The 243,571-nt window shown below is 43.1% G+C and overlaps 1 protein-coding gene across 4 annotated transcripts; it reads left to right on the forward strand.

The window, feature by feature from the left end:
* The first annotated feature begins 15,387 nt into the window (after nt 1–15,387).
* HTR4 (5-hydroxytryptamine receptor 4) lies at nt 15,388–225,903 on the forward strand. 4 transcript variants are annotated; one of them, XM_074960605.1, is made up of 8 exons: nt 15,388–15,588; nt 81,092–81,176; nt 113,726–113,851; nt 116,556–116,756; nt 136,174–136,327; nt 139,470–140,035; nt 173,466–173,541; nt 222,014–225,903. In XM_074960605.1, the coding sequence occupies exons 2-7, from the start codon at nt 81,151–81,153 to the stop codon at nt 173,524–173,526; spliced, it is 1,134 nt and encodes a 377-aa protein (XP_074816706.1). In that variant the 5' UTR covers nt 15,388–15,588; nt 81,092–81,150; the 3' UTR covers nt 173,527–173,541; nt 222,014–225,903. The 4 variants fall into 4 exon arrangements, with proteins under 4 accessions (XP_074816706.1, XP_074816704.1, XP_074816707.1 ...); XM_074960603.1 differs by lacking the exon at nt 173,466–173,541 and having other exon boundaries at nt 222,014–225,902; XM_074960604.1 differs by lacking the exons at nt 15,388–15,588; nt 173,466–173,541 and adding an exon at nt 51,291–51,317.
* Nucleotides 225,904–243,571: the final 17,668 nt, after the last annotated feature.

Below are 243,571 nucleotides of genomic sequence, written 5' to 3' on the forward strand. Positions count from 1 at the left end.
TTGTGCCTTGGGAAAGTTTTTAACCTAAGCTGGTAAAAATAAGCTTAGGAGGTCTTTCATGCGGGTCCCCACATCTGTACCCTAAAGTTCAGAGTGGGGAAGGAACCCTGGCAGGCACCAATATGGCTTCTATCTGTCTGAAGACCACACAATTTTTAAGGGATTTATTCTCACTAAGCCCCTGTGAGGAAGGGTGGTTCTTTCATAACCCATTTTACAGATGGGGAACTGAGGTACAGAGACTTATCTATGGGCATACCGAAAACCTGGGGCACAGGGGAATGGAACCTAAGTCCTAAGCTAGTGCCCTAAACCATTGGACCATCCTGCCTCTCTGCCTTGCAGCTATGGTAACTGGAATATGGAAGGGGAGATTCCCAGCTTTCCAATGGGATACACACCATGTGCTTCTAACCATGGAAGCTCCCAGGATTTTACAGTTATGATATTTGTATGTATAGAAAAGCAATTTAAAGTCATCCTTAGGGGTTTTCAAAATGTCGTTATGTTTTTGTTTCTCTCACTCAGAGGTCTGGGGGGGGGAGAGAGAGAGAGAGAGAGAGAGAGAGAGAGACTTTATAGAGAAACCATTGTCAATACCTTCATTTGAGGATCTGAATATGACGGGATACCCCAGGGTGCAGTCTGGGACTGGGATGCAGCCTGAGACTGTGCCCCTGAACTCTCCCCAGCCTGGGCTGTCTTTCACAATGCTTTGCTAGTGACCAGCAGCAACCCCTCCAGCAGCTGTGATCACTCAGCACAAGTGCATGTGGAGCCCCACACCCAGCTAGATTGCATGAATGCTCCCAGAGCCACACATGAATCACACAGAGAAAGGCACCAGCCAAATCCCGCAGTTCCCAGCACTGTACCCCAGGAATATACTGTCTTGCACTGCTCAAGTTGGGCAGTTCAAATTTATTAATTGGTTCACCACTTCAACAATGGAAAGTTGACATACACCAGCCTTTGCCAACCTGAGCAGATTTGCCCCACTCTTCATACAAACTCACTGGTAAAGATAAACAATTAAAGAAATTTATTGACTATAAAAGGTAGATTTTAAGTGATATTAAGTGATAGTCAGAGTGGTTACCAAAAGAAAAGAAAATATAAGCACGCAGTCTAAACTCTCAACCCTATCTAGATGAAGCAGTTTATCTCACCCCACTGGATACTGCTGTCCTTAATACACAGTTTGTTCCCTAAACCTGGGCCAATCTCCTCTGTTGGAGTCTTGTCTTCTTCTCAGTGTCTTAGTTGCTTGCAGCGAAGGTGGGGGCAGGGAAGGGCCCAGTATGTGTCCACTCTGTCTGTTTTATACCCTCAGTCCATGTGCTTGGGGAGCACAAGTCCAGGCATGTCTGGGGGGGGGCATTGCTGAGTCTCTCCAAGCAAGGTTGAGCAATTCCCCTGGTGTGGCCTCATGCAGGTGAGTCATTGCATTATAGCTCCCTTGCTGGACAATGGCTGTTGATGGGTTGTTTGACACCCCACCTGGGTGTTGGTTACTTTCCTTGCTGTTGCCTCTGGGGAGCTAATATCTGGCTGATTCTCCAACTTACAGCATGTTTTAGTGGCCACCATACAACACAATTCTCATAACTTCCTATGCATTAATGATCCACATCATTAATATCCACATTAATGGATATGACTTTCAGCAGATCATAACCTTTCCCCGATACCTTACAAGGCATGTTTTCTATGTAAGATCCCGATTACATGAAAATGAGGAATATGGGGGTTACAGTACGCTCCCCCAAGGTATAGAATGTCACACTGAAATCTGGATGTAAGTATAGAAAGCAAACAAAGAAAAGAGATACTAACTCAGAGAAAAAGAGAAGTGAAAGGCAGAGTTGTAAGTAGAGCCTGGAAAAGGAAAGCCACATGTTTTTCTCCTTATTTTGAACACATTTAAGACCAGGGATCAGTGCTTGAAGTTAGGCTCCTAAGTCCATATTTAGGCACCTAATTAAGTAACCTAATTTTCAAAAGTTTTGGCCATCCAGCACCTCCCATTATCTTCAGGACTTCTGAAAATCAAGCAATTTGTTTAGGAACCTAAACAAAGAGGAGTAAGGTTATGCACCTAACTTAGAAAATTTTGGCCTAAAATTTTAGTTATTTCAATTCACGTTTGAACTTGCACACCCTTAGACACACACACACACACTGTGCAGCACCTACATTCTTATTCACACTCACAGACAAGGCTTGCACAATATACATATTATTTACTGTATACTGTAAGACATTTTCAGTGCATATTTGTTTAAATTTTTAAATTAATTCCTTTAATCTGTGCTTACCTCCACCCCCTCTTTTGGGTTCAAGTTCCTCCAACATCTGCGTGATGGAGCTTTACCTATGCAAATGCTCATGGGAAAAATTTTGTAAGCTACCTCGCTAATGCCTACAGAAAATGCATTTGCTTTCTGTGAGCATTTGTACCAGGAGCCTCGTCATAAATGTTGCATTCTCCCAATCAGAGAAGAGAAATAATACTGTGTTCTATTAAACAATTTCAGAGACGGAATGAAGTAGAAAAACACACATAACTTGTGGGCATTCTGAGAACAGAAAGAGAAGCGAAATTCATCATAAAAATAGGTTTCAGAGTAACAGCCGTGCTAGTCTGTATTCGCAAAAAGAAAAGGAGTACTTGTGGCACCTTACAGACTAACTCCGATGAAGTGAGCTGTAGCTCACGAAAGCTTATGCTCAAATAAATTGGTTAGTCTCTAAGGTGCCACAAGTACTCCTTTTCTTTTATCATAAAAATAGTCCATGGTGAAGGCTGAAAAAGCTGCCTCATAAAGTTGCAGTTAGTAATTTTTTAAATTTTTTTTATAGGATTGCTCAGTTCAAGTACAGTTAATAAAGGGATGGAAAATCTTGCGAGGTTACTAAGATTTCTTACAGTCATTTTTTCTTAATTTTTAGATATTGTTTGCCATTTTTATTCAGGAAATCTTTTGCAGGAAGAAAAACTGTCTTCTTAAAATAATAACTTAGTTTGTTCAACTTTTCTGTTTGTGATGGGGTGCCTGCCCCATAGTGGGCTCTAAGGGGTTAATAGAACCCTACGGAGGCTATGCAGGAGGCAGCCAATCAGAGAAGGGCTGGGAGGAGCAGCCAATAAGGCCTGGCCGGCCCATATAAGAAAAGCTGCAGGGCAGAGCAGCTTGAGCAGCTGACTGGAGCTCCAGGGGAGAAGACCAGGCTCCTTGCAGGAGGAAGGAGCACCAGCACCTGGGACAGAGCAGTGCTGCAAGCAGGGATCGGGGGAACTAGAGAAAGCTCCTGGCTGGCTGCTAGGGCCTGCAGGCTGAGGCCCTGATGTGAGGGCAGAAGAGGGTGCTGGAGCCACATGGGAAGCGGCCCTGGGACAATAGACTGCAGTTGTCACTGAAAGAGTGGCTGGACAGAGATTGAAGGCCCCCCCCCCCCCCCGAAGGGGAGAACACAGAGTGTGGCACAGCCGGAGGGCAGTGTCACTGAAGAGGATGCTGCAGTCCTGGGAGTGGCGCAAGTCCTGGAACAAAAGTGACAGTGGTGTGGCACCACCAGAGGAGGGAGTCCTGGTGAGCAGAGCTAATTCCCATGACAGCCAGCAGGAGGCACCAGAGTGGTGAGTCCCACCCCGTCACACTGTTGCTTTGCACAAATCCATTATTAGAGATCCCCATTATCAACTCAAAATTGTATTTCATAGGCATTTCATGCTGCTCATTACCATTGCCTCTGAATGTCTACATACATATGCTATAATTTAAAACACTACCTATGTACATTTCAAATGGAATTGTTCTGGGAAAGTTCTCTGGCCTGTGTTATACAGGAGGTCAGAATAGGTGGTCACAATGGCCTGGGAATGTGATTCACTCGCCTCTGTTATTCACACTTGCATATAGTTATAGATGATGTGGACTGTGATTTGAGTTTGGCTGCTTATATTTGGCTGCTTTCTTCACTTACAGTGTTCAAAAGGGTAGTGGTTGTGGATTTAGGGCAGTAAGCCCTACCCCCATGCAAACCTTTCTCTACATACTTACAGAGGCTGAAATTCACTCCTGACCAGACCCCCGGTGTACACACTGGGCCTGATTCTCCTCTCACATATGCCACTTTTACATGGATGTCACTCCATTGGCTTCAGTAGAGTTACTCCCAATTCCCACCAGCATGAGCAAAGAATCTGGCCCTTTGTGCTAGCCCTTTGCACAGGGATGAATTTCACTCACAGACACCCAAACTGAATGATCCTGATTCTCTATCCTGCACAGTGGAAAGTCTTGTGAAGTTCTTCTAGAGACCGATAGAGAATCTCCACTGAAAAGAATGGGAGCTGGATGCTGCAAGATCAGCGTGGTGAGACTAGAAAAAGCAAACTCATTGAGCATCTGGTAGGGAATGCAGCATGCAGGCAAGAGTCTGCCCCCTGCTGCCCGTCTGTCACTTACACTCTCCAACCAAACCCCCTCCTAAATGAAAACTTTCCTGCAGGAGAACAGAGACAAAACAAACTCAGCTAAAGTTTCTCTTGAAAATCAAAGCTCTTAGCAAACTTTCCTGGCTAAGGAGCGAATCCGAGCTGGCACTGTGGGGGCTCCTTTCATTTGACTGCGTGACTCACACAAGCCGGCTAACGGGGTGTTTAACAAGCTAGCAGCTGAAAGAGAACAATGTGTGTGGGCTGCAGAAACCTTTTCTCCCTTTCTTCTTTCATTTTTTTTAAGTGCCTATGATACAATTCCCCCCCCCTTTTTTTTTTCTTTTTTTTTTTTTTTTTACTCCCTGGGGAATTGAGAAAATCTAATCTGGAAGGGTTGATGGCTTGGGTGCAACAGTCGCTCTTTGGAGAGATTGACCTCTTCTCACCAGTCACAACAAGGGTTACTTTTTGCTGCCTTGAGAATGGAGAAGCTAGAGTAGCTGGTGCTTAATTGCCCTTGGATCTGTGGGATGGAATTCATCACCCTGAAGTACAGAGGGTAAGGTGAGTGCTGGTATGATATGCATTTGTAGGGATGCCCAATGCACGCATGCACAGGTCACACGGACACACTCCGAGAGCATGAGCGGCATGTGCACTCACAGCGACAGCCAGAGAGGTACTGTCTGCACACACGCATGATCAGATAGGAACCCTATTGTGTGGGCATACACCCACACTCACGCCCAGACACACACAGCAACTGTCCACCCGTAGAACACACAGCCCTGCTGTCCCCTATCTTAACCAAGAGAGCTATCTTCCCTCCCCACCATTTCCCCTTTCCTTCAAGCCAGGCTCAAATATCTCAGCTGCCTCTGATTTCACAGCAAAAGTTTGGCCTCTTCTTTCTCATGTTGGTCCTCCCCACTCTCCCGCCCCCTCATATTAGCCACTGGTGCAGAGGAGAGGGAAGGGAAGGGGCTTACAGAGAGGGGCGATGGGACCTGAAACTCAGAAAACATGTCTCTTCTGAAACAAAGGCTGAGCTTCCTACTATAATGAATTATCTCTTCTAAACCCTTTGAAGGATGGGGCAACTTTTAACGCCCAGTCTGACAAAGGCCACGGCTGGGCCTGATTACCCACTGCCCTCCCTCAGTTAGCCCTCTGACAGCTGTGAACAGGGAGTTCAGAATGGGGGTAAAATGCTACCAGATTAGATTGATTGGTTTGGTGGCTGAACCGAAAAACCAGAAAATCTTTTAGTTTTGGGCCCATCGGAAATGCCAATTTTTAATTTTTTCTCAATGAAACAACAACAAAGAACAACGAAGAACAAATCCAAAAAAATGTTTTGGATTAAACTATGTTTTTCGTTTGATCCAAAGTTAAACATGTTTAATTTTCAGGGTTTTTTTACCCTTTTGTTTTTGGTTAAATCTAGTTAAACTTCCAAACAAACCATGGTTTTGAAATGAAACATTTTGATTTTTTCTGGGGGAAAAATTACTCTTTTTTGTCAGCTGAAATGATTCACCAAACTTGAGCAGAATTCACAAACAGGTTCAGTTATCCTGAAACTGCATGGCATGTCAGATAAACTATTAGCTGAAAAAAATTACCCAGCTGTACCCTTTTACCCAACATGCTGGCAAAACTTGTAATTTTGGGAAACACCTCCCCACCGTAAGGTGTGTCCCAGTGTAGACATTGCAAATTCATTTGAGAATTTATAACTTGGAGCAGCAATACCTCTTCCCCCTGTGCTGAATTGTGCCTTGATATTAAGGTACCAAGAAATCTGAGGAAATAATAAGACACATTTAGCTACAGCCGGTTGAAAAAGAGACAAATTTTTCACAAAAAAAGTGAAAAGATTGTCTGTTTCTTCATTGACAGATGTTGAAATTTGACACCAGAGCTATCGCCGCAGTACAACTGTGCATTGGTTTCTCCATCTATAAAATGGAGTGGGGAGGTATAAGACTTAATTCATTCATGTTTGCAAGACACTTTGTGATCCTAGGCAGAAAGGGGTTCTAGTAAATGCCAGGTATTGCTAAAGAACAAACTGCATTTGTTTTCTTCTAACTTTGCAGCAGTTTGGAAGAATTCTCTCCTTATTGGACATATTTTTGGTCTAAGGAATGCAACACCACAGAGACATCCACATGTCATCTGGTCTCATGCCCTGCTGCATCTTCTCTCTTTAGTCTCACTGAGCTGTATATTTTTAAAAGGCACTGAATTGGTGTGTTAAAAAGACAAAAAGAAAATGTGTTTATAGTCAGCACTGTCCTCAAATGGTGACTGACCACCTATTTGCATACATGCTGCCTAGCAACATTACCTAGCAATGCCATGCTATGAGGATGGAAAGCAGAAAATGAGCTGGAGGGACACATAAGCACAATGTTTGCCTGCTGGAAGATACGAGGGTCTGCTCAGATTTAGGAAGGATTTTTTTTTTCAGCCCTGACAACCCCCTATCCCAGTGCATACATTCTTAATGGGTTGTTTGACACATGGCTTGCTTTCTATTCACGCATTGTAAATGGAGAAAAAGGGAATCTTAAATTTGTTTCCCACAAAGAATGAAAGAAAGAAAATTTTGTTACTATGTATGACATATTTAATACTCTGACTACAGGACTCTGGGAGGCAGGAGTTCAAGGTCTATTCCCAGCGCTGCCACTAACTCACTGCGTGAGCCTGGAATAGCTTCTTGATGCCTCAGTTTCCCCATTTATACTCATGAGGTAATAAATACTTTTGAAGGGCCACTGTGAGGATAAGTTCTTTAATGCTTATAAAATAATTTGCAACCTTCAGATGGAAGCCGCTAGTGAAAAGCAAGGTATATATTATGAATAATTATTGATACACTATTAATATAAATTCTCACCTGTAAAGCAGAAAGGCAGGATTTAGCATTTTCTAAATTTGGATTTTAGATTTGTATTTCCACATAGCATTACAAATACAGTATGATGAATTAGCACCACTAATTGTTCTCCTGGTAAAACGTGACAAGTCATCCTAAGGTAGTGTGAGGAAACTGACCTTTCTGATAATCTGCCTTATATCACACAAACTGCACACACATGCTAAACACACACTGACCACACACACATATCAAACACACACATGCAAGCTAAACTCACTCCGCCCTCCAAGTATACACATGTAAATAAGCACATTGAGCACCCATGGCACAGTTGGTAAAAGGTCCAGATCAAGAAAGAGTAACTGACGAAGAGAGAAAACTGCATTGAACTAACTGAACTCTTGTCAGTGGAGACAAAGTAGCAACACAATTAAGAAAAAATAAAGGTATTTTTCCCCCAGCACTCCCTCATCAGTATCAGGAATGTATTTGGGTCCAATCTAAATTGATCTAAGATATGCTGATGAGAATGAGCCCGTTGCACCAGGAACAGAAAGGCTGCCATGAAGTTACATGTATCAGATGTAAAGGTGATACCTGGATAGAGGAGATAATGGGAGCTATTTCATCCCTTGAAACCTCATGTCCACCTAAGTTACTGCACACAAAAGTTGTGGAGGGAGAGTTGTTTTTCCTCAGACTCCGGTCACCTCACTAGAATCAACACGTCTTTTGAAAATGTTGCCCCCAAACACTGAAAGCAAATTGGTCTGGCTGTTTCCAAGTGCACCAGTTCCCCAGAGCCAAACCCTTTTGTGCTACTCTAACCTTCACCACCAACATATGGCCATTCACCACCTTGACCACTTGTGTTTTGGACCACTCCCTTGCCCTCTTTCTGCAGACCATGAGCTGTTGCCTGGGAACTGTGCCCTGTTTTCTGTTTGGAAAGCACCTTGAGTATTGTGGGTGCTACTGGAATGAAAAAGAAATACTACTACTACTAAAGTATAGAAAAGAAGATAGTGGTAGCACAGAGACTGTAATGCACCTGAAGGACTGAGCTGATCCCAAACTAGAACGTTTGGTCTCAACACTCCTGAACTCTGATGGTGTTCAAAATCTAAACCCAGAACTAAATCCACATTTTGCAAATGGCTTATCTCTTTCTAATGGACTAATCCCAAACCCAGCTGAATCCTAATGGCCCTGAATGTTGGGGTATTCAACTTCCAGATCTGGACATTGCAACTTGGGCCTGGACTCATGGATGGGCCCAAGAACAAACCCTATTCAGAGGTAACCTCCAAACCGTTGGTTTGGAGTGAGAGGGCAAGGAAGTGTTAAACCTTAAATTGGATTCAATATTTTAATCTTGGATTGGACTAAAAAGGAGGGTGCAATCTTGTTCGAGGCAGGGGAATGGATCTAATAGGTCATATAAACCTATGAAACCTCCTATATTCAGCTTTTTCTTTTTTGGAAAAAGCAACCCCAGTAACCAGGCAAAGGAGACTGTGCTGCTTTCAAAGGGAACATGCCGCACACATAAAAAAAGCCAAGCCAGCCAAGTCAGTTTTATCTCCCTTTCTCACATCTAAGATTGAGACCACAGCCAACAGGCATGCAAAACGGCAACAGAGTTACAACCCCAGCAGCAAAGACAGAATTCCATTGAGGACTGATTATGACTCAGTCTCAATGAATCATATCAAGTTTCCTTAAAACTAGAGCCTTGATTTGTTATTATTACAGAGGAAAAAACGCCCCCCTTTACTTTCCCGCTCTGTATAATCCTGCCAGGTTTTTCTTTTCTTTTTTTTTTTTTAAATTGAATTAATATTTTGGCCTCATGTTCATGCTGGACACATTTATATTCTGGGAGGGAATCTGCAGTAAAACAAGGCATGATGCAATACACCAAGAAGCATGACGTGTTAGCATGCAGCACTCCCTGTTCTTAGGATTTGTGAAGGTTCCAAGGTACAAGACTCCTGTGTTCTTTCTCCTATCTGCAGTGGTCTTTTCACCCACTTTATAGCATGCACTTCAGTATAGCTAACGGTGCTGGGCTCCAATGAACAGTTTTGTAGCAAGGTAGTGCTCAACTTCCCCTCTACTCCAATCAATCAGACATCAAGGAGTCAATACCCATGTGATAAGATAAGATAGGTAAGATCCCATGGGAAGCAAGTGTAAGGGAAAAAAACAACTGAAGACAGTTGGCAGTTTTTCAAAGAGACATTATTAAGGGCACAAGAGCAAACTATCCCACTGTGTAGGAAAGATAGGAAGTAAGGCAAGAGACCACTCTGGCTTAACCAGGAGATCTTCAATGATCTAAAAATCAAAGAAGAGACTTACAAAAAGTGGAAACTCAGTCAAATTACAAAGGATGAATATAAACAAATAACACAAGTATGTAGGGATAAAATTTGAAAGGCCAAGGCACAAAGCAAGATCAAACTAGCTGGAGACTTAAAGGGAAACAAGAAAACCTTCTACAAATACATTAGAAGCAAGAGGAAGACTAAGGACAGGGTAGGCCCGTTACTCAATGGGGGGGGGGAGGGGAGGAGGAGGGAACAATAACAGAAAATGTGGAAATGGCAGAGGTGCTTATTGACTTATTTGTTTCGGTTTTCGCTAAGAACGTTGATGGTGACTGGACATCTAACATAATGAATGCCAGTGAAAATGAGGTAGCATCGGAGGCTAAAACAGGGAACAAACAAGTTAAAAATTACTTAGATAAATTAGATGTCTTCAAGTCACCAGGGCCTGATGAAATGCATCCTGGAATACTCAAGTTGCTGACTGAGGAGATATCTGAGCCATTAGCAATTATCTTTGAAAAGTCATGGAAGACGGGAGAGATTCCAGAAGACTGGAAAAGGCCGAATATAATCTATAAAAAGGGAAGTAGGACAACCCAGGGAATTACAGAACAGTCATCTTAACTTCTGTACCTGAAAAGATAATGGAGCAAATAATTAAGCAATCAATTTGCAAACATCTAGAAGATAATAAGGTCATAAGTAACAGTCAGCATGACTGAACAAATCTTGTCAAACCAACCTGATAGCTTTCTTTGACAGGGTAACAAGACTTGTGGATAGTGAGGAAGTGGGAGATGTGGTATCTGTACTGTTTTCTTTTTACTTCAACATCATCTTAATAAAAGCTTTTGATAGTGTCTCGCATGACATTCTCATAAACAAACTAGCGAAAGGCAACCTAGATGGAGCTACTATAAGGTGGGTGCATAACTGGTTGGAAAACCGTTCCCAGAGAGTAATTATCGGTGGTTCACAGTCATGCTGGAAGGGCATAATGAGAGGGGTCTCGCAGGGATCAGTTCTGGGTCCAGTTCTGTTCAGTATCTTCATCAATGATTTAGATAATTGGATAGAGAGTACACTTATAAAGTTTGTGGACAATACCAAGCTGGGATTGGAAGGGGTTGCAAGTGCTTTGGAGAGTAGGATTATAATTCAAAATGATCTGGACAAACTGGAGAAATGGTCTGAAGTAAATAGGATGAAAGTCGATAAGGACAAATGCAAAGTACTCCGCTTAGGAAGGAACAATCAGTTGCACACATACAAAATGGGAAATGACTGCCTAGGAAGGAGTGCTGTGGAAAGGGATCTGGGGGTCATAGTGGACCACAAGCTAAATATGAGTCAACAGTGTAACACTGTTGCAAAAAAAGTGAACATCATTCTGGGAAATATTAGCAGGACATGAGAAATAATTCTTCTGTTCTACTCCGTGCTGATTAGGTCTCAACTGTAGTATTGTGTCCAGTTCTGGGTGCCACATTTCAGGAAAGATGTGGACAAATTGGAGGAAGTCCAGAGAATAGCAACAAAAATGCTTAAAGGTCTAGAAAACATGACCTATGAAGGAAGATTGAAAAAAATTGGGTTTGTTTAGTCTGGAGAAGAGAAGACGAAGAGTGGACATGATAACCGTTTTCAAGTACATAAAAGATTGTTACAAGGAGAGGGAGAAAAATTGTTCTTCTTAACCTCTGCGGATAGCACAAGAAGCAATGGGCTTAAATTGCAGCAAGGGAGGTTTAGGCTGGACATTAGGAAAAACTTCCTCACTGTCAGGGTGGTTAAGCAGTGGAATAAATTGCCTAGGGAGGTTGTGGAATCTCCATCATTGGAGATTTTTAAGAGCAGGTTAAACGAACACCTGTCAGGGATGGCCTAGATAATATTTAGTCCTGCCATGAGTGCAAGGGGACTGTGGACTAGACTTGAGGTCCCTTCCAGTCCTATGATTCTATGATGCAGGAGAAGTCTGTCCTGTACATTTCTCCATTAATGACCGGCACTGACACACCAACCCTTCTGTTGCCTTTGGCTAACTGGGGAATATCTGCCTCTTCCAATTTGCTGTCACTCACACACTAAAGAATCACTAACACTTTGCTGCCCCTAGGTGACCTGTCGGTTTTGTCTGGATGGGAGAACTGGCCTTGCATGTGGCTAATTCCTATTGTGCAGAATATTTACCCTCAAACATCTTTACCATAATACACACACAGACAAAAAGGATCAGATGTGAACAATGGATGTAACAGAGGTAAAAACAATGAGGTCCAACTCACAGCCTGTCTGCGGAATGGGTGGATTCTGCCTTGGGAACTCAGAACAGACTTTCAATAGCACCATTAAAATCAAACTTAATTTGCGTGATGTGAAGAATTTCCCTTGTCACCCAGTTGAGCTCACAAACACCTTCACGCCGAGTACAGGAACCAGTAAGAGACTTGTCAATGTAGGCTCTATTCTGTACTCTAATCTCTTAGGCCTGTTGAGGGTCAGACTCTAAAAGATCAAGAGGACTTGGACCACCCTCTGAATTAGACTCAAAGTTTCTGGATCCAAATCAGGGGGTTCAGGATTTCAGAGTGTATTTCTCTTTATCTTTCTGTCCTTCTGTATTTTTTCCTATTCTCTTATTTTTGGAAATAAACCAATAAAATATAAATAAAAAAATGTATTCCCCTAAAAACATCCAGGGACAAGTAGAGTTGATCAGCGCTTTGAGTGTTTTGCTGTGATGCAACAAAGCAGTGTTTGGTAGGGATTTTCTTAAATGTAGTTCCAACTCCCTAATTCATCAATCCCCAGTCATCAATTTAGTGTTATGGATTAGGGTGAAAGAGGACAGGATCTCATGTACCATGGTGTTGGTTGCAGAATAAGAACATAGGCAGATAGATAGAAGTGATTTTGATTTATGCTACAGGTAGACAGTTACGAATACCAGAGTTATGAACTGACCAGTCAACCACACACCTGATTTGGAACTGGAAATATGCAATCAGGCAGCGGCAGAGAGAAGAAAAAAAAAAAGACACAAATACAGTACATTACATTGTGTTAAACGTAAATTACTAAAACAAAAAAAAGGGAAAGCAGCATATTTCTTCTGCATAGTAAAGTTTCAAATCTGTATTAAGTCAATGTTCAGTTGTAAACTTTTGAAAGAACAACCATAAGGTTTTGTTCAGAGTTACGAGCAACCTCCATTCCCGAGGTGTTCGTAACTCTGTGGTTCTACTGTATATATGCTCCTGATCCAGCAAAGTATATGCTTAACTTCAAGCATGTGAGTAAATCCATTGACTTCAACAGCACCACTCATGCTTAGAGTTAAGTCAGTGTTTAAATATGTTGTTGGATTGGAATCTATACGCTCTGAGGTTTGTCATTTTATTTTGTCAGGCTTACACTTACGCACAGTAGTCCTGTGGTAGTGTTGCAGATATTGTCTTAGAACAATTATGACAGCAGGAAGGCTGCTGCTATCAGGCCTGTCAGACTGTATGCCGTGGAAGGTATCTACTCCATTGCAGGAGGAGATCACAGTGAGTGGGGTGTGTGTTGCGGTGTGGGAGGTGCAGGAACAGCAGTATCATGATCTATCAGTAGGAGCTAAAATGACGAGATTGAGGCAAATAGATGTGGGATTAATATTAAAAACAAAAGCTCGAGCAGCACTGGAAGCTCATAGTATTGGGAAGATACAAAATGAAATCTCTGTTGAGAATTCATTAAAATTAACCTTCAACTTTGGGAGGGCTCCTCTCAGGCCTGTATAGACCAATGGATAGAGCCTGTGCTGTGGGGCCAAAGTTTGACAGAATCTGGTCTGTGGTTAGAGACAGCATTTCTTCCTGGATCCAACCCTGCCAATAATTTTCTTAACACATAATATATTATTATTCTTAATCTTGCATTTCATTAGTAAAGTGACTAACATCTAATAAATGTACATAATGAACAAAAATAAATTGTATCGTAGCCTTGTGTCAGATTTTGTGCAACTAGGTTGTTAGAGCTGGTGGAAAAAGCTGACAAATTTTCACGGACCATTGTTGAAAGTTTTCCATCCAAATCTCAACCATTCTATGAATGGGTTGGAAAAGGGAAAGGATGAAAGATTGAAAAAATTGAGGGTTTTCTGTGAAAAATGTTTGTTGTATTTTGGAAAATTTGAAAAAGTTCAACCACCATTATGTGCTGTAATGTGGTAGATAACCTTCCTCATAAACACAGGCACCTTTATAGGCTGTCCATTTTCCCATACTGAGAACCCTAAATTTTCACTTTGGTGTAAAATGCCCTTTTATATGCCAACCTAAGTGGCAATCTGAGTATCCAAAAGCTTGACTGGAACACCCTATTACAGTGTGGTCCTCCTCTGAAGAATGCCTGTATTAAAATGGCACCTTTTTTTACCCTAATCCTGCAATGGCATCTGCCTGAACTCAATTAAGCTCCTTGCGGGGTCTGCTTAGGTTGATGTCATCATAGCAGGACCATGGTCTTATTCAAGAGACCTGTTCTCATTGTGTATCAGAGTCCTATCTGCTGACATTCATAGTAAAAACCAGTTGATTCAAAGATAGAGTGTGCTTTGGATTCTGACCCATCTTGTGCATGATCAACAGCAGGGGTTACTAAATTCCAGGTAGTCACAGCTGGATAAGCCTGTTACTGGAAATGTGATTGTACAGGTATCACTTAGGGTGTAATCTGAAGACCACACAGTTACACAGAGATAGCTGTGGCCCTAATATGTCCTGAAGAGTTGGAGATACTGGTGATGATAAGCTAGGTGGAAGGACTGCAGCTTGACACCCAGAGCCCAGGCTGAGTCTGCAGGGCTGGCGGTTAGAGAAAACAAATTTTCCTTGGCAAACAGATCTGATTTGGATTGAAAATCACTGAGACAGTCAACAGGAGCCTCACGGTCACATTTTTACAGCCAGGTCAGACAAGAACAGGACTTACGGTTCTCCTGTTTGAAAGCTGCACTCCCTGTTATAGATGCGCTCACAGGGCAGAACTGGGATCCTGATCTGGGATTGTGAAGACACCCTCGTTTAGGGTGCTCACATGCGGGGTTTTGGCTCAACCCCGTATTTAAGTGAGCATTTTCAAAATTCAGAGCAGGATTTAGGTTCAAATTTCCAACACCCGGAAGATGCAGGAGCCTGTGGAGCCGGAGGCCCACTTCTCAGCAGGCCATAGAGCTAGTTCCATGTATGACATCCGCTGAAGATCTAGCCCCGGCTTAGGGTGATCTGGCTACTCCGTGTCCGTCTGTCTATCTTCCTCCCTACTACAGAAAAGTCAGACTCGTCTTCCAAAGGAAGGAGGAGAGCTGGGAAGCAAGTGCCAAGCTGTCCGCAGGACGCCGCAGGCAGGCAGGGACTTCCCCCAGCCAGTGACCCGGCAGTGTGACGGCTGAGAAGAGTTGACACTCTCCGGACACGCAGCGAGAGGCTCCTGTCCCTAGAGCCCGGCTGGAGCAATGAGGGCACGGCCGGGTGCGCGATGCCCGCTCCGCACCGCCACTGCCCGTGCCGCCGCGGTCCCGCCTGCCCGGCTCCGCCCGGCTCCTCCCTCGCTCAGCCGGCGGGCGCGGCTGGCAGGCCGCCGGCCGGCGCTGATTGGCTGCCTTTGAAAGGCGGCGCCGGAGCATCCAGGACTTAGGAAGCCCGGGGAACCGGCGGCGCGGTCAGCCGGCGGGGGAGCTGCTGGTCCGTGCGCTCGTAGCTGGCCAGCACCTTGGCTGGGAGCGGGGCCAGCGAGAGGCGCCTGCCCGAGGGGAGCGGGCTCTGGGACCGGCCGGGGAGCCAGCCAGCCAGCCCGCGGGAGGATGCAGACGGCCGCGTAGGGAGCTGGGCCATGCCCCGGGGGGCCAGGCTGCGCACACGGCAATGGTAAGGCGCCGCTGCCCTGCCCGGGGTGCAGCCCCGATCCTGCCAGGGTCCCTTAGTGAGCGCCCGGCCCGCGGAGACCTGCCCTCCCGAGGGGCGCGAAGGGCCGTCGGGCTGTCGTCGGGCTTTCTCCGTCTGCCCCTGGCCCCCGCGCGCCGGAGGGGCAGGGATGCGGCGTGGGGCCGGGGTGGCTCTGGAGGCAGTGGCGGAGTCTGTCCGGGGCACGTGCTCCGAATTAGACTTGGGGTGGCGGGACTGTGGGTGTGCGGCGGACAGGAGGAGCTCTCCCACGGGGGCAGACTTTGAACTTGGCCACCTGCCGGTCAGTTCCGCGTCCCTTTCACACTGAGGAACAAACACCCCATCCTCCGTGGGGAGGGCAGCTCCCTCCGGCCCGGGCAGGGGGCAGAGCCAGTGCGCTCCTCGGGCATTTTCACCTCCAAGAGTTGCGGCAAGACAACTCCGCTTTGTAGCTCCGATTCCGGCTCACGCGTGCATCCCCCGATTGATTCACGGCAGGAGGATACGATACAGAGAACTAATGCCCGAGGGAGAGAGCCACGAAGAAGCACAAGCCAGGAGATGTTTTCAGCCGGCGTTTGAGAGCAGGGCTAGGCTCGCTGAAGCGGAGAACTAGGGGGAGGGCTGGTCCACTACCTGGCAGGAGCTGTAGAGGAGGCGGCTCTGGCCCCAATAGTGACCAGACTGCGTGGAGAAGTGGCCCGTTCGAGTTGGGCAGAGAGTAGGGAGGAGACTGGCTGGTGCAAGCCCCGGAAAAAGGGGGCCACGGTTCTCCTTGCCCCTTGGTGCTACTCAGCAGTGACACTGGCGTTGGAGAGAAGGTGTCTCTCTCTCTTGCCCTCCGGCTTCTAGTCTTATCTGAGTCCGAGGGTGAGAAGTTGGTGCATCGCCTTGCTCTTGGAGCCTGCGAAGCCCTAAACGCAGGTTGATTTCCTTGCAGCGTGAAGCAGGAGGTGTAGCTGAGCCGTGAGGGAGGGCACTGTCCTTGATCAGAATGCCATAGGCAACGGAGTAAATGCCTTTACGGGGTCTCCGTTGTTCCTGGCCTTAAAATATTCCATCAGTAGATGCACTTTGTCCAAGAGACTGTGGCTAACAGTCAACCCACTGCAACATATTGCCCTCTCTGCCCAAAACACCCCAGAGGCAACAAGTGCTTTTAGTCTGAGGAGCTCAGGGGAGCACTTTTCAGTCTGACTGTGTTTGATAGGGTGTATTCTGAACAACCATGATGTTACTAATCTCTGATTACCGGCTAGATACCACAGCATGTGTTACCGGGCCAAGTTTATTATTTTGAGGTTACAATAGCAAATCACCACCAGACTTTGTATATGAGTGTAATTCTTAAATCTCTAAGCTTCATGGGCCAAATTGATCTGCCAGGTAAACCCAGTGAAGTCAGTGGAGTTACACCAAGAAAGAATTGATCTAATTTTGTCTGATTTCATTGGTCAAGGTTTATAGAATTGCATATGTAAAAATGCATGTACATAATTTGCTTGTAAAATTACTGTCATAGTGATTGTACATGCATAGGGAAAACTGTCTAATGATTGTCTGGGTAAATGCCTACAATTACACGTGCAAAGTTTGTGTCTATAATTTTGGGCACAAACTACAAATCTAGTCTATTGCTTATATGGTGCCAGAAGACTGACTTAAATGGCAAAGCAATAGAAGGTGGAAAGTACAAGTTTAAATGGCATGTACTACTTGATGGAAGGAGATCTCTCTAGGCATTTTGTACTGCCTTCGATCACCATAGTGTCCAGGTACCTCCCCCGGTTAATGAATTGTTATAGCAACGTCCCCTGGTACCCTTGACTTGATGTCACCAAATGTGTCTGCTAATATTTTCAGTCAGCTGGAATTGTTAGTAATGATCCACGTGAAGGTGAGGCACCTGTGACTGTTCTCTACCGCTGCTGCCAGTTGGCAGATAATGCAGATAGTGTATCAAGGAGTGTGCAGAGAAAGAGGGGTTTGCTGGGCTCTGCTGGAGTTGGTAACCTTCATTTAAGTAAGCTTATATTAGAATTGCTGTTGCTTGCTTGAGGGATCAATGTTTTCTGGTGAGTAATGGTGCTATTGGAATTAAAACAGCTTTCTGCTTTGACAGTCACATCCACAGAGAAGGGCTTTCCATGGTGTTTGGATGTGATAGGGCAAATGCAAACTCCTGTGACTGAAGGCAGGGCTTAGTACTCTCCTCCAAGTCAGACTCTACATCACCAAGGACCTGAACTAAAGTCATGTGTGTGTGGGTGTCTTTCCATTCACTACAGTGGGCTTTGGATCATGTCCTAAGAGCATGGCCACTTCATGGATCTGAGCGTTGTGAAGAGAGAGTGACTGTCTCCTTCCGTGGATGTTCTCTCTGTGAGAGAGACTGAATAACTGGAGCATGAGGAGCCCCTTCTGGAGAGCAGCTTGAGAGAGTTTGAGTTTGAACTGGCAGTTTTCTTTAACCACAGAGGCATCTTTTATGGCTCCAAAACAACTTTCCCCCATGGAAAGTTCATAAAGTCTGAGGAATTAAACATGCAGCTGCAGTTTTTGGCTGCATCAGTGCAGTCAGCAGAAGATAAGCTCTAGTTTATCAGGTCTGAGCACCGAAATGAAGGGGTGGCAGCTAGCCTGGGTTGGCTCTGTGGAGCATGTGATGTCATGACTTCTTCATTTCTCTTATTTCATGGAAGGAGGTGGACAAAACTTTATATGACTATAATCTTGTGTTTAATGAGGGACAAGGAAAGATTTAATTACTCAATCACTTTGGCAGCTGACTGCAATTGCCAGGGATAGAGGAGGCTGTGCATTGGTTTTAATAAAGGTTACTAGGTTTTATTGTTTCTGAATGATGACTCTGTTCCCAAATCCACTCCAAGGAACTGGCTGCAGTCAGGTCTGAGATTCAGTCCCTAATGAAGGTAGCCTTGCAGTCTGCATAAGGCTGTGAAATACCAAGGAACTGAAGAGTTCACATTGTACAGCACCTAAAGCCCACAAATGGGCTTGGCTGCTGCATCTCTTCTCCGCTTTAAAAGCTGAAAGGACCACTGATCAGATTTCCCTGTAGCATTCTCTCCAGGAAGGGGAACTCACGCTATCCTCAGCGGTTAGCACTATATCCTTTGTCTCACAGAAAAATGTGCAGACACTACACATGTTGGTTGATTTTTAACTAAAGATTTGATGAACTTGTCAATTTCCTTTCAAATAGTTGGTTACTAGGGACAGATCTAACTGTCTGTGATCCTCATGGTTTTGTAAACAATGACTTAAAAGTGAGAAGAGAGTAGTTCACGGACATCTCTTGCTCATTTATTCAAAATACCCTAGGAAGTCTCCAAACAGTGCACTGTGCTAATGTATGCCAATTCTATTCCTGTATCCATTGCCCTGGTGTCTTCCCTCCCTTTGCTCCCCCCCCCCCCACTACAAGGTGGTCTACATCCACCTGTCACCACTTGTCCCTATTTAGGATCTCATGTGTTACCCTTATTCACATTGTCCTGCTCTCCATGAGTTGTCCCTTGGAAATCTACAGGACTGCTTGGAGAGTCGGGTACTAACCAACATGAGTAAAGGTGACAGAAGCAACACCCTTGATTGTAAGCTCTTTAGGGCAGGGACTGTCCTTTATATCTGTACATAAGCAAGTGATCCCTTTTTACTGGACTAAACCAATAAATTTAAAACAAAGTTTAAACTTCTTCCCATGACCCATCATAAGCCTGTGGAGCTCAGTGTCACAAAGTGTTATTGAGCAAAGACCTTAGTAGGATTCAAGGAGCCAGATCCACAGCTGGTGTAAACCTGCAGAATGTCAATTGATTTCAATGGAATTGTGTCAATTTAAACCAGCAGAACATCTGGCCCAAAGAGTTTAGTAATGATTTATATGAATAATACCTCCAGCAATTGTAATCCTAGCTAGTTTAATCTACCACACCTATAAACCCTCATGTGTCAGGGCATAACTCAACCACTACCCTCCTTGGGGTTAGGAAGAAGCTTTGCAGACTGCTCAATAATTATCCACTTCAGATTTTCTTGCACCTCCCTCTGAAGCATCTAGTACAGACCATTGTCACATAAGATACCATGATCCCTTTAATCAGCTATGAGCCACTGTGACCATACCTGTGTTCCTTTGTTCAGCTTGTTAGGTAATGTCCCAAACTTAAAAACAAATCTGCCTCAGAGGTCCCCAGATTCCAGGTAACATGGCTCTAGGGAAATGGGTGGTCTATTGAACTTAAACAAAGATAGATGCCTATCTAGAAACCTTATTTTGCATTTTGTCACTATGCCTGGAAAAAAAACAACCTCGCTTAGAAAGGCAGTGGGACAAGAATTAGTCTAATGGAGGGAGTATTTCCATTTCTCCTAATAGTTGCTCTATCTTTAGATAGTCAGTTATATTTTAACTCACCCCCTTTCTTTGCCTCAGCTCTGCTCTCATCGATCTGATGCCCTCTCCTTTATGGCTTATGTAGGAAAATAACATACATAGTGGCAAAAGCATCAGAGTCCTGTGGACCTTTTAGACAGATGTATTGGAGCATAAGCTTATGCACCAATACATCTGTTAGTCTATAAGATGCCACAGGACTCTTTGCTGCTTTTACAGATCCAGACTAACATGGCTACCCCTCTGATACTTGACATACACGGTGGTAATTTTTGAGTTGGATTCTTGTGAAAAGTGGATTCTAAAAGGTAGGAAGGTGTCCAGTTAATTGGATTGTGACCTATTGACTGCCACTGTTCCATATAATCTTTTACCTAAGTTGCTGCTGGTGTAAATTAGTGTCCCTCCATTAGGGTTAGGCTTAGACCCATATGCTCAGTGGAAGTCAATGGGACTTGTGGCAATATCCTGTCTGATACATTTTCATGCTGAAAATAAATATTGCAATGGTCTCTATTTTTTTCCTTGTTAGTCTCTGTTCCCTGGGGTGCCCTTTAGTTTCATGACACCTTCCACTACAAATGCCTTGGTTCTCCATACTGCACCAATGTGTGCATCATGAGGTGCAGTTTGGTGTGCATTACCTCCCAAGAGGTGGAGAAGGGACAGTCAGTAGCTTGGATAACATGAAACTGACTCCCATATTTTTGAAGCAGCTGACTTGAAATTACACAATGTGACCAGATTAATTAGACTTATTGTTTTAACAAATTTCATTTGGGGTGGGGGTGAATCCAAATGAATAACAGTGGCTGCAGACACATGGGTTACACTGGGAGACGAATCCAGCAGTATACAGTGGAAAGCAAATTAATTTGAGGAAAAGACAAATTGAACTTCGCCAGCTTTATGTAATTAGGGAAACAATTACAGAAAATAGCAGGAGGTGCAATCAGCAAGTAGCAGTGATGGAGGCTGGGTGCAGGGTGACAGCTGTTCTCTAGGGATGTAAGTCACCCAATGCATAGGGGCACCATGAAGCAGATGCAGCCCCACTCTTGTCCTATTTTGAAGGCTTTTTAGGGGAGCAAAATGGCAATAGACCTCGTGCTGGGCCCCCTGCTCAGGATTGACTTCCCTCTTATATCCCTGTTGCAGTCTGACTCAGAAATGTTTATTTTTAATTACTTTTACAAACCTTTCCAGTTTAAAATGTTTCTGTTTTGTGCAGCATGGGCTGGTTTCAAAGCCCATTCATTGGCAACAACGGGAGTCTTTTTCTATTGACTTCCACATGCTGTGGATCAGGTCCTGTATTTCACATGGCTTACATACATGTTCTGTGCTCAGCATTCTGCTGGCACATCCACGCATACTTTCTCACTCCACCCCACTATTCTGTACTCCTCATCATATGGCCTGACTTTCAGGGGTGCTCCACACCCACCGCTCCAACTCAAGTTAATCAGAGCTGCGTGGGCTCAGTAGCTCTGAAAATCACACCTGAACTGTCAGGCTTGTACACCCATCCTCTCCCGTTCCCACATCCACTCTGACTCCCCATCCTCTTCCTTGCACACCTCTGACTTGGTGGCCCACATTGATCTTTGGTAGCGTGAGAGCTGTCCAGCCAAAAAAAAACAGTGCAAAGCTGCAGTCACAGCCAGCAAGACTAGAGTGCAGACCCGCTAGTGCTCAAGGTTTATGCTGCAGCAACATGGTTCACAGCAGCAAGTGCTGGAACTGTTATCTCACAAAGAATTCATCCAAGCTTAGAATAAGCAAAACAAAGAGACAGCATGGGGCAACAAAAAGGCATTTGCTCATTCCAGCTGCTCCAACTCGGTTTACTCAGTCACATCACTGTGGAAAGGCTCATTATTTTCTTAATTTTTTCCCCCCTCAGTTTGAGATGGTAAAGAGAAGTCCTGCCCTCATTACAGTTCCCATGGAGACAGATCTGATGCTGTACTTCAAAGAGGGGCTGGGCAGGCAGCTGGCATTTTTGTCTCCACTAGCAGAACCCACTGTCTGGGAGGATCCTACTGCCTGGCTCTGCACCATCAGTTATCTCGGCAGTCTGTTGCTTCATCCGCTCACTAGGCTCCCTTAAAGCCAACTAGCAAACAGTAGGGGCTTTGCTGATAATGAGGAAAAGATCCTGTACCTGTGCCATGCCCAAAGTTGATGTGAGAAAATTCCCACCTCTGTAAAGTGCTGCACCTTAATTTGAATGTAGTCTGGTGCCTGGAGCACAGAACACAGATGTTGCACATTGGAGGAGTCCAAGGATATGTCTACACTACCCCAAAAAAGTGTGTACTTAATTCGAGTTAGCGAACTCTGCTTAAAATAGCTGTGAAGACAAAGCAACTCCACTTTTTAAATTCAGATTAGCAGCTTGAGTTCAACCACAGTCCTCTCTATAGGCTCTAACAGAATAGGGGTAGACAGGGAATTTATTTATTTATCCAACCGACTTCCTCTGTTGCCTTTGGTAAATCCTGTCTTCTTATTCTATCGGTATAATACGGACTTACCTCCCTCACAGGGTTATTGTGAGAATTACATCACCTTACCTCTGAATTTAGCCTGTAAACTCTAGAATACTTATCCAACTATAACACTTATGTCCATAAAATGTGAATTGGACAAATTTTGACATTGTCCCTTTAAATGTCAAATCAGCCACTCTAGTAGTGTAGGCATCAACAAAGCTCCTGCTGTTTTTTTCCCTCCAGTAAATTAAAGCACCTTGCAGAGATGAGAGGATTTCCTGATGGCCTGCTCTGGGATATTCTTCCTCATCTGAATAGTCCTCCCTCATGCCAGGAATGCGTAGAGTTTGGTGGGACTCACTGGCTGAGCAAGCATGTACAGGATTAGGCCCCAGGTCTGTAATTAATGCAGCAGCAGGAGGGAATCCAGTTTGATTTAATACAAGTCTAAACTTTTAGAAAGTTTGCAGAGTAAATTACTGAAATCTGCTGAAACACAGGCCCACTTTGTTGCTGCACTGGTTACAATTGTCATTGTTTCCATCATAAAATTTTCCTGAGGAATGGGGCAGGGGGAAGAGAAAGGTTTGAAAAGCAGCACAGCTGATTTTACTGAGAGCAGGTGAAGTGGCAGACTGTTTCTTTTCATGTGTTCATTTTGCAAAATGTTGTCACTTTAAACCCTCTTTTTTTGAGGGGCAGAGGAGGATGGGTTTCAATAACTCAGAGCTGGACTCCAGGCTTAGCAAAGGCCCGGGAAGCCAAAATGAGATGTCTGTTGTGAGTCACATTAAGTTGCAAAATGTACATCCTGCTGAAATCCTTTTTATTCTCTGTCCTGATGCATGAAATGTTTGTCTTTAACAGGGGGTTCTTAGCCTCTTCCATACTGTGATACCATCTTGTAAGAGAATGGTCTGGCCAACCTCTCCTATATGTTTTGAGCCCCACTTCCCAGCGTACCCAGGAAGAAAGGGGGGAATGGTCACAATGCCCTTGGAACCTGATTGTGAGAACACCTAGTTTATAGAATAGGGAAGGTTTTGGTGAAACTCTAACATACTCTTCGGTTCCCAGATAAACCGTCCCATTGGTAATGGGTACCTTTTGTGCTATATGCAAAGATGATGGGCCAGATACTTAGCTGGTGTAAATTAGCATAGTGCTATGCTGATTTATGCCAGTTGGGAATATGTGTCAGTCCTTTTCAGAAAAGGAATGAAAATTGATCCAAAGAGGGTTTCATCCTTTTTTGGTGGGTAACTGTTGCTCAGAAAATAGATTCCATAGATTCACAGGGTGAAATCCTGGCCCCACTTAAGTCAGTGGGAGTTTTACCATTGACTTCAGAGCCAGAATTTCATCCAGAGATCATAAAGTCACAGGGGACTATAGTGATCATCTAGTCTGACTTCCTGCTTAAGACATAGGCTATAGAAGCTGAAAAATCTATAAGAAAGACACACACAAGAAAAATTTAAACTGGCTGAGGATTTGGATCTAAAATGGCACCAGTGATTCATTGTAAATCAAGGGAGGGGGGAATAAAAAAAAGAAACGAGTATTTGAAGAAGGAAATTGTTTCCTTTTAATAAAAAAAAAAAAAAACCTGTTTAAAAGTGTACTTCACCGTGAGAATTTCCAGACAGCACATGTAAAAGTGTCTGGAAAGAGAATAAAAAGCAGCAACTTCAGGCAGTGGTTAGACCTCCTGCTCTCCTTTCATCCCCGGCGCTACGCTTCACTTTAGACTTTTCCTTGGAGCTTTGCTTTGTGGTCAGGACTAGCATTTTTATTAGGTTTTGTGCAATGTTAAACTAAGCATTTATAAGATGATGAGAGCCCAGCTATATTGCATGAGGACAGAATCTGGCACCCTTCCCCATGTCAAGTGATGGCGTACTCCTCTAGCAGTCCCACTGAAATCAGCAGGATGACGCCGTAAGGTGCTACTAGCTGGAGTAAAAGTATCCAAAGCAGGCTCACGGGGATAAGCAAAGCAAAAGATGGGACATTTTAGCCACCCAGTGTCCCATTTGCTGGTGTGATGTGCTGGACGTCCGCCAGCACAGATGGAATACCTTGATATTCTGTTACAACCAAGGGCAAATGCTCAGCTTAGGAAATGTTTGCAGCATGTGGGGCATCCCACAACCTGGCAAATTTGGCTGACAGCCAGGTACTCGCAGACAGAGTGGCTTTGAGGAGAGCCATTAAGGAAGGAATGACTTGAAAATGCTGCTAGTTAATCCCCACCCAAAGCCATAACCATCCAACACAAGAAACCACAATTGCGCCAGGGAGCAAATAGAGATAGATCCTATTAGAGAGATTCTGAGGACTGAATTGGCCACAGAGGCTGAACTGCTCTTAACACTTTAGAAAAAAGAAAAGGAGGACTTGTGGCACCTTAGAGACTAACCAATTTATTTGAGCATAAGCTTTCGTGAGCTACAGCTCACTTCATCGGATGCCTTCCACTGAATGCCTCCGATGAAGTGAGCTGTAGCTCACGAAAGCTTATGCTCAAATAAATTTTAGTCTCTAAGGTGCCACAAGTCCTCCTTTTTTTTTTTTTTTTTTTTTTTTTTTTTGCAGATACAGACTAACATGGCCGCTACTCTGAAACCTAACACTTTAGAGTGATCCCTTCAGGGCAGGGGTGGTGATAGGCAGTGGGTGGGAGGGGAGCTTCCTCTGCCACTGCCTTTGTTGTACTTACTCTGTGGCTAGTGGACTTTGGCCTCAGTGGTTGTGATTCTAGAGCCTTTCAAAAGCACAAAACTCAGCTGAAAAGGACAGCAGGGAAAGATGTTGGTTTCAGCTATTCTTAGGGAAGAGGCAGAGGCTGCAAAATGGAAGGAAGAGAGGCAGATAAGATCCAGAGCCTTAACTGGTGCTATGTAGATGGATTAGACAGAGGATTTCTCTTCTGTGGGATGCTTGGGGACAGCTGTTCTTTAACAGTATTGTGAAGAAGTGCTGACAGCCCTCTCCCAGCCTTTTACTTACATAGGGGAGCTCTTCCTGGAAAGCAGGACAAGATTTTTACACAGGAAATATATTCCTGGACAGCTCTCTTCCTTTGCAGAGGCTCTGACATCTGGTGGGCAATTGGACATTTTCTGTATTGCACCTGTTGCCTGACAGAAATCAGATGTTTAACTGTTTGTCAACTGTTAATCCAGTGGGATGGAAAAAGGAGATGTTAATAGGGCAGCTTCCTTTTCTGGAGAGTGGCAATGACCATAATCTCCTCCCTCCCTGGGATGTTTACAAAGCCAAATGAATTAATCTTTACAAGGGCTCTATTGGTGCAGAGTGATACGTGAGTGCTGAGAGTTATGATACTCCCTGTGCTCTAGCTAGGAGGATGGAAGCCATGTGTCTGGTTGGGTGTGGGGGATGTAAATTGCATTTCTTTGGGCCAAAGAGGTCCTGATCTTCCCCTCCCTCCCCCCAGGAGAGCATTTCTCCAAGAGAGGTCAGGTGCTGTTACCAGGTACAGGAGCTGTTAGTTTTGGGGGCAGGGTGAAAACTGAGAGAGGATGCACGCATTGGTGCCCTCCATCTAGCCAGAACTGCCTACTTCCCTGGTAGGGTGGATTGCATCTGCTCTCCTCTGCTGCAGCCTCCTTCCCGGGTGAACTACCAGCCATCGGGGGCCCTGGGCCAGGGTGTACATGGCAAAAACTGGTTTGCACCTCAGTTGAATCTGTCCCTCTGTCATTTTCTTCATGAGAAACCTTTCCCAGCATAAGTATCGATGTGGACCAAAAGGGAATTCGGCACTAATCAGTAGTAAATCAGCCCTTAAACCCCAGGAAATACATGGCTTTGCAGTGCAGCTGCTTCTACTGCTCTGGGAGGGACCCTCTGGCCAGGTGAGCTACCCACCATGAAAGTCCAGAGGTAAAGAGAATGTCTGGAAGAACAAGCCCTGTGAAGTTGGTTGCAATATTTAACTGGTCATGCATAGGGTGACCAGATGCTCTGGTTTTTAAAGGGACAGTCCTGTATTTAAGCCCTCCTGCAGGTGGCCTGACTTTCTTAAACAGGCATATTGGCCGATATTTTCTGTCCCCCCACGTCCCCAACAGTGTTGGTGGGCCCTACTGGTGGGGGATCCAATGATGGGGGGTGAGTGTGCAAGGCTGGTGGTGGGGCCCTTGACCTGCTTCCCCTCTCGCTGTCCTCTCCCTGCTTTGCCCCTTCATCCCCAAGCCCCACTGCTCCTCCGTTATTCCCCCATCACCAGGGCGCATCCCGTCCCACTCCCAGCACTGTGCAGAGAACCAGCCCCTGGTCAGCACGCTCAGCTCATGAACAACCTGGCCGGCAGGCTCCTTCCTTCCTTCCCCCACTGCCTTTGACTGGGCCAGCACGCCTGGAAAGCCCAAGACTCTCCAGCCTGGGCCGCTGGCCAGGAGGAGCGGAGCCCTGCGTGTACCAAAGCCCTGCACAGTACTGGGACAGGGAAGCCTCTGTCCCTCAGCTAAACTCTGTAGGGGAAGGGAAGCAATTTCCAGACGGTTCATGCCCCAAACCTGTAGTCTCCATAGCAGCCCCCAGGGCAGGCGCTTAGCACTTTTTTCGCACCCCTGCCTCCTGGGTCCTGCCCCCAGGGAGTGCAGGGCAGCTCTGTCCCCTAGGCACCCTCCCCTGCTGAGCCACCTCTCTGGCTGGGTTTGCTGGAGCCTCTGCAGTCAGGTTCCCTGGGCCCTGGTGCACAATGCATTGTTGGGGCTTAACCCCTTCCTGCCCATGCTGTAGCGGGGCAGAGAGGGGACAGGAAGTTGCTGGGTTATATTGGTGGCCAGCAGTAGCTTGGAAGTGTTAGCTGCCTTTTGACACTGTGCAGGCAGGAAGGGACAAGCTGCTTCCAGCTTCACAAGCAGTCGGGGGAGGAGGGAGATGAACTCTGCACAGACACAGGCCAAGTCACGGCTTCGCCCTTCCCCCACTCCTGCCCTGCAGCAGGAAGCAGCTCCCATCCCTTCCTTCCCGCACAGTGCTGAAAGGCTACTGTTGGCCACATTCTGGTATGAACTCTGGCAGAAATCTGAGGATGGGATCTTGCACCCCCCCCCCCCCCCACCATGTGTTGCCTCAGGAAGATGCAGTGCCAGGTACCAGGAGAGGCAGGTCTGTCCTGGGGGCCCAGTCAGTCATGGAGGGTGGAGAGCACCAGGCAGGGAGGGTCAGGTGTCAGTCAGTCACCCCTCCCTCTGTGAGAGAGGTGTATGGGAGTGTGTGTCACCCCTCCCTGGGTGTATGTAGGGGCTAGAGGTGTGTGCCACCCTTCCCCATGTGAACCCTAAAGCGAGAACAAAAATAGTCTCCAGGAGACACCACTGTGTCTCAGAAAACACATACAATCTGCACCGAACACAAATTCGCTGCTGGCCTGTTAAGTCATCTAAGTCATTAGAGATGTAAAGGTGCACTACATGGACAACAAAGGCATAGTTGTCACACAGATAAACGCAGCATAGTTTAGTTATGTTTATCTTGGGTAGTTATGTTTATCTTGGGTACTTATGGCCCCCCATTACCACAGCATCTTATAGTCTGACATATTTATCCTCCCACCATCTCTGTGAGAGAGGGCAGTACTATTACCAACATCTTAAAAGCTGAGGGAATGTGACTTGCCCAAAGTCACATAGGACAACTATGGCAGAGCAGGGACTTGAAGCTGAGTCCTAAGCTAATGTCCTAAACTATTAACCATCCTCTTCTTAGGTTACAGTCACAAACTCCTTTGGTCCTCCCCTTGACTTTACATTGGCAGCTGATAGCAGTTCCCCCAAATGCCATGCAACCAGTAGTCTGTGTGTCCTGCTCTCATCCCACTTACACTCTTAAAGGAGAAATAACCCATTCCACCATGACTGCCTTGAACACCAGTTCTAACAGCCTATCAGAGCATTTGGGGTGGCAGGTGACAGTTTCTCCTCCAATCAAGTTTTCACCCTAACTCAGTCTTGTTTGTTTCAATTGTGAATTCTCCTGTCATTTCCCCATCATTCCCATATATTTAAAAATAAGAAATCCCAAATCCAGCAGTGCTTGGGAGAAGCTCAGGTTAGCCATGAACATCCTCATGTCTCCTAGTGGCCAGACCTTGAGGGGGAGGTAAAAGGTAGGGGAGTCATACTTCTGGGAAGTCAGAGATGTTCTTTTCTAGGGGCCAAATGCCAAAGTCCATACTGAGGTTTCACTCGGTTCTTACTGAGACAAAACTTTTGATTGAAATTAACAGCAATTTGAAATTTTGAGCAAAGCAAAACCTGAATGAAGAATCCAGAATTTGTCTTCCTCAGCTTGTGACGCATGACTAGGAACATTGAAGTGGCTGAGGTTCTGGCAGAATGGAGCAGGGGTTGATCTGAATCCAGGCATCCATCCAAGTGAAAGACTGCAAAATTGGCCTCTAGCATCAGGCTGATTTGACCCAAGGGACAATGCATAAATATCTTTTTGGCTACATCTAAACGATGAGCTATTGGTGTGATTCCCCACACACATGCACGTACTCGCTCTAGGTCTTATCAGGCTAGCATGAGTGTGTGTATAAATAGCCGTGAAGCCGTGGTAGCACAGGCAGTGACGGTGGCAGCATGGCTGAGCCGTGCCAAGAACCGGTAGGTACATTCTCCGCATGGCTAAGCCGTGCTGCTGTGGCTACGCAGCTATTTATCCTCGCATTAGCGCCCTGAGAGTGTGTATGAGTATGTGGATGAGAGTTGGGAATTACGTGCCTCACTCGTAGTGTAGATATAGCCTAATTGACATAACTGATTTGGAGAGAAGGGGCTGTCACAAGATGAGGATGGTGATGGGTAGTGAATATTCGTCGCTGAAGAGGTGATGTCTACATTTTCATGGAGAAGGAGATGAGGGATACACAGGGTTGGTTTTAAATTGTCTTTCTCAAGCTTTCCAGGAGATGTCAGCAGCTCTAGTACTGAAGGGTGTTTCCTTGCTTGTGATGCAGTAGGAGACATGAAGAATATGTAAACAGGTTAGAAAGCCTGGTCCATCCTCTATGTGAATATGGAACTGGGATTCAGTGACTATGCCCCTGTACCATCGAAGCCAATGGGAGATTTTCCATTGAGTTGAAATGGGAGCGGAATGGTCCATTATGTTAACTGGATTATTGGTGGTGGGTCTGGCAGAATCTGTTTACAATATTCCTTCTCCGTGAGACAGAGACAGAAAGTCAAGTCCCTCCCAGAGCACCATGATAGGAGACTAAGGCCAGGTCTACGTTACAGACCTATATCAGTAAAACTGTTGCTCCAGGGTGTGAAAAATCCACTCCCCTGAGCAACATAGTTCTACTGACCTAGTCCCCATGTAGACAGAACTATGTCAGCAGGACAGCATCTCCTGCTGACATAGCTGCCACCTTTCAGGGAGGTGGATTATCTACGCTGACAGGAGAAGCTCTCCCATCTGTGTAAGAGCATCTTCACTAAGGCTCTGGCTACACTAGCACTTTTGTTGGTATAAATTGCGTTGCTCTGGTGTGTGGGGAAAAAACACCCCTCTGAGCCATATGAGTTACACTGACAGAAGTGCTGGTGTGGACAGCGCTGTTGGTGGGAGACACTCTCCCGCTGACATAGCGATCGCTGCTCATTGGGGGTGGTTTAATTATGTTGACAGGAGAGCTCTCTCACATCAGCATCGAGTGGCTACACAAGCAATTTTTACAGAAGTGCAGCTGAATTGGTATAGCTGTTCTGCTGTAAGCTCGCTAGTGTAGACATGGCCTACACCAATGCAGCTGCTGCATGAAGCCAAGCCCTTTCTAAAGTCACAAATGGTTGTACAGCTCTTTGAGATTCTTAGACAGAAGGTGCTATATACATTCTGTTCAAGAGGTGTTAATGGACCACTTTATCTTGAATGGTCCTTTACAATATGTGCTAACTACTTATGCTAAAAGAAAAGGAGTACTTGTGGCACCTTAGAGACTAACCAATTTATCTGAGCATAAGCTTTTGTGAGCTACAGCTCACTTCACGAAAGCTTATGCTCAGATAAATTGGTTAGTCTCTAAGGTGCCACAAGTACTCCTTTTCTTTTTGCGAATACAGACTAACACAGCTGCTACTCTGAAACCTACTTATGCTAAACAATCTGTTCCACCTTGCATTTTGCTGTGATGATGGGAGTACCTTTCCCAGACAGGAAAAGCTCCGTGGCTGGAAAGCTTGTCTCTCTCACCAACAGAAGTTGGTCCAATGAAAGACATTACCTCACCCACCTTGTCTCTCAAAACTACTATGAAAGATCACTTAGAAACATCAGGTAATACAGAATGTAACAACACTGTAACTACACAAAGAGAGAGAGAACGCTGTGCTTCAGGGAATGCACTGGTTACTAATCTTTTTCAGAGCACAATTCAGGGTTTTAATTTAAGCTGTTTGTTTTGATCCTGCCTCTCTTGGCAATAAGGTGTACTATTTTAACAGCTGAAAGCAGCAGATAAGCTACCTTTGCATTCCTGCTTGCACTTTGGCCGTAGCTGAGGATCGGCCTCATGTAAAGATGTGCACTTTGGTTAGAATTGTTTTCAAGGGATGGTGAGTGCACAGTGTTCTGCATGTGATTTCACAGTTTATTACCTTGGCCATGATGGGCTACTGCAAGCTGAGGATGATGGCTCTACAGGTGTAGCATTGTTGCTTAAGGAGAAACTTTGCTTAGCTGGCAGAGAAATTGTTAACTATTGCAGACAGTGCCCAGAGCTTTTCACATGAAACAGCAGAACTCTAGTATCATACTGTATCAGATTTAAAAAAAACTTCCAAAACTTGTTACATTTTGAATTGGGCTCTAATGTAGTACATGAACTGGAACCATAAACTCACTGAACATTAAATCCCACCAAATGATGGTAAATCCATCCTCATCATTGTATCCACTCATTGTACTCCACACCTGAACATAGCCATTATATGAACAACATACCCTCATATCTCAATGTCTGTACTTTGACCTGTTAACCTTTTACCCCCAATCGGGGAGATTGCAGATTATGTATTCCTTATGTCACCAGTTCCTAAACCGAATTTCGAATTTCCCTTGATAATCTGTACCTTATTCCCTGATAACCAGAAACTTCTATGCTTAAACTCTGTACTGTTTTCTTTGTACTTCAACATTATCTTAATAAAATTATTAAAGCTGTTAAAAAAAATGCAGGGACAAAGCTGAGATACTTTTTTTCTCTCTGTTTCAGGCTGCGTATATTAAGATTTAGTGCCAGAATTGTTTACGTAACCTTAACTTGTGAATTCCACAGCATTTATTTATTTATACAGATGTGTTCAGTGATTTTTTTTTGTTTCAAATTATGTTTAACAACCTCAACTGCAATTAAAAAAAATTCTTTTGGAATTATGACATTAGAGTGCCCACAGGCTTGCATTTGCACTGTAATGTCATCACAAGGGGATATTATCTATAGACTTTGATTAACATTACAGCGATATGCTGTATGAGCTGTAAAGGCTGGATGGTAAATGTATACTTCATGAAAAACACTGCTCAGCAATTATTCTTCAAAACATTAAAACCGAAATACAAGAAATCAAAAGGAATTGGGTCCAGATTAAGGGTCTAGCTTCCTGCAAATTACATTTTGCTAAAACAAGATATTATTTGTATATAAGCTGAATCCATGAAAACGGGGAAGTTTAAAAACTGACTAAATGATACAAGTCTAAGTGGATTTGAAAGAGCTTTTCACATAGAATTAGCATTCAGGCTAGAGTTTTGATCCCAGGCTTCAGTCTGTTGAAATCCAAAACAGCTGAGATATTTATTAACATACCACTCACTGATCACTTGGAGAGAGAGAGAGACTTTTGCTTGACTTCTCCCACATTTAAGAACAATGTTCTGTTGCCTCTTCCCTCCATTTTCTCAATAGTTTTTAAGTGAGAGTTTGTTTCCTAAAATTTTCTCTCCTGGGGCCTGATACTGACAGCACTGCTCAGCATAAGGATGCTCACTCTACAGCTGGTCTCATTGAGTGGGGAGCGGTTGTGCAGTGCCATTCAGTGTGAGTACGGGTGGCAAATAATAATTGTTGGAAGGCCTAACACCTGTGTGTCTATGGGACACCCTCCCAAAGGCTCTTTTGGACAGTTCTTTCATTCGTCTTTCACCAAGCTCTGAAACAGAAATAAAGGAGCTCCAATTTCTGGTTGCTTTCTCCAGCATCTGCCATTGGACCAAATCCTGAGGTCCTTACTCAGGCAACCCCACCAATTAACTGAATGGACCAATGGTGTGGTTTTCAGAGATGTTGAGTACTTCCAGTTCCCATTTAGGGCTTCAAAGATTTGGCACCTAGAGTTTACTTTTATCAGTGAAGGAAGTCACTCCACTCTTGCTTTCACACTATCAAGGTCACAGGGATTATTGGTGCAATAAAGTCACCTTTTTAATGAGGGGGAAGAACTGGAGCTGGGTATGACAAGGAAAGTTTTAACACAGTTGCTGATGGGATCTGTGCTAACATTTCAACACAGCCATGACTGTGAGACAGAACAATTATGCAAGATGATAAATGAAACAACTTAGGAACACCTGTGCCAGCATACACTGCTTGGGAAATTCCAACTCCAGAACAGACACTGTATTTTGATACCATGGGGATTGGGACTTTATAAATACCTAGAAAGATAGGCAGATAAGACTGAACTTCGGTGCTGCATGATGATTTTGATTAGAGTTATTATCCTGCTGGAGGTAAACAAAGTAAAATTATATGCTATAAATAAGTGTCCCTGACCTGCGGCTGGGTCAGTTCACCATCTGTACACAGAACTGTAATCTCTGTAGGGATCTGACACTACCTGGCATCTCTGCTGAGATCTGTTTGTAATGCTGTATTGACTAAGGCTCGCTGAAAATTTCCCATCACAACTGTGCTTGACAGAAAATTGGATTTTCAGCTAAACAAATTCTTTTGTGAAAAGTGTCTAATCTTTGTTTGTTTGTTTTTTGTTTGGGGGGGAGGAAGGGGAAACAGAAAACTGAAATATTTCAGTTTGGACATGCTGCCACAGTGCCTTGTGGGAACAGTAATTCAGTTGCCCCATGTCCTTCCATGGCTCAGGTTCTCCAGCAAAACTACATCTCCCTTGATACACCTTGGACAGGGCTCCCATTGTGGACTGCCTCCCTTCTCCAAGATGGGAGAATGTGGTGCATCCTGGGAGATGGAATCTGAGTTGGGAGCTTGATCTATAGATGAAAATAGGACCATGAAGCACCCAAACTACAAGTCCCATGAGGCATTGCAGCAGCATTTCTGAATCAAAATATTTTGGTTTTCAGCTGAATTTGTTTTTTGACTGAAAGTTCATGGTATTTGAATTTTTGCCAAGAAATCTAAATTTTTCCATGGAAAGTTTAGTAGAAACTGGTTTTGTTTTGTTTTTCATCAACATTTTCAGCTGACAAATTGACCATTTTCTGACCAGCTCTCCCATTTACATGTAAGCCAATGAGAACAGTGAATGAAGGGCAACTTTCAATGGTTAAAGAGACAGCAGGAATAAAGAGAGACCCAAATGACCTCTCATAGCATGTTTTCCTTTTTGCTTGTTTGATTCAAAAATGCATTTCATTGTGGTTCCTGGAGATTCACTGATTGCTTAGAGCATAGAAGATTAGGGTTGGAAGAGACCTCAGGAGGTCATCTAGTCCAACCCCCTGCTCAAAGCAGGACCAACACCAACTAAATCATCCCAGCCAGGGCTTTGTCAAGCCAGGCCTTAAAAACCTCTAAGGATGGAGATCCCACCACTTCCCTAGGTAACCCATTCCAGTGTTTCACCACCCTCCTAGTGAAATAGTGTTTCCTAATATCCAACCTAGACCTCCCCCAGATGCTGTGGACCAGATCTTCAGCTGGTATAAATCGCTATTGCTCCATAAAATCTCTATGGCACTACACTGATTTACATCACCTGAGAATCAGGCCATGTGCCTAATGCTTACTTGTGTATAGTTATAGTTTAGCCTGTGTACCCAGGCAGCCTATAGGAAGTTGGAAACAAAGTTTTGGGTTTTTTTTCCTAATACTTCCTGCCCCGTTGATTCAATGGGCCATATCAATCATTTCAGCCTCAGCTAGTACACTAGAAAGTGTTCCTCCATTACTGTGTATTGGCAGGATTTTGTCTCTTAGTTCTGTAACAGGAAGTGATGAGAAAAGGAGTACTTGTGGCACCTTAGAGACTAACCAATTTATTTGAGCATAAGTTTTCGTGAGCTATAGCTCACTTCATTGGATGCATACTGTGGAAAGGGTAGAAGATCTTTTTTATACACACAAAGCATGAAAAAATGGGTGTTTACCACTACAAAAGGTTTTCTCTCCCCCACCCCACTCTCCTGCTGGTAATAGCTTATCTAAAGTGATCACTCTCCTTACAATGTGTATGATAATCAAGTTGGGCCATTTCCAGCACAAATCCAGGGTTTAACAAGAACGTCTGGGGGGGGGGGTAGGAAAAAACAAGGGGAAATAGGTTACCTTGCATAATGACTTAGCCACTCCCAGTCTCTATTCAAGCCTAAGTTAATTGTATCCAATTTGCAAATGAATTCCAATTCAACAGTCTCTCGCTGGAGTCTGGTTTTGAAGTTTTTTTTGTTGTAATATCGCAACTATCATGTCTGTAATCGCGAGACCAGAGAGATTGAAGTGTTCTCCGACTGATTTATGAATGTTATAATTCTTGACATCTGATTTGTGTCCATTTATTCTTTTATGTAGAGACTGTCCAGTTTGACCAATGTACATGGCAGAGGGGCATTGCTGGCACATGATGGCATATATCACATTGGTGGATGTGCAGGTGAATGAGCCTCTGATAGTGTGGCTGATGTTATTAGGCCCTGTGATGGTGTCCCCTGAATAGATATGTGGGCACAGTTGGCAACGGGCTTTGTTGCAAGGATAGGTTTCAGCTTTCTTAGGTCCTCCCACTCCCTACAAATCAGTCCTGATGAAAACTTTGCGAATACAGACTAACACGGCTGTTACTCTGAAAGGAAGTGATGAATATCTCAGGAGATATTCAGACTTGGCTGGAATAGCAACTGCCTGGAGATTTTGCCAGAAAGCCTGTCTTAGGGCCTTTTCAGTCAATTTCTAGATCCAAGAGGTTTGGATCCGTTCAGATGAAGTGATAGGCAAACCTCAAAGGGCTGAGAGGTCTGGTGAGAATGGATGCTTATCTGCTTGTGTTCTCACAGAACAATTTCTAGGATCAGGAATGCCTTCTGAATGAGGGGGGAGTGCTGAAGATGGCTTGATTACTTCTAAATATGGAAAGCGGTCTCCTTCCCCTCCAAGATTTCTCATCCCCTCAAATAGTCCCAGTGAATCAGTTTGGAATTACTCCATGACATGGGCATGACAAAGACTAACAAGAAGTGTCCATTTTGAAGATTCAGTTTTTGGTTGTACTATCGCTGTGCTGCTCAGTTTACACTGTGTGTGGGGATCTATTAAAGGCTTCAAGCTTTTCATGAATGCTTGGCTATTTGCAGCCATCTCTGCAAGTTTTGTCCTGTATTGATTCTGCTGTTCCACATGACAGACAGCTCTCTCTTCTCTCCCCTTTTCAATGCCAGCCATACTCTGCTGATATTGTGCTTTGCATGTCCACACCTATAGCCATTTAAAATGCCATAGATAGCACACAGCTCTGATTACTCTGGGTACTACAAAGTACATTATGAAATCTTCACAAAGGCTTGATTGAGGGAATGCTTGATCTAGGTCAGCACAGAGAATCCTTATTAACCCAAGGTTAAGTGCTCCAGTGGTCCTGCTGCCCCAGCTTGGGTGCCAGTAGGGGAGAAGTTAATATCTGAAATGAAGTTAGAGCCCTTTCTTCTTTCACTAGCTCCTCCCAGATACATTGTTTTTTTTCTTCTTCAGGAGGGTGGGTAGAGAGGTTCTGATTTGCTGATGTTTCCTGAAACAGGTGCATGTGGACTCTGGTAATTACATGACATGAGACAGGGCAAAAGGGGCTGGATACAAGAGTGTGGGCTGCTGCACATGGAACTGCAGGGTTGTCTGAAATGCACCAGGAAAAAATAATTGCCAGTTGCACTTTGCCACAGGCCTTCTCAGGACTACCTTAATAGAAAGCAGCTTTCTTAGGTCCTCCCACTCCCTACAAATCAGTCCTGATGAAAACTTCCTGGTCAAAAAATCATTGCTGGCTACATTTACAATAATCGGTGCACGATTCAGAGAAACCACCTTCTTCCATTTAGAAGAAACAGTCTCCTCACCTTACTACAGTTATCAGGTGCATTCTGGAAAATACTGTACGGATGCTGTTGGTAGTTGGTAAGCACAGGAAGGCTGTAGTGGTCTGGGGAGGGCAGGTGTTGCCTAGTGGTTAGATAAGCAGGCATGGGTTCCAGTCTCTGTTCTGTTATTGATGTGCTGTCACTTCCCTGCTCTGACTCCTCCCGCCCCCATCTGAAAACTAGGGATAATGAACGTTAACCGATGGAGGATGAGGTGGGTGTTGAGGCCTAGTTAATATTTCAGAGCCTTTTGCCATCCTTGGATAAATTAAATAATTCTGCTTTTGTTCCAACAGTCCATATCCCTGTTCTAGTCAATCTGGTAGTCTGGAGATAATACTGAATTAGCTGGCAAGTGTGTGGAGGGAAAGAGGTGGATGGAGGAGGAACCAACGCTCCTCCCACTTTCTTCTCTTCTCTGCTGCCTCCCCACCCACTTTCTCCTGGGGGGCGGGTATCAGATGAGCAGCACCTGCTCTCCCACCTGTGGCTGGCAGCAAACCCAACACCTCAAATTGACTGGATCACTCTCATTTATTCACTCCCTTGCTTTTTTTCTCTGCTATGCCAACTGACAGATAAGGCGTGAAGTCTTCTGGGGCATTTGGCTCTGTAACCCTTTCCTTTCTTCTGCATCTTAGTTTCTCCATCCCATCAGTTCCTTCCCTTGACCAAGGCAGTGTTCCTCGCCTTCAGCAAGCGGCTGGTCCCCGCCATAACCGTTTGGGTCCCAGGACATTTTTTACAGCTTTGTTTAATAAAATAAAATAGTAATAATAAACAAATCAGAGCATAGCCTGAGGAGCCAAAACTAGGAAACCCAAGAGAGACTCAAAGCCTCAGGCTTGGCACGCCAGAACATTTTTAGGTGATTAAGACAAAAAAGGCATGTTAAAAAAACACCACCACAAAAAACCCCAATGACTTCTGAAAAGAAAAATGACAAACACTGTACAGTGATTACCATTCTTCACTTAAGTTCAAGCCCCAGGCAAAAATAGTATCATGTACAGGATGCTCTGTAGCATTGTTAGTACTGAATCAAACAGGGAACGCTGCTGAGAGACATTCCAGGGCACAGACACACACAGGCCCAGACTGCTGCTTGCAGATCTGACCTTCCTCTTCTTTGCATGGATTGTAAAACAGAGGTCCTGACATCCATGATCACTAGCGATCGCAGGGCACTTATTGTAAATGTCAAGATGTTAACCCCACATTCCTTCAGATAACTGTATTCTGCCTCCTTGTTTTGCTGCCCGCTCGCTGCCGCGCAATACTCTTCTTAGCTTCCTGTTTTAAACTAGTATGCAGTCTGGTGGTGCTGTGCACTTGTGAACAGTGACCAGGCTTCGCTACATTGGCAGCTGCCCTTCCAGTGTAATTGCGGCGATTGCTGTGTACTGTGTGGATTGCATAGCAGTTTGTTCAGCTTCATGCTTGCGGGTTGCAATCTAGGAAGGCTGCCATGTAAACGTCAGATGCTGTCATTATTGGCCAGGATCTTTGCAGGCAGGGCTGGCTGAGAATCCATCAGAGGGAAAGAGGAGGAGCAAGTTTCACCTCCCCTACTCTGGGGCTGTGAGAGCCAGTTTGGCTCCTAATGCAAGCTAAGGCTCTCTGGGGCAGCTGCGCACAGCACCCTCCACTCACATAGCTCCTATGTGCCTCAGGGTATCTGGGAATGGAGGTCTGCCCTGGCCATAGCTCCTCCTGCCCCTAACATGTCCACTGCCTTCAGTGGCTTAACTATGGCCTACCTCTGCTTCACTTCCAGCTAGGGTTGCCAACCCTCCTGGATTGTCCGGGAGTCTCCAGGAATTGATCTTTAATTAGAGATAATGTCACGATGAAACCTCCAGGAATTCATCCAACCAAAGCTGGTAACCCTACTTCCAGCCCATCCCAAAATGCCCCTGTGGAGGCTTCCCCTGTTCTCCACATGGTGGTGGTAGGGGGCATACTCTGTACCGGCAGGAAATCGGGGAGTTTGGGGCCCTGCTGCATAAAGTGCTTGTATGGCAGTGATGAATTCTCCCAGGATCTCTATAGGATGCAGAAAAGGGTGGCAGTTTGAGGCTGTTTCTTGGCCACACTATGCGTGTAATGGTCCCCATGTATGGCATGGCCCACTCTTGCGCTGAGGGAGATCCAGACCACTGTCCAGGGCCCAGCCTGAGTATCCTATGGTCCTGGCCCTCCTCTGCCCCTCCATACCTCCCTCAACTTTCCCATGAACAGCTGAATTGCACTAGGTTTTGCTGCGGGAGGCCTTAAATGCCATGATCGAGCAGGATTTTCCCCTATGAATATAAAGACTTCAGTTCTCTGCTTGCTTATTAAACCACTGAGTCTTGTTACTGTTTGAGCAAATTGGCTCTAATTGCACTGGTGCTTTCTTCCTATCAGTAATTAATAGATATGCCACATAACAAGCCTGGGCTTAGTTGTGTACCATAAACATTTGCAGAAAGACATTACAAGAGCCCATATTTTGGCCATAGTATTTCATACTCCAGAGAACAGGATTTACAGTACATGTGATTCTTAGCCTAGTCATGTGATGGGTCCAGGTGAAGCAATTCAGTCTCTTACCTGCTCTCCTGCATATTTCACTTTGGAGCCCAGATCCCCTGGCTTGTTGGGATATGAAGATGAATCAACAAAAATATTTCTTTTGAGATTTCCCCTTTAGCTCAGGCTGTAACTACATGATGGGAAGGTGAATTCTTGGGTGAGCAAGCTCTCCTAGAGGAAGAAGGAAGATCTTTATAAGATGTTTATAGGATGTAATAGGGACAACCTATCCTAAATTACTGAGGGACAATCTACACTCATTGCTGTATTTGCTTTTCACAAGCTACTCTTAGTATAACCTTTTATGAGTGATGTACCCAAATATTTGGATGCTAATACTTTAACTGTATCACTGAATTTATAAACCCTAATTCGGGATATTGCAGATTATGCACTATATGTATTTCATGACTTTTAAACCAAACTTTGTACTTTTAGATAATTTAAGCATTATACCCAGATGTACAGACACCTTCCTTAATCTAGGTATTAGATAATTTTAACGTTTGCTTTAATAACAATTTTTAAATCTCTCCATTGCTAGAATTTTATAAAATGTCCTGTCTAGCTGCTCTGCACATTCCTCCCACCCCTTTCTTTCACAGGCTTCCTGGTTTCTATAGCATCAAATTCCTCGCCTAAAAAGCATTTTAAATGCCTCTTTGCTTACATCTCTGCTTTCATTTTCTGTTCCTCTCCCCCTCTGTCTTTCCCATTCATGATTTTTTTTGGCCCCCCCAACGCTTGGAACACCTTTTCCACTTCCTTTCTTCTCTTTCCACCTGGATCTTCTCACCAGTAACATGATTGCTGCTCTGAGTCTTGGTGTTGCCTGGATTGGACTTGGAGCTCTTTGGGGCAGGGAGCGCACCTTATTCTAGGTTTTGCTAAGCTGTATGTAAATTTTTTGTATCGGATAAATGAACAGCCACAATCTATGTGAAAACAACAAGGAGTCTGGTGGCACCTTAAAGACTAACAGATTTATTTGGGCATAAGCTTTTGTGAGTAAAAAACCCACTTCTTCAGATGCATGGAGTGAAAATTACAGATACAGGCATAAATATATTGGCACATGAATTTACGGCACGTGTAGATACAGACTAAGATAGCTACCGCTGTGAATCTTATGTGCCATCCATAAAGTGAACAATGTGAGTGAAAATCCCTGTTTGGGACTCAATCCTGCTAACATAAATTTACTCACTTGAGGAATCCACTTAAACTCACATGAGTAAAGTTATTTCCAGATCTGTTAGCAGGATCAGAGCCTTTGTTTGTTTGGTGGTGTGAACTAGCTCTGTAACCCAACTCTGTTATATTGTGTGTAGCCAACGATGAAAAAGGATTGCCCAAAAAGACACACTTTTGCTACCCGGGCAATCCTGATTGTCGTCACCTGCTCAGATGTGGGTAGTGGTGAGTCTGTGCAGGTGCACAATTTATTTGCAGGTAGCCAGAGTTCACTTAAACATGAGCTTAGATATGTCTGGTTGTGCATGGGGCTAGGGTTATCTAACCACATCACTGCATTTTCTACCCTGCATCCAAACTCCATTGATAGAGACAGAATTGTGATTTAATGGAAGGTGCTTGGTCTGTTCTAGGTAGAGCCTCTGTTTTCTGAGGATCAAATTACTCAGAGATGGGCTTGACTCTGAAACAAATCTGACAATATTTTCATTTTATGCATGTGAAAGAAATGAAGGAGGAAAGTGCAGCTATTTCTGCATTTATAGTGAGGCACATTGTTGGCCAAAGGTTAGTATTCTAATAGAACAAGGGAGGGAATTTTAAAAATGTCTACATGACGTAGGAACACTTTCAATGGAACTTGTGCTCCTAAATCATTTAGGTGCTTTTGAAATTCCCACCCCAAGTATTTGAGAGGCAGCAATCTGTATCTGATGTTTATGTGGAGTTACAACAGCATATGGAAAGGATACAACTTTAGGTCAAAAGAAAAGGAGTACTTGTGGCACCTTAGAGACTAACCAATTTATTTGAGCATGAGCTTTCGTGAGCTACAGCTCACTTAAGCTCATGCTCAAATAAATTGGTTAGTCTCTAAGGTGCCACAAGTACTCCTTTTCTTTTTGCGAATACAGACTAACACGGCTGTTACTCTGAAACTTTAGGTCATAATGTTTTAATGTTAGTGGCATTGCTATCACGGGCCTTATCTACATGGAAGAATTGCCCCAGTTTCAACCATTAGTGTCCTGTCTACTACATTGCAGCTTTGTCTGTCTACAGTAGGAAGCAATGGGTCGCATTTTGCTCTGGTGCAACTTGATTTGGGTACACCAAAAGCTGCTCACTCACTGCAGCACCTGGTGGGCACAAGGCCTCGGTCTATTTCTCAAGCCTTTTCCCACTGCCAATTCTATTCTCTTTGGCTGCAGAGGCAATTGTTCGATTGAAGGGAATGGGAGAGCCCACGACATATGATTTAAGTAGCACCGATGCTTCCGTAAATAGGAAAGCACACACGCATTCATGGGAAAGGATGAATGCAGAACCTTTCTCTCTAACTGGCTTGAAAACCTTTTTAGCTTGTGTACATGGAAACTTGGAGTGGAAATAACTCAGCTGTAGAACTAGTTGAAGTTTTTCATTCACACATTTATTGTTATGAAGAATGCCTATTTGGTCAAAATTCAATAACCTGAAAAAAATCCCAAAAGTGTTTATGGGGGGAGGGTGGATATTTTTGACCAGCTCTACTAAATTGGATGTAGGTAATTAGTTTTAGTGCAAGTCTGTGTCATAGACTCATAGAAATGTAGGGCTCCAGAGGTAATCTAGTCCATTCCTCCACACTGAGGCAGGATCTTAAGTGTACCTAGGCCATTCCTGACAGGTATCTGTCTAACCTGTTAAAAACCTCCAGTGCTGGGGATTCCATAAACTTCCTGGGCTGGGCACTCTTATTTGTGATTAATAGCGTATTTCAATATAACTAAAATAGCAGTGCCCACATACAGACTTGCACCAAAAGAACAAGAGTGTGAATGATAACTGATTTAGGTGCTTTGGTTCCAGCTTTGGTGTAGATAAGCCCTTTATAGTCTGTGCAAGTGAGCTCTTTAAAAAGATCCTCCATACAACTGCAGGTGCAAATATTCCCTGCTACACCGATCTAATTATCTGCATGCCTTGTTGCTCCCTAGGGCATACTCAGAATTAATTCAGTGACCATTTAGGTTTGAAGGATAGAACTGCCCTGCCCTGCCCTGAGAGTTAGAAGCAATGAGGCCATTCTTAGTGCATGACACTGGGTTAAAATCCCATTCATGCTGCTCCCGCTGATGCGCTGCTTCTGCAAACTCCTCCTTTCCCTTTGCCCCCGTGCTGTCACCCCCAGCAGCACGATTCAGCATGGTTGGCTAGCAGTGCCCAGGTGAGCGGGAGCCACTCATTACCATAAGTGGCAATCAATGTCATAGTTTTGCATTGAAGTGCCTGACTCACATTAAAAAGAGAGGTCAAAACGCACTCAGTCCAGCCACATGAAGACTTTATAAATAGTTTTCCTTTTTCTTCCTAATGACAAGAATTTTTTATTCTTGCTGATTTTTCTAAATGCTTTTTTTAAAAAAAAAAGTTCTCTTCTGATATGAATAATTAGTGCCATATTTGGTAGCTGCCCATTTTCTGCTAGTCACCAATCACACACCTTTCCCTTTATTGTAAAAGACACGCACATACATATAGCAGTTAACGTGAAACTCAGCTGCTGTTCTGACAAACATTTTTCATTAATCTTCCCTAATTCTTTAATGTAAAACAAACAAAACAGAAAAAGAGGAAAGGAAAGTGAAATCAGTTATTCTCCCTAGACCAGATCTCGTCACCGAGCACATACCTCTGGTTTTCCTGCCCTTTCCCATGCTGTATCTTAATGGCTGATTAGCTATTATGAAAAGTAGGCAGAAAGGCAACTGATTGCTTCAGATAAAAGCCTGAATTGACAATGTTTCAGGTGTAACCGGGATATCATCTAGCTCAACAAAAGCAAAGCAATTCACAATCTGCTCCAGGAGACAATGTGGTTCTTCCGCATAATAGACAAGTGACTTGAACTAAATGTGCTGAAAATTCTGTTTCCATCCAAACCTCACCCTATAAGGCATGATGTAATTCACTGTCAGGCTAGTGGAAAGTTGAACACCTGATCTGTTGCTTTCAATGAGGTAGGCTTTCAACAATATGGGAAAAAGACAAGACAGCGGGGAGAAGAAGGAAGCAAAGAAGCTGATAGAGAGATATGGAGCTTACATCAGGCCAGTTTCTGATACCCTTTTCACCCACTCAGTAGTATCTTATTCCTTGAGCAGTTCCATTGAAATCACAGGGGAAGATACTATTCAGGGGCAGCAGGTTTTTAAATCTTTGGATAGACTGAAGTGCCCCCAGCCCTGGAAGAGATCTGCTTGTTGGTTCCATCTGGTGAAAACTCCACAGTTTGTGGGTCTTTGCAGCCATTATATTAAGCTGGAGGAGAGTAGTAGAATGGTGCTTTCAGAAAGAACAGCTATCCTGGTGGGGATTTTGAGTGGTGAACACAGCATTAATTATCTGCAACTGTTGCTCACCGTCTGCAGTCAGCATGGCAACCCCACTTCATTTAGTTTGTTGCCAAATTATTTCCCCTTAAAATTCAAACACTACTTATCCCCAGGAAGAGCAGCATATTAATAGCTGGCACTTTGATTCCGGCTCTGTTAGCCTTCACTAGGGCATAGTATGTTCCCTCGTGCATCCAGTTAAACAACAAATATACTTCCAAGAAACTTGTGACTTTTGGTTGATCTCTCTCAGGAGTACAAATACTTGAGTAACACGGTCCAGCATTTCAGCCCAGACTTCCTTTTGCCTGCTGCGGACTCAGTTTCTTGGCTATGTGTCAGCCTTAAACTACTGGCCTTCAGCCCTGGTGTGATCCCAGCTCTGCTCCAGCTTGAGCTAATTGTTTAAGGGGGAGCAGATGCACCTGTTCTGGCAGAACTTCAGACTGATGAGAGAGTGCTTGTGGTTAGTGGAGTCCCCAAGTATCTCTCCTGAAGGAAGTTCATATTAAATTAGAATCCACTCATGTCTGGCAATGGGGTTCTAAGAGATCTGACCAGCACAGAAATACAAAGCTGCTAAAGTAGGATACATTGCATAGGGTGCACTTTACTAATTCTACAGTCCATAGTTAGTCTTTTTTTTTTTTTTTTTCTGACACTTGATGCTTACTTTGGGTTTGGCTCTAGACTTGCAGCTATGACTGGAGGAAGGATCATCACTTAATCATGTAGAAAAGCTGCTCTTCTGGATAAAGCACATAACTGGGAAACAGGCAGCCTGGGTCCTATTCCCACTGGGCTCTCCCACATACTTCCAGTGTGAAGTCTCTGTGGCTCAGATTCCCTATCTGTAAGAAGAGGATAATGATTCTGACCGACTTCACAGGGCAGCCATGTGGCTGAGTCCCTTAATGTTTGTAATGTGCTTTGAAGATGTACAGTGAGATCTAAGTGCAAAGTATTAGTATGATCACTTATTATTTAGAGCTGGTTTAAAACCAAGAACTTTGCAAAAAAAAAAATTTGCCATAAAACATTGACTCTTTTGTTAAAAGCAAAATCTGGAATATTTTGAATGCATCTTCTTTTATTATTTATTAACTGGACCCCGTTAAGGTTACTTAGGCCAAGGTTAATTAGGCCAAATACACATGTAAGGATGGACAGACAGCATATATAAAGTAATTAAATAAACCTTAGCTGCAAGTGATACAATGCCCTTAACACACCTGTAAAACAGGTTATAAAAGCCTACAAGGTGCATCTGTGGAGATATCAGATAAGACCTCGGAGTCATCAGGTGGACAGGAAGGAGATTCAGGAAATCATGTCATTGAGAGATGTCTGCATTTGAATTGACTTGCAAAATATGGCCCATCCTCCCGACAGCTGTGCAGGCTACATGCTGCTCAATTTTTTTTTTAAATGACAGTTTCACATTGTTCTGGAGTTACAGCATCATCCCAAATAGAGGGGCACTGCATGATTATTTAAAGGCTGCTTCATTGTAAAATGAACTGGAAGGATATACAGACCTTTGCATTATTCAACAGAGGGTATCAGCTAGTCATACAGACTCTATTTTCAGGGGCTGAAGGGTTAGATTCTATGTATGAAAATACCATTTGTAATCATTTAAATGCTCCAAGTGAAGTGTCCCGAGCCAGCTGAGATGACTTGCTGAGATTTGCCAATATTGTCATGAATAAAGGCAATGAGTTTAGTTTACCATTACTCCAAAGATTCACAAGTATGTTCAAGAACCCTGGAAGTTTTACATATTTAAGCACAGATAATTATGCATCTGAAAATTCAGTGAAAAGGGCAATATTTATTTTTCATTATTTGTTGGTCTCCTGTTAAATATGTTTGACCGCTCAAATTTTCCCTATCTATATCTCCGAGGGTTTGTACTGCTGCTCATCACCAAAACACCTGCATACCAACGTCTAAGTAGATTGGCAAAGTGAGATATCTAGTGGACGTCACAGAATCTGTCCCAGTGGGCTAGCTTGCCTTTATTATATTCACTGCTTTCAATTATATTCAGCAGTAATGCAAGAAACCTACAGGCCTGTATCCTGAAAGACACTAGCTTCAGCAAGTTAGCATAAGGCTTGAGGCCTATGAACTTTGCACAGATGAACTTTGCACAGATACACTGCCCAACAGAAACCCAAAATACTGGGGAGCTGAAAATAGTGTTTAAGGGGAGTTTCTGACCATAGGAACAGGACCCAGCCAGAGGCGGTTCCTAGCAACACACTGATGTACATAACATGCTACATCCACAAGATGGCCATGGTAATGAATTGATGCATATGCTAAGATCAGTAATAAACTAACCTATAGGAGAAGGATACTTCAAAATTAGTAAGGTAAGGATATACAAATAAGGAAAAAGGGAAATACCCCTACTGAATATGCATCACACATAGCGTCATCAGTATATCATATTATAGAAGTGGCATCACAGCCTGGAGGTGGTAGGAGAGAGAGATGTAGTCCTTGGGAGTTGCCAGAATGATGGCCACTGGTGATGATGAGGAAGATGATGGCTACCACTTCAGGTTGGTTTGCAACGGATGGTGGGAATATATGGATGTGCAGATGTATGTTCTGTAGTATCTCTATCTACCTTACTGAGTTGGGGTGTTTTTGACTGTGCTAAATACATTAATAAACTATTTTTAATTGTAGAAGAGTTCCTATAGTGTCAGTGTTGCAACGGTGCACATTGGGGTTCCCAACTATATATAATTTGAATAACACTGGGCCTGATCTTGGGACGAGAACCTGTCATTCCTCAAAGAAATAATGGGGGATTCTTAAGTAATCTATATAATTAATTCGTAATCTAAACATCGGGCTATACTGCTGAACCTGTTTTCAGGTCCCTCAATCACAAACATACCCAGGCTCTTTCCTTTCTATCACGTGTATATTTAATCACCAGTTTCAGTTCATACCAGAGCATACCCCATGTGCCGCACAACTTCTCTCCCAGCTCCCCCTCTGAGCTGCTTTATTCCTCCCAGATATATATCTACCCAGTTACTGACCCAATTGTCTCATGAGCCCATCAATTGACACCAAGTGTCAGGAATCTTCATTAGGAACTTGCTGACTGACTCCAATCAAGACTTTAGCCTCCTCTGTCCTGCAGCAAGTTCAGTGACCAGGGTGCTACAGTAGCTAACACTTTCTCACAGAGTCTTTTGTTCTTCACCCTTCCTTTGTCATATATATATAATAAAAGTAAACACCACATTTGTAGAAACCTGGTTTGTCTCCTGAGGAATCCACGACCAGTACAAAGGACTAAATTTGCAACAAATGATTCAACTAGTTCTTATTTCCTCCCTCACTGATAAAAGCACATTGTACTAAGTGTCTGTGTTAGCCAGAATAGAGCATCATCCTCAAATTATTTTCAAAGGAAGACATGAAGGTATTGGAGGCACAGGACCTGTTCGCTCTCTCTCACGCTGGCACAAATCAGAAATAACTCCAACGAAGTCAGTGGACTTGCACTGGTATCAAATTGGTGTGAGAAGAGAATCCCTCCCAATGGAAAAAAAAATCCATCACCCATCTCTTTGGAACAGGTTCTCAAAGGCAGGGTAGGATACCATTGAGGAAATGCTGTGCTGGAGCTGGGGAGGATATTTTAGGGGAAGAGTATTTTAAACAAATTGTGTGTGCATGTGCGCATGTGCCTATAAATATATATCCCAGTTGGGGATTGGGAATGTTTTCCCAGTATAAACAGCTTTAACAATGGGAGTAGAGACTGTGAAACTATTCCAGGACTGCATAAATCAGAATCTAGCAGAAGAAAATGACAAATCTCATCCTGAGAACTTTTCCCATGCATAATGAATGGGGTGGGGGCAGGGAGGCCAAAATGACAAATGATTAGTTTCAAGTGACAGTGGGGGCTGTTTGGCTTTGGGTTTTGGAAACCATTTTACTGAGGTAGCACTTATCTGCCTTTCTCCTAAAGTGACTGTAATGGTGTCCTGGACACATGCAACTTATATATTTCTCATACATTGGTCTTATGTCATGCCCCTCACTGCTGAGCTTACAGTGAAGCATGTATGCCAGAAGGATAGCACCATGAAAGACATGGAATTTTGAACATTAGGAATAGACATGGGAGCTAGAGCAGCTCCAGAAGCTTCCGCTGGTAGGTCTTCATGTCCCTTTGCTTTTGGCAAGTTCCCCCAGATGATTATCTGTTACTTGAGTGGTTTTCAAACATTTTAGGCTGTGTACCCCTTTCCAAATAATGTCTACCGTGTACCCCATCTGAGATAGGCAGAGGCGACGCATGCCCCCTCCCCAGATTTCAGCCTTCCCTTTAGCAACAGCTCTAGACATTTTCAACTGTGGGATGTACCCCCTGCAGCAGGGAGCGGCGGAACTTTTGGGGGAGAGGGGAGTGGTGATGTCAGGCAGCTCAGAGAGGGCACCTCTGCCCCCTGACTCACTTCAGCAGGCCTGGGTTGCGGGGGGTGGTGGGGGGAGTCACAACCAAAAATTGTAACTCAATTGAGCTGAGCCACTTGCCCTCCTGAATGTTCCTCCACACCCCCGATGGGGGCACACACCATGGTTTGAAAACTTCTGTACTAAATAAAATACGTTGTCTACCATTACAGCATTTTTCTCATATACCCCCTGACGAGAGCTCAGAGTACCCCAGTTTGAAAACCGCTGTCTTACTTGAATCTGACACAGTTAATTTGAAAGATCAAGACTGGAATTTCCCATCTATTGCGGCCCAATCCAACTCCTTTGAAATTTGGTGGAATTTTGATCCAATCCAATTCCTTTGGACCTAGTCCGTACTCCTTGAAACTATAAAGTGGACAAGTGAGAACTCAACCCTTCTACAGCACAGTCCAGACTTGCATTCCGTTCCCTGAGCTTGGACTCCACTTGCTTTGAAACTATTAAGCCTGAGAAGCATTTTGAGTCATGTGTCGCAAACAACCAACCCAGGGATCTGTCTTTGCTTCAGAATTCCATTCTCCAGTATCACCACAGCCACTAGCTCTTTCCCTGCTTTAGGCTTATCTGACTGGCACGCATCTCTCATACTGCAGATAGGGATCAGCAAACATTTTGGTAATCAAATGTCAACCTGGTGCATATTCACTCATAAAAACTTTATTAACATAGCAGTAAGAATGCAGGTACTTAGTGCATTCGGCTCTGCATGCCCTTCCAGACCATGAGAGCTTAATTCCCAAAACTCAAATGATGAAAAACAGGAAATGTGCAGGTAAGGTGCACCCTGTCCCTTTTAATAAACAGTTCCTCAGGAAGGTCACTGTGTCTTAACCCTCTTTCAGCCCCTTTGTCCAGTGTGATCTCTGCCACCACCACCGAGTCCTCCCCAGATCAATAGTGCTGCATGGATCACTGTGAGGGTCCACTGTGCTGTGTCAATAAGAGTACTGATTTGGAATTGTGGGGAGAAAATGGCAGGTTTTGTTACTGAGGGATAAAATAGAGTTGTTGTTCTCAATTTCTCAGGTACTATTACAGTCCCTGTGGGGGCCGGGGCCATGCCCATGTTGGGTGGCAAGTGTCACCTTAATGCTGCATGTTTTGGATATTAAATCCTCACAATGTGGAAGGGCATGGGAACTGCTGAGTACCTGCAACATGAACTTCATGCTAACAAAAGCTTTTGCATGTGAATATCAAACATCAGTTGTCATGGGGTATTTGGCGGGAGGGGATGTGGACCTGTTGACTGGGATCTCAGGTGAGACCACCAACTCATCTGACATAAGCCACTAAACAACCTTCACATGGGATGACTTTCTCATCTCTACTAACTGGAGACACATTTGAACTGATGATTTAGGTCCCTGAGCCATCCAGTCCCTGTCATCTGTACAGTGCATGTTCTAAGATGCCTTAGGGGTGCATGGATCAACATTCACGTTGCACTCCCTGTCAGAACCCAGCCCAGGCCTGGGAAGCTAATGATCCAACCAGCAGACCAAATTCGGTGGGGAATCCTGGTCACGTGCCCCCTGAGGCTAATGCTAATGAGCATATGCTTAGAAGAAGTTTCCTTAGCTCTTCAGCTAACATATTTACTTGTCTCTCTCTCTCTTTTGAATTCCTATGAAATTTCCCAGAGGGTGGGGCAGGAGTCAGTGAGCCGGATTCTCTTCTCTTATTCTGATTTCACAGCAGTATAACTCCATTGACTTCAGTGCAATTGCTGCTGATTTGCTTAATTGTAGTCAGGTAGGTAATCACCCACAATGAATCTAGGTTAAGAGCCCTCCATGTAATTATGTGGCAAAACCCTACAAAATGTAACTGTTGCTATTGTCCAGAAGATAGTAATTAAACTGTACTTAACAGCAGAGGCTTAAACGCATAGATGGCTTGTGAAGGTCAGCTCATAAATATTACTGTCCATAATGATTCCAAAGTACGTTGGTTTACCTCACTGTGGGGAGTAACATTTAAACAATACGATCCCATAAAAGCTGCAGAGGTATTTTATTGTATTTGTAACCATTTGTACAGAGGGGTTTGAATCTGAAAAGTGCTTGTCTAGTGCACTGAGGTAAGTTTTGACCAGGAAGTGCCTGCTCTGTGTAGGAGCTTTGTGGGAACCAGGCAGCACACTGAGAATAAACTCAAATAGAGCAAGGCGTAAGGACTCTGACAGTTGATTCTGGCATGTTGTGCACTGAGTGCTCTAACACTAGTCGGCAATTTAACAGGTGTGGAATAATATACTTTGGGGTTCCCAGGGAAGACAAGCTGCTGACCTGACACTGTGCAAGTCAGGTTAAAACCCTCATTACGCAGCATTCCAAGCTGTTCCTCCCATCAAGCTGGGAAACAGAATTTACTTTCTAGCTGCAAATATTTGCCAGATGGTTTCAGTGTATGTGAAGTCCTTGGTCCTCTCGTGTGGTTCCAGTGCTAGATTTCTATGGACTATCTAGATTATGCTAATATAGTTGGGCTTTTAGTTTCATTAGAGAAGAAAGCTAAAGAACTCCCTGTGCTGCACACAGCAGTCTGTCTGGGCCTTCTGGCCTGATACTAATTCACTTACTTGTTTTGTGCTTTGCAAGTGAAGCGCCGTCTCTCCCCATTTCTAGCTATGAGTCCAGAAGTCCTGAAAATAGTGTGGGTACAGAGTACAGGTAATGGACGATTCTACCACCAAACCCTCCACCAACGTATCCCAGCACTGACCAAGAGACGCCAGCTGAGAGAGTGAGTCAAGCTCCCTTAATCTTTCTTCTATGAATATGTAGTCCATTTGTGATCTTGGGGGAGAAATATCTGTTCAGTGGCATCTGAACTGGGACAAACTGACTTCATTAAGGCCACTAAACAGTCTTCAGATGGAAATGACTGCTTGGCCACCTTGTGCCTTTGGCCCCAGGGCTGGAGGGATTGGGAATAGGAGGGGCAGAATTAAATTTTCCTGCGGGCACCTTAACTGAGAATTTCCCAACTAAGGGAGAAAGGAGGATTGACTTGACTCTTAACCTTAATTTGTATCAGTGACATATCTGATGGTGCTGGAGCTGTTCTCTAATAGCATGAACACTGTATGTTGACCTGGTTATTGGTTATATATGTTTACTGTGTAAACATGTTGATTTAGTTTAATAGGAAGGATTTTTCAGGAAGAAAAGCTGGAAGGGAAAGAATATCTTTTTTTTTTTTTTTTTAAATGAGATTACAAGTTTGGTTGATAAGGGTAATAGTGTTGATGTAATATACTTAGACTTCTGTAAGCCATTTTTTGGCTTGGAACTGTATGACTTTGTGTTTAAAAAAATAGAATGATATAAAATTAACACAGCACACATTAAATAGCTGACTGATAAGTTATCAAATGTAATTGTAAATGGGGAATCATCATTGAATGGGTGTGTTTCTAGTGAGGTCCATCAGGGATTGGTTCTTGGCTCTGTGCTATTTAGCATTTTTATCAATGACTGGGAAGTAAAAACAAAATCCTCAGTGATAAAGTTTGCAGATGACACAAAAGTTGGGGGAGTGGTAAATAATTAAGAGGACTGATCACTGAAAGAGAGCTCTGGATTGCTTGGTAAACTGGACAAAAGCAAACAATATATGTTTGAATATAGCTAAATGTAAGTGTATATGTCAAGGAACAACGAATGGAGGCCATATTAACTTATAGTATGGAGAACCGTATCCTGAGAAGCAGTGACTGGAAAAGATTTTGGGGTCAGGGTGGATAATCAGCTGAACGTGAGCTCCCAGTATGATATTGTGGCCAAAAGGGCGAACATGATCCTTGGCTGCTTACAACAGGGGAACCTCAGGTAGCTAGAGAGAGGCCATTTTACCCTCTGTATATGGCACCAGTGCGACCACTACTGGAATAGTGGCAACTCCCATCTTTTCTTGTTCTGTATATTTATGCCTGCCTCCTGTAATTTTCACTCCATACATCTGAAGAAGTGGGTCATAGCCCACGAAAGCTTATTACCAAATAAATTTTTTAGTCTTTAAGGTGCCACAAGACTCCTCGTTGTTTTTACTGGAATACTGTGTCCGCTTCTGGTGTCCACAATTCAAGAAGGATGTTGATAAATTGGAGCGCTTGCAGAGAAGAGCCATAATTAAAAAATTCTAATTACAAAATTAGAAAACCTGCCTAACAGTGATAGAAGCAAGGAGCTCAGTCTATTCAACAAAGAGACTGAGGTTAGTTAAGGGGTTCCTTGATTACAGTTTGATTAGATAATGGGCTGTTCAGTCTTGCAGAGACAAGTATAATCTGATCCAATGGTTGGAAGCTGAAGCTAAATTCAGACTAGAAATCAGGCATACATTTTTAACAATAAGAGTAATTAACCACTGGAACAATTTACCAAGGGTGATGGTCTACCACTGAAAATTTTAAAGTCAAGATTGGATGCTTTATTAAAGACACACTCTAGGAATTATCTGGGGGATGTTCCATGTCCTGTGTTACGCAGGAGGACAAACCAGATGGTCCCTTCTGGCTGTGGAATCTCTAAATGTCTCAAAACAAGTCACCCCTCAGTAAACACTTAAGAGTTAAGAGACAATGTCTGAACTATGAGCTTTGAAAATTCTCTACTTCCTGACTCCAGCCAACTTAGAGAACTGGTTTTGATGAGCAAGGCCAAAGCCCAGGAGCTCACAAGAACAAAGGAACTCTTGCTGGATTAAAAGGGACTCTCTCTCAAGAGATTGGGAGATATTTGGGGGAATCGGACTAAGATGTAGGCACTTGCTGAGGTGTCTGAAAAAGTTTGCCCTGTCTAGGTTGCCACGAGGGAATGGCAGGGCTTTAGGTAACATAGACACGAGTGTAGCCTGCATGTTTTTTTAAAATCCTCTTTCTATAATGCTTTTTCTTACTGTTAAAATGAAAAATACTTTGATTTCAAGAAGGCCATCTGGTCACTGCACAACACTGGTTGCAGACCCCCAAAGGGAAGAATCACGGTAATCTGAATTCTCTTGGACCTGCAGGTAAGCACAATTGATCAACAGGATGCTGGAGCCCAGCATGCCGCAGCCCAGCACTATCAGCAGGAGACTGGTGGAATTCCACCTGAGGATAGGTAAAGGGCTGGCACCTGAGGGGGTGCCTTCAGAGAGACCACAAAGGGGAGGGACAGAAGTGCAGCTGGCCCTGTGACTGTGGCACTGAATTTGCTGTGTCTGACTCTAGTGTCCTCAAAAGAAATCAAGGCAAAGCAGCTGATTTCAAAGGCAGGTTCAGAACCAAAATACTTTGATTATAAATAGCTTTGCAATGCGCTTCAGAGTGATTGGGGAAAAAGAAGACATAGTCCCTGCTCTGAAGAGCTTTCAACCTAAATTAGATAAACTTAGAAAATGAAGCTAGATAAAGAAACGAAGTAGAGAGAGAGCACAGAAATAATACTCAATGTGTATGTATTACTTTTCATGCATTTGCTTACATGTTGGAGGTTATTTTTACTATAGCTCATCCTTCCATTTGAGCATCACAACTTCCTCTAGTTTATTTTAGCCAGACACATGGAAAGAGGTTTCCACTGTCTATACTACGGAAACCACAACAGGAAAAGGAGGATTAACAGGCTCCATCCTCAGCTACATCTGAGATCTGGCCCCATCTGAGGGCTGAGAAGAGGTGGCAGAGGTACAGTTATGCCACCTTCCCACACCCTTGCTATGCTTTGGTCCCTGACATACATTAGAGCAGCCAGAGGGTTATGTCAATTAGTCATTTGATTGGACGAAGATCAGGTGGAACTTCTTGCATTTTGGTCCCACCTCCTGGTTTTCCCATCATGCAGCTTACATGCCCTCATGCTACAGGAATTCTCAACTGCTTGCTTAAGGCAGTTTAAAGTCCTTTCTGTGCTGCTGTTGCGGGGCAAGATTAAGCCCAATGACACTATAATTGTCTATTCATCCTTGTTTTCCTGTGACAATTATATAGGTACAGATTGGAGGGAACTGGATAATACATATTGTAGAGCACGGTGGGGTGTGTGAGAGAGCACTGCCAATGATCTGAGAATGGGAATCCCCAAATGCTTGCTGCTGCTTTCTTTCCTTTTTTTTTTCCCTTCCTCCCAGACTTTTCTATTTGTGCACAGTTGCTGGGATCCAGTAGCTTACCAATGAGGTCAAGCGCGCCTGTTGAAGTTATTACCCAAAGTAGGATTTTGTATTCCTTCAAAAAAAAAACTGTGAAGCAATTACAGAGAAGCAAAAGATGTTAATGGACATTGTCTTAGAACCAGACCAATATGTGCAAATATCTTACCTACATTGACACACAATTGCTTCCAGGGGGAATTTTGAGTCACTGTAAGTACGTAGAATTCATGGCCCACACAGATTTTTTTGCTTACTTGCAGAAAAATGACTTCTGATGGGGAAGGAAATGGAAGCTGCAAGAGTGGTCATGTGCCTACTCCCTGGCACTGCAGACTGTTGGTTTGGGCCCAGAGCAGCCAGCAGAGACGTGTGTTTGAGAGAGACACTCTGTCCCTCTCGCTCGCTATTGCAGCATGCTCGGCATGGAGGGGCAGGGCTTTGGGATATTTCTCAAGCGTTAGGCGTGGGGAAGGCTTTGCTCCCTTAAGCAGAGGAGAATGTAGCAGCTTGCCTCCTTAGTGAATTGTTACCATTGTTCTTAGTGAATTCCCCCAGGAGTATAAAACGTGTGTAAAAAATTTTAAGGTTCCTTTACATTGCCAGAATGGTGTAAAGGGGCCTTATTATAAAGGACAATATGGCCTTATAAATGCTTTTGGTGCTTTTAGTGATTAAAACTGGTCTAAATTTTTGGACTGAAAAAATTTCCTGTCAAAATGTGCTCCATGAACGATTTGTGACTGACCTTTTTGGAGATGATCAGTACCCAGTATAAATTATGCGTTTGAGTCCCCAACCTTCACGTGCTCTTTAGCAGCCTATGATTTAACACTAAGAATATGGCTGCATATATTTGTTGACTAATAATTAGAGGTAAAGGGTCAGTACTAGCTACATTACTATTATACAGAGGGGGTTTGGTGATTTCCTCCAATGCTCCCCACTCCCACTCTCCATCCATTGTATTGTAGTTTAAATAAATTACCAAAATAATTGAAACTAGCTGGATTGTATTGCATTATTTTGAAAAAAAAATGCAGAATTTTAAAATATTGTGCACAGAATTTTTTTTTTTTTGGTGCAGAATTTTTAGGCACAGAATTCCCACAGGAGTAACATAATGGCTTTTCATAGTCTATCATTGTGAGGCTATAATTAGTGATTCTCTTCCTTGCAGATTAATGCCTTGATTCATAGCTTTTATCATCCGGTTCTGTGTACAAAACAAGCTAATGGTATTCTTTTTAAAACTGCTGTTTTATTTACTGATCTTTGGTCTAAATCCTTAAACTGATTAAATATCGATCCTGTTGCACTAAGTATCAAATTACCGTGCGAGCTGAAATAAATCTCATGTTACTGAATTATGCAAATGGGCTCATGGACTCTCTATAATGGGCTCTATTTACAGGTCTGCCACCTTTAGGGAAAAACAAATCTTATAATGTTGAAGTGTCTTTAGCTGGGGAGAAGGGGCCTGCACTGACCGCTCTGGAGGGTGAATGCATCTTCTTTGGCATTATTGTGTGGCCATGTGGCCTGCCACTTCTACCATTTCTCAGCTGCAACCTGAATGGACCACCCATCCTAGGGTTATAAGGGAGTTCAGGCCTTCATTGTTCATTCAGTCTGTGACCTTTCTGCTGAGATTGCCAATGAAGATGCTAGTTCTTCTGTAATGTGATGGCAGCTTTTGTGATGCAGACCTCTAGCCACTAGAACTGAACTGAGAAAAAAACAAAACAAAAACCTCCGAACACCACCATTCAGTTCACGCAGGCTGCTGCACAAACCAACCGAGTTGGGAAAGACTCAATCACTTCCAGCCTGGGTCAGATCTGAAGTAGCAACCTAGAAGTGAAAGGATTTGCACCTCTTAGTGAGTCACTGTTAACTGCAGGGCTAGCATCAAATCAGGCTGAAACTTCCCAACCCACAAAGTCTCAGCTGATAAAGCCCACACTCTGTAAAGCTTATTGAGAGATTTGTAGCTGGGGTGGCAGTGGGATCTGTTCCCTTTCATCTTGCATTGCTGATGGAGAGGATCAGTAAGATTGTGTTCTGCTGGCAGACCAGGGACATGGAGAAAATGGAGTCTGGTACGTTCCTTTGCTGAGTGGAAAATCATTACGGTTGTTTTTATTATAGTAACATTTGGAGTCATTAACTCCATTGTGCTAAGCGCTCTACAAACACATAGTAAGAGACAGTCCCTGACCTTAAGAGCTTATGTTCCAGATAGACACAGGAGAGGAGAGGATACAAGCACAGAAAGGGGAAGTGACTTGCCCAGGTCATACAGTAACAAGTGGTAGAGCCTCCCATGTATTCACTAGGCCACACTGCCTCTCTGTAGACCACAAGAGATGTTCTCAAGCTGATTTATTCTCCTCTTCGAGAAGTTCTCCTTTCTGAAGTTGGTCCAATAAAAGATATTACCTCACCCATTCTTGTCTCTCTAACATCCTTGGACCAACCCGGCTACAGCAACACAGCATACAACAGTGGAAGTTATTCTCCTCTTGACTTTCATAATGCTGTCATGTGAACGGAGCCTCTTTCTGATTTACTGCCCTATCCCCTGTGATAAGTATTTCAGGCGGTGCTAAGCACCCTCCTTTCTCATTGATTGCAATGTGAATTTAAGGCGTCCAGCATCTTGCAGGAAGAAGCCTAAAATCTCGGAGTCTTTAGGGAGAGCTTCTAAAAATATCCCTCAAGGTACTAGCCATGCAACTTTCAACAATGATGCAATTTTTATCACTTCTAGATTGAAGGATGTGCTTGTCCCAAACCTAAGGAACCAGGTGGAATTTACAGCCACCATTTCATCATCAGGCACCTAGATACAATGATGACCGCTGCATTAGAAATACTGATGTGAACACATCCTATAAAAATGGAGTTGCAAAGGTGACTTCAAGCAAACAAATTATGAATCAAGCTTCAAGGAAGTTGGAAAATTAACCCTAAAAGCAACAACAACAAAAAACAATTCCTGGAGAGAACCTGGATCTGCAGGACAGTCTGGTGAACATTTTGCACTGAAATCTGTTTGGACATTAAAACAGGCAGCGGATTGTGTCTGGTTACTCTCGTTCATATGGGCAGTTCTCAGAAAAGGCAAAATGCAGACATCAAGCCTTTTCCGTCCCAGTAGATGGCTTTTTGTTTCCTTATCTCAAGTCCCTTTAACCATTAAGGTATTTATACCATGAATGTTTCTGCAAGTTCTCTTTCTTCCCCTGCATTTATTATCTTTTATACTGAATGATCTCAGGGTAATTAATCCTAATGCTTCCTCCTGGATGCGATCCCATCCCAAGGTGGGGCTGTTTGCTTTCTAGGAGTACTGCATCTCGCTCCAGAATTGAGAGAAGCGATGAGTCAGACAGAAATTACCCTCCAAATTACCACCCTCCACAAACATCCCTCAAAACATCTGCAGTTTAATAGATAATTAATTTGCCTTCTTTCTCAGTCCCCACTGCTTAACAAGAATCTCCATTAGCTGTTAGTGGCATAGGGCCTTTGACACATCTAACCCTCAGAGAGGAGTGGTGCATAGATACATATAGATATAAACAATAGTCAGTTCATTCCATTAGTATTTATTTAGTATTTGCATGAGAGTAGAGGCCCGAGACCACAATCCATTGTGCTAGGTGTTGTACAAACACAGAGACACAAATAAAAGGCAGGCCCTGCCCACAATCTAAATAAGGACAAGATGTGGCAGATGGGTGTTGAATATAATTGGGGGAAGAAAAGGAGAGAGTAACAGGAATACAAGGTTTCATATATTACAATTTGGAGGCTTCACTGGATTTTGTTCCTTTTAAAATAATATTACTTGAATTACTACTAGGCCACATGTCTAGCCAGGTTGCAGTGTGGTCCATTAAACGCTCCCCTAGTTTGGGAGTAGGGCATACATAGCGGGCCATGGAGAGGGCTTCTGGTTTTTGTTTTGTGTTTATTTTTTGGCAGCTTTTGTGCCTTTCAGCTCCTTCAAAAATGGATTTTTATTGGTTTACTTCACTGCTGACTGCATAAATATCAGTAAAAACTGGTTGTTTCATTAGCAATGAAATAAAGTCTTTTTCTTCAAACACCCACATAAAAGCTTTTTAAAGCAGTCTCAAGTAGCATTGGTTTCCTATGGGCCCAATTCTCTCCTACCCTGGACACTGTTTCTTCATTCACAACACCTGCAAAAGGAGTGCAAAATGACGCCACACCAGATGGTAGCATTTTAAACCCACTTTGCACTTGTGTAAATAACTACACAAGATGCAGAGCAGTCGTGAATCAAGTCCTATTCCGGATGTGTAACTTGCACACACAAATGACTTACTACGCCGCTGCTTTGTTTGATCCAGAACTGAGCCATGAAGACAAGTATCAGGAAATGATACAGGCTGGAATGTACAGCAAGCATTCTGAACAAGGTGTGAATTCCACTTCAAGTCCCTGTAAGGGAAACTTGCCATCTTCTGTTTTTCTTTCCCCTAGCAGAACGCTCCAGATCCTTTATAATTGTTATCCATGGAATATTTTTCTCTAGTAATTCCTTATCTGTAGACCATTTACTAGAACATTTTGGTAATTGAAATTCTATGCTTCATTGGTAGGTTCGAGATATGAAGTGCAGGTCAAAGGTTATTTGTTTTTTCCTGGTTGGATGAGTTTAACTCTGAGAATCAGATGCCCAGCTTACATAGTACACAATTCAAATTTGCTTTCTATGCATCTTGTCCAATATTCACTGAAACTAGCTGTTTCCATGAACTTTCCTGACAGTAAACTTGGTTGCTAGAAAATTCCTGGCAGGTGAGCCCTAAAGGAGCATGAACACAGTCAAAGAGCATTTGTTTAAAAATGTGAGTGCACTTTTGTAGAATTTTTGGGCAGTATTCACTCAGCTCTCATTTTCAACAGTTTTGTAAGAAGAAGAAATTATGCTCTAAGTGCAGCTATTTTAATGTATTTTAAGACAGAAAATGGAGGTTGATAGCTTTTATTGCGAAACCAAATATCAGTACAGTCACTCTTTTCTCTCCAAATTGTTAGTGTAAGGTCTCTCCTAGCCAAATCGTTCCTGATAAGCAGGCATTCAGCTACCTCAGGAGAGTCTTTTTTTTCTCTTGCCTGCCTTTGTCACGTAGGGCTTCTCTGAACAGGGATGTTCAGGAATGTTAAGATGAATTAACTGAAGGTGTGAAGTTAAAGTGCATTAACCCCTTAGTCAATCGCTCTTCTTCAGAAGTAAAGTGGCCAAATTAGTTTGCTTCAGGTTAACGCTCTTTGAAAGATTAATGTGCTTAGTTTCTCTGTGCCTCAGTCTCCTGCATCTGCAAAATGGTGATAATAGCACTTTCCTACCACACAGAGGTGTTATGAAGATACACACATTCAAGATTATTACAGTAATGGGGGCCATATAAGTGCCTTAAATAGGTAGAATCGGGCAATTCTCTGTTAAGGATCACCTTTTGGCCAATCCTTAGCTGATGTACATTGGCATCAATCCACAGTGAAGCACCAGCTGAAGAAGACCTGGCCCTTTCTACTGAAACAAAATAACATGTAGTTGCAACCTCCAAATGACTATAATTATTTATCTGAATATGTTTATGCAACCCAGAGGTGAATGCGTGTTACAGGACCCTTGCTGTGCTCTGCCACAGAGGATGTGAGTAGTTACATCACACTGTAGAGAACTTTGGCTCTTTAGCTGTAGCAGCTCATGTGCGTTTAGCACTGGAGAAGCCAGGTTCATTCTCCCATGTGCTGGCCAAGAAGGTGGTGGTCACATTCACTTAGCATATCTGTTGCTATTTATAGGTAACATAAAGTTCCCACACCCAGCGTGGCTTGGACTGAGCAATGTTTGCTGGACAGAAGGCCGTTGGTTTTAATGGGAGATTGTTTACAGCTTTGAGGCATGGCTGAGTGGGAAATTACAATCTGTAAACATTGCAGAGAGAAGAGCGAATACTATTTATTCAGCAAAATAACAGAGCAACAGTGGGGCTAGTCAAACAGCAATTAACAACAGGTTGTGCTATAATTAGTGACTCAGTTTCAGCTGGCTACCTCTTACCCACGCCATCAGTAAGTCATCAAATATTGAGGGCTAGTAGAGGAGCAAATAAGTATATCAGACACAGTGAGGAGTGTTTGGGGACATGCGAGCTCCTTTTCTTTTCCTTATTTATTCTGGCAATTATCGTAACAGAAGGGTTTTGAAGTGGCACTTGGTTCTCTATTACTTGCATGAAATCTTGAACACAGTCTCCAAAGTGCTTTCTAAAGAGAATAAAGCACCTTTGAAAAGAGCTTCAGGTCTCACTGATTACAAAGGAGTATTCTTCCCACTCCTTCATTACATTGGGGAACATAATAAAGTTGTATTTCTCATGCATAGGTGTATATTTTACACCTTTGGGTTGTTGGTTTTTTTGTCCCCGTAGCTGCTATTGTGCAAATTATCTTTCCATAGTTCTGTTCGCTGAAAATCTTAGCTAGATGGGCTCTGAGATTTCAGTACTTTATCACTAAAGGGAAGATGCTTGATATCAACATCAGCTAAGTGTTCAAGGATTGTTGTTGTATTTTTCTTTTTAGCAAGTGAATTTCTATGTTTAAGAAAATGAAGGATTGATAGCTCTGGCTAGAGGCAGCTGAGTAACTACTGGGTAAATTCCATCCATCTCGCTCTGGCTAGACCACTCAATCCTGACATGTAACATCTCATGTCCTCCTAGCCTCAGATCCCCACAGAGCTCTACCAATGCGTCTGAATCCTCCACTACTGCCCTTCCTGTCCTGGACCTTCCACAGTTTAGCCAACATACCTCAATCTGACACGCTGTTTTAGCACATCATCAGAACTCACAGATCTTGACTCTGCCTCTGGCCAAGTTCAGCAGAAACCTGACGAGGCTGTAGAAATATTTTTGGGCAATGTCTCTGTTTGTCTGCTATGCAAACAGTTCTCACAGTCACTCAGACGTTTCTCTGTGTGATTCGGTATGATTAAAATCTGGCCCTATAGTCCAGTTGGCCAAGCTTTGTGCGCCCAATAACTACGGTTTTGGCAGCCCCTCTGATGTCTGCCAATGGGAGTCACTCTACCTTGAATGGTCAATTAGAATACGTGCTATAAACAATCTGTTCCACCTTTCATTTAGCCGTGATGCTTGGAGTACGTTTCCTAGACCTGAGGAAGAGCTCTGTGTGGCTCGGAAGCTTGTCTCTCTCACCAACAGATATTACCTCACCCACCATTTTTCTCTAATGGGAGTCTCCATCAGTGTGATCTAGGTGCTGCTCTGTGCAGTGAGAATTGGCAAACCCAACGCACACTGAATTGATGTCAGTGCTTTCAAAGAACATGTCCATAGAATCCAAGTAATATCACCAGAGATGGGCATTTGAGGGCAGGGGAGCTGGAAGAGGGGCAGTTTGCACAGTCGTCCTTGCAAATCTACATGATACCCTCGCCCTCTCCATGAGTGTGAGGGAATGGAATAGAGCCCCAGACCCTGCACTCTCACAATGTAGTTAAATCTACGTCCCTTGGATCCAGTTGATGGGTGTCAAGACAGAAAAACCGGCAGGAACCTCTGAACCCAGCCTCTCATATTTCCCCCCCCCCCCATAAAATCCCTCTTGCAGCCCAAAGCCCATTATGGAAACCGCTCATGGACATGGATCCTGAAAATTCCCTTCATTATCCAAACCCTCAGTTATCAAGACTGATTTGTTGCTACAAATTCCATTCAAATCCTCAAGGGTTTTGACTTTGTATCAGCATCCCTAGAGAGCAGTTCATCTTCACAGAGGTCTATGGACAATGAATAACCTTCACCACCTCCTATGAGGTAGGCAGGTACAAGTATCCCTATTTTAGACCCCAATCTTCTCCCTGAAGAAGACACACAAAGTGGCCTGCTCAAGACCAAATAGGGAGTTCTTGTCAGAGCTTGGATTAGAAGTACAGGAGTCCTTGGCTTCCAGTCCTGTGATGTGTCATCATCATAATTACAATGAATAATCGCAATAATAACCTGCATGTAACACTGTGGGTCTATATGGTACTTCCCAAAGAGAATGAAGATATGATATCTCTCCTGAGGAGTATATATCTAGACTACACCTAGAAACACTCTCTCTTTCCCAAGCACATCTCTCACTACGTGTAGAGACAGAAATTTTACACTTGCTGTTCCAGTTGTGATGTAATCACATCCCCAATCTGTTTGCATCTCATTGGGACTTTGGCTGCATTCTGTCTGGCTCAGACATTTTTATTACTATTAGACCTTTGATGTTTAGTCCTGTTGAATTTTCAGTTCATTATTTTCCCTGTGTCTCGCCCTGCAGATGTAAAATAAACAGACACATTAGCAACCCAATGCATCAACAACACACAAAGAGATGCTGTCACCTCACCTGCTGCACGTGGTCTCTCAGGGGGCAACAGAGTGGGGAGTGTAATACAGAGTCTAAGCACTGAAAAAAATAACTGAGATTGATGCACTGACTAAGGTCATTTTCCAGGAGTTATTAGCATCCTGTGCTGAGCTAGCCTTGCAGCTAGATTTGAAAAACCCGCCTTTGTGAAAGTGCACATGCCTGTCTATGTACTGTCTAAGAGCAGAGAAAAAAATGCCATTCATTGAAATGGAGACTAAACCATACTGCATTTTTACCTGCCAGATATTTAATGCCTGGGGCCAAATATAACCGTTGCCTAGACTGCTATTTCAAATGGTTGTCCATCCAGGCAAAATATATACAGGTGCATGTCCCATTAATTTCGGCAAGGAGAGGCAGTGTGGCCCACTGGAGAGAGCCCTGGAATGGGAGTCACGAATCTTGAGTTTTCTTTCTGGCTCTGCCCTGGATATACTGTGTGATCTTGGGCATATGGCTTCCCTTCTCTGAGCCTCAGTTTCCCCAGCTGGAAAATGATACTGACTCATCCTTGTGAAGAGCTTGGAAATCAATAGATTAAAAGAACTAGGTGTTATGCAGCCTTATCCAGTTTCAACAGTATAGCACATTGTGCCAGACAGCAATAAAGCCAAGATGAAACAACATTAATAAGTTAATACTAACTCCACAAGACTTGAATCATCCACCTAGTCTCAGTTCATTGAATGGATCTATTTGCATGACTAAGGGCCACTCAAGGGAGTGAGGGTTTGCAAGACACAGACTTTATTTGGAGATAGCTATCTGAATGCCATCTGTCTTCTGAACTCATAATTAGTGTATTTTTAAATCATGTCATATGGTAAAGGCTGATTCCTGCAGTTTACCCACCCCAGGAAAGAGCTGCAGGATTGGTCCTTCGTGGGTGAAAGGTACATTGGATTTTTAGAATTACTTCACTTTGAATAGTGTAAAAGAATTGGCTTGGCAGGGGGAAGGTGACTGTAATACACTGTCTGCCTTCCCTGACCCGGAGTCCTTCAGAAATAGAAGGGTCTCTAAGCTATGTCAGCTGCAGTGGTCCTGCGGGGACTACAATGCTGGTTGAGGATCAGGTAGAGCTCCATGAGCTCCAGTCTTCCTGCCACCAGCTATACCTCTGGCCTGTGGCTCTCCACTGCTATAGAGAGTGGGAGGAGTGGGCAGCACAGAGCTGGCCACTCCGGCTTTACACTCTCTGGCCAGTGCATCACACTTAGCAGCCATGGGATTTTAGTCCTTGTTCTTCAGGGTTTGAGTTTTATTGCTTCACTATAAGAGCTCAGCATATAAATTTGGCCCTATCCCCTGACCCAGGGTCCCCTTCAGGAGTCTATCTACTCCCTGCAGGTCTCACTCCCGGTTCCCAGGCCCTTTGCCTTGCAATTAAGGCAAGTCTCTTCATTCCCTTTGGCTGGAGCTTTCCTCTGACAGACTGGTTTCTAGCGTGCTCTCTGCTGGTCTGCACTCACAGACCCTCTGCCCAGTGGCTCAGGAGAGCCTCTCTGCTCCCTCCTCATCTCTTGCTCCCTGAACTCAGGCTACACTTTGTATCCCACCAGGCCTGGCTCCGAATCACAATCTTCTACCCTATGATCCTGGGACTTATTCCCCTCGCCTGGGAAGATGGGCTGAGCTTGGAACATGGTATAGCTCAGCCCCAGTCCCTTAAATGGCCCACTCATCCTGTGACACTACATCAGTGGCATCCTTGTTTGCCACTGTAGGGCAGTTTCCTGGCTGCCAGAGCAGTACAAAGTGGCCACATTAGGGGCTGGGTATTGAGCCTGTGATGCTCATCTTAACAGCTTCCTCTTAGGAAATATTGTGTAGTATGGTGGTTGTTCTCTGATCATGGGCAGATAACGTCTAGGCTTTCCCATAGCCATTTATCCTCCAAATTATTAATATTTACAATGACTGAACAACAGTCCTTGCTATAAAAACATTTGGAAGGATCACTATTCTTAGAGAGGATCAGAGAAGTATATGGTAAGAAAGTTTCATTAAAAATACCCCACACGTTTTCTGCTTACACATTTTTTACCTTTTCCCACTGACATGAACTTCTTAACAGCTGCCACAGACCTCTGTGTATTTTTCTCTTTATTTGTTATAGCTCTGGAGAAAAACATGCTCTGTTTGGAGTTCGTGATCATTTTAGCTCCCTGATCAGCTAACCCTCCCCACCCCGTTTTAGTTTAAATAAAGTGAACTATAAACAGAATGGGTTTGTAAGATTATGCTCACCCAATTTTCTGTCTGAAGAATCCTTTTAATGGAGGGTGAAGAAATGATAGCACAAGTGTGAGTCTGTTTGGTTAGTTGCGTGTACCATGGCTCAGAGCTTTGGCGATTCATCTCAACTGAATGCTAAGATCAATTCAAAAACCAAAAACCCAGTGAGGATGCAGAATATTTAGCATTGAGGTCATGCAGTTTTACAGTTCAACAAGAGCGGTGTCAGAAGAATTCTTAGGGAAAGCATCTGTAAGATAACTTCTGCTGCAAAGTTGTCCCTTCAATCATGCCCCAAAACACACAATTATCAGGTTGGTCATCCAAAATTAATAAATGCATTTTAGAAATACAAGGTGAATGAGATAATATCTTTTATTGGACCAACTTCTGTTGGTGAAAGAGACAAGGTTTCACACTTACACAGAATAGAAGCAGCACGAAAGTTTATCTGTGTCACCAACAGATAATGGTTCAGTAAAAGATATTACTTCATCCACCTTGTCTCTCTAATATCCTGGCACCAACATGGCTACAAGAAGAAATTAATTTTAAACAGTTCAAACTTTGAGCTTAAATTATTTGACAATGTTCTTTTTGAAAGCTATAGGGCCAGAGAACCTCAACAGGTGTAATTCAGTTTAGTTCCACTGAAGTCATTACTCAGAATGAGTTGTTGTAAGATATTTCCAAGGGCCTGGTCCTACGTAAGGTGACCAGATAGCAATTGTGAAAAAACGGGACGGGGGTGGGGGGTAATATGCGCCTATATAAGAAAAAGTCCCCAAAACCAGGACTGTCCCTTTAAAAATGGGACATCTGGTCACCCTACCTATGAGAAGCTAAGTATTGTCATTTCCCACTCAATTCAGTGAACTCTAGAACCTCAAAGAAGATGATTGACACCTCACAGAATCAAGCCAAAGGTCTTGAGCTTATTTCCTGCTTTTGGTTGCCAAGCTCTTAATCTAGCTTGTGACAAAGATAGAAATGTTCTGTGTTTGTACAATGGCTAGCACAATGGGGTCCTACTCTATGATTAGGGATCCTAAATGCTATGGTAATGCAAATAACAAATAATAATGATAACAAAGGAGCCAGGATAACATTATTACAGCCCTACAAAATTGCAGTCATGCATGGCATCTTGATGGAAAGGGGTATGCTTCCAATATTGTGATGGTGCTAATAGGACGGAAAGTGCAAACATGAGCTAAGCTATCATTGTCATTAAGATACAGCTATATCATGCTCTCTGCAGTGAAGTCTGTGCTCCTGTGGAAAGTGAAATCAGGACTCCTTCAAGATTGTGATCTGCTTTGACTCTTTGTTCCTCTTTCTGGCACTGATGAGGCAGAGCTATGAAGGGGGGCTTTTGACACAGTGTAAATCAATCTGTAACTGAAAAGGAAAGGAGACAGGTACTGCTTGCACAGCCTGAAGGGAGACTAGTAATAATAACAACAGTAATAATACATTTTAAAATGGCTGGACTGTGGGTGACTCTGGGCTCTTACACTCTTTCTATTTCAAATCAGCACTAGGGTAACATTTTCGTTAACTATTCTTTCAAGTGTGGCAATTGTTGGACTGATCACTTGTGACACTTAGAACAACATACTTTGTGACAGGGTTGGGCTAGATGGCTACAGGAGAGTGATCGAAGGCAGATATATTAGCCCCAGATTAAGCAGGTTCCTTTTCCCTGGGTAAGGTAACAGGGGCAGCTCCAGAAGAATCAAGAATTTGCTGGAACCAATTAAGGCAGGCAGGCTAATTAGGACACCTGGAGTCAATTAAGAAGCTGCTAGAATCAATTAAGACAGGCAGGCTAATCAGGGCACCTGGTTTAAAAAGGACCTCACTTCAGTCAGTGGGGGGTGCGCAAGGAGCTGAGAGTGAGAGGGTGTGCTGGTAGAGGACTGAGGATGCTATCTGGCATCAGGAAGAAGGTCCTGTGGTGAGGATAAATAAGGTGTTGTGAGGAGGCCATGGGAAGTAGCCCAGGGAGTTGTTGCTGTCACACCGCTGTTACAAGAAACACTATAGACAGCTGTGAACCCAGGGTCCTGGACTGGAACCTGGAGTAGAGGGTGGGCCTGGGTTCCCCCCATCCCCACAACTCCCTACTGGATACAGGAGGAGTTGTCCTGGACTGTGGGTCCCACCAGGTCCCTGGCCTGTCCACCGACCCACTAGGTGGATCAGCAGAGACTGCGGGGATGGTTCTCCTTCCATTTCCGGATGCTGGCCAGTGATGAGGATAGCTGAGTGAACGGCAGGTTTGAGCCACTAGCAAAAGTGGCCAAACTGAGGGCTGCTGTAAATCTCTGAGGCGAGCAAATCTGCCAATAAGCACAGGACCCACCAAGGCAGAGGAGGAACTTTGTCACAACTTGTGTTCCATGACAGGATGGATGCTTTCCCCAGTCTAAGTGAGAGATTCCCCGGCTTGCTCCCTCTGTTCTCTACCCAGCGTTGACTAATAAGAAGTGTTGCTTTATAGACAATAGACCAGATTCTGCTCTTGATTATACTGGTGTAAATCTGGAGGCAATTTTATTACTCCACCTTCACATCTGTGCTGGGGGGAGCAGCATTTGGCCAAGTATGCCTTTTGCAATACTAACCTCTGGCACAAGGCTGTCTCTGAGTAAAGTTCATTTTAAATATATGTTTTACCAAATAATAATTTATTACAGGTAATTGATAATAGCAAGGTTTTCATAGATTCATAGATACTAAGATCAGAAGGGACCATTATGATCATCTAGTCTGACCTCCTGCACAACACAGGCCACAGAATTTCACCCACCCACTCCTGCGAGAAACCTCTCACCTATGTCTGAGCTATTGAAATCCTCAAATCATGGTTTAAAGACTTCAAGGAGCAGAGAATCTTCCAGCAAGTGACCCGTGCCCCATGCTACAGAGGAAGGTGAAAAAACTCCAGGGCCTCTTCCAATCTGCCCTAGAGGAAAATTCCTTCCCGACCCCAAATATGGCAATCAGCTAAACCCTGAGGTTCTCAGCTATACAAGATAACAACATACAGCTGCATTGAACTGCAGTAAGCCTTGGGTTATAGTACGTATACTTGCGGTACTGATGTAATAAAAGTGCTATCAGTCATTTATTTTACTCAGTCCATCTCATTTGCTCCATCTTTCCTTCAGTACCTGCCATTAGATTTTTAAGCTAGTGAGTGTTTCCATTTCTCTTAATTCGTTCATTCCACATTTCTGCAGTGGGTGTTTTCTTTTCCAGCTAAACAACGAAATACATTTAATTGACTGCAGTTACTACCTGTCTTTTGTTTGATTTGTTGAATATGTTTATCTGCATGGATGTTCTTGCAATTCACCTTGCAATGCCATCCAGTTACTCTGGTTATACAAAGGAGGGGAAATTTACAACGAACTACAGATAAAGTTTATGACAAATGTCAGTGAACCAAAATGCCATACAGTAGCTCTGAAGTTTCCTTATGACTTTCCAGCAAAGGCCGACTCATTGGAAAGCTGCACTGTAATGTCCCTTTTAATCCTTGTTCTTGATAAGGGGGCAGTAATAGTCTGCATGAGTGCAAACAAAAGAATTTAGTAGAATGCCTATCTATGTCTCTGTTATCATCACACATACTTTCATTGCACTCAACATTCTCTTCTTTCCTCCCTTCACTAGTTAAGCCTTTTACATCCTGGTCTTTCTAAAATATTCACAAGCTCAGTCTGGCAGTTGGATCTTGATATGATCACCGGAAAGATATCCAGCATCTACCTTTTCTGCATCCACATATATGCTAGAGCAGTTTGACTATTGTTTAATAATAATTTTCAAACAGTAATAGTGGTGGATTTTGGAATATCTTAAGTAATAATAACAATTAACCACATTACATGTATAGATTTGCTTCCCATCCAGAGCTCTTTAACAAATTTAGGATGGTACATACACAGGTATCCTGTCATGTGTCAGTGGAATGCAGACACCTCTGGGTTGAAACACAGCAGCTCTTTAGCAATGCATAGCAACATTATAATAAACCAGAATTCAGCACAGGAAATGAAGAAGAATCCCATGTCTAGCTGCAAATGCAGGGAGTGTTTGAGGTTTTTATCCTATCATCCCTAATGAAAATTCGAAAATAAACCTCTCTCAAATTCATGATTTTAAAGGATAAAATCATGAAATTGAGGGAAATATTTCCTCTATCATTAGCACTGCCATAAATATAAAGGGAAGGGTAACAACATTTAAGTATGCAGTAACATCAAATCCCCCCCCGGCCAGAGGTACAGAATCACTTACTTGTAAGGGGTTAATCAGTTCCATTAACATAGTTGGCACCTGACCAGAAGGACCAATGTGCTCTTTTGTTGTGTTCCCTCCTGGGACAAAGAGAGAGACCAAGCGCTTAACCAGCTCCTACTGAAATGATACATCTAAAATTACAGAAATTGTAAGTAATAGCAAGGAAATGCATTAGATTATCTTTTGTTTTAGCTTGTGAATTTTCCTTATGCTAAGAGGGAGGTTTATTCCTGTTTTGTAACTTTGAAGTTGAGCCTAGTGTGGAATCCTCTGTGTTTTAAATCTTTTTATTACCCTGTAAAATTACCTTCCATCCTGATTTTACAGAGGTGCTTATTTTACTTTTTTTTTATAATAAAGTTCTTCTTTTAAGAACCTGATTGGTTTTTAGTGTCCTAAAAACCCAAGGGTCTGGTCTGTGCTCACCTTCTTAACCTATTGGTTGGTATATTATTCTCAAGCCTCCCCAGGAAAGGGGGTGAAGGGGCTTGGGGGGATATTTGGGTGCGGGATAGGACTCCAAGTGGCCTCTCCCTGTATGTTTGTTTAAATCACTTATTGGTGGCAGCAATACTGCCAAGGACAAGGGAAGGAATTTGTGGCTTGGGGAAGTTTTTGACCTAAGCTGGTGGACTATAAGCTTAGGGGGTCTTTCATGCAGGTCCCCACATCTGTACCCCAGAGTTCAGAGTGGGGAGGGAACAGTGACAAGCGCATATTAAATCTATATATCTGTGCACACAAACAAAAAGCAAAGATTTCTGCAACCAAGTATGAGAATTTGAATATGCCTGTGGAAAGACTTCAATTGATGACGCGCTGAGATTTGGCAGTTGACAGCACAGCAATGCAGTATTAATTCCAAGTTTACATCGGCCTGTAAGATGCTTCTTATGTGTCTAGCATACAGTCTCAGAATTCTTGTCCCATATTCTCTGTGCTGGGGGAATTGGCCCGAGAAAACAGGAAGCTAAGTTGCATCCATTCACTCGTTGTTATGGGATGACTATTTTTTTGTGTGATCACAAGTAGAACTTAGGTGTTTTGTTTTTTAAAGTGAAAAATAATTTAGTGGGGACGTTTCAAAAGAAAGGTCTTAAGGGAGTGGGTCAGGTGAGCCTTAGCCCACAGCTTCAGTCTCCTGTAATGGGAAGATGGAGGAGAGGGTTGTGAGGTTATTCACATGCCTCAGTTATCTCCACCTTCTGTTTCTCTGTTAGAGCTAGAGAGGGACTTGAACTCAAATCACACCCCCAAACCCTATGGGCTTGTCTACACTACAGGTTATGTCGGTATAATTTATGCCGCTCAGGTATGTGAAAAAACCACCCCACCCCTCCAAGCGACATAAGTTACGCCAACCTAAGCGCCGGTGTAAAAAGCGCTACGTCAGTGGGAGAGCTCTCTCCCGTTGGCATAGAGCATCATCACCAGATGCAGCTGCGCTGCTGTAGCGCTTCTAGTGTAGACTAGCCCTGAGGTGGTGAGGATGGGGACATAGGACTGCTGGTTCAGTCCCACCTTTAGTTTTGCACCTGGCCTCTATATTGATAAGGGAGCTGAACCAAAACCCCAGATCCAAACATTATTAATGTTTGTTATTTGTGGTTCAGTGACTCCAGAGGTTTCAGCGAAGGACTGGGGCTCCATTGTGCTAGGTGCTGTACAAACACATAGTAAGCAACAATCCCAGCCCCAAAGAGCTTACAATTGAAATAGACAAGCCAAACAAAAGGTGTGGAGAAGGAGGGTTATTATCTTTCTTTCCACTGATTCCCAGAGAGATTAAGTGCCTTAACCACAAGACCACCCTTCATCTCTAGCTCCCCTTGAATTAAACTTTTAGAGGGAGGTAGAATCTAGATCTGTCTGAATGTTGCAGCTGCAGCCCATCTCTAGTTCAAATGAAAATGAGTTTTGAGACTCCTCACTGAGCATGAAAGCCTGCTCTCTTTAACGTGTCTGAAATGATCAAGGTGCATAGTCCAGCAAGCAAGAAACTCAGGTGTAAGTTTTCAGTAATGTGATTCAACACTTCTGTTGTCAGCATCTCAGGAGTGACAGAATGTGGAATTAGAAGGGCTTGAGTGGGATGGAAGGAAATTGGATCCAGAATGTAGCAGTGTCTCACTTAATCAGTAGCTCTCAAGAGAAATATCTGGCAGGATTTGCTCAGCTATTACTGTTGTGTGTGGTGGGTAGGACATTTTGTTCTCTGCCAGGCAGACCCATGCTACTAAGGGGCAATTATTGGTAGGAGCAACCAGGCTTGCTGCAGCAAACCAAATAACTTTGGTGAAGAGGTAAGAGGCACTCCTGACAAAACATGATTGGTTTGGGCAGGGCTCTCTCTCTCTCTGTTTTACAGTCTTTGAGAAGACAGTTTGTATTTCTTAAGGGCTCTGAATAAAGCTTTCCTGTGGTTTCTTGTAAATTGGCTGTTTGTTAGGGAAGATATATTTATTTTTCCAAATATTTCCCGTCTTGGACTTCCCTCTGCATCCTTCCCCCAATGGGGCTGATGCAAATTGCATTGGAGAGGGGGTGAAGTGGGGTGGGGGCTGCCATGGTACTGGATGGGTGAGACAGATGATTGACTCCAGTGGGTCTTGCTTTGGCCAGCTGAGTGGGTTCTGATGACCTCAACACTGTCTCCAAGGTACTCTTGCCCACACTTGACACTTGTTTCACCCCCCCCCCCCCGCAAATCAGTGTCAGTCTCCTTTGCAGCCTGTGAGGATTAGGGACAAAGCATTTACTTTGTGCTCTTAGGTGGCAGCAGTAGTTAATGTAGATTAAAACAGGAGGAGGAGCTCTCACCTCACAAGCCAAGCAGGGAGAGCTCTCACTGTTCTTAGTGGCTAGATCCAGAGAGGAGGTAGAACTTTAACCCCTAGGTGGCAGATGCTCAGGAGTAACATTTTCCTGAGCGTTGGCTCAGGGCAGTAGGAAAGATGACTCCTTAGCTGTTGTCGTTAAGTGGATCACTCAGATGAGTGGGTCTTTACTGTTTCGTTACAGTTTCTGACAGTCTGGAAGTCCCCCATCTAAAATAAAACAAGACTCATTTAGACAGGAGTACCCAACAGGTGGAAGAGATGCAACCCAGCCCTGACTCAATGCAAACCAGCAGCAAGATGTCTGAAAGAGGAGGGCGTGCAAATGTGGTGGAACTGGAGTCAGGATCTGGAAAAGATACATTCTTCTTGGATCACGTTAAGCATGGCTTGTTCACTGGCAGCTCGAGGTAGATAGAATTTTGGCTACATGAGAGAAGGCAGAAGGTGATCTTGGCTTCTATAACCATTTCTCTTGGCAGTGGGAGCAGATTCCGTAATTCAGAAACACTGCTCATGATCCATTATAAATTAAACATTTGGAAGAAGAAGCTACTTTGGCAGGGCTACAGGAACACACAGGGCTCTATCATGCCAACAAGGGAATCTCTGTAAGGGACAACAGAAGAGATACTTTCTGTATATAGCAGAATACATAATGGGGTGTGTGGTATATGATCGGCACGAGTTGGAAAGGACACATTATCCATGAGTGACAGAGAAGGTCATGCTAAATGAGCATCAATTAAACCCTTTAATACCACACCACATTGTGTTCTACGTGTGTTGTATGTTTTACAGTAAAACTGTTCGGAAGAATTTTTAAAAATATTATTGATGCTCTTTTCATATCCTCCAAGGGTCTCTAGATGCAATGAGCCAACTGCATTGGACTAAGAGTGAGAGAAAAATGATAACTAGTCCTATTTTAGAAACCTCTAAAGAGTGACCTGAAATAGCTAATGAAGTCACTGTTTTAAGGCCCTGTACATCAGGACCTTTCAGGGCTAGCTGGAAGTGCTGTACCCATTAGAATGTCGCTAATCTGTCCTTTTTGGGGGTCTAAGACTGATGATGTTCCTAGCCCTGAAAAGTTGAGAGATATCGGACCTGAAACCTGTCACTGGTTCAGGTCTGAATGTTGTCTGTTTCCACATTTATGGGGGAAAGGTAACATTTCTGTGAAAGTTGGATTTAAAATGGGGGAGAGGGAGACAAACTGTTTCAAGGTGTTCAGAAGTTAGGAATATTGGAATGTGTCTTGGGCGGGAATAGATTAGAGGGCAGAACGTGGGTAAGATTGTAAAAGGTGTATGACAAATTAATTTCCCACACAATTCCACAATTTATCATACGGATAAGAACATAAGAATGACCATATTGGGTCAGACCAGTGGTCCAGCTAGTCCAGTATCCTGTCTTCTGACAGTGGCTGATGCCAGGTGCTTCAGAAAGAATGAACAAAACAGGACACTTACTGAGTGATCCAGCCCTTGTCATCCAGCCCCAGCATCTGGCAGTCATAGAATATCAGGGTTGGAAGGGACCTCAGGAGGTCATCTAGTCCAACCCCCTGCTCAAAGCAGGACCAATCCCCAATTTTTGCCCCATATCCCTAAATGGCCTCCTCAAGGATTGAACTTACAACCCAGGGTTTAGCAGGCCAAAGCTCAAATCACCAATTATAGATATAGAATATGTCTGAAAAATGTGCTGTTTACTTAGGAAAAAGTCTGATTTTCAGCTCAGTGAAATGCTGTATTCTTTTATTTATGTCAATCTTATTTATCAGGATAGCAGCACTACAGTTAAGGCTCATTTTGCATTTTCAGGATAACTTCTGGGTTTTGATGACTTACTTATTAAGATATTTATGGTCCTAGCTCCACCTTGGTAGATTAGTTTCCATGCTAGGTGTGACTTTTTCTTATTGTAAATTGTAATTTTTAAATATTTGAAGCTTTCTTTGAAAAAAGTATGATTGGACCTTAATGTCGGATATCTTATTTTTCCTCCCCACAAACTACAGACCGAAAATCATCTTCATGTAGGAGGTATAGTTTTGCAGGCAGTTAACAATTTTGGATGGACTTTGCATATTTAAAGGTTTACCAATGCCTGAAGTTAAAATTCAAACGAGAACTAAAAAGGGCAGAAGTAACTGTTGTTTGAGCAGGGACTGTCTTTTTTGTTCTGTGTTTGTACAGCACCTTCCACAATGAGGGGCCTATGACTGAAGATCCTAGGTACTATGGTCATACAAATAAAAAAATAAGTAAATATACTTTAAAAATATTGTGAACAATTTAAATGTGGCTCAAACTATTTGGGACTGAAGAATCATTTACTCTGGTGAGAATTTTCTTCATTGTGATCTGGTTATGTTGAGAGATCACAGATCTATGATGACTCTCATTGTACTGAAACTGTGAGCTTTGCATGTTTCAAAATGATTCCCAATTAATTTCTTAGTTGCTGCTCTAGCAAAGCGACATGGGGGGCAGGAGTATCACAAGCAGGTAACTATTTATCCCTTACACGCACCCACACTTACATTTTGATTTAGAATTGTAACCAGTGTGGATTACAGTGAAGGAATTCTGTAACTTCCTGCTACTAAAGCTATTTTTAGTAGCTACTTTAGCTACTAAAGCCACTTTTTGTCTGTGTAGCAAAAGACCAGATTCCTCCCTCCTTGTCTGTGACAGAGGGCAAGTTCTAAAGAATAAAGGTAAATCCTTTCAGATTTTTTCTCTTTGGAGATTTCAGTAAAAATAAGTCAGTAATGACTTTTAAAGTACTGATACTACCCCCTTCTGTTTACCTTCCACTGGCACCCAAAGGCAGTATGTGTAATGATTCTAAAGCTGTGGGAAGATAGATGTTCTTGGATGGTACTTTAACATCAATTCTGCAGAATACCCTGGGTTAGAGAACAGGGCTGGGACCCAGGAATTTTGGGTTCTACTCTTGGCTCCACCGCTGACTCCCTGTGTGAACTAGGATGACAAGTCACTTTAACCTCTTTGTGCCTCAGTGTGCTCCTCTGTAAAATGGGAAGAAGACCCCACACTTTCAGGGGCAATTTTAAGGCAGAATTAATGTTCAAACAGTGCTTTGTTGTTTCCATATGGTGGGTGAAGGCTAAGGGTTGGTATAAACAATGAGGAGTCCTCATTGGCACCGTAGAGACTAACAAATTTATTTGGACATAAGCTTTCATGGGCTAGAACCCACTTCATCTGATGCATGGAGTGAAAATACAGGAGCAGGTATAAATACATGAAAGGATTACAGACTGTTGGCAAAAAGGTGTGAGAAGGGTTGGTATGTTATTACTACCATTTACTGACAGCTCTATTTTTTATTTAGATTATTTCATAATTGACAGTTATGCAAATCTGAATTAACTTGCCAAGGGTAAAAGTGCACCTGAGCTGATTTGAAACCAAGTTCATTTCAGATCCATTCACATGCACTTTTCCCCTTAACCAATTAATTCAGTTTGTATTACAAACTAAATGGGTTATTGGAACATAGTGGAGTTATTCAAAGCTCTTTGAAGACGAAAAGTTGTTTTATCTTTTTGGCAGAAGGAGGCATTAGGCATATTTAACATCCTCTGAGGCCAACTAGAGGAGGCTCCTCTCCCTTCTTTGACTGGAGGAACCATTCCAGCTGCTTCCACCTGCAGATCACGACAGCCAGTCCACACACATCTTAAAGAGTGGAAGGGAAGGAGGATATTATTTTGGGCTGAAATTGTGGGTGAAATTTTAGGGAGGCAGAAGTGAATTGGCTAGGACACCAGAGCTCCTATGCCTACAAAATGTGCCATGGGGTCTTTAATGAGCAGAAATGACCAGGACCTTGATCTTAAGTGTCATTTGAAGGACCAGTTGGGGAGTTGGATTATCACTAAAGGCCAAATCTGAAATTTCCTTACTCAGAATTTATTCAGGCAACACCCTTGACTTCAGTGGAAGTTTTTGCTTAGTAGCAACTTCAAGATTTGGCCCATAAAGATTGAACTGTTCAGTGTACTTTAGTCAGTACTGAGCCAGAGGTGTGTTCTAACATGCACCAACAGTAAATTTCCAGCGTCATTTCCAGGGTGTCTCTCTAAGAACTCCCATTCTCTTTCCATTAATCCCAAGAAACTGTATATCATTATTGTTTGTGTTAGTAGTAGCACTATAGCAGTGACACTCTGTTAAGCTTTCTGTAAACTTATAACAAGAGAGACCCTAATTCTAGGTCTAATTTCATTTGTTGGGTTTAGTGTGTGGGTGCTGGGTGACCTGTGATAAACAGGAGGTCAGACTAGATGATCTATGGTCCCTTCTGGCCTTAAACTCTATAACTCCAATCGAGGCCTGGAAGAGTTTAGAATGTATTTTGAAGACATGATCCTAGAAAGTAGTCCCATTTTTTTTGCACTGGGTCACCTGTAGCAAACACGCAAATTGTTTATCATAAAAGCATATTCATTTCTGTTAACTCAAGATGGAGTTTTGATACTATTAGAAATTACATTGATATTCATACCAATTAAAGTCATTGGGGCATGCTACATTTTGTTTACCATGTGTTGAAAATCATTCATTTCTTTATAATTACAGCAGTACCATGTATTCATGTGGCTGTACTCTGCAATGTTATAGGAAAACTATTTCAAGCTAACATTAAGTCAATGTGTGAACTTCATTTAAAAAGTGAAACTAATTTACCCAGCCTTCTTGCTTGCTTTTTCCAGCCAGGTTTGCAACCCTCTTCAACTGACTGTCTTTGTATTATTATTCTTTTAAAATAAAAATATTACTCATTTATGACAATGTTGTTGTAGCCATGTTGGTCACAGACTATTAGAGAGACAAGGTAGGTGAGGTAATTTCTTTTATTGGACCGACTTCTGTTGGTGAAGAGACAAACTTTAAACTACAAGAGCTCTGTGTCACTCAAAAGCTTGTCTCCTTCACCAACAGAAGTCAGGCCACTAAAAGATATTACCTCACTCACCTTGTCTCTCATTTATGACAGGGCTTTTCAAAGAACCTTAAGAAAATTAGTTACTTCTTTAAACATCCCAGCTAGATGTGGGTGGGAACATTTTCAAAAATATATTTTCATTGAAATAAGCTGTTTCTCCAAAGCTTGAAATGTTTCACAGAGAGGTATAGGTTTTAACAAAGTTTTCATCCAGAGGGTTTCTGAGGTCAAGAACTCTCGGGTAACTTCTCATATGAGAGATAGGGAGGGAGAACTGAAAATCTGATCTTTTTGAGGGGCTTTTGACACAAGTTGAAAATGTTTGGGAGGTTTTGCTTTCATTCCGATGTGGAACAAAAATAAATTTTGAAACCTCAAAAGTTGACACAACACGGAATTGTCATCCTCTGGCCAACTCAATCCCAGCCTATAGATTGGTACACTGATCCTGCCAGTTGTTTTGCATGGGTACAAGGGGTTGTTCTTGTAGAGCCACTCACAGGATTGGGGCCATAGTTATGGATTTATCATGCTGCTTTTATTTATAGAAATAAAGCATGTGAAAAATATACCAGACTGGGAAATTTGTTAAGTTAAGGGGACATCTGTAAGTGGTAAAGACATCTTTGTGACTTAGTTTTTATAAAAGGACTATTCAACAGAAGTGTAATGCAGAATTCAGCTTTGAGATTTGGATCTATGCAATATTCCATTGAGGCCAGTGGAAGTTTACTTGCAGAGGAAAATAAAATGGGACAACTTGGTAACTGGAGCTGTCATGTGTGGCCTTATCTACCCCAGGTAATTGAACCATTGCTAACTGAACTGGTGGGACAGCACCAGTGTAAACAGTGTGCAGCATGTGCACACAAGGCATGCTATTCTGGATTCAGGTCTGCTGCAGAATTTCCCCCATAGTTACACTGGCATTGTACTCCGCTAATGCAGTTAAACAGGCTTCTGGGTACCTAGCTCTGTAGTTTCAGACATTGCTCCCTGAAGCAGTGGCTTGTGGGATATTTTGAAAGGCTTTCAGGGTTCATGTTGAACTTGAACTTCCCAAGTGTACAGAGGGCTTGTGTGTGTAATATCTGGTTAAATCCTGCCATGCTCTATCTCCCAGAGGGCTGCCAGGAGACTGAATCTTGATTACTCAGTTCTATATGATACATACATGTTATAAGCTTTCATGCTGTGAATTCCCATATTTGTATTTTGTGCTGGGGGGTTGTATTCTCTTGAATGAGATTTTTGTTTTATTTTCATGATGATTGGAAATCTTCAGCAAACAGATGACTTAATTGAAAATGCAGCACTAAGGCAGAGACAGACAGTTCACCCAGGTCAGGTCTGGAGTCTGAAAGAGTCACGTGGGAAAATATACACAGGTTGTGTCTATGCTTCCAACCACACTGTAGCTGTATCAGCCATGCAATGTAGGTGGGGTGATCTGTTTGCAGAGAATAGAGGTGGGCAGCATGTCAATAGGTGGGAGGTCGGTAGCAAATGCAGGAGCTGCAGCTGCTGTGTTCTGCACGTTTTACTTGCAAACCACCAGCTGACTCCACACCTCCTCTCTCTTTGTGTTCAGGGAGTGGGATTCTGGCTGCCCACTGCTCAGGAGTGTAGATGAAGGGAAAAGCCCTGGCGACACTCACACAATAATGGCCAGAACCTGACATTTCTCATCTTTCCTGCATTGCATCATCTGTCTTACTGAATACTGAGAAATTAGAAAGGAAAATCATTTCCTTGCCCTTCATTTTCATCACGCTTTATAACAAAACACAGCAATGATCTGCAAACAAAATGGAACAGACAATGTTGGCAACATCAAAGATCAGCAGTCACAGGTCAGACAGAAGAGAAGCAGTCTCCTCTCACAAGACTATGCAACAATAGGCCATAGTGATAACTTATGAAGTGCGAGCTCCCCTCAGTTATAGGAGAGGCTTTTAGGCAAGATCATGGCATGGCAGGTGGATCCACTGGGGTATTCTTGCTATTAATGAAAGGTACTCAGTATTCCATGACCAGTGACTGAGTGTTCTCAGCTGGATGTCCTTGCACCTTAGGGAGCAGCTCCTACTGACGATGTTGCACGGGCGAGTTTGATAGTCCTAGGGCAGGCTGGGAGGCCTTTTTTCTTCATTGCAGCCTTTGACTGCTCCGCTGAGTTTTATTTACTCTCCTCAAGGCGGGGGTCTGCTTTGGGCAGCAGCACGGCATTGACTGATTGTGACTGCATCATCTACTGCATTAACGTTTGTGTTTGTTTTTAACCACCTCTTTCCTGCCTAGCTACATATGATTATTGGTGTGATCTAAATCTGCAAATAAATAGAATAAATAAAGGCACTGGATGGCAGGAGGTTGTGGGGAAGGAGCTCAGCAAATAGACAGATACAAATAACCCCTCTCTCCTGCCTCAGCTTAACTCAGGGACATTAAAAAAAAAAAAAGGGGAACCAACATGAAGTATAAAGAGAGCAGCCAAGTAAGTGCTTAAGGATCTGGACCAGCTCCCATTGAAGCTAATGGGAGTCTTAGCATTCATTTCATTAGTATGGGGATGGCCCATAAGCCTCTCTCCCATTCCCATCCCCTGGTCTAGTATCTCTCTCATTGCCATGCTGTGTCTTACCTAACCTTGGGCCAGACAGTGCAAGATTAGTCCAGTGAATAAGTGTTTGTAGGATCTGACTCTTAGATTGTACCTTGAGGAAAGGACCCATGGCCAAATTCTGATCTCTGATATACTAGTAAATCCAGAGTAACTCAATTGCCTTCAGTGACATTGCTCCAGGTCAGTTACTGTGTAAATGACTTTAATTGAGTTACTCTTGATTTATATGACAACTTGGGTCATCAGCAGGGACTGAACCTGGGCTATCTTCATCTAAAATGACAAGCCTCTACTGTTTGAGTTAAAGAACTAAATGCATTAGGTAAGAATGGTAGCAGGCCCATAAACTTTCTATGTGGACCAGCTACTAGAGTGGGACAAAGACTCAGTGCATGTTACATTTACACCAGTGTAAATGAGATCAAAATTTGATCCCAGTGTCTTTGGGTGAAAGCTGACCCCACTGAAGTGAATGGGAGTTTTGCCATTAACTTCAGTGGAGCCAGGATTTTGCCCTTTGTCTTTAAAGTGCTATACACACTTATGATTATATATGAGTAGATAATAATAAAGACAAAACTATAAAAGGATTAGCTAAACCTGTTTTTGACTCACTCTCAAACATAAGTTTGTTTATCTCAGTGTTATCATAAATAACTACATTTCCTCCATGTGGGCAATGCAAGTAATTCCTCTCTTGTAAAAAGGTTTTAAAGCCATGTTGATTTTATTTTTGTGTGTTATTTATTCATTTTGTTTTCAAGCAAACTCCGGCTAGAGGGGCACAGGGGCAATGGTGCCAATAGAAGGGCATTTCCACAATGGGGGAAAGCAAACAAAGGTCAGACCATTTAACTTATAATTATCTTTTCTCATTGTCTCCACTCCAGGACCAGGTTTCTTCTATGGGCGCTGAACTCCCATAGGCTACCTATGCCTATTGCCTGTGATGGAAGAACTTGATGTTAATGTGAGGTAGGAGAAACCATGCGGCATATTGTACATTGCAGATCTTCTGTCTACAGAGCTGCAGGAGGTCAATAATAACATAGTGTGTTTGCAAAGCTGCAGGATGTAGGATTTTTCTGTTTGCCTGTATTGTTAGGTTATTGTTACTGCAGCAATGGTTGGTTTTGGCTTTCCTTGAGTTTGCATGGTTAGGTAGCCTTGCGCTGTTATTTTTATAAATGTGTAGCCACCACAGCCAAACCCACAGTAGTGTAATACAACATTACTAAGCTCTGTATCACACGCCACAAGTCAGATCCTCACCTAAGGGAGCTGTTTAAGTTGAGGGTAGGGATGGGGAGAGAGGAGGGCAGGTGTCAGTTTACACCAGCTGAGGATCTGCTCCTAGGTTTTTATTCAAAAATTATTTTTTGGTTTTTATTCTAAAAATTAAGAGCCTGGCTATCCTCTTCCTCACACTGAGGTAAACCATGAATAACACCACTGAAGTCAGTTCAGAGACACTGGCGTAAACCTGATGTCCCCAAGCGGAAAATTAGCGCTGTGATTGCTTTGTGCCAATTCAGTGCGAGTGTAAAATGCCGGAATGACAGCCCTGGAAACTGAAGTTCCCTATTTTTATTGAGGTATCCCTAGGGGAGAGACAGGGCTGCTTTCTCTCTCCCTGCCAAGGTAGCCCACCCTGAATTGAAGTTCCTCCTGTCGTCCTGAGATAGGAGTTCAACCTCAGTGGCTCATGTAGCACTTTGCCTCTTTGATGGGACTGCCACAAGGTTGCCAGTCAGTCTGATGGCAGTGCTGTTTTGTGTGGATTGAGACCCCACCAAATTCATTTCACATAAGGCCACCAAACAACCATCAGAGAGTAGGAATTTGGGATCGCTGCTGATAGACCTTGAATCTGCACTGCTGACTCTGAGGGGAAGGCAGAATTCCACTAGCAATTGAGAGAGGCAACCAGAATTAAATGCTCCAGTCTTCTTAAAATCTGTTTTCTATATCTTCTCCATCGCTTGCATTTCAGTTTATTTTTCAATGCGGCATTTCTCTGAAAAAGTTCTCTGCATTACAGTGCTTAGACACCTTCTTGAGAGGTGCCTGGGAAGGTCCACAGAACAGATCAATTATCAATTAAAATCAAATAGATCAAATACATTTGCACTCAGTTTCCAAGGATTCTTTCCCTAATGAGTTACCTAACAGAGAGCATAAGTGTTTCAAAAGTCTTCGTCGTGATGATGAGTGGTGAGTTGCAGAATCAGACTGAGGTTAATGCGGGGATAGCTATGTAATATGGGCGGTTGGGAGCCTAATTCCACTTTGGGGACCTGAGTATCCTCTCACTTGCAATGGTGCAAATGATGAGTAACTTCATGGAGGTGATTGGAGCTACATGAGGGAAAACCAGTGTTCATGACAGGAGAATCATGCCCCTGGTGTAACACTTGACATCTGTATGGTTGGATTATGGAGAAGGGGAAAAAGCATGAAGCTGAATGTATCCGAAGACTCTCTGCCTGTTCTCCCTTTCCACTGGGATTGACATGAGACAGGGCTGCTTTCTCTTTGAGGCTGTTCAGGTGGGCCCCTAGAAGAATGCTTTGCCTAGCTCTCTTACCACTGGGGAGGCCCTCATCTCAGTTCCTGGTTGGTGGGCCTGGGGTGGGCTGGTCACCTCAGCAAATACATCCCTTTCTCCCTGGCTGGGTGGGAGGAGGGAGGGGAGGTAATTAGCTCTCTCAGGCAATTTCTGTGCACAGCAGTTTTCATTTTGGGGGCTGCCACCCAACCCAAGATAATATCTCTGCTTCTCACTCACTTTCTAATATAGCAAATGAAGTTTTTGGGTTCTAATGGCCATACAGCATGCTGCCCTTGGTTTGTGCACTACTCACACTCATGTCAGACGGGAGAGTTCCTTGCAAGACATGTGCCTTACACCCCAGAGTTAGTCAGTTTGGGCCTGATCAAAGCCCATTCAGGTCAATGGAAAGACTGTCACTGACTTGGGGTTTGACTCAGACTCTTCATCACTTCAGGAAAAGCACAAACTCCTTCCCTCCCCCCCACCTTGTGCAACTCCATAAATTTTTTTGGAAATCAGTATTTTAATGAATATTGAACAGGTCACATTTATAACCTGGCAATTGATTCTGAGAGGTAATGTGTTTTGCTTAATGAAATTTGTTTTGGCTTTGCTTTGCCAGTAACAGAGCACAGTGCTTATGCTGCTGTCCTTTTTCTGTGAGGGGAATTCTAGTGCTGATACCTAGAGTGCTATCGTGTTACCTCCATCTTCTCTCCCCTTCCTTTGAATATTTCAGAAATCTCCTCCTCATTATTGATTAATAAAAGAAAAAGTATTAAAACTTCCTAAGAAACTTTTCACCCCCTAGGCTGGTTGTTGGCGTTTTGCATTTCACTAGGAATGGCCACATTTGATCAGGCTAATGGTCCATCTAGACCAGTGGCTTTCAACCTTTCCAGACTACTGTTCCCCTTTCAGGAGTCTGATTTGTTTCACCTCACTTAAAAACTACTTGCTTACATAATCAGACATAAAAATACAAAAGTGCCACAGCACACTATTACTGAAAAATTGCTTACTTTCTCATTTTTACCATATAATTATAAAATACATTGATTGGCTTTCCCCCACTGCAGAGAAATGTTTATGCTAAGACAGACTGTTTCCTTTGAATTGCAAACAAAAAATACTCCCCTCCCCCCACCATTTTAATTCCTATCAGAGTTAGATGTTGTGAGAACCTTCACTCCCTATGTTGCCATTTAAAATGTTTTTAAATAAAATTTGTAGTCCAAATAAGTGAAAAGTGTCCCTTTAAACGTGACTGGAAAGGATCCTCTTTCAGAAATGCTCCCCCAAAGTACATTATCTCCTGGAAACTATTTTGTGCTGTAGCTAATTTTGTCTCATCCAGGTAGAACAGTGAAAGGCTCTCTGATGGGAGATGGCTCTCTCCCTCACTCAGTAATTATTTAATCCTGCTTGTCATTCAGATGTTAAAAGATAGCATAATGCAACTCTCTGTCTTTGTATGGACATTTGAAACCTGTCCTAAATACATATTGGTTCAGTGTTTTGCATTTGGTTTGATATGTCAAACACTGGGGTCAAATCTCACTCTCATTTATAACTTAAAAATGAATTATTTTTCCTTTATTGTTATTGGATTTGTTCATGAACCATATAACACAGGCCTTCATTTTACACTATGCTGGAAAGTTTTATACACAGCACATCCCTTCAGGCATGTACTTTTGTTTTAACCCCACAAATCTCCAGCCATGGGATTTTTGTTTTTGAGAGGTTCGCTTGTCAGCTACCAGTAGGTAGCTGATATTTCCATGCTTTTCTGATTTCAAGGTTAGCTATTTCACCTAGAAGTAACATATAGAACATTTTTACAGAAGAAAAGAGTTTCCAAATTTTGTTCTTAAAAATTGCTCAAGGCCACATAGTAAACCAGTGAGATTAAAACCCACAAATCCTGACTTCCAGTCCCCCATTGCCACTCACAGATAATCCAGTGGAAAGTCCACACATGTAGGGGGAGCAGATTCTAGAGAGGTACTCTGATACCATGTGGATTACAGTGGGATGGATGGATGGAAGGATAGCAGGCAGGCATATTGGAACGGAACTTCCTGAAAGCAGAATTTTGATCTCATTCAGCAGGCCCTTCCTTAAGCATGTATTTAAGTTTAAGCATCTGAGTAGTCTCATTGACTTCATTCAATGGGACTACTTACATGATTTGAAGTTAAGCACGTACCTTGCTGATGGGGACCTTAGTGGTGCTACTTTTGCTGAAATTTATGGAAGACATTCCAGCAGCAAAGCCTTTGGCAAGATACCCTGTGTGATACTGAACCTCATTAGAGAAAGAACAGAGTCTGTCTCTCCCTATCTGCATGAAGCCAGGTAGTCAGAATCAGCTGTGTGACTGTTGTACAGAATGTTTTACTTGAATGAAAAGGTCATTATAGATGATGAAGGCTTCCGTGCAGAGCTGTGCAGAGTCTCCTTTGTGACTGGTATTTATCACTGTCGATGTGATTGGCAGACCTCCTTCTCTCTAATTCTAGTGTGGAAAACTAAAGGACCTGGCAACTATTTTAGATGTATATTTCACAGGATTTTTCAACTTACTGTGTCCTGCTTGTTGTTGTTGGACACATTCATTATATGCAGCCAGTTAACGAGATACCACCAAGAAGTTTGGGATCAAAGTTTGACCTAACTGTTACAATGTGGAGAAGAACGTCCTCTGGATTTTAATAAACTTTTTAAAAAGAAGCCACAATCTATGGACTCATCCATATATCTGCATGCAAATCAGATAGTTGGCTCATAAAATGGCCAGGTAGATTAATAATAACTCAGTTTGCCTGTATAGATAAAGGGGATTCCATGCTCCAAGAACTGCACCTACAGAATTTGGTGGTGCATCTTACCAGGCCCTCTGAAAGTGCAACTCTTCCTGCATGATTAGCATTGCAAGAAGGGGGATCCTCTAGTTCAGTGGTTTCCAAACTAGGGGCGCAGCTTGTTCAGGGAAAGCCCCTGGCGGGCTAGGCCGGTTTGTTTACCTGCTGTGTCCGCAGGTTTGGCCGATCCCAGTGGCTGCTGTTCACCGCTCCAGGCCAATGGGGGCTGTGGGAAGCAGTGGCCAGCACGTCCCTTGGCCCGCACTGCCTCTCGCAGCTCCCATTGGCTGAGAACGGCAAACCGTGGCCACTGGGAGCTGCGATCAGCCGAACCTGTGGACACGGCAGGTAAACAAACCTGCCCAGCTTGCCAGAGGCTTTCCCTGAACAAGCGGCGCCCCTAGTTTGAGAACCACTGCTCTAGTTCTTTTGAGCATCTGCAAGTCTGGGCAGCAAATGTTATGCTTTGCCTAGACAGCGCTGAAGAATGGGGTTACCAAGAGAGTCTTTGAAAGTCTTCCCAGTCCTTCAGAGGTTTCCATTATCTCACTCTGTAGTGTTCCTGATAGCCAGGATAAAGTAAAACTGCCCATCACGGATCCACTCGCTGTTTGACTCATAAGAAGCAAACGCAACCCCCCCTATTATCTGGATGCAGGAGTGGTGAAATCTTTTGGGCAGTTTGACATTGGCTGATGGTCAATCAGACTCACCTCCTTCCCCCTCTCTCAGCACTGATGCTTGTCATTCATTCATTCAGCCCCCAAATGGCCACTTGTTTCCTAGCAACCTTAGCATTATTGCTGTGCATCCTCTGCAAGTCTTGTGCTTTTATGTATCAATTTATTTAAAATCAAATAGAATAAGGGGAGGAGGGAGGAAGAGAAAATAGCTGCAATTTGGTTGCCTCTGTCTTGTGGAAGAGGATTCCTCAAAACGAAGGGAAATTTGTTGCCATAAAGACTGAGAGAGGTTTCAGGAAGTGATCTATGATTGGGGCATTTAAATGTTCTGAATAGAACTAGGAGAATTTTTTTTTCAGGGAATACAGTTTCACCAAAAAATTTTTGGGGGCCCCGAAATATTCATGAATTCAGGTTGAATTTGATATATAATTTCAGCTGAAAAAATACCTGATCTTTTCCCCCCAAAAAATGTCGAAACATTTCATTTTGATCATTTCAAAATGTTTTGTTTCAACTTTTTCATTATGAAATGGCATTTCATTTTCATATTTGGTCAATTAAAAACACAAACACACACACACACAATGTTTAGGTCAATTCCAAACAATGTTTTTGATTTTAGTTTGAATCAAACCAGATTTGTTTTCAAATTTTTTTTTGGTTCCGCTCCTGAGCTGAAAAATCCATTATTCACTCAGCTCTAGTTTTGAGTGACTCAATCAGACTTTTAACACAGTCCATTGATTGCTTCAGAGTAAATTACTGGACATATCACTTCAATCAAACACTCCCGCTTACCACTTTGCTGCCATATTGGACTCCAGGCCCATGCATTTCTGGACCTTGCCTTAGCTGTTAGCTTTTGCCATTCTGCTGAAGTGACCCTTAGTGAGGTCTTTCGTATAATGCCTTTTGTATAACCATCAGGATTCAGTGTCAGCTTTAAATGTCGTCCGCTTTGTGGGTTGCCAATACATACATCCCAGGGAAGAGACATTTGAGAGTGCCACTCTAAGCTCCCACTTGTAGTTTTTGTGCTGGGCTTTGGGGCATTGTCTCTCACAACTGCATGTGTTCTAATCCATTATGCCTGGTAGATGGGATTTCAGCTCCTTCATTTTGTGGACCACTTTTTAAGGGAAAGTTTCCCCAGTGGACTGACTTGCTCTCCTGCCCTTTCAACCCTCTACTGCCTGGTTCTCATCTGCTTTAATCTGTAGACTACCTGGAAATGCGTTGCAGATCACACAGCTCAACGGCTGCTGGCTTAAGCCTTTTAAAAGTTCCTTCACCCAGCCAAAAGCAGCACCAGCTCCGATGTGGGTTAGAGGTGTACAAGCAATTGGGAGGCTGCAGACACTAGCTAGCCTAGTCTAGGGCTTTGTCTGGTAAACTGGTCCACTTGTCCCCAAAAAGCTTTGAACCACTAGCTGGCGGATTTCCATTAAATAAGCATCCAGTAGAACACACTCCCTAATCTACATACAACCACATTTCAAGTATTAAGGATAGAATGTCTTTTTTATAACCGTGTCGAGGGAGAAGCACTGGGTATCTCTACTGGCATTGTGGCCCTTCGGTACGGCACCCGACTGGCAGGGCCGGCTCCAGGCACCAGCTTTCCAAGCAGGTGCTTGGGGCGGCACTGAGAATGGGGTGGCAGTCCGTGTCCCATGGTGGCAATTCGGTGCCAGCTCTACTGCTCTTCCCGCTGTGGCGGTTTTTGGGCGGCAGCTCCACCATTGTGGTGGCAGCAATTCGGCGGTGACTGCTTGGGGCGGCAAAATTGGTAGAGCCGCCCCTGCCGACTGGGAATGAGGAGACCTGAGTTCTTTTCCCAGCTCTGATACTAATTCATTGTGTGATCTTGGGCAAATCATGGAACCCAACTGGGCCCGAGTTTCCGCATCTGTAACAAACCTGTAAGAACTAGAAACCCTCAAACTCCAGCGCCCATTTTTGTGTGTGGTTTAACTTGTTTTATTTATTTAATGTCATAATCATAAACTTAACTCTGCAGTCCAGCTAGACTTGTGAAGATAGAGAAAAGTGAAATGCAGCAGTAAGTCAGGAACACAAGGATTACAGGGGGCTAAATCGCAGCAAGGTATGTTAGCCCCAGCTACAGAAGGAATGCTTGGTTAAGACAGAAAGGAATTTTGCCAACTACTCACAGCTCCCTGCCTTCCCTTATAGATAGGTTAGCAGGAAGTAACTTCCCCTATAGACAGGTTATAATGGGGATGTTTCTTGCGCTGAAACAGCTAGTGCTGGGCCATTGTCAGAGATGAGATATTACTGGACAAGATGGACCACTGGTCTGATTTGGTAGAGCAGCTCTTCTATTCCTGCACACGGAAATCTTCAGATGAAGTACAAAGTGTTATAATTAGTCGGTTTCAGTTCAGGGTGTGATCACAGCTATATTGTTTACTGAACACAGTTATGTAAAAGGTCTGTTGTTTTTCTCAGGTGTTGAGGACTTAGAGCTATTTAGGAATTATCTTTTGCCTTACATTGCTACAGAGTTCAGTGCCTTTACATAAACACTCCAATGGCAACTTGCGTAGGAGGTAGACTCCCTTTACTAAATAAACAAAAGAGAAAGCCGTCTGGGTTTGTCATGCTGATAATTGCTTTTTATTTTGAAATCAAGTGCCTGAAATGACTGAATTTTAGGATAATATTAATTGCCCCCAAACTTTCGGTATTATCAGCTGAAATTCTGACAGCCAATTGCTAAAGGTGTTTTGCAGATCAGGGCATATTGAGAAATGCAGGGCCTGCTAGGAGTACAGCAAACGGTTCATTAATCTCATCCCGACTTTGAGAAATGAGAATCAAGGGGAAGGAACAGGGAACCAAATTGACTGAATTAGTTTTGTTTATTTGGAAGCAAGGGTGGTATTCTGTTATTTAATCCAGATGGCATCCCTCTAGATGGTTCATTTAAAAAAAAAATCAATATTGGCTGGCCCAGCCATTTGGCATAGTGTGTTCTTGCAGGTCAGCTACTTCAGAGCACTTAGGAATCCAGGAAGGAGAAGACCTTCTCTGCAGCCCCACATTCCCTGAGAGTCAGGTCTCTGATCAGAATGAGTCCCAATTCCTGAACCTCACTGTATCGGCCAAAGCAGCCACTTTTCACATGTAACAGTGGGAAGAGATTTGCTTCAGCAATGCCATGGATAGGATTATTGAGGTATTGTAAGGAAGGCAGGGAAGAGGTGGCAAGTGGCCATGGAAGAAGTGGCATGGGCAGAGCTGTCTACTGTTATGCTGTCATTGTGATAACTTTACAGTGAGATGGAGAAGATGCAGGAAGAGGGATGGACTCGGGCCCGTCTCTCAGTCTAATCCTTTGGGAAAGAGGGACCCAGAGTCACAATAAGAGGTGGGTAGGCACAAGGGGACAGATTCTGCTACCCTTACTTGCATGGAACAGCACTTGCACATGTGAGTAGGATATTCATATGAGCACTGCTCAATGTGTCGGGGAGGCAGGCATGAGACAAGCCTGTTTCCTCTCCTAAAACACCTCAGGCTTAGTTCAAAGGGTCAAAGGATCACAACACATTCCAGCAGTCACTTCAGACTTTGTGTTTGCCTTCAGGAGGGAACACAGAGACAGCTGGCTAGATAGAAACACTGTACAAAGGAGACTCAGAAGGGAAAGGAGACACATGGTGGCAGGTAAGACAGAAAATGGACTTGGGTTTAAGGAGGGATGATTGGAGGAGCTACATGCTTTTGTGGGTTAATGGAAGAGAACAAGCCCTATCTGAACATGCTGTGGTATGTTTGCTTTCCAGGAATCACGGTTTACTGTTTGCAGTGTGTCCATAGAACACAGAGGGCCTTTTGTAGAGCCCTTACTAGCTTCTTCAGTTGAAGTCATTTAAAATATAATTTCTCTCAACCTTTTGGCTCAGATTCCTTTTTAGGTGCATTAGCCAAGATCAGGGCAAATGCCAGGCTAAAATGACTGAAGAAGATCTCTGTGTGGCTCACCAACAGAAGTTGGTCCAATAGATATTCCTTCACCTATCGTGTCTCTCATTTTGTGAACTATGACCAGCAGGGTGCTCTTCCTCCCTCTCTCCAGGCTCCTTTCCTAGTGAAGATCAATTGTAGCCATTCTGTAACCTCTGCTGCATCCTCTCTTGCAGGTGGGGCACTAGATCCAGTGCTTGCATGGAGATGGACTTGATTTAGTAGGCCTTTTACTACCTCTACCTTCTCTGACCCTGTCCTCCTAGCAGGAGGGTTGTCGAGACCAGAGGCATGATTAGGTGAAATTGGGATATTTGCATTCCTCAGTGTTGTTCCAGTGACATTAACCTCTTGTTCAAATTGTTAAACTGATAAGGGTATTGACAGAATCTCTTGAGGAAAGTGGCAGTGGGAAGAACAGGAAATGCCAGTGGAAAGAGGAGGAAATGGAAACTAACAGTCCAATCCTGCAGGTCCTTACTGAGGCAAAACTCCCTCTGTCAGTTCACACCAGCTGAGGATCTGGCCCCACATAAGGCACCCTGCTGACACTACCAAGAGAACAGCATATGTGTTTGTGTTGTGTAGACACATGGGGCCTGTCAAGGTTCCTTCCCCACTCTGAACTCTAGGGTACAGATGTGGGGACCTGCATGAAAACCCCCTAAGCTTATTTTTACCAGCTTAGGTTAAAACTTCCCCAAGGTACAAACTATTTTCCTTTTTCCCTTGGACTTTCTTGCTGCCACCACCAAACGTCTAACAGATATATAACCGGGAAAGAGTCCACTTGGAAACGTCTTTCCCCCCAAAATCTTCCCCAAACCCTACACCCCCTTTCCTGGGGAAAGCTTGATAAAAATCCTCACCAATTTGCATAGGTGAACACAGACCCAAACCCTTGGATCTTAAGAACAATGAAAAAGCAATCAGGTTCTTAAAAGAAGAATTTTAATGGAAGAAAAAGTAAAAGAATCACCTCTGTAAAATCAGGATGGTAAATACCTTACAGGGTAATCAGATTCAAAACATAGAGAATCCCTCTAGGCAAAACCTTAAGTTACAAAAAGACACAAAAACAGGAATATCCATTCCATTCAGCACAGCTATTTTATCAGCCATTTAAACAAAACAGAATCTAATGCATATCTAGCTAGATTACTTATTAAGTTCTAAGACTCCATTCCTGTTCTGTTCCTGGCAAAAGCATCACACACACAGAGAGAGCCATTGTTTCTCCCCCCCTCCAGCTTTGAAAATGTTTTGTCTCCTCATTGGTCATTTTGGTCAGGTGCCAGCGAGGTACCCTAGCTTCTTGACCCTTTACAGGTGAAAGGGTTTTTCCTCTGGCCAGGAGGGATTTTAAAGGTGTTTACCCTTCCCTTTATATTTATGACAGGGCCAAATTATTAGGTGTGGCTTGGCCATTTGTACTGCACCACTGGCAGAATCTGGCAATAGTGCCAGAGTAATTGGCCACCACAGGATCATCCCAGTGTTGGGCCCATGATCCAGGGAGCGCAAAGGTGAGCTGTGACAGTTTTATAGACACAAAAGGAGCAGCATGATTAATTTGCACTAATGCAGAGTTACAGAAACTGTGGGGAGACTGAAAAGTATATTAAACTTAGGAACAGAGTAGAGGTGATAGCCATTTCTAACCACGCATGGTCCTCTGTCTTATGACAAAGCATTCACCACCACCACTGTACTGCTTGTGTGTGTCAGGTGTGGCTTCATATTTTTGTGCCTGTCTAAAATCCTTATTAACTGAATAAAGCAGCATGTAATGCTGTCTACGCTGAATTCTCTGCAGCGCCTCGGTATGGCTTAGTACCAATGGCACAATATATCAGCCGGAGCACTTTTCATATTGTTGAACTTTTCTCTCAGTTTCTAGGGAAACATTTTATAGCACTATATTTATCAGAACGTCTTTCCAAACACCTCCGCCAACACTTAATTAATGGAATTTTAAAGCTTTGCTCCAACTACTGCAAGTTAATAGAGTGCTCACCAACAACAGCTGTGGAGCTAGGGAGACATTTATACATGCAATACATTTACAGGGTGAATATGCATAATAGGGGCATCTCTCCCTGATCCATCTATATATCCTCAGTATCCTGGATTGGGAGATATAACAATGTTAAATTTTACAGTCTGACTCTTTAACAAGGACATTTTTATCTGGGAAGATTCCTCATTGTAATCGAACACAAATACAGAGTAACTTAAACCGTAGAATTTTATGGCCATATTGGAGAGTGCAGTCTTTCTTGAACTTGAGGGCCTCTGCAAATAATTGCCGCTGTCTCTCGTTAAAGATTCGGTGGGGGGAGAGGAGATTTTTGGAGTTGATTGGAAAATATTGTGCATTAGGGTACAGGATTGGAATAGCAAGAGGTGCTGTAGGTCAAGATTGAAGGGCATTGGTAAAATCGTGAAGGGGCCCCAGGAAAACAATAGAAAGAGGCACTGCAATTCAGGATTGAACTGCATAAACCGATCTGTGTGGGACCTCGGGACCAGATCAGCAGTGTGTAGGTCAGGGTTAATAGGTCTAGTACAGGTAACAAATGAGTTGCATTGACAAAGCTGTATCTAGTAATCAGGTCTGGAATAGTTGGTAGTGTTACAAGACAAAACTGAAGTGCACTGGCTGTTAGTGGGAACCTCATGGCTCTCTGTCTGCCTCATATCTACCCACATTGAAGTTAAAATTCCCAGGGCTTTTGGAAAAGTGCAGGGGGACAAGCCCAGTGTTCTGGAAATGGTTCTCTCCGAGTAGAGCCAGTTGTAATGTCCAAAGCTGCAGTGAGCTATTGCTGAGTGCAGAACACCTACTGCAGTGCCACATTAGCCTATGCAGTTACTGAACTGGCTGTATCCAAATTACTCGTTTGGAAAGAACATTTGCAATATCTTGAATATGAATTATACTTCATAAAACCCAGTTCTGGTTGCATGTACTTGGCCTATCAGATATCTATGGCAGATATGGATAATATATAGCACTGTAGGTGAACTGTCTCCTTGAAATAAAGTGCACACACCATGCATATGGAATTGACACTCATTTGTCTTACCAAATCGAGTGCTTCCACTATTTATTTTGCCCCTGATATACTGTGGCAATGAGTCATTGATTATATGACTTATTGGTCTGGCAAATATTCATGTCGTCTGCTGCTCTTACTACTGTGCAGAAGGAAGCCATTTACAACAGTAACTTATCGTCTTGCTGCATCTGTTAGCCCAGTAGTTAGCATAATGTGTCCTCTGAACAGCAGTCTCTGCCTCTCTAATGATAAGGTTTCATTAAAAATGCCATTCCTCTGAACATTTGCCCTGGTGTCTTGAAATGATGCAGAAAATCCTGGGGGAATGAAGTTTTCAGGGGGTGCTTGGCAGTTTGAGAGTTAATTCAGTGTAGGTCAAGGTAAAGAAAGAACATTGAGGTGTCTGGGGAAGTGTTACAGGACAGAAAATTGTCTGCATAGCCAGATTTGTGTGTGTTGAAATCTTGTAGCAGAACTTTCTTCATCTTTCTGTCATTCTGCATACTCCACCCCCCACTTCTAAAGGGGAAAAAGTGTTGTTGACCATGTAAACTCTCTGGGTCAGATTCACGAAGGAGCATGCCAAAGGCGTGCCCGTGAAAATGCCCATGCACCTCTTGCACCCAGCTTCGCCTGAGCTGTTTGTACAAATCAGGCAACTGCAAGCCAAACTGTGCAGTTTGCAGTCATATATGTGGGCTTTTGAGTGTCCAATTGTGGGTGCATTTTTGAAGGTGGACTTATAGGGCTGGATCCTAATCTATTATATTAGTGTAAATCCAGAATAACCGAGAGATTAATTTTGCTCAGAATGTGTATTTTGGAAAATGTGGCCTTTCTTCTGTGGAAAATGTGGCCTTTTCTTCCCATGACATGAGACTGGCTAAGCTCAAGTGCAGTGTTGTTTAATATCTGACCTCTTCTTTGGGGCACTGTAACCTGTAATTGCAAGGGCATGGACTTGATACTACAACAGCCATTTTCCACCTGTAACTTCTGTGCCTTAAGCACCCCCTTGCTGGCTATTGTGATAAATATCGGAATCCAAACCTGAACTCCCCAAGGAGCAATTGGTGGTGTGATGGGATTTCATTCTTATACACCTTCCCCTTTCCCCAATTCTGTTCTCTGTTACACCCGCCAATGCAGCTGCTGTGTGTGTGTGTGTGCGTGCGCGCGCACGCGCACCAGGGGAGAGGGGGAAGGCTTGGGTAACCTGGAGACAGACTTTAGTCCCATGTTTGCAAGATTCTCTTGTGCTTTTTATACCTGGGTATGGCAAGTCCAGAAACCTAGCCACTGCCCTTTCAGGAACATAGCTACAACAGGGCATTAGTCTGTGGCTCATGTTCATTGCTTACTCAGTCAGAACCCTCATTTGCTTTGATGGGAATTTCCAGTGGTTAGGCAGAGAAAGGCCGGGAGACTCCGGCCAGCTGAGGTTAATATTCTTTCCAAAACCTTTTGAAAACTTTGGGCTAAATTAATTTGGACTCCTGAACAGTGGGTAGCCCATGAGGGAAGCAGCTGCAACCTCTCCGAAGTACTTGGGCTTACAGGGGCAATCACTGCCCAAAGAGTAGGGTGTTCTGGCTGGGGAGGGACAGTCCATTGCCAGCTTTTACCAGTGAGACTAGGGCCAGGTTTTAAAGCTGCCTTTGCATAGCCCCTTTGCAGAAAACACAGCCTGATGTCCTCTGCTGCTAGGACAGCAAGGGAGAAATCCGGCCCTGGAACTGCCATTATTTACAATATTGGCTTTTATGGGCAATAATAGGGCTAAGGTGGTCAGGCTCATCTGGCAGCTGCAATGAAGTGTCTGCTCTTTATTTTCTGCACTTCAGCTACTGTTCTATGAGTTTTTTCTTTTGAGCCCAAGAGCTTTAGGTCTCATCCAAGCAGCCGCCTTGTGTTTTCATATTGTTTGCTCTTTTTCCTTCAAGCCACACTCAAAACCCTCATTACGCTGTCTCCCTGCAGCAATGCAGGGATCTTTGTGTAAAACTACATCCAGTGACACACTGAAAACAGCAGTTGATCTAATGGGAGCCTGAGTTTATTGGGAGTTTGTTTCAAAAGCTGTAAACTGACATAGCTCCTCCACCCACCCAAACCCTCTTATTAAATTTAGTAACACAGTTTAACTGGCAAAAGCCAAAAGGAGGAAATGAAGGCTTATGATTCTTGGGAGTTAATCACAAAGTGACCACAAGTGGCAGCCCCTCCTTATCTTTTTGGCCATGGGTGCCCAATTTTTGCCCACCTAAGAGGTACCTTAGCAACTTGCCAGGAGCCTGGGGGCAGCACGTAACTGATCTGAGCAGATTGCAGTTGTGGCCCATGGAGACTACAGGTGGCAGCTTGCAATGCTTCATCCTGACCCTAGACCCGGTCTGTTTGCCTCTGGGCCTGTCCCTTCCCCAAGGACGAGAATGAGTTTAAGTGGTTGAGCTTTCAATGCCATTTTGTATAATTAAGAGGCAGGTCTGACGTTCACATAGGGCCAGATCCAATTCCAGTGAAGTCACTGGAAAGAGTTCGATTCCCTATTCCCTTCAGGGGGCTTTATCTCAGGCCTGTAGTCTAGTATACATACCAATGTATCTTAAAATTAGTCACACTCAGGGTCTGCATGCTCAGAGTCTGCGATGTGACCTTGCTTTGTATTTAATAAAGAGAGTTGTGGTTTAAATTTTATTTCCCTGGTCACATTCTGAGTTCCTGAAGTACAGAGACTGCAGCATGCTCATGAGAAGATACTGTCTGCTACCTGACCATGTTAGGCAACACGATACATGAGTCCTTTAATCTCAAAGCTCCATGGGAACTATGTAGGCACACAAACTCATCTGAAATGCACATCCTCACTTCTTCCACAATCCTCCAGGCCCTCTTCTGCTCCTGCACTTCCTTCATTGTTTCCTCCAGTTACAGATCTTTGGATAACTGCCTGCTTCTCGTCCTCTATAGCCAACAGGCATCAACTTCTGGTGGGGTTCCGGAGTTGTCTTCTACTCTTGGTACAATGCTCACTGTCTTATTTTCCAGGGTGGAGGAGACCTTAGCATTTAAATTTGCTGACACTCCAATGAGGAACTCCTCTATTAAATACCGCGCCATTGTGGAGCTGCAGGTTGTATCTTCGGGGGTTTCCCTTTACACTTGACTATGTTTTCTTCTTTTTCACTTCGCTTGGAGCAGTTTTCTCAGTCTCTGGCCAGAAATCCTGAAGGGATGTTACCAAGCATGTTTTAGCACAATTTATGTGAAAAGGGTCAGCTCCAGGCTATTAAAAATCAAACTTAAAATGAATTCAGTGGGAGACCACAGAGCAGCTGCTTGCTTCCTTGTACTCACTCATCATCTGACCCTGCAGCTCAAAAGGTTTTTTTTTGGTTTTTTTTTTTAAACTGAATATCATCCCTGGTTTACAGATCAGAAAACTAATCTGCAGAATGGTTAAATTACTTGTCCAAAATCATAAAACAGTCAGTGAGAGGCAGAGCTGCAAAGAGAACCCATTGCTACTGACTCCCAGTCTTGCGGTTTAACCTGTAGATTATACACACTCACTCACATGCGTTCTCTAGAACATACGTGTACTGTCTTCTCTGCTGGGCTTATCCTGTTCTGTCAGGATGCTTGTCTCCAGGATCCTTAGGCAAGTGATTATTCAGGGAAGATATCCATTTGCAAAATAATAGTATGAAGAATTCCCTTCAGAAAGCCTTGCACATCTTTACCAATGTAAATCACAACTTGATGTTCAAAATCACTGCACAATCACATGCAAAGTAACCCTTCTTGCCACATTTTCACTTGTGATTGAACTGCCTGTTTTTGTTAGATAGTTGATTTCTCCTCCAGTTTACTTAATTTGAGCATGGCTTGGGAAGTGTTCAGAAGGAACAAGTACTAAGCTGCAGGGATAGGAGCAAGGTTTAAACAAAACAACACGGCCCTAGTCCAGGATTTTGTGTCAGGTGGCCAAACAGGAACAGACATCTGAACCTAAATGCAAAGGCAGGATTCACTTAGGCAATATGGTAACAAATATATGCTTTGTTCTCTGGCAGATCGCTGGCTGCTACCTCAGGCATTTGTGTTGCTGGGCTCTGTTCTGTATGGGCAAGCAGATGGGTTTTCACAAATGTAGCAGTATTAGACGGGGAGACTCCTCCCTTTCCCAAAAGGTTTGTATTGGAACAGGATCTGGGGGGCAGATTGGGTGCAATGAACGTATTTCATATCTGTGGTGCATTTTCTTGAAGGTCCGGAAATTTGCAAGTCCATTGGGAAGTGAATCAAGCAGCATTTGATTAATTGGCTGCATGCACTTCAGAAACTGAACACATGAACCCTAACCATGCAGATAGATCATGCTTTAAAACTCAATAGGATATACAGTACCCTGTGGTCTTCAGAGGGAGGGAGACAAAATTACTTCCTGTCATCGTCTCATAATGAATGAGTTGTGAAATGATTTCTGTGTGGTTGAGGACCTGGTTTTATGAGGGATGTCTCAAATAAAAGACCTTCCTGAAATCAACAAGTTAGCCCCTCTGTGCCAAATCTTCCATTAGTGCTAGTGACAGTGAGGACCAGTTTGATTCACCTAAACTCTTGAAACTTGGAGTCTGTCCAGGAAACATTAGGAGTTGGACACCTGATAGCTGTGTAAAAACAATGAGGAGTCCTTATGGCACCTTAGAGACTAACAAATTTATTTGGGCATAAGCTTTTGTGGGCTAAAACCCACTTCATCAGATGCATGGAGTGGAAAATATGGTTGGCAGGTATAAATACACAGCACATGAAAAGATGGGAGTTGCCTTGCATCTGATGAAGTGGGTTTTAGCCCATGAAAGCTGATGCCCAAATAACTTTGTTAGTCTCTAAGGTGCCACAAGTACTCCTCGTTGTTTTTGCTGATACAGACTAACACGGCTGCCCCTCTGAAACCTGATAGCTGTGTGTGTCCCACTCTGTCCAGAATAGAAACTGGTAGTGAGAAAAATACACAGCACAGCTCTCTTAATAGCCAATTGACACTGTCATTCTCTGCCTGAACACTTGTTCCTTTAATACCCCTAATTGAAAATGTATCTTGGGAGAGTTGAGCACGACTCTTATGTTTTTTTTATTTGAAATTCTTAATAATCCACCTGAAAGATTTCACAAGGAGGTGAATAGAGGCTTCACTCTAATGTGAAAACAAGACCGCAGTGCTGTCATACTAATTGGTCCAATAAAGGATATTACTGCACCCACCTTGCCTCCCTCAGACAAATTAAAAATAAGAACTGCTATTATTGGGTTCTTATCAATAATTACCTGAGGAGAGGGGGGCGGTTATTTTCAGACTGGCGCAGAAAACCATCAGAGAGGCAAAAGAGCTTCTTCAGCTCAATGACCTATCTTGATGTCAATTTCAGTGCGCTAGGGTGTATTTCTAAATAGAAGTTGTGACACTGGTAAAGCAGGTGCCAGCTCTTGCCCAGTCTATAGGCGTCAGCTGAGCACTGACAGATTCATAGCTGGTAACCAGACAAGTTCATCTGTCTGTTACCATTGTTCAAGATAGGGGTTAGACTTGTAAGGATGTGTGCAGTTTTTAGACTAAATGCTTGTAAATTGCTGTATGTGTTAATCTCACTTGCAATGTCTGTATTCCTGATACAAGGTAAAATATGTTTGTTTTTATAATTGTAAAAATATCTGCTCTGAACTTGTGAACTCAGACAGGAAGAGTGGCTCTGTGCCCGCCCATCTAAGAACTTCAGTGAAATTGAATGGTCCCCGTGAAATGTTTCAGTTTTTACCATAGTGGTAAACTGTGACAAAACAGCTTCATAGGTATTTTTCTAGCCAGCTCTAATTTAAATACAGATTTTCCATGTTACAGCTCTTTGTTATAAGCCTGCTTTCTACAGTGTAAAGCTACTATCCTATAGCTTGTGCATTTGGAATTTTCAAGGAACCTGAAGTCTGTTGTAAAGAATGGAATTGAACTCAGGTCCTAAGTTAATGCCCAACCACTGGAGCATCCTTCCTCTCAACTTCCATTGGCTTCCTTAAGCACCTTTAAAAATCCAAGCCAGAAGTTACCGAAGTGTCTTATAATGATACTAACTTTATTATAAACCATGCAAAATTATTTCCTTCCCCCAACAAAAATAACTGCAATGGAAATTAAAAGACTAAAAACTACAACATCATCTAAGTGCTGGTCTACACATGGAAGTTTGCGCTGGTTTAACCACTTTAGTTAAACAAGTGCAACTTTGTTTGTAGACTTCCTAACTTAGTCACAAGAGTAACAATTCAATAGTTAAAACTAATACTCTGTGCTTGAGATGCCTCACTGGGTCTAAGTATTGCACCTGGTTACAACAGGATACATTAAACGGTACGTTGAGACTTCTTCTGTGTATGTACAACATGTACAGTTTGTTTATCAGTTTTCTTGTATCTGAATCTTGATTATCTGAAACACTCTCATCATCCCTTATCGTCATTATTTAAGCTCAGTACCAATGTGGACACAAGAACAAATGGATATAAACTGGTCATTGGGAAGTTTAGACTTGAAATTAGACAAAGGTTTCTAACCATCAGAGCAGTGAATTTTAGGTCTTTTGCCCCCACTGCTTCCCTTGGAAGGCTATTCCAATCTGGCTTTAAGATTAAACTCGATAAGTTTATGGAGGAGATGGTATAATGGGATAACATGATTTTGGTAATTAATTGATCTTTAAATATTCATGGTAAATAGGCCCAGTGGCCTGTGATGGGATGTTAGATGGGGTGGGATCTGAGTTACTACAGAAAATTCTTTCCTGGGTATCTGGCTGGTGAATCTTGCCCATATGCTCAGGGTTTAGCCGATCGCCATATTTGGGGTCAGGAAGGAATTTTCCTCTAGGGCAGATTGGAAGAGGCCCTGGAGTTTTTTCGCCTTCCTCTGTAGCATGGAGCACGGGTCACTTGCTGGAGGATTCTCTGCTCCTTGAAGTCTTTAAACTACAATTTGATGACTTCAGTAGCTCAGACATAGGTGAGAGGTTTTTTGCAGGAGTGGGTGGGTGAGATTCTGTGGCCTGCGTTGTGCAGGAGGTTGGACTAGATGATCATAATGGTCCCTTCTGACCTTAGTATCTATGAATCCAAAATGAGCTTATACCACTGATGTGTATCAAATACATTCAGTTCCCTTCATGTCCCTCTATTTCTGAGATAAATAAGAGACAAGGGTATTTGTGTGTATATCTATATACCAGAGAGAGAGAATGATGATGTCAGTTACCTTGGTGCAAATGGAGTTATTCTGGATTTAAACCACGCTAATTGAGAACAGAATCTGAAACACAGAGTCAGTTATCATAATTCTTGGTCTGAAGCATTGAATAGACTTTGTCTTTTGGATCTGAGATTAATGACAATTAATGGGAACACTGCTAGGAAAATAATCTGGTTGATTAAATCTGAGCTACTTAGCATAGCTGTGTGGTATTCATCTTTTTAATATAGAGCTCTCCGTGTTTGAGGCGTACATAGGGGATGGGATGGGCTGGAGCCACTTACCCTGAATATACAGAATAATCACATTATTCTGATTGTAGGTGTACTTTGGTGTGGTTCTCTCTCTGCTTTGTCCTCTATCTGCTTTATTAAAATGAAATGTATCGTTTGGCAGATGTCATGGGCTTGTTTCCGAAGAAGGAATCCTGGGCTAGGTCTGGGACAAGACATTTCTGAATAAAGAGGCGTCAGATCTTTGGTTTCACTCAGTACCTACAAAACAGAAAGGGATACTGCAACAGAGCACTGCAGCCATCCCCCTTGCGCTTTATGGTGTGTACAAATAAGGAACACAATGACATGCACTCAGATGTGAGGGCATGTGGGCCAAAATTGTCAAGCTTCAGCAGGTATAAACCGATGAAGGTCCATTGACTACAAGGGACTTATGCCCATTTACAGCAGCGGAGGATGGGACCCAGGAGCTCTCTATTTCTATTAGACCTTGAACCAGCACCCTGAATCTGAGAGGTGGGTGGGTGGGGGAAATGAACCCAGATCCAAATTTTGTTGTTCAAACCCATATCAGATGCTAACGTTTCCCTCTGTAGGTTAATTAGCTAGGAGTGAAATTGCTGTGGGAGCATATGGAGGGCCCCACAGGGCACCAGCCGTTCCTGTACCCACCTGATGTTTAAATGGAGAGAGTGTTATTAGCACGTACTTGATTGACTACGCATCCCACATAAAGCATTTTTAAAAGCATTTAACTAGTCTGTCTCCTTTTCTGGTACGTACAGCCGGCGCATAGCATCAATGATTTTAAACAGCCTAGGCCTGGACATAAATTACTCTCCCAAATAATATGTAAGTTCTTGAGTTTCCTCAGGTCCACCAGGCATGCATACTGCAGTGTTACTGTATTCTGCTGCAGCTCATCATCCGCAGTATTTATTATTAGTCATTTGACTGTTTACTTAGCTCTCTCTTCTGGTCCTAGCTAGAGACACCCAATCTCCTTATGGTCAGAGGTGGATCAGGATGAGCATATCAATATTATTAAGAGTTACAGTCACTTCCTCCACCTGACACTGTGAGAGGAGGATATACTCTCTCGCCCCCCACTCCCCCACTTGGGTTTCTCAGGCATTAAAGACCTAAACAACATGAGCACCCCGGCTGGATTCTGGTTTTGAACTTTGTTTTCGAAGGGCACATCTGCACTGCAACTGGGCATGTGCTTCCTAGCTCTGACAGGCAGACGCATGCTAGCATTGCTCAAGCTAGCGCACTAAAAATAGCAGTGCACTGTGTGTAGGGCAGCTGGGGCTCGCTGTCCGGTACGTACCCAGGGGGTCCTTGCAGCTTTGTTCTCAGGCGTCTAGTCCAAGCTGCTGCCCACACTACCCACAACTACACTGCTATGTTTAAGGTGCTACTTCAAGCAGAGCTAGTCTGTGTCTGTCAGCCCAAGCTGGGAAGCACACTCCCAGCTGTAGTGTAGAGATGCCTCGAATGACGTTATTGCTGGTGAAAGGTGATAGGGTGAGAATCCAGAAAAGGTAAAGCTTGTGGAGTGGCAATGCAAGGTTCGCCTGTGTGGCCCCATCAGGGTGTCTCATCCCCATTACAGAGAGACCATCTTTAATTCTGAGTGGCTGGGTTCAGCCTCCTGGGCCTCCTTGTCTGAAACTACTGTGTAGGTCGGACCTGAAAACAATCATTTGGTTTCACAAAGTGTGTTGAGGTTTTCAAAATCGGTTTTCATTATACATTGGAATGCAACCTTTCCTGAAGTAAGACTCTCCACAGCCCAGTGGTTAAAGCACTGCCCTGTGATGTGGGGAACCCATGTTCAAGTCACTGCTCTACCTAATTCAGAGCAGAGTTTTTCATCCCTGATCACTCCAAATGAGGCAGCTCAAGGACTTCATCCTGGGTCTCCTATACCTCAGGCCAGTACCCTAATCCCTGGGATGCTGAGACTCAGAATTTCTCTTTTCCTGGACCTACAAAATTGATGTTTCTGCAAAATGTTTTGGTTTAGACAAAACATCGGTTTCCACCAGAAAAAAGTTAACCAGCAACATTTCAACCGGCTGTAACAGCGCTGGTTTTGTGGTGCAGATACTGATCCAACAGGAACTGGGCTGAGACCTATTTGGCACAGCCTATGGAATAGATGTTGGATGGGAATGACTTCCTGGCACTGCTGAATGGGGATGGATTTTCAGTAGAAAGGTGCTTGTTTCTGCTTTATCTGATGTTATTTGCTACAGAATAATGTTCTTCACATCCCACTCCACAGCAAACACCATCCAGTGGAAGCCAAGCAGCCAGCAGTCCTCTCCTGAGCTTTCATCAGAAAAAAGCAACATTGTTTTTTCAAATTATTAGGGGAGAAACAAACCCCAAACAAATAAACCAAGAGCATGATTTTATTATTTTGCTTCATGTAAAGTCATTTATTTGTGCCTTGTCAATAATTTAATTAATCCAAATCTGTTTCTAAAACAGAAGTGAAATGTGTAATTCATTTTAAACCATTAGATATGGTCCTGCCATCTGCACAAGCAGGAAGAGGATAGCTCAGGCTGTATAACTCATGAAAATATGTACTGGATTCAATGGGACACCACGTAGCAGAAAAGATATCATGCTAATTGAATGCTGACCTCTAATATTTGTGGGGGGGTAGTATACACTGTAAGAGCCTGACAGGTATAGGTCAGGTAATTACTTTTCTATTGTAATGTTTTTGCACTGAGACAAAGATCATTATTTTACTCATGAAGGAACACGTACCAATTTAAAAAGCATTTCCATTCAGACTCTGATTTTGTTCCTGGAAATAATTGTGGGTGCAAATAACTGGATGCTCATTTTATTAATTAAAATATTTAAGTGAAACGCAGCTGCAGATCCTGAGTGCAAAAGCAAGGTTCTTTTAAAAAAAATCTGGTTCCATACATTCTCCCAAAGCTTTAAGGTCTTTGTGAAATCCGTTATTTCCACTAGGTCAACATAGTCCAAGACATCACCCTAATCTTTTAATCATCTTCAGTGAGTCAATGAGGGTCATGATATGTCCTGTTTATAAGGTATTTATTAATATCCCTGACCATCTCCAGCAGATGCATAATCATTTCTTCCTCTGTATTCTGATTTTTTCTCTCCTATTTTAAAATGATTCCCTGTTGCCTTCCAATCCCGCACTTTGCTGCACTCTGTTATCCTGGAAATGTAAATCCTATTGTGCCTTCATTCTCATTCTTTCTCTCCTTTTGTGTTTGCAGAAATCACATGAATTTCATCTTTCATTTTCTCCAAGCTTTAAATTGGATAATAAGCATAGCTGTAATTATTTCACAATAATCCACTCTGGTGTCTAAAGGCCTGATCCTGGCAATGGCTTAATGCAGACAGACCCCAATATCAGTAGAGGTTCACTGTGGGACTCCTTGGAAGCTCTGCTAGCTCTTCTCCTGTAAGGTGTCCCATTGACTCCAACACCGAAGAGCAGTGTGTGCATGCGCGCTAGTGATTCCCAGTGCAGTATTAGTGCCTGAATGACTTAAACCAATTCACTTCCAAACCATTATAACAGCCGGGAGCCCATGGCATAACATGTCCAATAAAAGCTGATGGAGAAATACTACTGCTAATACAGCATGACTAATCCATATGTTCTAATTGCTAGGTAAATTGTGTAAAAGGATGTAGTGTCATTTAGAAAACATTGGGTGTTTACAAGAAACTAGGAACTGAGCTTGACAAATAATTATAGAAGACAAAACCTCAGCCCACACTAATAACTAGATAGATGAGCTTTTTCAATGTACCTGAAAAACTGTTTTAGTATCTCTTTATATGTGGGGTTTTGTACATTCATTCAGCATCAGCGTTTCACTTTTTTCCTTAAATGACTTCTATATTCTTACTAGCCAAGAATTATTTTGTCTGAACTTCATTCCCTGATAACAGCAAACTCTTGAATCCCCACAGTATTAAACAAGCAAACATGCTCAGGAGGCAAAATGTTCAACTTTGAGAAAAACAATGTCATGCCAAACCACTGATTTTAATTTACATCCATATTCACTTCTTCCATTATTAAGAGCTTTGAATTACTGTAGTTGCATAATTAACAAATATTCCCATTTGAGAATAGATTATTCAAAAGGCACATGCACAGTAATGCATCATGGTTGAGCACTCATGCTGTGTCTTCAGTGATACATACTTCTATTTAAGGTTTCAGAGTAGCAGCCATGTTCTGTATTCGCAAAAAGAAAAGAAGGACTTGTGGCACCTTAGAGACTAACAAATTTATTTGAGCATAAGCTTTCATGGGCTACAGCCCACTTCATCGGATGCATGTAGTGGAAAATACAGTGGGGAGATTTATATACAGAGAGAACATGAAACAGTGGGTGTTACCATACACACTGTAACGAGAGTGATCACTTAAGGTGAGCTATTACCAGCAGGAGAGCGGGGGGTGGGGGGAGGAATCTTTTGTAGTGATAGTCAAGGTGGGCCATTTCCAGCAGTTGACAAGAATGTCTGAGGAATGGTGAGGGGTGGGGAATAAACATGGGAATAAACATGACACATTAAACAAAGTAAAACTATTTCCCCATGTTTATTCCCCCCACCCCCCACTGCTCCTCAGACGTTCTTGTCAACTGCTGGAAATGGCCCACCTTGATTATCACTACAAAAGGTGTCCCCCCCTCCCCCGCTGGTAATAGCTCACCTTAAGTGATCACTCTTGTTACAGTGTGTATGGTAGCACCCATTGTTTCATGTTCTCTCTGTATATAAATCTCCCCACTGTATTTTCCACTACATGCATCCGATGAAGTGACCTGTAGCTCACGAAAGCTTATGCTCAAATAAACTTGTTAGTCTCTAAGGTCCTCCTTTTCTTTTTTACTTCTATTTAAGTTCACTCTGGGGCACAGTACCACACAACTTGTGGGAACAGACTGTAGAAATTTCATAAGTTCTCCCTGGTCGGTCAAAAATTGTTGTATATGTAGGGGGTGCATATGGAAGTATGCAAATAAATGTGCATTTCTCTGCCCATTCTATATTGTGTTTCTACACCAATGGGGACATACGTCTCCTCCTACATCCTCAAAAGTTAGAATGTAAAGGTCAGATCCTCAGCTGGTGTAAAGGTGCATAACTCCATCGACTTCAGTGGAACTATGCCAGTTAGAACAGCTGGTAGTCTGGTCCTGAAGCAATATCCTGCTAGTCCTCACTTGGAGTCAGCCTCTCATTGTGCCCTTTGGACTCCTGGAGCTCTGCAGAGCTGCTTACCTCTTGATGCTGAAACGCTGTCAGTGAGATTGCCAGTGTTGCCAACCCCAACTGTTCAAAAATCATGAGTCAGTCTCACTAAAAATCATGAGATTGGCTTTAAAATAATAATAAAATAATAAAAATAATAGATTTGGTGGGATTTTTTATTTGCCTTCTGTTTTTGGAGCCTTTAGGGTGCACTAGGGTCACATTTTGAAGCTTTCTCCGCAGGCATGAGGACTAGAAACTTACTTTTTCTTCAGGAATGAAGGCTGAAATCATCACACATCCACTTGACTCCAGGAGCTCAGGCTTTAAGGAAAACAATACTTATCATAAAAAGAAAAGGAGTACTTGTGGCACCTTAGAGACTAACCAATTTATTTGAGCATGAGCTTTCGTGAGCTACAGCTCACTTTGTGGGGTATTCCTTTGGTGTCAGTTCAGCCATGATGACTTCTGCAGATGAGCCTAAAGCTGGAAGGGGTTAGATAACAGGCTGATTGCCATCTTTCCTCTCTGAATTGGTCTGTTCATGCAATAGGAAGGCTAGAATCACAGCAGAAAACGGAGTGACCACCTACTGCCCTGAATGATCCTTACCACTCCTTACTAGCAAGAAACAATCAAGAGTATGTGGCACTCCTACTAACTGAGATTGTCAACACCTCATTTGCAGAGACAAATCTACTACAGTGCACCTGTAGTCTGGCCAGTACTCAAAATGTCATCACTCAGCACAACTGGCCTCTCCCAGCAACTGCCCAGCATCCCCCCTTCCTGTAAGCAAATCCATCACTCCCATTCCTGAGCAAGCTAAGTGGGAAGATTGCCAGGGCCCACCTCTCACTTCACCTAGATGCTACCAATATCCTTCATGAAGAGCAGCTGGCTGAAGCTGAGCCTGAGTGTGACCTAATAACCCCTCAATGCCAGCTAGCAAAGGGTTCACTGTTCTGTAACAGCAGGTCTGCCAAACTCACTACCCCAACCACACTGCTGTCATAGTATTCACCCAAAAAGGTTCTTGCGAGGGGTTTAATGGAAGCTCACGTCACACTGATCCTCCTAATTGTTGTGTGATGTATGTACGAGTGATAGTTACGAAGTTATAGGTATGTATTGAAAATATGTTTAGAATCTGTGTCCCAGGAAGGGTTGGCAAGCTCGTTCTGCCAGACAAAGGGATGTGGAATCACATGCCTTGGTTCATATGTAAATCAAGCATTGTAAAGCCAACACAAGGGAGGTTCCATTTACATGTGAAAGTCAACAAGAAAAACAGGTTGGGGAAGATGTGAAACAAACAGGAGTATGCAAAGACACCTTGGAGCCAGCACCTTTAGGAGAGAAACCATAGGGAGTTGTCCTGACTTTGGGTGTAAGAAGAAGGCACCAGGACCCCTCTTTTGTCCTACACTGGAAGGGGTAGCTGGGTAGTACAGTTATACCCAACCAACCTTGGATCAAAAGCTGCAAGAAAGAGCTTAGGTGAGAAATTGCTTGAGACAAAGTTAGCCTATTAAAGGCTTTGTCTAGAAGAAGCGTGTTATACTTTGTTTTGTTTGTAACCCATTGTTCTTATTGCCCTGGCTCACTATCTCATAAATCTTTACCTTTGTTAATAAGCTTATATTTGTTTTCAGTATGAATAGATCACAGTGCTGTGTTGTTATATAGGAGCAGATACTCAGTTGAAACAAACAAGCTGGTGCGTGTTGCTGTTCTCTTGGGAGTAGCGCGCCTGGTAATTTCTGTGCATATCCAGTGACAGGGGATGGACACTGTAGCAGGATACTTTCGGAATGGCTCACGGGCTGGGGTGCACCTACTGTTAACCTGCAAGACAAAGTGGGGGCTGGCAGGGCGCAGAGGAGAGTGCTTGAGTGGCTGTAGGACTAGCAGTGTCAGGGAGTTGACCTCCAGCTGCCACATGGAAGACTCCCTCATGCTTGAAATGGGGGTGGGGTAATGAGGTGACCCGTGTAGTCCTGGGCACCCCGAGAAAGTGTCATACTTGGAAAGACTGATGCAATGCTAATGAGGAGAGGGATGCACTTTGAAGAACCTACCACCCCTATAGCATCACCCTGCCTTTAGAGAGTCCATAGCCTGAGTGTCCACCTGGACTGTTCACTGCTTCTAGATACCGCAGTATCCATGACTGCCTCCTAGTGTTAGATTCAGACTTAGCCACAGAGATGCATGGTTTTCTTATATCCAGGTTTGATGGTTGTCCTTTTCTGTATCTCAGGGTGAAACCAAGGCCTGTTAGAAGCTATAATTGGTTCAGAACCCAGCAGCCTGACTGCCCACTAATACTAGGGTGACCAGATGTCCCAATTTTATAGGGACAGTCCCGATTTTTGTGTCTTTTTCTTATATAGGCTCCTATTACGCCCCACTCCCTGTCCCGATTTTTCATACTTGCTGTCTGGTCACCGTAACTAACACAGGCCACCAAGAGCCCATTGTCCTCTGGCTCTACTCTGCACAGCTCCCTGGTGAACACCAAGCCTAATTAAAGGTCTCAAAACCCTCCATGGACTGGCTCCAACTCTGTGGAAGATCCTGCAAGATCAAGGCCTCCCATGACAACTGCATTCCACTCGGTCAACAAAACTGTCCCTTGCAAAGGTGAAACTCGTGTGAAACTCCCGGCATGCAGGCTCACAAAGATGGAGCTGACCCCAAAGGACAGTAAATGATCACAAACATTGGCACTTTCAGAACAAAATGCAAGGCCCACTCCTCCTTCAGCCTCCTCTTCCCACACCAGCAGCACAAACCTACCAGCTAATGCCCTGTCTCTGCTGACAGGAGGGGAAAGAAATACATATAGCATCATATGTACACTTCAGAATTCAGAGAAGTGTTCTGGTATCATGATGATGGGCAGGTATCATGATGATGGGCACCATATAGGAAAGAAGGAGGGACAGAGAAAGATAAAATAGTCAGACAACTCTAAAAAAAGCAAACAAAAAACCTAGCACCATGAACAACTATGGCACTGTATAAATTAACCCATCATCATCTTCACGGTGACAGCGTGTACTGCCACACTCTCCCAGGAGGAAAAGGAACATCTTTTGTATAGAGACATTCAATGCAGCCTGACATTTTGTTTCACAGATGCAGCCACTGAGCTACCATTAGTCTATTATGAATACTCCGTTCAGGCAGGCACAATTACAGTTCCCTAATCAAGGTGCCTTTGATCATAGCAACCCCGTTGTTTCTGGCTGCTTTTAGTCCCACTGTGTTCCCAGCAAGTGAGCCTGTGGCTGTAAGACCTGCCTTTGAAGTTGTCTTTTGTTTTCCCCCTAAATATAAATGGTGTCTTCCTCTGCTGAGGAACGTCATTAACAAGGCTGGGTGTTCTGACATGCAGTTTTGCTCAACATAACTCGTGTTTTGGCAAGTGCATAACCTACCCCAGCTGTGCAATAGCCATCTGTGGAAGTATCGAACAACGGGGAGAGAGAGTTCTGTGCATCTCCAAAAGAGGAAAATTACCTTGTCCTTTCTAGTTTTGCATAATTCACATCAGACAAGGACTGATTCTCATTGGCTGTTTTCTGGTTCTTTTCTAAAGCACAGTGATGCACGGCAGATTAAGTTGTCATAATTATCAGCATCTTTTCTCCTAACACTGTCAGGAAAACTTTTATTTCTATGGCAAATAAACTCTTTCAAATCAGATGTAAATAGAGGAAAGTGGGAGAGGGAGAATGTCCAAGGATAGAAATCAGATGACTTCCTTAACACTCCTTTTCTTAGATCATCCACATGATCACTGACTCATATTGGATGATGGCCTGGGATTGTGGGGTTAGAAAGAAAGAGCAAGGAGTTTAGATTACACTAATCAGCTTGGTTATCCATCAACGGTCTTTCCTGCCGCCCCTTGGGTCTGTGCAGACCATAGACTGAAGAGTGAGAAGTGCAGTAAATGGTAACATTTGTCTAGCTTTGAATTGGTTGGTGAGTTTACAGAGGTGGAAAGCTGCCGGGAGCTAGTATTGGCCATGCTATGAGTGGTCTCAAAAGTGGGGCAGAGGGAGGGAAGCACAGGAGGTGTGAGGGAGCGTCCATGGACAGATTTCAGAGTAGCAGCCATGTTAGTCTGTATCCGCAAAAAGAAAAGGAGTACTTGTGGCACCTTAGAGACTAACAAATTTATTTGAGCATAAGCTTTGCCAGTGATTAAGAGTCACGTGAGGACAATCGCGGGGACTAGAAAAATAAAACCACTCATTTCTGCAGCTGTCCAAGAACCAATGACCCAAGGCAGCTGGAAGCAGAGCTCCTCAACAAATGCTATGAAACTGTAACTGTGCTACAGTGAAGGCTTGTCAACATTTTTGAATGGAGCAAGAGACACATGCTGGTGATTCTCTAAGCCTTAATTGCCCTCACTGAAGTTGCGCTGAGTTCAGTAGACATCTTCCTAATTAAGTGTAATTTCCTTCAGGTGCTAAATAAACCCCATCCTTGTCTTGGGCCTCCATGAAAGGTTTGCACTTCCTAATTGGCAAAATTTTCCAGCTGAACCTCACCTGTAGTTAAATTTGACCCTTTGCACAGAATGGTGAAAACCTCAGTCTTTATTGCTCTAAAGGTTTCACTGGCACCAGCATCAAAAAATCTCTTCTTTGGGTGAAAGAGTGCAGTATTCCTGCTGTTGTGGCCACCATCTGTGCTGACAGGAATGGAGAGGCATTTGACCTGTAGGGTTAACACCACACCTGGAATATCTGCACACCTGCCATCTCACAGTGCATTGGTATTACTCCCAAAATGTCACCTCCAGAGGGGCTTCGATGCTGCCAGCTGGCATAGAACTTTTTCCTGTGGAATCTGGGTAGGTATCTGGGAACAGCCTGTAGGTATCTGGAACAGCCAGTTGCCTGCTGTGACGTGTTAAAATCTGAAGGTTTCAGAGTAGCAGCGATGTTAGTCTGTATCTGCAAAAAGAAAAGGAGGACTTGTGGCACCTTAGAGACTAACCAATTTATTGGATCATAAGCTTTCGTGAGCTACAGCTCACTTCATCGGATGCATGCAGTGGAAAATACAGTGGGGGAGATTTTATATACACAGAGAACATGAAACAATGGGTGATGATTATCACTACAAAAGGTTTCTTCCCCTGCCAGCTCTCCTCCTGGTAATAGCTCACCTTACCTGATGACTCTTGTTACAGTGTGTATGGTAACACCTATTGTTTCATGTTCTCTGTGTATATAAAATCTCCCCACTGTATTTTCCACTACATGTATCCGATGAAGTGAGCTGTAGCTCATGAAAGCTTACGCTCCAATAAATTTGTTAGTCTCTAAGGTGCCACAAGTTCTCCTTTTTTTAAAATCTGAAGGTTCCCAGTAGGAAAGCATACAAAGCTGTGGTGTTAAAAGCTACATCATCACATGTTTTCTCGTGTGTGTGAGAGGGAAATCTTGCGGGGGCTGGGGTGTACAAACATAGGGGTTGCTTTGAGCCCAGCTCTAGTTATAATACTATCTTCTGCACTTGTTTTGTAACCTAGCTTAACTAGCTTCAGGACAGTATAACCAGTGGTGGTGTGGTAAAAAAAAAAAAAGAAGTGAATAAACTAAACTCTATATTCCCCAAATGAGAAATGGGTAAACTCTATTTACCAGGATTACCCTCGACTACGTTACTAAGTATAATACCTCTGTGTATCAAGTATAAAGGGTTTGTGATGAAGACAGAGCATCCTTTCTCCTCTCTCCCTCATATACTTATAAATATTTTCACTCCAAAAACTTGCTAAACTCAGTGTTAAGGAAACACGGGTGTTATTTCCTGATCAAAACACTAAAAAGCAAGGAATTCCTAAGTTAAGACAACACTCCAAACACTAGCCTGTTACCATCATGACACTCCAGCACAGTAACACACTAATATCCTCTCTGCCATACTCATGTTCAGTTCAGCAATACTGTCACTCAGTACACATCAAAGTACTGAAAACTTTTCAAAATAAAAGCTTAGATTGTGGAGCATCCACTCAATGACAACATAGATTCCATGATGAAGATATTTGGTAACCGTTAGAAAGGGATATGGAAGTGGTGTAACCAGTAGGGTTGGTACATCAATAAAGTTTAAAGGGAGCCTGTATCTTAGCTTTTGCCAACCTAGAAAGGAGTCAATTAGCAAATTTCATAAATCAGAAGTGTATTTAGTAGATATATCCTAGAAAAAGTTACCTATGAAAAAACAAAAATTCTGAGGGAGCATTTAAAAATGATTATTGCTCAAACTAATTGGCAGATTTTCAATTATCTGAAAATTCTCACAAAATTCATTCTGTATTTTAAGTCCTTCTTGTTCTGTACATTAGGCAAAGATACACTATTTTATTCCTGCATTGTGAAGAGGATTTTCCTGCTTAAATCCCTGCTTCAAGGGCAAATCTTAATGCAATCTTAACTATAGAGACATTACAGAATCTCCATTATCTGAACACACCCATCCACACATTTGTGTAATAAATAATACTTTTGTTTTTAAAAGTATGTAGTAATTTTGGATATCTTAGATTTTGGGTATCTCTTGTGGACACCAAGTAGAATAGGTTAAAAAATGAAAAAAATAATTTCACAAAAAAATTCAAAGTGTTGATCTAATTTTGAAGGGTTCAAAACAGAACAATTTGTATTTTTTTCCAAAACGGTTTTACTTTTCATATTTTTTCTCTTCTTTCTTTCCTTTTCCACAAAAATTAAATACATAACATTAACCATGTCTAGGGTTGGGTATTTTAACCCTTTTCCAAATTTTTCCTTTTGCTACTTAGCAAATTTTTGAAAACTTTTCCAACTTTAGAAAAATTAAAAGTAGCAACAGTAAAAAGTAAAAGAACAATGACATGGACACCACTAATTCTATTGTATTTAGTGGGAAAAAAGGAACAAAAAGAGTGCGTAAAGGGAAAAAACCAGAAATACAAAATGTCACAATTCTAAAATTTTCAGTTTTGGTGAAAGAACGGAACATTTTGAAAAAAAGAAAAAGCTTTTCAATTTAAAAAAAAAAAGGTTGAAAATAAAATTAATGAAAAAATTCATCCAGCTCTACTCAGATTGCTCTGATTTTCAGAAAGTGCTGAGCACCTACCTGTGATAACTGGACCTTTTTTATCTCAAGTTCAGCACCCAAAAAAATAGCTCTTTGTAATCAGTTTTTTTAGCCCTATGGTGAACAGGCAGAGTATTTGCAGATATTCTACGTATTAACCTTTCCTTTGAAAACTCCAGGACACATACGTGTCCCATATATTTTCCATAAGTAAGAAAATTTTAACGCAAAACGTTTTTTTTTTCAAGAACATTTTCCCCAAATTCTGGTGCAGAGGCAGATTTCAGAGGAAACTGTGGTCAGAAAGAGTTGTTTAAACACATGCATCTGCCTGAAATTATTTGCTGAAAGCTTGTGGCTCAAGACACCCTCGTTTTCCCTGCCCTCCTCTGATGCATTCTCTTTTTATGGTTTCCAGTTCGAGTGAGGGGTTCGGCGTGGCAGAGAAGGTCGCACTGCTCATCTTTATCTCGGCGGTTATACTCATGGCCATCCTGGGGAACTTGCTGGTGATGGTGGCAGTATGCAGAGACAGGCAGCTCAGGTGAGCCAGCATGCAAGCCCACTCAGTCCCCTCCTTTAGGCAGAATTTTACAAGGACACAGCCATGTAATTTGCATGGGCGAGGGGGGCAAAAAACAAACCAAACCCAAACCCAGACAGCTAAGAACATAAAATGTTGTGATAAAGATGAATCCGATGAAGTGAGCTGTAGCTCACGAAAGCTTACGCTCAAATAAATTTGTTAGTCTCTAAGGTGCCACAAGTCCTCCTTTTCTTTTTGTGATAAAGAACAGTCTCTCCTTTCTTCTCCCCACCATTGAAGTCATGGCAAAGTCAGACTCCGATAGGGTGACCAGATGTCCTGATTTTATAGGGACAGTCCCGATTTTTGGGTCTTTTTCTTATATAGGCTCCTATTACCCCCCACCCCCTGTCCCGATTTTTCACACTTGCTGTCTGGCCACCCTAGACTCCAATATTGTTCCCAGTGTGTCTGGACTCAGATTTATACTGCAGAAGTGTGATCATTTTATTATCCAATCATTATATTTTTAGCACTCCAGGCATGAAAAACAGATAAATCACTTGCAGAAAGCCACACAGGGAACTCTAGAGAAGCATTACAGCACCTTCCCTTTCCTATTCCAGTTCCTTTTAAACAAAACATGTCAGAAAAATGCAGGGAGCAGGAGCCGTGTCTGTCACAATTAGCATGTTACCAGGATGCAGCGGGGCATACAGTGGGGTTTACAAAGGAGCCTAAAGGAGTGAGGCACCCAGCTCACAACAGACACTTGGGCACCCCCCTTAGATTTCTTTCAAACCTCAGCCAAGATGGAACATGCTTTCTCTAGTGATAGTTGATAGCCTTTGGATTCTGCAAATGTACCTCCATGCACATGACTAAAAGCACTTCAAATCCACATTTCTTCCATCCAAAGCCCCACCTGCCCCAGCTCTGCTAATAGAAAAGGAGTACTTGTGGCACCTTAGAGACTAACCAGTTTATTTGAGCATAAGCTTTCGTGAGCTACAGCTCACTTCATCGGATGCTAATGCAGCTCTACCCTGACTTGCAGTTCTGCCTGCTACTCCAGCCCTGAGCTTCCACACAGCTCTGCCAATGAGTCGAATCATGCAGCCATTATCTTTTTCAACTGTCTTCGCTAAAAACTGAAAGAAAAATTCAAATGAATAATGATTAACGTGCAGGTAATAAAATTAGAGACCAAGTCTTATTAAACTCTATTAATTCTCCATGTAGAACAGGTTACCTAATAGTATACAACTTACAAAGAGGACAAACAAGTCATATGTGTGGACTTTGCTTCCGTTATAAAGCCTGCAGGTTATCTAGTCTAGTGAGACTCACACAGGCACTGGACAGGGATACGGTAAACCGAGCGTTTCCCATGCTAGAGTAGTAGCTTGGGGACCTGCTAATTAGCAGTTCATCATCTGACTGTCAGCTTCTGAGAGCTCCCTCCTTATACTGGCAGGTTAGCTTTAATCAGGCAGTGTGCAGCACTGGAAGTGCTGAGGAAAGTCTGTATGTTTCACGAAAGTCTCTTTCTCAGTCCTCCTCCATCTTCTTCTGGGGCATTTGCTCTCCTTCCACCTATCCTGCACGCCTTAGAAAACATATTCAAGCATATTCATGTCACCAACTCATTTTCTGAAAGCCCAGACCTTCAACATTATCCCTACAGAAGCTCCTATTGGGTAATGCTCAATCATCTCCTGGAAGCTCAGGCCTTTCATGCTGTTACCATAGCGCCTCTGTCTCCTACTTTAGCTGCCATCTTCAGATGGAACAGGGCTTCCCCAGAAACAACATGACATTTCTTCTTATATTGAAACTCTTTGCAGGTTGCTAGAGCCCATTTTCCTGAGGGAATAATAGGATGGGAAGGAGAAGAGGGTGTGTTTAAGAGTACAACTATATGACAATCAGAGGTGAGACTGCAGCGCTGGCAGACCTATCCGAGCTAGGTTTGATCTAGCTAGCACAAATAATAATAGCAGTGAAGCCATAACAGCACGGATGAACTGCTCAAGGATCCTGGGTGGGCTTGTACGGTGCTGCTGCAGCTTCACTGATATGAGTACTTACACTAGCTAGATCAAAGCTAGGTTAGGTATGTCTATATGTCCCGCAGTCACACCTCTGACTGAAATGTAGACAGACCCTAAGACACCCTGGTAGCTGCAGAAGGCAGAAGATGAGCCTTGACTCTTTGTGACTGCTTAAGAAGTGGGTGGTTTGAGAGAGGCTTGATACTTTTATTAATGTTTATGGCAAGGCTAGTGGGATAAAGAGGGAAATCAAACACAGAGGCCACAGAGCACAAGGAAAACAATAGAAAATGCTGGTGCTTTCTTAACGTTCATTAAGAGCCACTGAAAATGCACTCAACTTGAGAATCTATTTGTATTTGCACAGTGCTGCATTCTGCACACATAGAATGGAAAGTGGTGCATATAACATGCTAGTTTGGTCACACAAACTGGCATGTGAATGCCTAGTTGCATCTTTTGTGTGCACAGGTAGAAACACACCTGCAGTTATGCAGGAGACCTTGTGAACAGCTGGCCCCACAACCAGGAAAGTGATTAGGGACAACCATTTAAAATAGTTTAGAGGTAGGTTAAAGGACCCTTTAGTGAACAGTTGGGTCTGTCCGCACATGGGATGTATCGCTTTGAGAAGTCCCACTGAGTCTTTTTTAATATATGTCTTGTAGGAAAATCAAGACCAATTATTTCATTGTCTCACTTGCCTTTGCGGACCTGCTGGTGTCGGTGCTGGTGATGCCCTTTGGAGCTATTGAGCTGGTTCAGGATAACTGGATTTATGGAGAGATATTTTGCCTGGTCCGAACATCTCTAGATGTCCTGCTCACCACAGCATCAATCCTTCACCTGTGCTGTATCTCCCTAGACAGGTATGAGCAGAAAGACATGTACAGGGTACATGTTCTTGCCAGCTGTTTCTTTTGTCATGATGGTCTTAAGAAAAAGTAACATATCCAAGGGTTCTTTCTCAGTTCAGAGGCATGTATGAATATGTTGTATAATGTGTAGCACAGCTGTAAACATCTTACCGTAGCAGCTAATGGAGAGAGCACACTGAAGCTTCATCAGTGTAACAAGAGTTGAAGAAAGGTCTTATGTATATTGATAGAGTGAGTGAGCTCATCACCGCTGGTGTAAATTGGTGTAGTTCTGTTGACTTCAGGAGCTGAGGTTCTGGCTCAGTATCTTGCAAGAACATGTCCTTTGTTTCTTAAAAATGATATTTAAAACATATATTACAGAAGAGACTCCCAGCAGTCACAAAGAGCTATTCCGTCTTGGTGCAGCATTTGGTACACTTTTAGTAGGAGTTTGTCTTCTTTTGAAATATCAGGTATTGGTCTGGAGGCTGGATTCCAGACTTGATTAGCAGCTGGTTTGATTCATTATAATGAATCTTATGTCCCCAGGCATAGATACACCAAATTACTATCCGGCTTTATATTCACAATGCTATCTCCTTGACATATGTTTAAAGTGCATTTGGTTTCTACTTCTATTATTAGCAGCTGTATAACCAGATGAAAATTATATTAAAGTATGATATATTTTGGCATATTATTACGAGATTGTAGAAAAAAATAAACAGCAGCACTTAATGTTTATAATGCTTGCTATTCCAAGGCATTCTTGGTCACTTTTAAACATCTCTTGTGGTGATGGCTAATAAGTACAGCTGGTATAACAACAAAAAAAAGCAATTATTTTTTGTAGGATATTTTGAAACATTTTTGCTTTTCCAAAATTTCCTGCGAAGAAATTAGTTTTTTCTACAAAACCAAAAACCAACTCCTCCCTGAAAGCCAAAACTTTTTTCACTGTAAATTTTTTCTACCAAAAATATTTTTTGATTTTTGACTTCCAGTTTTTCTAGAAAAACTAAATTTTTTTTGAACTCACAGAAAAATATTCTATAAAAAGTTTCATTGTGGTTTCATCAGAAAATATTTTGAGATTTTTTTTTTGACCAGATGTACTAATAAGTAAAGGTTAAGCTTTGCATTCTAGGTTCTGAGGAGAGAGGAACTTTTCTGATTTGAATGACAACTAATATTTAATGGCAAATAATTGTCAGGGCAACTATTATTTATGTAGTGTTTTGTCCAAAGATTCCAAAGCCACCTACACACTTTGCAAGATATTTAATATGCTGAATTCACCACTCAGATGTAGCTTTTCTTTGGGGTGGGACACAGCAGCTGTTTAACAGTACACTGCAACACTGTGCAACAGTTCAGAGTGGCAAGTGAAGCAATCATTCATCTGAATGAAATGGAAGAGGATATTTTGATCTCCAAGACATATTTCCTGCCTTGGAATGTCATCTGGAATTCAAGATTGCTGGCCTGTGAAAATGAAGCATTAAATCTGAGGGTGCCACCTGAGACATTCATTACCTCAGGGAGGGTCACAGACTTCCATTTTTAGCTGATTATCAGTCAAGCAGATGTTAGGCACTGAGCTGCGAAAATTGAAATGCCTGATAAACATTTGCCAAGTTAGCGAGTTAAATCCTCCAGCCTTTAATTAAACCCAGTGGGTCATAGAGACATGAGAACACCAAGGCCATTCGGCTGCCTCCCGAAAAAAGTTCTCAGACAATTATAGTGAAAAGGGATCTCTCCCCACTGTGGGTTTCTTGCCTCTCTTTGAAGAGCAAGACCGTACCCCTTGAATGTAGACCCCAGGCTCTTGTGTCTACTCCACACAAGCTGCTTTCCACTTTCTGCCTGAGCCTGTCGAACTTCCCATGAAATTCTCTGTCTTCTGAGGGCTGCCTCCTTCCGACAGGGAAGGTGCTGAGATTTTTCGAGCAACAAGCAGAGTTTTGTTTCTCATTAACTTTGTTAGAGCCGCTATATTTGAGTCACTGTTGGATCAGTTACTGTCAAGATGTGTGGCTTGATTCTAATGTTCTGGTGATGCAGATCTTGCAATGATCACAGTTTTATATGGAAAGAAGTTTTTGTAAACAAACCTGAAACTTACTATATGTAGCCTGCCCAATAAATCAAGGGCTGCTAAAAGTACACACCAGCTTAAAGGGAATCTGCAAGGTGATGAGGACTCACTTATTCCTAAGGACTTGGGCCTATGAAAAAAACAGAGCTAGTTTGGTTCAAGGAAGAACAGAGGAAAGCAGTTTATAAATCATGTGAGTTAAGTGAGGGTTAATAGAAGAGTTAACTGAGCGAAGGGGAGTCGAAAGGGGACAATTGGAAGGTAGCAGCAAGAATGGGCCCTCGTGTTCTCAAACCTTTCCATATTAGGGGCTGTTTGTGAAGACTGTAAGTCTCTGGTGGGCCCCTTCCCGCCTCATCCCAATCTTACAACTTCTCTGTGGCAACTGCATCCCTTACTCACATGATGGAAACTACTGCAAATAGTGTATCACAAGGTACTGGGGTTTGGAGCAGCACAGACAGAAATGGGAGCTCAGCAGTACCACCTTGTGGGCCATCCATCTGAAGCTCATCATTAAAGATGCGCGGGGAAGCCCAGACTTTTTCCAACACAAGGCTGAAGCGCAAGCACTGAAACCATGTGAAAGTGATGGGTACCACTAATTTGGCAGTGGATGCAGAGGATGCTGTTGCAGTATAATAATGCAGTGCAGTTATTGCATATTGCAGAGTGTGTCTCTGCGTGTTAATATACAATGCTATTGTTATGTGTATTATGGTGATATCTAGAGGCCCTAGGATCAGGCCTCCATTGTGCCAGCTATGTACAAACAAGTATAAAAGGCAAGACCTGCTATAGGGATCTCAGTATCTAGATTCGTGAGCACAAGCAACAGATGGAAGAAACAGACTAAAGAATGGGGTGGGAGGTAGGCAAGGAGAGAGTAATGGTAAAATGAGTTGCTTTCTCATAGTAAATCCATAGTCTCAGTTCTCCACCAGCCAAGCCCTGCTGGATCTCTGGTGAATTCAGTATGATGGGGCCTATGAAGCAGGGACTGTACTTCATTTTTGTACAGTGTCTAGCTCATTCAAATACATATGTTTTGGGAATGTCCATTTGTGTATGCATTCCGGAATGAAGTACTTCAAATAACTATCATGAGCTTCATCCATGACCTCCCTTGGATAGTAACATTTTTCCAGTAAAAAAACCTATATGTACCTGTTAGCAAACCAAGATAATTTTTGTGGAGAGCTAGTCTAGTAGGTGAAAGATTGAAAAATGGAAAAACATCTGAAGATTTAGGGTGAGAGAGACAGAGACTCAGCATGGGCCTAGCTCTGTTCTGGCAAAACTCTCATTGACTTCAGTGGAAACAGAGCTAGGCCAGTGCTCACTTCTTTTGAAGACACCACCCTTAAACATTATGGAATGGTGCATCATGACTCCGAGTGAACTACCAGACTGAGGGCCTTATCTTGCAAGGTAAAGATATCCATCAACTTCCCATTGGCTTCAGTGAGATTTAAGGGTGCTTAGCAGTCCACGTGGTAGGGTCCTCAGAGAGAGGACCATTCCATTTAAAGGGTCAGCCGAATGAACAGAAGGAAATAGGTTTGTACTTCCTTTTCCTGGTTTTGCAAATTTCATATACTGTGGTTTTCAACCTATCACTTATATAGAATATTCTTCTTCTTTTAGAATTTAAAATAAATTTTAATAGAAAAAGGATATATATATTCCCTGGTTAAAGAGTCAAAGTCACCTAGACCAGGTGCAGAACTGATGGAGAGAAATGAACCATTTTGGAAACCTTGGGATTTGCACATTCCAGGAGTTGGATGCCATCCTGAGTTGGTGGGCCACAGTAATATCATTAGAAAATCTTATAACCGTCTGCTTATGAACTCACTGGCAGTTATGAATGGTTATAAACAGCAGAGCCCCAGGAGAAATCCCATAATATGTAGTCACAAGGAAATATTAGACTAAACAGCGGTGTAATCGTTTGAGAAGAACCAGAAGGCACTTAGAAATCAAAAGAATTATGAGTGCGCTGAAATTCTATCCATGTTTGAGAGTTAGGACATAGAGATGCAATGATTGAAACAGAAGGTCATAGCTCTTCTTTCTTTTTGGCGTTGTCAGGCTGGTCACTGCCAGATGTTAGGCTGCTGTTTCTGGGCACGCACTCTGTCTCTCTTGCTCTCCCTACACGTGCTGCTCTGTGTACGGCGTGAGAAGTGCTTTGCTCAGACTCAGAGGGAGGGGAGAAGAAATAAGCTCTCTAGGCTGACTGCTGAATACAGTCTGACACTGGTAATTATCACAGCATTTATCTGCCGCTCCATGCCTTCATGCAGAGAGACTGACATTTCTGTAGCACAAGTCTGCTGAGAATTGCAGGTAATTCTCTGGCACTGTAATTTTCTTGATTCTCTTTTCGAAATGACTTAAAATACCTGCTACAGAAGTGACCACTACAGGCAATAAAGACCATGACAGAGCACTAGCAAAAACAGCCCTATGCAATGCTGTTCCTCTCCAAAGGTACTTGGATTTGCCATAGGATAATGAGATTTTCTCTGTCTATGCATGACATATGTTCCTCTCCCTCCCCTTACATCTCATTATGGAATTTCACCTGCAAAGTTACCTGGTCTGACTCCCTGGGTAAAATCCTGACCTCATTGAAATCAATGTGTTTTGCCATTGACATCAAAGGGGCCAAGGGTTCACTCAATATTTTTAACATGACATGTTATGTGTCCTAGTGCAAATGGGTGCAATAAACCCTGTGCTCACTTACAGTGACAGTCTCATCTAAGAGAGACTAGAGGACATTCTGGCTTGTGAGGAATGGAGAATCCATAATCAAATTAGCTGTCTTTAGCTGTTTCCATTCAATGAGATTCTACAGAGGTGAGACTGTTATTTATTCTGTAAAAGTCCCAGTTCCAAGGGTAACAGCTGTCAAGCTGACGAAGGACAAAGTCACCTATTTTAGTGAGCAGATCCTCTGTGAGAGGATGTGTCAGTATAACCTTTCCACCTGTAAGAACAGCCAAAGGAAATCACATGGCAGTGAATACTGGAGTCCTTTCCATAGTTAGGTTCCCAACACTACTGAGATGCATCAGACTTCTCTGGCCAGGTACTTAAGTTTAGTGAAATGCAGATGAACTATTCTAAACTGCTACAAATAAAATCAGTATGGAAGTGAGTCAGGGAAAGCAATTTGCCAGCCCTCCCTCCTCAGAGTAACCCTACATCTCTTTTTTTCCAGTCTTCGCCATCTCTTTGGAGAGGAGTGATGGAAGCTGAATTTTTTTATTAAACTTATTACAGCAATTTGAAAAATGTAGCATCTTTCTGATGCACCCTCTACATGCTGGAGTCATTTTAAAGCAGATTGGACAAAGCGCCTCAGAGTGTGTTGCAGGGAACAATCCTGCATGGCGGCTGGATAAACCAAAATGACCATATGAAAGTCTTTTTCACCTCTAATTTCTGTGCTCATTTGTGTCATGAGACTTTCCTTCTTCATTAACTTCCATCATCTATACTGTATTTGTGTCTCACTGACTCACCAATGTGATCTGGCAGCTTTCAGGAAATCTGGAAATTCCCATATCTCCGACCCATCTGTGCTACAATAGGCAATGGGGATCCAGTGCACAAAATGAAGACAATGCTGCTTGCAGATTAAAAAGCCTGAAACCATTCATGCACCCAGGGCAAAATGATTAAAGACCAAAAGCACATTAACTTCCTCATGGGCATGTCCATTCAAGATTTGGCTATGAATGTCAACCTCTTATTTGGCTTATCTTGTACACAGCTCATTGATTAAAATGAATCCTCAGGCTTCCCTCTCCATGTCCCATATTAGGAGTTTGGCTAGAAGAGCAGAGGGAAAGCAAAGACTGCCTTAGGACCCCATCTACACAAGGAACATGTATAACTGTGTTTAGGGTGTAACATGGATAGAGGTGCAGTAGCAGTGGTGTTACCAGCCTAGTGTCAGCTCTCCTCTCTCAGGAGATATTGTAAAAGCACTGCAGCAGGGCTGCAAAGAGTGTCTTAAACCCCTAAGGTGAAATCCTGGCAGCAGTGAAGTCAATGGCAAAATTCCCATTGACTTCCACGAAGGCAGGATATCACTCCTGATGTTCATGAGTGGTCCTTAAATATTTTATGACTTTTGGTAGAGATTAATTAACCTTCACTTTCAAGAAGTTGGCTCCTGCTCCAAACCTCCCTTACAAGAAAAACAATGTAAATCTGAACTAGGAATTGGTGAAAACACTGAGATTCATGGATCCATTTGACAAGTTGGGGGCTGCAACCTGTATTTCTCTACTCTTAAATTTGCCACTACCTTGTTGGGACTACCCCAAGGGAAGTGTTCCTCCCTTGAAATAAAATGGCCAGTTGTGAATGTTTTGATCTGGGAGCCCCTGGAGTAGGGCAAGGTGGAAATTTCAGTGTCACTTCACTTCTGTTCAAGAAGTAAAAGATAAAAAGCCCATTTCTCACACACATTTTTAATAGAAACCAGTAAAAGAATTTTCTTAATTCCACCAGTTCCTTTAAATTCTTTGATATTTTGATTTCAGATTCTTTTTAATCATTGCAGAATGACCACAAAATATTATTGTGGGACTGCTATAGACTAAAAGAAATATGTGCACCTTACCATGCATTCTAATAGTAATTAATGACTGGACAGACCCACCATTGTGTAATCCAAATGCACTGTGCGTGCAACACTTGTTGATTATAGAAGGGATGTAGGAGGCTCAGAAAAGCTTCTGATTTCTAATCACAATTCTAAAATTTTCACCTGGAACTAGGCCTTCAGGCTTGCAAGGCTTATTTCCCCTCCCTTGTTCAAACATTAATTGAGACTTGAAAATGTTTCCAAGTAGTTTGATCTTTGCAGGGTTCTGCAGGCATTTCAGCCGGCTCTTCAGTCTCACTCAAAATGTTCACTTGGATGCTGTTAGAACTAGAGCTGTTGGAGAAACTTAGATGGAACCATTTTACATTGGAATGTGCAATTCTGTCAAAATTGAAAATCTTCATGAATTCAGGTCGGTTTATCTGGAATTTGGTTCTGAACAAAAACCCAGAAAAAAAGTTCTGACAATGTCAGAACGTCCCACTTTTTCAGAATGACACATTTTGATTTTTTTATTTTGAAATGACTTTCCATTTTGTATTATATTATACAAAGTAAACACTGACAAACCTCTGATACCTAGTTAAATATTATAAATATAAGTATCATAAAACAAAATAAAAGTCAACATCAAAATCAAATGTTTCAGTTTTGTCAAAATGAAACATTTTGAATCACCCAAAACAATTTTTTTCAGAATTTTCCTTCCCAGAGAATTTTGAAATTTTTGGTTCTCTCTCCAATTTGGAATGAAGCCAGATTTTGAAACCTCTAACTCCTTAGTGAAACAAAATTTCTGTCTTCCACACAGCTCTAGTTAGAACAATGTTCCTTTGCTTAATCTATTACCACTGAGTTCTCAGAGTTGAGGTTTAAAGTTTCTTGGCAAAGATGTGGATGTTTAATTTATCATTTTCCATCAAGAGAATATTGAATCATGAAATTGTGTTTAGAGATGCAAGTAGATGAGGTGATCATGACGGACGGCACTGAAAAGATAACAGCAGCTACGTAAGTGCCAGGATTTCTGTCCAGGGGAGTATGACTCAGCCTAGCATCTAGGCACGGTTTATCACTGGCATTTCGGCAGCCCTGACAGCTAGGTTCTGCATGAACACAGATTATGTCCCAGCACATCTCATTGGGCCTCTTTTCTTTTAAGATTCTCTTGACAGGAGCACTTTTCTCTTGTTATTTTTTCTAGCTATTGCTATTCCATTCATTCAGACTTCACTGGAGTCTATTTTTCTAGCCAGTATTTTTCTGTGTTTCATAAGTCCCCTGCCTTTTGTTTATTTTATGGGCACACTTATTTTTTTAGGAAATAGCATTGTTTATCTAATTCTCAGAATCCACTTTGGAAAGTGATTCTGTTGATCATTTCAGGAAAGGGCAGAAGGTGCCGCTTTACAAGACTTTTATTCGATAACATCTTGTATCTCTTTTCATTACTGTCTCTGAAAAATACTCAGATGAATTTGGCATTGCCTTCAGGTGGCGAAGCAGCAGAAACAGATGACCTGACCTTGGCAACAAAGTACAGAGAGCAGAGAAATGCAGAGACATGCAGATACAGTATTAGCAGAATGGTGTCAGAATAAACTGTTTTTCACAATGTGTCAGAAGTTCAATGTTAAATTGAATCCAGATTTTGTTGCCACTGGGTTATGCTATTTGATCATCTCTTTTGTGCTAGGGAGAGAATTAGACCTGAATATTTATTTATTTATAGCAGTTCTTTATGTATACCTAACCACCTGCTCTAGATGTCTGTACAATAAAAACAGTGACATCACTTACAAAGAGACCAAGGAGAAAGAATAAAATCTTTCACACACAATGAACTTACCAAGACTAGCAATTAGCTCCTTCGATATATGCCTTTGCAAGCCAACTCCTTCTCAAAAACTGATGGGCACTACATATCAGCAGACTTGGGCTCTGTTGGACCAAAGAAGAAGCGAGTTCCAGAGTCAAGGGCCCTTTAATGAGGATGCTTTGCCAGAAGCTGCCTCCTGTTTAAACCCAGGGATTGTTTGTCCAGTTGCCCTTGTACCCCACACGGAGAGGGGAATAAGGTAGGAAGACAGAATCCAAGCCATTTAGGGCTTTATAAGTTGAAAACAATCTCTTCAGTGTCATTGGGGAGTGAATTGAATGTCAGTGTAGATATTGGAGGACAGGTGCAGAGCTCTCCACAGAGAAGGCACCACTAAGCAACTGGGCCACTGCTCTGCACTAGCTGAATCTCCTAATGGTTGTCAGGAGCAGGCCCCTACACAGAATGCCCTGGAGATGATAAAAACATCAAGGTCCCACCTCATCAAGCAGGAATGGTCACAAAACTTCTCACTAGGCACAGATGGGGAAAACCCCACTGATGTTGCTTGGATATCCTGGAGCAGGTGGGGATCCAAAAAGAACCTCAGGTTGTGAACCCGCATAGCGAACAGCAGGCATACTCTCCCTATCAGTGGAGCCAAAATAACCTCTGTCATTGCACCTAGCCTGCAAGCACTGCCTCAATGTTGTTTGACCGGTATCTCAGCCAGCTAAATCCACATCCAAGTCTACATTTCTGTTTGGCACTGGTTACGTCGTCTGGCTACCCCGACTAAACATTTGCAGGTTCGCTATACAGCATGCCGCATAACAGATGCGTGTGTATATTAAGAGCTAATGTTAATGGAATAGAAACATGTCATGTAATAGTGATCTCCTACTGCTAAATAAACGCTAAGGCAAAACAGATGAGTCTGAGGAGTTTTGGAGCAGTAGAATGACAGTTGCTCCTTGTGCCATGTACAAACATTAATTAACATTAATGTAATGTTCAAACATTAAATTAACACAATCCCTTAAGGAGATGACATTCTGGAGCCTTAAAGTACAATCTTCCCTACGAGAAGTCAGTATTATTCAATGAAATTTCTCCTGAAGAATTTCCCCCCTTCATGACAGGTTGATTTTGAGGGCTTAAGGATGGAGGTGTGTAAGTATTGATCTTTATTTTACAGATGAGAAAATGGAGGCATAAAGAGGTCAAGTTACTTGCCCAAAGAGGGTGTGAGTGGCCGAGCTATGGTTAGAACTCAGGAACTCCTTGCACACTGACCGCTAGACAGTACATCTCCTTCTCAAAGCAAGTGAGAAAGCAGCTTACTCATAACATTGCTGCTTAATAGATAGTGCTTTGGGAAATCATCTGGGTTCTGACTTGCTGAAAGTGGGTTATTTTTGGAGAGTTATTTTGTTTTAAACATTTATCAGTGAGTAATGATCAGCGATCTGACTATGTGGCACACCTTCCGTCTGGTACCATTTAAAACCAGTCTATAAATTCCCTATCCCCTTTCCAGCTACAAATGAACCCTGCCTCTTACAGCATTCACCTGAAGCACAACCTGTGTGAAAAGGGAATAGAAACTTGGGGGAAAAGAGGAGGGCAAGGTAGAGTAAATTAATACCATTTATGAAGGGTAGAAGACACGATAGGTAACGTTAGAAATGTTCCATAACAGCGTTCAGCTCTGTACTTTCTTTGCTCTTTAGGAAAATTCATGCAATGACTGCAGAATTCAAGGGCTGAAAGTATAAAGAAAAATATCAGAGCAGATGGTCATGGCACAGCCTGAGGGAAGCAATGTCCTTTACTAATCTTTACAAAATCCCTAGATATATTATAAATATATTTTGCCGCTATTGCTGCCAATTTCTTCCCCTTCCCGCAAGGGACTATGGTGGAGTCTTCCGTCTCTATTTGGCAACATGCATTTGTTTGTGTTAGTAGCTAAATTTACCCAGCTCCAATTAACTGTTCTCTTTAGGATTATTCCCCAGAACAATTATCTTGACACCAGAGGGCCATTATTTTTCTAACAAGGGTTTTCATTTTGTTAGATGAAATCATTTTTGGACATTTTCATTCTCCACCAGGAATTGACATTATTTGGAATACTGGGGGACAGTAGTTGGAATACTGGGGGCCCTAGTGTGTTTGCTTTGCAGGGAAAAGGGGAAGAGGAGGGGTTGTTTTAGTCAAAAATGGAAGAATCTGGTAATTTGGGGGCGATCTCACACTTCTTTGAAGCCACTTAAATCAATAAAAGTTGATCCAATTTTACACTGCATAAATAAGTCGAGATGATGCCTTTTAGATTTCAAATGGTAGCAGAATTCTTGACTCAAAACTTTATCTTCTCCATATTTTTGTGTTGAGAGAGTGTTGTAAAATTTTGTTCTTTACTGGACTAAAACAAACAAAAAACTGCAAATGCAAAGAACAGGGTTTAAGTAGCCAGATTATTACACAAGTTGTGACCTGCAAAGAAAAAATTGATTTTCACACAGGCAAGTGGGAAAGAAGAGTTTTCCAATGGGATTGCTCTTTCTCTGACTGTTCTACAAGGTGGCTGCGTACGCCAGTGCACTTCATATGGAGAGAGCTTCCCAGGAATTTCCTGGCTGTTGGAACATGATGACACAATTGGGAGGTGATGATTAGTCTAGGTTTTGCTGTGCCTTGGTGTATTATGCTGGCTGAACATGGTGGCTTCTTAGGATAATGTGGAAATAAATTGGTCCTACCCTGCTATACAAAGCAGATTGGAGCAGACAATACTGCCATGGAGGGGTGTTCAGACACCGGGTACACAGCCTGCTTGTATGTGGCATGGTGTATCATAGCATGGAGGAAGAACAAACAAAAGTGACAGACTTTCCACCCTCTCAGCAAGAAACTACTACTTTTCCCAGACACTTTATGGGGATTTTTGTTTTAACTTATTCAAATGAAAATGCAACACATTTTCCTCCGTCTAACTGTGTTCTTCTGGGTTTCATAAAACACGTGGCCCATGCACGGGATATGTACATGACAACACATCAGACAGATTTAAAATACAGAGAACACCCAAGGGACCCAGACTGCCTAGTAGAGGTGGGTGTGTAAGTACCTTTTGTAACTAAGGAGAAACCCTCATTACAGTATACAGATACGCACAGCTCAAACAAAATTGTATTAGAAACCCTGCGGATAATTTAGAGTGGTCTCCTAGGGCCATGGAGTGTCTGTTATATAATTATTATTATTTTTTGTATATCAGCAGTGCCCATGGGCCCCAATTAGGATCAAGGCTTCACTGTGCTTGGTGCTGTGCAAACACACACCATGATCTATACCTTCCATTTCCATGCCCCACAATGCTCCCAACCAGCCTGAGTCACGAATATGCAGAATCCCTTCATTTTCCTTCCTCTCTTCTGTGCGCCTAGCAGGCGAAGGTTCCTTTGCAGTAACTAAGACTGCCATCCCATGAAGGTTGGTTTGATTATGAGGCACTGTATTTTCCTTTTCCTTTGGTTTTGCAGGGTTTTTTGGGGGGGAAAGTCGTTGTGGGGACAGAGTGACTCCTTCTATATAGCTGAAATCATAGCAGCAGACACCCGTGACTCGGGATATAGCAACTTCCTTGGCACAGCCTTGGGCCAGCATGACAGCTTTGGTGTTCTGCAGCAGAAATTCATGGAGAGAAATGAGGGGCATTTTCCTTTCTGTTTCCTCTGCATCTTCACAATCCCTCTCTGCTGTCTCCACAGTTTAATGTTAGACAAGCTGTCCACGATTCCTGCTTCCAGGGAATGTGATCTATGTCTCCTCCCTGTGGAGCACTGAGAGCTGTTAGTTACAAAGGTATTGTTAATAGGGGACATCTCACACTTCACCAGCATTTATGTCTGCTTCATAGCCTGATTTGTTTGGTAGCCAGCCAGAAACGTGTGAGTCCCACAGGCAGGAACAGGACACGTTTGCTCTTATGACACTTTGATTTTGTGAGCTTCATATTTTATCTTGTGTGCTCAGCTGATCCATTGGTTAGGGGCATAGAAACATGGCAGAAATTGCCATACAGGATCAGTCTAATGGTGTAGCTAGTCCAGTGTTCCATCTCTGACGGTAGCCCGCACTAGGAGCTACAGAAGAAGGTGAAAGATGCCACAGAACAGACAATTTATCCAATAAACTGCCCTTTGGGGAAGTTTCCACTTAACCCCAGGTAGTTAGTGATTGGCTTATGACCTGAAGCATGGGGGTTTATTTATAGCTCTCACAAACTGTTATGGCCAAGATACGGGTCTGTCAGCATCCCTTCAGAGTTAGGGAGACAGTGTTCTCTAGTGGTTAGGGTGTAGTTCTGGGAACCAGGAAGTATGGCACCAAATTCATCCAGATATGAAGCCCACTGAAGTTAAAGAGGAAGTCAGGAGGAAGAGCTCAAAAGCTTGTTTCTCTCACCAACAGAAGTTGTCCCGTAAAAGATATTACCTCCATTGGGAGCTGGAGCTGGGATAGGGAGCTGGATTCTTCTCTGCCTCACACGTCATTTGCAAAATTGTTGTCCATGTTCTGGTTGCAGAACCTTTATTCTTGATAATGATGATAAAAAGACAGAAGGACTTGACTTTCCAGTCCTAGGTGAAGTGTGCAGCAGTGGTATTTAGAAAAATAAATAAATCACATTTTGACATGTATGTGGAGAAATACTGCACTACTGTGGGATCACTGAGAGGGAAGAAATATGAGAGCCTATGATGTTATTTTTACAGTCCTAATTTTTATTTTAATGGCCCTTTAATAACACACATAAGCCAATGTAATGCTGTCAGCTGCAGTGTAGATAAAGGTTCAGAAAGCTAACAACTGGAACCACTTGGATGAATGGTTTCTCCAACATGGTTAATTGGAAACATTTCCTGATGATTTCCTTATCAGTTTATTACTCCTGACTCAACATGTTAATTGCTAGAGGGATTTTTGAGCTCTCTTTTTCCCTCTCCCATTTATTTATTTTCATTTTTCACCCTCTCTGCAAAATACACACATTCTGTCTGGACTCAGCAATTATTTGCTATAAAGCTGCTTCTGCTGAATGCTACAAACATCCAGCACTGAACAGAACATTCCAGTAGGCATCTCTTCATGCACGGGGAAAAAAAGTATCCCAGTCCATGTCTCTGGTACTTAGTGACACAAGGGCTGTTGTAAATGGTGCCCAAAGTAGTACCATCTGTCTCACAAAGAAGTAAATTACTTTACTGGAAATGCCTGTTTGATCTCAAGGGTCAAACAGTTTATTTCCTTAGCACAGAAGCATACAGAGAATGGGGGAAAACCCAGCCTCAATAAGCTACAGTAAACATGGTACAAGGTTATGTAGACTGACTGGTTATCACAAGACACACGGTGCTCAGTCGAACTGTGGAACTCAACATGTAATGTTGCGTAGGCCAAAAGTACAACTGGGTTCAAAAAAGAAATAATTTCCTAGAGGTGAGGTCCTTCAGTGGCTGTTAGCCAAGACGGTCAGGGATGCAACCCCATGCTCTGAGTATCCCTAACCCTCCAACTGCCAGAAGATCAGACTGGACACCAGGGGACAGATCATTCCAAATTGCCCTGTTCTGTTCATTCCCTGTGAAGCATCTGGCACTGGCCCCTGTCGGAAGAGAAGATAGTGGGCTACATGGGCCATTGGTCTAACCCAGTGTGGCCGTTCTTATGTAAGGAAGTATTTATTGTGTCCCTTTTTTAAGGCTGATATTGACCTTCCTGTCTGTTTGCAACATCTCTCATTCCCTCACTCCAAGAGAATGACCTAAAGCTCACACCAGTTCTTAGTCCACTGAATGTATCAGATGAAGTGAGCTGTAGCTCACGAAAGCTTATGCTCAAATAAATTTGTTAGTCTCTAAGGTGCCACAAGTACTCCTTTTCAGTTCTTAGCAGTAATTCAAGACCTGCTCCTAGCAAATAAAGGCCCAAGACTGCCTTCCATTAAGGTAAATGGGATTGATTCCCATTTACACTAAGGCCCCTTTATACTGCTAGAGTGATGTTAAATGTAAATAAGAATCAGGCTGATTAGTATTCTTTCCATTAACATTAATGGGAATTGGATCCAACCCTGGAAGAGGGATATATTAGACAAAGTATATCGGCTATTGCAAGTGAAATCATTATGGAAACCATCTTTTTAACATGCATGGCTTATGTTATCTGTGCAATTGAGGATGTAATATATAGAAATGGGATGTTTGCTCTCTAAGTCTGGCTTGGCGTGTCCTGTGCAGTCAAGTCAGGGACTCTCTCAGAACAGTGGTTACAGTATTCACTGTGTCCTGGCCATTGCTACTCCTTGTTGTCACATTTTAGGATGAGGCTATTACACTCATAAAGTGGGCTGGCACAGGCACAGGAGCTGACTTTCCAGTGTGCCGGGGGGTGCTTGACCCGCAGCTCTGCCCCAGGCCTTGCCATTTCCTGCCCCTGCTCCACCGCCACCCTGCCTCTTCCTGCCCTGTTCTGCCCCCTCCCCCAAGCATGCTGTGTCTTCGCTCCTCCCCCCTCCCTCCCAGCCTTCTGATTGCGGCGGGCAGGAGCCACAGGGAGTGAGGGGGAAGCGCTGATCCATGGGGCCACCGGCAGGCGGGAGGTGGTGATGGGGTTGAGGGGAGCTGATAGGGGGGCTGCTGATAGATGGGTGCTCAGCACTCACCATATTTTCCCGTGGGTGCCCCAGCCCCGGAGCACCCATGGAGTCGGCACCTACGGTCATAGGTGTCCTTCCCTTGCCTCCATTCAGAGATTAGGCCAATCTCAGCATCAAACCTAACACAAAGTAACTCTCTTTGCCGGCAGCCATTGTTTGTTCCTATTTTTAATGGCTTTTTTATTCAAAGGCAACTACTTTAATGCAGTGCTCTTATCCCATGGGTTCCCAGACACCTTTAGTGCATCACACAGCACTGCTCCCGAGCTTTTGCAGGCCAGATCTTCAAAATATCGCTTCCAAACCATAATTGCCCATTCAATATTAAAATACATACAGCATTCCGATAGTTCAGTTATTATGTGTAAATATTTAACCCATCTCTACCCTGTAGGGAATATAGCTGCATAGCTCTGGTGCTGAAGCTATGTTGGTATAAGCCAGTAGTGTAGACACTGCCTACAGCAGCATTTTTCCCATCCCTGCAGGCACGTCACATCCCCAGGCGACCGTAGCTAGGTGGACAGAAGCATTCGACACAAGAGGTTGGGTCAGCACAGCTATGGCGCTCAGGTGCGTGGATTTGAAGAGTACATCAGGCGTTACACTCTTGAGACAGGATCTCTGGCACTGCCACTTGTGACTCGACATTTGTGTGTGTGTCTCACTGACTCACAATCACTAAACGGCACGTTGCCAGCTCGTAATTAGCACCACACATGTGGGACTATTGTCTCGCTCCGGAGCCAAGTTTGGCTGTTGCACTACAGCTGTCTATAATCTCATGACTGACACTTTATGTCCTGCAGTGCCTTTCCATGTGATTTTAAAGGTCATTTTCCATCAGAAGTCTCCTGTTCGATTGGATGTCGGATCCAAAGCCCACTGAAGTCATTAGGAGTCTGTCCTCTGACTTCAGTGAGTTTTGGATCAGGCGCTTTGAGGGACTTGCTCTTTCCCCACCTATTCCTAGTAGGGTGCAAACACAGTCAGAACAATTCACTTAAAATACAGCCAAATATTCAGGGATAGGGTTTTGTTTGTTTGGTTTTTGCATTTTTCACTCAGCTTTACCTTGAGTCTGTTCCTGAGTGTGCCAGTGACTCAGTCTCTGACCCTGAACTACTCACGTCTCTGCTCTGTTGCCTCAGTTTCTCCACTTGTAAAAAGGAGACTATCTTTATAATTACCCACCTTTGTAATATGCTTTGAGGCATTTGGGTTAAAGACATGACATAAATGCAAATTGGTATTATGCCACATCCATAATTAACTTGACTGATGATGATCCAATATTCTGAGTGAAGAAATACATCCTTGGTCTCAGTTAGTGATTATTTCTCTAGTAATCTATGGAGCTGGGCTGAGGACGGAAGTGGAGGCTTTCAAGATTTTGAAATGTGGCTTCAAAATTTCAAAATTCTTTGTGAAGGAAAATTCTTAAATAAATAAAAACAAAAGTGCTTTTGGTTAATCAAAATGTTTCAAAATATAACACAAAATACAAAAATTAAAATGAAAATTCATTTCAAAACAAAAAAATCAAAATGTTTCATTCCAAAAACATCAACATGGGATGTTTGGACATTGTCCGAACATTTCTCCCTGGAGAATTGACCCAATTTCATGAAGTGTATTGATTTTGATGGAGCTGCATATTCTGTCAGAATATGATTCTGTCCAAGTGTCTCTGACCAGTTCTAGTGAAATATACCAGTCAGACTACCACTATACCCTGATACGAGGAGATGCTTTCTGCAAATGCTGGGTCATGTCTTTCCTACCTGCTAAGGGCTCGTTGTAATCCTGGAGACTCCTTGTTGTCAGTGAGCAGAAACACCCCCCAACAGGTTACTCCCACAGTAGCATCCTGTCAGGCAGCGCAGCAATCTGAACATTTCTTTTGCCACCTAGGAGTCAACTTTTTCTTCCCGTTCCCCCGTCGGCAAGATACTCCATGATTGTCTTCTGCAGGGATTCTTGCATCTTCCTCTGAAACAGCTTGGACTTGTCACTGTCAGTGACAAGATGCTGAACTAGCTTGATCACTGCTCTGAATTGTTATGGCAATTCCTGTATTCCCCTGATGGTCCTCTCTTCCCTGTTCAGGCTAATAAAGAAGTATGTCTAGTTAACTCAGGCTGCGGAGCAGTCTTCTAAGAGCTATCAGATCTGCTGGATCCATTGGGACTTTAAAAAGCAAATTGAAAATGTTCTCATCTGCAAATGCTTCCAGTTTGTGAAGTGCATAGCTGATGTATTAAAGGAGATTTTAATGCAGATTTGTGAGCAGAGCTATCAAACACTTCACATAAAAAGTCACTTTGCAAATGTGTTTGCTTCATCTCGCTTAATATGGTCAAGGAAGACATTGTGTTGTGTCACCTGAGTATTCAATTTACTCCTTATCTGTTCTGTTGGTGAAAGGTGCAGGTTGGGGACTTTCCTTGGTATTGTGGTTGTATTGCCCCCTGTCAGCTGAATATCTTTGCAGTCCACATCCCAATATCTATATACTGACACCACTTGGCTTTTGTTCCTCCTACTCCATCAAATATAATCCCAGCAAACTACAGAGACCTCTATAGCAAAGCAGCATGGATTGAACACTTGACTAGGGGTCAGGAGATCCAGTGTCTATTCCTGGCTCTGCCAATGACGTTGATCAAGTCACCATGCCTCAGTCTCTCCATCTGAAAAGTGGGGGTGATAATCCTGGTGCATCTTTGTAAAATGTTTTGAGATTCATAGAATAATAGAAATATAGGGCTGCAAGGGACCTCGAGAGGTCACCTACTCCAGTCCCCTGCTCTCAAGGCAGGACAACGTAATAACTCGACCATTCCTAACAGTTGTTTGTCTAACCTGTTTTTAAAAATCTCCAGTGACGGAGATTCCACAACCTCCCTAGGCAATTTGTTGATCAAATACCAGCAGGACCATGGATCAAAAATATCATACAAGAGCTTTTACTAAGGGCAAGTATTGCCCAAGCAAAGCCTGCAGAATCAGGCCAAACATAACCCTGCAGTGTAGTAGCATGGCTGGTGCACTGCTTTGTTTATGGGCACATGCTGAGTTCAGAAATGGCCTTAGAATTCAAGGCCTGGATGGAGCCTTGGGGATATTTTTAGGCAGATAGCAGGTAAATTCTCTTGAAGCAGATGTGTAACTCCAAGTGACATGTCAATTGTACAGAGGGCTGGGAGTCAGTCTTCTACTCACTCAGCTAAGTGGCCTTGGGCATGGCATGGCACCCTTTCCTGCTTCAGTTTCCCCATGTGTGCAAGGGAAATAATGATACTGTTTTGTGAAGTGCTTTGAAATCTATGAAAGAAAAGTGCTATATCCTGTGGTTATTATGAATGCTAAATGCATGTGGGGCTATGAACAGAACTTAAATTTCTCAGAGAACCTCTCTGATGGGAAGAGAATGGAAAATAATCAGTTTTCCAGGGCAGACTTTGGGTCTGCCCTCATAGCTGTATGTTTAAGTGCTGCAGGGAAAGAGTCTAGTAGAAGAAAGGTGGACAGGAAGAGGACTAAGAACAAGGAAACCCCAAGGGAGTCGCATAAATATGGTCACATTTTATAGAAGACATTTTCATGACTATGAAATGCTTTGTTAATTTGTATATACTGCTTTTGCTATCCCATCCCCCACCACTCCAAAAACACCAAGTCCATTGTCCTGAAGTTAAAAAAAAAATCATCCTCTCAGTAATGGCTGAACTGAAGGCAGTTGAACTAGCTCTTCATCATCATTCAGAGGAGGAAGATGGCTCAGTGTCTAAAGTACAAGAGTAGGAATCAGGCGATCAGTGCTAAATTAGAGGTTCTGCCACTATCTTGCTCTCTGACTTTGGATAAATTACTGCATTGCTCTGTGCCTCAGTTACCCCACCTGTAAAACAGTGATATTGACTTCCCTCAAAGGAAAATTGTGAGGCTTCATTCATTCATTCATGCTTTCAAAGTGCTTTGAGACCCTTGGATGAAAAGCAGCTATAAAAAGCAAGACATTGTTTCAGTTTTTAAAAAGTAGAGGAAAAAGGTTGGATAAACTGACTGTATTTTTGTTTTGTCTTTAAAAGCCCTGGAGTGATCTCCATTATTTATGAGCAGTGTCTCTCCTTCCCCTTTTAGGTATTATGCTATCTGCTGCCAGCCTCTGGTTTACAGGAATAAGATGACACCACTGCGCATTGCTCTAATGCTCGGAGGGTGCTGGACCATCCCGACATTTATTTCTTTTCTCCCTATAATGCAAGGCTGGAATAGCATTGGTATATTAGACTTGGTGAGTAATAGCTATGATTCCGATTGCTTGATGTGAAATGCCTTCAGTGATTGCAGCAAAGGTGCTCTCCTCTCCTCCCCCTTTTAAATATCACTGTCCACAGAGACTTGAAGGAGAGAGGTGTTGAATTACAAACTCAGTGATATTTTTGTAGAGGTGCTGCTGAATGCCTAGAGGGTGCCTGCCATGGAGATGAGGCCTTTGCTTTAGGTCCAGTGGGAGATCTGCTTGAGTAAGAACAGCAGGATTAGGATGAAATCTAGGGAAGGAGACATTTGTATTTAGAAATTATGGTCCTGATGTCCATGGGATGTGAAGTTGCACTATGCCTTTCAGGATTGGGCCCCTAAGGAGCATGTCAAGAGATAGTGGCATCTCTCGGTCAGAAGTTTAGACAAGGGTTAACTCACCAGTGCTGCACATGTGCTTATTAGTCACGTGGCCTTTTGAAAGTGCCACCCAGTGGCCTGCTGTGGGTGCCAGGCTGTTCGACGATACAAGCTGAATCTACTGTGTATGGGCCTAGCACACTCTTAAATTTAACATTTCCCTTCTTGTGGGTTTTCCTGCAGAAGGGGATGATTTGACTCCCTGTATTTATAATGACCCCCTCTAATTGTATGACTGATAGCCTTGCCACTCAGGATATATCATAGAATGAAAAGACCTGCAATTCTCCTGCAACAGGAAGATATTTGTGGTGACAATGTTTTCTGAACTACATAGTGATTTGGAGTGTCCAGCCTGAGACACCTTAAAGGGGCCTGATTTTCAGAGGATGGGTGCTCAGCACGTTCTGAAAATCAAGCTCCTTGAAAGTGTCTCCAGTTGGGCACCCCAACACAGAGATGCCTCAAATCCCCACTCACTTTTGAAAATCTTGGCCATTGACTGTGACAGTGCTGCCCAATGGAGAGCCCAAGAGTGAAGTCTGTTTGCTGTGGGGACTAAACATGTATGGATAGCTGGGACTTGAACTGAGACCCTTGGGTGGCTTGATGGCATAAGTGCTAGCAAGTGAGCCAAGAAAGGTGCTGCTTCTCTTGCTTTTTTTGCTGGTCCCACCAACACTCCATTTTCAATGTTGCACTGATGGGGTTGGGGTGGGGAAACCTTCCCAACTGGGTGGGTCATTTAGTTGGTAGTCAGTTTTTATACCACTCCCTTTGGCTTTATTTTCAGAACCTCTGTTGTTGGGCATGGGGCATAAAAGCCATAAGTCACTGTCTGTCCTGCCAGCGTGTAGATGAAGGAATTAATGATAATAAAAAACAATAGAGTAAAAACGCTCCATTTAAAGAGGGCCTGGGATTAGTGCCTTGTATGTGAATCTCAGAGTAAACAAAATTGGGAACCCTGAAAGAAGATTTTAATACTTGTGGGTTCACTTTGAATACCAAGGGCACTCTGTCAGGTGAATTGACTGGGTGATAAGCGCAAATATTCCTCTAGTGGGGCTTGGGAGTCATTTAAGGATGCTTAAAGGAATCATTTCTTCTCCTATTGATTTTTTCCATTGACTTCTCTGCTTGTATCCTTTCAGAAAAGGCTCTGCTTTTATTTCTCTGCCATCGACACTTTACATACCAGAGCACAGTCCCCACCACTCCTCATAATTGTCTTTAAATTGATCCTCCACGCAGTTTACTGGGTGCACCCTGGGGAGTACATCGGGGGAAATGCGATAACGGTTTCCAAGAGGCTCAGACGTGACTGTGTGACAACACATCATAGCTCCCTTTTCCCCATCTTTAGACCAATGTGACGCTGACCAAGCTCTAAAGAACAAGATGGGGTTATTCACACGCTGTCTTGTCAAAATCACTGCAGGAGAGAAAATGAGAGGGAGAGGTACTTCTCACATAGACACCTAGTGACAGGCATTTCGTGATCTCTGGAGTTGATGCTGCAACTGTTCTGTAGCAGGAATTTTCTCCCAGAGGATTCCCTTTTCCCCCAAACTCACATGCTTCACTTTCCTCCATTCTCTCATGGCTTCTCTTTCACCAGTGGGTGCCTATGTTGTAGCCCATGGGCCAAGTGGGGCCCTTTGAATTCTATGATACAGTCTGCAGCTGTCCTCATCTTTAATGTGGTAGAGCAGCACAAGACGACTTGCAGTCTACTTGGCTCAAGATGGAACACTGCACATGCGCAGGAACTCTCTGTGGGCCACACTTCCATAGTAGAAAGAAGAGGCTGGCTGCAGTCTGCTCTATTTTATAGAGAGCGTGCATTTCATTCAGGTTCTTTTCTTGTTCCCAGCATGAAGTTTGGCTGGGCAAAGTTTGGACATCTTTGCTTTAAAACTGGATACAGGTGCATAATGTATAAATAGCAGAGAGTAAATGGGTTACCTTCCTTCCCCCCGCTTCCTGTCTGGGATTGTTCTTTTCCATCTATATTCCTTGATCTCTATTTTAGGGAGGGAATGAATATTCGATAACCATGTTGAGAAGTTCTCTGGAGTGTTTGGAGTTGTGACACTAACTACAGTGTAGTAGGGCTTAAGAACTGCAATGAAGCAAATTCTATGGGGATGACCACACAGGGTATATCTACACTACACACTAAGCCTGGACTCTGACTCAGGTTTGAGCCTAACCCTCCCTTTTGTCCACACATAAATTAGTCTGACTCGGGTCAGCAAGCTCAGAACATGGGTGCTAGGACCTTGCTGGGCGGGGGGGTTGGGTCAGAGTCTCACTCTGACTTGGGCCCAAGCCCTGTCATTTTGCAGTGTGGATGCAAGTCAAGCTGCACACTCGATAGAAAAGGTCTGTTCAGTGCAGTGTGGACACATCAGCAAGGCTGGGAGACCCAGGTCCAGCCATTGTAAACCCAGTTTTTGCAACACAGTGTGGATGCTCAAGTGTGGGCTTGGAAACGTCTCACAAATCTAGGCCCCACAGACCCAGGCTTTGTAGACGTATCCAGAAAGCTAATAAGAGAGAGCGAGCAAACGGATGAGACAGATACAAAAGACAGTGGAGAGATGAGAGAGATAAGGAAGAGATAGACAGAAGCAGAAGCTGGTGGAGGAGTTGGCACAGTGACCACTCAGAGAAGCTGTGATAAGAGCTTGTCATCAGAGAAGCTGTGATAAGCCTCTTTTGTTCTTTGTCCCTGTTTTTTCTTTCAGATACAACAAAGACAGTTCAACAAGGCTTCCAACTCAACCTACTGCGTATTCATGGTCAACAAACCCTACGCCATCACCTGCTCAGTGGTGGCCTTCTACATTCCATTCCTCTTGATGGTGTTGGCCTACTATCGGATCTACATCACGGCCAGGGAGCATGCCCGCCAGATCCGGATCCTCCAGCGTGCAGGGGCACCCACAGAGGGGAGGCACCACCCGGACCAGCATAGCACTCACCGTATGAAGACTGAGACCAAAGCTGCCAAGACCCTGTGTATCATCATGGGGTGCTTCTGTCTGTGCTGGGCCCCATTCTTTATCACTAATGTCGTGGACCCGTTCATAAACTATACTGTACCTGAGCAGCTGTGGACAGCTTTCCTGTGGTTGGGCTACATCAATTCAGGGTTGAACCCCTTCCTGTATGCCTTCCTGAACAAGTCTTTCAGACGTGCCTTCCTCATCATTCTGTGCTGTGGGGACGAACGCTACCGAAGGCCTTCCATCTTGGGGCAAACTGTCCCCTGTTCCACCACCACTATAAATGGATCAACGCATGTGCTAAGGTAAGTGCTCCTCAGAAGCAGCAGAGTACTCCGAACCACTGAAAGCAGTTCACTGTTGTCAATGGGCTTTTATTGAAGGGCAGATTTCTTCTTCTGTTAGGGCATGGGAAGGGTTAAATTTCCAAAGGAGGTGCAATAGGAGCACCTGAAGAATCTGGATTTGTGCCTGCGCTCTGGCATTTGTGCACACACAGCAGGTAATGGCATGCCTGCCACCATGTGCAATTCCTTGATTTCTGTGTGCACAGAAGAGGTTATGCAGGTGCAATACGCATGTGACCATTTTTGAAGGGGCTTCTCAGTTTAAATGTTTCACCCCAATCGGTCAAAATGAACACCACTGAGATGCTGTCATTCCCCTCTCTGGTTAGCAAGGAGCCATTACCTTTCTATGGTCTATAATTCCTTTCTCTAAATCCCAGTCATTTCATTTTCTAAACCAATGCCAGGGGCCTTCATTCCATGGCATGTAATTGCAATGGTTTACCCTGTATTTTTTGTCATGTTCACTGGCAGCGAATTGCCTCCAGCTAAGGTATTTTAATAATGTCTCCATTCTAGTCAGTGGATCGAAGCCTCTGGATCCTGTGAACAGCTGTCTGCACTTAGAGCTCTGAGCAGATAAGGGGTCATGACCCTGCTGGGCACTTGAGATTGGGAGCGGGATAAGGTCGACTGGTGAAGATCAGGCACCTGATGATTCTCTGTGCAAGTGCTGTGTGAAAAACACCGCTCTTGACTCCCGGTCAGAGGGTTGGGGAAGTGGGTGGTGGAGTTATATGGGGGAATGAGAAAATCAGTGCTCCCCAGAATGTCAGTGTGAACTCCTCTTATTCTCTGAGGGATGGGGATGTAAGCAGCACCTCCGTAGCACAGTCGTGTGTTTATTGGGGAGGATAGTTTATTGGGGAGGACAGCTCTCAGCTCTAACTCCCAGAGTGTAATGCCCAGGTGACTGTATTATCTACAGCCTAGAGGCTCAGTTCCGAAGCTGAACTCTCCCAAACTGGGTTCCATCAGGGGGTTTGTCTCAGACATATTTTTATTGTAAACATCCATGTCCTCTTGCAATGGGCTTCTGAGGTACAATGGATGGGAGAGGGGAATGACTCAGCATAGTAACTCATGCACTCAGGAATGCCTTTTTTAGGTTTCCAGGCCACTAACAAGGGTTTTTAAAAATACCTTCTGCTGATTAAAATTGGGTTTCCGAGGCTAAGCTCCCTGTGCCCTCATTCTGTAACTGAGTCTTGGCTCTGCACCACTCTGCTGTGTGAGCTGTTATTTATATCATAGCAGTGCTCCTAGGGATGAGCCAAATGCTGGTCTCCTGAAGGAGGATTTACAGAGCAGCCAGGCTGTCTCTGGCATTGCTCATTTTGAAGCCTCTCTCCAGTCCACCATAAGCAAGTCAGTAATTTTTCTGGAGCTCTATAGCAGTGGATGTTGTAAACACGTCATTGGGAGGGAAGAGACTGTGGTCTTACAGTAGTGCTGGATGGTTTTCACTGTTGTAAGGCTCAATGTTTTATGGGACCAGTCACACCTGGGACTAGCCAGTGGCTCGGCCATTTAGAAGGTTCAGGAGTCTGAGGACAGCACAGTGGTCTGGAGAGGAAGGGAGGGAGTCCTGCATCTAGTTTTAGTTAGTGGGTACTGAGATCTGGCACTTGACTATCAAGCATAGAAGCCAGAGGATCTGCAATGCACTTCCTTCCACTCTTCAGTGCATAATGATTTGAGTTTGGGGGAAAGGGAGCTGTGAAGGAAGCTCATCATGATTGGAGGGGATGCGTTGCTTGTGGTTTTCCTAGCTCCAGCACTGAGCACCCCAGTCAGTCATCACAATGGCCTCTTACCATCAAACTCTTCTTGGACACACACAGCTGTGTCCTGCAGCTAGAGAGCATGGTGAACATCAGTCCCTGCAGAGCTAGAGATGTACACAAGATCAGCATTGTCTGGGAAAACACTGTACAGCTAGAGAAGGCGAATGGGTTATAACAAAGGGGATTCCGTATCTTAGCTGAGATCACAGCAGGGTTATTTCTGTTTGCAACCTTCTCTACCTGCATCCTGCCTTTCCCTGTGTTCACCCTCTTGCAAGTCCCCCAAAAGTGAATGAATGGCAAGTAACAGGACCACTTGCATAGGTTTCCTGTACTCCTATAATTCTGTCAGACTGGATGGAGCACTAGTATAATGCCCCATAGAGAATAATTCTACATAATTCACCTGCTGAGTGAAGATCCCAGGGTTATCAGGCTGGTGAAGAGAGGTGTAAGTTAGGGCTTGGGAGAATGTAGCTCACTGCATTTATCCTCCTTCCTTGCTGATAACAATGTGCTTTGTGTTTAAAAGAAAAGTGTTGATGCAATTTAACTAAGAAAAGCTTTCAGGCAAGAATAGCTGCCCACAGATCATAATTACGCAGATTTCCGTTCTTAAACCCCAAACCTCTATCAGCATAAATATATGCCACCGCCCACCCCTACCCTGAGGGAAATAACTAACACCTCCCTCCTCAATTTAGAAAGCTGAGGAAACCAAAAGGTAATGGGCCTCTGAAGGACTGGTGTGCAGAGCAGGCATTCCTGAGCAGCCCCATTTGATCATCCCAGCCTCCAAGGGGGAAGAAATGGAAACCTGCAATGTGAAGCAAGCATCTAAGTACAGTACTGCCATGCTAAGCAGGGTTTGGGAGGTACTGAGAGATGATGGTGAGCCAATGGGAAGTGAGCTGAGGTGCCTTTATGTAAGAACACTAAAGAGATATGATACAATCTTACCCAAAAGCTTTCTTTATGGCTTGTCATCAGAGACAGAGAAGGTAAATGTGGAAAAGATTTAAAGGTCACCAGGCCCATGTTCCTGCCCTATGTAGAATTATTCTCTATGGGGAATATATCCGATGAAGTGAGCTGTAGCCCACGAAAGCTTATGCTCAAATAAATTGGTTAGTCTCTAAGGTGCCACAAGTATTCCTTTTCTTTTTGCGAATACAGACTAACACGGCTGCTACTCTTAAACCTGTGCATCTAATGAATTACTGAGGAGAACTGGAGGTTCCAGATGCAATGGGTGTCTTTGTCTTTGTTTAAGATGAGACGCAGACACTGTTCTGGAATGCGACTGACTTTTAAGAATGTTTTCTCATCAAAGAATGCAGTGTTTTATTTTTCTGACAACATTAAGTGTCAAAATGTTCTGACAGAGCTATTTTAGGATTTTTCACATTTATGTTAGAAATGAAAAAACAAGCAAACCACTCTGAGGATCAGAGTGTGCTAAAAACACGGTAATGTTTCCCTCACCAAATACAAATGGACACAATCGGAGACAGATTTTATTGCCGTGTGTGTGTGTGTGTGTGCGCGCGCGCGCGCTTGAAGGATATAGCATTGTAGTCCTAGAAGACTAAATTTCTCCAGGGTATAGACATAACCCAGGCAGAGACAGTGCATGTCACTCTGACCATGTGCTTTAACCACAAATCAGCACTAGGAGGTGCCAGCAGACATCAATTTTCATAGTGCCCATTCAGTTCTTCATCTCTCTGCGAATCAGTGCCAAGGGCCTCTGTCCACTGGGACTTTGAATGAGACCAACAAGCTTCCCCCCCCCAAACATACTACTGAATAGCTATTAGATGGAAACAAGCTGCAATCACAACTAGAACTGTGTGTGCAGAGGGAAAAATATTCATTCAGATATTCATTCAACTTTGAAAGTGCATTTTGATTTGATCATATCTACAAACCTTTGGGATTTGCTTTCCGCAAACATATGAGCACTTGAGCTCTATTAGAACAAATACTCCTCCCAAGTGCATTTTTATCTTAAGGTTTGAATTTTCACCTACATTAATTTTGAACTATACATACAGTTGCAAAATTCAAGCTGTGTTGGTGCAAATTGTGAATTATAAAGTCTGCAGACATCTCTACAATGTGGAATTCACACTGTATTAGTGCTTTATAATTTATGTCATTTACCTGAGTTAGCTACTCAAGTTGCAGCATGAATTATATATCTGATTGTGATATTTGCAATTCACAATTCTAGTGAACTGCAGATTCGGAAATTATTCGTTGAAAGAATTAAGATCTGTAGTATTCCCACATAGAACAAGTTCCAGAATTTTGCCATAGTGCAGAATATGGCTGTGGTGAAGGTGTAACTGAGCAGTGGTCAGAGCTGACAAGCCCTGAAAGTATTCAAGGGGTCACTTTTGCGTTAGGAGAGCTGATGAAAGTAAGCTGATAAGCGTAGGTCTGTTGGGAAAGCCTAATCAACTGCACATACAATGGGGACAATGTGTTTCTGAGAAATTGTTGTTAGAGAGCTGGATGACTGTGGTGTCACTAAACTGCAACTTGTTTGGGTTCATTCTCAATCATTAAGGCTTGTGGTGAAAGTTTCTTTTCTTAAATGTGACTTTGAAAGTGCTTTGTGAGTCAGAGGGGTAAATTTTTCATGATTGCAGTGATTTAAGGTTTAGTCATATAGTCAGAGTTTAAGGCTTGAAGGAACCACCAGATCGTGTAGTCCAGTGGTTCTCAATCAGGGGCACGCTTACCCCTGGGCTACGTAGAGGTCTTCCAGGGGGTACATCAACTCATTTAGATATTTGCCTAGTTTTACAACAGGCTTCATAAAAAGCACTAGCAAAGTCAGTACAAACTAAAATTTCATACTGACAATGACTTGTTTATACTGCTCTATAGATGATACACTGAAATGTAAGTACAATATTTATATTCCAGTTAATTTTATAATTATATGGTAAAAATGAGAAAGCAAACCATTGTTCAGTAACAGTGTGCTGTGACAATTGTGTATGTTTATGTCTGATTTTGTAAGTGAGGTGAAAGGTGGTATATGCAAGACAAATCAGACTACTGAAAAGGGGACAGTAGTCTGGAAAGGTTGACAGTCACTGATCTAGTCTGACCTCCTGTATGTCACAGGCCACCAACACCACCCAGCAGTGGCAGTGCTAGTTCATTGGGGGCCCTAGGCAGGAATATTCTCCCTGCCCCCCAATACTAAAACAGGCAAGTTCTTATAATAAAAAGCAAATAGGGTTCCCCCTGGAGCTGCTCAGAGTCCCAAGCAATTGCTTAGTCTGCATATGCCTTGTGCCGGTTCTGCCATCCAGCACCCACACACTAAACCAAACAACCGAAATAAGACAGAAGTGCCACAGCCCACAGGGGATGAAACTACTATGTGACACAGGCAGAAAACAGGAGGGACCGAAGTGCACCAATGTCTGTTTCCTCTCATTATAGCCATCTCTTCTCATTCCCATGTTCTGGATGGGTTATCCAGACTCCTTCATTGCTTCTCCAGAGTAGCTGCCATAATCCATAGGAAATTTGGTTGAGATTTTCAAAGCTGTCTGGGGATTTTGCTATGTGACTCCCATTGAAATCAACCCTCTAGCTGCCTTTGAAACATTCATCCCTCAACCTTGGAGGGCTTTAGACTTCTGCATCCTGCTCTGAATTCCAGTGGGTGCTCTGCTATCTTCTCTGTTGTGGAAAGGGAGGGAGAGTGGAAAATGGGTAAAAGGAGAGCTTCTGCACCCCTCGCATACATTCAGTTGTTGTGAAGATTCTGAAGTCATCTCTGATGCTGTGAGTGTTTGGTAGGACTTGTGGGAATAGTTTGCACACATGATCTTTTAATGCTTTATGCTTCCACTTTACCTCTGCCAGGGGGTCTCATGGCACATTAGTGAAGGTATGAATTCTCAGACCCACACCGTGAGGTTAGTATTCTCATGACAGACAGGTAAACAGACACAGACTGGAGGATAGACTTGCCCAAGGTCACCATGTGAGTTAATGGGAGAACTAGGAACATAACCTAGATTTTCTGTTTCTCAGTTCTGTGCTTTAGCAGTACCATCCTTCTCCATCTTGGGCACTGTTTGGACATAGAGCATATAGAAAGGTGAGCTCAGGAGGGATAAAGTGATAAATCCATCAGTTTTCTTGCAGAAAGGCAGACCAAATAATATGTCTGTTCTCTTTCCATTGGGGAGAAGCCTCCTCACCTCCTGCTGATCTTATTTCTCTAAGCCAACCAAAGTACATGTTTTCCCTCTAACAAGAGCAAAGGGAGGAGGAGAAAATACAGGCTCTGAAGGTGATGAACCATTGTCCCTTATATATACAAAATAAATAACCCACCTACCCCTTGCTCCACTCTCAGAACAGCAAGGCTGTATAAAATTCTTTGAACTCCATGCAGAAGTTAATGCCTAGCACTGTGCTGTAGCCTTATCAATTCCCCCCGCAGAGACCACAGGTAATTGCTTCTATAAAGCTGAAGTCATCTTGATCTGGAGCTTTCTTTCTGCTGTTTGCACAGTTGATCTGTTGTCACCAGTTTCTCACATCCGGGTTTTTTAAGTTTACCAATTATATGGCTTAGAACTCAGTAGGCATAAAAATAAATCCAGTCTGGTTTTTGGGAGGAAAAAGTTGTAATTTCCATAAAAGAAAGAGAGAATTGTTGTGTGAAATGGTATTTCCATCCCCCTGAAAGGTCTGTTTGGAATGTGTTGGGGAGACTGTCACTGCTGTGTGATATAGAAGCTTGCATGAAAAGAATATTAACCAAGTATCTGTATCCAGGCGGATACATTCCTTTGGATGTCTCCTTCTCCCAGCAGTCATCCATGTTTGTGCTGGATGAACACAGCGGGTCTGTTCTTCTCTTTACACAGGAGCATTGCTCAGACTTCCCATGTGACCCTGGGCAAGTCCCTTAGGCCTAGTCCACACATAAAATTTAGGTCAACATAGCTACAGTGTTCAGGGGTGTGAAAAATCCACATCCCTGAGTGCCGGAGCTCTGCTGACCTAACAGACAGTTTCAATGCAGCTAGGCTGATGGAAGAATGCTTCCGTCGATCTAGCTACTGTCACTCAGGGAAGTGAAGCTGTTACAGCAACGGAAAACCCACTTCCGTGGCTGTAGTCTGTGTCTGTAGTGTAGATATGGCCTTAATCTCTCTGTCTCAATTCCCCATCTGTAAAATTGGGTTAATAGCACTTTTCTTCTCCTGTCCTTTTGTCTGCCTTGGCAGTGGTGGATGGGAGACTGTGCAACAGGCTATTGCACACAGAGAGAAGGGACTGACACATTGATTGTATTTGAGAATTATATGACTATGCAATAGAATGCTACGGAAACTAATAAATAAAACAGACCTGCACAGCAAGTCCTTTCAGATGTGATTTTTGATAATTGAAGAAGGCTTCAATCTCACAAGGCCCTTAATCCCCTCAGCACCTGATTGCATCTCCACAGATCATTGGCCCATCGATAGCATTATGTCTTACATCCAACCGAGAAGTCTCCCTCAGTGCCATTAGCTACAAACTCTCCCTCCCTTGCATGCTATGCAAATCAAATGACACCCCATTAAAGTGGGCAGCCCTTGAGTGCACCCTCTGTGGTTCTCCAGGGATTGATTGCTGGGAGAAGTATCTGAGATACCAAAGAGAATTAGTCCTGATTGCAATAAAATGGGACTTGGTCAGTAGTTTTCGGCAATAAATTAATTCCCAGGACAGCAGATCTTTGTCTCTCCAAACAGTAATTAAAATTACACCCAAGACATGAGTGATTGAAAGAGTGAGTGACTTAAAGAGACAGACAAAGCAATAGAGAACTGTGTGGAAGAATGAAGTCAGGAGGAAGGAGTGTGGCTGTCTCAGCAGAATTCAGATCTAACCAGTCCAGAGCATCTGATGTGTCAGTATCTGTGGAGTGGGAAGCCCAGCGCACCGGTCCTCTTCTGCTGTTTATGGCTCTGGTGATGATGGAGATACCAGCTGGTGCTGCCAGATAAAGTTTCACCTGCATGGCCTTGCTGCTCTGGAGCATCGAAGAGCTAGTATCTTACCTTCACCATGTCTATTCAATGGTGCCTGTACACCTCACGTTCTCAATGCCCTCTGAATGCCCAGCCCGCCCCTCCCCATTCCTCACACAACTGGTTTTTGAAGGAGGATTCCTTTGCGTAGGGTGGCACTAGCATTCTACATAGTCCTCCCCTCCCCCAACCACCAACTTCTTTCTGAGCAGTTGAGCTTTGGTCGGAACCAATCTACACTTGGGTTAGTTCTCAATGAGGTCTTTGCCGATACACTTTGTGGGTATAGCACAACCCCGCACACCAGGTGTACTCTAGCACTGGTCTGTCCATGCTTATATGTGCTCTGATGTTTCTGGTTGTGCCCCCACCCTGCAATATTTACCAAGAACCTATATCATTCTTGGCACTGCACAGCTGGGGAAGCCGATTCTTAGACTATAGAGGACACACAGCCTCAGCAATACCGACACCTACAGCACATTGGGTCCTTGTATGAATCTGAGGTGATGTAAGAACCTAACTGGGCTAATTGTTGAAAGGCTTTGTGGAATATGTCTGGTTCAAGGAGGGATTTGAGAGGGGTTGTTTGGACATAAGAGGGAGACTTTATCCAGGCAGAAGGGGCATGAATTGAGGAAGGGAGAAGGATACAAAAAAGGCAGTGAGGCAGGAAGAGCAAAGGGAATAAGAAGGGAGTATGACTGATTTGGAGCTGCTCTGTAATAATTTAGGAATACTGTATATTGACCTGGTTAATGGGATGTTTACTGTATGAATAGATTGGGTTTGTGTAACAGGGTGTTATAAGTAAGGCTAAGATTTTGTCATGTATATTTTTTAGTAAAAGTCACGGACAGGTCAGGGCAAAAAAGAAAAATTCATGGAAGCCATGACCTGTTCTTGACTTTTACTAAAAATATACCTGACAAAATGGGGATCTGCTGGTCCCCACACCGCCTGAAGTGGGGCAGCTGTGCAGAAGTTAGGAGCCACCTGCAACAGGTAGGGGCTGCGGGGTACCCCTGCCACCTGCAGCTCTGGGGGTGCCTCGCTGCCCATGGGGGCCAGGAGCTGTGGGGGTTCCCCCGCCATGGCCAGGAGCTTCAGAGTTCCCTGCCGCCTGCGGTGGCTGTGGGCTCGGGAGTTACCCCGCCACCCATGGCAGCTGGGAGCTGGGGGTTCCCCACCACCAGCAGTGGCTGGGAGCTGTGCAGTACCCTGCCACCCACAGCAACTTGGAGCTCTGGGGGCCACCAGAAGCGGTGGGGGTACCCCATAGCTCCCTGCCCCTGCTGGAGGCAAGGGACCCTGCAGCTCCCAACCACCGCAGGCTGAAGTCACGGAGGTCGCAGAAGTCATGGATTCCATTACTTCTGCGACCTCCGTGACTAAATTGTAGCCTTAGTTATAAGGAAATACCAGCAGAAAAGAAAAAGAATGGCAGAAGATCAGACACCCCTCAGGAAACACTTAGGAGTTGTTATGGGACAGTGCCAGAGCATTGGCTCAATCTCTGATGAGCTTACAGGACTGATTTGGATGAGAAAGGCCAAAGCCCACAAATACAGAAGAACAAAAGAACTGTGGCTGTTTAAACAGGATCTCTCTTTTTGGAGAGAGGGAATTGTTCAGTGGAATCGGGCTGAAACGTAAGGGCTCCCCAAGGTGTCTGAAGATGGTAGGCCTACCTAGTTTACCATCAGGGAATGATAAGTGTAGGTAAAAGATAGACATGTGGGTGGATTGTTTTAAAAAAAATTTTCTATAAGTTCTTTGTTTCTACTTCAAAATAAACAACACTTATCGTAAGGAGGCTGCTTGGTCACAGAGTCCTGAAAGAAGAGTCTCAAGAACTGAACCCAGTGGGGCCTGCTGGGTATCATGAGTGATCCACAGGGTCCTGTAGCTCAGGGTTCGATCTAAGGATAGGAGAATTATGGAATTCCACCCCAGGATAGATAAAGGCATGTGGTTTAACACCCAGCCCTGAAATTCTGACCGGGAGACATAGGCAGGAGCAGAACCGTGCGGGGCCTCGCAGGTGAAGATGAGAAGATTGAAATTATTATGGAGGGTTAGGGGAAGCCAGAAGATAGATTCAAAGGTGAAGCAACATGCCAAAGCAGCAGGAGAGGAAATCAGTTCAGAAGGCATATAGTACATCTCTCTCCCTGTGCACACTGATGCACCTGCAATCTGCCTGTTCCCTCATGGTGCCATCTGTGGACCCTGCCTGCTCCAGTCTGGCACCATCTGTGCTCCCCACACTTCTCCTGAGAGTCACACTTTAGAACAATACAGACATGACTCTGAAAGGGATGAATTACAAGTCCTACTCATTTCCCTAACAGTTTTAAACAGATGGGTAATCACCATAGCAATAAATCCTGTGCTAATGAGGAGTCCTCGCAGAAATTCACTCTTGATGGCGTGTTCCCTATCTACCTTCAACTCTCCCAGCCACTATCTCACTGGCTATGGCCACGTTCAGGCTCACTCTCTTTTACGGAATTAGATCTAGGGCTAGGATTTTCAAATGTGGCCGCAATGAATGAGTGTGTCTGCAAAACTGGGAAGCACAAACAATCAATGACTCCTGCACATTAGGTGGCTGTGCCCCACTTTTCTCAGCCTGCACACACAGACTCCCGGGTCTGCACATGTTGTGCCTAAGTTTGAAAATTTACTTCTTTCCATCCAGATACGCACAGATTGGTAATAGCACTTGCTGAATGATACCAGCATGCTCTGTGCATCACTTACTCAATCCAGTCTTCTCTAACAAGGTAGCCAGAGAGCTGCGGGGAGCGATGCATTTGTACCTGCTTTGGTGGGATTTTGTGCACGGGGGTTGCTGTTTGAATCAGGAAATCCGGAGATTAGTTACAAAATGTGTCATTATGTTGCATTCTGATATAACTGACAAGCGTCTTTCAAGGACCTGGTTTTATGGCTAGAAATCCCTTCTTCTGCCTATACAGCTTCCCTTTATTCTTGTCTGTTATCCATTACTGGGCATTAAACAGATGCCCAGCAATTAGACCTTCCTGAGTTGGACTAAAATGCATTCATTGCCATTTACCCAAAGGGTTTGGAAGTGCCAGAGTTTTCTCCCATTTTCCAATCAGGATATACCAAGGATCAGAGGGAAGAGACTCCTTATTCCCAAACAGCTGGAGATTTATACTCTGAGTATCTTCAGATGACAGCCTTTCAAATGCAGCCTCCCTCTTTTCTGGTCACTTGCCTCTCCTCCAGCTTTCCAGGGTCAGGGCTGTCCCTTGAGACGTGACAAGCTGACAGCATGGGCGTTTTTTGTCAGGGAAAATGCATTAGCCTCAGGTATGAGCTAACCTGTAGCATGACTTATGCCTCCATTGTCTCTCTCTCTCACTCATAAAATTCAAATGTCTATAAGCACCAAAACAGCTGCTTAGTAGGAAGGTTGGACTGCAAGGAGTAACTAAAAAGAGACAGTCCCCAGGAGTGCAAGATACTGTGGGCCAATTTCCTCCCCCCACCCCACCTCCATTAGAATTCTATGGAAGCTAGGAGAATAACAGTAGAGAAGAATTTTTTGTCATATTTTTGCTGTACAGCAATAAACGTGCTTCCTCCACCCATTCATTCTTTCTCTCACACACACAGAAATTAGAAAAATATTTCTGGAGAGGGGACTGTGTTGTGTACAGTCTATCTGACCAGCAAGTTGCTACATTCCCACTGTGATAGTTATGATGCTGGAAATAGAATGTCTGAACACTTCAAAAAGGACCTGGATTTTCTCTTGAGGGTGCAAGGGTTTCTACCAGAGATGGGGGAAGATTTCTCTTTAAACTAAAAATTTGCTTTTTCAGTACATAATGCAGCTTTGCTTGGACAAACTTGCTAAATATTCTGATCTTCCCCTTGCTCAGAGATGAAGGATTAAGTCAAACCCAGGATCTCCTGCTTGTTGGTAAATACCAGCTGCTTCTAGGCCAACAAGCTGACCCCTGACTCTGTTGGAATTTCGGACTGACTATTTAGCTTGTAGGCTGCTTGGGTTGGCTCTGTTGCACTAAGTCAATTGGCAACGTGCACCTCTACCGGTCCTCCAAGAGCGACTGGAAGTTTTGCTGCCCCTTGTCCCTGCTGAGCATGGGATAAGATAATGTAGAGAGAGCACCTCCACTAGACTATGCAGTAAACTCAGGAGCACCCCTAGTCAAGAATAGGTTGGTCATGGTAGAAAAACCCTATGACAAAGTTCAAATAAAAAAAATTCATTACATATTTTGCATTTATTTTTAGCTTGAGCCCAGCTAGTGTGCATCTGTCTACCCATGCTGGGAGGCTTCTTCCCAGCTGCAGGGTAGAGATACCTAGGGAGAACTTAGGTGAGCAGAATGTTGCTACTCAAAATGGAATCTGACCAGGCCACAAGGGCTAACACCCCTAACTCCTGCAAAAACTGCCACGGAAACTTTAATGACCTCAGATGGTGGAAACGTTGGCTTTACATCTGTAAGATGTAGCTTAAGTATCTCCAGGATCACAATATTCTTTAGCAGTAGGGGGTGGGATATTGCCATATTCTGAATCATCCACAATGCTTCCTGCAGCACACTGGATTTCCATGGATGTTCTCCCATACATGATCAGTAGTAATCTTGCTCTGCTTAGGAGATCTGACATGATCACAGCCCATGGAACGATAGGAGGTGTAATATATTGTCTTCTAGCAGTGACCTTCCCAATGATAAAATCCACTGACCATGAAATTCACCTGACTGCAAAGTACATAAAATAACCAATTGACTACAGTGCTACTATTCCCACTGAGGAAATAACTGACCCAAGAATTTGAGAAAAGCTACATTTATGCAATCTCCCACACTCCAGCACTTTTGCTTTTCTGTGTGTCTATATTTAATTCCTCTTAGAGAAATGATTTTTAACGGAAATTTTATGAACTGGGTATTAGAGACCTGAGTGGTTGATTAGTGAAGCTGATAAAGTACTATTTTGATTCATCTGTCAAATTAAAATGGATTCCAGCCTCTCCAGTTTTTTTTCAAAATGTAAAGTTGCAGACGTCTATTTTTCTTCACTTAGGTAAATAGAATTCTTTTTTTATGTGCTGTTGTAATTTATTGGGCTGATTAAGTGTGATTGTGCACCATTGTGCCCTCTGCCGACCTGCTCAAGTATGTTATTGTATTGCCTTCTAGGGGTTGGAAAGAGCCATGGAGAAATAGGGTTCCTTCTCTTTTATAGCTAATGGAGATTTCTTCACAGAGCTCATGGTTTTGGAGCAGAACGTCCAGAGTTCTATTCTCAGTGAAGCCTTTGTGACCTAGCATGCAGGGCCGGCTCCAGGCACCAGCTTTCCAAGCAGGTGCTTGGGTTGGCATTTAGAATGGGGCGGCAGTCCGTGCGTCCCGCGGCGGCAATTCGGCGGCAGCTCTGTCGCTGTTGTGGCGGCAGCAATTCGGCAGGGACTGCTTGTGGTGGCAAAATTGGTAGAGCCGCCCCTGCTAGCATGTGGGAGGGCTGATAACTGAAGCACACAAAATCATTACACAAGGGAGACTTAGGTGGTTTAGTGCTCTTTTTTTCATCATGGCATGAGCATCAGGTGAACACAGAGCTCAGAGATTTAGGAAACATAATTTAGAGGCAATTACTAGCACATGGCATGAATTTCAGATTTGCTATGGCTCTCCGTTTTCATCTTGTGTCAGTTTAAAATAGAGCAAAAGGAGGAAAAGCTTATTTAAACTGTAACATTTAATGATGATAAAGAATATTTCCCTCAGGGTTTAATTTGGAAATGTTTGTTGGTTTCAGTTCTCTGGGCAATGTAATGGGAGGTGTTGTACAATACAATATTTCAATTCAAGAATAATGTTAAGAGACAAGAATAGCACTGTATAGCTTCAATGCATCCCTCTTGCAGGAAGTCAGAAGCTGTATTGTGTGGCTGCAACTCATGTCATGACCTGACCTCATCATCTGGAGTAAAAGTTGGCTTACTTCTGTTATTATAAAGCACTGAGGGGCAGATTCTCTGCCCTACTCCACTCCTTTGCATCACTCAAGCAGCATATAGAGAGCAGAGACTGTCCACAACTCCCAAACTGGGAAATCTCCAGCAGGTATAGATCTGGCTACTGTGCTTTCCTCCCATCCACTCCCAGTATAGGTGGCATATAGAGGCTGGGAGGGGTAGCAGTTGGAGTGGAATACTATCTCCCAGGTGGAAAATAGTGTCTTGGGGAGTCATAACTGGCTTGCACAATTGAGAAGCCCTGAGATTGCTCTAACCTGTGCCCAGGACCAGGGACAAGCAGAGACTCAGGAAGCTGTAACCAGCCAATTGATAGTCCTCCTCTGCCGGCTTGGCTGAGCATAAACAAGACAGAGAGAATCTATCCTCAGATGATAGTGAGATAACCAGAACATTTGATACTGGCTGATTCAAGTCTCGATTAATAAAAAATTTAAGAGGGGAATATAATTAATGCCAATCAACATGAGTTTATAGAAAATCTATCTGTTGGGATTACAGGTTTAGTTGATAAAGGTAACAGTGTTGATAAAATATACTTTTAATTCTGTAAGGCACAAAATTTTGATTAAGAAACTAGAATTATATAAAAATCAGCATGGCACATGTTTTAAAATGGATCAAAACTAGCTAACTGATAGGTCTCAAAATGTAATTGTAAATGAGGAATTGTCATGGAGCAGCTGTGTTTCTAGTGGGATTGTTTCTTGGCCCTATGCTGTTTAATATTTTTATCAATGACCTAGAAAAAATATGAAATCATTATTGATAAAGTTTGCAGGGGACACAAAGCTTGGGGGACTGGTGAATAATGAGGAGGACAAGTTATTGATACAGAGCAATATGGATTGCTTGGTAAACTGGTTTTTCAGTATGGCCAAAAGGTCATGCACCTAGGAACAAAGAACGCAGTCCATACTTACAGGACAGGAGACTCTATCCGGGTAAGCAGTGAGTCCACTGAATACATCCGATGAAGTGAGCTGTAGCTCACGAAAGCTTATGCTCAAATAAATTTGTTAGTCTCTAAGGTGTCACAAGTACTCCTCTTCTTTTTGCGGATACAGACTAACATGGCTGCTACTCTAAAACCTGAAAAAGACTTGGGGGTCTTGGTGAAAATCAGCTGAACATGAGCTTCCAGTGTAATGCTGTGACCAAAAGGGCTAATGCATTCCTTGGATGTATAAGCAGGGAATATTGAGTAGAAGTAGTGAGGTTTATTACCTCTGGATTTGGCACTGGTGTGACCACTCCTGAAATACGGAGTCCAGCTTGGATGTCCGCAGTTCAAGAAAGATGCTGAGATAGGGTTCAGAGAAGAGCTGTGAGAAAGACTAAAGAATGGGAAAACATACCTCATAGTGAGAGAGCTGAGACGCTCAATCTATTTAGCTTATCAAAAACAAAGTAAAGGGGTGACTTGCTCACAGTCTATAACTACCTACATAAGGAACAGAAATTTGATGATAAAGGGCTCTTAAATCTAGCAAAGATATGACAATAGATGAAAATTGAAGGTAGACAAATTCAGACTAGAAATAAGTCACAATTGTTTAAGAGAGAGCCACCAGAACAGCTTACTAAGGTGGTGGGCTCTCAGTCAAGATTGGATGTTTTTCAAAAAGATCTGCTCTAGTTCAACCACAGCTGTTGGACTTAAGGCAGGAATTAATTCAGGGAAGTTCTATGGCTTGTGTTATTCCAGAGAGTAGATTAGATGATCACAACGGTCTCTTCCGGTCTTAAAATCTATGAATCTATGAGTAGCTGATCATTCCTAACCCAAAAACTCTGCAGAGAGGAAGTGACACAGATATGGCCATAAAAGTTCTTTGTTCTGTTAGAGCAGTTGGAACCCAGCATTTTGCAAGTTCCACTGAGGAGGGGGAAGAATGCCCTTGATGTTGATCATATAAAGTTTGTTTTGAGGTTGTGTTTGGTATGGCATATTTCCATACTCACAGCACATTTCTGTGTGGCACTGCAGCGTAATTTCCAGTGTAAAGGTGTGTGCTCTCATAAGTGCAGGATTATGGATGCCATTCACCACTGGCAAAAGTGGCTCAGCTCCATTGACTTCAGTGGATATGTGTTTGCTAGTTATTATTATTCATTAATATTTGTATTGCAGTAGCACCTAGGATCCCCAGTCCATTGTGCTAGGCGCTGTACAAACACAGAGCAAAGATGCAGTCCCTGCTCCAAAGAATTCATCGCCTAAATATATGACAAGAGACGACATGTAGATTCAGCCAGATGGGGGAGCACAGGGAAACAATGACACATTATTGGTCAGTGTGATAGACAATAGTCTGAGCACACCAGCTGCTTAACTGCTGTTTGATAGACATAAAAAATGCTTATGGTAATGGTGAATTCAGCCCCATCATTTGGAGAAAAGATAATAGAAGGAGAAAGCTTTTATGCAACTACAAATAACTGAACTAATAGCAGAGGGAGCACAAATATACAGTTTTATGGTCTGAACCCAATGCCCATTAATATCACTGAAAACTCTCTCATTGACTTTAATGGAACTTGGATCAGGCCCTAAATAAATTTCTTTTTGTGCAGCTGTTCTCTTTACCCAGTCTTTCTCCTTCAGGTTAAGCGTTGATGGGACGGTAGTAAATGTAGCCTTGTAATATCATTGGTTGAGATATTTAAACCTAGACTTGGCAATGCACTTGAAAAAAATATATTGTAGGGGGGACAATCTTGCATTGGGTAGAGGAAAGTGTGAGTGAGAGATGGGGAACTAGACTAAATAACTTAATTAATGTCTAATTTTAGGTTAACCTTAGTCAAGAGCAAAATTGCTTTTAATTTTACCTTCATTAACTTCTACTCTGAAGACTTGTTTTGTAAAAACCTAAGGGGTAATTAGACATAAAGTGAAGAAAAATGTTGCAATTTATTTGATGAGATTTCTTGTAATTTTTAAAAATGTTTTTCCAATATTGGCAATAAAACATATGCTCCAACTTCTCAGGGATGCTTGGCATCTCACTGTATTTTACATTTTGGCATAATAGCCATTGCCCACATACAAGATTTTTAAAGTAAGTTTCACAAATGCTGAGATTGGCAGATCTTTAAGCATAGGATCAAAAGGCAGAATACGGAGAGCCATAAATGTTAGTGAAGGTAATTAACCATTGACACAACTTACCTATGGATGTGGTCAGTTCTCCATCACTTGTGGGCTTTAAGTCAAGACAGAATCTCTTCCTTAAAGAGATGCTCTAGCTCAAACAGAAGTGATGAACTTGATGTAGGAATTACTGGGTGAGGTTTTATGACTCATATTATGCAGGACATCAGGCTAGATGATCATAATGGTCCCTTCTGGCCTTAAAATCTATGAGTCAACAGCAGAGAAACCCCTCACCAGAACAAAAAGAGAACTGCACATACACCAAAGGAGCTGAAAACTAGGTGTGCTCTGTACAGCATTAAAGGCAGTTAAATTTAAGATTCAATCAACACCCTCTGTATAATTGCCCTGCCCTTTCCTCCCTGGCTGAGCTAGATGGAAGAGCAACACATTTAGTCAATTTTAAAGGGCTGTCAGACTGCAGATGTGAAGCCAAGGGTATTTGTGATGGTCAGAACGTGCCTAGAATGGGGAGAACCATACATGGAGACACAGACAGTGAGGCAGAAGAGACATGACAGACCATTTAGAAGTGTCTCTCACCAAGCGCTGGGCTTCCTTCTTTGTCCTTTAGGTTTCCAGTGGCTTTTCCCTGCCTGACCCCCCCACTCACTCACTCCTTCAATAAATGCTCTCATTACTGAGCTCTGTCTCATGCAGCCTTCTAAGCTCTTATTTAGCTGCTTCCCTTTCAATGTTAGGACAGATGAGTTAAAAAGGAGAGCTGGGAGCAATGGAAAAAGGGCAAGCCCACCATTATATACACACTTTAATTGCTTCATATAATGAGGTATATTTAGGAGGAAAAATACCTTCTTAAAAAAAAAAAGAAATATTTGCCAGTAATACATATGGGGCCAGATCCTCAGCTGATGTAAATCAGCCTCTTTCTAGCTCTGTTTACTTCAGTGGAATTATGTTGATCTACACCAGCTGAGGATCTTGCCTATGTTGTTTAACAAGCACACCAGCTGCATCTCACAGGCTTCCTCAGACCTGTTGAAGTTTAACCTGAGTGGGAATGGAGCAGAAGATGTCAGTGGGGTCGCTAGTATGTGAGGTGTCTTTGAGCTATTGGTTCATTACACATTACCGCCTGGCTAGCCAGCCTTTATGCTGGATCATTAATTCAAAGTGCCTCCCTGTAAAAACCAACCATCAGACAAAATTTCAAAGGCAAGAACTCGGGACCGATGCTACATAGAGAGTGGAGACTGGAGTCATATCTAGAATGGAAGGAGTGTGACTTGTAGTGTTACTAAATCAAAGCAAGAAAAATGGTTGGGGATTTTTTGTGGCTAGTAATTGTACTGAAGAATTGATTCGAGGCTGTGCTTAATGTGTGAAATATATTCACAGCTCCGCTTTAATTCTTTGTTTGGAGTGGGTGACAAGATTTCACAACTATTGGAGCAAAAACCCTTCAACATGGGGGTCAGGGGAGGTTGTAGTTTTGCTGAATCCTTCCTTTTTACTTGTAATTGTAATAGATTTATTGGACTTGGGTTCTCCCCCGGATAAAAAGCTGAGGTGCTAATTTCTTTTTACAGAGCTGTCAACCTGGAAGTTTAGGCTGAGTTCCCCATACCCCCACCCCTTTTTTTTCTTTCCTAGTGTTTTATGCAAAATTTAAACCTTTTCAGGTTTCAGGTCTAATACCAGTTATTAGATTTTTTTAAATACTTCAAATATATCTAGGCTTTTGCCTGGTTGTTTAGAATGATCCTGTGAAGTTCAAGAAAAGGGGGTGTGGAAGGGGTACAGTCTTCTTCCCATAGACCTCAGAAGTTCACTGGCATCCATCCCCTGTTGGGAGACCTGTAGCATCCCTGGTTTATCCGGATCATTGGATTATAGTAACATTGATGGGTTCACTTAAGGAACCTGTGCAACAATTGTGCTGCTTCGTCTGTGTGATGCATTCACCAGCCCAGGGAAGCTCTGCACTAGGCAGGTAACATACAGACTACATATGCCAACTCTGGTTTCATGTTGTTCCTAGTGAGACACCTGCTGTGTTCCTGTTCTGAAACTCTCTGCCCATTTACAGTGGTCATTTCTCCTCCAGACTCCTGAGCTAATACCAGTATTTGAGCCATATCCTTGTTGGCGGGGAGTCCTTCTTCTGATGGCAATGATTTGCCAGCCTTGACAGCGTTAACTCTGGCTGCTGTGCTGTGGCCTGGTGCACAGCTTAAAAATGCCTCATCAGAAAAAGCCAAGAATCTTATGATAAGATAAAAGCTTCTTGTAATTGCACTGAATTAATATCAATATAATTAATATCAAGATATTTATCTTATTTTATACAAGGGGGAATGGATTATGGCTTTAAAATACCACAATTTCCTTTATTTTAAGTAAGATATTCTCTTTTTTCAATATGTCTGTATTAACCCCTTTTGTTATGTGGAAGAAGATAAGATTTATGATTGACATCAGAACTTCTACTTTGTCTGTCAGTTTGACTCTGGAGGTGAAGCAAAGTTACACCCAGAGTACCTCGAGTCTGGGAGCGACTGTAATATCAATACATTCTAGTCTATTTTTAATTGTACAGTATGTGCTTTGGCTAATGAAAGCAGCCAATATATTTGCTAGGTGACACTGCGAATCCTCAGTAAGACTGTCTCTCTGTTCTAAGTCTACCTCTTGCTGTGCATCCCACTAGAGATATCCACCTATATCCTGGTTTTCTGTATGATTCACTTTATGTCTGGGTTCCTCTGAAAGCCCCTTCTGCAGGGAGCAATTGGGATGCTCCGTTGGTATTTTCAGAAGCTTAGTGCATTGCAACAGCTCTTGTTTCTACCTCCCTTCTCTGCTCGATTCGAGTTCTCTAGTCAGCTCTTCTGCATCCAGTAGCATCATCAAAGACACCCTCATCCCCGAGCTCCTGGCTCAGCCTAGTGGCTTTCTGCAAGGCATCAATTAATCTGTCTATCATTTATGAGTAATAGACAATAATTTGGCTTACAGAAGCCTGCAAAGAATCACATGTGGTAACTTTACATTGACAAAGGCCTGTCCAGCTCTGCTGGAAGGCAGCCCTAATTAGATGGGCAGCATTTATGAAAACCAAAGTGGAGACAATGGAGGGGAAAGCGGGGACAGCAATGGCTGCTATTGCTGTAGATTGACAAGCAGCCCAAGGCTTATTCTGTATGTAATTTTTGTTGGTTTGATTTCATTGTCTCCCTGATTCAAATGTAAACTTTAACTTAAATTAAATGTTGTCTCTGTAAATTAAGCCTCTCCAGTCTTTCATGTGCACAACTGTTTCCCAATGCTCTCTGCTTTGCCTGGCCAGCTTGCATAATGAATAATTTGTCTCCTGCATTTTGGAAACATTGGCATGTAGCATGAATATTATTTCCATACGGAGTGCTGGAGAACAATGGTAGCTATTTCCCAGATGTTTCATCAATGCATCGCTACAGATGGACCTGTAGCAGCTACTTCAGTTCTCCCATCAACTTTCCTTCTACCCAGCATCTCTGTGCACAAAGCCCAGAGAATCTACTGCTCCTCCTATCTTGCATGTTTGCCACCAACTGTGTCTCTGATGTAAGTACTAGCTGACAGAGAGAATGCACAAAGATGCAGTCCACATATCTGCAGGGACACTGCCCTGAATGAAAATAAACTGGCTTTTCAGCACTATGTTAGCATCCTTCTAGGTCTCCTGACAGTAAAGGCAGCAGTTCCTGTTCTGCGGAAAGCTATTTGAATGGTAATTTTAATTGGTTTGGAGGTTTTGATGAAAAGGCAAGACATTAGCTGTTGGAAAAACTGGGTATTGGGAAGGGCTCAAGTGAAATCAGATTAGAGAGCATCAACCAAGTGCCATTATTGGATTGTATAATTTCGTTCCAGTCCTGTTCCCCACATCAGCTTTATTATAATGATAGATATTTATGCAGGCTTATCCACCACAAATGGAACGCACATGCTGCGCCTTAAATGCAAAGCTCCATGCGTACAAAGCGCTTCTCGCTCTCTCTTTCATTCAAGGGCACGGTAGCTGGGCTTCTCCTATCTAATGAACCCTATACCAATGGCACATCTCTTACAACACTCAGAATGCTTGAAGCCTAGGGATGGTGTGGTGATAAGGAAGTGGTTGTATGGAGATTTGCTCTATACTTAAGTCTGGTCTCCCCTCCATTAAAACCATATCTCCCACTGACGCTACTGGGAACTATGTATGTGTGTTGTTGGACATGCAGTTTATACTCAACATCTCCCAGAGCTTCCTGTGGGGTGGGGTGACTCAACATCATCCCTCATTACAAGGCAGTGCCCAAAAGGCATATTCCTGCCCTGAGATGTGAACACTTGTTGAAGATTTAAAGTCTGATCCAAAGGCCATTGGAGGCTTTCCATTGACTTTGGAGGGCTTTGGATCAAGCCCTTAGGGGGATTTGTGGTATTATCCTTGGTATCCCAATTAAATTCCACCTACAGCCCCCTTCTGTAGTTTCAACTGCAATCTTTTCTGCCTCCTGCCCTATGTCATTGTATAGTTTTGATGTGCATTGTTAATCAGCTTTGCTCCCCAGAAGCTGCTGCATTTCATCTTTGGACAGAGGAACTCTTGGACAGTCCATATCAACATTTGCAAAGTGCTTTGTGTTTCCTTGTGGATAAAGGTGCTATATAAATCTAAGCAACTTTTGTTATGTTATTCATTATGGCTGCAGATATACTTACATCTAAAACTTAGAACTAATCATTTAAGTGCACTTTAATTTTAGGCTGACTTTCTTAAAAAGTCTTTTCCTTCCTCACTGCTGAAGGAAATGCTTTTTAAGTGTATCTCTGGGGAAGGGTGGGGACTTTGAAGAGCTGGTTAATTCAATCGAATGCCACATGGATTGTTCTGGGAATATTTCACAAAGATCTCCCAGGCTTTCCTGCCTAGTGAAGGAAGAATGTGGCCACTTTGTGGATAGTAAACACTACAGGTCCATAGGATCCCTTAGCGACTTCCCGGGTGTTATAAGCCCTGTGTTGAGCATGGTAACTGGAGAGGAAAAACAATTACGTCAAAAGCTGTTTGGAGCTTGGAAACTATGTGTTTTCTATGTTTGTAGCAGAGCACTGTAGGGAACTGATTATGGCCTCTCCCTTCCACTTCCTGGCAACACAAACATGCATTTGCCAATACCCCTCTCACCACTTAGCACCTCAACATAAACTTTCCCTCCTTCTCTATGCCATCTGAGCATGGACTTTCCCCATCAAACCTTGCCATCTCCATTTTCTCATATGTGCCGTCTCCAGTTGCTAGTATAAGTCTGTCTTATATTTGTTGGATTTATTTGTCTTTAAAAGGGTCCTACAAGGTTTTAACAAACTGAGAAGTAGGAAAGGCTCCTGCGGCATGTGTAAAATGTATGTAAATCTGCTATATGCTATTTGGCCAGAAGATCACTGAAGGGAAAATGGGCAAGTGTCCTTTATGATTGCCTGATATAATAAAACCTCTCAGTCTTACACAGATTTGAAGAACTTAGCTCTCATCCAACTTCCAATAGAGAACACAAAGAATGCTTCATGAGAAGGGCCGAGGGAAAATTTTGCCTCCCATACCCCTTCAAAATCAGAATTGCATGGGCTACACAAATTAAGTCCACATCAGCTTCAGGAGAGAATCAATGTAGCACAGCCCTCTAACATGTAACTTCCTCTAACAAGCCCTCAAATAAGATAGGAGCTTCCTGTGCCTGCAGCATTAATCCATCTTGCACTGGCTCTGAGCCTCAGAAAGCCTGCCACTAAGGGGCTACATCTAATAAGGTGAACACTGCGGCCCAGTGCTCAGATCCCATGGTGATGAGCGCAGTAGAAAAGCCTAGACCCATAGATTCACTAATGGGAAAATCTTTGCAGTAAAAGTCAAATCAATCCACCTCATTTGCATTCATAGTCAGAGGTTCTTCAGGTGTGAAATGTGTAAATTCCACAGGAACCATATTGCAACACACAAGGTACATCCTGGCTGGAGGAGGAGGAGGAGGAAGGAATACTACGGGCTAGCACAAGGACTCATGCAAGTCAGAACACTGGGTTCTTCCAAATATGCAACTGACTCACTGTGTGATCCTGGGAAAGGCATTCTTCTCTGAGTGTCTCATTTTATTCATCTGCAGAAATGGGCATGCTAATCCCTGCCTATCTCTGAGATGGTTCAGCATTTAACTAATGTCTGTAAAGCTCCTCCAGAACCTTTGATAACAGGTTGCTAAATATATAAGTGCGAAATTGCTTATTTATTTCCCAAAAGTGGGAAAAACCCTTCACCTAACACATAGAGGCTGGCCCTCCCCAGCTGTTGAAGTCATCCAGTTGATACCAGCATGTACCTGACTTTACATTTAGATCTAAAGGATAAAAAGCCTTTTGTGCAAGTCTGATAACATCTATTATTTTGGAAAGGGAGCATCTGGAGAATGAAAGTCCAAAGTGCAGTCAGCAATGGCCATTGAAATGACTTCAAATAACTTGTCAGAGATGCTGGGAATTTTTCTCTGGTGCACTGAAAACCCAGTTCATCCCTCTTCTTTGCCCACCATGTCCTGGCCCAGACATCAAAGAGATAATCCTTCAGTGCAATATTTGAGTCAATATTTGTTCAAGATGAAGTTGCAAAGCCCGCTCAGCATCCCATCTGTTCCTACCAATTCTCTTTGTGGTGGTGAATACAATAATCAACTTCACCTTGTAAACAGGTTGGCTAATGAGCTGGATGAAGGTATTTCTCAGATGGAAGCTACACCAAAGTACTTTGTCTCTGTGAAGGCTATGAAGAGAACTGGATGAGATAATGAACCAAGATTAAAAATAATTAACTACATTTTATTTTGCAAGAAGCTCACTTTCTCTAGGGCCAGATTGTGATGCCATCATTCACATTGGCCTTGATTTACCACACTGTCCAAGCCTCACAGTCACACAGAACGGAGAGAGGAATCTGCTTACAGCTTCAGGTGTCCAGCTCCTGCACAACATAGGCCTATACTCTCCCCTCCCTTTTCTGTTTAAGAACCTGTCCTTCCACTGACACCAGCTTTCCATCTGGGTGTGGGTGGAGTTCCCCAGGAACAGGGAACTGGTCCATCTGTTATCTCCAGCCAATTTAAGGCCACTTAGCTCTGCAGTGCTTTAATGGAACATAGTAGTCTTAGCAAACCAGAGAATCTGGCCTATTGAATAGGATCTTGAAGTCACATTGGAGTCAGTGGGGCTACTTATGGCACAAGGTATTACTCAGATACCTTGTGATCTGTCTCAAGGCCAATAAATTTTTTTTGTTAAAGCTAGACTGTGAGCTCCTCTGGCAGGGACCCTCCTTCTTGAGTGTTTGGAAAATGTGTATATACACACTACCATAATTAAATGATGAATAATCATAGATCAAGTTTGACCATTGATACTAGAGATGAGAAAGAGTTACAAGAATTTCTAGTCTAACCCCAAGCTGGCCAAGACTGGATTGGTCCCTACAGTAAATTTTGCAGCCTAATGTAAGCAAGGGAACTTCTACTACTTCCTCTGGGCTGGGTGAGGAGGCCTGTTCCATGGTTTGTAATAGACTTCATGGTTAGGAACTTTTTTCCTGGTGTTTATCCTAACATTTCTCTTTCCTTAATTTCATTCTATTATGCATAGTTAAAAATTATACCAACCTAAACTATTCCTCACCCTCTTGATAGTCAAACCCATGATATCTAGTACCTGAAGTCTATATTAGCAGTTAGCACAAGGTAGAGCCATGGTACTGCGTGAGTTAATATGTTTGAAACTAGCCTACACATTCTACTCCTTAAATCATTGTCCATGAATTTCCCAGGAGATCACTGAAGCATAGAAATGTTGCTAGCATTGCACATCAAGTATAATTAATTGCACTGCAGGTGCTGGGAGAAAAGTAACACTAGATTTTATGCTAGCTAGTGTAAAGTTTTTTTAGTAACTTCAGTACTGTTATACGAATATATGTTAGTCATCATAGGCAGAAAGAGCACAGAAACATCATGAGGGATGTCAGTGAGCAAGATACCAGTAAGTCCTGGCTGGCATTAAACACAATTCTCTCCCACAACAACTTTGAGAAGTGTGCATGATTGTAACTTAAATCTTGTGGGCCCCAAATGAGGAACAATGGAAGGACAAATGAAGAGGAAGTTTGAAATGACAATGAATTCAGTTGTCTGGATTAGAAGAAACAATATTTTCCAGAAACTAGTTTCCTGATATGCTATCTTTAATGTCAATAATGAAAAATAATCAATAATGGGCTAGAACTGAAAGCAGCTATAGGGGAAGGTAGATTGTACTGAAAGATCATTCATGAGATGTGGTAATATGTAGAGCTATGGCCATAAAAAGAATGTTTTTCCACAGTTTTTCCATGTACTCGGAGTGAAATGATGTTAAGTATTTCCTACTAAAGATACATTCATACATCTTCCATCAATTGCTGTGCTGTGAGTAGCTGGTAAGAAAAAGAGTTTAGATACTGTCTCACAGGGTGAGACAACTGGAATCAAGCTGTTTCATCATGGAGAAAGAACAGGAGTACCTGTGGCACCTTAGAGACTAACAAATTTATTAGAGCATAAGCTTTCGTGGGCTACAGCCCACTTCATCGGATGCATAGAATGGAACACCATCCTATACCAGAAACCTACTGACCGCTATACTTACCTACATGCCTCCAGCTTCCATCCAGGACACACCACATGATCCATTGTCTACAGCCAAGCTCTAAGATACAACCGCATTTGCTCCAATCCCTCAGACAGAGACAAACACCTACAAGATCTCTATCAAGCATTCTTAAAACTACAATACCCACCTGCTTAAGTGAAAAAACAGATTGACAGAGCCAGAAGAGTACCCAGAAGTCACCTACTACAGGACAGGCCCAACAAAGAAAATAACAGAACGCCACTAGCCATCACCTTCAGCCCCCAACTAAAACCTCTCCAGCGCATCATCAAAGATTTACAACCTATCCTGAAAAATGATCCCTCACTCTCACAGATCTTGGGAGACAGACCAGTCCTCGCTTACAGACAACCCCCCAACCTGAAGCAAATACTCACCAGCAACTACACACGACACAACAAAATCACTAACCCAGGAACCTATCCTTGCAACACAGCCCGATGCCAACTCTGTCCACATATTTATTCAAGTGACACCATCATAGGACCTAATCACATTAGCCACACCGTCAGGGGCTCGTTCACCTGCACATCTACCAATGTGATATATGCCATCATGTGCCAGCAATGCCCCTCTGCCATGTACATTGGCCAAACTGGACAGTCTCTGCGCAAAAGAATAAATGGACACCAATCTGACATCAGGAATCATAACATTCAAAAACCGGTAGGTGAACACTTCAACCTCTCTGGCCACTCAGTAAAAGATTTAAGGGTGGTAATTTTGCAACAGAAAAGCTTCAAAAACAGACTCCAAGGAGAAACTGCTGAGCTTGAATTAATATGCAAACTAGATACCATTAACTTGGGTTTGAACAGAGACTGGGAGTGGCTGGGTCATTACACATATTGAATCTATTTTGTTAAGTTAAGTATCCTCACACCTTCTTGTCAACTGTCTAAATGGGCCATCTTGATTATCAGGACAAAAGTTTTTTTCTCCTGCTGATAATAGCTCATTTTAACTAATTAGCCTCTCACAGTTTGTATGGTAACTTCCAACTTATCTGTATGTGTATATCTATCTATCTATCTATCTATCTGTTCCATTCTATGCATCCGATGAAGTGGGCTGTAGCCCACGAAAGCTTATGCTCTAATAAATTTGTTATTCTCTAAGGTGCCACAAGTACTCCTGTTCTTTTTGCAGATACAGACTAACACAGCTGCTACTCTGAAACCTGTCATTATGGAGAGTTATTTCTGGGCAGTTCCCAGAATTTTGGTTGCTATCTTAAGGCTGCTGGTTTGTCCTGTTAATGGATCAGGAGCTGACAAGCTGATGGCTGGGTGACAGACTCAAGCAGATTGTTGTTCTTTCTGTTTTGTTTTTTTCTTTCGTCAAGCGAGGGAGGACATTTCAGAGATGGAAACTTGATAGAGCTTTCTGGGCTTTCGGATGCAATAGAAAGGAACTCATACTGTGGTAAACTCTGCAGGGGGAGGGATTGATTCAGTCTCTCTTCAGGTGCCCAGATCTACTCTTCATTCCAAAGCATCTTTCAGAACTCCCCTGCTACTGACAGATCTGGGCTCTTTTAGATTCCCTCCCCCATGAATCTGAATCCTCCCTGATGCAGTGATGCCCGTAACATACAAAAAATTGACCACAGCTCCTAGCAGCTGCTGTTCTGCAGAGAAGGTTTCTAATTGTACATAAAAGCCTGATTCCTTTCCCTACCACACTGTGAAAAGCTGTTCCTAGCGCAAACAGGATACAGGTACCAAACACCTAACTACCTTCCCCCAAGAAGCAATACCCCAAATCTGACCATTCAGCACCTCCACGGCCTTAGCTGTCCTGAATCTGCAACGTTACATTAACAGTAGAACCAGACAGCAGCTCATCAGTTTGTGTTGGCTGCAAGTCCACACTGAGTCCAGGGCAGCTAAGGGTCATTTTAGAGGTGGTTTATCAGACTATATTTTGGAGAACCTTGCAGACACAAGGGAGTGGCTATCAGATTGACCTGAGTCTGTCCCTGTGCAGGGAATGGAACATTTTATATCCTCTCTTGTTTTTTTCTTAGTGTTTGACCTTTGAATAAGTGTGATAATGCGTCATGACAGTCTCATGGGAGCATCACACTGCTTTGAAACCCACTCATAAGGCATCAATTCACTGCTAGGTAATCACTGAAATTTCTGTAGCGCTATAGGACCCCAGGGCTCTTTACCGAATGGTAGACAAGCTATATTTAGGGAGCACTTTATTTGCTACTGAAATTAAGCCAACTCTAATATGAAACATGACAGCTATTTAATTGCACACTACAACACTACACAACAGTTTAAGACAGGAAGTGAAGGAAAAACATATTCACTTATTATTTCAGAGAGCTTTTAAAGGGGCAGAATATTATTACCAGAGGTGGAATTTGTCCAGACACATGCACTAACATTTGTATATCTACCAAAAAAAAAAAAAGTGTCATGAAATTTGTAGCACCCTATGTTAAGGAGACTTCTATAAATAGTTTTATTATTCGTAAAGTATAAGCCACTTTATAGTATACTGGAGAGCAATAACAGATTAAGTTCATGTATTAAAGATATACATTGGTTCAGTACAATTTATGCCTTATAGTTTCTTTTGTTAACAGATTGTCATTGTATAATTGGTTAAGCATTTATTACTAATGCATTTTATAACACTTTATAATACACTAAGGGGGTAACTGCACTGAGTTTTCATTTATAGGTAAGGATAAAACAGTTATAAAAGACACCTTCATTTAAAGTGTTACCACGGTATCTTTAATGATTTCAAGAGGCTATGAGCTCAGTTTGAAATTATTCAAAAGTGAGCACCTGCAATAGTGTAATGGCACCTAGCACCACCCTGGGCCATGCGTTCAGCAGTAACTCAGCTGGTATACTCACTTCCAACTTTCAAAATCATCAGTATCACCTACTGCTGTACCTAGGCACTCATTGAAAGTCTCCCCTTCAAAATACTCCCCAGCTTAGCTTATAAGATCAGACAGGAGTTGATCTCCACATGTTGGTTCACTTATTGGAGAAGGTTCCATTATACATACAAACAAATTATTTATTGAAATATAACAAATACATTTAAAATATTTAAAAGATGCTAAAAATGCACTTTGGCAAGTATTATTAAAATAGTTTCTACCCATTGTTGTTTATAATTATAACAAGTCCTTGTTAGTGAGAAGCTAAATTGGTTTCCTTAAAATAATATGCCTCATATCATGCACATGTTCATATTGATTTGTCATTGTAACAGTTTGATTGTCTTTAAACATGAAATGCTCACGGTGGTGTGTTATTGTAGAGTTATTCGTGATGGTTAAGCAGTGCACACTGGTTTGTTGTTACTGTATAGGACTGTGGGCATTGCTGACATTTTCCCCCCAACTCTGAAGAGGATTGAAGTATTTGCTTTAAAAACAAAATAAACTGATAGGCCTTGGTTTTCAGAGGCTTCAGTTGGACTTGTGAGTGCTTAGCCCTTCTGAAACTTAGGTGATTATGGATTTGCAAAGTTCATGTGCATTTTTAAGAAAAATCGATCTAAAGCTATTTGGAAGGGACAGAAGGGGTGACCTGTCTCTTAGAATATTCAAAACTATGGACAGAACTGGGATGTACAATAAACAATGGTCCCTAGTTTTCAGTCCCTAAGCCTAAGAGATGGTAGAGACATGCAGGTGTTCCCTTTGCCCTGCAGCCCTATCCTTCCCCATTTAGCACAGCTGAACCTTGACAGCCCTATGACTTGGGTTCTTCATCAGTCCTTTCATGCAGCATCCCGAGCGTCTTTCCTCACCACTGCCATTTTTGTCCATCTGCATTACAGATAACACAGAACCAGGCAGACATCGTGGTCAGCTGAGCCCCTGGTAGCTTTCCTCCTCAAGCTCGATTATTCACAGAGGAGAGTTACATTAGCACTGCCCGAGATGCTACTTATATGACTATTAAAGCCTGTTAAACCAACTCAGTGGCACTGGCTTCAGGGAAATGAATTAAAGAGCAAGTCAAAGAAAGATTAAGCTGTTTTGGTGCCATTCCAAAGTCCATCTGTTCTAGAAACATCACCTCCTCCATAGAAGGAAGGCAGAAACTAAGGCAGGTGTGAGCTCCACAGACAACTTTGTGACCATAAAGGAAAAGCACTGGCGTATCCCAATTCCCACCCACCCCCAATCTTACAACTATTTCTGATGTTTAAATTTCTCAGTGAAGTCGTGGATTTAAAAGAAACCCAGAAACAAAAGCAATGAAATCTTCTACACTTAAAAATTGGGGGATTTTCCCTCTGACTTTCAAGCAGATTCTTGGCAGCATCCCCATTACAAGATGAACTTCTAAATGGAGGAAGGTCATTTGAATACTCACCATAAAACATGGGAATTCTGACAATAGGTTTTGTTCATTCACCATTGCTTCCCATAACCTGAACCTCAACTGGATATTCAAAGTGGGGTAGGCAAGTCATCCAGGTATCTTGTCTTCCATTTCCTTCTCCAAGCCCCATGTAGCTGGCTGGATACTGCATTACCTTGCTATAAACAGCTTAGGTGTGAAAACACCTGAACAGGCAGGAAACAGTTGGCGTGGGGTTTTAGATGACATTTTCCATGCTTTCTTTGTGTTTGGAAAAATGAACTGGAATACGTCTCTAGCCCTGGTGATCTGGTGGGAATATCCATGGCAATATCCGTGGGAAGAAAGCCAGTCTGGGGTTTTACAGGGAAAATGGCACTGGGAAAATATTAGAAAACACATTAACTAGTTGAGTGTTAAACAAAGCTTTACGCTTAGCATGGATGAGGATAAATTGTGTTAAAAATATATTAGCTGGCTGTGGTTAATTTTAGGGTTAACTAACACATATTTCGTACAAGTCATGTTTAAAAATGTGCTTAGCTGGTCTTGGCACCAGCTAGCATGTTTTGAAGCACAGCTTGTCCTTTTCTACACAGGTACATGGAGTAATGCTCCATGTCACGTTTTCTAACACAGTGTCTTTCCCCAAGTAGGCAAGGCCTTAGAAAGGTTTTGCTTTTCCTTTGCTGGCTAGACAAGGGGCAATGAAAAATAATCTCAATTCTTCTTCCTCTTCCATGAAGTGGGAGAAGGTGGATTGGGATATGGTGGCAGCTAAGGGTCCAGGGTTTGAAATATAAATGGCCAGATCCTACACCTAATAAAATCAGTGGAACAGGATCAAACTCAATATAGCATTTAAACAGAGAATGCTACATGGACAAAGTGGGGGGGGGCCTATGTGAGGAGGAGGCCAGTAGCGGCACCTATAGCCAGCTCTCCAAGGCAATCTGTGAGTGGAGTTAGTAGGTTCTAGTCCTCCACATCTGAACAAAGGGGGATGTGTCCTAGGGACTCAAGGATGGGTGAGATGCAGCTGCTGGAAAATGGTGGGGGTTGGCGCTACAGAGATTTCATGAGGAAGGCAGAAAGGTGGGGAGGGATGTCTTCCAGTCTTGGGAAAACTAACAGCATTTGCCAAAGGGACAGTCTCAGTGAGTGAGAGACTAAGAACAAGGAATGCAGGCCATATCTCAGGAGAGAGGATTCTATCATGGGAAGCAGTGATTGAAAAGGAGTTGGGGGTCATGGAAGATTATCAGCTTAACACGAGTTCCCATTGCAACACCCTAGTCAAACAGGCAAATGTGATCCTTTGATGAATTAACAAGGAAATAATGAGTAAGAGTTGGGAGGTTATATTGCGTCTATATTCAACACTGGTGTGACTACCATTGGAATACGGTGTCCAGTTTTGGTGCTCACAATTCAAGAAGGATGTTAATAAATTTGAAAAGATTCAAAGAAGAGCCATGAGAATGATTTAATGATAGTGAAAGACTGAAGGAGCTCAGTAGGTTTAGCTTAACAGAGAGAAGGTTAAGGCTTGATTTGATCACAGTCTATAAGTACCTAAATGGGGAACAGAAATTTGATACTACAGGGTTCTTCAACTAGCAGGAAAAGGTATAACAAGATACAATGCCAGGAAGTTGAGGCTTGACAAGTTCAGATTAGAAATAAAGTGCCAATTTAACGGGGAGGGTAATAAACCATAGGAACAATTTGTTAAGGTTTGAATGGATTCTCCATCACTGGAAATTTTTTGAATTAAGATTGGATGTTTTTGTAAAAGATGCTTTGAGTTCAAGTAGGAATTAAGCCAGTGGAGTCTTATGGCCTGTGTTGTACAAGAGGTCAGACTAGATGATCACAAAAGTTCCTTCTGGCCTTGGAATCTATGAAATCCATGACTCAAGGATCTGGCCCCAAATCCCAAACTGTCCAGCCAAAAAAAAAAAAAAGAAAGAAAAGAAAAGAAATTCAGCCTATTCTGATTGACAAAGCTCTGTGGAGCCCTCATCTCTACCTCTCCACTTGAGAGTATGCATCAGAGTACTAGGTTTTCACCTAAGGAAGACTAGACTCTCCCTTTGCAGTCTATCAGTGATCAGCTGGAGGGACTGCTCCCTTCATCCCTGTGGCTGAGCACCAACTCTGCATAGAGCTCAGCCCTTGCCAGCATGGGATGGGGAAGATGGGGACTAGGTGCCAGCCCTATCACTCTGAAGAACATTGAGCATTAAGAAACCACTTGCTGGGACCTGTGGTCATATTTATTTCCCATTAAACTTGGGTGTAGTGGAGAGATGGCCAGCTGCATGTTTTATGCAGCAAACAATTATTAGAACTTTGTGCTGGACCCTGGCTGCCAGCCACTGGAAGAGCTTTACTAGAAATGCAATCACAGTTGTCCCAGCTGTGCACTTCAGCCTGAAGAGTTCTGATAAAACAGGGACTAAGTAATTAATCAGATGTGTACATCTAGAAAAATAGGCAGACATTCCCATGTCCAGTATAACGGAGTTGTCTGAGCATCCTAGGATTGCCAGCTAGAGGTGCTGTAGATAATGATGTGTCCACTTTTCCACCATAAATCCGGTTTCTCAGAGGCTGACATGTTAGTTCTTTATGATGGGTGGGAATGAGGGGAGATTGATATGTAGCCTCACAGTGTAGATATGGAATTTATCTGCACCCTTAGCGGAGACAGGTCGCTTTCATAGATGTAGCTGAGAGATATGATTATGGAGGATATGTGCCATCTCCTCTAGTCAGATGATTCTGGTCATGTGACTAGTGTGTGGGAGGGGGCATATAAACATCACAATATCCAACCAACCAGACCTCCCTGGAGCAAACCTGAGAACTTTTGGAAAAGGAAAATGTGGGGCTATTTTGCTAAAGAAAGCATGAGTGAGAAGACACAGAACACCTGTGGAGGAAGACGGAACACCTCCCCTCCTCAGCATTTCAAAGGGTTTATTTAGCAAGGGACCACATGATATGCCTTATTCCTCTGACCCAATTGCCATCAATATTAGCTGAGATTTTCCCTTCCCTTGAGGGAGAGGGCATATTTGGAGCTTGAGGTTATTTTAACATCATTTCTTGGTGTTTAATGACAGGTTAACTGGAGGTCATTTTCCTATTAACCATCTCTGTGTTTTCTTTCCTTTCTCTCTTTACCCCCTCACTGTGTCTGTCTTTTCTCCCGTCTGCACTAAAAGTGGCTGTTCTTCTATCTCCAAGTTCCTCCTGCTGTTCTGCAATAGACCAGTTCCTGTCTAACCCTGAACATGCTCTGTAAGTCTTTTCTTTTATTACTGTAGCATTGTGTGTATGTGTGTGCGTATGTGCGTTTATTATTCCTTTGTAATACACTTCCCTTGTTGTGTGGCTCACCAGGGATGGGGTTGAGGGGAAACTTTAAACAAACCATGTCAAGAAGTTACATCAGAATGGTGTGTGTCATTTCCTGTATGCAGATACTCTTATTGTTGGCAATACAACGGGTAGGATGCATTCTTTTTATGGTACTCTTCTGACTTGGAGGATTATTATTTATATTATGGTAGTTCACAGCCCCATTGCACTACGTGCTGTACAAAAGAATAACAAAGATGACAAAGCTTTAGCTGACAGACTGATATTAATTGCATGCCAGATTTGTATAGCACTATGCATACTGATCTGTGTTTAGACCAGTGGTTCTCAAACTTCTTTTTCCACAGACCACTTGAAAATTGCTGAGGGTCTCGGCGGACCACTTAATGATCTTTCCAAATGTTGTTTGTACCGTTAGCTAAGTATTATAAATCGCTTTGGATAAAAGCACAATATAAAAAAACCTTAATAATAATTAACTTTCTTTTGTTTTACAAATAAAAGCACACAACTCATATTTTAATTTCAGTATTCTTGATACTTGCTCTCACTAAATACTTGCTCTCACTTTCTAATGCGATGGATGTGCCCTCTCTCCCCCACCATGGCAGCCCCCGAGCTGGGGCTGGGAAGGAGGGCCACCTTTCCCTGGCAGCCACAACTCTGGAGCTGGGGAAAGTCACCTCTTTCTCTGGCTGCCACAGCCCTGCACATCCCAAATTCCCCCCACCTCCTCTTCTCACTCCACTGCCCCCCTCCCACCTACCCCTTACTCCTCTCAAAGCCACCACCTCACCTTACATGTGCGTCTTCTTCAGGGTCCAGGCACCTAATTAGTGGAGCCACGCCTGCTCGGCTCCACTAATTAGGTGGATGGCCCTTCATTCTTTCGCGTCTGGCCGCTCAGGCACGCACCTTAGAGGGACCTATCCGCGGACCACTTGAATGGACCTCGCGGACACTGGTGGTCCGCAGACCACAGTTTGAGAACCTCTGGTTTAAACATAAAATCTTTCTAAGCCCCTTGCTCTGCCTGATATAACACTTAGGAAATTTACCCAGTGAATTCCACCAAGGTTCTGACTAAGTCTGACTAGGGGTCTGACTAGGTACTGACGACAGTAACTAACCTTGGGGAGAATTGTGCCTCCTACCACCCAAAAGAGCAACAGACACAATGACAACACTAGGAAAGGCAGGAGCTATGTCCTAGTGCAAGCTGCCACCTCAAACCCACTAGACAACTTCCACCACAGGGAGCAATAGCCCTTTGCTTGGCCTTCAGAGTTACTACAGATGGGATAAGCTAGTGGAAAATAATGGATCGTGCATGACTTTGATGTGCCAGTAGCAACAGTCCACATAACACAGTAACAGCAAGGGACCCAGTGATTAAGAAGAATCCAAATGCCCAGTGAATAGAAAAGGACTCTGGCAGGCGGAGGATTAATCCCTCTTTCTTCAATACTTTTTTATTCTGATGTGGGTATTGCTGCTCGATGTTAATATCAGAAAATGGAATACGTGCTCTAGCTGGATTTCTTATGATCCCTGCGTGTCTACTGAATCTTTGACACAGTTTAAGTTTAAAGAAAACCCAAGCCAGTATCTACAGTTGTTTGAATACAGCAGCGTGACTTGGGTGATACAGTATCTGTTTCTGCCATCTGTAATTTCACCTAGTTAGGCCCCTGGGTAGACAGCACCATCTGCAAGTCCCAGGGCAGTGACCATGATGCAGGCTGCTCCATTGCTACGTGTCAGGTTTTTCTGACCTACTTCGGAATAGTTCTGCTGCAGGAATTGAAGGGTGCAATGACCAATTTGGCAGAGGACTTCTTTTTCCCCTCTTTTTCCCCCAATTTGGCTGTAAGTAGAAATAAAGGAAAAAAGTTAAGCGGAATGTCAGGGAAATTTTCTCAATAATGAGGTTCATTAGGGTGTGTACTAATCTCCCCAAGGGCAGTAGAGAAAACCCTATAACAGTAGATATTTGGGAGTAGACTGTATAACGCATTGGAACAGGGAATAAACCAGTTTCAGCCAGCCAGGATGGAGAGAGGGAGAGAGAATGGGGAGGTTACACCAGTCATTTCCATCTCTAACCGGCAGGATTCATTTTGTGGAATTTATAAAGTACCTGTTGCCAGAAAAATCTCAGTAACTTCCAGCATCTATGACCCCATCACCACTGCACCCTGTCTGACCCTGATTTTTAAGGGCCAAGAACAGAATCCTGGGCATGCGTGTGTGACCAGACTCTCTCCTAAGCAGGGTTCTCTTCTGAACACAACTGAGATTAATGGTCAGGAATTTTACATAGTGCTTCACAACTATTACAGATCACGGAGCATTCCCCTAGTTAGTTGGTAGGCTGCCAGAACTGCACCCTGGCTCCTTAGGCCTCACTTTGAAAGGTTCCTTCCAAACAGGCTTTAACATCAGATGGTCCCTGTCAAACACCTTAATTCCTGCCCCTGCACCCACTCTCTCTGCCAGCCTTTTCCATGGATGGAGAGAGGAACTATGTGTCAAATCATTATTAATTATTATTATTGTTGTTAACTAATTATTAGCTCAGCTCCTCTTTGCTTGGACATGGAAATTAGCAACTCCACACACCCTGCACTGTGCTTAAGAATGCCTAGTCACCTGAGCTCAGAGCCAGGCTGGTTCTGATTTCAGATGGCTAGCCTGAGCCGCTGCCAGTGTCGCAGCATCCACACAGCTACTTTTAGCGTGCTGGCATAAGCCCCACTAACAGAAGGCTGTCTACGTGAGTTGGGAGGCTCAGTCCCAGTTGCAGTGTAGATGTATGCTCAGTGGTCACAAGCAAGCAGCTTTTAGCCAGATCAGCCAGGAGATACGTGCACCCAGACACCATGCTGAGGAGGTGATTATTAATGAATCCAGCTGCATTCAACTTTCCCATTTTGGCTGATTTGGGCTGAACCTCACATATATGATATAAGGGAATTTGCAGTCTAGTTCTGGAGTTCAGGAACCAGATCAGGGAGAAATATGGCCTGTCTTTTTTTTAGGTAATGAAGAATGACAGAGGCCTTTTCTTCTACAGGGGATCTTCATTTTCTGTTTGTGTGTGTCTATCAGCTATAGTCTGAAGAGAATGACAGGGCTCCTCAGCCCAAATAAATACAAGCTAAAGCCAAGCTGGCTTCAGTTAACATAGCTAGTCTTATTATCACTGCTAGAACTAGCTGCTGTAATGTCTTTACATCATATACTAGGTGCATCCTGTATAACTGAGCTTTGTGGAAAAAAAAAATTGGTCTTAGCAGTGTGCTAACCACAGCTTTCTTGTACCACATTCCCTCCCTTTCCCCCACTCCCAGCTCTGCCATTAGCACCTCTTCCCTGCTCTTTTATTTCCTTCCTTCAGCAATCAGGTGCCTGCTGCCAATGAGGCAAATTAACATTTCTGTATAGAGCACCTGCTACTCCACCCATCCATGTTAGCACACTGCAGGGATGTCTGGCTGTTTGGAATGAGGGTTTTAACCCTCTCCTTGCCAGATCCTGTGCGAGAGCCCTTCTCCTAATCATTAAGGCCACTGTTTTCTTGTACAAGTTGCTGGTGAGAACCCTAATGTGAGTTTTTGTGTTTCGCTCCCTGACCCTGGTATCTCCTCCACTGTCATTTCCATTCATTTCCTATTAAATGGCTGTACAGCCGAAGTGCCTCACAGAGAATAACGCAATCGGCACATGACTCATTGTATATTGTCAGGCACTGGGGTTCTCACAAGCAGCTTGACTGAAGGGAGCATGAAAGTAGCATATAGTGGGATTTTTGCCAAAGATATTTAGAGGCCTCTCTTCTACAGTCTCCATATATGCCTGCTGCAGTATCATTTCACAATGAAATAATTGGCTCCAGCAGGGACAGTCAGAGACAACAGACAAATTCCCAAGAACTTCTGAGCCACTTGTGTGTAACCTTCTTATAGAATCCCATGACCTTGCACCTCCAGTGAGTGTGTATGAGGTGGTGATCCATTTTTCATAAGTACAAACCCCAGGGCTCAGGGACTTAGGCACCTAGGGCCCAGATTTAGGCACTACTGTAATCCACAAACTTCCCACCTAACTCTAAACTCATTTTACACCTATGTTTTTGCTGTAAAAGTTCCCGAGGTGCCTGAGTTTCTGTCCCTGGGCATGCGCACTGCTGCCTCAGACAGGCATCCAGGTGCTTGTCTCACACCTAAGCCACCGTGTGAGCCTCGGACCAGGTGAAGCTAGATGGGGAAAAACCTGTCTTGCCTGTGGGACCCAGTCTAGTAGGTGTACTCTGAATATTCCTAACTCCACACAAGATGTCCAGGAGGAAAGGGGTCTCCCTAGTAACCTTTAGCTCAGGGGTTTGTACATTCCCCCAGGATATTGGAAATCCCAGTTCAATTCCCTTCTCTGGTGAGTGCTCTAACTACTGGCCTATGGGACTTTATGATATGGCTCTCCCTCAATCTCACATGCTGAAGCCATTCTACTTTGTATTATATAGTGATTGGATCACTATATTCCAGAGAGTGGCTCTACTTTGGCCCAGAAGATGCCCAGCACAGGTTAGAGCAGCCTGTGGGCATCTTTAATTTATGTTGACTGGCCACAACCCCCAAGAGGCTGTTAGAGCAGGCAGATATTGCCAGGGGATAGGGATTCCCCAGCTACATTGCTGTACCAGTGAAGGTCGGGAAAATGGTGACATAAGAGTCCCGACAGCATCTGTGTGTCATCCAAGGGCTTTCCCAATGTGTGGGGAATTCTAAAAAGGCCAGGTAAGCCAATTTTAGAGCTGCTTTGTACTGCTAGCACAGCTCAGTGCATCCAGAGCAGGGTTTGTCATCTTTACAGAAATACTGTAAACATCTACTGTTGCCACCAGCAGCACAAGAAATCTAGGGCCTTATTCTCTGCTCCCTCACTCTGGTGTTAATCGGGAGGAGCTTCACTGTGGTCAATGGAGTTGCACTCATACCAGAGCACAATCCAGCTCAGAGTCTTTCAGGATGAGTCTCCTTCCTGCTAGCCATCGGTGCGTGAGTGTTATGCTTCTGCTGGACTTCCTCTGCTCCCGAGAATTGTGCATTACTCATCTCGAGCCTGGGTTTTAGCAGAGTATACTTCATCTGCATTCCTCCACTGCCAAGTGACACTGGGCTCAAGGTAACAGATTGCTCCAGGGGATGCATGCCACCATGATTAGGATTCTAGAGAAAGGCATACCCAGTTTCCTTCCTTCCCTCCAACTTGAGTAACAGCCCTGCTGGCCAATTGGTAGTCCAGCTGTCTTGCTCTCATTTGTCCTGCTAGCTGTAGATAGAGGGCCTGAATGTCCACTGCCATGTGAAGTCATTTACACCTGTTCTAAGTAGGTCCAAAACGTTACCATTGGGGTCTGGCAGCATTTTTACATCCTCTTAGTTTAAGTATAAATGGTTTCAGACAGGGCAGGGAGAATCAGGGCCAAGGTCTTGCCAGAGAGAAGGTGGCTGGGAGGAAGGATACAGAGAAGAGAATGGAACTTATATGGGCCAGATCCTCAGTTGCTTTAAAATCAGCATACACCCTTTGAGTTCTGTAGAGCTGCATCTGTTTACACTAGCTGAAGATCTGGCCCAATGGCTTCATCAGCTAAGCAGGCTCCTGTGCTGGGATGCTCTCTTGCCAACTGCATTGTGAGAGTCGGCGTTAAAGCAGAAGCATATTTCACAATTTGCTGTTGTCAAAACCAGCCCTGGTTTGTCAGAGTCTTCAAAGTCATCACTTTGATTAGGCCCCGACACAGAAAAACATTTAGGTTGTCAAGGCAATCTTCAAACCAAGTGATTCATCCAGAAGGGAATGAGCTGTTCTAAGGTATCTGGTTCTGATGAATTGATTAAATGTGACAGGCTGGAAAGGTGGCAGTGGGGAAGGTGATTATGGGAGGGGAGATGTGCCTTTTGGGGGAGGAGGGGGGCTGTGTGATATTTTGTAGAGCCTGCTCAGTTGCAGTTTGTTGTGACCAAGAAAACAGGTGTCTTGGGTTTAGGGTCCCTGGTGGGAATAATTAGAAGTTCATCAAGTCAAAATATGCACTGCAGATAGGATGAAGTCTGTGGCTGGAGGTTACAAAGGCAATATTCAGCCCAGTCGTGATGGGATTTTTGGTGCAAATTGGTGAAGCCTATTTTGGGTCTCCTGTTGGACACAAATAATTCTGCTAGAAATTGATCAGTCAGAACCAGCAAAAAAGCAGCAAAAATCCCAGAAAGGAAAAGAAACCAGGAGACCCAAATGCTCCTCCAAATTAAAACTATGTATATCTGTCTGTCTGTGTAAATGATTGTGAGTCCATGGGTACGAATGGTTGTTTGTGAATGGATCTAGGGTGTGAAAGTAATCCTGCATGGGTCTAAATGGGTCTGCGAGTGGTGAGGAAGTTGCCAAGATGTATATGAATACGTGTGTTTATCTGTAACCGTACATGTGTAGGGATAAATGTTCACTGCTCTCTCTGTGCCACCAGTTTTATTGATGGGGGAGAATGCTTAGCGCTGAGAAAAGGGTTGGTTAGTTAACCACTTGGGGAAATGTACACATAATACTTTTATGTCTCAGACTGAAGAAGGGCAGTTTTCCTAATTTAATTTTTCATTGAGTGTGAGTTGAAATTAAGAAAAAAGTATAGAAAAAAAATTAAGGTAGGTCACATTTTGTTCTAAACCAGTTCAATGCGTCCCTTTAAAGAGCTGAAACAGACACAGTGGGGCGGAGTCTCCCCTGAGTTAAACTGGTCTAACCCAGGATTAACACCAGTAAAGCCAGTGCAGTTATACCCCTGTAAAACAGGTGTGAATCAAGAATCAGACCCTGGCTGTAAGCTGTTTGAGGCTCTTTGACCCTGGGCTGTCCCTAAAACATCTTTACACCAAGAACATTACACTGTCTGCACTAGGAGCTGCAAGGGAGTGTGACACCATCTGGGGATTGTCCTGCACCCGAAAAATCACCAGCTAGCTGGCTCAGGCAGCTTTATGAATAATCTGCATAGCCAGAGCAGAACAACGGGGCTGTAACACATCTGCTCCCCCTCTAAATGTTATTATATAGTGTTTTATTATATTTATTATATATTATAACTGGTACACACTCCTTGAAATATCACATAGAGAACAGAATCTCTGTCTTACAAAGCCAGGAGTCTGAAAGGGTGAATACAGTGCAGAGCAAGCAACTATATGATAGAAAGTACTGTACCCTGCTTGAGAATATTCCCTGAATTTACCAGGGAACTATAAAGTGTTTTCAAGTCTCTAAAATAAGGATGCAATTAATTGTAGTCAGAAATTCATGTTCAAACCCACGCAGAGCGTTTTTTTTTTCAACTTGAGGTCATTCTTTAATGCATTTTAAATTGCTTTGCCAGTGGAAAATGAAGTAGTTTATATTTCTGAAAGGTAAATGTGCTTTCTAAAATAAATGTTAGCCATTGCTTTAATCTCACTTTAAAATCAGAGTTACCTGATGAACACATTGCGGCTTGTGAAACTTAAGGTGAATATGTACCTTGTAGTGAATGTCTTTGTCTGTGTAGCCTAGATGTATAATCCCTGGAGAATATGTAGATGTAATTAACTAAAGGTCTGATCCTTTTGGCTTCAGTGGGACTTTCAAATGTTCAGCGTGTACCAGAATCACACTTTAGATCCTTTTTTAGCCTGAGGGTTAAACACAGTATTTTAAGAAAGCTAAGAGGTCACAGTCAGTACTACAGGTAGATTCTCTGCCCTGTTCTGCATCCTTTCTGCCACTTGGGCAGCACAGCAGGAGCAGAAACCACCCAACAAATCCTCTCCTGGTGATTCTCTTGCATGGGGAGTGTCCAATGAGCACAGAGCCAGCATAGCCAGCCTCTGTGCCTCCCTCCCACCTATCAGTCCAAGCACAGGGACATGTCAGGGGTTTTGAGGGGGGTACACGGTGCTCTAGTTATCCCCAGCTAGCATATGAATCCTTGGAGACCATTGCCAGCTGGCACAAGTTACATCCGCTGGTCTAACCTGGGCTGGGGGCAAAGACTCAAAGATAGAACTGGTGACTGTTTTGCAGATTCTCCCTTTCCCCCTCTCCTAGGGTACCCTGAGTGGCAGCATTGGGGAGAGGAGCCATCATTTCCTAGGTATTCCCTGAAGCTCAGGCAGAGCCATTCAAGTTCTTGTCTTGCTCTCTCTGGAGTTTGCATGCCTTGGCAGGAGAGCCCCCGCCTTCTCCCCATAGTGAAGGAAGGTTTCAAATACTTCTGGTTAAAAATCAAAGGGCACGGAGCAGGAAAGATATTTGTAACTCACACCATAATCAAATACAAACTTCCTCCTTACCAAAGTCACCCTTGAAGGCTGCAGGTTAGACACCACTGCCCTAGATGAATTAAAGCTCCCACTTTGGTGTTGTCTCTTTCCCCACTTTCAAGAGCTCTTTAGTGTGCGAGGGATGTACTCTTGTACTTGCTATAGCTCCCCATCACACAGCAATTGTTCCAGACCAGAAGTTGCTTTGGCAACAGACATACAAATGCATGTACCATTCTCCAAACAGTATCATCAAGAAAGACTTCAGATCTAATGAATGCTACTGAGGACCAACTGCAAATAATACAGCTGAGCCCTGGCTTCCTGCTCAAAAGGACAATAACACTTATCCACACTTCATCACAAGCAGCCCAATGGAATTAATTGGAGAAATTGTGTCTGATGATTTACTCAGTAGGTATTATTGTGGGTGGCACTCTGTATGAAGCTTCACAGGAATGCTTTTGTGTGGGGGTGTGAATTAATGTCCAAATATTGTGCAGCATTTACCAACCATGCTAGTCAAAGAAGTAGGATAGAGCACACATCCACACAGCACCTTAAAGCTGCACAGAAGGAAGAGGAAAAACAAGAATGTGCCAATATATTAAAGGGGGGAGGAAAGAGAGGAATGCCCCTCCTCTCCTGTTAGAGTGCAGAGTAAAAGAGGAGATCTGTATATGTGATGATCAGTGCCTTTACAGTATGACACCTGCCCAGAATGGCTATAGGTGTGTCAGCATCTCAATGCCAATCCTATCCTCAATGCCACCTGTAGTGTTAACTGTAAAATAATGTGCAATCTGTGTCACCCCATCATTCCTTTCTCCAGACAACCAGAACAAGAGCTCAGAAGGGTGATTTTTCTCACAGAATAGAGGGTGATTTTGTTTCATTCCAGTTTCCAGGGGTTGCATTGTGTCATAGCCACCCTTTAGCACAATAGAACAGCAGGTCCAAGAACTTGTCCCTCTACAGAACCCACGCTTCCTGGTGAGCAGAACCGCTGCATGCATGGTGCAGATGGCAGCGCCATTTTCAGAGCTATAAACAGTATCATTGTCATAGCTCTTTGAATGGTACTGCCATATGTACTGGAGAATCAGCATTTATGCTTGTAAGGGCTATGGGCCAGCTGGATTTTCTCCCCAAATGAAGCTGACTCCTGAAGTGTGAGTGAACACATCATGCTGCTTTGGAGGGATTCCCCCTCCCCAATACTCATTCTTGAATCTCCAGGGATCTTCTCATCTGCCCTCTAGCCTGCAAAAAGCAAGTGTCTGCATTCCTAGAGGTTCACTGTGAAGCCAAACCTCTTTGAGCAATGCAAGAAGCAGGAGCAAGTCCATGAAGATGTTTGATGGCAAATCAATCACACTGTGTGCATTTTCTTTACCACAGCAATTTATTTTTATGGCACAGTATATTCCACTGTGTGTGTGTAGAGAGAGAGAGAGAGTGAGCTCTTCTTAAACAATCAGGTTTCTGTGGCTATAGACTTGTCTGATTTTCAATACAATCCATAATGTACTTTCTTACATTTTTGTTGGTGAATGGATAGCAGCTATACATTGTGCAGTAAAGTCAGAAAAACATGATGACAGAGCTCTATAAATAAAAAAGGGAATCATACAGAGATTTTAAAAACCTGTTGCAGGAGAATGAATGTGTTGGCGCAGAGTGAATATTTCACTGTGAAAACAGAAGCCAAGTTTTCATCAGTGAATAGGAACCTCCCATACAATCCACAGCAGAGCTTGTTTCCTGTAATGATGCTTTGGCTCTGTCTACTTATGGTTTTAGAGAGACCAGGATGGACAGGTGAGGTAATATCTTTTATCAAACCAACTTCTGCTGGTGGGAAAGACAAGTTTTCAAGCTGCACAGAGCTCTTCTTCAGGTCCGGGAAAGGTACTAAGGTCAGGTCTAGACTAGGAAATTAGGTCGCTATAACTATGTCGCTCAGGGGTATAAAAAATCCACACCCCTGAGCAATGCAGTTAAACCGTCCTAAGCCCTGGGTAGACGGCGCTATGTCAACAGAGGGGCCTCTCCTGTTGACATAACTACCGCCTCTCATGGAGGTGGATTAACCAGGCTGACAGGAGAAGCTCTCCTGTCAGTGTAGGTAGCGTCTTCACCGAAGCGCTACAGTGGCTCAGTTTACTGGTGCGGCTGTGCCACTGCAGTGTTTTAAGTGTAGACCTGCCCTTAGAGCGTGTCAGCTAAATATAAGATGGAACAGATAGTTTCGCAGAAGTAGTTAGCACATATTCTAAGGGACCATTCAAGGTGACCCATTAACACCCCTCTAGTCATAGGACAAAAAAGGGGGGTTAACGGTTACAGATTGTTGTAATAAGCCGTAAATCCAGTGTCTTTATTAAGACCTAATTTTCAGTGTCTAGCAAAGTTTTGAATTTAAGCTCCCAGGCTTGTCTGTTGAAAGCGGATCTTAGATTTAGCTGTGACGCTCAAGAAGAGCTCTGTCTCTCTCACCAACAGAAGTTGGTCCAATAAAAGTTATTACCTCATCCACCATGTCTGTCTAATATCCTGGGACCGATGTGGCCACAACTGCATAGTTATGGCTTTGTATCTGTGTGAAACTGATTTAAAATGCAGTTACATCCTAACATTATGGTTGTAACTATAGATGGGTTCAAATCAAAACCTACCTGAACCCAACCAAACTTCTCTTTAAGATCTACCCTAAATGAAATGTTTTGGGGGGAGGTTTGGGGGGAGGTGGGAGGGAGGTGGGAAAGAACAAAGAATTAAATTTAGGCAAATTTTAAAATGAAACATCATTTTGAAAGGAAAAATGAAATTGTTTCATTTTGAAAATGTTGAAACAAAACACTGACTTTTAAAAAATGTAATAATTTTTTTTGGCCAAAACTGTTTGCCAAATTCAACACAAATTTGCAACTAGTTCTGGTTGACTCAAAACTGCATTTTTCCATGAATAAAATATTTGTCTGAAACATTTTGCCTAGTTCTAGTTGTATGGTATGAGAATGCATAAGACCTGCAGTCATGATGAGGTAGACAACAAAATAATGCCAGGTTGTGGTAGGATATATCCCCTTTGGGGTTACACCTGTGAAGTAGGGAGTGGGTTGGGCTTCTGTGAGAGACCACATCTTTTGTTTAAGGATTAATGCTTTCTGTGCAGGAGAATAATTGGCAACACAAAGCTGAATTTCTAATGCCAGGAACTTTATTCCTGTTGTATACCAAACTAAAAGATCCAACAAACCAGAGGAAACAAAGAGGAAGGAAATCTCATATTTCTCTGTTCCGGGATCTGTAAGTTCTGGGCAAGCACCAGCTCTGACTCTCTAGTGGGGGCAGTTCAGGAGAGCAGGGCTAACATGTGAATGCTGTAACAGGGAGTTGATGTGTAGAAAAGGAGTGAAGTGGTTTGTCTCATTGTCCCAGAATCCATTCTTGGCTAAACCAGCGTAAATATAGAATATCTCTACACTGACTTCCCTTGGAGGGGGGCAGTGAACCACCTTCAGTACCTTTCAGAATGGAAAGAGCGTGTTAAGTAATGGCCTTCGCATACCAGAATATCTTATTTCTAGCAAACACATTGAGACATAAATCCTGATTCAGTTTTGTGTCATCTGTTATTAAGTACTAACTAGGAATTTAGATTGCTGATCTATAAGTTGCCTGTGTGTCAGTAACATTGCTCTGGGCTGGCTTTATGTCCATTGAGATTCTAGCTCAGATAAAAGCAAGAGCACTGGAGCAAACATCACGTGGTAGCTGTATCACAGGAACAATACTTGCATTTGGTTTGTGTTTTTTTAATTCACACCTTCTCTGGGTTTATTCCTATGGCTGCTGGCAATGAAGCTCAATCTAGCTGTTCAGTGATATCAAAACCAGACTCACCCAGTTCCACAGAGGCTGTAGGTCATGTATATGCATCCTTTTGTTTTGTGGGCTAGCAGATGGGATGCTGCCTTTGCTTAGACCAGTCATTGTGCAAGGATTTTGTTGGTTTGTTAATTTTTGCTGATTCACTTTTCTATTCGGGTCACTAATCTCATGGCTGTCTTAATGCAAGTAATCAGCATGGGCTTTTTAAAAAATGCAAACAAATAGCAACTTTCCACAGAAAAATCACCAGCAACTATTCCTTTTTACACAGGACAAATGTCTGAGCATCCGCCTCGGGAAATATTGGTGACTTTTTTTTATAGTTCAGATTATCAAGTTTGCTGATTTCATGTCATTCCAGCAGTGTTAGCACTGACAGTCCGCTGAGGAGAGGAGGTCCTTTTCTGTAGTGATGCTGAACTGATCCCCTGCAAGAGACAGTGGCACACTGGGGCTGATTCCGATCTGATACCAGCTTTACATGGATGGAACACAGTTGAGGTTGAGGGTCTTAGTCCATTTTTGCATCAGTGTAAGTGAACGAAGAGTCAGACTCACTGTCATAATGTGGCTGAGGAAGCTAGGGATGGGGCAGTTTGCCTGAGTGAAGATTTTGAGGATTGGAGCCTTAGATTGTAAGCTTATGGGCGGGGGCCATGTGTTTTATCTGACAAACACCATATGTATTTATTATTATTATCCTTCAAAATTACATCGTAGGGATTTTTTGATAACTAGCCTTCACAACATACAGGATCTTTAAACATTTAAAATTTATCCCCATGAGTCCCCAGTAAATCTTGATTGTGAACCAACTCTGTAGGTTTCAGTAGTCAGGAGTTCTGTTAAACTCTCTGCAAAATTCCTGCATTTGAGGTGCTCAAATGCACATTTTTTCCTTTGACTTTCCTTAGAAGTGCCTCGGAGAGCTGTCTCCTGCAGATCCTGCATTGTGATGTCTTGCACTCCTGACATGTTGTTGAGCTGCTTATTCAGACCTTTAGGGATCACTCCAAGTGCTCCAGTGATCACCAGGATCATCTTCTTTCTCGTTTTCCATAATCGTTCCACTTCATGGCAGAGTTCTTCATACTTCACCATCTTCTCTTCTTGTTTCTTTATGTTTTTGTGTGCTGGTCTGGCACTATCAATCAGCAAGGTCTTCTTTGACTTCTTTCCTACAACTATGTCCAGTCTGTCTGCCTGCCCCATTTGGTCTTTGACAATTGCCAGATCCTGTAAAATTGTAGCCTCTTTCATTCTCTAGAGCGCCTTCAGTTTGGTGCTCATAATACTGCATGGTTTGTTTAAATACATGCTTGCCACAGAGACTTCAATGCAGACACTTGGCAACTTAATTATGCCTGTTCATGTATTTCTGCCAGTCAGGCACCTGCAGGTGCTCAACACATGCTCCATGGTCTCTTCCTTTTCAGTTCTGCAGTTCAGGGGACAGTTCTGTCAGTCAGTTTTGTTTCGAACATAATTAAGCCTTAAGGACTGCTCTGGTACACTCATGAGACTCTCCACTTTTCTTTTGAGGTATCTTTCTACAACTAAGCCATGAATCTGTTAATCTTCAGTCACTAATGAGTGTGCGGGGTCTCCACCACTGTCTGTACAGTGATTTCTGTGTAAATATTTCGAGTCTTTCTTTGGCAGTTTGTATCTCCTTTCTTTGATGCTTTCTGGGGCTGGGAACACACTTGGCCATTGCTTGTTATTGCAGCCAGATGATCTTTTACTTTGGCTGAATCCTTATATATTTTGATTGATTGTCAATTGCTTCCTCCACAGATAGCAAAACTTTTCCTTAATCTCATCACTGGATGTACATCCTGTCCATATCTTCATTGCAATCCATGACACTACGCATCACCAAGATCTTTCTTGTTTGGAAATCAAGTTTTTTTTCTTCTCCTCTTGATTTCACTTGATCATTCTAGAGGTGTGCTGTACTATTGGTATCCCCCATGTATTAATGGCTCAGATCAAATTATTCAAGTTGAGTTTTGTCTTCAGAGTAGTTCTTGTTAGTCTGTAATGTTCTTTCCTCACTTCTTCTTTGACTTCTTATGTTGTAACTCTAACTGTTCTGTTATCCCAAGGAATTTGTAGGGGCCACGTTGAGAAATATCTTGGCTAGTACCTTTGTTAGCTTGTACCAGTCTACCCCTCTTTACAGATGCCAATGCACATTTAGCCAAGCCAACCCGTAGCTTTATATCATCACCAAACTTTTCTGGACATCATCAATCTCTTTATCTCCTTTTGTGATCATCCATATCATTTAAGATTATCCATGTATAGTATTAATTATTAATTATTATTATTATTATTATTATTATTACTATTATTATTGCAATGGAGCCTAGAGGAATCAGGGCTGCATAGTGCTAGGCAGTATATTTCTATATTGTATAAGCAATAACAATAATTATCACTAATGATGAATGAGTCCAAGCACTTCTGGCTAATATGAACACAGTAGCTAATTTAGACTCCAATTTAGCCTCTGTGTTTATTCTGAGAACTAATTAACCCTTTTATTTGCTGGATGAAACTGTTGTGCAGAGCATCCTGTCAAACAGAGGACACAGTACAGTATGTTACTGTAATTAAATAAACAGATAACTGAGTTCAAGAAATTGCCTACAATCATTAATTAGGATTAATTAGGCAAAATGATTTACAACTACAGAAGACAAAACTAAGCAATGCTTTTATTGGCTAGGAGAAGCAGCTGTGACACACTGTACTCATTACTTATATATCAGGAACATGCTGTTCAGTAACACTAAAAAGCAGCCTCATAAAATAAGTTTATTCAATTAACTGTGTTTTGCCCCAGAATACAACCACATTCTTGGTGAACTACAGATATTGTAATGATCAATGCAGACAGTTCCTCCCTCTAAAGATGGTACTGTATCTTTAACTTAATAAGAAGCGACTGTCTTGTGTGTTATTATGTTGTTGTATGATCTGAGGCTTTTAGCAGGAAATTCAGTCCTGCCTGCATGTGCTGGAGTTGGTACTTGCCATGTTCCAATAAATCTCTGTGATTCAATAAGCAAGTATTAAAACATGTCTATTGAGCAGTTACATGTTAAGAGCCTGGCCATAGAGAAGATGGAAGGAGAGATGAAGAGCTCCCAAAGTATAAAGAAGTTTTTCTTTCTAAACCATGCTTGAGGCCAGCACATAGATCAGTTGGGTTCATGATTTGTCTCATCTTTTACTTTAAAAGCAACACTTTCATCTGCATGATAGAATGATTACTCATGAGGGGTCACTAATGCTGCTCAGAAATAGCTAGCTCATCTTGGAGTATTCAAATATGATAGACAATTATAGTAATTGTCAGAGTTTCTTATTTTAGAAGGAGGGGAGTTCAAATTTGTCTCTTCCCCCACTCAGAAATAATACCATCACAAAACATTTCTCCCGTCAAATCTGACAGGCAGAATTGGAGCTAAGTTTTACAAAAATGAAAAGAAAAAGTGTCTACCAAAGAAATGTTTATTTAATCCAGGATTCACAAAATAACCAGCTGCTCTCCATTGTGTCCAAGTCCTGAAGGGACACTGCATCTCACAGGAGATGCTCGGCACTTAGAAGAATCAGAGCCTTTTTCCTAGCTCTTATCTAGTACTTTCATCAGTAGATCTCAACGTACTTTACAAAGGAGGTCAGTATTATTAGCTCCATTTTAGAGTTGGGAACCTTAGACACAGACAGGGGAAGTGACTTGCCCAAAGTCATCCAGCAGGCCCATGGCAGAGCAATGAATAGAACCCAGATCTTCCAAGTCCCAGTCCAGTGCACTAGCCACTAGACCATACTGCCTAGCAGTGAATTGCTTTTGCTCTTTGTGGTTTTTTTTCCACATACTTTCAAATGTGCAAACCTGTGTGAAATCTAATGTGCACAGACAACTATCTGACAGGTTTCAGAGTAGCAGCCGTGTTAGTCTGTATCCACAAAAAGAAAAGGAGTACTTGTGGCACCTTAGAAACTAACACATTTATTTGAGCATAAGCTTTCGTGAGTTAGTCTCTAAGGTGCCACAAGTACTCATTTTCTTTTTGCAGACAACTATCTGTTCATCCATCACATAAACACGGCTAGTAAGAGCTGCTGCTATGTTTCTTGTCAGCTGGTCTTAAAATACTTGGGTGACGTTAAACTGTGTGAAGTGTTTACAGTAACAAGCTGATGATCGTAAAACACTTTAACTATTAAATCCTGGAGAGCATTTTGTTATAAGTGGCCACTAACAATAGGCAGCTTAGAGTATAACACTCTGAGATGGCCTTGCAATACTTGTATAGCAATCCCTCCTAGTAGGTGCTGAGCAACTTGAACTCCTGTTGAAGTGAATGGGAGTGAAGAGTGAGGAGCATCTCCCCGGAGGCTCTCAACACTTTGCCAGATCAGGCCCGTAATGGCAAAGGCCCAGACCTAGCAAAGCACATAAATGTGCTTAACTTCAAGAGTGTGAGTAGTACCATTAAAGCCAATGTCCCAACTCTTAAAGCTAAGCATGTGCTCAAATGCTTTGCTGGATCAGGGCCTAAAACATTCCTGGAACATGCTGAGAGCAAACAGTGCTTTTCCTTCTTGGTGCAGCAAAGATAATTATGCCATCAATTTATTTGCTGGATTTAATATTATGTTTCTTTCTGAGCTTCTGATTTTGCAAACATAATGTGTATATATAGAATGTATATGGAAAGATAATCTCCATATTTTATCTATTTACCAGGACCATGTTGCCTTACTAATGGTGGTTTCCTTCTAGACTGATGAAACCGATCATCCTTGTAGTGGTCAGACTGACTTCTCTCAGTAACATATTGTTTTCATATATGCCTGGCATGCTCCAAGGCTCACAGTTCCTGATTTCTTACTGGCACTCTAATACTTAGTTTGAGTTGCTAAACCCACACTTATGCAACTGTTGTTGATCACTCTAAGACCTCGTATAGTGATTTAAAATACTGGAACACAGTAAAACTCGTTTGGCTTGGAAACAGTTGAGATTCTGTGCCTGTATTTATTGTCACTGCCTTAATGCCTCAGTGTAAAATGATTGAATTATCTTAAACATTTAAGAGGTTTTTGATTTTGACAACTGAACTGCCCTTTGATGGTATAAGAGGTGAGTATAGTTGAGTCCGGCTGGAGCCATAAGAGGTTCATGTGTAGTTTGCAGTCAAATCATTCCTAGAATGCACTAGATACTTAGGTGTGAATCTGATTTCCAATTCCTCTTTCAAAGTAAGGCCCATTTTTCAGGGAGGATGCGCTGGGCCCTTCTGCACCATTAGGGAAATCTGTGTAACTGTAAGAACCATTTGGAGGTAGGATAATCTTCCAAAGGAAGTGGCGGAATAACTACCTTTGGAGATAATGAAGTTTGGACCAATCAGTGAGGTCTGGGATAATTAAATGGCCTTGCCTTTTCTTTCTGCACACATGGGATCTAAGGAGGAGAGAGCATCAGTATTTACAGCGAACATACAGTCTTCTCTTCTTTCTTGTCATTCTACCTTCATGTTATTTTAAATATACTTTACTAAATGTAGAACATTTTAATCGCCTGGTCCCATCTGCCAGGTTAAGGTGAAAGACACACCAACCCCTGTTTTCATTTATTTGCAATGCTGGAAGCCAAGAACATAAAGGGATATAATGAATTTTCCTTCCCTGTCAGCCTGCTGTCTCAACATCTCCAAAAGATCTCTAGTCTTCTTGCCAGTTTACACCAGCTGGGGTAGCTCCATTGATTTCAAAGGAGCTAGGCCAATTCACATCAGCTGAAGATCTGGACCCACATATTTTGTTGGTTTGAAGAATCCTAGAAATTAGAGTAGGAACGGCCAGTTAGGTCTCCCACTGCAGCTCAGTGCCAATGCAGGTTGTTCCCTTTTATACATTTTTTTAGTGTCCAAAATGATGAAGCTTCCACTATTCCTCTGGGGAATTTACTCCCCAGACTAATATTCAGTTTACATTTTCCCCTCCTTATTTTAATTCCATTACTCCTAATTCTACCTTCATGTTCTCACTGAATAATTCCTCCCCCTTCTTGCTGGTTAGACCCCACACACATTTTGTTGACTGTTCTCATTTCCCCCATCATCATCCGTTATTGTGAGCAGCAATTGCAGAAAGTCAAGGCTGTCTGTGTAATAATATTAAGCTTCAAAACCAAAAAATTTAAATTGAGAGCTGATGCTGTCTACATCCTGGGGGACATTCGAGAAGGTTTAATTTAATTGTCTGCATATATTTGATCACATCTTATAGCTAGGTACCCAAGGACCTGACCATCCTTTATTCCATTCTAAAATAAGAGAGTTCAGATAAAGCTAAATTCTGCTCATGAATTCAGATGCTATTTATGAACATCCAAATCTAAATATTTACAACTAATAATACAGTGGGCACAAACAAAGGCTTCAAGACTTGATGAGTGCCTTTGGGTGTTGGTTCAAGGAAATGAGTTTTACACCTTGCCTCTGTACTCCAGAATAAACCACACACATTTTGGCAGAAAGAGAGATCTTTGCTCTAGAATGAATCACTTCTTGCTTAGAGAGAATGGATGTCTCTTCGATTTTCCCAGATCATCATAATCATCACCATCATCATCATCGTTTATTTATTTGAATAAACTTAGTGCCTAGGAGCCCTAGTTATGGATCACAACTCCATTGTGCTAGGCACTGTGCAAACACAGAACAATGCCAAGGACTGATGTGTAAGCAGAGGATTTAGGATGAGTATCTACAAGATAATAATAGATAAGTGTATGAAAAGAATAGCAAAAATCTTAGAATGCATTTTACAGTAGTACCTAGGAACCCCACTCAAGGAACAGGGCCACATTGTGCTACGTGTTGTACAGATAAAAAAGGGGGCTGCACCTCATAATGGTTTTTGTTTTTTAGGGTTTTTTTTGTCACACAAAATCATGCATGTGTATGATCCTTTGAACAGTTATTTCTAAAATAAGGGGCAAAGTTCATCCTGTATTGGCTTGATCTAGAACGGGGAACAGTAAGCATAAAGAAAGGTCTGTCTCTTAAAAAAACAGACAGCTGGTTGCCCTAAAAGGTCTCAGTCTCAGATCACTTAGGTTTGAGACCACTGAGCTAAATTGGAATGTTCTGTTTTGATTGACATCGATTATTGGTTTTTGCTGTCTCAGAATGGAGACAAAGGTAAATCTGAGCAAGATTCTGTTAGCAATGGGAGAATCATTAAGCTGTCAGACTAAGACGGAGAATGAGGACATGTCTAGTAGTACAGCACTGTAGTATAAACATTTCCTAAACCGATTGCAAGGGTTCTCCTGTTGCTGTAGTTAATCCACCTCTCTGAGAGGCAGTAGCTAGGTCAACAGAATGATTTTTCCATCAACCTAGCCGCATCTACACTTGGGTTAGATCAACCTAATTACATTGTCCTGGGAGCAAAATTTTTCACCTCCCCGAGTGATGTAGCTAAGTTGACCTAAGGCCTTAGAGACAGGATCATCTTCTCTCTGAGGCAGAAAATACAGAAACCCTAAGAAAATCGAAGAACAGGATATTGCTTCCTGAAGCAATTCTACCTTATTTGGTTTCTTGTTAACTTGAAATTATAAGACGACACATAAACCAACAGGCCATTGAGGGGGGCTACTGTTTTTGTGTTTCTTGGATGAATCTTCATACATGTAGAAAGACTTCTTCTCTAAAGGACGTCATGAAATGTCAACATTTATATTGCTGTAATACCCTGCATGTGCACTCACTCATACAAATATTGCTTTAAAGGTCACATTCACACCAGAGCATTCTGAGTCTTGGGATATTCCAATAAATCTCATTCTGAGAATCAGAAAAGATAAACTCTGATTGGTTTGGTGAAGTCCTTCAATTAACATACAGCACAGGAAAGTCTCAAGCAGTCATCTATGGCAGAGTGATTCATTAACTGGTAAAGACAGAGGAATCACCATCATAGAAGCATGATGTAGGGAAAATGATTTGGACTGTAAGTATCAAACTATGAATTCAAGTATCCTTTCAATGTACTTTCCTAATTCCCTTTAGTATTAAAAAGGTGAAGAATACAATCAGGAAGTTCTAGGTCCAAAAATGTAATCTTTTAACGAGTTTTACAAAGCCTAATGTGAATCCTCTGGAAATGTTTTCATGGTTATGTTTTATTGCAGTAGTAACATTTTGTTTTTAATCTAAACATGCTACAGATTTGGAAGCCCAAAGTCTGTGATAGCACATGAGTTCATCAGTGAATCTGACCACAACAGAGGGACAGATCTCAGTGGATGTAATTTTGTGTAGCCCCATTGACTTCAATGGAACTATGCTGATGTACACCAGCTGAGGATCAGGCCCAGAAAGTGAAACTAACCAATCCAGTTTCACTGCTCAGGCTGAAGGAAATGCAAATAATAAGTAATAAAAACAGCATAAACTGATGACAAGTCAATTAGATTTTTTTAAAAAATTGTCTGGGTTTAACTAAATTGCTACTAGCAATGTGGTAGATAAGGAATTTCTTTTAAATATATCATTTTTATCCTGACAGTGCTTTTCTAAATGGAAGTTTCATGCATGGACCAAAGGGAAAATTCACCCCTTAGCATATACATGAAACCCACACCACTAATCTAGTTTTCATTTTAAAAAGAAGTTGTTCAAGCATTTATATCTTGTCCTTAAATTCATGCTACTTTTTTCTTTGTAGAAAACATTCGCACTTCTGCCCCACAATGATTATTGATTTATTACAAAGTAAGGCTGATCAAACAAAATTTGCCAAATGCAGATTTGGTGAAGTTTGGCTTATTTGTTGCATCTTAAAGTATTTGCATAATACTATTAATTGAGAATCTATTTGGTATTTTAAAAATATCCCAGGCACATGAATGACAAGCCTCTGGATTGTTCATTAACTATTTGATCTTGAAATTCAGTATTCAGACTTCAATACCCAAATTGCAAGTGGGTTGTTCTCTGTCATGTAGACATTACTCATGTAACTGTGATATGTTACTTAAATAGGGCTGAAGATATGTATTTGACTGAATCATTCAGTCAGTTCCAAAGCTTTATGAATGCCAATGGGCTAACTATGATTGAGTCAATCAAAGACTAAATATTTATCAAGTATTGGGGAATTTTGTTTGATCAGCACTGTTGCAGAGTTTTCTGCTCCTCTCCTTTTCTGTGTGTGGTATTGCTACAGAGCCATAGAATTCACTTTAGAGGAATAGAATCACTGATTGCTGGGGCAGAGTGCTGATGTCTGATGTAGGGAGCACGTTCTCTGCTACTTCTGATGACTGTAAGTCTGGGAGCTGCTGCTTTTGAGTTAAACAAGTAATTTCAACTGTGGCAATTGTTAGACTCTGGCCTTTGAATCCAATGAGACTCCATGGTGTTGTTTTTCCTGATCCTGTTGAGCCCTTCAATTTTCTCTTGCTTCCAGGATTTACTGAGCTCCAGCATGATCCTCATCCTGGTCCTTTCATCCTTCCCTGATGACCAGGTAACTCACTCAGTTTAGATCTAGATTCATCTGTGTCCTGCAAAAACCTGCTCTCTTGTGCGTGCACATGCTCCCTCGTTGTAAATCACTGGCATCAGAAATAGCTTACAAACTATGCCCAGCTGTTTGCTTTTTGGTGTCTTTCATTTCATGTGGGGCTCTGTGACATACCCTCTGACATACAGCACCCCACACATCTGTGCGCTAACAGATTTGGAAGCCTGGTCCCTTTCACTTTAGTAATCTAATAGTCACTTTATTCTCAGGTGATTTCAGTTTTGCTTGTTACAGTTTACTCTGTAGGGGTGAAATCCTGGCTCTGTTGAAGTCAGTGGGAATTTTGCCCTTAGTCTGTTAACTAGGCCCAGTCCTGTGAGTGCTGAGCCCTAGGTCAGTACATTTCTCATTTTAAACAATTTGCTTAGGATACCTTTCAAATGTTGTCAGTTAGCTTAAAACAAAGCATAGTTTTGAGTGAAAGCCCGTTAGACAATGCCAAATGCATTCATTTGGTAGCTACCCATCTTTAATAACTACACCTTTACTGTGCAAGCTTCAGGGTAAAATAATAGAATTTAAAAGAAGCCATGGCTTCTAAATGAAGATATATTATATGGGCATCCTCTACTTTTTTGGTGAAGGCTCAGATTTGTAGAATTGCCCCTACAAAGGTGTATGTGCATATAAATGAACACTTTACCGGTGAATGCAATAATGGTAACTGTGTAATCTCATATGACCAGTTGGATGTCTAGCTACACAAGCAATTACCTTGGCTTGCACATGCAGTTGCAATAATGGGCACATATTTCTTCATATGCATTTCTAGTTATCTGAGCATAGCTATACAGATATATATTTAAGGCTAGCTTTTTTTTAAACCCAGAGAATTAAGTGCTATTGAAATATATAATAAATAACAATCATGTTGCCTGCTTCAATATAGGTCACACAGTGTTTCTTTGATCCTGAGATAGCTACTTAGCTAATCACCATAATTTAAACTGCAGAAGGAGGCATTGTCTAATGGGCATTAATTACAAAACAAGCGTATTGCAGGATATTAAAGAGACTCTGAACTTATAGTTGCGGGTAATGTTAAACCCCATGCCCTTTGGCCCTTATTTACTACATGTTTCATGAATACAAGGGCTTTGGTTTGATTTTACCTTGTTTGTGCCCATTGTTATCCTGCTAATTAAATGTAAATAGACTAAAACTTGCAAGGAACATGGCTTATTGCAGTCTTGGCAAAGGGTTCCCAGTTTCATGTGTGGTGCAGACAGCAGCACTAATTACCTGCAAGGTAACTATGAGCCTTCCAACTGAGCCTTGCATGCCAGATAGCATCAGAGCTCCAGGTGCTAAGTGAAAGGACTCCAGGAACCTTTGACTTCCGTATGGAAAGGAGACTTTCTGGAGAAAGAGGGTCATGCCGGAGCAGGGAAGGGAGATGACTTTGTTGGTGATCGGTGTATGTGTTCCTCTCACCTGGTTGCCAGACATTCTGAATGGGCCTAGTTACCTCATCCTCTGGCCAGAATCAATGCATTGACCAATGCAGCCAAGACTCTTACAGAGTGAACTGCAGTCTGCAGGCAACATGTGCAATAGTGGATCTGAAAAGGGCCTGCCCCACTGCTCTTTTTTCTCACCAGACGCCTCAGAGGACAAACAGAGGTCTGTGACTGTGCTGTCCATTCCCTTGGAGCCCCCGACTGACTGTCCCTCACTCCAGTGCAGCTTGTCCTCAGCCTGTCTCCCTCACTGCCCCCCAGTTGGAGAAAAGTCCTTCAGTTCTGACCAATTCAGATAGTCTGTGCGTGACCTTAACCAGTCTCTACTGGATACTTTCTGAAGAGGGGGAGCTCTTTTCGCCATGGTATTTGGAGCCAGAACTGGTGCTCCTATTAGAAAGATTTGGGGGCAGTTTTTTTCACTGGGTTAATGTCACACATGAAAGTGTATTTATGTGAACCCCCTGACCTTGTTGGGAAAAGCTGGTGGGGCTGACACATAGGAATTGCCTGGGCTTCTTGCTAGGAGATGCTCAAGAGCAGAGTCACTAAGACTGGGAGAGCTGTATTCAGATAAGGGGCCATCACACCAGGATGTTTGGGAGTATGTGTATCTAACACAGCATGCCTAGACTTAGCCACTGAATCCTATCAAAATGAATGGCAGTGGGGATGTTACATCCCAGCACACAGTGACAAATATTTAGCCACCGGTGTCACTTTCCATTGCTCCCCACTGCATCCATGAAGGGCAGCTAGCCCACAATTTGTCCAGCTAGCCATTAATTTGCCAGTGAATGAGTGAGAGAAATAATCTGGTGGGAGGATCCTCTCTGGAATGTCAATATGTCAAAACTCAGGCACTAAAAACATACCTATTCGTTGTTTTATTTTGGTATTATGTTTAACTAAGCTAAAGATGGGGATCAGCTATTAGGGAAAGGGATGCGTATATGGGGGTGGGGGACCAGACAGCATAAGTGAGATCACTTGGGCTACCATCCCTTGGGGGATTGGGGAAAACACTATATTATGCTCATCTTCTATAAGGGTCTCATTTATATTTGAGGTTAGGCACATGCTTAGGCTGGAGCTGGTTAGCATATTTCATTCAAAACACTTTTCAATTTTTTTGTGGTCAAAATGGAAAATTCCCTCTGAAATGTCTGATTTTAACAAAACAAATGTTTTTGTCAAAAAAAAACCAAAAACTTTTACAATTCATTTTTTTATGAAACTCTAAAAACTTTTGAAGAAAAAAAATCAGTTTTTATCAAAATTTTTTTGCAAGAATAAAAAAAATATTTCCCAAGCAGCTCAAGCTTAACTGCCTTCTTGGACAGGGCCCTAAGTAACCAGAGTTCCAAGCACTATGGGCATAGTACTGGCCTTCATGGTCTGCGTCACTGGGAAGCCAACCATTCGGGAATGCAATGTCTCCATTCCGTGAAATATCAACCTCAGTTGTTTTTGTCACCACTTACTTGCTTTGAAAAATGGACTATATTTTTTTCCAGCAGATAAAAGATCTAATTATGGTAGTTGCAAGATCTCCTATTATGAAGAACATTCATTGTCTTCTATCTGAATTTTCTTGTTACAAGAAACCCACTGTGAACTATTGCACATGTGTAGATAGCAATAAATTCCTCATAACGGGATGCTGTGTATTTCTAACATTGCTGAGCACTACTGAGCACCTAATTACTCTGCTAATTATCAGACCTGCTGTGTGTGCTGTGCTAATTATGATGCAAAAATAAACTATAGATCAAAATGCACAGGTAATCACAGTAGATAAGGTAACTCCAAATGTAATGCTAATGAGGGAGAAATGTAAATGTAAAGCCAGTGAGAGGAGGAGGGGAATGGGTTTGGATTCTGTAGTGTGTAGATTAAATGGCCTCTCTCGCTCCCCCACTCCCATTTCCTCTCTTCCTGGAGTGAATAAAGATAAAATGGTTTTAGAACCCTGAACACTAGTATTTCTTTCAGTGATGTCAGGGCCATGATAGTCGTGCAGGGTCTGATTGTTTGCCTTACTTCTATGAACACATTAAATATCATAACTGAAAAAGGACAATGCAGAGAGGAAGAGCTATGGCATGTCTGAAGTGGGAAGAATCACCTTCTCTTGATTGACCTCATCCTATGGAGCCTCTTTTTGCCACTATCGCTCTGTGCCATACCCAGGATCATAGCCCCTAAGTTCCATAACTTATTGCTAAAGTGGACAGGAATATCCGGAGATGGAAAATGGGGGCACATGATAGCCATGTGTGAGTGAGGGTCTGAAGGGTGTAAACACCTGAGGAGGGTGCAGAACTGGCCAGTCTGGAACAGGGGGGGAATCTAAGTTGGAGTAATGGGGTTGGAATAGAGCTCAGGGATATTTAAGATGATGAGCGGGATAAGTTTCTCAGCAGTGACATCCATTAGCATGTGGAATAGTCTCTCAAGTGGAGTACCACTACCTGGGACATCTGAAATTAGACTGGACAAAGCAATGGAAAGTGTGCTTTCGGGAACAATCCAGCATTGGCAGAGAGATGGCTTGGATGAATTAACAGGTCTTTACCATCTCTAAAGTCTGTGATGGGGAGAGTACGAGTCAGAGAAGGAGTGAGTTAGGGAAGGGTTCTCTTCACTGAGAATGATTATGCTCCTGAATGCTGTTAAGCAGGATTTACTTCTGACAAAAATCACCAGTCATTCCATCTCATCCAACCGCCCCCTACCACTCTCTGAGAGGAGATCTGAGGCTCTGCACCTGTTTCCACTGAGATCCTCTGAGCAGCTGTGAACAAAAAGCAAAATCCCCAGTTAAAATATAAAGATGTTTTTAAAAATTGTATATATTTCAACACAATGTAAACTGGTATTTTATCATATTGGTACTTAGACACCGTGGTGATGGGCTCTTCATAAACACAAAGGGACCGATGATTAATTAGGTAGGGGACCCTCCATCATCATTTCTCAGCGCATTTAGAGATTTGTCTTTCAGGTGCTTGGCACAACAAATTCACTCAGCCTCTGTCTGCAACTCACAGAAGAACAGTGTCCAATAGCCAAGGAGTATTGAGCCACCATCATCACTGTAAATGGAGGGGAAGAATTCAGACTGAATTAGCTGATTAAGGTTCCAAGCTAGACTCTAGAGTATGGTGGATAGTGAACAGCCCAGCCTCAAAGGCCCAGATCCTCAAAGGTATTTAGGCTCCTAATTCCCATTGATTTCAGTGGGAGTTAGGAGCCTAAATACCTTTGAGGATCTGGGCCAAAATGTTCAGAAGTTGTGTTCACATAAACACCCAAATTCTGAAGTTTTTTCGGAACTCTTTAGCGTCTCAAGTCTGTAGGATTTGTCTGGGAGCTTTCTCCTTTCGTCTATGAAGAGGTGAGAGATAAACCATTAGTCATTTTCAAGAGAGGTGTGCAGTGAATGTATTAACGATGTGCTGGAGGAACACAGCATCTATTGTTCTAGGGGGAATCAAAACTGTCATTAGGAAAATGAGGCAGATTACTTTTAAAGTGAATTTTGTGCTGGTGAAAGCTGCCACGTTTGCTAGCTCTGTAAGATGTCATCTGCTCGTGCACAGAATAGAAACATGGGAGTCACCATAACAGATCAGACTAATGGGCTATCTAAGCACAGAGACAACAGCAGCAAAAGCTTCCAACGTTCCTTTCTCCTACCTCTGAAGGACCATGTTTGGTGCTTAGCCTTCATCCTCATCAAGTCATTGTTCTCTCTGAGGCTGACAACAGGGCGGGCAATTATGACAACGGTGATAGTGCATTTTGGGATGTGGACACTTCTCTAATTAGGACACAACTGTACTTCAGTGGCTTATTTGACAAAGACCACCAAACCAAGCAATCATTGGCTAATTGCTTTTGGTCGTGGTGCTGACCTGAGCTGGATTCAAACAAGTCTCTAGAGGAAAAAGGCTCTGCACCCCACAACCACCCTCCTGAGTACTCTCTCCCGTGGATAATGCTGATTTAAATTTTGAACTAACAGTTTTTTAATATGTTCCATGGCCTGTTACAGGGAGAGATTATTTGCATACGACTAGAGCAGACATGGAAATGTACAAGCCACACAGGCTTGATTTGAGAGTTCAGATCCTATTCTAGTCACAAGAAAAAATGAATTTACTGCTGTCATCTGAAATCAAACCAGGCCTACATTAGCAATGTCACACCAATCAATCAATCACTGATCAACAAGGAATGGACTTCGAAGGCCCAGTCCACTGCCTATGGAAGCCAATGGAAAAACTCCATTTGTCTTCGACAGGGGAGGGGTGGGATGACTAGGGCCATAGAACCCTGTATTTGGCATGTGTCCACATCTTGTGAGGTCTGAAACAATGACAGATAACACCTGACATGCCAAAGGCTTCTTGGTGATGGAGGGAATGTGAAACACTGTCATGGCAAATGGGCTGCAGCTGGAGCATTCTGCTATTGCACTGAGCACCTTCCTCTGTGGTTTGTGCTCAGCAGGAGGGTGTAGGTTTCAAATGAGAGTCTGGTGTGTAAACATTGCTGCAGTGTGATTGTTATAGCATGGAATGGGATCCAGCATTTGATGAGGCAAAGAGAGAGGGAGGAGGGGAGTTTATTGCCCTGCTAGTCAGTAAAGCAAATTAGAACTGAATGAAGATTTGATTTTCATTGCTGCTATATACATTTTCCATGCAAGAGCTTATTGCCGCTCTCCTCAAAACTTTGACCTTTGAAACAACTTGTTGGCTGTAATTCATGCTGAAATCTTTGCTCTGAATGACAGCCATAATTCCATAGTTATTTCCATTTATTGAAAAAAAAATCTCTGCTAGATGAAGCAGACTAAATGTACAGTCTAAGTACTTTGACTTTATATACACGCACAAACTGGATGCATGAAACCGTACCTGCAATTATCTCTACATTTCCATTTAGCAAACTTAGAACACTTCAGAAACTTCAGTAATCTAGATGCAAGTATTTCCTATGCTATGATGATAATAAGGAGGAAAAGGAGAATCATAACCATGAGGAAGATGCCCTTAGATAACTGTAGCAAAGGGCTTTGGGCAAATATAATCTAATACTAGTTACTTATCTAGTTGGAAACATATTACTAGACTTCACAAATGAAGAAAGAAGGAATTTTAGCAAATACTTGTAGAGTGATTGGATTTTCAAAAAGTACTTAATACAGCCTCAGATTGTACTGTACTGAAGGGTATTTTAGCCTAGTCCCATTTTACATAAGCAAAACATTTTAAACTAAACTACATATGTTATTTGGAATAAACTATTATATTAATTATTTTTTCTTACAATAGCACCTCGAGGCCCCAACCAAGAAAATGTCCAAATTGTGCTAGATACTTTACATACAGTTGGCAAGAGACAGCCTCTAGCCCTAAGAGCTTACAATCTAAAACGGCAAGATGGACAAAGGGAGTATTAATTTCCCCATTTTATAGATGAAGAACTGAGGCACAGAGAAATTAAGTAACTTGTCAAAGGTCACACAGAAAATCTGGCAGATCTCAGAACTGAACCTAGTTCTCTTAAGGTCCAGACTAGTGTCTTAACTTCAAGACTATCTTCTCTTAACAAATTCTTTAAAGAAATCTTTTAAAAGCTCAGCTGTTCTCTATTCTGTTAGTTCATAGTCAGTATTTGTAAATAGGTTTAAGATCAGATAGTTTTAGTCTCATGCTTTTCTCTTCTTCTTCTACACTTCCATGGTGTATAAAGCATACAATTGCCTTCTTAGAAGGTTATTATTCAGCTTGACTGTTCTGAGTGGGGCCAGACTTTCAGCAACCTTTCAGAAATGGTGTGCCGAGTCTTCACTGATTCACACTAATTTAAGGTTTTGCATGCCAGTAACAAGAATCCATGCAATCCATGCTGAGCTGTGCCCCCTCTTGGCCCTGTCTGCAACCATCACTGCGCCAGGCTGGGGCCAGAGGGTCACAGCTGGGGGCGGCTGCAGAGCCCCGGGCTAAGGCCAGGAGCAGAGCCCTGGGCTGGTGGCCAGTACCTCAGGACAGCAGCAGAGGCTCCCTGGACCAGTGGCTGGGACCCAGGGCTGGCAGCAGGCTGAGCAGGGCCGGCAGATGGAACCCCAGGCTGACAGCAGAGCCCCCCTGGACCGGTGGTCAGGACTCAGGCAGTGTGAGTGCCACTGAAAATCAGCTCGCGTGCAACCTTTGGTACACATCCCATAGGTTGCCTACCCCTGCTTTATAGCATCATGCATGAGGATCTGGGCTGGTAAGCAAAGATAATGGAATGCAGAGCCTTTGCCCTCTCAGTCCTGTCTGTAATGACTGTAAGTCACTGCCACCATGGTGACCCACATGAAATGCATCGGTTGTCTCAAACTAGTTCCCTGTTTTTGATTTTTGATAAATCTCTCTCTCTTCTGGGGTCTGTGGCAGGGGGACGGCAGTGCCTGGCAATCTCCCTTGAGAGGCCAAGCTGAATTGTCCACACCCATAGAAATGATCCGTCAGGGTCAGGTTTGAGGCACATTGGAGAGAGGCAATACAGGCAAACTTGCACTAATGGTGACCATGCTGTACCTCTCCAGTGGATAAATAAAGAACTTCAGTCTCTGAGGTTCTCAATCCAGCACACTCCTCCCAACCAGTGAGCTTTGCCATATAACATAGGAAAAAGAGGCTCAGTGACCAATGTTCTCTAAAATTCACTCCAGTACTGTTGATTGGGCTGGAGGCTACAGACTTACCACCAAGTGTTTGATGGTCCCCGTCCTGTATTCCACTCTTGAGTTTGGATCTCCTGAAAGTTACCATCCAGTTATCAGACTGGCTTCTTCAATTTCATTTCCTGAACATAATCCAGTGAGGTCCTCAGCTGTATAAATCACATTACTTTACCTAACTGAGCTGATGTAACTTTGACACAGACCAAACTCAAGGAGCCAGATTCACCCCTGGTATAACTCCACTGTCTTCCATGGGATTGTACATGTCTGGTTGGATGCAGTCTTGAAATGAGCCTGAGACTGCAGCTAATGCAGAGCCAATCCACTGGAGCCAAAGCTGAATGGGCAGAGTGAGAACCCAGGCAGAGTTCCGCTAATAAACAGTGTGCAGGGACTATTTGAGTTACATCTGTAAAGAAGAGAAAAGGGAGAAGAGGAACAAACTGAAGTAAAGGAAGTCAAAATACACATTTCCTTTCAGTGGCATGTTTCTTTCTTGAAGTGAGAACTGGGAGCTCATTTTAGGAGTGAGGCTCTATGGAGAGATCTGACAAGATATACCAGAAGCTGGAATAAGTGGGATGGGAAGCAATTGTTTTTATAAAAGTCCAACTAAATTTTAATAAAGAATGATGAGCATATGCTTAGTTCCAGGTCACAAGATGTGATGGAATGTACTTGATCTGAAGTAGATACTTCACACATTGAGTACGATGGCTCAAGAACGTCAAGTGATTCCGAGACAAATTTGTATTTAAATTTGACTACAAAATGTTTTAAAATCCACATTGCTGGTGAATCCATCTAAATGCCTTCATGAGAAACTGATGTTAAAAATGCAGCTGTAGTGAGAAAGTTGCTTTTTTGACTATATTTATGTACATTTTACACACTGCACCACACTGTCCACTGTGCACTGCTTAGGCCCAAACTGTAAATTTTCTTTCCTTTAAAAAAATATTAAGGAGACAATAGCAGGTCAAATATACCTTCAAACTTGATTGGGGTATTTTAGGAAATTTTGAATCTTTTCAGGGACTGTTGCTGGAGTATGGTTCCCATCGTGCTAGGGGCCATACAAACATAGAACAAAAGATGGTGCTTGGCCCAAACAGCTTCCAATCTAAGTATAAGACAAGAAACAAGAAGTGGATACAGACAGACAGATGGGGAGCACAAGGAAAGAATTCGATCACATTGGTCAGCCTGATAAGCTGTGGTCTCAACACACCAGCTGTGTATCCATTGTCAAGATGTATCCTATTGTAGGATTTGTTGGCTGACTGTTGAAGAGTATAACTTATGTGAATGTATGGTTCTAGCTACAAAGATACTAGTCTGACTTGTTTAACTGTTTCTTTGCCAGCACTCTGGTAAGGGAACCCTGTACTCCTGCCTCATTAAGCAGTGCCTTATATAAAATATGCTTTCTGGCTTTACTGACTGTCAGTATGCAATGAAGAGAAATAGTCATGGCAGAAGAGGATGGAGACATTTGTCAGCTAGGCAGACAAATTTAGCTCCCAAGCAGATGCAGGGAGCAGTCTGAATACTGGCACTAGCAGAGTTTCACCTTGGCATTTCTAGCTTAAAATTTACTTTCCTCACGCATTTGTGGGAGTAAAACATAGCTTGAATCTTCAAAGGAAGTGAGCAAATGTGTAAATGTGACTAAAGGAAATGCATTCTTAAACATCAGTGAGCACTAACACAACAGCTCTGTGGTGGTCTCCCAGCTCTTGCATACTCTTAAACTTCATTGCTGCTTTGGTCCATTCAAAATAAATTCCTTAAAAATTTGCCACTCAGAAGGCAAAGAAGATCCTAAGGAATTACAGAGGTGTATGTGAAAGGGCTAACATATCTTTAACAAATACACCTTCTATAAATCATTAATCTGTCTCTGAGTGAAAAGACGTCAATCATGCAAAGAAACACAAAGATTACAAATCAGAAACCAAAATCTTTCTCTCTCTTGAAATTAGGATAAATGAGTAATTTACAGAGAGACAATCTGAGCAGTTGTACTGGAAACATTAGATAGGTTACCAACAGGGAATATGAAATCAATTTAAAATGTTCTGCAACATTAACACATATCAGCAAAAAAGCAGAATGAGAGGTAAATTCCAAGCTCAATTTCACCCCAGAAATTGTATTGAGCAGGTTCAGAAAGTCATAAATTCCAAGGCCAGAAGGGACCACTGGGATCCTCTAGCCCTGACCTTCTGTATAAATCAAGCCATAGAACCTCCCCAAAATAATTTCTAGAGCAGATCTTTTGGGAGAACATCCAATGTTGACTTAAAAAACGATGGAGAATTATGGAGACTCCAATACAACACTTGGTAAGTTGTTCCAGTAGTTAATTACGGTCACTTTGTGCCTTATTTCCAGTCTGAATTTGTCTAGCTTCAACTTCCACCATTGGATTGTATTATACCTTTCTCTGCTAGATTGAAGAACCCATTATTAAATATTTGTTCCCCATGTAGGTAATTATAGACTGTAATCAAGTCATTCCTTAACATTCTCTTTGTTAAGCTAAATAAATAGAACTCCTTGACGCTGTTACTATAAAGCATGTTTTCTAACCCTTTAATCGTTCTTGGAGCTCTTCTCTGAACCCTCTCCAGTCTATCCACATCCTTCTTGAATTGTGAACACCAGAACTGGGCACAGTATTCCAGCAGATGTCATACCAGTGCCAAATGCAGAGGTAAAATAGTCTCTCTATTCCTACTCGAGATTGTTTATTCATCCAGAGGTCAAATTAGCCCTTTTGTCCACACTGTCACACTGGGAGCACATGTTCAGCTGATTATTCACCACAACCCCCAAATCTTTTTCCAGCAGAGTCACTACTTCCCAGGATAGAGTAGGCGGTGCTGTCCTCCTTAACATCCTGTAACGATTTTCAACTGTTACCCAAATGTGGCAGTTCAATTTCCCTCTCTGGAGGCATGAGTCATTCTGCTCAGAGCCAGCAGAGAGAAGGAAGTCAGTTTGTTCCATGAAGTCCACACACTTATTAAGAGTGGGGCACAGATAAGCATGAGAACCATCTGTGATTAGTGATTTGCAATATAGGTTTGGACCCACAGATTTAAAATGCCTCCAAATGTGGAGGAAGAACTGGAACTTCTGGTGGTGGAGCTTCTTGTATCATTGTGCCAACAGCCCAATAGGAATAGGTTGTGGGGTGAATTTTTTGTCTTGTTTTACATACTTTTCAGTGCAAATATAATTCTCCCTTTACTTTTGTTCTCCATCTTCCTTACCACAGGCCCACTAATATTTGCTTATGAGAAGCCATAAGGGGAAAGGCATGCCTTGCTTATTAGTGCCACAGTAAATAGCCTGAAGATGTAGAATCTTGATTTTCCCAGATGGATTTGTTGAAGACTAATTTGTAATTATATCATAATGTGCAAAGAATAGAGCTGGTCAAAATTGTTCCAGTGAGATTTTTTTTTCAATATAAAAAGCAGTTTTTGTTTAACCAAAATGTTTCACAATTTGCATTGAATATTTTCCATTTTTCATTTTGTTTCCTTTTGAACTGAATTTTTCTTTTTTATCTGGTTGGCAAAGAACAAAAATGTCAATTGAAAACAAAATGGATGAAGAATTTGTCCAAATTAGGCTGTGTGCTTGATCAAGCAGAACGTTCCAGTCTCACCCCAGTCTGGTAATGGGATTAAGCATACTCTTGCATTTAAAACAAACTAAGAGTAACAGAACCTACCAGGACTTAAAGTCACTGCTGTTTGCACCCTTTGGGTTCCATGTAGGTTGCTACAGCTGGTAAATCCACATATTGCAATTGAAATGAAAACCAAGAGCATCACCAAGAGCATATGATTGCTGTTCACTTCCATTGCATAACACCACAAATATAGGCTATGGAGGGGGCTTCTGTTTTTAATGAAAAATTCAAAGCAGCTTCATCAGCAAAGAACTTGTGACTAAAGTGGGAAGCAAATCAAAATTAAGGTATAGAATTATCTTCAGTGGAAATTAATTCTAAACATGGTAAGGACGGTCCACTGGTTAGGGTGCTAGCCTGGGTCTCAAGATATTCAGGTTCAGTTCTCTGCCACAGACTTCTTGTGTTACCTTGGGCAAACCACTTAGCCTATGTGAGCCATAGTTCCCCATCCGTTAGTTGGGGAGAATAGCACTTCCCTATCTAAATGGATGTTATAACTTACAGTATAAATACATTCAAGATTGTGCAGAGCTTAGATGGAGGCCATATAAGTAACACAGACAGGAGTTACTCTGGATTTTCCCTGATGTAACTTAAAGCAGAAGTTGGGCCACAACTAATCAGTTGGGCCTGATTCTTAGCTCCTTACACACACAGCCTCCAAATGCCATATGTTTCAATGTATGCAGTGTTGTTGTTGCCATGTTCTGTGTGCCCCATCTACAGAGAAAATTATTGTTACCTACCTCAGAGTAAGTAGCTAAGTATCATTTAATGTTTAAAAAGAACTTTGCAGTCCTTGAATGAAAGATGTTACATGAGTGCAGATAATTAGTGATTAATATTATTGTTCTCATCTGTTGCAAGCTCTGCTTGCTTTTGGACCGGCACCATTAAACAGGAATAAGGGGTATACCTTGTATATACTAAAAAGAAAAGGAGTACTTGTGGCACCTTAGAGACTAACCAAAGAAATTTGCAATGTGTAACTATTTCTTCGACATTGCCAGGGGTAAAATTTTCAAAAGAACCTACGTGGCTTAGGGCCCAGATCCTCAAAGTCACTGGGTATTCAGTGGGAGTTAAGTGCCTAAATACCTTTGAGGATCTGGGCCTTAGATGAACCTAAGTCTCATTGAAAGTCAGTGCAACTTCAGGTGCTTTTGAAAATGGGGTTTAGGCTTCTATGTCACGTAGGTGCTTTTGAAAATTTTACTCCATACCTTTTTGCCAGGCATTTTTCTACTGAAGAGTTGTAGCTTAATATCTACACTGTAAATGCTTTATGATAATATCGATATACTGTATATAGTTTTTATAGTTACTTAAGTATCACAGCTGAGAATTAAGCAAACAGAACTACTGGAAATTCAAGTCGGCAGGGCCTGGTGAAATTCATCCTATGGTATGTAAGGAACTAGTTGTTATCTAACTAGTTTTCTACTGGGGGAAAGGGTGGAGATAAATGAGCAGGGAGAGGAGTGAGTGGGCTGGAGGCGGAGCAGCTCTTCGTCCATTTTCCAGGTTCATAGAAGTACTTTGGGAAAGATACACAACCATGGGCTACATAACCTTGCCCATGAAGTCCCCACTCACACATCTTGGGATCTCTGGGAGCTACTTTGTTTCCCTTAACACTGTTAAACATGGGAAATACTGCTTTTAAAAGTGAAGTGTTTCTTTCCTTTTGCCCCCTTTCTCCCCTTTCTAACTCTTTAGCAACTTCTTCCAGTTGGGGTTGGGATAAACCTGCGTCCCTACCCAAAATGCTGCATGGCCCACTCTGCTTCAGCACAGCCTAAATGCGTCTCTTCGCCTCACCACTAATGGGGACAAGAGTATATCACATTGTCTGCCCGAAACCTTCCCCACTTTCTCTTGCTACATCTGTAACTACTGCAGGAAAACACATTGTGAATTACAGTTTGCTACAAAATAAAGAATCAGAGAGGCTGTTTTCCACCTGTGCCTGAAACAGGAATAAAGCAGAACAGATGCTTGATGGCCTGGAATAACTACCATACACAATCATCTTAATCTCGTCTCTATTTTTTTTTTTATGTTGCAATTGTGAATTATGTTGTTTGCATTTGTAATTATGAGGCCAAACAGATGGTGGAAGACTTATTTCAGAATGATGGGTCCATTAAAATAACCTACTTTGGGCTGCCAAGTGATTGTTCACTGTAATCCTGATGCGCTATAGCAAAGGGTTATTTCTCTCTCTCTCTCTCTCTCTCTCTCAGTGCATCAGAAGGGAACAGAGCTTTGAGAAATGGACACTATATTGGGTGACTGCTATAAAAGGGATGTTGTAAACAGCCACAATGGGTCAGCACAGAATATGTCTGCAGACTATGTCTGTTTGCCAGAAGCTGGGAATGGATGACAGGGGATGGACCACTTGATGATTAGAACATAACATAGGAACATAAGAACGGCCATACTGTGTCAGACCAAAGGTCCATCAAGCCCAGTATCCTGTCCTCTGACAGTGGCGAATGGCCGGTGCCCCAAAGGGAATGAACAGACAGGTTATCATCAAGTGATCTATGCCCTGTCACCCAATCCCAGCTTCTGGCAAACAGAGGCTAGGGACACCATTCCTGCCCATCCTGGCTAATAGCCATTGATGGACCTATCTTCCATGAATCTATCTAGCTCCGTTTTGAACCCTGTTATAGTATTGGCCTTCACAACAACCTCTGGCAAGGAGTTCCAGAGGTTGACAGTGTTTTGCGTGAAAAAATACTTTCGTGTGTTTGTTTTAAACCTGCTACCTATTAATTTCATTTGGTGGCCCCTTGTTCTTGTATTATGAGAAGGAGTAAATAACACTTCCTTATTTACTTTCTCAATACCACTCATGATTTTATAGACCTCTATCATATCCCCCCTTAGTCGCCTCTTTTCCAAGCTGAAAAGTCCCAGTCTTATTAATCTCTCCTCATATGGAAGCCGTTCTATACACCTAATCATTTTTGTTGCCCTTTTTCTGAACCTTTTCCAATTCCAATAGATCTTTTTTGAGATGGGGCGACCACATCTGCACGCAATATTCAAGGTATGGGTGTACCATGGATTTATATAGAGGCAATATGATATTTTCTGTCTTATTATCTATCCCTTTCTTGATGATTCCCAACATTCTGTTCACTTTTCTGACTACTGCTGCACATTGAGTGAATGATTTCAGAGAACTATCCACAATGACTCCAAGATCTCTTTCTTGAATGGTAACAGCTAATTTAGACCCCATCACTGTATATGTATAGTTAGGATTATGTTTTCCAATGTGCTTTACTTTGCATTTATCAACATTAAATTTCATCTGCCATTTTGTTGCCCAGTCACCCAGTTTTGTGAGATCCTTTTGTAGCTCTTCACAGTCTGCCTGGGACTTAACTGTCTTGAGTAGTTTTGTATCATCTGCAAATTTTGCCACCTCACTGTTTACCCCCTTTTCCAGATCGTTTATGAATATGTTAAATAGGACTGGGTCCAGTACAGATCCCTGGGGGAAACCACTATTTTCCTCTCTCCATTCTGAAAACTGACCATTTATTCCTACCCTTTGTTTCCTATCTTTTAACCAGTTACCAATCCACGAGAGAACCTTCCCTCTTATCCCATGAGTGCTTATTTTGCTTAAGAGCCTTTGGTGAGGGACCTTGTAAAAGGCTTTCTGAAAATCTAAATACACTATATCCGCTGGATATCCTTTGTCTGCATGCTTGTTGACCCCCTCAAAGAATTCTAGTAGATTGGTGAGGCATGATTTTCCTTTACAAAAAAACATGTTGACTATTTCCCAACAAACTGTGTTCATCTATGCGTCTGACAATTTTGTTCTTTACGATAGTTTCAATCAATTTCCTTCGTAGTGAAGTGAGGCTTACTGGCCTGTAGTTGCCAGGGTCACCTCTGGAGCCCTTTTAAAAAATTGGTGTCACATTAGCTATCCTCCAGTCATTTGTTTCAGAAGCTGATTTAAGTGATAGGTTACAGATGACAGTTAGTAGTCCTGCAATTTCACATCTGAGTTCCTTCAGAACTCTTGGGTGAATACCATCAGGTCCTGGAGACTGATTACAGTTTAGTTTATCAATTTGTTCCAAAACCTCCTCTAATGACATCTCAATTTGGGACAGTTCCTCAGATCTGTCACCCAAAAAGAGTGGCTCAGGTTTGGGAATCTCCCTCTTGATGATTACCTGTTCTGTTCATTCCCTCTGGGGCACCTGGCATTGGCCACTGTTGGAAGATAGGATACTGGGCTAGATGGACCTTTGGTCTGACCCAGTATGGCCATTCTTATGTTCTTACTTATCAGTCTCCTAAGAAAAGGCAGGCATGGAAGGTTATTAGACCAACACAGTTTTCAACCCTAAGAGGTACCCTCAACTCCTGATTCACCTTGTTTGTTGGGTTCCAGTGATATATGGCCACCACCCCGCCCACCTCCCCTCTTGTTCTGATTTCACTCAAACGCTCCTACTACAGTTTGTCTGCATAATGTAGTTGGGACTTAAGTCTTCTTGAACCTGTTAGGATTTAATCATAGAAGAAGTCCTAGGTCTTCAAATTTTTCAGCATCTCGGGATGCTTCTATCTCTGTTGCCTTTCAGGACACCCTGCCTGCCTTTATCTACCCACAGTGACAGGGTACTCAACATGTCTGACAATAACAGAGGCTCCTTGGAATCTCATAGTGGAACTGGAAGTGGCCATCTGTCAACCAGGCTCCTTTCTTGAAATCTCATTTCACCATCTCCCTCTCCTTTATTTTGTGGGCTGCTTCAACTCTGCCATCTACTGGACGTTCTGCTCAGACAGACAATAATGTGCATTTTAGATCTTTTGGATTATTTTGTCTCTGAGCCTTCTGTGCCACTGCTTTTCATATTAAGACTTCAGGATCTGATCTAACAAAAATAAAGGCAGAGATGCGGTGTCAAGGCCTCTTTAGGTTGCAATGCTCTGTACTGACCCAGCTCAGAGTGTTACCTACATTCCAGCCCTGTTACCACACCCTATTTATGTGCACTTGTTCCCACTTAGGCTTCAGCACACAACTCCATAGCAATTCACGTAGTCCAATTACACTAGGGAGGTTTGGGGGCTGCCCAGTGTAACTGCCTTTGGTAAGCTGTTCCAAAATGAAGCTTCTCTCATCAGACAGGTTCTTCACAGCCCTCATCAGAAGAGAAACAGCTGAGGGCTTTGTTCCTCCTCCACTCATCAGTTATGAAACAGAAGACCAGAGTAATCAGCATCACTCCTACCCACAGCTATGACACAGCTACAGGATCCATTAGTACTTTACTGATGCAATGCAAATACTTTCAGGGCACAGATGGAGAACTAAGTGTAATGATACAAGGCTGCTGTTGAGTTGAGCCCCCAGAGTGCGGGGTACAAGTGGAGCAGGGAGCAGCTGAAAGGCTGGCTGCATTTGCTACCAAGCTTCATCAGAGATCCCTGAGATCACTACTATTTCTGGTTTATTTAAAAATGTATTTTAACTTGAAACCTGCTAATTGTCATGTAGCAAGTCTATGTTACTGTATGTTCCTGTGAGAGTTACCCTGAACCTCCGTCCGCTCCAATCATCTGTTACACCCACTTGTTGGATCTAAATTAGATTGTAAACCCATCAGGGCAGGCACTGTCTTTTAATATGTCTGGCCAGAGCTCAGCACAATGGGGTTTCTATCTTGTGCTACAGTGATGCAAATAGTAATATGTTCAGCTCTCCTAGAGTTCAGATTTAAAATTTTCTTGGTACCCAAATCCCAAAGTGGGGACAGATTATTTTTAAACAGGTGTATTACATAGCAGACAGAATGTTCTTACTATGTACTAGGGGCTGGTGTATACTGCAAACTTACATTGGCATAGCTACGTCTCTCAGGGGTGTGAAAAATCCACAGCACTGAGAGAAGCCATTAAGCCAGCCTAACCCCTGGTGTAGACAGTGTAAGAAAGAACCCCTCCCACTGCTGTAATGTGGTGCAACTGTGCCGCGGTAGCATTTTAAGTGTAGACATAGCCTAGGTCTTACAAGGCTGTGCGGTCCATGAAAAAGGCAAGGGGTTCCAGCTAAGTTAAAGCATTTGATTCAGCAAATGTGTGAATTAAAAGAGATGTACCTACAAACTGTGCACAGTCCCAACTCAGATACTTACAAACCCACATGTACACTGACACAGCTACACGCAGAACACAAATGTTCAATGTACGTGGAGAAGCAAAAGCACACATGTACAAACACAAAACAAACATGCACCTACAGAGACTTTTACTACCCTCAGGTGATACAAAAAAAACCTCTCTATCTCTGTAAATATTGATGATGAAAAACTGTTTCCTTCATTTTCTAGGTGGGGTACAGAATTAACAAACCCCCAGTCAAATCAAATCTTTCCAAGCCTAGTCTGTAAGCAGCTGCAGAACTTGGTATAAGTCTTCCACAAATGTTTCCCCACCATAAAAACAGAAACCAGGCTCCCGTGAATTGAAAATAAAGTTTCCTATTCAGAAAGCACTTGATACTATAAACAGGCAGATTCGGGGGTGATTACCAAACGGAGAGCAGATGTGGCTGCACTCCCTGGAATAGGTTTAGGGAGGCAGAGGTATTCTCTGTCAATCTGTCCTCAGCAAGGCTTAGATTGATGCTTTCGCCATGCTTGGAGGGTTCTGAGTATTTTGCTTTTGGGTTTTTTCTCTGTTGTTGTTACACTTTGGGAATAAATATTTTTATTTGTAAAGGTTAACAAGACTGGAGCCAGCGATAAGCCCAATGTTTATTCAACGGCTTCGAAAAGTGCAGGTAGCTGCCACGCATGAGTTCCCTTCTGTAGTCCATTAGTGAGACAGCTCGAGCCAGCAGGGGCCATCTTCACTCCCCACAGGGTTTTCATGTGCTGTGCCTGCTATTGCAGCCCAAATCCTTGCACTTGTTCGTGACATTGTTCCAGGTGTGGAGTGGCCCCTTGTCCTTGCGGTAGCCACCAAGGTTAATTTAATGTAAGATTACAGACTTGAATCAAGCCAGGGTTCTTGAGATGAAGATGGATATGAGTGTGAGGGCTAGGCCCGGGCTATTGTTAAAGTTAAGAGGACTGATTCTACAGTGCTTTTACATTTTCTCTGCTGGCATGTAATGCTGTATATGGCCATTGGAGAATTCCCTTGGTGTAGGGGGCATCCTGGGCAGGTATAGTCAGTGTAGCTAGCTTTATACTACCCTCACAGAGACCCAGGCGTAAGGGGCATGCATGGGGACTGGGGAATGGGGACAGGCATGTTCCTGTTCTCCAGCTATTTCTGCCTGCTAGAAGGGCGCTGGCACTCTTGGTAGTGGAGCACAACATAGAGTAGCCCTCAGAAAGAGGAGGTACAAAAGTGTCAAGCCACTATTTACCCCAGCCCCCGCACCATGCTCAGAATGGGAGTTGGGATGAATTTGGCCCCTTGACTAGAACAAATCCTGGGTCTAATGTTGGGCTCAGGACTAGAGTTCACATCCAGGAAGCTCAGCCACCATAGCACATTGAGCTTCATTCCAGGGTTAGCTCATGTTATTCTTGCAGGTGACACACCACCCTGGTCTGTCACCTCTGTGAGACAACTTTCCAGGGGCTTTTCTTCTAGGGCAGAGATGCCCACCTTTGCTTCTGCTGGCTTCTTCCCTGCTTTGGTTTTAATACTATAAAGCCCCATAAATAATCTTCTAGTCTCCCCACCGTGATGACAGATAATTCTATAGGGAGCCTTGTAACTAATTCATCCAAGTTTCAACGTTCCCATTGGAAGGAGTGGGACAAGCAGGCACAACAGACTCCCACAGTTCTGGGGACTGTTTTGCAGCACAGGGTAGCTGGGGGAGCCAAAGACTACAAACTATCTTGGCTTTGCTTCCCTAATTGTACAAATCAGTATATGGGGGGGGGGGGGGGGAGGGGGATGGGGAAGAGAGAGGAGCGTGGGTGATCAGCTGAAAGTTTAATGGAGAAACTGCAAGAAAGTTATATCCTATTGGTGATTATTTTCCTTGTATTTGGTGATTTCCCAAGATATTTTAGGATCACAGCCTCCTCATTTCGATCATGAATCTGTCAAGGATTTATCCAGACAGTCACCTCAACTGTGCCGAAAGCTAATTCCAACCATTTAATTAAAAAGCCCATTGTACTGTCAGAAACAGTGTGTGCTGGAGAAGCAATTATCTCCAAATTGGTCATGATCACAATTAAAATACCATTTTGCAAGCATGCAAACAGCCTGAGGCAGAAGTTCCTTTATGGGTAATAATGGCTCTCCTTTATCGGGCATTATTGCTGGGTGATTTGTGGTCTGAAATGAAATGGCAAGAGCACTCTTTACTGAGTTAGGGGAGGAGTCAGCTTCAGACATGATAGGAAGAGTGGGGAGCTATTTCGAATGGAGTTTGATATACCAGCATTTAAAAATCCCATACTAGAGACTCATTGTTGGTAGCAGAACTGAGCAAATAATTTGCAGTGAATAATTTACTCAATGAGTTTAGCCTCTTTTTCTGTTCATGGATTGTGATTTCCTCAGATTTATTCATTATTCAAACCTACTTGACAAATATCTCTTGACATATTTATCCTGACTATTCAGAATCCATGTATGTTGCTTAATTGTGGTTGGTGAGAGAAGTCACATGGCATGTTGTTTCCCGATTGGATGAATATGCATGTGCTTCAAGTGTCAGTGAATGTAAAATTCAGTTGCACAAATGCTTGTGCATTTCAATTTGACATGTGCTTTCTGTGAATGTTTGTGCCTGTAAAGTGAAGATGATGATCCCAGAGAGCAGATTGAATAAAGTGTTGTAATCTGAGATTGGCAGGGCCCTATGATCTTCTACATCTGGACTTTAAAGGTTAGCTGTGTAACAGTAAAGCAGTCTGAAGTGTCATATAAAAGGAGAAACCACTGAGAAACCATCACATAGCACAGTAGTCCTCCAATGGAAAAGTCCTTAGGCAGTATATTTATGAAACCTTCCAGGCATCAATAATACAGAACATCTATTATTCCCTTGTTTTAGTTTTCACACCATGGCATGATTGCTCATTGTGATACAGAATGCTTCTCCCTCCCCCATATGCCCATCTCCCAAGATGGCAAACAGTTGGAATTTTTGGGCCAAGCACTAGAAGCAATATGAAAATAAATTTCTGCCCTGAGAGATTCTACAGCACACTAACAGTTTCTCTTTAGCTCACACATTTTTTGTACAGATGGCACCTTCTTCTGCTAAAATGCCAAATGTGGACAATTCCTTTCTGACTGCAAGCAGAGCTGCATGATATGCTGCCTCCTTTGAGTGTCTTGTATGAAGCCACTTTTCAATGGCTGCCTCTCCTGCAGCTGAACAGACTGTGCATCATTCTGCAACATGGCTGCCGTGCTCGCAGAGCACATGGTCTCTCTTAACTCAGCTGTAGCACAGATCCTGGCTTGCTGATGTTTCCTTGGTGGAGCTTCTTGCACAAATGAATTCAGTCTGACTTGGCACAATATACAAAAATCAAGTCTGCAAATTGTTCTTACATTTTTAGTGACAGAAAGGACCATTATGTTAATCTTGTCTGACTTCCTGTCTAGCACAGGCCATAGCATTTCATAGAATCATAGAATATCAGGGTTGGAAGGGACCTCAGGAGGTCATCTAGTCCAACCCCCTGCTCAAAGCAGGACCGATCCCCAATTAAATCATCCCAGCCAGGGCTTTGTCAAGCCTGACCTTAAAAACTTCTAAGGAAGGAGATTCCACCACCTCCCTAGGTAACCCATTCCAGTGTTTCACCACCCTCCTAGTGAAAAAGTTTTTCCTAATATCCAACCTAAATCTCCCCCACTGCAACTTGAGACCATTACTCCTTGTTCTGTCATCTGCTACCACTGAGAACAGTCTAGATCCATCCTTTTTGGAACCCCCTTTCAGGTAGTTGAAAGCAGCTATCAAATCCCCCCTCATTCTTCTCTTCCGCAGACTAAACATCCCCAGTTCCCTCAGCCTCTCCTCATAACTCATGTGTTCCAGTCCCCTAATCATTTTTGTTGCCCTCCGCTGGACTCTTTCCAATTTTTCCACATCCTTCTTGTAGTGTGGGGCCCAAAACTGGACACAGTACTCCAGATGAGACCTCACCAGTGTCGAATAGAGGGGAACGATCACGTCCCTCGATATGCTGGCAATGCCCCTACTTATACATCCCAAAATGCCATTGGCCTTCTTGGCAACAAGGGCACACTGTTGACTCATATCCAGCTTCTCGTCCACTGTAACCCCTAGGTCCTTTTCTGCAGAACTGCTAACCTAGCCATTCGGTCCCTAGTCTGTAGCGGTACATTGGATTCTTCCGTCCTAAGTGCAGGACTCTGCACTTGTCCTTGTTGAACCTCATCAGATTTCTTTTGGCCCAATCCTCCAATTTGTCTAGGTCCCTCTGTATCCTATCCCTACCCTCCAGCGTATCTACCTCTCCTCCCAGTTTAGTGTATCTGCAAACTTGCTGAGGGTGCAATCCACACCATCCTCCAGATCATTTATGAAGATATTGAACAAAACCGGCCCCAGGACCGACCCTTGGGGCTCTCCACTTGATACCGGCTGCTAACTAGACATGAAGCCATTGATCACTACCCGTTGAGCCCGACAATCTAGCCAGCTTTCTAGCCACCTTATAGTCCATTCATCCAGCCCATACTTCTTTAACTTGCTGGCAAGAATACTGTGGGAGACAGTGTCAAAAGCTTTGCTAAAGTCAAGGAACAACACATCCACTGCTTCCCTTCATCCAGAGAACCAGTTATCTCGTCATAGAAGGCAATTAGATTAGTCAGGCATGACTTGCCCTTGGTGAATCCATGCTTACTATTCCTGATCACTTTCCTCTCCTCTAAGTGCTTCAGAATTGATTCCTTGAGGACCTGCTCCATGATTTTTCCAGGGACTGAGGTGAGGCTGACTGGCCTGTAGTTCCCAGGATCCTCCTTCTTCCCTTTTTTAAAGATGGGCACTACATTAGCCTTTTTCCAGTCATCCGGGACTTCCCCCGATCGCTATGAGTTTTCAAAGATAATGGCCAATGGCTCTGCAATCACATCCACCAACTCCTTTAACACTGTCGGATGCAACGCATCCGGCCCCATGGACTTGTGCTCGTCCAGCTTTTCTAAATAGTCCCGAACCACTTCTTTCTCCACAGAGGGCTGGTCACCTCCTCCCCATGCTGTGCTGCCCAGTGCAGCAGTCTGGGAGCTGACCTTGTTTGTGAAGACAGAGGCAAAAAAAGCATTGAGTACATTAGCTTTTTCCACATCCTCTGTCACTAGGTTGCCTCCCTCATTCAGTAAGGGGCCCACACTTTCCTTGACTTTCTTCTTGTTGCTAACATACCTGAAGAAACCCTTCTTGTTACTCTTAACATCTCTTGTTAGCTGCAACTCCAGGTGTGATTTGGCCTTCCTGATTTCACTCCTGCATGCCCGAGCAATATTTTTATACTCATCCCTGGTCATTTGTCCAATCTTCCACTTCTTGTAAGCTTCTTTTTTGTAAAAAGAAAAGGAGTACTTGTGGCACCTTAGAGACTAACCAATTTATTTGAGCATAAGCTTTTGTGAGCTACAGCTCACTGCATCTGATGAAGTGAGCTGTAGCTCACGAAAGCTTATGCTCAAATAAATTGGTTAGTCTCTAAGGTGCCACAAGTACTCCTTTTCTTTTTGCGAATACAGACTAACATGGCTGTTACTCTGAAACCTTCTTTTTTGTATTTAAGATCAGCAAGGATTTCACTGTTAAGCCAAGCTGGTCGCCTGCCATATTTACTATTCTTTCTACACATTGGGATGGTTTGTCCCTGTAACCTCAATAAGGATTCTTTAAAATACAGCCAGCTCTCCTGGACTCCTTTCCCCCTCATGTTATTCTCCCAGGGGATCTTGCCCATCAGTTCCCTGAGGGAGTCAAAGTCTGCTTTTCTGAAGTTCAGGGTCCGTATTCCGCTGCTTTCCTTTCTTCCTTGTGTCAGGATCCTGAACTCGACCATCTCATGGTCACTGCCTCCCAGGTTCCCATCCACTTTTGCTTCCCCTAGTAATTCTTCCCGGTTTGTGAGCAAGGTCAAGAAGAGCTCTGCCCCTAGTTGGTTCCTCCAGCACTTGCACCAGGAAATTGTCCCCTACATTTTCCAAAAACTTCCTGGATTGTCTGTGCACTGCTGTATTGCTCTCCCAGCAGATATCAGGGTGATTGAAGTCTCCCATGAGAACCAGGGAGTGCGATCTAGTAACTTCTGCGAGTTGCCGGAAGAAAGCCTCGTCCAGCTCATCCCCCTGGTCCGGTGGTCTATAGTAGACTCCCACCACGACATCACCCTTGTTGCTCACACTTCTAAACTTAATCCAGAGACTCTCAGGTTTTACTGCAGTTTCATACCGGAGCTCTGAGCAGTCATACTGCTCTCTTACATACAGTGCAACCCCCCCACCTTTTCTGCCCTGCCTGTCCTTCCTGAACAGCTTATATCCATCCTTGACAGTACTCCAGTCATGTGAGTTATCCCACCAAGTCTCTGTTATTCCAATCACATCATAATTCCTTGACTATGCCAGGACTTCCAGTTCTCCCTGCTTGTTTCCCAGGCTTTGTGCATTTGTGCATTTCACCCACTAATTCCAGCATGGAGCCCATATCCTGTGGTTGAGCTAAAGCATATTTTTAGAAAGCCATCTGATCTTTATTTTAAAGATTTCAAGTGCTGGGGAATCCACCCCATCTCTTGGTAAGGTGTTTCCATGGTTATATCCACATGCATAATGATCAGTATTAAAACAGCTGATAGATATATTAGAGAGGAGCTTGAGCCAGGACAAATTTAGATCCAGAGCCAGTCTTCCCCAAAGTTTGGGTGTGTTCATATCTCAGCTTTTGGTTTAGGCCTTTTTCTGTTACACAGGTCCTAACAGATAGGTACTTAGTACACGCATCCAAAGGCCCTACTCTGCACAGAGGAGTGTGCAATTCTAGACATTCTGTGGCTAGAGTGTTATAAGAACAAATCCTGGGTCTAATGCTATTTGCCTCCCCTCTTCACGCATGCTAAAAGTAGTAGAACTGATCATATTCTTTTTTAAACATGCATTTTAGAACTGGGTAATTGTTTCAGATGTGTAAGTTTCAGATGAAGGAGAATAAAGGCTTGTGTACATGGATACGTAGGCCAGATTTACACTACAGATCTATATCAGTAGAACTTTGTCGCTCAGGGGTGTGAAAAATGCACTCCCCTGAGCGACGTAGTTCTACCAAGCTAATCCCCTCATGTAGACATCACTGTGTCCATGGGAGACGCTTCTCCCGTTGACATAGCAACCACCTCTCATGGAGAAGCATTAACTATGCCAGCTTGTTGGATCCACATGGGGTGCTGAGCTGCTTTGAACATCTGGCCTCACAGGGTGGAACCTGAGAAGTCATTATAATTAATTGCTTCAGTGAACAGCGTTTTTTCCCCTCAAGTTCTGTGGAGCAATTCCATTTTGGGGGGTGTCTGGACTCTTGCAAGGAAGACTGATTATTAGATATGAAGTGTTGCAAGGATTTGTATTAGCCACTTTGGCACCAGTTGCTGGGGAGCCTTCCGATCATCTCACGCCTTCCCCTTTTCACTAAGCATTGCACTCCAAATCCCTTTTACTAGGAGAGACAGCAACCAGAACAATGGGTCTCCACCAGCCTAAGCCAGCAATGCCACTTGCTGTACATAAAGCTGTTTTGAGAAGGGCAGCGTGAGGCTGCCTGGTCGTTTAGATAGTGGAATAAGATAGTGGTAGTTTAGATAGTCCTTACCCCCAACCTTCATTTACAGCATCGTCAGTTAGGGCCCAGAGTCTGTAGGAAATCAATAATTTGTGAACATGAAGTGGAGTTTAGTCTGAAGCATGCTCTCATTTTTCAATCAGGGAAGTGTGTGTATTTCAGGAGTCTCCAGAAGGTTGTAATCCTGTCTGGCAATGATTTGATTGGACGTGAAATGATCAGTACTAAGGACAGCTGAACTACTACTAGCAATCAATTGTTTTTAGTGTACGGTTCACGAGACTCAGAGGGTAGGTCTCTGTGTCACTCTAAAGGACACATACATTCCAAGCCAAAGCAAAGTGATTTTTTAATACTTGCTTTAAAGAGATTCAATTCTGTGTTGACAGCTCAGTCACCAACATCCACCCCAGAATCCTGGGTCTCCTAATTCATTAGCTTGGTTTGTTATGGGTACGTGTTATAGCTCAGACCTACAAGAACCAGCAAGTTCCTACTTTGCAGGGGTTGGGGTTAACATTAGTGTCACAGACATCTTCTGCCATCATGAACAGGGTTTGGATTTACATTTTACTTGGCAGGTGGAGCACGGAAACGGGATATTGGGAGCACTGTGAAGTCACACCTGCCTGGGTCTCAGACTCTCCTGAGAAAAGAAAAGGCTCAGTCTGTCCTTTTTAATTTGCTCTAGTGACTCCTATTTGTTTTGCTTTTCCCCCCACCTAGGTACACAGTTTTACGTAATGGGCATCATCAGGAACACGAGAAGCTTCCCATCCACAATGACCCAGAATCCCAGGAGTCCTGTTTCTAATGAAGACCCTGGCCGGGGAACCGCACACCTGCACACCAGATGATTTTGGGCAGCAGGACTCTAATGCAAGCTCATATGTCTGCATTTCCGTGGTGCCTCCTGTATTGATTTGATAGGAATGGCTAACAGCATGAATATGGTGACTGATGAGGCTGAGGGGACGCAATGTGCAGAACTATTGAGGAGACCTCTCTGTTGCTTCAGGAGGATGTCTGGACTTTATTAACGCAGCAGGGCCTTAATGTCAGTGCTTTTCAGAGGTGTGCAAACTTCCATCCCTGTATACAAAAAGCACACACACAAGCCTTTGCACACACATGCCCACACTGAGATTTATGCTTTTTCGCCAGCTGCCATTTTTTGCTGCATGCCGCCTCTTTGTTTTGTGGCAACAATATTGTGATCTTAAAGATTTCAAAGTCTGACTTGAAGTGGTAATGCTGAACTGCAGTAAATGCCTCCTGTGTCTGCTCAAGATCACACCTATGCCTAACATGGTGCTGTCAGGAGAGATGTAGTGCTTATGTTTTCTTTCTGAAAAGAAGAGGAATTCTTTTCCTTCTCAGTTACCTTCAATGGTGAGATCTGTCAGTATGAGCTGACAATTCCCCCTGTCCAGTGCAATATCAAATAGAAACAGTGTTTCCCTGTAGATACTTTCCAGTGAGGGTCCTCTCCAAGATCTCTGGTAAAAGAGCCAATGAGCAAAAATAGCCCATGAGGATCTAAAATGCAGCCCACAGAGACATATCATCTTTGATATGGAGATATGGCCCACAGAGACTGCAAGTCCCAGCAAGTGCTGCTCTATATTAGCCAGAAAACAGTAGTCACAATCTACCCCATTTTCTACCTATTAGATGCAGTAGTCCTTATTTGGGCAAACTTTGGGCATCCCGCCTGTAAAAGAAAGGTTGATCAAGAGACATAGTCCTTAGGGAATATCAATCTGTAATAGCTCACTAAGTGCCATGTTGATAAATATATGTCATCTAAAGAGCTTTTCTAGCTACAATTGGAAGACAAACTCTTACTTGGGTGTTTTGCTTTTTCTTCCCTCCCCGCTTCCAGTTGTGAGGCTTAAAAAAAAAAAAGCTTCAGAACTTTCAAATGTTGCCCTATGCACCTGTCCTTTTACAATAATCTCATATCCTGCATGCAGATATTACTACATTCCTTGTAGGCAGCTTCCTCCTTTGCATGTAAATGACAGGCAACATTGTAGATCAAGGAACCCTGGGAGTCTGATTTTCGTGCAGTGGGAAATACACAGGTTCTAAACCGTGGGCCTGTAACCTCCTTAGATGAAGATCTAACCCAAAGATGACGGCCTTAGCCTGGAAAACAGAAATGTATTTTGTTACATTGTGGAATCATGTATAGATTTTTTTTTAATGTAAAGAAAAAAGTTGACATTATTTATTATTATTTTTAAAAAGAAGTGTTTTTCCCATTCTAAGCTTCTAAAACATGGGAGTTTAACATAAATATAATTATTATTATTTTATTAATGATCTGTTGCTGTGTGACAGGTATCTACTGTAAAAACAACCTGCTTTGAACAAAGAAAAAGTATTTCTGAGAAAGAGGATTTTGTGCATGATAATAGCAAGCAGCTTTCCAGCCATGGTGTCTGATTAGCCTTCTCTTCCTTGAAATGTTCTTTGCCCTTGGACAAACTCCATGCTAAAGTTTCTCATCGTTGTCTTTTAAAAATCATTAGAGCACTGGCCAGGAATAGCCCTAATTAGATGAAATGGTAGAGCCAAACAATTTAAATTTAGAAAACCCAAAGAGGTTAGCAGCAGGCACAGAACTGTTGGCTTTGAGACTTCATATTTTACTGAGGGCACTGGCAGCAAATATAAGATGTTCTAAGAGAGCGTGTGCCATAAATATAAAGGGAAGGGTAACAACCTTTATGTATGCAGTAAGATAAAATCCCTCTTGGCCAGAGGTACAGAATCCCCTTGCCTGTAAGGGTTAATCAATTCAATTAACCTATTTGGCACCTGGCCAGAAGGACCAATGGGGAAAGAAGATACTTTCAAATGGGGGGGAAGGATTTGGTTTTGTGCTCTGTGTGTGTTCTCTCGGGAGACAAAGAGAGAGACCAAGCAAGTAATCCATTTCCTACTGAATGATACATCTAAAATTACAGGAATAGTAAGTAATAGCAAGGAAATGCGTTAGAGTATCTTTTGTTTTAGCTTGTGAATTTTCCCTATGCTTAGAGGGAGGTTTATCCCTGTTCTTTGTAACTTTAAAGTTTTGCCTAGAGGGGAATTCTCTCTGTTTTGAATCTGATTACCCTGTAAAATGACCTTCCATCCTGATTTTACGGAGGTGCTTCTTTTACTTTTTTTTCTTTATAATAAAGTCCTGTTTTTTTTAAGAATCTGATTGGGTTTAGTGTCCTAAAAACCCAGGGATTTTGTCTGTGCTCACCTGTACCAATTGGTGAGGATATTATTCTCAAGCCTCCCCAGGAAAGGGGGTGAAGGGGCTTAGGGGGAATATTTTGGGGAATAGGAACTGCAAGTGGTTCTTTTCCTTGAATCTTTGTTTAACTCACTTGGTGGTGGCAGTGAATACCATCCAAGGATAAGAAGGGACTTGTGCCTTGGGGAAGTTTTAACTTAAGCTTGTAGAAATAAGCTTAGGGGGTCCTTCATGCGGGTCCCCACATCTGTACCTCAGAGTTCAGAGTGGGGAGGGAACCCTGACAGCTCATGAGAGACACAATTTGAGATAAATACTGGTTCATCACAAAGGCCCAGGTGTAGGTTGGCTTTTCAAAAGTGCTCAGGATTGGCCTAATTCTGCTCCCACTGAAGTTAATGATACAACTTCCATTGACTTCAATGGGAGAAGGGTTAGGCCATTGCTGAGTGCTTTTGAGAAGACCATCCCCAAGCAACTTTACTCCTGTGATTTAGTTCTCAGTGAAACTTTTCATGTGAACAGTGTTTGCAGGATTGAGTTCTGTGACAGTAGCCCAAGCAGTATTGGGACCTTGCATTCATCCTAAGTGGCAAACAAACTAACCAAAAACCAAGTAAACCCTTTTCTCTTTCCCCATAAAAAGGCACTGAAAAAGATCAGTGGAAGATTTCTGTGAGTGAGATGAGACCTGTAGCATGTTGACATGTGCAATCGAGTTTCATTTTTCCTTCTTTCGCTCTTGGAGTATTATGTTTTCCTAATGTATTCTAATGTGCTTTAACAGTATATCTCATCTTAATTTAAAATAAAATCCAGAACACTGTTTTACTCACTCATGGCAAATGTGCAAGGGGGTTCTAAATGGGACATTTGATTCACAAGCCAAAATAATCAGCCGCTCTGAAACAAGAAGTACTCCTGTTCTAAAACCTCATAGTACATTTAGGAAATGTAAATGTCCATGATCTGGGTCACTTCTGGCTAATGACTAGTTGGTACCAAAGTGTAAGAGGTTTCATGTAAGTTAACCTGTCACTAGCCACCTGGCAGCTATTATTTTATAACTACTCAATAGTTTCAGCAACGCTTCTCTGGTCAAAGTAAATCATATTTTCAAACACCACAGCAATGTAGTGCTTCTCTGGAGAACAGGAGGTCTCTTGGTTGGAACCAATCCTTGTTTTTTTCCTTCTCTGAAGTTTCAGTTGCTGCTCATTGATTGACTTCCGTGGTTTGTGAGTTCATAATTTCATGGACCATTCTGGGTAGTGATTTCCATGCCACTTTGGAGCACAGGCCCGGAGACCTGGTCTCAATCTGATTCAGCATAGCAGAAGTACGGTGCTGAATAGTATGTAATGCATAAGCCATTGAAAAAAATAAAATTTCTCTATGTATATTACTGTCTAGTTCACTCCAATTTGTTTGCATTGTTTACACTGTATTTACATGGGACGACCCAATTGGAGGAGCATTCCCAAGTGGCTATAGCACCTCTTGGTGATGCTACGTGAGAGGCAGTGCCTTTCTGATTAGTGCTATTACACTTAGTGGGAAAGCTATGCAGTTCTGAACAATTATACCATACCGTGATGGGGGAGGAAGCAATAAGACATGAATTCCAAGTGCTTTGGACTGCTCAATGACTGTAACAATCATCCTGAAACATCAGGGCAGCACTTTATCACCACAGTTATGGAAGGAAATCAACATTCGAAAGTTAGGAAAACCAGACTGGAAACATAGCATGTTACAGCTGGTCAGAAAGGTCCAGTTTTTTAAAGAGGATCAGATCCTCAGCTTGTGTAAATCAACAGATCCCCACTGACGATGGATCTATGACAGCTAAGCATCTGGCCCAGAGTGCTAAAGTTGTTTCCTCATTTGCTATCTAGTGAATCAGTGTCGGGCCTGATTCTCCCCTGCCTGGCATCCTGTGTCATCATTTTCACCAGTGCAAAGTTAGTGTAAAAAGCCACGCAAGCAAGTTGGTATGGTTTTACACCTGCTTTGCACTGCCTGTAAGTGACTATGCAAATCAGGGGACAATCGAACCTCAGCTTAGAAAATACTGGGGAGCCTATGGGTTACACAACAAGATCCTTAAAGTTTCCTTATCCTTAACAAGTCTGCTATCCTTCCATGTGCTTCAAGACCTTCTCGCTCTTTGCCCACCTCCTTCAGACCTCTCTCCAAAATGCACTTTTTTCATCTCCCAATGAATCCCTATCCTGTGTTATGTACACGTCCCAGCTTGCTCTAATACTCTGACTCCCTTGCTATGTAGTGAGTGTCATGGTGAGAATTTTAAAAATAATGATATTTTACCCATCTTTCTTTCAAAGACCTATTTCTGTAGGGTGAGAGAACAGGTATAATTTTGTGAGACTGATCTGTAGGGCTAGTATCAATTCTCAGAGTATCTCACTGAACATCACAGAGCTGAGAGGAGAGTTTGTTTCTTTCTTTCTTTCTTTCTTTATGCTCATTCTAAAACTAAGAATGCATTCTTGCATTTTAACCAATGACCAAATTCTTTACCACCTCATCCGTGCACTTCAGCACTAACCATCAAACTGCTGCATTGCAAAATTTACCTTCCTGCATCATTTTGCATTCTTGGGCATGCAATAAGTCCCTGAAGTGTAGACTGTGAGCCTCACTGTAATTCTGACTGTTAGATCCTTCGAGATCCAGCCTTTGGCCAGAGATTAAGGGCTAGCATCACGGCTAACTGGTCGAAAGTTGGCTGCTCAACTCATTGCTAACCTCCCATCTTCAGAGGATTGCTCTGTTGTCAACACAACTGATTTTGCAGACTTTCCTAGATCCTGGAGGAGGAACTACTTTCTGATCCATCATGGAGTCTGCTAGTGGGACTCCTGCCGAGATATGCAAAACCAAAGTCTCACTGAGCGCACTTCAGAAAGTTTGGTGATGGTAAAAGAGGATGGGCAAAGAAATGAGATAATTACTTCCAGGGACAGATTGGAGATATCGTCTAACTCTCACCTGCCTGGAGAAGCTTCCTTTAGGTGGGTTTCAGAGAGTATAAAGTTCTCGATATATAATGTTATGTAGAGCAGTGTCATCACATGCCCTCTTCAGTGTGGGAAATTTTCATCTCACAGGAAGATGATTGGGTCCCCCCCCCCGAATTCAGTCACCGTTTTGCTGTAGAAGCATAATAAATGACTGCACCACAAATAGGGAAAAGTTGGTGCCTGCAAAATGGAAGCTCTGAGACAGAGCGCAGAGGAGAGGCCATTCACTTTAATTAGCAGATGATCAAGACTGTCAGGAGGGACATGAGGCAATAACTGGATGACACATGCTCTGTAAATGCCAGCACGTCAGACAGTCAGGGGCTGCATTCCTTATTGAGATATATGGGTACATGGCTGCAGGCCAGGCAGACTATCTAATAAACACCATACATAGAGGTGAAATCTTCTGGGGATTTATGTTCATCCTACTTCCCTCCCTCACTAATATTTCAGGAAAAAGAAAAGGAGGACTTGTGGCACCTTAGAGACTAACCAATTTATTTGAGCGTAAGCTTTCGTGAGCTACAGATCACTTCATCGGATGCATCCGATGAAGTGAGCTGTAGCTCACGAAAGCTTATGCTCAAATAAATTCGTTAGTCTCTAAGGTGCCACAAGTCCTCCTTTTCTTTTTGTGAATACAGACTAACACGGCTGCTACTCTGAAACCTGTTATTATTTCAGGGTTGAATATATGTTCGCACTGTTAATTGTGGAGTGGAGCAATGAATGAAAAGGGAGGAGAGGGGTAACTTAGAGGGAACCATCAGAAATATAGTTTTCAATAAATTATAGAATCCTTTTCAAGCAGTCTGAAAGCCCAACATTTGACCCATGTTAAAGTTGCAGATTATGGTGTCTGTCTAAACAGAAGAAAGAAAGAAATCCACTGCTCTTTGGCTAAGAAATTTATGTAGGACCTATATAAAAGCAATATTCTGTGCTCTTCTATGCCTGCTGGGTTGAAGTGTACTGGCTAAGCTGTGGAGGGAGGACTGGAATAGTAGATAGTGCCAGATACTGGGATTGAAGTATATTGGCAGAGCTGTCTGGGGAACACTTATACAGCTCTTCCACACTTTCCATATCTAACCTGTTTTGAGCATTAAAATTCACCAACACCTGAAAAATAATTGAAATATGATATAAATAACTGATCAGTTGTCAGAGTAACAGCCGTGTTAGTCTGTATTCGTAAAAAGAAAAAAGAAAAGGAGTACTTGTGGCACCTTAGAGACTAACCAGTTTGTTTGAGCATGAGCTTTCGTGAGCTACAGCTCACTTCATCGGATGCATAGCATATCGTGGAAACTGCAGAAGACATTATATACACACAGAGACCATGAAACAAAACTTCCTCCCACCCCACTCTCCTGCTGGTAACAGCTTATCTAAAGTGATCATCAAGTAGGGCCATTTCCAGCACAAATCCAGGTTTTCTCACCCTTCCCCCCCCCCACACACATACAAACTCACTCTCCTGCTGGTAATAGCCCATCCCTCTTTGAAACCTCTCTTTATAATGCGCATGATAATCAAGGTGGGTCATTTCCAGCACTAATCCAGGTTTTCTCAACCCCCCCCACACACACGCACCCCCCTCCAAAAACCACACACACAAACTCACTCTCCTGCTGGCAATAGCTCATCTTACAATGTGCACAGTAATAATCCAAGTTTAACCAGAACGTCTTGGGGGGGGTTTGTAGGAAAAAAACAAGGGGAGATAGGCTACCTTGCATAATGACTTAGCCACTCCCAGTCTCTATTCAAGCCCAAATTAATAGTATCCAATTTGCAAATGAATTCCAATTCAGCAGTTTCTCGCTGGAGTCTGGATTTGAAGTTTTTTTGCATTAAGATAGCGACCCTCATGTCTGTGATTGCGTGACCAGAGAGATTGAAGTGTTCTCCGACTGGTTTATGAATGTTATAAGTCTTAACATCTGATTTGTGTCCATTTATTCTTTTACGTAGAGACTGTCCAGTTTGACCAATGTACATGGCAGAGGGGCATTGCTGGCACATGATGGCATATATCACATTGGTGGATGTGCAGGTGAATGAGCCTCTGATAGTGTGGCTGATGTTGTTAGGCCCTGTGATGGTGTCCCCTGAATAGATATGTGGGCACAGTTGGCAACGGGCTTTGTTGCAAGGATAGGTTCCTGGGTTAGTGGTTCTGTTGTGTGGTATGTGGTTGTCGGTGAGTATTCGCTTAAACATATATCTCCAATGGCATTATGTATTATTCCCTTTAGTTTTGCTTTTTAAAGCCTAAAATTACACCCACCCACTAATAAATACATAAGCAACTTCTCAGTGCTTCAAATAGAAAGATGAGGCCAGCTAGTGCACATGGCAGACCCCTTTCTCTGTGCCCTAATAGCCTCACCATGTGTGGACCTAGATACTTAGCCATCTTTCTACTTTGCCAGCTATGTGAGGATGGAAAGGGGTGTAGAATATCCATTGGCTACCAGAGCTACCAAGCTATTAGTAAGCTTGTATTATTATTGTTGTTTATATAGTTATTTACTGGTATTCCTGTAGCCCCCAGGAGCCCTAGTCATCATAGACCATGCCCCTATAGTGCTAGGTGCAGTACAAGCATGTGTGTCAATGGGTCATAATTTCGGATTCATTCTGTCGACGTGTTGCAGTATTGTATGCTATATCTTCCTAACAGAGGACTCATGTGAGCTACTAAAGCCATAGTCAACTTGATTCTGTGTGATATGATATCTTGGCTTCAAAGAGTCAAGTATCCTGTCTATAAGCTTTGGCTGTACAGGAGTGGCTGCCTCAATGAAGGACACTACCAGGTAGAACGTATACCTGAAATGCTTAGGATTAGCGAGGCAACTAATTAAACACTTGAATGAGAGAGAGCTGATGATCATCTATGCTGCCCTTGACTTAAGGCACTTGTTTTGCTCTGGCTGCTCCCGCAGTCCACTACATGCAAATTAGAGGTGAGGAAATAAGCAATAAACAACTGCTAGATAAATTTCACTTCATTGTTCAGCTTGCAGTTTTTCTGAGTACCATCTTAAAATGACTGAATTTGTTTGTTATTCAGAATGACTTGCAATGATCTGAAAATCATTTGACTTAAAGATTGTGACTATTACAATCACATGGACATCCAGAACGGCCTGGAAAAAATGTCTCAGAGCAACAGGTGTTAGAAAGAAACCAAGGGGGCAATAAGGTGTTACCTTGGTTCCTGCCTCACTTAGTCCTGCACAATGAAACCAGCCAATCCAGTCCAAATCCAATAGAATTTTATCCCTCAAGTAGATGGAAAATTCATCACAGTTGATTGTTTCTTAGAGGACACAGCCTGGATTTCTCAGGTTACTGGCCACCCAGAAGAGCCCCACTAGTTGAGGCTTCACCCATACTACAGCAGAGGCAGAGAACATTTTCTTAGGTCCTAAACTGGTGCTTGTTAAAGCCAATGGCAAAACTCTCACTGAGTTCAGTGATTATCAGGATCAAGCCTTTGCCACAGCATTGGCGTGACAAAGCTCGCTCTGTTTATTATCATGTCACTAGCCCCTAATTCTGTGGATTTTTCTACTGGATAATCCAATCAATTAAAAAAAAAAAGAGTTCTGATTTAGCTCATTGATTTATTTTTTTTATCTTAAATCTCTCTGAACTGAAGAGTATTATCTTTGTATTCATTTAGCATTTTATTAATGTGATTCAATTTTAATCTTAAAGGGATTTTGTATTGAATAACCATGTCTAGTTTAACTCAAATTTACCTGATTAAAAATTCCATTTGGCTTTAGTTCTGTATTATATGTTGTAAGTCTCATATGCTGAAAGGAAATCCTCTAGTACTGTTAGCCTTTCTGTCTAATATATTTTTGTTACTCAATGCCTTGTCAGGATTTTGCAGTGAGGTATTTATCTTAATGTACATTATTTGCCTTGACAGGTTACAGAATTTGCTTGGTCATTTGTTTTTCAATGATTCTTTTACTCATCTAAAGCCACTGAAATTAATTTAAAACCCAACCTCCCCTGTGCTATATTTACTCAGACTGGGAATGGGATGACTGCCAAAGTCACTTCCCCTGTCCCAGTATACTGTGGGTGGCAGAGTAAGAGAAACTTTAGGAGATACCATATTGACAGTCAAGGACAAAAGATGACGTTAGAGTCATCAAGAGGTGTATTGCTATCTCTTAGAGACCCCAAGAAGTGCACCCACCGGTCTTCTTTGGTTTATAATAAATAGCTTCATTGCCCTTCTGGGTGCTGTGGCATACTCCGCATCCCCCTTCCATGACTGCTTGTTCCAAGCCAGGACTTTGGGAAGCCCTGGCTGGTGACATTAAGCAGCATGGGTTGTGATCAGTTAGTCAGCAAGTGAGTGAACCAAGGAGAGTGACAGTATCCTGTCTATGCCCAGTAGTCTCAATAACAAATCCCTTTTCAGATTCATCGCAGCTGAATCCTGTCTCCCGTCTGCCACAAAAGGCAGTAGAGGCATAAAGGGGATGTCACTGAAGGAGCTGTGGGTCACAGATCACATCAACAGGGTGATCCTCACACCCCTAATGTCCCAACCCAATCCCCAAATAAGATCCAGGATTTGTCCACCTATATATATATGTATTAAGCCAGAAACCAGCTGGGATGGTCTCAAAAGATATCACAGCTCACAAAGAGCTGGTAATAACTGAGCAAGCATCATCAGTTCAGGATTGATATACATTCCACCAAGTGGATTAACACTAGCAGCCTGTGACATCTAATAAACAGATGTGTTTAATCCATATTGATTCCCACAGCCAGGTTCTACAATCACCCTCTGAAAATGTTGCTTTCTTAGAAAGAGCTGATTCACCTGTTACCTCCATCCCTGCTCCCAGCTAGTGGTCTGAGGGTTTGAAACAGAATCATCTGTACACAGGTGTTCAAGCTGTGGCCATCTGGGCGCATCTTGCAGAAGCCACAATGAACAAAGAACACGGGGAGTTTCCTGTTTCATTACCCCTTTGGCATACAGAACTGAGCACATCCTACATCAGTCACACTGAGTGACCCCATGTGCTGTGAAAGGCAGTGGAGCGGGTGCTGGCCTCTTGGACAGAGGTGTTGCACTCCTTCGTTTTAAAAAAAAATTTCGGGGCAGTGAGAGAGCCCTGAAAACAGCCCAGGAGCCTGAAGTCTTTCTTGGTTTAACCCTGCTTACAAGTACAGCACAGGCAGAAGTGATGCAAGCTCCTCCCATGCAAACCCCAGCCAATACACCTGTCTGGCCACGGCTGACCATGAAAGCCCTCATCAAAAGCCAGTTGTGGTGGACGTTTCTGGGACATGGGCACCAACCCTCCGTGTCTGAAACCACCAGCTCACATCAAGCTGTCAGACTTTTGGCCATCAGTGGAACGGGCAGAATTTCGGCTAATGATCTCTGTATCTCTCCTGACCTACGTGGCTCACAAGGCTCTTTATTTCGGAGATGGCAAGTGGAATCTAGGTCCTCATTTAACACTGAATCTGCAGTTTTGGTCACTTTTCATCACTGTTGCTGTGTTTCTCAGTTTCACTTCCACAGCACTGGGGAAGCAGGGCTGCAGAGGCTGGTGTAGAAGTCAGGAGAAGGTAGCTTAGAACCTAGAGTAGGTGAAAGGTAAGCGTGGCCTATGGAGATTAAAATCTTTCATGCATGGTGGTGCAGTCCAGTATGGGATATTAGTTGTATCATCATTTCCCCCAGTGCCATAGTCACACAGTGCAATGAAAGATCACCAGGAAATAAGTCTCAAACCAATATTTGCTTCAGTGCCTCAACTCAGAAGATTTAGACTCCCCCTGGATGTGGGGAAGGGAAGGAGAGGGATCTTTCACTAATGGAAACCAGGGGGAATTTTGCCAAGGGTTTTTATAATCCATTGGCCTGTTTCCCTAACTCAGGAAGGAGTCTCTGCCATGCTTAAAGACTCTCAGGGTACAGGTTAAGCCTTCAATATAAAACTTAGGCAAAAATATCAAATAAAGCATGCTTCTCTGCCTACCCAAGGCTACAGCTCCTGGAGCCTTTTCCCCTTACCTTCCTCCATGCTAAGAGTACACCCCGCCCCCCCTTCAAACCCTCTACTACAGAAGCCCCTCTCCCACTTACAGCTCCTTTCAGCTGCATTTTCCCAGCCCTATGTAAAGATCACCTAACCCCTTCCCAGCTGAGTCTGATCATTGAACAGGGCTGGCTGGCCCTGAGAGTCAAGCTACCCTGATACGATGTTAACCTATGTGAATGTAGTCCCTTCCTTTTTTTTATTCTCAGCCATTCATAAATCCTTCAGCTGCTCAACATGGATTCAAATACCTTCAGATAGGGTCAGAGTGAGGACATTCTGAATCCCTTGCACAGCCATTCAACTGGTGCCCCCCTTACATTGTGTAAAGTGCCCCATAGATTGCACAGTATAACTGCAGCATCTGCCAAGGTAGGTGGGGCTATGGCTGGATCTGTAGAACCTCAACATTCTTCTCTGATGCCTTGTCTGCACATGTCTAACCCAGCCAGGGACCGGTTGTGGCCACAGCTTTGATGGCTTGTCTACTGAGCAAAGGTAAAAATTGTTTGTTTGCAGTAAAAACTTTCCTTCTTACTCTTCTCTTTTAAAGCCCTGATGTTCAGTGCTTGCTTTGTCCTTGTAGCTAATATTTTTAAAAGATTGGATCTGAACTTTGGATATAGAGGTATCTATTGAGAATAAAGGAAGAAACTGACCACTCTTCCATGTCTTGGCTTGTATGTGTGTGTATGCTGTGGGAGCAGAGGTGTGCTCTCCTCCACAGCTACAAACAGCATGAGTGCTGCAAACATGCTCCTTACTGGAAATAATTTCATTCAGAGTTAGGGGAACGGTTTATTTCCAAACAGATTGATTCCTAGCAGCTGTTCCTTCTGGTGGCCATTTTCCCAAGGGCTGGGAATTTGGGTTTTTTGTTGTTGTTGTTGTTTGTTTTTAAATGAAGGGCTGTAGCACAATAAAACGTATGCTGAGTGTCCCAGTATCAGATGAATCAAGGCTTTTGAGACAGTGCCTTCTAAATTGTTAAGTGCCTCAAGCTTTTCTGCTAAAGGGCAGCAGATTTTAGCATTACCCACTGGCTTCTCTGGAATCATAGAATATCAGGGTTGGAAGGGACCTCAGGAAGGGTGACTACATCTGAAAACACCCACTCTGAATGAACAGCCTCTATGAAGAGAAACTAATAAGGATTAAATAGTCCCTCAAGGATGAAGAAAACCTCCCATTTCCAGATAAGGTGGCTGAGTTTGGGCCTGGTGCTAACATGCTGCTCATCTCTACCCTGCCCAATGAATTGTTTCCAGCTTGGAGGGTGTTCTGCAGCCAACAGCAAATATAATTTCCTCCCTGCATGCATGGGTGTGGTGACTTAGTTCTCTTAGTTCTGAGAGAGACATTCACCTCAGCTGTCTGGCTCATCAGGACCCTTTGGAGCTGGAGGTGCAGCTCTCAATGGCCCCTGGTCTGAGTTTGAACATGCTGTCAGGCATACCTACACATCTAATGTGTTGGACTAGGACTAAGCTGAAGTCTGCTACTGATTGTGGCTCCAGCATGGCAGATGCAGCAGACAGTGTAGAGATTGTGGACGAGGAGGTGAGTCCATGGCAATTTCTGGCACCAATAAGAGGCTTCCTGTGAAGCTAGGGCTAAGCAAGACCCAGATGCTCCACCCCCACAAACGCTTCATGGTCTCCCTGGGATGGAATCACCCTCCAAGTTCCCCTGCTCCCCATGCCCCAGATGCATTTTAGTTTTGCTTGTTAGTCCACCTTCCTCCCATGTGAAGCTGATGATGCCACCCCTGGAGGCAGCAGTTAGATATACAGTCTTGCTGCCTCTTCCTGTAGCTCAGTGCTCTGTCTATGCTCCTCTGTCCCTATGGCCTAATGCCAAGTACGCTTCCAGCTCTAACGTGGGTACTCATATGGCCCCCATTACGGTCTGAATGCCTCACAGGTTTCACTATATTGATCCTCACAACACCTCTGTGAAGTAGGGCGGTGCTACTGACCCCATTTTTACAGATGGGGAACTGAGGCACAGAGAGGGTAAAGCCCAGATCCAAAAAGGTATTTAGGATCTTGAAGTCCTTTGAAATCAGTGGAAGTTAAGAGTCTAAATAACTCTGTGAATCTGGGCCTGAGAGACTTGCCTAAGGTCATACAGGAAGTCTGTGGCAGAGCAGACTTGAAGCTGATGCTCCCAAATCCTAGGTTGGTGTCCTGCCCTCTGGACCATCTTTCCTCTGTTTAATATCCCTGACCCCTCCCAAATATGTAGCAAGTCCGGGATAATGGGACCATGCAAAGGTATCACTTTTACTTTACCTATGAGGTTTAATAGTTGCCAAGGGGCCTTCAAACTCCAGCAAGGAGCTTTGTTTTTATGCACACCAGGGTAATCACAGTTTGTGAAGTGGGCTGTAAATGAATTTCAAAGCTCATTCCAGAGCTGTGGCATGCAAACAAGGTAAATGGGAAGCCCCAGCAGGCGATTGCTCTGTCTCCAGGAAAAATGAACAGGGCAGGGTCATTAGGCACTATTAGCTGCATCAACTGCAGGTAGCTTCTTGTACCAAGGACTCTGAGGACAGAGGACTCCTACTGAAATCCAGGGTGGGAAGGGAAGGGAAGGGTCTTTTACTTACTGAGGAAAATATCATTTGGGCTTGATTGTTTGCTGAAGGACTTGAAGAGCTGAGGGGTAAAACATAACCCCTCCCCCCCCCAACATATCTGTACCCCTTATTTTTGGGGTGACAAGGCAAACAGAGTACAGATGCCTAGAGACCCAGGAGGAGCAAATGTATAATAGAACTCTCTCCCAGAGCAGGGATAATGCCAGTCACAATCGACAACTGAAAAGAAACTTGTAACCCCAGGGGAAGTGCAAATATGTTAGGAATCAGACCAGAACTCCCCATCCCCAGTGAAGTCAGTGGGAGCTGTAGGTGCTCAGCTCCTCTTAAAAAAAAAAAAATCCGGCTGTTTATTTAGATACCTAACTTTAGGCACCCACATTTTAAAACGTGAAGAGCCAGAGCAAAGAGCCCTATCATCCCTGTTTAAGGCCAGACCCTCAATTGGTGTAAATCAGCATAGTACCATCAGCTTCAGTGGAGAGATGTCAATATACACTGTCTGAGGCTCTGGCCCATAGATCTCAAAATGGCTCACCTGGCCCAGCCCGAGTGCAAATCGCTTTGAAACACATGAAAAATATTAATATTAAAAAACAAAAAAAACCCTGCCTACAGCAAAGCCTAGAAGCTGTTTAGATACCACTTTAATCTGTCTTAAAATTGGTACTGTTAACCTAGTCTCGGCATGATGGAAATCTGAGCCATAACAGATCACAAGCTCAGATGTGTAAACACACAACCTGGTCCGCTGTAGCTCTGTTGACCTCTCAGAATCAAATTGTTTAAACATCAATATAAGAACGTGATTGATTTCCATGTCAGTTAACACAGGAGATGTTGGGTGTGTTTATCCTGGGTGGGTATTTATTTAAATTTAAGTATTGTGACAAAGTTCCTTCTCTGCCTTGGTGGGTCCTGCACTTATTGGCAGATTTGCTCGCCTCAGAGGTTCACGGCAGCCCTCAGTTTGGCCTTTTGTGGCTCAAATCTGCCGTTCATTCAGTTATCCTCATCGCTGGCCAGCATGGGGAAAAGGAAGAACAATCCCTGCAGTCTCTGCTGATCCACCTAGTGAATCGGGGAAACAGGCCAGAGACCTTCCCCTCTGGCAGAACCCACGGTCCACGTCAACTCCTCCAGTATCAAGCAGAGAGAATGGAGGGATGGGGGGAACCCAGGCCCACCTTCTACTCCGGGTTCCAGCCCAGGGCCATGTGGACTGCAGCTGTCTACAGTGGCTCCTGCAACAGCTGGGTGACAGCTACAACTCCCTGGGCTACTTCCCCATGGCCTCCTCCCAACACCTTCTTTATTCTCACCACAGGACCTTCCACCTGATGTCTGATAATGCTTTTACTTCTCAGTCTTCCTGTAGTACACAGCCTTGCACCTCTTGCTCCCAGCTCCTCACACGCACACCACAAACTGCCATGAGCTCCTTTTAAACCCAGGTGCCCCGATGAGCCTGCCTGTCTTAATTGATTCTGGCAGCTTCTTGATTGGCTGCAGGGGTTCTAATCAGCCTGTCTGCCTTAATTGTTTCCAGAAAGTTCCTGATTGTTCTGGAAACTTTCCTGTTATCTTACCCAGGGAAAAGGGACCTACTTAACCTGGGGCTAACATATCTGCCTTCTGTCACTCTCCTGTAGCCATCTGGCCTGACCCTGTCACAGTATGTATTTGTAATAGGTTCTTTGCTGGTCGTCAGAGCTCAGAAAGGGGCTAAGGATCCATCTGTACAAATGGATTGTGTTTCTGCTACTCCTTTCAGGGAAGTGGAAAGGGATTCTGCATGGAGAAAAAACAACTGTTCTTTTTGGCATGAGACTCAGGCCTTGTCTACATGGGCAAGTTTCTGCGCAGTAAAGCAGCTTTCTGTGATGTAACTCCCGGGGTGTACACACTGCCAAGCCACTCAGTGCGCAGAAACTGAGCAGTTGCAGCGCTGTAAAAAAAAAACAAACAAAAAACCACCCCGACGAGAGGCGTAGAGCTTTCGGTGCCAGTGTAGACATTCTGGTCTATTACAGCACTGCAATTGGCCTCTGGTAGGTGTCCCACAATGTTTGTTCTCACCTCTCTGGTCATCTGTTTGAACCCTGCCCTCAGGTGACCAATTGTGAGCCCCACCCTTAAATTTCTTTAGAATTTTGAAAGTCCCCTTCCTGTTTGCTCGGTGATGCATGCAGTGGTCTCAGCACGTCTTTCCAGGTGGCCATGCCTGCTCCACGCACCAGGTGATCTCCCGCTTGGAGCAATGCCGAGCTGCTGGACCTCCTCAGCATTTGGGGAGAGGAGGCTATGCAGTCCCAGCTGTGCTTCAGCCATAGGAATTATGATACCTAAGGACAGATTTCACAATGCATGACAGAAAGGGGCCATGACTGGAACACACTGCAGTGCAGGGTCAGAGTGAAGGAGCTGCGGAACGCCTACCACAAGGCATGGGAGGCAAACCGTTGCTCCGGTGCTGTGTCCATGAGCTGCCAGTTCTACAAAGAGTTGGACGTGATACTCGGTGGCGACCCCACCTCCACTGTGAAGCCCGCTGTGGATACTTCAGTGGATGTGGAGGGGGAGGGGGACCCAGAGGCAGAGGACAACTCGGAGGTCAGAGATGCATGCAGCCAGGAGCTCTTTTCCACGCCAGAGGAGGCTAGCCAGTCACAGCTGTTCGAGTCTGGCAAAGCGCAAACAGGAGAGAAGGCCCCTGGTAAGTGGCTTTAATTTTGGGAATCGCTGAAGCGAGTTGTTGGGAGCAGGAGGGTTGCAGAAAGCAGGCTTGTGTCTGTATGATGTGCGTACCACCATATGCCTAGTCTGAGCGGCAGAACGGGGTGTTGATTGACTCCCTCACTTAATGGGAATCTGCCTCAGAGATCTCCATGAAAATCTCATGGAGATACTGGGCAATCTGCTGCAGCAGGTTCTTTGGCAGATCTGCTTTGTTTTTTACCCCATTAACGGTAACTTTCCCATGCCACTCTGCTGTCACAGGGTGGGGGTGGGGGTGGGAGGAGAGCATTGCTGCACACAGATGAGCCGCATGAGGGCCAGGGCAGAAGCCACAGTCTTGGAGAAGACCCTCCCTTGATTCCATGCTCACCCTCAGCAGCGAGAGAGATTCCATAATGCACACAGCCTGTGGAAAATGTGGGGACAATAATGATTATAAGGCACTATCTCCCCCACCCCCAGTGCTGGCTCTCCCCAAGAGCCATGTGCCCAGTGTACAGTACGGTCCTGGAACAATGATTTCCGCAGCCCCTGCGGTTACTGACCACTTTAGGGCTCTTGTGGCTCATGTGTGCTTGCCTGGGGTCAGCCAGTTAGTGACAGGTATGTGAATAGTGGCTGTGTTTTAAATCACTGAATCAGTGTGGTCTCTGTGTTGCAATCAATACTGCCTCTGTAAAATGTTGCATTTTGGCTTCACAGATATGACCTTGGGAGTCCAGCCTCCCTCTTTGTTATCGCCGGCTGAAAGGCTGCGCAGAATTAGAAAGCAGCCATGAAGAACTAAAGAGGGCTTTCTGCGTGATGTCATGATGCACTCTGTGGCTGAAAAACAAGAATTGAAGGAGTTGCGGGACAGCGAGAAGAGGGCCTGAAAGGAGAATGTGGGGTGCCAGAACGAAGCCAGGGAGTGGCTCTTAAATGCTATGGAGCGCCAAGCAGACATGATCCAGGCGCTACTAGCACTGCAAACTGAGCAGCTCTGCACCCATCCTCCCCTGCAGCTGCTGTCGCAAAACTCTTTCCCATGCGCCCTGCAGACACCGCCAACACACTTTTATCAACCTCCTGGCTCCAGTCTCTACCTGCTGCATTCCTCTCCTCCCACCTCATAGTCCAGCACTGCGGACTCCCAGTACCCACTGCACTCAACGCCCATCCCTCTGCAGTTTAGCCCTGCTGAAGTACAGTACCTGCTGCATTGTACTCCAAAGGATCCCTGGACATCTCTTTGCATATGATCCCTGGACATACACAAATCTTTAACTGTCCCAAGACCCCACCTCCTCCTGAGACCCTCCCTTCCCCCATCCCCCCCGAGTGCTGATGTGGTTTTTTTGTTTGTCTCTCTCCTCCGGTGGTTGTTTTTTAATAAAAGAATTGTTTTGGTTTGAAAGCTACTTTATTCCATTAATTGAAAGCAAACAGAGCCCTGCAAAGCAACAAGCAATTTTCTGAAACCTTCATAGTGCATCATCTGCACCAATCACAATCACCTCCTAGCATTACAAGCACTGCACTCCCATGCATAGCAACAAATATTAGTGGCTTTCAGCTTCAAATTGCTGCCTCAAGGCATCCCTGATCCTTATGGTCCTGTGCTGTGCCCCTCTAATAGCCCTGCTCTCTGGCTGTTCAAATTCAGCCTCCAGGCACTAAGCCTCAGCAGTCCAGCCCTGAGTGAAGCTTTCTCCCTTCCTTTCACAAATATTATGGAGCGCATAGCACGTGGCTATAAGTATAGGAATATTGTCATCAGCCAGGAGCCAGATCCAGCCTCCCATATAGGCAGAGCCAGCGGGCCTTTAAATGCCCAAAAGCACACCCAACAATCCTGCTGCACTTGCTCAGCCTGTTGAACCATTCCTTGCTGCTGTCAAGGTTCCCCATGCATGGTTTCATAAGTCCCAGCATTAAGGGGTAGGCAGGGTCTCCCAGGATCACAATGAGCATTTTGACTTCCCCTATGGTGATCTTCTGTGCTAGGAAGAAAGTCCCTGCTGGCAGTTTCCTGAACAGGCCAGTGTTCCGAAAGATGCATGAGTCATGCACCTTTCCAGACCAGCCTGCATTAATGTCCGTGAAACGCCCATGGTGATCCATAAGTGTCTAGAGAACCATAGAGAAATAGCCCTTCCGATTAATGTACTTGGTGACTAGGTGCTCTGGTGCCAGAAGTGGAATATGCATGCCATCTATCACCCCTCTGCGCTTAGGGAAGCCCATTTGTGCAAAGCCATCCACAATGTCATGCACGTTGCCCAGAGTCATGGTCTCTTGGAGCTGGATGTGATTAATGGCCCTGCACACTTCCGTCAACACACGTCCAACAGTCAACTTTCCCACTCCTAGCGACCGATTGGTAGCAGTCTGGAGTAGCCAGCTTCCCTGATACAATCGCCATGTGCTTCTCCAATGGCAGGACAGCTCTCATTCTCGTGTTCTCGCACTGCAGGGCTGGGGCGAGCTCATCACACAGTCCCATGAATGTGGCTTTCCTCATGCGAAAGTTTTGCAGCCCCTGCTCGTCATCCCAGACGTGCCTGGCGATGTGATCCCACCACTCAGTGCTTCTTCCCTGAGCCCAAAAGCGGCGTTCCACTGTGGTCAGCACCTCCGTGAATGCCAGAAGCAATCTCATGTCGTGACTACTATGTGTGGCGAGATTGTCCAACTCCTCTTGCCTTTGTAGTTTAAGGAATAGTGCCACTGCTACTCGTGATGTGTTAGTCAGAGAGAGCAGCATATTGGTCAACAGTGCAGGATCCATTTCTGCAGTCCAAAGAGGCAGATCACGCAGTACACAAACCATTGAAAGATGACACCAAACACGGAAGGAAGCATAGGGATTGCTGGGATGTGAAGCAATGCCTCACAGGGCATTGGGACTGGACCCAGGATGCCCCGCGACCCCCTCCGCCTTCCCATTACTCTTAGCGGCAGAAGAGGAAGAGATGCTCTGTGGAATAGCTGCCCAGAGTGCACCACTCAAAATATCACGCTATTGCACAGGCAGCTGACAGCGTGAACACACAACAGAGGTTTCCCTTCAGTGCTGTCTGAGCAGCGGTGTAACTGCCGGAGATGTAACTCTGCCAGTGTAGACATACCCTAATTCTTCACTGTGAATGGGCACCTTATGACAAGCCTCAGCTTCTCCAAGGCTGCCAACCAGGGCTGGCCTTACCATGAGGCTAACTGAGGCGGCTGCTTCAGGTCCCAGACTGTAGGGGGGTGCCACTAGGACCCAGAGTGTTGAAAATTGTGTCTGCTGCTGGTGCATATGTATTCTCTCTGCTCGAGATGCACAGAGATGGTGGAGTGCTGTGCTGGAGGAAGGAGGGCAAAAGAGACCTAATAGGCAGGCAGGAGGAAAAGTGAGAGGGAATAACAGAAAGCAGTAGGAGCTGCAGGGAGAGAGAGGAGGAGGAGCCTCTTATGTACCTCTCTAGCACCCCCAGGAGCCTGGACTGATTAACACCAGCTACTCAGGAAGCTTCCTGTTTCCTGCTGCTTCCCTGAACCCACTTGAGGAGAGCAGGCAGTCAACTGTAGTAGTAGGAGCCAGTTAGGTTGATAAGATGCTGATATCTTTCCTCACTCAGGCTCTCCTACCAGCCTGTTTATTTGTCCCCTTCAATTGAGTGTTGAGAGCCACTATAGCTGGCACAGAACAGCAGTCATGAGTGAAAGAAGAAAATGCCCCACTGGGGCAGCATTCAGAAAAAGAAAGAAAGCAAAGGAAGCTTTTCTGTCTAAGCAGGAAGGAGCTCTCCTGAGATACATAGACACAAATGTTCACAGTGAGCCTTCCTGCCCCAGTGAGGATGTGAGTGGTGAGGAGATGCCTGATCTTCCAGTTAGTGAGAGTGCAGGTGACCTGGCAGCTACTGCAGTATCCATATCTCCGTCTCAAATGGATGTAACCATGCACATTCCTGAAGAAAAGTGTAGATCAGAGAAGAGTGTAGTGAAGGCGCAAGAAACAGCTGCTGCTGAGTTTAGTTCCTTAAGTCTAGATGATCCAGGATTGTGGACCCACTTGAGCAGTAGCTGGAGGGACTTCCTTGTACTGCATGGGCCACAGCAAGTGAAAAACTTCATGTTCCCCAAAGACGATGAAAATAGAAGTTTCCATCCAACACATTACTGGCTTGAAATCCCCAATGGTGACAAAGTGGAGAGGCCATGGCTTACGTACTCAAAAACCCAGAATGCTGCGTACTGTTTTTGTTGCAAACTCTTCCAGTCTAATGTTCCAGCCACAGTGGGTTCTACAGGAACAAAGGACTGGAAAAATCTGGCTAGAAATCTGGCATGCCATGAGAAGGCAGCAAATCACCAGAGAGCATTCCATAGGTGGAAAGAGCTTGAGATGAGATGGAGGTTAAAGGCCACCATAGATGATCAGCATCAAGAGAAGATTGCATCAGAGTCTCTTTACTGGCAAAATGTTCTGAAAAGGCTCATTGCTATTGTGAGAATGCTTGCTGCCCAAAACCTAGCACTGCGTGGCACTTCAGATCAGCTGTA

The sequence above is a fragment of the Natator depressus genome, chromosome 8 (assembly GCF_965152275.1).
Source record: "Natator depressus isolate rNatDep1 chromosome 8, rNatDep2.hap1, whole genome shotgun sequence".
NCBI classification, from domain to species: Eukaryota; Metazoa; Chordata; order Testudines; family Cheloniidae; genus Natator; species Natator depressus.

What these genes read in the sequence shown, in the direction of transcription:
- HTR4 (XM_074960606.1), top strand. Translation starts at nt 51,202, where the DNA reads ATGAGTCCAGAAGTCCTGAAAATAGTGTGGGTACAGAGTACAGGTAAT. An exon ending in TGCAGAGACAGGCAGCTCAG is followed by an intron (nt 113,852 to 116,555) that starts GTGAGCCAGCAT and finishes TATGTCTTGTAG; the next exon opens with GAAAATCAAGACCAATTATT. An exon ending in GGATCAACGCATGTGCTAAG is followed by an intron (nt 140,036 to 222,013) that starts GTAAGTGCTCCT and finishes CCCCCCACCTAG; the next exon opens with GTACACAGTTTTACGTAATG.